The 288,358-nt window shown below is 36.7% G+C and overlaps 1 protein-coding gene across 2 annotated transcripts; it reads right to left on the bottom strand.

Moving 5' to 3' along the window:
- Window positions 1–147,417: 147,417 nt before the first annotated feature.
- On the bottom strand, window positions 147,418–276,662 carry NLGN4X (neuroligin 4 X-linked; the record flags this gene model as incomplete). Of its 2 annotated transcripts, XM_082483534.1 has the most annotated exons (6): window positions 147,418–148,267; window positions 157,201–157,990; window positions 159,834–160,019; window positions 226,812–226,964; window positions 230,515–230,574; window positions 276,191–276,662. In XM_082483534.1, the coding sequence occupies 6 exons, from the start codon at window positions 276,660–276,662 to the stop codon at window positions 147,418–147,420; spliced, it is 2,511 nt and encodes an 836-aa protein (XP_082339660.1). The 2 variants fall into 2 exon arrangements, with proteins under 2 accessions (XP_082339660.1, XP_082339661.1); XM_082483535.1 differs by lacking the exon at window positions 230,515–230,574.
- Window positions 276,663–288,358: the final 11,696 nt, after the last annotated feature.

Below are 288,358 nucleotides of genomic sequence, written 5' to 3'. Positions count from 1 at the left end.
TGACAGCTGTGCCCTTCTTCATCAAGATTACAGCTCCTTTTTCTAACTTATTTTTCATATTATAAATTCTATGTGATAATTTGCAAAGCTGAATCATATTTCTTCCCATAACTATTTTGCTTTCATCCACACTTGCATAAATTGTGTGGATGAAATATGATATAGTAGTGTCAATGCTTTAGACTATGTCCCAGAAAGAATGTCCCAGAAAGAATGCAATATTCTAATTGAGTATATCTCAAAGAGTTTATAGTGTTTAACGCTCTCTTCTTTGCTGTATGTCTATGGCAGGTCTAAGTACAGTCAGCTTTCATAAAGCACAGACTGTAACATACTCAGCTTCAAGAAACAATCCAATTATTTTTCAGTCTGTTTCCATTGGTGCTTAATAAACTAATGAATAAATTTATAAACTAATGAATAAAATTATAAAAAGATGAAGCTGACTTCAACATATTAACATGTGTTTTAAATGAAGTTTTCAGTACAGATTTGTAATAAACTATATAGATGTGTTTTATCATATCCTAAGGATTTTTAAACAATGTTCTTTATATATTGCAAATCCAGCTATAATGTAGTGAAAGTCTACTCTGTGCCTAATGGGACTTCTGGCAATCTAACACAGAGACTGAATAGTATTTTAGATTTGCAATAGATCATAGGGCATTTTGTTGACGTTCAAAAGTGTTGCTTCTGTGAATTCCCAAAAATCATGAAGCTAAAAATTTGAAGGAATATTTTCTTCATCCCTCCTCCTGTTTGGGTCACAACTGAAAACTATTATTATTCTGGGACAGAGAAAAAGAATGGCTATCAATGCATTAGAGAGAGAGTGCTTGGGGGATATAGATGTTACAAGTGAGTATAGATTCTGTACTTGTTACTCAGACTGCACAGTCCTCTAAGCATCATTAAAAAAAAAAAAAAGTGTATTTGAGAAAAGATATACAGTATAAATATGGAAAAAAATATCTATTATGAAAACAGTAAGTTTCTCTCAGAATTGTGGTTGTTCAAATTCCAAGAGAAACAATTAGGCTATATGCTAGCTTTATACTATATAGCCCTTTTAATGGCATATGATTATTATCAGTATATGTAATTTGTCTTACAAATTCTGCTTACTGGTTTCTACATAGTTACTTCAGTCACCGTGTATAAACAGGCTTTGAAATCTTTCTCCTTTGAGCATTCCACCATGTGTAATCTCAGGAATAATAACAGCTGCTCCTAAAAATAAAAGTAATAGCATACTGATCAAAAAATCAGCAAAACAGTATTAATCTGAAAGGAAATGTTCTTCAGTGATGACATACCAAAAAAACAGAGAAAATCTGAGAGAAAAAAAAAGATGAGAGAAATAAAAGTTAGAAGGAAAGATTAATGACCTGTAGCAAACATTAAAAAAGACGAAAATAAAATTGCATGGAGGGAAGTATGAAGGGACAGAGGCACATGTCTACCGCATCACATATGTGAACAGGAAGACAGCAGCACCTTTTAAAAATGTAATATAGCATTGAGAAAATGCTTGTTTTGATACTTCACTGAATACAATAAAATAAGTTCATTTTTTAAAAAAGTCAAGAAAATAAGGGAACGCAGTTTGCAACTGCAATATCTACACTTCTGTAGACAGGATTCAGTCTAACTCCCTTGTGTTTCAGGATAACCATTTACTGCCTTGGTAAAAAATAAAAAAAAAAAAAAAAGCCTCCCTGTTCGGGCAGATTACACATAATTTTCACATTGTGGAAACATTTCTCACCTTCCTAGACAACATGAGGGATTAGTCTGATACAGAATACTGAACAAAGTAGATTAATGACACAGTCCAGTGTGACTGTCTCTCTAATATATACATAGTTGGAGTATTTGATCACGCTCTCACTCTACAGCATTGCATAAATCAAGTACAACTCACTAGTAGTGAAGGATCACTAAAGGAATCAGGCTCAGATGGTCCAGTGGTCTTAAGGGAAGAAGAGTTAGGGGACTGTGACTACCACCAGTGTTAATAACTGCCATTGTTTGCTTCCTTGCTGAAACAACTATGTTGCTTGCTTCACTAGCTCACTCTTTAAAAATGAAACCTGTTATAAAATAATTATCTAATATCTACCAATTGGAAATGCCACTGATCTATTTAAAACAGATCTCAGGATGTCTTTCATGTTAACATAAGAAAAAATATCGTTTTTTAAAAAAAACAGAAATACTGCTCGTTTTAATTAATCACAGAGGATGCCACTTTATTTCAGAACTCATGGAAATCTCAGTCTCAAATAAAACTGCAATGTTCAGTGATTTCGCTCTTATAATATGACCTACTTGCAAAGGACTGTTCTAGAGTGAAAATTTGAAAATACATGACTCCTATAATTATACAGAATAACCTTATTATTTGTTTTTCTATAGTTAAAATGTCTCAAGTTAATGACTGCAGATTTGTTCTGTGCTGAGTAACTGCTGTTCTTGTTTCATCTTTTAATTGTTACAGATCTTTTGTATTCCTAACATAAAAAACTCCCTGGACAATTCCCCTAAACATAATAGGCAAAAATCTCATCAGGGATAAAAACAAATAGCACAGTTCATGGAAGTAAGAAGAGGACTTAGTTTCAGTAGTATATGCTACTTCATATGCATTTCATGAAGTATATATACTTCAGCAGTATATGCTACTGTCAGTAGTAGATGCTACTGACAGTAGCATATACTGCTCTCAGTTGATAATGTCGCTGGTAGGACCATCTTCCCCTCTAAATCAATGAAATTTTATTCTAATACTCTTGTACTATTCACTTTCCAATCTCTTCTGATCTCAATGAATTAGAATAAGTAGTCAGCTCACATGGTAGCCACTTCTGTAATGAAACATGGAGAAGAAAAATACTGTAGACATGCAAATGGAGAAGCTTATATGGAAACAGTACTGCCTATATTTCATGAATATAACTTATAAAAGACCTATAGCAAGTAGTTGACCTTCCTTATAAATATGTACACCACCACAATAACTGAATTTTAGAGGTTAAGGGAGTTGTTAATTTTAAAATTATGTATTTTCATTTTCTGTAGCTTTGGTATAGAATAAATAACACTGTCAGATGTGAGAAAAATGAAACGCAGCTTTCCATTTACCTCATGCATTTTCTTCACCTACCCTGTATTTCTCACAGTAACATAAATTTACATTGCTATTTTTTCTTCTCTTTTTTTCACTCTATCCTTACTTTATTAGCCTGAAAGTTGAAAACTAAAGGATAACAAAATCTGACATGTAACTCAAATTATCCCCATTTTGGCTGATAATATTTTCCTTTGCTGACTCCCAGGCAAAACAACTTGAAGACTCTGGGAAAATTGCTAAGATTTGGGAGAAGAGGGACAAAATGTGATAACAGCAATGATCTTAGAAAAACTCTTAGAGTTCTCTTCTTAGAGAAATTTTTTTTTTGTATAATTGTTTTTTAATCTGTTGAGGTCATTCCATTCCATATCAACATTTGTTAAAAAAAAGTTCTTAACTATTAACTTGACATCATTGCTGTGCAGCTACTGCTGTTGCTATTGCAGTCCGAATAGCATTGTTGTCCTACATTATACTGAATTAACATTGTTGTGGGAAGAAAAGTTATATATTATTGTCCTTTCTCCTTATACACTGTCATTTCACAGTCCTCTTTTATCCCTGACCTACCATTTCAATAGTGAAATAGACTGGTCTAGAAAAAAAGTACAGAAAGGATACCCTGATTCTTCTATGCATGTTGTCAGTAAATTAATTGCACGTTGTAACACACTGCTGTTACACTGAGCATACAAAAATCCTGAAAGCTGAGACCAGTATCAATGCTCATCATACCTTTTGGACCACTGTTCCAGCTATAAGGATGGATTTGTCTTTTCAGTCCTCTCTCCCACCTTTCCATCCATTCCTGGGAACAATGGGGTAGGAATAGGAAACTACCTTGCCTGAACTAAGTTGGTGGTCTCCTGAGAATAAAATTTCTCTCCAAAATCAGAGAAAAATTAAACTGAAGGAGTGCACAGATCACTAAAATGGTATCTCCCTTCCCTTCCTCAGTCCGTACCAACAAAATTAACAAACATTATAGAACAAAGACCATCATATCACATCCTTCAGGGTGGAGTAGAAGAGCAGTTTCTGGTTTCTGGGCCTGGACCACACTGTCTGAGTCAGAGAGGGAAGGTAGGGGCAAGACTGTCATGCCCAGGGAACAGGTGGGGCTTCTGGCCAGGACAGAACTTGGGGGCTTCTGTGACACTTTTTTTTTTTCATAGGAAACTGTGAAACACAGTTACCTGCAGGATTTGCAATGACCTAAACCATAATTCTCAAAATCACCGTTAAGGTGAAATCTCTCCTGTTTGTTTGTTTAGTTTCACTCTATCTGAAAATCAATAATAAAAAAAAAAAATCATTCCATCTGAAAAAAAACCCAGTTTTTAAAAGTCAGTTCCCTTAACCCTCCCTAGAATGGGGAAACATAGTGAAAGTTACCTTATTTCATAACAAGCTATTCTTCGGCTGAACTTTAGTATATATTTTAGACTATTTAACTATGGAATACTTTACTCACAGAATAGCTTTCTTTAATATCTTAACAGGTTTTGACTCTGTTCTTTAGTTGAGAAATTAGTTAACTTCTCTTTCAGAAATCGATTGAATGCTGTTCAGTAATGACAGGACTGATTTTTTCTGTTGTCTATAGTAATTTGTATGCTTTTATTGAATTCTTTTTTTTTATTTTCAGATTTGTAGTAAATCATATTACACATATAAGCAATAATTGCAAGCTTTTTTGCTTTCATATAAATCTTAAATATGAAGGAACAAATCAGTAACATGTACCAACATGTGCTAACAATATCATCATGATTTCAATCATGTGTCTTTAAAAGCGAGAACCTAGGTTCATTCTGTGGCATATTACAATTTATTAGTGTCTCAAATCTTGTTTTTTAAACAACTTCAGTCATACCGTCTAATAATTTTTGTCATTTTTTATCAGGCTGTGATCATTATTTTTTTTTTTCATTTCTTCCTTTAGTAAAAATAAACACTGATCAAGATTTCTGTACTTCATACTCCCTTTTTACCATATCAGTCCTCCAAATATATTTAGAGGAAATATGTTGTGTGGCATTAATCTCACCAACTATTGTCTTCCATGTCTTAAATGACCACTTTACACTTGTTTTACAGTTAGAGAAGATTTCTCTTATTAGGATAAACTAAAGCACTTAATGAGTAATTGAACCATGGAAATGCCTATTATTTTTGAAGCCCACATATTAAGGTTGTACATTCAGAAGGATGATGGCTACATGTTATGATTTTACACAGCTCAATGTAGAAGTCTTAACCTTGGTCTCCAGATTCTTATGTAAAAACACTGCTGTATCACTCTCCTATAATTTTGCCTATATTTGCTCTGTCAATGATATTGGCAGCCCCAACATATCCTGCTTTCACAAACTTATCGATTTCTTCTGAATGAATCCTCCCTAAAAACTGTACAGAGATCTTTTACATTGAGTTAGTTGAGAGCATAGGATTGCATGGACAGACAGAGAAAAACATGCACAGATCACAAGATAAGAATGTCAAAAGCAGTACAGTGATCAAAGTAAAAAAGATGAAGACAGGGAAAAATATTAATTAAGTTCATATAAGATACAAAGACTGTGAAAGAATGGAATTCTCCTTAAAATGCTTATACATCTGTTACTGCACTGACTTCCAGTTTATGAGAAACAAAGAAACCTCATTACATACATAGACTCTGAAAGAAGAGAGAAAAGAAATTGTGGACACTGCTTTCCCATGTGACGGTTGTAAGGTGTCGTGGTTTAGGCCAAATCCACCACTGGGGACCCGAGGGACCCCAAACGGGACCGACAGATGCTCCCCTCTACCCCTCTTCAAAGACAGAGGCAGAGGAGGAAAAAGAGACTTATGAGTTTAGAAGGAACTAAACTACTTTAATGAAATATTAATAATACAATAAAAAGAAATAATGAAAAATATATACAAAACCGTATCAAGCTCCCGAGATGACAGTCATGTCACCGGCTGGCACTGGGGCAGTCCCAGGCTGGACTCAGTGACGGACGGGAACTGGATTCCAGACCTGCATTCAGGATCGGGATCACAGGGAGATGAACAGAGTCCTCCTCAGACGTCGGCCATTGAAGGAAGAGAACTGAGCCTTTGATCCCTCAGCTTTTATACTGAGCATGAGGCAGATGGGATGGAATCCCCTGTTGGTCAGTTTTGGGTCATCTGTCTTGTCCGCTCCGCCCTGCAGGTGGGACCCCACTATACTTTTCCGCTTCCGACCCTCCAACATGGCAAATAACAAAGTTGGTTGACCTTGGCTGTTATAGCAGTAAGAATAAGCAGGAGCCTCTCTGCATCCCATGCCTGGGCATCAGCTATAAACATAGGTCTTATCACTCTGAGAGAGTGAACGCTGACTGCACAATATGCAGTTAATTTCAGTTGTTAGAAGAGGCCCAGCTAAGAAGCAAAGTTACTGAACAAAATTGGCTCTGTTTTACCTCAAACCAGGACATAAGGAAAAAAATCTATTGAATTTGATAAGTGGAGCATACTAATAAATATAGTACTAATACTAGATACCTTTCAAAGCTTACATGTGTTATCATTTCTACTTCTCTATATTACTATTAAATTGCCTGTAGTTAATAAAAGACTAAAAATTGTCCATTTTATGTAAGAACACTGAATCTTTGAGATCAAGAAAAATTTTTGTGGCATCCTTTGAAAGTAAAATGTCTCCTAAATGTCATTTCTTGTAGGATCACTGGAATTAAGCATAATTAAAGATGAAATATCCAAACCTCTGAATAGTTAAGGCATTAATTATCAAGAGAGTTAAAAAGAAGGATGATGCTGAAATCTTTGAAAGGACGTTAGCACCTTAACTACTATTTCCCTGTAATGGTAGTTAAATATTCAGATTTTTTCAGGTACTTTGTGTCCCATACAGAATTGGATTATCATAATCAGATTCTACAGTTTACTACTGTAGGCGTGTTTATTGGATCTGAAGTTATTTCCCAGTACTGCAGTCAAATTCAAGACCCCAAATTAGCCTCTACCCAATACTTCAGATCATTCTAGGGTATCAGATTCTTTATTTTTAAAAGGGTGGGTTCTATTATCTGGGTTGACAATGCCTTCATGAGTGATTTTTTTTATCTTAAAAATTCTTAGATGCATTTAAAGGAGTTCAAAATGTAAAGTCCTTAGCGATGCATCAAGTCCCTAGAGATTATTATTATTATTGTTATTGTTGTTATTATTATCATTATTATTATTATTACTATTTCCTTACTGTACATAGGATACAGTTTTCAAGGTATCTTTGTTCCTTATCTGCAGTTGAAAGCATGGAATCCTCTTCCCAGAATCCCAGAATAGCTGAGGTTGGAAGGCACCCTGAGGGGTCATCTTGTCCAATCCTATTCACGGCATAGAAAATTTTTCTCTGTTGTTGTATGCCATGCTATTTGAAGGCTAAATTAATCCCATCCAATTGACTAAGTGTTTTGCAAATGGAATATATTTGATTAACATGTCTAAAAAGAAACACAGAAAATAAACAGAAAAGAGTAAAATGTGGAAAAGCAATCTGAACACAAAACTCCCCTGTATTAGGTAAGCACCTTCATAGATTAGAGTGCAAATTAGGATTCTCACCATTTTGGTTCCATTTCTGTCTTAAAACATTTTCATTCTTGACCACAGTGTTGCAAGTGACATGACTTGAACAGTAAAATAAAAGTCCCCTTGTATTCTTCCTTGACCTCTCCTGGCTTGATTTTTAATTTGGAAAACATTCCATATAAACCTCCTGTGCATATCATTTTACATTCAGTTGTCCTTAGCACACTGCCCCTGCAGTTACCTTGCTTTTCTTTATTTCTTTGAGAGTGAATGTTTTTTATCAGCCTTCTTATTTCCCACCTAAACCATTCTATGATTCTATGATTTTATGACTAATACATTTGGAGAGCTGGGGAACTTGGCTTTAAAAGGCTTGATAAGGCTATATCCCTACAGAAAAGGGCAGTTGCACCTCATTTACTAGAAATAAATTCCATTCCCATAAGTTTCCATGAGAGCGAATAATCATGAAAACAATTTTTCTAAAAAGAAGTTGTATTTTCACATTGTTATTATTTTAGGAAGGCTGGAGTTGGACTCGATGATCCTTATGGGTCCCGTCCAATTGAGATATTCTATGATTCTATGATTCTAAAGCTCTTTAAATAGAAGCATAGAATCGTTTTGGTTGGAAGAGACCTTTAATATCATCATGTCCAACTGTTAACCTAGCACTGCCAAATTACCACTAAACCATGTCCCTAAGCACCACATCTACACATCTTTTAAATACCTCCAGGGATGATGACTCCACCACTTCCCTGGACAGACTGTTCCAATGTTTGATAACCCTTTCTGTGAATAAATTTTTCCTAATATCCAAACTAAACCTCCCCTGGCACAACTTGAGGCCATTTCCTCTTGTACTATCACTTGTTACTTGGGAGAAGACACCGACCCCCACCTCGCTACAACCTCCATTCAGGTAGCTGTGGAGAGCAATATGGTTTCCCCTCAGCCTCCTTTTCTCCAGGCTAAACACCACCAGTTCCTTCAGCTGCTCTCATAAGACTTGTGCTCTAGACCCCTCACCAGCTTCATTGCCCTTCTCTGAACATGTTACAGCACCTTAATGTCTTTCTTGTAGTGAGGGGCCCAAAACTGAACCCAGTATTCGAGGTGTGGCCTCACCAGTGCTGATTACAGAAGGACAATCACTTCCCTAGTCCTGCTCACCACACTATTCCTGATACAGGCCAGGATGCTATTGGCCTTCTTGGCCACCTGGGCATGCTGCTGGCTCATATTCAGCCAGCTGTTTACCAAGACCCTCAGGTCCTTCTCCGCCAGGCAGCCTTCCAGCCATTCCACCCCAAGCCTGTAGCATTGCATGGGGTTGTTGTGACCCAAGTGCAGGACCCAGCACTTGGCGTTGTTGAACCTCATACCATTGGCTTTGGCCCATCGATCCAGCCTGTCCAGATCCCTCTGTAGACCCATCCTACCTTCAAGCAGATCAACAGTCCCCCCAACTTGGTGTTGTTTGGAAACTTACTGAGGGTGCACTTGATCCCCTCATCCAGATCATTGATAAAGATATAAAACAGAACCGGCCCCAGTACTGAGCCCTGGGGAACACCAGTTGTGACCCGCTGCCAAGTGGTTTTAACTCCATTCACCACAACTCTTTGCGCCCAGAGGTCCAGACAGCAAAGAGTATACCTGTCCAAGCCATAAGCAGCCAGTTTCTCCAGGAGAATGCTGTGGGAAACGGTGTCAAAGACTTTACTAAAATCTAGGCAGACAACATCCATAGCCTGTCCCTCATCTATTAAGCTGGTCATCTTGTCATAGAATCAGGTTAGTCAAGCAGTGGCTGCCTTTCATGAACCCATACTGACCATGCCTGATCGTCTGGTTGACCTGCATGTGCTGCATGATGGCACTCAGGATGATCTGCTCCATACACTTCCCTGGCACTGAGGTCAGACTGACAGGCCTGGAATTCCCTGGATCCTCCTTGCAGTCCTTCTTGTAGATGGGCATCATATTTGCTATCTTCCAGTCAACTGGGACCTCCCTGGTTAGCCGTGGCTGCTGATAAATGTTGGAAAGTGGCTTGGTGAGTGCTTCCGTCAGCTCCCTCAGTACCCTTGGGTGGATCCTATCCACTCAGTATACCCGATACAAAGCATAAAAGGCCTAGAACTTCACATGGGGTGACAGATTCAAGTCTCTAGGTCAATTGCTAAAACATTATGTTTCATAGCACTTGGGACTTATACAATGTTTAACCTTTGAGTCCGTAGTCCCTCAAAGTGAAGACAGCTTTATACAAATTTTAACAATTTCTTTGTAAGACAGGGTACCAGAAGTTCTGCAGATAACACATTTTGAGAACAGCTTTTTCTTACTTTTTCCATGTGAAAATGGGGTATTTAAAAAAAAAAAAGTCTGATTTTTCTTTCCGTCCTACATTTTCTGCAATTCTCCAATTTTCAGCATCCTGTTAAAATACCAAACAAAAGCAAAACCAACCTGCCTTTCTGCATGTGGGAAGTGCATTCTGCATTCATCTTCTGGGGAGATAATGTGTGTTTTGACTATGTTCTTGGGTTGGCATTTTATTGCTGCTGTTGTTTGGGGTTTTGTATGTTTGTTTGTTTGTTTTTCTTTAAGCCACATACAAATTTTAATAAATCTAAACAATAAACAAATTAGCATATTATACAAATGACATTTTTGGCTAATCGTTGGCTTAAGTACTATTTATAACATCTTTTCACTTTCATTTATTTAAATTCTAACGTCAGCTATAGCTGTAGTAATTAGATTGAATTTTGAAGCGTCACTCCCTCCACAGTCAATTTTCACTATCTTTACTCTGTATATCAATTCACAAGGAGCACAGAGGGTAGCAGAAGAAAAACCCTAGTTTGCTTCAAAAGAAGCCAATTAACAAATCTCACTTAGTGTTAATTGCAACAGCAGTCCTCATCATAGTTTAATCAACACCTTGCTAAAGCAATCTAAAAGAAAGAAAAAGATAGACATGGATTTCATTCAGAACTGTATTGACACATTTCAAACTCTGAACATCTTACATTCCCACAGGCTGAAGAGGTTCCTTTCCATACAAGCTGTTCTACAAAACTCAGAGGTTTTAGCCTTAAGAAAATAAGGACATATCTGACACGTATTCTCTGAAGACACTAAGGAAAAAAGCTGTATTTTGTATTGAATTCCTTCCAATGGTACATTTTTAGAACTTATTCCACTGTCCTAGCTATAAATCTTGATTTTATGTACAATTCATTTTATCTCTTAAAATCAAATCAGGTAATCGCATCTTTCTTCGTTGTTAATATTGGCCTATACAACAAGTAACCATGAAAAAAGCAAAGCAAAAAGTTCATTATGTGTGAGTGCATCCTTGTTTAAAAAGTATTGGCAGTTTGTAGGTGTGGCTGCCATTCAGACCCAGACTAAAAAAGCTGCATTTGACAAGTCATCTGAGTTGCACCAAGGCAGAAGTTTTCACATTCCACAAATGTAAAAGTCACTTTACTGTGGTTCTCTGAAGCTCTGAGTTACTGATCTGTGTGTTGGACTTAAGATTGTAAAACAACTCTTTTTTTTTTCTTTTATTTTTTGTGTGTGCCATTGAAGGGTTAGTAATAGACATTGAATGGTGAAACACGTTTATATTTGACATGTACTGCCAGTCTGTAATAAACCTTGATGCCACTTTTTCACCTGTTAAAATGGCTTCCTTCTGAGGAAGAAGATGATGTTCTTTAAATAACACCTGCATAAAAGCATTAAATCCTTTCACAGAATGCATTTAACTGAAATGAATTGACTGTCCCTCCAAGCGTCTGTGAGTCTTTCTGACCATTGAACAAGTCAACATAATTGCAGAAGACCTGATGTTATTTAGATACATAAATTTCTTTTTAAAAAGCTTTCAAGGAGAACAGCTGCATTCAGTCCTATTCTATATTCAATCCAATCCCATTTTCATTCTGATTGGTCTTTGAACCTGAAAACATAAAATCCACAATTAAAATTAACTTCACGATAAAAACCATGAGATGTACAGTAATGAAAAGATCAATATGACATTTATTGTTATAAGAAATTTCCATGAGTAAAATCAGGATATAAAATGCAGGGTAGTTCAAACCTAAAATCTAGTTTCCCAGTACAGTTCACAACTGACCCAGAACATATTTATAACCCTTGAAATTTAATTAATATTGGTAAAATGTTAATAAAAATCCCTGGTTTCAGAGGAACCACAGTTGTTTTTTTTTTCCTTTGCTGCCAACATGATCTTTCTTTAAAATGCCTAGCTTTTATTCTAAAACCTACAGTACAAGATTAATTTTTTCCAGAGTTCAATGGCCACTTTTGAACATTTTAATTTTGTGAACTGTCTAAAATTTTGCTAATTTTAATATTATCTGAGGGAGGGGAGGGTGGGGTTTTTTTGTTGTTGTTTAGGGGTTTGTTTGTTGGGGTTTTTTTTCCCCTCATTCTGGATGTTTTGAATGCTTCTTTTTAAGAACATCTGCAATTTTTTTTAGCTCACTTAGTAGAAACCAAAAGATTAATAGAACTACCTGTGGAAGAATAATTTGCCAGCAATAGCAAAGACAAGACTATTGTGTCATAGATAACATGATATGGATCATAATGATATGTGACAGAATAATGAAAAACTGTCTTTTGTTAAAAAGCCAGTCATATGAATATATAAATGTCATCCTAGTGTTTGCATTCTTTCTCAAATACAACCCTACATGGCACTGCTTTTTAGAATCCTAAGCTACTGCAACATGCCATCGTCTGCCCAATCTGCTCAGTTCAATATCCCTTCATTCTATATAGCGAATCTTTTTTGATGTATGGTGTTCCTATTCTTCTTTTATTCCGCTATACCAAGAAGAGAAGAGTCACCTGGGCAGTCAAGATGTTTTTTTTCTAGATTAACATGGCAGCTAATTCATTCAAGCTCATTTCATTCTCTGTGTCTGTGTGTCTTTCCTAGTCACTTCATTACATATTGAAACTAGCAGCAAAAGCTTGTGGCATAAAGGCAATTTACCTCCTCTTTCTGTTGTGGCAGCTATAGCTGCATCCCAAAACCACCAGCACCACAAATAGCACATGATGCAAGGCCAATCTGCCATCATGACCAGGCCATGTCCGTGTCTAGGTGGGATACCAGTAGAAAACAACAGCGAAAATCTAGAGAATAAAAATATGGAAGAATTGATTTCCAGTGAATAAATACTAAATTATCTTATGTGAACCTGTCCAAACCAAAAAAGCATTTGGTCATTTTCCAGCTTTTCGTTGCTAACATGAAATCTTTGCACAGATCAGTGGAGCTTACTCTTATCGTTCTCTCTAGAAAGTTTATGCAAAACCAAATTTCAGAGACTTAGCAATGGTTTATGCTGATCAGCAGCATTATTTCCTGAAATTGTGGAAAGTAACATGTCAGCACTTTTCAAGAAAATCTCAATACCATTGTTATTTCTCAAACTGTGTAATTAGCAATTTGTGTCCATTGGTGCATCACTATGAAGGAAATGTCAAATTACACGGACATGCCACTGTGAAATTAGTATACAAAGACTGTACTGAAGCAATGAGAGTATTTCTGGATTCTTATAATAGAAGTAGTCTAGATTTGGTATTTGGTAATTAAGAAAATATTAATGCAGTGTTGTGCTAGTATTTTCTGGACATCTGATATTTCAAACTACCTTGTTCATGAATTTCAGTCACAACAAAATGAATACCTTGAAGAAATTTTCCAACATATCAGTCAATATTTGACATATGAGACTGACACTTAATAGTACTCAGGCAAGTCCTGTTTTACAGTAGGCAACAGCCAGTAATAGTAAAAACTAACAAGGTGTTTATCTTGTAGCCCAAATGGAAAATGATGCCGATAGAGATCACAGAGATTCAAACAGAGAAGCCAATGAAGCTTGAGTCTCCTAATTGAAATTTGCAAATAGCTTGGATCAATTTATTTTTTCTTTGAACATAACTTGTAGAAGCAGAGATAATTGCCATTTTCAAGAGCTGTCAGATGATGCTGTTATCAACATAATTTTAATCTGTCTTCTGTTTCATTCAGAAATGAATTTTATAATGACTATTGTTCAAATCATTAAACATATTCCATGGGGAAAGACCTGCCCACAACAACTACCTTCCCTCTCTGTGTGATATGTACCTCAAAATACAGTTTGTGGTTCATGGGGCCATTGGCCAGTTCTTCTGGTTCCTGTGATATTTTGGGGGATACCCTTTGGGACTTTTCATTATTGACGACATGCACATATTCTTTTGAAGTTGGCATTTTGTTCTAAGTTTCCATTTTTGCAGACAAGTTTGGCTGTGTCTTGAAACACCATGCAAAGCCCCAGGTTTGCCCCAGTAATCCTGTCATCCTCTTGGGCTGGGCCTGGGTGAAAGGCCTTCACAGTCTAGCTCACAGGACAGGGCTCTTCTTTGCATGTGACAGGATTTGCACAGGGGTCCCCTTGTTGAGCCTCCTTAGAGGGTACCTTAGCCCTCAGCCATGTTCTGACTTGTCCATGTTCCCTTTTGGTGCCCCATCTGCCTCCTGGAGGTCACCCCCTCCATCCTAGACATGTCAGGGCTTGTTATGCAGCCTGGTCAAGTGGTGGACTCCAACTTGGCCTTTTAGTTTTGTTTCTATTCATATTTAAACTTCAATTATTAATTCAATTAGCTCTTATTAAGGAATGTTTCATCCATTTTGCAACTATTTTTAAGGCTATAGAGATTTAATTTCTATAGCTTTATAAACATTTATATGCATATAAATATATACACATATATACATGTAGGAGTATCTATAAAAAAACATTTTATATGTAAATAAATATACATACATATATTTGTACATTATTTATATGTATATTTATGTATATGTATATATTTTGTAAATGTATATATTTTTCTTTCTGTGCATTCTTAGGTGCAAAGGAGGCAAAGCAGCCAATCACGGGGCTGTTGGATAAAATGCAGGTATGGCTGTGCCAAGACATTGGCTGTCAGCCAATCACAATGCAGTATGAAAACATGGGGAACAGCATTGTCAAAAGGAATAACATGGGACTTCCTTTTCTGACCTGCTTCTGGGTACAATGGAAGGGGCAGGCAGCTGGTCTTGCCAGCCTATCGCAGGCCTGCCTGAGAACATGTGGGTATGATGATGTCAAGAAATGGCTGTCAGCCAATCACAGAGCAGTAGGATATTTAACAAAATGGCAGCTCCCTGCCATAAAATGGCGGTGGTCTGTCCTAAAATGGTAGCCAAAACAAAATGGTGGCCCTTGCGTATTTAGGGGAAGGACCATCCAGGTCTGATGTGCCTCCAGGTAAACCAGAAGAGGTGGCGGGGTCCTGCCAGCCAAAGCGCATGTGACCAGAAGAGGGGTGTGACTTCTGGGGGAAATGGCTGCGGAGGCTGCTGGGAGTGGGTAGCACTTCTGCTGGAGGTGGCGGGGGGGAAGCTGCTTCTTATCCTGTGCATCAGTGGTCCTTATACTACTCACAGCTGTGGTTCAGCTTGATCCAGATCTATTAAATATGCCTGCTTTTGTTTCTTCTATTAGTGTGAGCTGGAAAGCTATTTTAATAGGTTTTTACCACTTTGGAAAGGCAGGTTTAGTGCAATTGCTCATTGAAAATATTCTACTTTGCTCATGGAAGGGATTTACACTTTAAAAATGAAAATTTCTCATCACTAATAAACTTTTCAATTACTTCATATTTCATTGCAAAACTTTGAGCACTTAGATTATTTTGCTTGCCAAAAGTATGTTTTGAAGAGTGGATGCTGTTAAGTAAAGACAATCAAAAATATGTCTTTTCATTCAAACGAATGAATCACTTTGGATGGCACATTAAAAGATTAAAAGAAAATGAAGCTCAAAAATTGAAAGCAAGACTTTTAGACTTAGAAATAATAATACCTTCCTTAAAAGATTACCACAAATCTGTTAAATTTTCTTTCATACTAGAATAATGGAGTTTTGACTTACAATGTACATTACATAATATTTGTAGTGAACCAAAGCATTGAATAAAAAAGTGTCATTAAATTTCCTACACCCATGAGTTTCTGTAAAACCAAAATTAAATATAAATTATTACTCATCATATTTATGGAACCATTTCTGACTCAATGTATCACTGAAACTAGAGCTCTGTCTTTATAAAAATATTATAATTCCAGGACTAAACTGCTTTGTAAAATAAAAATATTTTTAAGCATGCCACTACCCTTCAAAGCCATGTATTGTATATATGGGTATCATATATCATAGAATCATAAAATCATAAAATGGTTTAGGTTGGCAAGGACCTCGAAGATGATCTATTTCCAACCCCCCTGCCATAGGCAGGGACACCTCCCACTAGACCAGGTTGCTCAAAGCCCTATCCAGCCCAGTCTTAAACACATCTAGAGATGGGGCCTCAACAACCTCTCTGGGCAACCTGTTCCAGTGCCTCACCACCCTCAAAGTGAAAAATTTCTTCCTAATGTCTAATCTAAGTCTACCCTCTTCCATTTTAAAGCCATTCCCCCTTGTCCTATCCCTACATGCCTACATTTTTACATAGTAAAAAAGTCCTTCCCCAGCCCTCCTGTAGGCCTCCTTTAGGTACTGGAAGGCCACAATAAGACCTTCCTGGAGCCTTCTCTTCTCCAGGCTGAACAGCCCCAACTCTTTCAGCCTCTCCTCATAGGAGAGGTGCTCCAGCCCTCGGATCATCCTCGTGGCTCTCCTCTGGACGTGCTCCAGCAGGTCCCTGTCAATACGTCGATATTAGGTATAATATCCCTATTATATCTATCTCCTCTTTATCATGGTTAAACTACAGATTTGTGGTAGTTAAGTCAGCCATGAACTGTGGTTTCTGTACTGAAGAGGAAAGGAAACTTTTCTTACAAACTAATTGACAGGTTGAACCGGGAATACTCAGTTGATGAGGCTGGGAGGCTGAAGAGTGTAACAAGAAAGATCACACTTTTGGGCAGCAAAAGAGATGAGGTCCAGTCCTTCAGTGATCTTGATCTGTGATACAGAGCTGAGATTGTACAGGAAATTTTAGAAGGCTAGTGGGGTTTTGTCTTTCTGTAATGCATGCTGTGATGCAGGAGGCATCAGACAACAACCAGCAAGTGGCATTTTGCCGAGCAGATAGAAGGAGAACTTCAGCACATGAAAAACATCATATTTCTTATTATTGCAAAACTGATATATCTCTGAGCACGCGTAGAGCAGTAATTCTTAATACTGATAGAAATTTTATATTGGAAATATGGGTGGTCTGGACACAGAACAGGCAGGACTGAGAGACCCTTTATACTTAATACTGACAGTGACTGACACCTGAGCTCTACCACTCTCCATTTGTGAATCTAAGCATTTAAGGCCTGCCTCATGCAAATTAAAGCAGGCTCTCCAAGTCATAGATTAGTCATATTTTCCAACGTAACAATAAGAAGGAGCATCATAGGTGAGAATAAAGCTTGTAACACTCAAAATAATCCCATATTATCAAAGTATGTGAACACAGAAGAACCTTCATGGAGAAATGAAGTAACCAGATTTGAAAAATTTTCTTAAATTCTGTATAAAGGGAGTCAGAATATACAGAAACACCAAAAAGCTGACTGTTAAAAATGTAAATCTCAGCTTTGCTTGCATTTGCCAGTGGAAAATACGTATTGTCAGGAATCACAGTTGATAAAGGGAATATTTTAAGTAATTTTGAAATACCATATTACAAGTACAATGTATATATTACCATATGTACATATTACCATATTACAAGTAGCAAGTACATATTAAAGGCAGATTGCAAGAGGTGCAATGAACAGTAATTATGAAAATGAATGATTTATCTGAGTACCAGACTTCCTTTACTTTACCCTAATTCTTACCTTTTTAATGACCTATGTGCTGCAGGTAATGTATGCTTGGTGTTTATGCATTAAAGAAAATGATACATGCATTGCCATGGTCATAATGAACAGTACTTTTTTAGTACAAAAACTCATTGTACTGAACTACAAAGTTAGCAATGAAAACTACATCTCTCAAACTCTAGTAAAAAATGGCACTAGTTTAGACAATCTAAAGCCTATTATTTTAGTCTTTTTTTAAAAGGTCTTTTCCCAATCACTAGATCTTCCAAATGGAAATTTTAGCTTCTCATTATGCAATATTTACTAAAGCTCTTGCTTTTAAAAAAACATATTTTTCTGTAAAATAGTATAAACATCTAGTTTACAACAAGCAAATTAAACGTTGTCGAGAGAAACACCGCCTGTGTCAGTAACATGTAGAATGAAAATGGAAGTAAAAGGTTATATTAAATAAGAGGCTTACTGAAGAAAACCTGGAAATGACCTCTTTCCTCATAGGAGAGGTGCTCCAGCCCCCTGATCATCTTCGTGGCCTTCCTCTGGACGTGCTCCAACAAGTCCATGTCTTTCCTATGTTGAGGACTCCAGAGCTGGATGCAGCACTCCAGGTGGGGTCTCACAAGAGTAGAGTAGAGGGGCAGAATCACCTCCCTTGACCTGCTGGCCACACATCTTCTGATGCAACCCAGGATGTGGTTGGCTTTCTGGGCTGCAATCACACATTGCCACCTCATGTTGAGCTTCTCATCAATCAGCACCCCCAGGTCCTTCTCCTCAGGGCTGCTCTCCAGCCATTCCCCGCCGAGCCTTTATTTGTGCTTGGGATTGCCCTGACCCAGGTGCCCCGACCCTGACCCAAGAGCTTGCCCTTGGCCTGTTGAACTTCATGAAATTGGCATGGGCCTACCTCTCCAGCCTGTCCAGGTCCCTCTGGATGGCATCCTTCCCCTCCAGCATGTCTACCTCACCACACAGCTTGGTATCATCAGCAAACTTGCTGAGGGTGCACTCAATCCCACTGTATATGTCACCAACAAAGGTGTTGAACAGCACTGGTCATCTCAACCTTCGTTCTAATCAATTGAAAGAAATAGGTCCAATTGAAAGAAATAGATACTTCAAAAAGGTCTGATGTGCCACACCTCAAAATGTCTGTTTTCTCAATTGACTATACAGGAGATTAAGATGAGCAACTCAAATGTAGACAACCAAATCCCTGATTTCTAGTATAAACTAAAATGACCTCACCACGTGTCCTTCTGCTTAAGGGACATGCTGAATACACTGACAGGACTGAGTTCTGGAGAGAAAATATTTTTAAGTGCTATTTTTTTGTTAAGAGATGTGCAGATAAACTGTTTTTGTCTGCCACTTTTTTGGCATTAGGTCACTTTGCAGCTTATGATCAAAACCATTTGTTTCTATTCACTGAGCTATAGGTTAGTCAATGTATTCAGGTGCTAGGCATACTTTAGGCAAAAATGAAAAAGTTAGAAGAAACATGATGCTATAGCTTAGGTGGTAGGGCATCTTTTTAGCAAACAGGTGCTTAGTCAAATGTTCCAGCAAACTTTTAGTATTAAAGAGTCAGCATTGTTGTGCCTTGTTTGGAGTAAGCTCAGACAAAAGCAGAAGTAGACCTAGGCAGTGCCAAAAGGCATGTGCAAGAACTAGACTTTTTTTTTTTTTAATAATTATTTTATTTTAATGAAGGCATAGGTATGTATGAAAAACTTATTCAAATCTGTTGGAAACATATTCTAAACCTATCCTAAACATGTATTTAGAAAGACTTGAAGATAGATTTACTAGCAAATATTCCTAGGGACTTCAGAAATAATCAAGTATTACATAAGCGAAGTTTAAAACTGGCTCAAAAAATTTATTCAGTTTCTGATTCTTGGGACGAAGTAGGTGAAACTGGCAGAAATACTCTGTCGATACTAGCTATTAAGTAACCCCAAAAGATAATGAAGCAAATGAAGATTTAAGTTAAAGAACTTCATTAGAAAACTGATAGTGACTTTCTTAAGTTTCTGCACTGATATGTCAGATATCCAGGTTTACTCTCTCATTTGTTATGAAGACAACCCCAGGAAGATTATTCAAAGGTAGAAAGTTTCAGGCTGAAATGAGAAGTGGGGAATCAAAGAAACTTTGGCTTTCAAACAAAAATAAAATAATCCTCAATTGTTTATATCCTTTATTTAAATAGACAATTGAAATAATATGGGAATAGTGATATAAAATTATGAAAGATATGTGAAATGGATTATTATTTTTTTAAATGAAATAATGCCTATGAGAAACAAACCACTCTGATTTGCAATGAAATATCTTGAAATGAATGTGTGGAATTCACACCAAACAGATCTAGTTTCCCAATGAAAAGAATTTTAAAAATGGTAAATTATTGTTAAAATAGACTCTGGATCTATCTGTGTGATGTTATGGAACAGAATTTGTAGACAACAGCGCTATCAAATCCAAATCATCAAGTTTCTGCAGTGTGGTGGTTGTGATTTGGGCTGGACGGGCCACTGAAATGAACAGATGTTGTCCCCTACCTCTCCCTTCAGAGAGAGGAAGAAGAGAGAGAAAGAGACTTATGGGTTTAAAATAAACTAAACTACTTTAATGAAATATTAATTATAAAATAATAAAAAGAAAAGATACTACTAATACAAAAATGAAAGTTATGAAATATACACAATATATACAAAACCAGTATTGAGCTCCCAGGATCACAATCATGTCACAAGCAGTCACTGGGAATGTCCCAGACTGGACAGAAGCTGAACTCAGGAACTGGATTCAGGGACACATGAATTGGGATCAAAGGCAGATGAACAGACAGAGTCCTCCTCGGACATCGGCCATTGAAGAAAGAGGCTGACCTGTTGATCCCTCAGCTTTTATACTGAGCATGAGGCAGATGGGATGGAATACCCTGTTGGTCAGTTTTGGGTTACCTGTCCTGTCTTCTCCTCCCCGCAAGTAGGACCCCTCTACGTTTTCCCACTTCTGACCCTCCAACTAGGCAAAAAAACGTTAGCTGCCCTTGGGTATTGTAGCAATAAGTATAATCAGGAGCCTCTCTGCGTACCATTCCTTGGCAGAAATTATAAACCTTAAGTCTTATCACTGCTAGAAGCTGACAATGTCTGAAAAATATGCTGTTAATTTCAGAGAGTTCTGTTAGTTAGAAAAGGCTTAGCTGAAATGTAAAATTACTGAATGGAAAATTGGTTCTGTTTTACCTCAAACCAGGACAGTGGTACACATCATATATGAAATAACAAGGTCTGCTTAGGAAGCAATCTAGTTAAGCTAAACTGCAGGAGGATTTGCCCAAGCAAATAGTTCTCATATTTTCCTAGAAACAGTTGACATGATTGTGGATCATGGTTCGTTACTCTACGCTTTCAAATTCCAGTGTACCAAAGCTCGGACAGTGAGGCACATAATCCATCATGCTTCCTTTTATGACTCCATCACGGAAAGATAAGAATATGAAGTCACCTGGAATGAATATCTTAGTTACTGAGGCACTCTGCAGGTGAGAGTTCTGGGTCCAGTCCCTCCCCAGACGAGAACATAAAATCAAAGCTTCCAAAACCCAGAGCAAGTGGGTTTTTTGTTAGACTACTGCATAAAGATTTTCCATAAGGCCATAACAGCAACTATCTGAGGTTATTTATGATCAGAATTACTAAATTTTGAAATAGTTTAGGTAGTGCTGTCTGATGTTTAGATATAATGTGAGAAGCAAGCCTATCTATCCAGGATATCTTATTACATCTGGGTATCTATGTGAGCAGGAAAATTTGTGAGTTGGCACAAGTACATATGAATCAGTGAAGGAGAGTGATCTGGACTATTTTCTGAAAAAAAATGGCTTTTTAGGAGGGATTTATGCAGAATGCCGCTGACCTTCTATTAAGAAAATAAATAACAATTACATTTTACTCACAAAAAAAAATTTACAGAGTTGCAAGAACTGTAACTCTGTATATTAGGATCCCAGGATTACAAGTGCAAAGGCTATTGCCTGAAAATGCTTGCTGTATAGTATCCAGAGAGTTTCACATTTTTCAATAATATTGACTCTGTTGTATAATTAAAATTTCAAAGGTCTGTGTGATTACAGTTGCATGTTTGATCATATTCACCAAGGGTGCCAGACTTCAGGCCTATTAGATACTTAAACTAATAGTGGACATGGAAAGTCACACACAAACACGATAATGCTAACTGAAAATCACTGGCATGAAAAAGCTTGTTTATAAAAAAATAGTTACAGTTTCATCAACATATTATTCAGAGTTGAAGTAAAAACATAGAAAGAGCTGTGAATGACAAAAAATGTCATTAAGTATGCTAATTTTTATTGCTCCATGCACAGTATGGCAGGATTGGGAGGAGGGTCAGGCAAGAAGAGCAGAACTTCTAAGCACACATGCTATCTTAATCCAATTGCTGCTATGATGATAATCCTGCCAAAGTGGCATCTGTCTGTCCCTTATGGTTATGTGTCATATGTCACTCCTACTCAAGTTCTTACATTTTCTCAGATTTTTCTTTGAAATTGAGTTTGGTGTTACACAAGCTACATCAACTTCTGCTTTTCTTAACTCTTAATTTTGTACTGATACCTGAACAACTCTTCGTTTAAGGGGTGAAGATAAGGTTCTGGAGACTTGGTACTGACAATAAATAACAAATAAGAAGTAAATAACACAGGCTAAAAGGTAGGCAACCAGCAGCATGATAAAGTTTCATGAAAAAGATTCCAAGAGAATGAAATCCTGTTAGGTACGTATATGTCTGATCTGCCAGTTACTTCAGAGATTTCACAGAAATAAAGTGAGAAATATACTGAGGTATACTTTGAGGAGAGAAAGGTCCATTTTATGAAACATCACCGTAAACTTTCAGATTAAATCTTGACCTACTGCTGGTTTCCCCTATAAAGAAATGACAGGCTAAGGTAAGTAGTTGTTGAAGTATGTGTTTCCCATTTCTCTTTTCTATTTCCCATTGCAATTCCTATTTTCACAGTTCTTCAAAATAAGCACAGCATGTCTTCCCTTCATAGATTAGAAGTGACACACTGCACGTTCACCGCTGCTATGCTTTATAAGTTCTAACTCTTGTGTCCTTCACTATTCTCTTTCCTTACAACATCTGCAAATAAAAGTCCTAAAAACTGTTAGTGAGGAAGCTAAAGTTTTCCAATACTATCAGTGAGTTTTCAAAATGCTGGTGATTCTGATGACTTGGCTGCTAATCTCTAATTGGAAGCTGCCATAAGGAGATTCTGAATGCATTCTAGCAATAGGAAGTCTTCCACTCATTTCAGTAATGTGTTTTCAGTATAACAGCTTTTCAGTATAACAGAGAATACCAAAAGCAATATTTTAAGAGGAACTTCTTAAATCTCTTTAGTGGATCTTCATTAAAAAAATAGCTAGAAAAATTGTCTCAATTTTTCTCGTATGCTTAAAAAATATGAACAAAACCTAAAAAGTCCTCTAGCATATATAGTTTTGCTACATTTTAATTAACTATTATTAATGAGCCAAATTCATAAGAAATCTATGAAATAATACATAAGTCCTCTTAAACAGAACTCAAAGAGACTAAATTATTAGCGTACGATAACTTAACACTACTGCTTCTAGGGTATATTTTATGTCTTTAATACTAAGTTTTAAAATTAGTAGATTATATTTTAGTGTAATTATAATGTATCATAAATGTGAAAAATGGTAAACCTGTAAGTTTCAGCTATATTACAGGTCCAATAGAGAACAACAACAAAAAAATATTTTACAGAAGTATTACCTGAAAAATGAAAATCTGGAATGTACTTCAACTTTATGTGAAGTATTACTTATTTTTTCATGCTTTAAAGGAAGCTCCCTTTGCCATATGGCAACTTTTGCAAGATGGGATTTATAAATTTTGCATATAGAAAAAAGCCTTCCTCACTTCCTTTTTTTTTTCTTTTAATAACAAAGTTGTCCATATTGAAATATCCTCACCATACTTTCCTTTAACTAGGAAATAAGGACAGAGACAAATATAAGACAAATATAAAAAAAATAATGAGCACACTTCAGATAGCAAAGAGGTTCATGAGGACATGACTAGAAGAAGAAAGTTTGCTGGAGGCAACAAAGGAACAGTAAGGAAGAAACTGAGAGAGGAAATCAGTGTACAAGAAAGAGATACAAGTTTCAAGGAAATGAAGAGGAGTAAATAAAGTTAGACCAAAAACTAAGTAGGCTAACTTGTAAGGAAATGAAAAAGAAAAAAAAAGTGTTTATAAGTAAATATAGTGTATTGTGTTTGCAGTTTCCCCCATGTCCAACAGACCCAATGCCATCCAGCTTCAAGACCTTGGCTGCTGGCCAAGGCTGAACCAGTCAGTGATGGTGGTAGCACCTTTGGGATAACATATATAAGAAGGGGGAAAAAAAAACCCACAAAACTGTTTGAAAGCAACCATGAGAGAGGGAGAGAAACAACTCTGTGGACACCAAGGTCAGTGAAGATGGAGGGGGAGGAGGTGCTCCAGGCACAGGAGCAGAGATTCCCCTGCAGCCCATGGTGAAGACCATGCTGGAGAAGGCTCCTGGAAGGACCTGTGGACCCATGGAGAGAGGAGTCCATGCTGGAGCATGTTTGTTGGCAGGACTTGTGACCCCATGGGGGACAGACGCTGGAGCAGTCTGTTCCTGAAGGACTGCACCCTCTGGAAAGGATCCACACCGGAGCAGTTCATGAAGAACTGCAGCCTGTGGGAAGAATGCACTCTGAAGAAGTTCGTGGAGAACTGTCTCCCATGGGAGGGACTCCACACTGGAGCAGGGGAAGAGTGTGAGGAGTCCTCGCCCTGAGGAGAAAGGAGCAGCAGAGACAACGTGTGATGAACTGACCACAACCCCCATTCCCCCTCCCCCTATGCCGCTCAGGGGGAGGAGACAGAGAAAAGCGGGAGTGAAATTGAGCCTGGGAAGAAGGGAGGGGTAGGGGAAGGTTTTTTAAGATTTGGGTTTATTTCTCATTACCCTCGTCTGACTTCTAATTGACAATAAATTAAATTAATTACCCCAAGTCGAGTCTGTTTTGTCCATGATGGTAATTGCTGAGTGATGTCCTTGTCTTCATCTCAACTCACAAGCCTTTTGTAATATCTTCTCTCCCCCTGTCCAGCTGAGAAGGAGTGATAGAGCGACTTGGTGGGCATCTGGCATCCAGCCAAGGTCAACCCGCCACATGAAAAACTGATAAAGGTTATAAAAATAGAGCACAAATAGAATAGGCTATCAGTAGAACAGGAAGAAGCAAAAAGGAAGAGAGGCAGGGTAGTGATATGGTAATGTTATGCAAAAGCTGCAGGAAATCAAAAAACAGAGACTGGTGTCTTTCCACAGCATCTATAGGAGACTTTGGCATACACATTTAAAATTCAGTTTTAAATCTGAAATGACAGTTCTGAAATTGGAACCATGCAGATTTCTTGTGTGTTTAAAGAAAAAGGATAAATTCAATGTAGCATACGGTTTATGAAACAAAATTATATGTTTTTAAACCAAATCTCATATTCCCCTACCTCTCCAATCATTTTTTTTTATTACTTAGTCGGTAATATTTTTACTGTAAGATCTTCAATTGTTCAGGATTATAACTTTTTCCTAATATGGCTTTACAACCCTTTCTTAGGGAAAAATAAAATAAAATAAAAAAGAAATCATGAGTGGAAATAGCAACTTTTTCTATTTTTTTTTTCTCTATCACGCAGCACACATTTCCAAGGCAGAGAGCTGCATTTTCTTACCCTGGAAAAAATGAGAATTCACAAGTCCAATCTTTCAAGACAGATCCAGAAGCACCAGGCAAGAAAGTATTCTTAGTGTAAGAGTTCTCCTTCTTATCACCCATTGAAACTGGGTTATGGTGTATTCAGGATTGCAAGAGTCTGTATCAGCCAATGGTAACTGGTACTGCAATGACTGCCTTCACACCTTTTTAACTGCTGAAGCCTTTTGGGACATAAACTCCTATAAATTCTTCTTCACTTGAGTTGCTTGACTTGGTACCATGACCAGAGAGTTGCTTTTAAAGAGTCACTGCACCAGTAAGCTCAGTATCTGCTCTTCTTCCTGTCTTTTTTTGTTAGTATCATAACCAAATGAAGGAGGGGAGAAGTTTCACGTAGTCTCACTAGGGAGACTGAGGTTACCACATAACAACTTTTGTATACCCAAGACATTCACACGAGGGTGGTCAATCAAGGCAGAAGGTGTTAGAGCATACACTCGAGACTGTAACTAGGTGAATAGTCGATTAGGGCCCCAAATGTTCTCTGACTTCATCTAAAGATGCATTGTAAATATATACAGTGCATAAAATTGAACTCCAGTTCTGGATGGGACATTTTAGTGTTTTAGCCAGAAGCTCAATAATGTCATTTTACTCCTTAAAAGAAACTGAATTACACAAAGAAAAAAAAGCCTACAAATTGATTTCTTAGAGAAAATCATACATAAATGCATACAATCACCATGACAATTTTTAATGTCTATGGAAAAACAGTAGGGTTTTTTGCAAGCATTTTTTTCTCACATTAAATCAAAATGCTACTGTTTTTATAGAAATGTTGTGTATTAAATGTTAGAATGATATAAATGCACAGTTTGCTGATCTAACCAACAAGCTGGACAATAAATACCAGCTGTGAAGGTTATGTGTGCCGACACCTGTCCACCTTCACCTGGGATAGGCTGCTAACTTGTTTATCACAGGTGATTAAACCACCTTCAGGCAGCAATAGCTTTTTCTTTACAGTTGAGTTTAGTGTGTATGATAGGAGGAGGAGGAAGGGAGAATACCCTTGCAGTGAAAATATATTATTGGCATCTCTAATCAAAGACAGAAGATACAAACATTGTTATTTTAGGGCACTTGTCTGGCAGTTTTATGAGAGTGAATTACTTATCTCCATTTATATGACCTAGATTACATTTTGCATATCAACACTAACCCAGTTTTTTGCATTTCAACTCCCGTAGTATGAATGTTTCCAGCTGGGCTCTGTCAGCCTCCGTTCCTCCATAAATCATATCTGCCTTCTCATCCAAAGGTGCTAACTGATGAGGCAGAAATAATACAATCTCAGCTGGCTTTGTGGCCTACTTACAGCACAGCTACAGCAGGAATGCAGGTTGCCTCTCTGTTCTTCCAGATAAAGCCATAAAAAAAGTTATATCCCTTTCAACTTACTGTTTTGGAGTCCCTCCAGCTCCTGGAACTATTCTTTTCACTGAGTACAGAAAATAATGCTTGCGCTGCAAATAGTGAACAAGGTCTTACCAGTACGGGAGATTGGTCCAATGTCATAGCTATAAAGGACTAGTACACAGATTTTGAAGAGTTCACTTTTCAACTGCTTGCTATTTGGGTTAATACTGAAAAACAAGATAGCAAGATATGTGATTAAACTTAATGGCTCAATATTATGTTTTAAAATTAAACGGCAGGTTTTAGGGTTTAAGGAACTAACTATTAAAGATTGAAATGAAGCCTGAAAGGGTGAAAACAGAAAATCACTGCATACTTGTCTGCTGTAGGACTGATCAGTACAATACCTGTGTGCCTGTTTTATAAATATCTCTCTGGTAATGAAGAAGGCATATTAAAAGAAGGGGAGTTTCTCTCTCTTCTGTTGTTTCCTATTACTAAACTCCAAGTTTATATGTCTTGCCTTTATTCCCTTGTATTTTGAGCTACTAAATGTTATTACATTTCCTACAATCTTGCATTTCTGTTTCTTAGTCTATTTTTAGAGAGAAGGTATGTGAAAAGGGATTTCTTTTTTTTGTGTGTGTGTGCAGAAAAAGGTATTTTTAATGTAAAATGAAAGAATGGGCAGAAATAAAAGTGCAGGTGAGCACAAATGGCTGTATAAATTTATAAAAATGCATAGCATACAGTTCATATATGTATGATAATGAAGCTATAAATATGAAATTTGTGTATGTTATTTTTTAAACAAAAAAAAATACTTTACATCCATTCTTTATTCTTTGAGAAAAACAGACTCATTAAACCTCCTTTGTAAGTACTTCTTGATGTCAGTCATCATCACAGGTATACAGATTCATAGCCTGTAAGATGTGATTTTGTAAAAAAAAAAAACAAAAACAAAAACAAAAAAAACCCCAAACCAAACCCACAAAACCTTGTGTAGAGGTAAAATTTTAGGATTGCATATCAGTAAGATGTTATAGCAAGGTAGTTATTTTTTCTGAAATTTTCTTTGCCCTCATCCCTTTATTAAAGTTAAGACAATAACATACGGTAAAAAAGTATATTCAAGTACAGACCAGATTCAGTATAGTATGCAGAAAAGTTGCTTGGCCCTGATGGTTTGAATTATAGAAATAGAACAAGCTGTGGTAACTCAAAACTCAAGCCATTAAGAATGCAAACTTCTTTACTCTTCACAGAGATAAACATCAAAAGAAAGTCCTGTGTCTATCATGGTTGAGAGGAAGATGATAGTTTGGTGTAATTATGACAATAAGACAAATTACTGTCAGATATCCAAGCCATAAAATATGTCCATTAGAGATGGTTAAAAACTAATATTATTGCATAAGGACTTATTGAGACCTCATCTGGAACACTGTGTGCAGTTTTGATTATTCCTGAAAAAGGAAGGTTAATCCAGACTTGCACAAATGCAGAGAAATATCTTTATGAGAGCAGATTTTAAAAGTTCGGCTTGTTCAGTCCAGCAAAATGAAAACTCAGAGACGATATGACAGTTCAGTATAAGTAAAGGTGATATTTGGAATAAATATCACAGAGAAAAATCTGTTTGAGCTAGAGGACAATGTTGACACAAGATCAAGTGCCATAAATTATCCATTTTTCCTCTTGATGAAGATCATCCTTATTTCCTGTTTTGTTCCTGATTTACCTTGTCCTTACTTTTTATCATTTTGAGTTTCTTGCCAAGCACTCCAGAGAGGAAGAAGCAGGACTTTTGCAACTCCGGTCATGTGTGATGATATGTGGAGTGGGATCCTGCCAAGGCAGAATTTTAAATAGAAATTATTTGGAACTGCTTGCCATGCTCTTTTGAGAGAAACAGTTTCTTGTAAGCAGTTAAATTAGTATGTTGGCAAATTAGTTTGATAAACTAGGCCACATCTAAAACTCATAATTCTTGTTTCTATTTTGCAGTGCTTCCTTTGATACCTACATAAGAGCAAAACTTAAAGTTTTGCATGCCCTTGTGCTACCAGTAAAATGCTAAGCGCATTAGATAAACTGGAAAACCTGCAGTCAAGTGTATCTCATTGAAAATACAGTAGTTTTTCCTGATTTCTCAGTGTAGCTTTTCTACCGATTGCTTTTCTGTTCTTTTGGAATCCAGAATTCCTAACAAGTGTGAAGATAGCACATTGTCTATTTTACTGGATGAAAATATTTTTTATTTTTAATGGAAACCATAACTAACAAGATGTATGTCATATATAAATACAGAAGAAATGAGAACTTTTCCAGTGATGAAGTTTCTTATTCTCTACTGAGTTCCACTCGTGTTTTCTTTTTATTTGGAGGGCAACATCAGATGACAACTTAAATATGATTGCAGGGTCTAACATTATTTAGCTTTCCCATCTTCAATAGAGGTTCAATAATGCATCTACACACATTACTGGGTCTGACTGGGATGGAGTTAATTGTCTTCATAGCAGTATGTATGGTGCTGTGTTTTGGATTTGTGGACAAAACACTGTTGATAATACACCAGTGTTTTGGCTATAACTGAACAGCCCTTTTACAGCATCATGGATTTCTGTCCACCCTCCTGCTCCCCAGTGAGTAAGTAGGCTAGAGGTGGGCAAGAAACTGGAAGGGGGCACAGCCAGGACAGCTGACCTGAATTGACTAAAGGGACATTTCATACTATATGGCATCATCCATAGCAATAAAAAGGAAAGAGGAGGAAGAGGACACATCTGTAGTTATGGGTTTTGTCTTCCTGAATAACCATTTTGTGTGCTGAGGTCCTGCTTTCCAGGAATTGGCTAAACACCTGCCTGCTGATGGAAAGCAGTAAATGAATTCCATTTTGCTTTGCTTCTGTGCACTGCTTTTGCCTCACCTATTTAACTGGTTTTATCTCAATCCACAAGTCTTCTTACCTGCTTTCTATTATCTTGCCATCCCATGGGAGAGGGAAGTGAGCTGTGTGAGGGGCTGTGTGGGTGTTTGGCTGTTGGCCATGGTCAGACCCCCGCTATAAGACAGTAGGACAAATTTCATCTCAAGTGGCAGGATGGTGTTTCAAAAAACTGTAAGGAAAAGAAAAGAACTGGATTATGAACTACTGAGTGTACCTATAAAAGTGTCCTGGTTTGAGGCTAAACCACGACAAAAAGTCAAGAAGGAAGGCTTCCTGAAACTCCTCTGTTTTTTACAGATAATAGAAGATACAAGAAGTTACAAGAAAATTCCGTGCTTGCATTTGTAAAATATTTACGCTATAACATTTCTCTTACAGAAGAGACACTGACAATTATTGTGAAACTCCCTGTGGATGAAATTCTACCAAAGACAATGAGAGACATTTAAGAAAGATGAAAATGCAAAATGCAGAAAATTATGACAATGCTTAAAATAAAGAAACCTCCATAATAAAATATCTTTCAATACTGTAATAAATAGATCTTGGTCTTTTCTACAATATTGCAGCCTTGGCTAAGGTGACCGTGAGATGGTGGAAGTTGACATTTTCCACCGTCCCCTCCTTGTTGGTGAGAACAAAGTCCAGCATACATCTCTTCTAGCTGGCTCTTCTATCACTTGGAGAAGAATCCTGCACATCCAACTGGATTATTTCACTAAAACTACTTTTAGCAATTTACTAAAGCCTAGAGCTTGCAGTGTTTCTTGCTCTAGGATGCATAGATACACAAAACAGTTAGAGCTGTATTATTATCATACGCAGCTGTAATATGAAGAACACCATAGCAGCAAGATTTGTGGTAGAAGTAAGCATTAGTACAACTGTCAAATGAGGCTTTTTTTTTTTTTTTTTTAATCAGTTGCTGTAATATGAATAAGGTAATGGACTAAAATGAAATGATCTAGCTTAAATAATTTAGCTAGTCTGGCTGATTTGGACTGAAATTAATTCAGGAGCAATTGTATGAGTATCCCCTGCTCTCTTCTGTCGAAAGATGTCACTCTGCAGAATGAATATAGTGGTGTATTCTTTAGTCATAACTATAAAATCACTGTTCAGCACTGCTTAGTGTGTTAGGTGTTGTTTTGGTTTGGTTTGGTGTTTTTTTTTAAGTACAGAGCAGGTTTGCTAACTTCTGGGGCCTGCCTTTTTAATGTATTTGATATTTCTATTCAGGCAATTTCCATGTGACACTCACGTAGATCATACCAAACCTGAAAATGGTTAGTTTAGTAAGCAGAAACACATGAATATTTTCCAAACTGTTACACATGCATTGAGAAATTAAATGAATATACAGTGTTCATTCAGTGTTACATATCTGTGCAATTTTTATTTTTTTTCATAGTTTTAGAGCTCTTCCTCTCCTTTCCCTTTCCTGTTAAGCTTCCATCCCACAAAAGAATAGATGATTATGGAGATGAAGAACACATTACATCATTAGATTTTGTCACAGCCTGAGCCTGCATGTACCTAAATTCTCCTCTGGTTCTAGCTTTTCTAAACGAAACAGTTATTGCCCATGTCCTCAAATATTATACGAGGTGTGTATGCAGTTTTCCTCTAATCTATATCAGTCAAAAAGAAATGGGTTAGTTTAAATAATTTAAATGGTAGCTACCCTGACAGATTCCAACTCAGATGAATTCAAGCGCAATTGCATTAGTAGCCCTACTGTAAAATCTAACAAAGTGCTAATCTGAAACCCAAGGGTGCAGCTATAGCAATAGCTTTTCTGTCAGTCATGCCTAGAACAAGAAGTAGCCATGTTAAGACAACTAGTGCCCTCTTTTCCAGTTAGTGAAATGACCCAATTTCTGAATAAAATAAAATACTCCTATAAAATCCTAATAGTGTCAGTTAGCTTTGTTCATAGGCATAAGTCTGATTTGTTTCTACAATCAGTGACTTTCTAGGAAACGCAGGAAATTGTGATCTTTCAGTAATATGACACCAAAGAAAGTCTATTTCAAGGTGAAAAACTCGTCCAGGTGGATTGCTGTCTTTCGTGTTCATTTGTGATCTGCAGGTGCTTGACAGGAAGTGAGCATGGTTGTGGCAGGACTACTTCTCTTTGAAAAATGTCACAAAGCATTACTGATGGAAAATTTAAAAAGCAGGGATCACGCCTGAGCTGCAGTATAGTACTCAGCTTACAATATCTGTTTCTGTCTATCAAGTTTGAAAAGATAACATTATTTTCATTTCTTCTTCTGTATGTTCTCGTGACAGCTTTAAACTTATTTCTACATAAAAGTAGGAATGAGTACTTCACAAAAAAACAAAAACAAAAACAAAAACGAACCAACGAACAGTTACTAAAATTTTATCTGCAAATATGTTAGCAAAAATTAAATTATGACAAAATTCTGCCATGTCTCCATCTGTTTAGTTCTTCTATTAAGGAAGTCTATGAAATGTTTTTTACATTGTTACTGCTTAATGCTGACATTGATTTCTGGAGATAGTTTAAGATATTTGGGAGAAAATTAGTTCTTGGGCGCTAAGCAGTAGAAGCACAGGTTCTGTCAACATGTAAACTGATATATGAAATAGAATATGTATATATGTATAAAGATCATGCAAACAAATCAGACACGGCTTAAGATAAATGCTGTAGAACTACATTTAGTAAGTACACAATTTCTTTAAGTAACATCAGTTTGCCTATAAATTTCTTCTGTAATAATGTATTGCTTTAATGAGTCATTCTTTTTTTCTGACACAACTAAAAGAAGCAGCATTCATATTTTTATAATAATAGACTTGAGCAGAAAAATCAAGTCAATCCACAAAAGCAGTCTTCCAAAATATTAAAATAGCAACCCAAGATCACACATGGATGTTTGGTGTTTCAAGTACGATGATCAAAGGAATACTTTTCAGACCAAAATCCATGGCCTTGCAAAAATACATTGTAAGCAACACTGACTTATTTAGGCCATCTAGTTTGACCTTCTCTTGTTAAATATCAATGTCCTGCAAGTCTCTTTTGCTTCTTTCTTCATGTTTCAGAGACAAAATAGGCAGGTTAATATGATGTGCTGGAAGAGGTAAGAACTTTGAGATATTAAACACTGATGCATGAGATGCTGATGGCAAGATGGCATAGTTTAGCTCTGCCATTGTTTTTATCACTGTCATGGTGAATTAAGAAAGTAAAGAAATAAATACATATAAAGGCAAAGAAACAATTTTCATAATTTTAATCGAAACTGCAAAGTACCGTAAAGAAGTCTTGATTTTTTCTGTTTCTTAATATGAATATAGCATTTCAAGAAAAAAAGAAGTGTTATTGTATGGCCTTAGGATAGTTGCAAGATAAAAATGCAACTCCTTCAGAAAAAATAAGTAACAATAGCAAAATGCTGGCAACTGCTCAAACTCATTTCTAGCTCCTTAGTATTCATATACAGTACAAAGAAAATATAAAACTGGAGACAAATGTAGCTATTCTCTGTAGCTTTTGGTGAAAACTACATTCTCTTGAGAGCAAGTTGCTGTGACTGATAGCGACTTGCAAATTGCAGTTGACTACATTCTCTATTAATAAATAACTTTTCTGCTGGGAAGCTATTATAATCTTATAAGAATCAGAAATAGTTCTCCAAAAGCCTATTGTACATGCCTTCAGCTCCTCTGGTTAAATCAAAGTCTGTTCTTTTGAAGTTTCTAGATGAGAAGATGATGAGGAAGGATTGCAACATTTATAGTCTCTTAGGAAAGTAGCCAAGGAAATTCTTTTTTAAGTATTGAAAAAAAAGTGTTTTGAATTCTGATGTTATATAATAATAACAATAGCAAAAATTACAAATATTTTAAAAAGTTCTGCTTTAGAGATAATGCAGAGATATAAGATTTGGAGGGGGCTGCTCAGACTACATTAAATGAATGTTCTAAATTACTCTTTACAGAAGCCTATTTTGCTCCAGAACTATCATAGGAGCATAGGGAGCCAAGCCTAGTGTATTTAAAGTTAGCCTTTCTAAATACTGAACTCCTTTGCACTTCTCCCAAGGGAACTTCCCATTCACTAAGGGAAAACCTGAAAAGAAAGAGTGTGTTTTATATGAGTAAAACAGTGCAGCTGTAACACACACTAATTTCACTTTGAGGCCAACTTTTGGGCTGTTGACAACAGTGGGATGTGTTAACTACCGAGCACTTCACAAAATGTGTCCCTTTGAGTTCCAGAATAAGAAGAGACCTTAAAAAAAAGAGGCTGAGATGCAGTGCCTGAAGCAGTGTTATACTCACTAATCTTTGTTTTGTCATTAAAAACCTGCTAAGCCTCGTATCTAGGTTTCACTTTCTTTTGACAGATTTCTTAATAATCATTAGATATACTGTAAGGAGGCATAGGAGTATTTTATTATTCACTAGGCATATTATGAGTACAGATTGAAAACAACAACAACAACAACAAAGCTTTGCTCCAGATTGGTTAGATTTCACCTAAGTATCATATATTCTTGCACAAGATCATTCATTTTGCTGCAGCATAAACTAAAGAGTGGTAATTCATAAACAAAACCTTGGACTAAACTGCTTTTAAGAGAAGATATTTTTTTTTACAAGCTGAAAACCCCAAATACGTTTCAGTGACTTCGTGCAGGTGTTAATCTTTGGTATGTTATGTTTTGGTTTTGTTACTAGTTCCTTGGAATAGGGGGATGATTGCTTTGAAACCCCCGGAGAGAACCAGATGACAGAGTTTCAGAAAAGCTAAGAACCCTTCTAAACAAACACACTCCCTGCAGAGAGAATCGGAGCTGTTGATCTTCTCAGCAAAAACACTACCTAAATGTAGCCACAGTTAATTACATCCTGTTGACAAGAGACACCTAAAACACCGTGCATTTTATCATCATGCAACAGCATACAAATGACAAGTTTTGACAAGTATCTATTTGTTGTTTCCAGCATTTGCATTGAATATGACAAGTGTACTTTAAACTATTATGCCTCAGTGCTACTTAATCAATCATCGTTTACTTTAAAAGTTAATTCCAGTTCAGATAAACGTACCTAGATCTGCAGCTTGTGTGATATCAATAGGGGTTTTAGGTCTTAGGCAGAACATTAACAGAGTAGTTGTGCCCGAAGCTATCAAACACTTGAGTAATGCTTTTACATGGATGAGAATAATAGAAATGGAAGATTTTGGTTTCATGCTATAAATTCACTCATTTGAGGAGAATTATATCATTGCCCCTCTATTTCGCTGTTGTAGCTCTCTCCATTAGTTCTGCATGCTGTTGTTTCCCATTTGAAGCTTTTATGGTCTTAGGTGCTATTAGACTCTGGTATGAAATTCAAAACATGCTTTTTTTGTCATTATACAAACACGTTTTCTAGCTCAATGGCCTGCCTTTTGCAGAAAAACCCAAGGGTATCAAACCCAAATCCTGCTTTCCTGAAGCAAGTTCTATTTTAGTAGTTCTGAAAATATGTTTAGCTGGGTCTGTGGATCGAAATGCCATGAAGCAGCATATTTAACCACCAAGAGTCAACCAAGAAGAGCAGGGGAGGTGATTCCAGGGCATTTAACTTTTTCTGACAGCATTTCCTTCTATGTGGTTCCATTTTTTTCTTTCTTTTTTTTTTTTTTTTTTTCTTTTCTTTATTCTGGTGATTTTAAAGTGAGGTTTGTAAAACTCTAATGCTGGTGACATAGATGACTAAGGGACTAATGTTAATGCCAAATGACCAGTTTGTGACTAGAAAAGTCAAGCTCACCTATTTATTTTTGACACAGATACTCAGACAATCAGAGGAAGGGGTAAATGATAGACATAAAATAAACAAAACATGCTGATCTTCCAGAATTGTACTTTACTGTATTACATGTAAAGAAACCAAAATAACAATCACACACACACACAAAGCTGAAGAATGTAGCATACTTTGCTAATTGTTTGTACACTTTCTTCAAAGAATGATGTTCAACCCCACTTACCTGGGGGTCGAATTTGCCTGAGCACTCGTGTTAGGTACCACAGTGAGATAAGAAAAACTCTAAGGACAGCCAGATAAGCTTTTCAACTTGCATGTCACGAATGCATTTTTGTTTCACAGTCTCACATGCCTCCTACGCCACCATTTCTTTTAATGTAGGATCTTCTACTGTGCTGCCTGTTTTGACCAGCAGCCCCTCTAAGGCACTAAAGTCCTGTCTCATTTCCTAAGGAGCATTGAAATGGATACATCGAGCTGACTTGCTAACCATCTAGTGATTTTTAGCACTACGAAGTCATTTTAATGAAAGATAAAACAAAAACCAAAACAAATTGAAAAAAATAACACAGGCAAATATATATTAAAAAATATCCAAATAGATTCAGCATGGTAAGAGTAATCTAGCAAGAACTTAAGCATAGGCACAGCAGTCAGAGCAAGAGTTCTCCTTTTTCCTGTTACTGAGAGCGTGAGAAATTCCCTCTGGAATGTAAACATGCTATACAAAATGTATGCAGTTCATATTTCTGCATTCACATCTTTTAACTCAACCTTTTGTTGTTCCTTTCACTAGTACTCCAGTATTATCTAAAACTAAACAAAGTATTTTGCCAGGGACGAAAGAAATAGAAAGGAAAAGCAGATGTTACAGAATGAAAGCTTCTGATTAAGAAACTAGCTGCCTGGTAGCTTAAAAATCTTGAATACACAATGGATTTTGGTTTGAGTTGTGCAGTCATCACAACACTTATGCAGCAGCAACTTATACTGTGTGTAAACAACAGTACTTATCAGAGTTTGCACTTGCCTCTAAAACAGCTTAAATGAAAAAGGCTGTCCTGCACTGCCAAGTATTGCCCTTGAGATTTCGACTATGTTTGGTACAGAGCACCAGGTGATTCTCTTTTACATCCTTCTAACAAAATTGTACTTAAATGAGACATCAATAAGGTGGGTATCTCTTAACTTATACTTGGCATGTACAAGTCTACACTACCAAAAGAAAAATTATTTTCCCCAAGCATCAGCTTTCAACTTCTTCATGTTTTATTGTAGAAACATATTTTAAATGTTAATAATATTTCAATTAGATGTACCCCCTTTTTTTGCAGGATGAGTTTTTAATTCTGGCCAAGACTAAACCCACTGTCAAAAATAATCCTGTCCCAGTATTTCTGACAGGGATCAAATCCAAAAAGGCTAAAAATGTTGTTCTTGCAAGCTCTTCAACTAGAGCTGTTGAATCAAGGTTCAGATGCATTTAAGATAAGCATTCAGATTTCAGTAACAAAATTGAAGCACTAAAGCATGGGTCGTTCCCCAATCATATCAGTCTCAGGTGAAAGAAATTTATCTACTTTTTTAAAGTAGATCTAATTTCTTGTGTTAGAAAAAGACAGATTTTTTTTTTTTTTACATTGTTATGCTATTTCTGGTAAAGATATAATTGAAATGTTGTTCAATTTAGTGTGTCAGAAATTAGCATTTCCAAGGGCCTGTGGGCAGTCCTTCTACAATGGCAACTGTATTCCTCATACAGCACCTAAATGTGACAGAGAGGTCTTGCTCTTTGCTGTTAGCTTTGGCTGTTTTCCCATGTGCTTTTCTTTCTCTCTTTTTAAAAAATCATACGGTTGTATTTTGGAAAGATATAAGCAAACAAGGCAAAAGGAGTCACCAAAGATCTCTCTAGTACCCATGCTGCAGTAACGATAGGTGTAAGTAAGGTAGTTTGCTAAGTATTTCCATTCTTGATCCTTAGGACAGGATCCAGCAAAACCAGAATAAGCAGCAGTTTTTAAAGTCAATATTTTAAAACCCTTACCTTGTTTTTCCTTGCCCAGTGTCTGTTTCCAAGGAAACAGAAGGAGAAGCCGGAACCAGTAGCAAAGCAGTGATACAAGCAAATGCACCGGCTTCCAGTTGCTGGCTTCTTTTCTGTTTTTCTAGCTCCTGAAGTCACAGTTAATAAGGCCCCTGATAGTTTAGAATAACACGAAAAATGAATATAGTTTTAGTCAATACCTACTTGCATATAAACAAAAGAGAGTTGGCAACACAGGTGGTTTTCAACGTGGAGGCTTTTAGCTGGCCACAGACTGGGGGACAGAATTTGAAATAGGAGAACATATGGGCCCAAGAGATAATATTGTGCTGTATAAGTCAGAATAAATTATAGCAAAACAGTATTAAAGACTCTTCCATGAAGTACATAACAGAGAAATAGAAACAGAATTTCAGACTTAATTATTTATTGCTTTTCATGTGCCATCTACTCTCCAGATGTCTCCATGTTAATCAGGACTGTGTTTTCTCATTTCCTCACGTTTGGTGCATCCACTGTCTAAGATAAAATATAGGAATTTATGGCAACTTGACCAGTTCAAAGTTTGCTGAATTTTTAATGGAAATACAAGCTACGGAGTTATGTTACAGACTATGCTGCGTGGTCTGTACAGAATAACAAGGTCAACAGATACTCCTACAACAAGACTGCTTTTAGAATACACACTGAATATCAGCAGAACTCTTTAGAAATTTTACCGAAGAAATGTTTTCCTGTTCAGAAAATGCTAATTTGTCAAAAGAAGGAAAAAAAAAAAAAAAAAAAAAAAAAGAAGATGCTCTATGCTGCATTTTATTCTGTGGTCAAGGATAATTAGTTCTATAGAGAATAGCTATTTGTTATTCCTATCACTGGTTTTGGTTAAGGAAATTTATCTTCCATGTGTTATACTGCACAATTGTGCAAAGTTAAGCAAAAGCTAAAACAAAGTAGGTAATAATTCAAATATGGCCAGTTTGGAGGGTCTAATGTTAGTCAATGTAGATACATATGATACATAAATACATATATGGATAAAAACAAATATATAATCAGGACCTTTACAATGCAACTAAACACGGAGATGACTATTTGCTCTCAATCTGGACTTCAAATTTTGATCTTCAGTGATTACTGTTGTGTCAGATTTGTTCCTGGTTGCTAAAGGCTGAATTCTGCCCAATATAAGAAAGTTACAAAGATGGGACTACTCTTACACACAAAAAGGAATGCAAGACAACAATGTGATCTCAACTGAAGTATACTAGCAAACCCATTGGTCAATCTCTTTGTTAAAGTAAAGTAAATATCAGAAATAGGTATCCAAGCAGCAAAAGGATACCAAGGAGAGAGGAATGGGGTGCTGGTGAGTGTTGCAGCCATTCACTCCAAAATGTGCTGACTACACTGCAGCATGCTCAAAGACTTACATAGACAAGCCAGGAGCTCCTAGACCAACAGGAGCCAATGGGGAGGCACCGTTAATACACAGCAAAGGAATGCCACCTGGAGAGAAGCACAAATTACAGCTGCTCCAGCCAAGTCAGCCCCAGTGAAGACACAGCTGAAGTGCATCTGGGCAAATGCATGGAGAATAAACAGGAGGAGCTAGAGATGTGTGCATGTCTCCAAGGCTATGATCTCATTGGCATTGTAGAAACTTGGTGGGATGACTCCTATGACTGGAGTGTTGGCATGGAAGGCTACAGGCTCTTCAGGAGAGACAGGCAACGGAAACGAGGAGGTAGTGTTGCCTTATATGTCAAGGAGCAGCTGGAATGCATGGAGCTCAGCCTAGGCATGGATAAAGAGCCAACTGAGAGCCTATGGGTCAGAATTAAAGGGAAATTAGGAGCAGGGGACATTACAGTGCGGGTCTGCTACAGGCCACCCGACCAAGAACACCGAGTGGATGAAGTCCTTTATAGACAGATAGGGGCAGCATCATGTTCACAGACCCTGGTCCTCATGGGTGACTTCAACCACCCCGACATCTGTTGGAAGGGTAACACAGCCAGGCATAGGCAATCCAGGAGGTTCTTGGATTGCATTGAGGACAACTTCCTTCTCCAAGTGGTTGAAGAGCCAACGAGGAGAGGAGCTATGCTGGATCTTGTTCTTACCAACAAGGAGGGGATGGTAGACAGTATCAAATTCGAGGGTAGCCTGGGCTGTAGTGACCATAAAATGGTTGATCTTGAGATCCTTGAGGCAGTGAGGAAGGTGTGCATCAGGCCGACCATCCTTGAATTTGGGAGAGCTGACTTTGGCCTCTTGAAGAATCTGCTTGGTGTGGTGCCATTGGATGAAGCACTGGGGGGAAGAGGGGTCCAAGAAAATTGGTTAATATTCAAGGATCACCTCCTCCAAGCTCAGGAGCAATGCATCCCTACAAAGAGGAAGGCAGGCAGAAAAGCCAGGAGGCCTGCATGGATGAACAAGGAGCTCCTGGGCATGACCAAAAGGAAAAAGGAGGTCTATAAGGAGTTGAAACAGGGGCAGGTAGCCTGAGAGGAATACAGAGGAATAGTTCGAGCAGCCAGGGATTGGGTTAGACAAGTTAAAGCCCAGACAGAACTAAATCTGGCCAGGGACATTAAAACAAACAAAAAATCCTTCTTTAAGTATGTCAGCGAGAAAAGAAAGACTCGGGAAACTGTGGGCCCTCTCCGGAAGGAAACCTGAGAACTGGTTACCCGGGACAGAGACAGAGCTGAGCTACTCAGTGACTGACTTTTTTGCCTCAGTCTTCACTGGCAAGGATTACAGCCGCACTGCCCATGAGGCAGAATGCAAAGATAAGGATTGGGAAAATGGAGAACCGCCCACTGTAGGTGAAGATCAAGTATGAGACCACCTGAGGAATCTGAAGGTGCACAAGTCTATGGGACCTGGTGAGACACATCTGTGGGTACTGAGGGAACTAGCAGATGAGGTCGCTAAGCCATCATATTTGAGAAGTTGAGGTGGTCTGTCAAGGTTCCTGCCGACTGGAAAAGGGGAAACATAACCCCTATTTTCAAAAAGGGAAACAAGGAAGACCCAGGGAACTACATGCCAGTCAGTCTCACCTCTGTGCCTGGCAAGATGATGGAGCAGGTCCTCCTGGAAACTCTGCTGAGGCACATATAGAAAACAAGGAGGTGATTGGTGACAGGCAGCATGGCTTCACCAAGGGCAAGTCACGCCTGACAAATTTGGTGGCCTTCTACAAAGGGGTTACAGTGGCAGTGGACAAGGCAAGACCAACTGATGTCATCTACTTGGATTTGTGCAAAGTGTTTGACACTGTCCCACACATTATCCTGGTCTCTAAATTGAAGAGATGTGGATTTGACAAATGGGCCACTCGGTGGATAAAGAACTGGCTGGACGGTCACACTCAAAAAGTTGTGGTCAACGGTTCGATGTCCAAGTGGAGATCAGTGACGAGTGGTGTTCCTCAGGGGTCGGTACTGGGACCTGAACTGTTCAACATCTTTGTCAGCTACACGGACAATGGGGTCAAGTGCACCCTCAGCAAGTTTGCCGATGATACCAAGCTGTTTGGATAGGTAAACACGCTGGAGGGGAAGGATGCCATCCAGAGGGACCTGGACAGGCTGGAGAGGTGGGCCCAAGCCAACCTCATGCACTTCACCAAGGCCAAGTGCAAGGTCTTGCATTTGGGTCGGGGCAATCCCAAGCACAAATACAGGCTCGGTGGAGAATGGGTGGAGAGCAGCCCTGAGGAGAAGGACCTGGGGGTGCTGATTGATGAGAAGCTCAACATGAGCCAGCAGTGTGCGATCGCAGCCCAGAAGGCCAACCGTATCCTGGGCTGCATCAGAAGTGTGGCCAGCAGGTCAAAGGAGGTGATTCTGCCCCTCTACTCCACTCTTGTGAGACCCCACCTGGAGTACTACATCCAGCTCTGGAATCCCCAATATAAGAAGGACATGGGCCAGCTGGAGCGTGTCCAGAGGAGAGCCACGAGGATGATCCGAGGGCTGGAGCATCTCTCCCATGAGGAGAAGCTGAAAGAGTTGGGGCTGTTCAGCCTGGAGAAGAGAAGGCTCCGGGGAGATCTTATTGCGGCCTTTCAGTACCTAAAGTACTGCAGGAGAGGTGGGGAAGGGCTTTTTCCTAGGGCATGTAGCACTAGGATGAGGGGGAATGGCTTTAAACTAGAAGAGGGCAGGTCCAGATCGAACATTAGGAAGAAGTTTTTCACTTTGAGGGTGGTAAGGCACTGGAACAGGTTACCCAGAGAGGTTGTTGAGGCCCCATCCCTGGAGGTGTTCAAGGCCAGGCTGGATGTGGCCTTGGGCAACCTGGTCTAGGGAGAGGTGTTCCTGCCTATGGCAGGGGGGTTGGAAGTCAATGATCTTCAAGGTCCTTTCCAACCTAAACCATTCTATGATTCTATGAAAAGTGCTTAAAAGTGTTACCTGAATCCCCACATAGCAATACTGCAGAAATCATTATCAGACGTCTTCTGCAGCACAAAAATCCCTGGAGCTCCATGAAGCTTCCCCATGTTAGCCCAGAACTACTGCTTTTGCAAGTGCCCTTTCTAGGGAAGTATTCATGTGCATGTACCTAATAAGCACGGTTCACACAGTCAATTTTTGGATCACATCCTCTGTTATTTCCATTTATCATTATGTTAATTAGCGGTGTTTTTCCCACCTATATTATGCTCTAAGTGTTTCAGAACATTCAACAAGCATTTGTTTTAAAGTCTTGTTTCCATTCCCTTTTCAATTCTCTGAAAATTTTGTAAAGGTATGGTTGTTTTAAGCTTCTGTGTCCTGCTCCTCAGCTGGGAGGCTCCTGCAGAGGAGGCTGAAATGTAAACTGCATCTCAGAATGGTGGCAAATTACACCTAGGTGGTTAGACACACTGGCAGTATTTTTTGTTTATTTTCATCAAAATAAATAACTGGTTTAGATCTTCCTTGAAAATGTCCAATAAATTTATATTTTACATGAACTGGAAAGCTACAACCTTTTAGAAATTCACTAATGTTCATTAGACTACATTACCTTAGGGAAATGTATTTGGTTTATGTGCCCAGGTGCTGGCAGTGGGGGGCTACAGGGTGGCCTCTGTGAGGAGAGGCCAGGGCTGCCCTCTGTTGGACACAGACACTTCCAGACAGCTCCAATGGACTGACCGCAGGGCACAGCTGACCCCTCAGCCCAGCTGGTGGTACATCTGTGAAAATGCATTTAAACAATGCTGGATAGATAGAGGAAGAAAGAACAAAAAGAGTGAGAAACAACAGAAGAAACACCAAAGTCGTAGGAGGAGGAGCTTCTCCAAGCACTGGAGAAGATATTCCCTGCAGTCCAGGGAGAAGACTACAGTGGAGCAGGTTGTGACCCTGCAGCCCATGAAGGACCATGGCAAAGCAGACACTTACACTGCAGCCCATGAAGGATGCCACAGTACAGCACGTGGATATGCCTGAAAGAACTGTGGCCCATGGAAAACCCATGCCAGAGCAGGGGAACATGTGAGGGAAGAAGCAGAAGAGAGGAACTGCTGTGTGCTGACTGTAACCTGCCCCTCCCCCCCCCCCCCCCAAGCCTGCCCTACACCTCCAGGTGGGGGCAGAGGTGTCTGGAATAAAGGAGTGAAGTTGAGGGGAGAAGGCTGAGGAAAGCTGTTGTTTTAATGTTTGTCTTTGTTTCTCACTACCCAAATCTATATTAGTCAGTAATAAATTAAATTAATTTTCCCCAAGCTAAGTCTGTTTTACCCACAAGAATAATTTGTAAGCCATCTCCCTGTCTTTATCTCAATCCATGAGTTTTTCTCCTCTTATTTTCTCCACTTCTCCCACTAAGGACGGGGAGTGAGTCAGCAGCTGGGCTGGCGTTTCATTGCTGGCCGAGGCTGACCCACCACAGGGAAAAAAAACCCAGCATCGATACTAACAAAAATAATCTTTGAAAAGGGTCTATTTTTAAATGATGTTTTAGACTTTACCCGTAAAAACAGGATCTCAAAGTGTTAATCAGTCTACTTTCGTTGACTTCAATAGTCTCATACAATTTTAGAACACACACCCAAGGAGCTTTTAAAAAATTCTGAACAATTGTACTTAAAAAGTAGAAAACAGAACAGAAAATGTTAGAGAATAAGTGCTACAATAGTAAATACAGAGTAAACTAACCTAGGATAGCATTACACTGCCTATTTCTGATTCCGGTGGAAATCTACTCTCAGCATGATGAGGTTATCATTGACTAGAAAACCTGTGAAGACAGTAAATTAACCTCTACTGAGCTTTCTGCTGCCTTTATTAGACAGCAGTTGGCACATAATCCACATAGTTTACTATCCAGTCAACTTTACATACATATTTTGTGTCTGTATATATATACACACATATACAAAATAAAAGCTCTTTCAGTATTCAAAATATTTATTATTGCTAAACCTCCATGTGAATTAAAGTTAAATAGGTTGACTTCAATGAATTATTTATTTAGAATTATTTTTAGAAGATGTATCTAAACTGCTTAGGAGATACTTTGTATATTAGATTAAACTCTATAACATTTGATTAAACCATCTAAAAGTTTGTTCTTATGTCTAAAGTTATAGATACCTTGTCCTTGAAAGCAAGTGTGTCAAAACTTCAGTATTTATACATTTTAAGCAAAGCTGGGCTGACACAATTTCCTGCCACTTTTTCCACTTCAGTAAATTCATTTCATTTCCATGTATAACCATCGAAGAAGTATATTCTGTGAAAGGTAAGAGACCTTCAGGCATCCCCAAAGCTAAATACATTGCAAAGCAGGCAGATCTGGAAATGTGCAATGATTCATTTTATAGTCTTCTTGCTAAAAATCAGGGTTGACTTGTTTTTCCCCTTATCATAGTATATACCTCAAAACTTTATTGATTGGAATAAATCGACATTGCAGTCCTGTGCCTCTTTTGCTTTGTATTGTTTTCTTTGAAGGAAACCAGACATTCTGAAGTAACAAAAAAAGTAGAACTGTAATCAACTATCCATAGACTTTCAAACTATTAAAGACTCTCTTAGCTTAAGAGCTTACTGACACACATTTCTTACAATACTCTTTTACTCTCATGAAAAGCCATTTAAAAATTGGTTGTTATTCCAAAGCCACTAAAAGAAGTCATCCAAATGTCCTTACATACAGAGATCAATCAAGTTACAAGAAAATACTCCAGACAATTATGAATGACAGGACAGGAAAGACTGAACCCTGTTATTGTAGCTGTGGTAGCAGCTAAAGCAAGATCAATCAATGAGCAAGCTTTTGCAATGTAAGTAGAAATGACCTAAATACACAGTGAACCACAGTTTAGTAATATCAGCCGAAGCATATGATTTTTTAGTTATTTTTATGGTTGGAAATTTCTTTATAGTTTTAAAATTGTACTAAGGACTATGTGTTTTGTTAGCAGGTCAGTAGCACATTTTTTACTTCAGCTTACAGTGTTTCAGTTTTCTACACTGTAAGTTCACCTCACTCAGACAAATTAGGTACTTATTTATTGTACGTGAAATTTAATGTTAGAAACCATTTTCCTCTCTTCTCAGGCTACAAAGCACATTCTTTCCATTGCTTGGACTCTAGCACTCTTGCAAGAAAATATATTCTCCCAGTATTTTTGAATGATGGAAACTGTAAATAATTGGGACTTGGGGAAATACGGGAACTCAGTGACCCACAGAGTGATAATTATCCTCTTGGTTCTTCAGAGGTGGCATCTGCTGAGGGTAGCACATTACCTGTTTACAGGGGAACAGTTTCCCACACATAAACACCTGTTACCCTTTGGGGTGTTAGAGGTTACCCTAGATATGCATATTGAACTGTCACCAGACACGTGCACACTGCCCTTGAGATCTTAAATTACCCTAGATATCTACTTAGGAGCAACTGTACTGACCCCATTTGAAACCTGCAAGTTAGCACTCTAAAAGCATGGTTGGTATTCCTCAGTGTTTGAGCAATATTGTGGTTATAAGGTTCACAAAGAGAATTTGCCAAAAAAAAAAAAAAAAAAAAATAGGAAACTCATTGACCCTATGTCTTCCTCAGAAAGAAGGAGCTTTAAATCCCGTCCCCTGCCAATGCCTTCAGAAGTTAAATCAATTCCAAATTTAGACACTTAATTTCACTTGTCTACAATAGAGGGCTGGGTTTCAGCTCAGTAAGAAAGACACGTAAGTGTGGATATCTACAGGTAAGACAGCATCTAAGCCCATATTTAAGTCAATGTGGAGTAGTTGGAGAAGTTAGCAGAGCTAGTTAAAAGACCAAAAAAAAAAAAAACAACCCAAAAAAAAAACCCCAAAACATCTGAACTGAAAAGCAAAAACCAAAACATCTGAACTGAAAAGCTTTCCGAATTCCCTGGGCTGGGAGCATAGATTACCATCTTATGTAGACACACCTGGGGACATCTATGTCAGCACTGTGAGGGCCTGCTGCCTTCAATAACAGTACACAAGGGCAGCCGTGGCATTCTCTGTCCAGGGCCCTATCCCACAGCACCCAGCAAGGGAACAGGGCTGGACTGGGCTGGGGGTGTTCACCAGGACCAGTCCGGAGTCCAGTGACTTCTTGGTATGACCATGGTGACTGGGCAGTGCTAAGGTTCAGGCAAGAAGTCATGTCCATAATCTGGAACTAGGATCAACAAGACCCATGACCACAGCTAGGTATGTAGCTATAACATAGCTCAGATGGGGATTAAGCACAACAGACTCAACTTAAAAGCTGCTCCAAATCAAAATGAGGGAGACCCATTGGAACTCTCTATCAGAGCTCTTTGAGGGGAGCCTCACTGACATGTCTTCCATCTCTTTCTTCAAAATAGCTTTTATCAGCCGGCTGCATGGGGGGTTAAATCCTACCCCAGATAACTGGGATGCAGTTTCTCTCATTATTATTGTTCAGCCCACGTGCAGTCAGGAATGTAAAAGTCAAAGGAGCAAGGGAGTGCACATTTTTGAAATTCTAAATCTCACCTAAGCATTGGGGGCTGGAAGGATGGGATTCTGATTTAAATGTATTTTACGTATTTTACATTAAAATAAACTAAGCTTCCATCCACAATATATGGAAACATCTAATTTTCTCTCCAAGCCAGACACAAAGTAGAGAGAGAAAAGAGGCACTCAGACAAAAATGCATATATAACATTTTCTGTTGCCGAGGATTTAGACTTCTTTCCCTTTACCACAAACAAGCTTCAGCATTTATCTGAGCTGACATGGATTTTCTTGCTGGGACAAATGATTATATTTTAAATGATGTTATGCCTTACTTTATCCGTACCTCACCAGAACTACATTCTGAAAGTAAAAAGGAAGAAACAAGTAGTGTATTTTCATGTTTATCTTTCAGTATTTGCCTGAAAATCATTAAAATACTATATAATGAGAGATAATAAGAATTATTTTGCATTTTAACAGAACTGTATCTCCTTTTCAGTTTTCTACATCTTCGTGAGCTCTCTGCCTTTGATTTGGGAGTAATGCTATGTGACAAGATAGCCACTAGCCATGCCAAGCTAAGCTAGCAGTTTCAAATGGTAAAGTATTGTGCAAAACACTTTTAAAAATGCATGCAGAAGTTCAGACACAATATGCCACCTTTTACTGCTTGTAATCAAACTGCAGTGAGCAGAAGTGGCCTTATATGCCCATGACAGACTACCATATTCCTCATAACATCTCTTCATGAATCTATGTATAAGGCAGAAATGTCTTGTTCCCCAACCATTAATAAGTAGAAGATTGCCATTTCAAGATTTTAATCTTCAAGATCTTCATAATTTATGAACTTCATTTTTCTAACCCAGCAATCGATGTGGATCCCATCTGGTGCTGTGGTCACAGATGGCCTTGACAGCGGCAGGTGCATGGGACAACAACGTGTGGTGGTTGAAGACAGTGCTGCAGATGCCCAGCACAGACGTAGGCTCTTTTTTCTTCTCAAGGTAATAGGCTCAGCAATTCCTTTCGTAGTTGTGAGACAAAGGTTAGGATTCACCTAATACTTTCTTCTCATGGTCCTGAAATGCAGTAAAAGTTGGTAGTGTTGCTACTACCCTACAACACTAAAGTTCTCTATTCTGAGTGAGTCCACGAACACTATCTGATCAGCACATCACAAAAGTGTTTAGTAACCTTTTCCATTAGTTCTACCCAATGGAATTTGTGCTTGGGTAAGGATTTAACCCTGAAACATATGATGTAGTCTTAAGTTTCTATACATTATTTTCAATACCTGCTTAGGATCAAACTTACGTGAACATGTCCATAAAAGGAAAAGTCCCCTAGCTTCCCTATTGCTGACATCAACATAGTAAAACTGCTGTTGACAACTCTGCAAGAAAAAAAATGGATTAAAAAAAAATGCAGTTCAAAATTTGATGTTGCTGCATTTTGTCTTGATTCAAAACTCACTGACATTAAGTACGAAAATTCCATTCTTTGTTGAAACAAGCCTTTTCTAATTAAAACATTTAACAGTATAAGTTATTATGTTAAAACCAAACAAATGCAAAAAAACTCAAACTAGAATAATTTGGCTGTAACTCATTTCTTTATCAAACTACAACAATTCAATAACACTAATAATAGTGTTCTGGTACAGATTTACTTTAATTCAACAAAAAAAAATAGTTTTGCTTCGTAAAATAAACATTTATCCCTAAATATTATTATGGTGGGAAAGGCAACATTTCTTCAAGGTTCTGTGAGAGTATTTATTTTTTCTTCAGACAGTTAACTTTCATCAGGCAAAATCTAGTGCAACCAAATCAGTCACACTCCAACATCGTCATGATGGCAAACGCTTTTATTCCCTGACATACGGTAACATTGCTCACATCAATGAATTTAGTGAGCTTTGCAAATAATTCTCCATAGAATATCTCTCACCCAACTAAAATTAACTGAGGGGAGGATAAAAAAAATATATTTCCCAATAGTTGGAAATCAAAGACTTCAGCGGGTTTCTTTTTTGGTTTCCAGTCTTTCTTGCCTGCAAAATTTACAGGAAAAGAGAATTGTTTGTCTGTTACCACTGACAATTCTTTCTGTAAAATTCCTCTTTTTGTGGTATTAGGAAAACACTCAAAGAAAATAGAATGATCAAAAAATTCAGAAAAAATAGCATTACAAACCTATGTCCATGAAGATGCAGATGAACACGAAAAATCACAACTCTTAGAAACCAAGCCACCAAGGTCACTGTGTGCCTTTTTACTTCTTTTGAAATACACAGTATATATGCATGTAAAAAATGCTTTATTGATAGCTTATATTCTTATTATGATTATTACTGATGCTAGAAAAGGGATGCCCTTGTGTGTGTGTCTGTGTTGGGGAGCTTACCTTTAGCTTGTGAAAATCTGAGAAGCACGGCTGATGGTTAAGCATTAAGTTATCAGGTAGCGCCTCGTTGTGCTAAGAGATGACAAAGTGGTGTGCTTCTTCAGGTGAGAAGAATCAGTGGGAAAAAGAAAATGCAAAATAGAATATCAGTGTTGCTTTCCCTACTCCAAGCAATAAAGGGTAAAAGAGCAAAATAGACAATGTGAAAATGATTCTAAATAAAATTATTTTCCTTTTTTCATGCAATCATATTACTAATTACCTTACCTTCTCAAAAGCTTCCTGTAAAGATATGTATTTTGTATATATATATTGGAATATTAACATTGCCCAGCTGCAGGTGCATCAGAACGGGTGTCCTAAGACACTTTACTAAGGAAATGACAGTAGTTTTCATGGAAACTTGGCCTGGATTTTTAGACATTTATAGAATAACTTATTTTTAGCATACATCTATATTGTGTAAGAGTCTGTGTTTGATTATTCTATTCCTACATCTTCACTGATGAAGTCATACAGTGTTATAAGAAAGACGATCAAAACTACAAACAGAAATCCATAGGCACGCTGAAGCTCATTTGATTCAGAAAATGTTGTTAAAAAAAAAGCTGAGCTGTCAAAATGAAAGAGTAAAACCTCAAACTTCTTCTAATAGGGATTTCAGCAGAAAAAAAAGAAAAGGTAAATTAAACCCTAATTGACTGTTAAGAAGCTTCAACCTGAATGTAGGTAAAGATACTCAATAATTGTGAGAGCAGGAGGCTTGAAGAAACAAGTGTTAATGTTTTCAGCTGGAAATGGCACATTGAGAGCGTGCTGTGCATGTTATCTGAAATTTTGGATCAAACGTAACTAGTACTTTTACATTTAATCCTTACTGCAAAATTTTGGGACAGTGGGTGATTTAGATGGATTTGTTACTTAAACTTTGTATGAATGTACTCTATCTTGAAAGTGGAAATAATTGACTAATCTGTCAGGAAAATCTATTTAAAACCAGACTGTGACATTTAGCTGCTCTTTCAGGGGTAAGTGGAAACACACTCTATTGATGTGAAACCATAGCACAATTGCACACCTGTAAATTCTACATAATTGGGGCCACAGTCTGTATGTGGGTTGTTTTGAACTTGCCACATCACTAATCAGAAGTAGAAATTGGTTGGGTCTTGAAAGGTCAAAAAAATTTAGTATGAAATTCACATTCTTTTTGTTCAGAAGAAAGCCAGAACATATCCATAACTCTGTAGATTTCTGGTTTAGTTTTCCCTTTTGGTCCAATTACTTTCCAAGGGAGCTTGGCATGTTGGAAAATCCCAATCAGAAAGGGATGTAACCATTTAGCACTACATTTAGATACTGCAAGAAACTCCCACCTGGGTGATAATCCACTTGAAATGTGGAAAGCATTGTTTGGAATACATACTAATTATCAAACAAAGCAGGAAACGTACTAAGGCCATGCTATATAAATCTTTGTAGGTATAGCTCAAATTGAATGTATTATTTTTGGTTGAGAGTTTAGTGCTGTAATCCTTTTTTCTAGAACATATGTCACTATCTCTGGGTGGAGGACAGAAATAGAGATGGGATACAGTGTTTAAGAGATGGGAAAAGATGGGGAGGGATTGGAAGACATGCCCTGTAAGAAAATCATTATATGGCCTTAAACAACTACTTAGAACTAAATTCTTAAAGATAGAAGGGTACAACAACCTCCAGATTTGACCCTTTAATATCCAGTGCAGAGGTATTGGACCAGTAACCCAGAAGATGTCTGCAGCCTGTTGAAATAATAATAATTTTCTCCCAGGGAAATTATTTCCTTGGGAGAGGTAGATGGTTCTAGTATCAAGTGTCCTACTGCCAGTTCCCTAGCATATAGCCTCATCTGAAATGTAGAAAAGGACTGAGAACCTTCCAAAAAAAAAAAGCCAGCCAGTGGTAGTTTGCATTGTCTGTACCCTGTCTGGTTCTGAGGAGTGCCTGGGAGGACAAAACTGGTCTGGTCAATCAGTGTGTTAGTGACAGTGACAATCAGAATGTTTCCAGAGTGATTGTCTGTGTAGGAGCAGTTAAACAGCAGTGTTAAACACCACCAGTCCCAGTACTGACCCCTGAGAAACACCACTTGTCACTGCATGCCACTTGGACATCGATCCGTTGACTGCAACTCTTTGAGCACGACCGTCTAGCCAATTCCTTATCCACTGAGTAGTCCATCCATGAAATCCATGTCTCTCCAATTCAGAGACAAAGATGTGGTGCAGGACAATGTCAAATGCTTTGCAGAAGTCCAGGTGGATGATGTCAGTTGCTCTTCCCTTATCCATCAACTCTGTAATGCCATTGTCGCCATGTTGGCAGTCACCAATCACCTCCTTATTTTCCATGTGCCTTAGCAGTTTCCAGGAGGATCTGCTCCATGATCTTGCAGGGCACAGAGGTGAAAGTGATTGGGCTGTAGTTCCCCGGGTCTTCCTTTTTTCCCTTTCTAAAAATGGGGTTTATCTTTCCACTTTTCCAGTCAGCAACTTCACAGGACTACCATGACTTCTCAAAAAGAAAAATGAAAAGCCCAAAAGACAATAAAGAGCCCAAGGTTTTCAGCACGTGTGTGTGTGTGTGCATGCGAGCACCTGGGAGGTTTTAATGGTCTACTGTGCCTTCATTTTGAAAAACAATGTTTTTTTTTTAAGTTTCAGAAAAAATTGAAAATTTCTATTAAACTCAACATGTGGAACAACATTTTTAAAAAAATATTAATGTGTTAAATGATAAATTTCTAGTAGGAATTTTAATTAAAACTGAAAATTGTAAAATGCACAGTTTCAGGATTGAACACTGGCATAAGCAACTTTGAACATTATTGTTTTCAGCATAAGAATGTCTAAAAAATTGGAAGAAAATTATTCTTTATGCCTTTCTAATGAACCAGAAGGTTTACTTCAAGTTTTGAACAACACACATTAACACTGTTTGAGATTTTTCAAATATGTATTTATTTTGATATTATGCTTTATTTTCAGCTATTACTATTACATCCAGAGAAAAAATTCATTGTATTTAGTGAAATCAAATTGCATACATTGAAAATAGTATGGTTACAAAAATGCAGATATGAGAAAGTTGCTCATAAGTAAAAGATTTTAAGACTACCGAGGTTTTTCTCTTCTATGGCTGAGGGAAGAAGCTTAACCTCTATTTGAAAATAAGTAACCTTTTCATTATATGGGGAATTATATATTTGCTGATGGGAAGTATGGACACAAGGTACCTGGGTGACTAATGGCATAACAATTAGCTTTGAAAACAAGCATTAATATATATAGGTAAGAGTAGTCACTGTAGAAGCTATTGATCATGCATTTGACTTGAGTCAGCATGCGAAAAAAACTTATGAAAATCCTGGTCTTCCTTTGATAAAGCTGATCAAGAAATTGTATGAGTTATAATATCATGGGAGAAACAGAACAGCAGGCAACAGGACACTGCTAAGCTTAATTTACCAACTGGACCAAGAAAGGAATAGGCTGTTAGAAAAAGCTCTGCGAGCACGCACACATGCGCACACACATACACGCAGCTACAGTTACCTGAGATGTTCTCCTATCCCCAGCATATACGGTGTAATGAGGGTAGCAATTACAAAGTAGAAATTAACAAAAATGTGGAGAGTCACTGCTGAATTAGACGGTTTGCTCTTTTTGGTTTTGTTTGTTTGTTTGTTTTGTTCAAACATGGAACAAAACCACCTTGGGAAGGAAAGGTTGGTTTGTTTATTTTGGTACTAACCGTGTTTTGTCATATAAGAAAGTGACCTAACTTTAGGTTGCATACCTACAGGCTGCTGAATTTAGCCAGACTACGTCAGAAGAAGTTAAGATCCTCTGTGAAAATACAAAAAAAAGGCATATATGCGGCCAACCTCGCAAACCTACTTTAACTCCATAGTAAATTTTAGGACAGAACACTTAATGACTAAAGCAAACAAGTGAGAGTGGAGAAATCCAGAACTAATACTGCAGTATTTTACTTTGAGACTATGTCTGTTCTTGCACACTGAAGGAGGCTGAAGGGGTACAGGCCTCCCTGCTCTGGGAGAGGATGAGATTACCTCAAAGGATATGTAGGTTGCCCATTCACCTGCCACAGAAAGGGGCTTGGGTGACAATGAACCTAGGCACAACCTGAACAACCATTCATAGTCCAGCACTGGAAATGTCTTTCTGTTTGGGTTTATTGGTTTTCTGGAAGCAGTTTATGGAAGGGAAGAAATAAACCACCAGAAAACAACAACAACAAAACCCAACCCTTAAGTCGTCATAACAAACTGTTGTCAGTTAAATCTAATTCCAAAGGAATTCCCTAAACAAGGGATTTGACTGCTGTTTTGACCTGTGGATAGTTTTCACTTCAGAATACAAAGCAGGATTCAGTTACCTTACACATAGGTATCCACTTTCATTTCAGAAGAACCTGGGTCTTCCATGGGTGCTACACCTTTTCTTTCTGTTCCATATGGGCACTTTGGTTCTTCAAGGTCTCTCAAGTGGCATTGGAGCCACCAAATCTGCTTGCCCAGATATTTATGTTGCATCATTTCTCAAAATAATGTGTTGCACACAATCAGTCTGCACTTGTTTTCTCTGTATCTCTGAGTGCAGTACAAGACATTACACCGCTCCCGTACTGCTTTCTGCTTAAATGATGTCTCATATATGCTGTGCTGTTAGGTCATAGCTTAAGGTTACAAGAGTAATTCACCTGTCCTGAACTGCCTTGCCCACAGAACTCAGGGACATCCACTTGTAAATTATTCAATAGCCTCTATTGCTCACTGTCACATCACAACAAAAAGGTTATGACTACATGAAGAATGAAACTTCTAGGCTAGCATACTTTCCTATTGCTGACAATCGTTCACCTTATTCTGCCATGCCAGATAAGATATGCGCCTACTCAACACCTGCCCCCACTGGCTCTGTCCAACTGAGTATCAGTAGGAAGAGCCAACTCCCTCCCATTTTCTTTTCCAACACCCACTGATTTTGTGTGTAGGTTCCCAACGATCATCTCCTAGACCACTCGTTGCTCCTCAGCTGACACTTAGAGGTGCTGACTACAATCTGACCTCAGCAGTACCTCTGCTCAGAGGTGCAATACAGACTGGAAGCAAATAGACTTTTATTGGACATGTTGTTTTCATGTCAGGAGTAACTGGGCAGGGACAATGTCTGTATGAAGGCATTTCTTTGGGTCCCTGAATCACGTGAGAAAAAATGTTGCATCAAATGCCATACACTTTACTTTCAGCAAGAATCAAGAACAATTGTTGTCTGGGATGAAACATTCACCTACATAAAGCTGCAAGCAAAGAACTGGTCCCCAGAATAATTATAATCCCAGGAAGATAATGAGCCATTCACTGCCACAAGTCAGGGAAGGCACTGGAGAAGGCAAAACTGTCTCCCAGCTTATCCCTGAACCATCTGAAACCAGGTATCCAACACAGAGCTCACTGCTGGGTGTCAGTAAGCTGAGATGAAGACTCACAGCAGCCAGCTGAAATCAGGTGAGGTCTCTTAGCTTTGGCTCTCTACAAAAAGCTCCTTCATTATCTGTGTCCCCCTGTAGATAGCATGTGGGCAAAACGTGAGCAACACTGAAACCCACCGGAAAAGAAACCATCAATGCTGCCCCATTGCATTAGTTTCCAAATCAGAAGTGAGGGATATCAGCCTAGACAGTAACACAGCTGACCTAGATACAACAAACCAAATATTTATTTCAATGCATTTTTGCTGTAAAATTTCAGGTGTGAAAAATTTAAGGGAACCAATTAAAATTACGTTTAAGGGGACCAAGCCAGGACATGTATTCAGAACATTCAGAAGCTAAGTGTAAAAAATGGTTTCAGTTTAATAATGGGAAAACTAGCTCCTTCTTTTCAGTAGGGAAGATAGAAACAATGCGCATAAGATTGTTTATGCTTTTTGCTAAACTTATGACACTTATAAATATACCAAAACACATAAATATGGTATTTGGAGGTGTTTTGTAGGCTTTTTATGGGGAAGCACATCCATTAAGTCCACTTAAAATATCGTTAACATCCTGAATTAATCAATGATATATAATATCTTTTTTTTCCTCTTACTTCTTCAGCAGATTGGATTACTGAGGGTTGCATTCAAATGGCAATGCCAACTGTTCACATTTTAATTTATTTCTCTCACCAAAGAGAAAGGAATATATATTTCTGTCTTGATTTCCTATTTTCTTCCGGAGAGAATCAAACTCTCAATTTCAGTAAGTATACAGACTTGTAATCAAAAGTCAGAAAGACTCTTAGATGCGGAAACAATCAGGAACATAAATGAATACCAAAATAAATTTGCTTATTTTAAGTTGATATTAATAAAACAAATTTAATCTGTCCATGAATAGTTAGCAAACAAGAAGCAAAAGAAGCTTAGTGAACATTGTTCATTAAGAATGGATTTTGTATAATTCTTCCCATGGCTTAGAGATGGAAAAAATGTATTGCTGTATTATAGTAGAAGATCACTTCTGCTAATTGAAGTTTAGCTGTTGCTTTCCTTATTGAGTCATTTTTGGAATTTGTTGCATTTTTGTTACCTCTTTCCATTTAAAAATTAAAAAAAAAATATAACATGCTTTTATATTCTTTACCTTTATTAAGTCAATCCTAGCAACATAGAACTAACATGTAGTCTAAGCACCACTGAGGTGTTATCTAAACTCTTAAATTAGGGTTTAAATGGCACTGATTTCCAGCTCTTACGCAGTCCCTCTGCACAGAGGGAGGGAAAGAGGAGACAAATTTACCCAGTGAGCTTAGAATTTTATCCTGCTAATTAATTATTTTGAGATTAACAGAATTCTACTGCTGGCCACAAATCATCCAGCTGTGCAGCTTGCTTCTATGACATTTCTTCTCTTTGCTGATGTTTGAACAAGTAAAATATTTTGAACGAATAATTTAAAGTGTAGCAATGCATTTCCTACAGTATTTATACCTTATGAAGATCCTATGCAGTCTTCTGTTGTATTCCAAGGTTTTATACTGGAAACTGAAAATTATACGATGAATGATGGGAATGATAAACTAGTCAGGATGTCAGCCTACGAGGCATGAACACACAAATGATCTTGTTTTAGAACCTTGTGAGTTTTTCCAGATTGTTTTGTTAGCTGTACTTCAGATCAGTTAGGACTTCGTTCTGTAAATTATTAGCATTTGCATGTATAATGTCAGTTGTTCAGTATATGAATAAAAAATCAAAGATCTCAAGACATTGCTTGGATATAGACCCTTGTGAACTTCGTGCAAGCAGAGCACTATTTTAGTACATGGATGCCATCCTGCTATCTCTGCACTGCACTGCTCTGGACACTGCAAAACCAGCCACTGTGCTGTGGTGCACTCAAAACCAAAGCGGACACAGCTAATTGTCAGCCAGGTTATAGGGGATAGCACAGAGGAAGTCTTGTCTTCTTCCTCAGGGCATTAACAGGTATAAAGAAATTTTTCCTTTTATCTGTATATAAAATTTTTTAAGACCTTAGAGAACTGCGTGTTCAAAGGCACACAGTTGAGAAGAGTAAAATGAGAAGAAATAACTTAGTGGTCTTGTTGGGATTACACAGACTGGAAGTGGAATTACATATTTTTAAGCTTCCTTTCTTTACTTATTAAACTTTTGAAAACAAAGAAAAACCTAGATAAGTATCCTGTCAAAAAATCTAGGGATAAAACATGACTTCTTCAACACATAACATCTGAATTTAAAGTTTTGGATAACATCTATTATTAAGGGAGCAATCCACCGTCCCATTATTACTGTCACTCCGCTTCCTTGGTTCTGAACCTTACTCACCTCCTGCTGACTCTTCCCTAAGACATATTACTTTCAGACTGAAAGAATCCCTAAAAAGCTACCCACTGGGCTCTTTAATTAGCTAGGTTTGAGGTGAAGAGTCAAAGTAGGAGAAGTGGAAAGTGTAACTAAGCTGTTATCCATTCATGTCCTTTAAAAGGCTATTGTGATGTCTAAAAAAAGTTTGATAAATACATACATTGCACATTCCAAGCAGTCAATAAAATAGACATGTCATTTTTCACGTCTCATAACTGAGAGGAAACTTGGGAATCATGTACATTCTTGGGTGGCTGGGTTTTTTAATATATTTCTCACTCCTTGGTGCACATAAAATATAGGCAAGTCCATGGATTTTAAGAAGTCTGAACAGAGTTTTCTCCACTGTTCCCCATTTATCCCTGTTCTTTCTGCCAACCTCCTGGTGAGCAGTGAGACTCTTGTACTATCAACTCTCATTTCATTGCAGTTCAGCCTAGCCTTCTAAGTTTCATTATTTAAACAACATTGAAAGGGTTTTTTTTTCATCTTATCTTTTCCCACAGATTCATGTTTTGTCTCATTAAGAGAACAAAACATAATAGGGGGTCTTGAACTCTGTAAAGGCAGGACAACAGCTGGCCTAACATTTTCCCTCGCCTTATTTCAACTGAAATTTTTCTATCTGTTAGTCAATTAAAATTGTCAATGAGAAACTCACCTCAGAATACTCAACAGCACAGCTCTGACTGAGAAGACCCGGTTTCAAAGCCACTTCCTACCTGATTAAATCTTCCAATTTCAAGACAATGGTAATTCCTGGACTTCTGGCTTAAAACAAGAGCAACTGCTCCTTGTCAAATCCATGACAGGTAGTTAAATCTGGGCTTTTTTTTTTTACCTTTTTACGTGCTTTTACTGAAAATAGAAACAAATAGAAAAAAACTCTTTTGTGTTATCTTTCTCTTTAGGCAACCAAATGGAAAATTTTCAGATCAGGTGGACCTTTATCACACTGAAAATATCATTATTCACACAATTCTGTTTATGAAAAGTGCCTCTAACTTCTGTATCAGGTTGTAATTTGAAATTTTAGTGTACTGGAGTATTCACTGCAAGAGAATAATAGGTTTGCCCAGCAGTTAGTTTTCTTCCTTGTTAAGTAATATGTGCTCATTCCTCTCTAAAATTGTCTAATTTCAATTTGCAGGCAGTGGAATTTGTTATTTTTTAATTCTGTTTTTTAATTCTGTTTTCTGAAACTGTTATAATATATGACCATGGCAACACATAATCTTGGTCTGCTGCCTTTTGTCACCTTTCAAAAAGACTATCAACTCATTTAGCTCTAACGCTGAAGGTGATAGATGCAAAAACCACAGACTATAACAAAATGTATTTGAACTATACAATTTCTGACAAACAAGCAAATATCCAAATATTTTTTTTAGTCTTCTATGCTTAATTGTTCTGCTGAAAAAGGCAGCAAATATTTTTTGTTAAAATGCCCTTCTGTTTATTTTCATTCTTCTCCACGAGCTAGAGAAGCCATCAGTATCTTTTAAGGGGAGCCATCTTGTTTACATTACCTTAGAGACCACTTTTTCCTGTAAAAATGCAAAAGAATAGTATAGAAATATCACCAAACTGAAGGTCCTTTTTACCTTTACTGGTTTTGCTTGCATGTGTTAGAGACAATAGATTCATTCTATCTTTTGACTATTATAAACTAATGAGGGAATTGGTTTTGACAATAAAAGATGAAAAAATTTGAAACTGCCCTAAAAGAAAGTGGGGGGAAAACACCAATGTGAGTGGTAAGTGGATTCGGGGAGAGGGACTCAGGATTAAAAGTATTGCCTGTTTATAGTGAAGGCAAATGGAAAAGAGGACCTTTACAAGTAATCAAAGAGGTCTGGATGAAATAAGTGGAACTGATGAAATCATTCCTATTGACATTTTCCTATAGTTAAAGATTCATTGGGGAGAGACCAAAAATGAAGTCCCACTGTATGATCTTTCTAGGAGAACGTACAAGATTTTAAGGAAGATATCCTTCAGTCTCTTCTGTCGTGACAGCTGTACTTTTTTTGGAGTATTTAAGTGATCACCAAGAGAGAAAACTGTTCTTTAGTGTAATGCATAGGTCATATGAGGTATAACAAAAAGGCTCTTCTTTATTCTCTAGAGTATATTCATAAAATGTGCAGAAGTTTACAAAGCATCGTAACAAGCATCTTCCCCTACCTTCCAGGATATGGAATCAGAGCCTTCGTTTTCAGGGTACTGCCCTAAGGCTGTGAAATCTGTCTTTCAGTCCCTACATAAAAACTGCTTGCTCATCTATACAAAGTAGCAGAGTGAAAAATTTTACTTCTAGACAGCCTAAAGTAAGGATATAATCTTAGACACTGGGAAATGCAGTATTAAGTCTCTTGATGCTGCGTTAGATACTGAACTTGTTCTCCTTGTGTCCATCTGCTACCTGAAAAATGAGAGCTTTTGCTTTCAATTTTGTTGATCTAATTTTTCATGTCTTTTGGGTTTATTCCAAGTATTTTAAGGTCAATATTTATTGTCAGGAAGAATGGAATGAACCACGTCGGACAAAAGATTTTTTTCAAGAAAAAAAAAGAGACATATGTTTTCCTACATGATTTTCTTCTTAGCTTTATGATTTTGCAATAAACTGAAAAAAAAAGTTATTTTCGAGTAGCATAAATACTCAAATCCCTTTTCTGTATTACCAGTATGTTTCTTCTGCCAGAAGAAAAAAATCCAGAAGAAAAGCCAATACCTATTTTATGCCTCCCAGGTATCTCATCAAAGCAGAGCAATATGCGGCTAAAGGTGCATGACCAGTTTCTGCTTCCTTTCAACTAGTTTGGCACTGTAAGGAGAAAACAGAGCTAGAAAATTGCACCTCCAGATGCATACTGAAATGGTTGTAATCCTCTTGGTACTGTATTTTGGATTGTATTTTGTAATTTTTGTGATGATATTCAGTACTTCTACATATTCAGATATGAAATAGCTAATATTAAAACATTATTTTATGTGGATATTGTGATCTGGTTTATCTGGCTAATTGGCAATGTTGAATTAAAGATGTTATTGGAAATTGGATTGATTATAGATCTACATCCTTATTTGTGGTATATTCAGGCCATGTTGTCTTTGTCTTGTTTCTATCAAATCTACCGAAAAATGAAGGGAATGATCAGTATCCAGGTTTAAAAGATTATTTTCCAAGGGCTAGCTTTGGAACTGTATACAGTTAGTGGGACAAAACTTTAATCCCCAGCAAAGAAAATAATGGCACCACCACTCCCCCTAGAAAAAAAGACATAAAGAAAAAAAGAAAAAGAAAAAAAGAAAAAAAAAAAAGAAAAGAAAAAAAAAAGAAAAAGAAAAAGAAAAAGAAAAAGAAAAAGAAAAAGAAAAAGAAAAAGAAAAAGAAAAAGAAAAAGAAAAAGAAAAAGAAAAAGAAAAAGAAAAAGAAAAAGAAAAAGAAAAAGAAAAAGAAAAAGGAGACAGGGAAGGTTCTCTTTCAATTCAGGAGCTATATTCATAGCAAAATCTGAAAGAGCAGACAGTGAAAGCAGCGATTCAGCTTTTATTTGAAGGTGGAAAAACCCAAGTGTATAAAAGCTCTTTCTGCCAACATATAAGTATTGAACTTATTAAGCTGCACTTCTATGAGAAATTATTTTTTTTAAAACTTAATGTCTTTCTTTCCGTATTTATTTAGTTATCGTTAGAGATGAATCTCCTAATTCAGTATTATTATTTATGAATTGTAGAAGAGAACTACCTCAGCATCATGATTGAAAAGATAGAAAATGAATATGGTTCTATTATAGGTTATTGCTGGTCAATGTCTTTGTTCACTTTGATTTTTGTTTTCTAAATAGTGATCTAAAAAAGTGTAAATGTTTTCTGGGTGTTTTATCATGTTTAAAAATAGCACAGGGCATACATAAAAGAACAAAGCAGCCTCACTTTCACAGATACAGTTTAGGATGTAATCAAACAGCAAGTTCTAAAGGAACACCTGCACTGAAACCTTGCCCACCTCCTCCTACTTATTCTTCTCTGGCAGCAAGCCTGATCTGGCCTGCCAGCTCCCCTCTGCAAGCAAGGACAGCTGCAAGAGAGAAAGAAAGCTCATCTTCATCAAAACACTCTTTGAAGCTCTTCTGAGGATAAACATTCTTCATTTATTAACAGCTTAATGCTTTGATAAAAGCTCACTTTGTTAAGTAGTTTGGCTTTCAAGAACTGCCCACATAGATATTTGCATGAAGTTTATAAGGACTTTCAGACAACATGGGATTGCCGGAAATATTGCTGAAGGCATAGAAATAAAAACAGAGACCATATTCCTACTAGGAAAAGAGAGGAAAAATCAAAGGAAACTTATGTTCGGCAGGCTTTACCATTTTCTGAATTATCATAGTCTTCTCTGTAGGAAAGTGCCATTACATATAATGCTGAATAGCTTTGCACTTGATTTTGAGAAAGTCAAGGCAAAGGAAAGTTTAACACGATGTATGTCGTTATACAAATAAGCAGTAAAAAGTACAGTGAAAATTTCAAACCTAGTGCAACTTAAAGTAATGGTCAATTACATATCCAGGGGACAAAGGAAACAAACCAAAAAGTACTGCCTAGTCATAACACTTGTAACTAGCTAGTTTAGGTCATAATTTTTCCTAACTGCAGCAACAGGCAAATAAAACTCAGTACGATATGAATTCAGGAATTACAAAATCTTATATGTTATAAATCATTGATATCCGTCTTCACAGTCACCTTTAAAATACTGCTGCTGCCGCCTTATCAGAGTGAAGCTGAAAGGCTGAAATACCCCAAAGTGACTATTCAATTGACTATCCAATGAGACTATCCAACTCTGTGAACTATTTGTTTTTCATTTATCTTGTTAAGAATTAGTTCCTAATTTTTCCATGGCAAAACCCACTTACCCTTAGCTTCATGTTTCACAAAATATTTTATAGTGACACACTGCAAGAAAAAGCATTTATTTTGGTGGTAGACAGACTTTCTTATGTGACTGCAGATTAACCAGAGATTTATGTTGTTGTTGTTTGTTGGTTTTTGGTTTTGTTTTTTTTTAATTGGAGCAATTTAGAATAGCTTGGTTAGTATATAGGAAATATAGCGCTTAAAAGCTTCAAGTTCCCATGGATTTTAAGAAGCTTTCTTTGAAAGACATTCTGGTCTTGAGAAATGTTAAGAAAAAAACATCCTCCTGAAAAAAGTGATGTTACTTCTCCATAGCGAAAAAAAAAAAAAAAAAAAAGATTTAAAAAATTTTCATTATTAATTCCTTCTTTGTATTTATTTAGTCATCTTCTATGGTTTTTTTGATTAAATCTCTTTCCTATTGTATTTTTTAAATCTGTTATAAAAATATAAGCATTTTGAGTTTGTTCAGATTTCAGAAACTATTGACTGAAGGCTATTCTTTTGTATTCCAAGATGGATAACTAACCAAATTAAGATCAGATAACAAAATATGTGGCCTACCATTGAAAAAAAACTGAAAGGACTAAGCGCTGAGGAAATTAATTGAAGACTCACTACAAAACCAGAATAAATGGGTAAAAAATTCTATTGTAGTATTTTGCTAGAATGAGTCCACAGGAAGTTGGTGAAGTTAGGATGACAAAGATGATTAAGGACTGGAATGTCTTTCACATGAGGAGAGGCTGAGAGTGCTGGGACTGTTTAGTCTGGAGAGGGGAAGGCTCAATGGGGACGGGTCTTATCAATGTATATAAATTCACGTGTGTGTGTGTGTGTGTGTGTGTGTGCGCGTGCAGGGGAGGAGTGAAGGAGAGGAAGCCAGGCTCTTTTCAGTGGTACCCAGTGACAGAACCAGAGGCAATGGGCACAAAATGAAACACAGGACATTCCCTCTGAACATCAGGAAACACTTTTTAACTGTGAGGGTGACTAAGCCTAGGTTTCCCAGAGAGGTGGTGGAGTCTCTGAAGGTCATCCCTGGAGGTAATCAAACGCCAACAGGGCACGATCCCGAGCAATCCCCTCAAGCTGACCCTGCTTGAGCAGGGAGTTGGACTAGATGATCTCAAGAAGTCTCTTCCAGCCTCAGCCAACCTGTGATTCTGTGAAACACCTCCTGGCATGGGAACAATGGCTAAGGGCCAGGAAATGCTATCCATCCACCATGATGAAGATTGTTAATGAACTGAGTACAACAACAACCAAGCAGTTGTTCCTGGGTGTTATCACTTTGTTAGCACTAGGATAAGTATAAATACTCTTATGAATTTCAGCAGTGTCATAAGTAAGTATTTACTTTTAGCTATAGTTTATTTAATTAATGGGATCTATCTCAAGTTTTAAAACAAATATATTTATTTGAAGAGATTTCTATGAAAATCCTCAAACAGGAAGGATTTAGAACAGTTTATGACACATAGGGTTTTCAAGATAAGAAAAATTTTAAATTTATGTTGATGAAATTAATCTTATGTAAGCTTATACACGTTGCTGACAATTCCTGGTTAAATAACTCGATCATCACATCTTCTAAAGTATTTTAATAATGCTTCTTTTTCTCTACCCACCCCCCAAAAAAAAACAAAATGAAACATATTCAGGTTTTTCATACATGGAAAAACATGATCTTCCTAGAACAGTTGTACCAGATTTTCTTAGTTCCATAGCTAGTAAATACTGCTGATGTCTGAAATGTTAAGACAATCTTCCTTGTAACTGAAGGATACTCATTGAGATTGTAATAAATATCAGTATGAATGAAGCATAAGTTTAAAGTTTAATAGGTTAACCTTTTTTTTTTGAGAAAAGAAAAATGAACTCATTAATTTCCTAGAATGATTTCTTTATCCCTTTTATTTCAAAACATAAATAATGATGAAGTATCTGATTTTCACAACTACTACTAGAAGAAATAAAATAAAGGGTTGTTTTATCAGCTAAAAGATACCCTCAGTGGGAAAATATTATACAGTGTCTTTTCAGTGCTGGAAGGAAGTATCATAGTTAATTTATAGCCTTCACTCTCAAAATATGAAATCTTGTTCATCCAGCATTTACACAGCTTTTTGGTCTATTACAGATGGAGTCAACTCTGTCAATAATTTAGCACACTACTTGTATTTTGTTAATGTTAGTTTTGGCATGAGTCCTGAGAGTTTCATACACCTGGGAAGAAAAATAAAGCTACTGAATTAATTTATATAGTAAAATTCTATAATCTGTGTTTCTAGTGTGAAGGAAAACTTTGAAAATTCTCAGACTCGATGCATTTTTCCCTAGAAGTATTCAACATTTCCCATGAAACTAATACCTCTAATAATACTTTTAACATTCTTTAAAATCATGTGGCTTTTTTTTTTTTTTTTTTTGGCTATGCTTTATTTGTATTATAAGGACTGATGCAATTCAAAATTGACAATTCTGCTGTCAGTTACTTTGGGAGATAAGCTGGAGATATTGAGGTGAAAGGGCCAACTATTAAACTGTTAGGTATAACTATGTTCAATGAACACACATATACACAGTAGGAACAAGGGAATGGGTTTCCTCTGTGGTTCAGTAATGAACATTTAATGGAAGAGCACTGCATATTGCATCTTTTCTTATTAGTAGGCAACAGAGTAAATCAAATGGAAAACACAGATGAGAAAAAAGATTCTGAAGCATTTCACAGATTTCCTTTGGCTCCTCAAAGCTTGCATAAGCGATCAGGGAGTTTGGAGCTAGTCAGAAGGGTTGGAGTTCCTTAAATCTCTTCTTTTGCCAACTCTTTCACTGAATGTAAAGTGTATTTTCTGAGGATAGATCACTAAACACCAGCAAGTTTAAGGTAGTAACAGCACCTTATATACGATAAAGTATAAATTTTTTATAACCCTTATAATCATTATTATTTATTACACTCTCTAGAATCATAGAGTCATAGAATCATAGAATGGTTTAGGTTGGAAGGGACCTTGAAGACCATCAAGTTCCAACCTCCCTGCCATAGGCAGGGACACCTCCCCCTAGACCAGGTTGCTAAAAGCCCCATCCAGCCAAGTCTTAAACACCTCTGGGGATGGGGCCTCAACAAATTCTCTGGGCAACCTGTTCCAGTGCCTTACCACCCTCAAAGTGAAAAATCTCTTCCTAATATTTAACCTAAATCTACCCTCTTTCAGTTTAAAGACATTCCTCCTCGTCCTACCACTACGTGCCCTAGGAAAAAGTCCTCCCCAGCTCTCCTGTAGGCCCCCTTTAGGTACTGAAGGCCGCAATAAGGTCTCCCCGGAGCCTTCTCTTCTCCAGGCTGTACAACCCCCACTCAGCCTGTCCTCATAGGAGAGGTACTCCAGCCCTTGAATCATCCTTGTGGCTCTCCTCTGGACATGCTCCAGCAGGTCCATGTCCTTCTTATGTTGGGGACTCCAGGAGCTGGATGCAGTACTCCAGGTAAGGTCCCACCAGAGTGGAGTAGAGGGGCAGAATCACTTCCTTTGACCTGCTGGCCACACTTCTGATGCAGCCCAGGATACAGTTGGCCTTCTGGGCTGTAATCGCACATTGCTGGCTCGTGTTGAACTTCTCATCAATCAGCACCCCCAGGTCCTTCTCCTCAGGGCTGCTCTCAATCTGTTCCCCGCCCAGCCTGTATTTGTGCTTGGGATTGCCCTGACCCAGGTGTAAGACCTTGCACTTGGCCTTGTTGAACTTCATAGTTGGCTTGGGCCCACTTCTGCAGCCCGTCCAGGTCCCTCTGGATGGCATCCCTCCCCTCCAGCGTGTCTACCTCAGCAAACAGCTTGGTATCATCAGCAAACTTGCTGAGGGTGCACTCAATCCCACTGTCCATGTCTCCAACAAAGCTATTGAACTGCACCCATCCCAGCACCAACCCGTTTCATGTTTCTGAATGACAGAACATGATGTAAGTAAGCTTTGTGCAGGTATGGCTCAGGATTAAAAGGTAATGCAAGGAGAAGAAATGAGGCAATGTTCAAGAAAATACACAAGCAACATGTAAATTCAGATTAGGCATGGAAGCAAAGAATATCTCCTCCAAATGAGAGGTTTGGTTTTTTTTGTTTCAGACTTCACGGGACTAATAATTAATATTGATATCTCGAAAATATTTTCTAGTTTCAATCATAGTTGCCAAGCATATGAAGAGTAGTTTGAAGCAAGACTTTCAGATATATGTATACACATGCTGATGATCCTCTTTGAGCCTTATAGACTTCAAAGGGACTTCTGTGAGTAAAGTTTCCTGCTAGTAATTGCTGTGAAAGGATTGTGATCTTTAAGATGTAGAAAGAAAACAAACAAACAAAAAAGACTGATGGGTAGCAAAAAAGGAATTATTGATGAAGCAGCTAGAGAGAATACGTAGTACTTGAGTGCATCAAACTTTCCTTTGACACAAAACCTGAGTCTATAAAGTAAGAATATTGCTGGCGTTAACAAAGTAACAACATAAACTGATGTAAGTGATTTCTTATTACATTTGTTCCAGAGTATTAAACTTTCTAAGTCAAGAAGTTTTATGGGAAGAGCTTAATTTCCCTCATCCAATTTTTAAGTCCCAGAAAAGGTCTGTTTAATTCAAACTCAATAGAAAACCTGCTAATTTTGTAGTTGATCAAAAATTTTACCAGAAATATATCAAACATTTCATAAGCAGACATACAAGAGATGGGATTAGTTTCTGAAACTACTTCAGCCAGCTTGAGTCCAGGGACAGTTAAACTTTACTAAAACCCCTCTTTACATACAGTCAACTACTTTTGTCCACTTTTCTGTCTTTTCCCGCACTTGTTTCTCCTTGATCCACCTTGATCCCTCCTCTTCCCTCCTTTTGGCTTTTTCTGTAAGCACTCCACACTCTTACACAAATGACCACAACACCCTTCAACCACCCCATAATAACCTTTGCACAATTCACAAATGCTTTTCCACTGCATCCCATAATAAGCCTTATCCCCCTTTTGACAGCAGCCCCCTTCAGTCTGCAAGGTTTTTTGAGAGAGTTGGTTGGCTCCTCTCACTGTCTTTCACATCAGGGCAAGGGGGTGCTCGGTCTTTGATGATTTGAGGAGTCACTGATTTGGGTGTCCTGCTTGCCCTCACCAGATTACAGAGTTTCCTCTGACCATCAGTGCTCTTTCAGTCCACTTGGGTCTCTGTGTGTGCTGTGATTAGCAACATAACCTGAATGACAGAAGAAGCTGGTTGTAGGAGATTGGCTTGAAGATGAGGATTGCCAACAGTGGAAAATGTCTATAAGCCTGCTGTGTGAAGGGATGATTGTCAAACACATTGTCAGAAATGTGGTATCAACCCAGAAAAGATGTATGATCAAAGACCTTGAGATGTGTATTTTCACAGCATGTTCCACCAAGTTAAGTTACATTAAAGACCATCACTCTCTCCACAATATATTTCTTAAAGGGCAAGAAGTGTAAAAAATACTTGCCTCTTTTCAGAACTGCATGTCCCTGATCTTTTGGGCTCAGCTAACCACACAGATATGGGTTAATAACTTCTCAAAATCACGACTCTTGATCAAGCATCAGGCTGCTTCTGAAGACAAACCTACACAATAATCTTATCTTTGTCACAAATAAAATTCTATAAGATAAAAATTTGAAATTAGTGGGGTTTGGGGCATGGTAGCATGAAAAATTATTTAATTGTACTTTATTTCATCAAAATCAAGATTTCATGAAAATTTTAATTCCTCATATTCTTTGAAACAAATACTGACTTTAGAAATAAAAATGTGCAAAGGTAAATTTGGTGAGTCACCAGTAGCATAAAAGCTCCTACACAAGCTTAATGGGGAAACAATTGAAGGGAATGCTTTAAGCAGATTATGAAAGCCTGTGAATTAAAAAAAAAATCCCTCTATACCAAAAAAAAACCAACCCAAGACAACCCAAACCCAAAACTTTTCAGTGCTTTACAGACTGGCTAGAAAACTGAATCTTTGATATTTGCATTTCCTCTATGCATGCTCCCAATATCTGTGCATGGCATAGTGTAACTTTCCAAAAGTAGAGAGAGATTTTAATCCAAAAGAAAAGATGCTAGTATACTGCAAAAAAAATTATTTTCAAAATTTAAATGTTTAACTGTTCATAATTCTATTCATCATATTCTTCATCACATCAAACAAATATGTAATCCAAAGGTCAGAGCCTGTTTTGTTGCTTCCCTAATGTTTGCATTAATTCTAGTTTTTATCATAAAAGTTTTCTTTTCAGATCATGTTACTCCAAAAAGAAAAGTAGGAGCTGTATGTTTAGAAAATAGAAAGAGAAATATGAGAAATAAGAATGTTAGAAACAAGAAAATATTTTCAATGGCAAGCTATTTTTGCAATGTGCTAGAACAATTAAATGAATGAGTTCTCTGTACTAAATATTGGTATTTCTCTAAGGAATACAGTGAGATGAATAAACAGACCTAATGGGTATGTAGATTTAGTTTTCACAAACTATATCTTGAGAATTTTAATGTTCAAAAGACTGATGTAACTGCAACCACTGGGTCAGACCTCAAAAATAACTGTACAAGCATCAGCTATCACTGTGATTGACCAGTTTAATGATTTATAAGCCTAAAAAACTATACAGAATTGAAAAACAGTGTAATAATTATAAGATCATTTTGTGAACTTCTTCTATAAATAGGAATTTATAATTTTTTTTTTAGCTAAATTACCTTCAGTTTTGTTTTGTTTTGTTTTGCTTTGTTCCTTTGTTTTGTTGTTTTGGTTTTTTTTTCTACTTATGTCCCTTGAGGAATTTCTTTTCACATCATCATTCTTCTGCACCTGAAGATTTTATCAGTCAAGAAATTACATAGATTTAACTTTGATTCAATTTTTAAAGATGCATGTCTGATACAATATTTATATGGGGAAATCTTAAATTAGAGAGGTTTACCTAGTTTTACTAACTCTGACATTCAATACATGAAATTCAGATAAAAATCTACAGTAACCTCAGTTACTTTGGAACTGGGTTTGTATTAGTGGTGCAGAAATACAGAACAGTTGAAAAAACCCTTAAAACATTATTTTCAGCACTGACTTGTCTTGTAGAGTCTTAATAAGTGTTTGAAGAGTCTTATATAACAATATTTTATTGCAATTGAAGAAAAAGGATGACAATTTTTCATACAGTGTTAAGAAGTGATGAATACAAAAATAATAAAAGAGATTTTGATAATGTCACCACATTTGACTTATCTTGCATGAAAAGGTCAGAGTCAGAGTATTTTGTAAGATTCAAATGAAATCTCAAGACATATAGGGCAGAAAATTCAGTAGTTACTTGGCTATATTAAAAGGTTACTGGTTCATAGGCAGAAAAGTGTCTTTAGCTTTGACATGCTGAGTGCACTATCACAAGAGGTGTTCATATCCAAAGTTGCTCTTTTAACCTGATTTTTGTGGATGCGTTAGGATAGATTAAGGCTACCAAGGAGATAAAAAAAAATACATATTTTTTAAGATATAAAAAAAACAGTTTTATAAACAAAGAAACAGGATGTATTTTATGCTTTGTATTTAAAACTCATATTTCTGAAAGGTACTGTTTCTAATCTACCCATGTCTAACAACAGTAAACTATGTAAGAACTGGAAAGTAGGTTGAAACACTTGTTTTAAATATCTGTATTTTGAAATGTGGGTTGTGAACTAGCAATGAAGCATGTAAATACTAATTTTATAAGCATTAGTGTCAAATAGACAATAAAATATTTTCCCTATAGGACTATAGTTGTTAATTGAAAAGCTAATTTTTGGAAATAAATCTATTATTTTTCCCATTATTAAAAATATTAAATACGTATATATATTTAAAATTTACTTAAATGCAAGCCCTGTTTTGTCTTTTATTTTGCTTTGAAATAATTATTGTTTCTATTTGAGAAATGAACTGCTTCTACATCTATCTTGGGGATTTTTTCCTAAGCCAACAAATTGCTATAATAAGCTAGAATTCTGATATGGTGTTAATACAACATCAAGTAACAAAATCCCAAAGGAAACTAAATCTTATCTATCACTAAAAAATAGCAAAGAAATAATCATGTAAGGTATTTGTCATATGATGTACAACAGATAAAATTCACGTTTGTGCATAGCACCTGAAAGAACTTTATCATTCCGAAGTCTTAACACAGGGTCATACAAATTTCTTTTTGCACTTAACACAGGAAACCTATTCCACAAAGTGAAGATTTGTGCTGTACTACATTGTCTATTGTACTCTACAAGACACTGTCCGGACTTCTAAGTTCAAGAAGAGATTCTGAAATCCAAGCAGTGATGTCCCAGGAGGGAGTTTGGAGGTGAGTGAGGTGTTTCAGTCAACAGGGGCAGGATTCAGCTGTGCAGACACAAAGTATCCCCTGCATTGGCATAGGATGAGCAGATGTGACATAGGACCTGAGGAATGCCATCTGAGATGCTTCAGCTGTCACTCCAGCAGAGTTTGGGTCTCTCACAGGCCCTATGCCATGTCTCTTAGCTCTACAGGGAGATCTCATCTATCTAAGATATCCCATATGGGATGAGATACCTCATATATGAGTAGCTAAATCAAGTGTATGGAATCTAGAGCTACCCAGATCATCCAAAACACCTGTATTTGATCAATAGAGCATATTTTTTTTTCCTAAAAGCTTGATATTCATTTTAAACATGGTGTTTCTGTGTTCCTACAATGTCCTGCAGTGCCCATATTGATGATTCTTTCCCTAGCTATTGGCACCCAGAAGATGCTTGCTAAAAAACTAAAATAAAATGTAAGACAGCTGATGAGACATTTAAGTTTTGTGTATCCATGGCATTATGATATTAGAACACAAGATCTGTTTCCCTGGATCAACAGCCTGGTACAATTTAGTTTCTGACACTGGATGCGTTTAGTTGTTCTGAAGGAAGATGCAGAAGTTATTGTACAACTGTCTTCTCCTTGTCTCCACTTTGACCTTGAATAGACAGATTAGTCAGAGCCTTGACATATGCGGTTTTATAGCACTTACATATGTTATTGTTTTAGTTCATTTTTGCAGCTGTACATTTCCTTGATATTTATATAATACCTTTAAAATACCATTAAATTCTCAGCTGTGTCAAATTCTTGTGGGACTGAGTTTAACTGTGGAATTATATGAATGAAACGTGAATTTGTTTCTAATGATTTGGGATTTCCTATCTTGAAGCATCTCTTACCTTGTGTACGGGATAAAAAAGTTTTTCATATATATTCCCTATTATGTATTTGTTATTATGCATATTTACAACACATCTTCCGTGATTTGTCCAGCTTCTATGTCTCTCTTTCAGTTGAAACAATTTCAAAAACTTTTTTCAGTCTTTCTAAAAATGAAACATCAATAACTAGAAAGAGCTGGAAAATGACAGAAAAGAACGTGGGAAAGAAAGTAGCAACAAGCCAATCAGAAGCTATTACTCAAGGAAATCATAGATCAATGATATTATAGGCTTTTGCTCAACCAAAGCATATTCTGGTTTTGTGTATGAGAAATACTTGTGGCAAACAGTTTGATTTCATCTGCCCTGATGTTTCAGAGTCACTGGTAAAATGCTTTCTCATCTGCCCAGCTCACTGGATACAAAACAGAATTGCAGAGGGAAGTAGGAAGCAGAAGTGATCCCTTCACATCCCATGGTGTCTCCTTCCTCTTAATCAACCTACCCAAGGTAGCAACGGTGAGCAAATTAGTGATTGCACCTAGACCCAAGCAAATAATTCTTCATCAAAGTGCCTGAAATTACCATAATAAGGTCAGTAGAAGAAGTGACAGAGAAAAAAAGTTCTCTTACTTCCCATTCCCCCAATAGTGTTGTGATAGGACAAGACATCAAAGGATGCTTCTTTCTTCTTCAGATCCCACTCATCTCTCCTTTTTTTTTTTTTTTTTTTTTTCTATTCCCACTAGAAAGGTATAAAACTACCAGTGGCATATTGTGCCTTGTACATATAGGAGAGGGCTCCAGTACCCTCCAGTACCAGATACAGTAGGACAATCTCTCTGTCCTACTCCATGTTGAAGTGCTAGAAAATGTTATCCAGATAAAAGCATTTATCAATCATACAAAACTGTAATATGTTTCATAGTGCATTTGGTTAATAATATAGTCATTCATACATTGTTCTTTAAGTTTGTTGGTTTTTTTGTATTTCATTCATCCCTTATTAGAAAAAGATTTTTTTTATTTGTTGAATTGTTACTCACTGACCATGGAATAACCAAGGTTTACTAACTGTCTAACAGAAACAAAGAAACCATCCAACCAAGAGCTTTGGAATCAAGGTTCTTTTCCATCATGGGGTATATTCAGCCTACCATGGTAGTAGCTCTCACTAGAATAGAGCTTCAAATCAGTTAGCTAGTTAATGAATTCTGGCAAAGAAGTAGACAAAATGCAATTCTGCATGTCAAAACTGAGTGACATAAGCATAGTCCAATTAATAGAAATCACCTTTTCTATTAGGGTCAAGAATTTGGAAAAGTAAATTAATAAGAAATTTCAAGTCATGGAAGCCATAAAATATGCCTAATATCAAACATTCTAGGAATAAGGAGTTTATGAATAATTAAACCACTAATAGTAAGACAAAGGTTAATGTGGCTGGAAAGGTTAAACCAGACATTAAAAAATGGAACATAGAGGGGTTTTTTACAGCATTCATTTCCTGGAGCTATAACAGAATAGACTATGTCAAAAGGGCTATAACATAGTTTTCCTCGTTCTGTTACAATAGAAAACAAACGGTTTGAATTTCATCTTCCTCATCCTGATATAAATCAGAACAAACGGCAGGGAGTCAATGGAATTTCTCTGGGGTAAAACTAGGGGCACAATAATTATAGTCAGGATGTTAATGGTTCAGATGAAATGGTATATTGGAGGGAAAAGATATTCAAGGAAGAAAAGAAACTGAATTATGGTTAAGTGAAGGTATATAAACATGATGGATGTCAAGTAAGATTTGAAAGCATATTCTTATCATATTTCCTGCTCATTTCTTTCATTATTCACTGGTCTTGTATTTCCTTATAGAGTTATTTCTTTTCTATAGGGATTTATATCCACAGATCAGGATTTCTCCTCTACAACACACATGTGCTCACTCCCACAGTGATGGCCCCTGCCCCTCTGCCACCACATGGGCCTGGGGAACCAGGCACTCACTCCAACCACTTGATGTGTCAGGTCCAACTGGGGGTCCAATACCTTTGTGTAATGACTCAACTGCGCACTCAGCCTGCTGCACTGAGTCCAACATATGGGCATGTGTTTCTGCCCCACACCAAGGGGACGGTTTTTTAAACTATTTTTCACTGTCTGTATTAGACTGATAGCCTAAGCCTCCAATGTTTTTTCTAATCGTGTAACCCCAGGCCCATCTCTTTGGCTTCCTCTGTATCTAAAGCCAAAGAGCAGTTGTCACCAGGCTTTCTGGCACCCTCTGGTTTCCCTTCCCAAATTTGCTACAACAGTGTAGTTATGCATTACACAATTTATCTGGCGCATCTTTGTTTTCCAGATCATCTAGATTAAGATAGAGCTGGGCAGATGTAGTCAAGGTCTCTTTAATCAGGGAAGTTATCTGGGTAAGGTGCACCCCATGGCATTGTGACATTATGAACGGACTTTATGTCTACAGATGCATTTGTGTTTGAAAACTACTAAAAAAAAAAAAGTATATAAATGCACACATCTTTTGGTATTACTTTTTATACATATAATTTTCATTCTTTATAATATTTTCCTTTTTCCATCCTTCTAAAAATACTTAAAGACAGCAAGTTCTATTCTGCTTGTGCTATCTGTTAAAAATTCTTTTTTAAAAGTATTTTTAGCCTGAATTACTAGATTTTTATATGAATAAATATATAGGGAGGAGGGGTGCAATGTTTAAATGGATAAACTTCCTTTAAAATTAAGTTTCAATATTACCTTTTCTGTATTTTCTTTGAATTAATCTCCCACCCTATTCCCACAAAAAAACCCTATTCTTGCTAATAACAGAATCGCATTTTGTTCATGATTTGTGACACCCGCTGATCATACAGTATAAACAGTGGGAATAGGCTGCTTTCTAATACTCATTTATATGCCTTTTAAATCCTATGGTACAGGTTAATTTGAAAATCACAGATTTAAGTATGATGATGTTATAAATTACAGTGGACATTTCAAAATGTGTCCTATTCATGAGCATTTTGTGCATTGTGATAACACTAAGAAGTCTTATAAAGTTCATTTGCTACAATTATTTTTGTAAAGTTAACTGTTTTATAGTAATAATTCAAAGGGGTTCATTCTAATATATTTTCCTTTTAAGAAAGTAAATTATAATTAACTGATAACCTTAAAAAAATCCAGCAAGCAAAAGCTATGACAAGAACAAGTCCTGAAATTTGTTGTGGATGCTGAGAAGATAGATCAAACGTTCATGGAAATTTAAGGAATGAAAGAATATATTATAGAGATTATATCTAATGTCAGCTAATTTTAAAATGAGCGAATTTCTAATGTAGATTTTACTATAATTAAAGGTTTTGGAAATACTGAATTTTACTTTGTACATATGTATCGACATATTTTATTATTTGTATTAACTCAGGTATTGGTTCGAAATAAATTAGATAATAAAAAAGCCACAGGTCTAAATATCGAAAGGCACAATGAAAAAAAAAAGAAAGGACCCTTTTTAGCAGAAAAATGTCTGTATTCTGCCTTCTCTCTGTTCTGTATTGTATCATCCTGAACAGAAAAGAAATAGCAGAAAATACTCTAGTTAATCTACAAATATAATTATGCTATGGCTTTTGAATAAGTGCTCTAGAGTATGTGCATACAGACTCCACTATTTTAAGGAAGAAAGGGGGAAACAACTGTCAAGAACATGATTTGTTTTCTATAAGCAAGTCTTAATAATTTAAAATAGACATCAAAGACTCAGTTAATGCAGAGGTATCAGCAAGTGTCATAGGAAAGCTAGAATAAAGTATGCAATTAGGTAAGTCACTACAGTAAGCACTGAAAGTTGAAGTCACAGAGAGAATATTTCTCAGAAACAAGTGACAGCTAGGACCTTAAAAGCAACGTGCTTTGCCTCACTTGTTTCACTGATCTTGATTACACCAAAGAATTTCAAGCACTAACTCCCAAGTCACGGCAGACTGACTAGATGATGCGATGGTAGGTTCTCAAACAGCAACTCTTAATTCAAAGAACAGTTATGTGATCTATATGATCAGATTAGCTTCTGAAGAAATCAAAAAGATATTAAAACCATGGGAGCTGGGGAAGTCTGTTCTGGAGCCGAATTCTAAAGAATCCGTGTGCTCTGAAACTTTTATAAATAGGGTTTTTTTTGGTCAAAATTATTGCCAACTTGTATACGTAAAACTTCCTTCAAAAGGACTTTTGCCTGTAGAGAAAGCTGAAAGAAGACTTTGTTTCATCTCTATTATTACAAAGGTGAATAATGCACAAACAATACAGAGAGTGGTGAATCACAACTTTTCATTTTATTTAGGATTACTTCCCCCGTGCTTTTAAAGAGGTATTCAGTGAAATTCCTAGGAAACTACATGCCAGAGAACTAAAATATATGCTATTATATGAAGACTTCTGAAAGGGCCAGAAGCTACCTTCTACCACTGAAATAAAGCAAAAATAGTGATCAGTAAAGTAGCTGAATAATTTGTTCATCAGTTCAGAAGCATTGATTGCTTTAAATATTTCATCTTACTTAGGCTGATGGACACCTAAGAACATGAGGAATTAAGAAAATGCATATGGTGCATGAGAAAGCTTTTACTTTCTCTTTCTCTTCACAAGACTGAAAAAAATAAAGTTGGTGCCACAAATGCTCACTTTTCTATTATTTACCTTAATTTGCTTTGTTTTATCATATTCTGAATCAATGAAGTGCATTTATTTAGTTTAACAGCTATATGAGATAGCAATAAATAATACTTTATCTAGATCTCCACTTCAGGTAAATATTTCTCTCTGTTGTGTTGGATTCATTTAACCTCTCTTTAGCTTGTGAAAAAGTTAAGTAACTACTATTATCACCTAGGTTTTCTCTTTAGTTCATGGAAAAAGTTATTCATCCAGCTAACATTGAACATCTAATTTAGAAGAGATGAGTGGTTCCCACTGACTACAGAGAAAGAATAGAATAAATAAAATCCTAACTTAAAAAGTTAGCCAAATGGCTACAGTTAGTTGGGAAATAAACGTGTTAGCTTCAACTGAAATACATATCGTTGTTTCACTGCACAAAACTGTCTGCATACATTTCTATGTGTTTGTCCCATAATGTTTCAATGTTTATAATCTTTGATGTCACTAATAAGGTATGCAACATGGTTCTGTGCTTTCTCAGTATCTGATTACCACTCCCATTCTCAGCTTCTGAAGTAAAAGATTATGACCCCAAACAGACACAATCAAATTCATAGAATCATAGAATGGTTTGAGTTGGAAGGGACATTCAGAGATCATCTAGTCCAACCGACATGCTATGGGCAGGGAAATCTTTCACAAGAACAGGCTGCTGAAAGCCCTATACAACCTGACCTTGGACACTTCCAGTGATGGAGCTTCCACAACTTCTCTGGGCAACCTGTTCCAGTGTCTCACCACGCTCATTGTACAAAATTTGTTCCTTATGTCCAATGTAAACCTACTTCAATTCAGTTTAAAACTGTTGCCCCTTGTCCTGTCTCTACTGGCCTTGGTAAGAAGGCTCTCTCGATCTTTCTTACAATCTCCCTTTATATATGAAAAGGCCCCAGTAAAGTCTCCCTGGAGCCTTCTCTTTCCCAGGGTGAGCAACTCCAACTCGCTCAGCCTTTCTTCAGAGAAGAGATGTTCCAGCCCTCTGATCGTTTTTGTGTCCCTCCTCTGGAACTGCGCAAGCAGGTCCATGTCTTCCTTGTACTGGGGACCCCAGGGCTGGATGCAGTACTCCAAGGTGAGGTCTCATCAGGGTGAAGCAGAGGGAGAGAATCACCTCTCTCAACCTGCTGGCTACGCTTCTTTTGATGCATCCCAGGATACAATTGGCTTTCTGGGCTGCAAGTACATATTACTGTCTCAAGTCCAAGTTTTCATCACCAGTATCCCAAAGTCCTTCTCTGCAGGGCTGCTTTCAGTTTATTCCCCTGTATGTATTGACATGGGGAATTGCCCTGACCCAGGTGAAGGACCTTACACTTGGCCTTATTGAACTTCATGAGGTTGTCACAAGTCCACCTCTTAAGCCAGCCTGTCAATGTCCTTCTGGATACCATCCCTTCCCTCTAGCATATCAGCTGCACCACTCAGTTTGGTGTCATCTGGAAACTAACTGAAGGTGCACTCAATCCCACTGTCAATGTCGCTGATTAAGATATTAAACAATTTTGGTCCCATTATGGACCCTTGAGGGGCACCACCAGTTACTGATTTCCACTTGGACAATGAGCCATTGACATTAACTCTTTTGATGCAGCCATGAAGTCAATTCCTTATCCATCTAATAGTCCAACCATCAAACCCATACCTCTTCAATTTAGAGGCAAAAATGTTGTGTGGGACCATATCAAAGGCCTTACAGAAGTCCAGGTAGAGCACATCAGCTGCTCTTCCCTTGTCCACTAACGCAATTACTCCAATATAGAAAACCACTTTTATTAGTCAGCCATGATTTGTCCTTGGTGAAGTCATGTTGACATAGCCTCTTTGTGTTCCATGTTTTGTCTTCCAGTAGGATCTGTTCCATGATCTTATCAGGCACAGAGGTGAGGCTGACTGGTTGATAGTCCCCTGAGTCCTCCTTATTACCCTTTTTAAAAATGGGTGTAATATTCTCTTTTCTTCAGTCACTGGGGATTTCCCCTGACTGCCATGATTTTTCAAATATGATGGAAAGTAGCTTAGTGACTACATCTGCCAATTCCATCAGGACCCTGGGGTGCACCTTATTGGGTTCCATGGTCTTGTGTATGTTCAGGTTCCTCAAGTGGTCTCATATCTGATCTACAATGGGAGAATCTTTGTTCCCCCAGTCCCTGCCATGAGGTTCAGGTACTTGAGAGATGTGGGAAGTGCAATTGCCAGTGAAAAATGAGTGGAAAAAATTGTTGAGTACCTCAGCCTTCTGCATAATAGTTTTTACGAGTTCACCTGTCTTATTTACTGGAGGAGTATATCTTTCTTTCCTGAGCAATGAACCTGTAGAAACCCATCTTATAATTCTTTACATTCTTTGCCAAATTCAGCTCTAACTGTGCTTTAGCTTTCCTGATCCCATCCCTACACACCTGGGCGGTGTCCCAGTATTCTTCCTAGGATACCTATCTCTGGTTCCATTGCCTGTGCATTTCCTTCTTACACTTTAGTTTGACCAGGAGGTCCTTACTCATTGGAGGCCAGGCTGCCACCAATCTTAACCTTTCTAATTAGTTCATCTGTGTTGGTAAGCAACAGGTCTAGTAATGTTTCTTCTTTGGTTGGGCTGTCTATCACCTGTATTAAGAAATTATCCTCAACCCACTCCAAGAGTCTCCTGGACTGCTTTCAGCTTGCTGTGCTGCTATATTCATACCATCCTTAGTGTTTTCATCCAAACCTCCTTATATAGCAGGACATTGTTAGTATTTTTTCTGCTTAGTAGAAGTAAAAACTGCATATATTTATGAGTAATGAACTCCTCAAATATAGCCTGGATTCTATGAGGATAAAATGTCAAAAGGTGCTTTTTTTCCCATAATTAAGCAGATGCCAAACATTAACATCAATTTTTCACCTCTTTAAATATTTCTGCTTCATGGAGGAAGATAACAAGGATAACAAGGCATAGAAGTGTGACATTACAGATACTCTCCCCATATTTTTCAGAGAAACACATGAATATGAACCTAAAGTTCCAGAAAATATTTTCAGTTTTTAAACATCTTGATGTGATTTAACTGTGGTTACTTTTGTTGCTCTACAGAGAGAAAAATGTTCATAAAAAATAAATAATTGATATCGTCCTGGCAAATAAAACCCGCTCATCTTGAGATACGCCAGATACAACAACCTGCCAATGGGAAAAAAAAAAAGTCTACTTCTTTATACCTGGGTATATATATATTTACACATGTGTTTTTAGACACATACACACAAACAACATAAGTTATTGAACTGAATATTAGATTTCATATGAGTAAATACTGTTATAGTGATCTCATCTTAATTTAGCTGGAATGTATTTAAAATCTTAGTGTTATATCTTAGACAATGTCTTGGTTGAGAAGTGGTAGCCAGCTGTCCACGCAGAACAAATGCTGGCACATACCAATTAGATCAGCAAAGAGTGAAATTCAGTATGTGTGTATCTCTGTAAGTATTTTTTGATGAATGAGTGAACACGACCTTTTAAAACATGGACATTGCCTCTTCACTAACAATTTCCAATTCTGCAGGTCATCTTAGATTACATTTTTAATACCAACCCCTTTTGATCATGCTGTATAGTAACACTGTTGTCATTAAAAACATTACAACAGATTCTGACTCTGAGTTCAGGTGAGTGTGTACTATGGAAGATAATGGATTACATGATGAACATCTGAAGGCCTCTGGGCATGCTTTATCTGCGTAAACCTTTATATTTGAAGAGCAATGATCTACACAAGCACTTTATCTTCACTATATTTAATTGGCATATAGCTAGGACATAAGAGGAATCTAACAGTATTTAACTCTGTTTTAAACCCTTTAAGTCTCTCAAGTAAAAGACTGTGGAACTCTTCTCTTTGCATCAATGGGTATCTCTTACAACAGACTTTCTTGTGGGTTTTTCGTTGTTGGAATTTTTTGTTTAATCCTAAAAGGTTGAAAGATCAAATGTTATATTTAGTGAGTTTACCACACACAAATCTGAATCTGTTCCACCCTGATGGCAGTGCTACAAGGGAAGAAATTATTTCTTTCTGTTTGACGTTTCTAATGTACCATGATATAACATTCTGATACAAAATTAAGAGAGAAATTGAATGACCTTTCTTCATTTTCTAATCTTCAATTTGATCACATAAGATTTTTTTTCCTCTTATGACATCCTTTTTTTTTTTACAATATTTTATGTATTTTGCTTTTTATTACTAAAGTGAACATTTTCTTCATATTACTGTTGGCTGGAGGAATGACAGCTGAAGGGATTTCCAAATTGATGTCAAATTCTAACTTTAGAACTTGCTTAAGGTTGTGGTTGACGGTTTTGGCCCAACAAATACAACACTCCAAAATGCTTAAGTATTTTAGAAAACATTGAAAACTTAGCTGACTTTGATTAAAAATTAAAAAAAAAAAAAAAAAAGCTACTAAATAGCAGCTTAAGAACACTGAGGTGCTGTGTATCAAGCATTGAGATACAACTGTAAAGACAAGGGGAACTCTGAGGGTTGGTGTGTGTGAATGGAAAAAAGAGAACAGGGATTAAATCAGAAGTGTTAGTAATGACTAAGGACAGTTTAGGTCATCAGGTACCACCTAATATTCACTAGGTATGTTATCAGTATATTTTTGTTAATTCTGTTCAAGGAAGTTAGTTGTTTTCCGGTCTGTGACTCTCCTTTCTAACCTCTTCATCAGTGAAAAATATATTTAAAAGAAGAAAAAGTGACAAAAAAAATTGAAGTACTCCTCATAGAATCATAGAATGCTTTAGATTGCAAAGGACCTTGAAGATCATCGAGTTCCAACACCCCTGCCATAGGCAGGGACACCTCTCACTAGACCAGGTTGCCCAAGGCCATGTCCAGCCTGGCCTTGAACACCTCTGGGGATCGGGCAGCCACAACTTTGTTGGGCAACTTGTTCCAGTGCCTTACCACCCTCAAAGTGAAAAAGCTCCTTCTAATGTTTAATCTAAATCTACATTCTTTCAGTTTAATGCCATTCCCCCTCATCCTATCTCTACATGTCCTAGGAAAAAATACTTCCCCAGCTCTCCTGTAGGCCCCCTTTAGGTATTGGAAGGCCACAATAAGGTTTCCCCAGAGCCTTCTCTTCTCCAGGCTGAACAGCTCCAACTCTCTCAGCCTTTACTCATAGGACAGGTGCTCCAGCCCTCAAATCATCCTTGTGGCTCTCCTCTGGACACACTCCAGCAGGTCCTTGTCCTTCTTATGTTGGGGACTCCAGAGCTGGATGGAGTACTCCAGGGGGGGGTCTCACCAGAGTGGAGTAGAGGGGCAGAATCACCTCCTTTGACCTGCTGGCCACACATCTTTTGATGCAGCCCAGGATACAATTGGCCTTCTGGGTTGTGATCACACATTGCTGTCTCATGTTGAGCTTCTCATCAAGTAGCACCCCCAGGTCCTTCTCCTCAGGGCTGCTCTCCAGCCATTCCCCACCAAGCCTGTATTTGTGCTTGGGATTGCCCCAACCTAGATGTAAGACCTTGCACTTGGCCTTGTTGAACTGCATGAGGTTGGCTTGGGCCCACCTCTGCAGCCCGTCCAGGTCCCTCTGGATGTCAGACCTCCCCTCCAGCGTGTCTACCTTGCCAAACAGCACTCGACCCCACTGTCTGTGTCACCGACAAAGATGTTGAACAGTACAGGTCTCAGTACCGACCCCTGAGGAATGCCACTCGTCACTTCTCTCCACTTGGACATCGAGCCGTTGACTGCAACTCTTTGAGTGCGACCGTCCCGCCAGTTCTTTATCTAATGAATAGTCCATTTGTAAAATCGATGTCTCTTCAATTTAGAGACCAGGATAATGTGTGGGACAGTGTCAAATGCTTTGCACAAGTCCAGGTAGATGACATCAGTTGGTCTTCCTTGTTCACTGCTGCTGTAACCCCTTTGTAGAAGGCCATCAAATTTGTCAGGCATGACTTTCCTTTGGTGAAGCCATGCTTGCTGTCACCAATCAACTCCTTGTTTTCTATATGTGCCTCAGCAGAGTTTCCAGGAGGATCTGCTCCATGATCTTGCCAGGCACAGAGGTGAGACTGACTGGGCTGTAGTTCCCTATAACTTAGGTTAAGAAAAAGAATTTGACACAATGAAAATTTTTACTATGTTTGAAAAGTTACTACTTTGAGCAGGAAAAAAAAAAAAAAAGATGTTTCCCTCTTTGCAGACATCAGTTGTCCCCTGAAACATTAAGATTAAAAAAAAATGTGTACTTAGAATGATCACTGCACTTATTTTCTTCTAACATGTGAAAGTAAATAACTTTTCTTCAGAGGAGAGATATTTCAGCCCTCTGATCATTTTTGTGTCCCTCCTCTGGAACTGCGCAAGCAGGTCCATGTCTTCCTTGTACTGGGGACCCCAGGGCTGGATGAAGTAGTCCAAGGTGAGGTCTCACCAGAGTGAAGCAGACTCTCTGCCTGCTTCAGGTGAGGTCTCACCAGAGTGAAGCAGACTCTCAACCTGCTGGCTATGCTTCTTTTGATGCATCCCAGGATACAACTGGCTTTCTGGGCTGCAAGTACACATTACTGTCTCAAGTCCAAGTTTTCATCACCAGTATCCCGAAGTCCTTCCTTGCAGGGCTTCTCTCAGTCCACTCATCCCCAAGTCTGTATTGATGTGGGGGATTACCCTGACCCATGTGAAGGACCTTGGCCTTATTAAACTTCATGAGGTTCACACAGGACTACTCCTCAAGCATGGGCACAATATGCAGGTCATTCAAGGACCACTTCTCTGGCTGGTTTTGAGTAAGTGTGTACTCAAAATAACAATGCCTGGCCATTATATGTTTTGTGTTTGGAAGTACTTTGCAGCTTGTGAAGAATACACACTGAAAAATATTTACTCTTTTCCTTAGATTTTGTTAACTTTAAATTTTTGGGGGAGGTGCAGAAATTTTCTTGTGTTGAACAATATTATAGGTGGGTTTTTTATATTTTTTTTTAGCTATAGGAGTTATTATTTGTAATTTGGCAAAGGAATTTGGGTCAAGGAAATAAAACAGAAGAATTTGGAGCTGGATACATTTGAAGTGTTCCTCCAAGCTGTACTTGACCTTTTTCCTGTTTACTCATGTGTAATGCATGAAGACTTCCATTGTTAATAGAATGGATTTCAGCACATATGTTATCTGAAATATCAACTTCCCATGACATACCCTTTTGGTTCTTGCATTTATAGCCTGTGTCACCATATTTTCTTTTAATAACTTCTTCAATGGATGTGCAGTTACCCAAATTTTACCCAAATTTAACCTAATCTTTTGTACTTTTTCAAGTATATTTTGAGCTATATACTTAACTGTATTTCAGATTACATGAGCCAGCTTAGCTGAAGGGTTGAAGTGGGCTTCAACAGGGCATTAGACTAATCATTTGTATTTTTCTATGAAATAGAGGAAAAATATTTATATTCTAAGAAACAGTTACCTAAATCTCAAGTGAATAAAGAAAATATACGAGTAGATGTTACTGCATTTCAGATAACATGCAGTATTTTTAACCCAGGGTTTCTATTCATAAATATTCATGCATACATGCATGCTTGGGTCTGTCTGTTGAAACATACAAAATATCTATAAAAAATTAATTCCGTTTTATTGTTAAATATGTCTAAAATATAAACCATATAACTTAATATACATATAGATGCACATATACAGGTATATACAGGTATACACAGATGCATTTAAATGTACACACGAGCATATATCCTACATACACCTGCATTTGATATTTGTACATTATATTCTTATGTACCATTATAGAAAACTGAATGAGCTCCTTAGAAATTCATCCTTCTCTCTGAGCAGTGCTATTGCCCTAGAATACTCCTGAAATAGATCAAGAGATTTTCTGTGTAAGATATGAAGTAAGAGATAAAAGGATATTCAAAAGAAAATCCAAACCATTTCAGGGGAAAGAAAATACTCCCAGCATTTGAAAAGAAAACTGATTCTGAATAAAATATGGATGAAATGTATCAGTTTGGATCTTCTAAAATAGCATAAATAGCTCAGGAAGGGATGAAAAGCTTAACCTTTATTCTGACGTGATAAGGATCAGATTAGGAAATTCAGCCTGAATGCTACTCTTAATGCTAGAATCTCACCACGTTCTTGCTTTGTTTCACCAAAATGTAAGAGGAGAGAAAAGAACAAGTGCTTTGGAAGCAGTCATTTCACATCTGTGCCTATACAGTGAAGATATGATATATAACAGCATAACGAGCAGAAGGAGTTAGTTCATATAATTGGAAGATATTTTTCCAAGGCTGACAGCAAATAAATACAATAGTTTAGAACAAAATTTTACCTGAGGTACACACCCTGAAAGGAATGAAGCTTTCCTATGCCTAAACTGACTAAAGAGGACAGCTCTGAGGAAGCGAAAACAGAAAGAGAAGTGCTGTATACCCTTTCATTTCTTAACGCATCTTTGGTCTTAGAGACAGCTCCAGATGAGCTTAACAAAGAGAAACCACAGGCAGCTGGATGCAATATTATCAAGGGATGAAGAAAGCAAGCACAAAAGGAACTGCAGGAATGAAGCAAGAAATTTTTGAATGTTTTGAATTGCTACTTACTTTAGTCATTTTGGGTCTTGCAAATACTTTATAGTACTAGGTACGAAAATTTTATATTTTAACTTTGACTCAGTAGTCCAGTATTGTTGTTCATCTGTAGTAGAAAAAGATTTACTATTTCATATTTATAGAAATGTCCATCACCTTTAATTTAATTACAAGGAAGAAGCAATAAAAAAAATTCCCATGTCACAAAGCTACACCTTCAGAAGTGCTCGTGCTTCATGCTGCAAGCTAATTACTTTCTCGTGTTGTGGAGGAGACCTACTAGTACAGTATGGTGGAAAATAGCTATTCTATGACTCTCAGGTTTCAGCCTACAGAGTAACTGTTTGTTTCACAGATAGCAACACCAGAAATTTAGTCTCCCCCCACTACTCAGTCAATGAAATTTTAAATACTTGCTGAATACAAGGATTTAGAATAAATAAGAGGAAAGCTGAAAGGTAAACGAAAGATAAAAATGAAATAGATAAGAGAATACATATCCCCTCACCTAAGCAACTGTTAAAACATAAAGAGAGAGATGAGCATAAAGAGAGGGCTGAGGAGAAGATAAATGTGGCAGCAGATACAGAACAGCATATATCTTATTAATAGTTCTTAGCAAAAGCTCTCTTCAAAGCTGAGTGTGCATTATTAATTTTATAGCAAAACTTTAATGAGAATGTTGTAATAATCCCCAAATCAAGGACTACCAAATCAGGAAAGACAGGGTTCAGTTTAGATCCAACTATGATCAGAGTAACAAGGGTTAATTTTCTCAGTTAATGTTCTCAGTCTTAGCTCCTTGCTTTAATAACATGGGGGGGGGGGGTATATAAAAGGCTTTAACATTACAATGTGAAGTGTTGCTTGATTTTTAAAATATGCAGGGAATTCTTATTTTTTTTCCTCTCTCTTCAGTATGTTTAAAGTCCTGTGTTAAATTTCTTGTTAGTAACTACAGAGAAGTAGTACATAATCCTTAAAACAAAATGTTCCTGTCTTGGTGGTGGTTCCCTTCTTACCAAACAACAGGCAAGAGTAAAGTGCCTTTGTACTTCTCCAGGAGCTCTTTGGAATGGTCACTGAGAATCCAATGGAAACAGATAACCCTCATGGAAATCCTGCTAAACCAGTGATGAAACGTTCTTCTTAGCTGTGGAAATAGTAATTCTTTTCTTTTTTTTTTTTTTTTTTAAATTGGGTATTTTCCTAAACCATTTCCTAAACAGCAGGTGGATGGCCTCTATCAGCCACATGTGAAATCAGAGGGAATTATCTAATATAAAGGGAATTCTCTGATGATAATTTTATTCCAGTTTCCTATCCCTCTGTACTTCAGAGAAATACATGGGGATCTTATCTAATTACTAAATCTGATCCTGACTTTTAGCGTTGTGCTGACTTGTGTATATTCTTACGTAACATAAGCTTTCCCTAATGAGAAACTCCACAAAATAATGTCAGGTTATAATGGGATTCATTCTGTGATGTTAGAGGTTAAATCAGTTTTCCAATATTTTAAACATATTTTTTTCATTTCCCTGCTGAGGAAGAATATCTACTTCAAATCTATTTACTCAGACCTGAGCTTCAAATGATGATGGTGTAGCAGTATTTCTGTCACACACCATAGGAATGATAAGAAGGCAAGCTTAACCTTCAGTGGATTTCAGGGCTCAGAGGAAGATTTCTGTGAAATAGTTAGGAGGCAGAAAAAATTCAGGTATCTGAAAAAGAGATCTAGAAAAATGTGAAACGAAGGACAAGTTTAAAATAAAATGGTGGCAAACGAAGTATTAAAAATATCAAACTTTTCTTTCTACATTTTATTCATGTATCTCCAGAGCTGTATAAAAATCACATTTTCATATGTTTTATCAGAAACACCTAGACTATTATGCTGCTTAGTGCTTTCACGGTTTAATCATTTTAACTCCACTGATCAAAACTGTCTGGGCTTCATTTTCTGTGAGGAATTACTTTAAAACCATGTTGTAAATCTTAAATTTGTTAATATCGCTTTGTAAAATTCATCTGCACTTAAAGAAAAAAAGATCACTTTTCAGAATATTTGTAACAGTGAGTAAAGATTTCTATGAAATTGGCTTATATTTTATTTTTGTAAGATAAGAACAGGAGAGGAACTAATGTTGAATTTGGAGTAATTATTCATTTCATTATTTATATTATAGTATTATAAATGTGCAAAGTACTAATGATTTCTGCGTATGCATTACTTGAGAGTAAGATGTTCTGCTCAGAGCAGATTGGTCAAAGGCTTATTTAATAAGACTAAATAGTATTTATGAAGGATATATCTCTGCTCAGACATTCATTTAATTGTTGTTCCATTGCAAAGCAGACTTGTTTCCTTCGTGAACCTAATTAGATAATTTAACAGGCAAACAAAATCTCAGGCATAATAATGTTGTCTTCTTGAGCAACTAGCTGTAACTCTTAACAGAGTGCATGGTGGCACCATACAATGCCAGAAGCTCATTGCATTCCTATAGCCATTGCAGTGGGAAGCAGAGAGTTTGTTAACATCAAGTGCTGAAAGCACTTCTAGTAGGAAGGAGTGATTCTGCTTGAGAGGCATGAAAAGCAATTTTGTACAACTAAAGAACAGAATTTGGACTGAAGTCCCCATCAGATCCATGAGAATGGAGTGCTCTCAGTGCAACAGAGTGCTTTCTACCAAATCACTCAGAAGTATTTGGCTGGGGTCAACTCACGAAATCCAGCAGCAGTATGCCATATTGACAGGTTGTGACCTCTAGAGAGGGCATGTGAAAAATATGTACAGAAAATACACTTCAAAATAAAAAAAGAGAGTCTCAGAAGAATACTACAATGGACTACTTATATGCTTTAATGCACGGTTAAGACTGTTGCTGAATAATGACCTTCACAAATGTATCCACAAGCAGGAGCTGAATATAGCTCAGTTTATGAATAGGAAAAAACTTGTCACTACTGTAATATGGGCTGGCCACATAGAAGAAGGAAGAAAATCCCTAACAGTCATTTATTCCAATTTCATAGAAGCAAAATCATTCCCCTAACATATTCTTGTATTTAGACTCCATATGCATACATGCTTCTTCAACTGATTTTTCCCATAAATTTTGTACCTTGAGAAATTACCATTATGTTAGGACATTGAATACTATTAAGTTTGGCCTTCCTCTTTACTGTACAGTCTGTCTTACATGTGTCATGGAATTCAAAAAAAAGGAAAAGGATTTTCATTTGTATATCAGACTTTGCAGCAAGCGGAAGATCTTTACAAAATCCTAATATTTCTACACTGTCTTTGTGAAGTGGGTTAGATGACGCCTTGATATTTCTATTTCCTCCCAGTCCTGAAAGCTTTCTCAGCATTGTTAAGCATTAATTCATAGGCAAGAGCAGAACAATACAGATAAGGGAGCACACAGTTCTGAGTGTGTAAGGTTAAATGCACTTACATATAAAAATGAATTGGTCATTTGGCGGGGTAGACATGCTGGAGGGGAGGGATGCCATCCAGAGGGACCTGGACAGGCTGCAGAGGTGGGCCCAAGCCAACCTCATGCAGTTCAACAAGGCCAAGTGCAAGGTCTTACATCTAGGTCAGGGCAATCCCAACCACAAATACAGGCTTGGCGGGGAATGGCTGGAGAGCAGCCCTGAGGAGAAGGACCCGGGGGTGCTGGAAGAGGGCAGGTTTAGATTAAATATTAGGAAGAAATTTTTCACTTTGAGGGTGATAAGGCACGGGAACAGGTTGCCCAGATAAGTTGTTGAGGCCCCATCCTTGGAGGTGTTCAAGGCCAGGCTGGATGTGGTCTTGGGCAACCTGGTCTAGTGAGAGGTGTCCCTGCCGATGGCAGGGGGGTTGGAACTCGATGATCTGCAAGGTCCTTTCCAATCTAAACCATTCTATGATTCTATGACTCTATAATTTCCTATAGGAAGCTTCGAATGTCTCATACAACATGTTATAAGAATACAAATTCTTGACAAGCATAAACCAAAACAAAATCTGAATACTTAGGTAACTTTTTATCTATTCTCATGACCTTAAAACATAAGGGATAGACAAGATTATCTTTTTTGGAATCGGGTGATCATCTGTTTGGGTTTTTCTTTCCTCCAAGGGATTGACAAAAAAAAAAATATTGTTTTTGTTTCCCTGGAGGAGGTCTATTTTTATGCACAGAATCAGTTAAGGAGACAGGCTTTATATTAAGCCTTCAAATTTGGGATGATACAGGACATCAACAGGGGACAGTATCTGACTTGGCTTTCTACATTGGTACGAATTCCTCCCTTCTTAAATTGAATTGAAGACCAACTTGGGTATAAATCCTAACACAGAGAGCCAGAGAATTTGTTTTAGACAAGCTTGGGTTTATATGACTTTTGTTGTTGACCTATATTGTATAGCTTATGCTGTCTCTCTAAAAGATACTGAGTGATTCATAAATTTCCTTCAGGGAATCTTTGCCCTCATCTTCTTCAAAGACATGTCTATCTGTGCAGAATGGTAAATCCCCTTGGTGGAATGAATAGTTGAATTTTATGCTTTGGTATAAAATGACAAAAATGACCAGTTAAAATTAGCCACTCACCTTCTTAAAAGATGGCATCCTCAATTGGCTGGTTATATTAATCCATTTCTCATAAAACCAATACAAAAATATTTTTTTTCTTATGTTATTTAAAAGGCACAACAAAACCAACAAAAAAACAATTCAGATCTGGATTTCCAAGCATGTAACTCTGGATAATGTAGGATTAATTTCAGGCTGGTTTTAACTGATGACATTCACATTGTCTAATCTTTTTATCTTTTTTTTTTTTTCTTTTTCCACACATTCCATAAAAGAGCTTCTTTTTAATTTCCTGTTGTAGCCAGTAAATTGGAAATTTCCAGTAAAAATATTTGCACTTAGGGAATTATTATTAAAGATCTATCCACACTGGCAATCAGTGTCCGTGCTTGTTTTCCTGCAGAGTTTTCTCTTGACAGAATGGCTCTAATTAGTTCTACTCAACATATATATAAGAATTTTTTAAGAAGATATTTAAGTAAAACAAACATTTATGTTTCCCCTGTGAACAGTTATTCAACTCGTTCTTCTTTTAGTTTATTTTTAAAAATGAAGTTTGTGGTGAATCCAGCTTCTAAACATGTTTAAAGCAAAATTATTTTATTTTTTTTTAAAGAAATATCATAGTGACTGAAATATGAGATGAACTGGATCGTCAAGTAATGTTTACTGCTTTACTTCTATGCTTCTTCCCCTTTACAATGAAGGTGACTGTAAGAGCCACAAGAACATCACTCCATAGCTTTGTGGCCTTGTTCATCTCCATTTTTGGAGCGCAGCAGGACAGAGTTTGGCTAACAGTGTGCAATACAATTCCAATAGGATAAATTAATGTTACTACAAAGCAAAAGTAAGAGATCAATGACAATCCCATTTCTTTTAAAAGGAAAGGATGTGACTTTAGAACAGGTTTGGTTAGTGACCATTTTGGTTTCATACTGGGAAAAAGTGATCAAGCCTGGAGTTCCAGACTAGCCAAACCATATTAAGAATTGATATTCCAGTTGGAAAAATGCCTCCCAAAATGCTTGTAAAAGTCCTATGGCAAATGAATGAACCGTAGCACAGTATTTTCACTTGGAGTGAGTTGGCTGGCCTGTCCAGCTGCCTGGTCTGATAAGAGCAAACCAGACATTTAGCTAGACTGAGAAAGGTGTTCTCACCATGTGGTCAGTCCTTGACAAACTACTCCAGCAACTCTGAGCCTTTTTTTTTTTTTTTCATAGGAAAAGCATAGTCTACTTTTTTAAATGTCCTCTAGAAGGAACATATTGTCCTTGATAGGACACAATCAGACGAGCTTTGCTGGAGCATTTTTAGAAATAAATTTAGTCCTCAAAATGTCATGATGAAATATTCTTGCCACAGAGATGGATATAAGGCCTGAGGGACAAAGATGAAATGTCCCCTCTCAAATAAGGTAGTTATTTGATGCACTACTGTGCAGGCATCTTGACCTCTCACACAAAAAGGACCTAGAAATTAAATTTTCACACATGAGTAATGACCTGACTAACTAACTAACTAAACAAATAGAAATAAATAAATAGACAAATACAAACATGCAGCTTTGGTAACTTTCTATGCAGTAGAGACAAACAACAACAATTTCTTTCTTAATTGCAATCTACTGAAAAATGTTATAAACTCAGACACAGCATGTCTATCATAGAATCATCATAGAATCATAGAATGGTTTAGGTTGGAAAGGACCTTGAAGATCATTGACTTCCAACACCCCTGCCACAGGCAGGGACACCTCCCCCTAGACCAGGTTGCCCAAGGCAGCCTGGCCTTGAAAACCTCCAAGGATGGGGCCTCAACAACCTCTCTGGGCTACCTGTTCCAGTGCCTTATCACCCTCAAAGTTAAAAAGCTCCTCCTAATGTTTAATCTAAATCTAAACTCTTTCAGTTTAAAGCTATTCCCCCTCATCCTATCACTACATGCCCTAGGAAAAAGTCCTTCCGCAGCTCTCCTGTAGACTCCCTTTAGGTACTGGAAGGCCACAATAAGGTTTCCTCAGAGCGTTCTCTTCTCCAGGCTGAACAGCCCCAACTCTCTCAGCCTCTCCTCATAGGAGAGGTGCTCCAGCCCTCAAATCATCCTTGTGGCTCTCCTCTGGACACGCTCCAGCAGGTCCATGTCCTTCTTATGTTGGGGACTCCAGAGCTGGATGCAGTACTCCAGGGGGGGCGTCTCACCAGAGTGGAATAGAGGGGCAGAATCACCTCCTTTGACCTGCTGGCCACACATCTGATGCAGCCCAGGATGTGGCTGGGTTTCTGGGCTGCAGTCATGCATTGCTGTCTCATGTTGAGCTTCTAATCAATCAGCACCCCCAGGTCCTTCTCCTCAGGGCTGCTGTCCAGCCATTCCCAGCCAAACCTGTATTTGTGCTTGGGATTGCCCCGACCCAGATGTAGGACCTTGCACTTGGCCTTGTTGAACTGCATGAGATTGGCTTGGGCCCACCTCTGCAGCCTGTCCAGGTCCCTCTGGATGGCATCCCTCCCCTCCAGCGTGTCTACCTCACCAAACAGCTTGGTATCATCGGCAAACGTGCAAAGGGTGCACTCGACCCTACTGTTCGTGTCACCAACAAAGATGTTGAACTTCTTGTTTTCTATATGTGCCTCAGCAGAGTTTCCAGGAGGATCTGCTCCGTGATCTTGCCAGGCACAGAGGTGAGACTGACTGGCATGTAGTTCCCTGGGTCTTCCTTATTTTCCTTTTTGAAAATAGGGGTTATGTTTCCCCTTTTCCAGTCGGCAGGAACCTTGATAGACCACCTCAACTTCTCAAATATGAGAGCTAGTGTTTTAGCGACCTCATCTGCTAGCTCCCTCAGTACCCACAGATGTGTCTCATCAGGTCCCATGGACTTGTGCACCTTCAGATTTCTCAGGTGGTCTCATACTTGATCTTCATCTACAGTGGGCGGTTCTCCATTTTCCCAATCCTCCTCTTTGCATTCTGCATCATGGGCAGTGCAGCTGTAATCCTTGCCAGTGAAAACTGAGGCAAAAAAGTCAGTCACTGAGTACCTCAGCTCTGTCTCTGTCCCGGGTAACCAGTTCTCAGGTTTCCTTCCGGAGAGGGCCCACAGTTTCCTGAGTCTTTCTTTTCTCGCTGACATACTTAAAGAAGGATTTTTTGTTTGTTTTAATGTCCCTGGCCAGATTTAGTTCTATCTGGGCTTTAGCTTGTCTAACCCAATCCCTGGCTGCTCGAACAATACCTCTGTATTCCTCTCAGGCTACCCGCCCCTGTTTCAACTCCTTATAGGCTTCCTTTTTCCTTTTGGTCATGCCCAGGAGCTCCTTGTTCATCCATGCAGGCCTCCTGGCTTTTCTGCCTGCCTTCCTCTTTGTAGGGATGCATTGCTCCTGAGCTTGGAGGAGGTGATCCTTGAATATTAACCAATTTTCTTGGACCCCTCTTCCCCCCAGCGCTTCATCCCATGGCACCACACCAAGCAGATTCTTCAAGAGGCCAAAGTCAGCTCTCCCAAAGTCAAGGATGGTCGGCCTGCTGCACACCTTCCTCACTGCCTCGAGGATCTTGAACTTGACCATTTCACGGTCACTACAGCCCAGGCTACCCTTGAGTTTGACACTGTCTACCAGCCCCTCCTTGTTGGTAAGAACAAGATCCAGCATACCTCCCCTCCTCATTGGCTCCTCAACCACTTGGAGAAGGAAGTTGTCGTCAATGCAATCCAAGAACCTCCTGGATTGCCTATGCCTGGCTGTGTTACCCTTCCAACAGATGTGGGGGTGGTTGAAGTCACCCATGAGGACCAGGGTCTGTGAACATGATGCTGCCCCTATCTGTCTATAAAGGACTTCATCCACTCGGTGTTCTTGGTCGGGTGGCCTGTAGCAGACCCGTACTGTAATGTCCCCTGCTCCTAATTTCCCTTTAATTCTGACCCATAGGCTCTCAGTTGGCTCTTTATCCATGCCTAGGCTGAGCTCCATGCATTCCAGCTGCTCCTTGACATATAAGGCAACACCGCCTCCTTGTTTCCGTTGCCTGTCTCTCCTGAAGAGCCTGTAGCCTTCCATGCCAACACTCCAGTCATAGGAGTCATCCCACCAAGTTTCTACGATGCCAATGAGATCGTATCCTTGGAGGCGTGCACACATCTCTAGCTCCTCCTGTTTATTCCCCATGCTCCGTGCATTTGCATAGATGCACTTCAGCTGTGTCTTCACTGGGGCTGACTTGGCTGGAGCAGTTGTAATTACTTTGCACTGCTCTCCAAGCAGCATTCCTTTGCCGTGTATTAATAGTGCCTCCTCATTGGCTCCTGTTGGTCCAGGAGATCCTGGCTTTTCTATGTAAGCCTTTGAGCATGCTGCAGTGTAGCCAGCACATTTTGGAGTGAATAGCTGCAACACTCACCAGCACCCCATTCCTCTATCCTTGGTACAACATCCCTTGGTTGGTCACAGGCAAACCTGATAATACTCCCTTCCCCCATTGAATCTAGGGATTTACCGATGCCTCCATTTTTGTTTAGAGGGCACCCTGCAAACCTGGAATATCCTTAATGGACACTTCCAATGCAGAGCTGGTCTTTTGACTTTGTGGTGAATATAGGTGTAAATAACTACAAAATCTAGCAATGTCTACAGGAAAAGAGAGCAATTAGAAAACATCACCAACTATTTATTCCACAGGTGCTAAATGCCACTCAGATGAAGCCAAATGCAAACAAATTAAAGACAGCAGTGTTTTCATGATTATAGAAGAGGTATTTACCTCATAACAGTATAGTGGGAACATAAAACATAAAAGCACAAAGAAAACAAACTAATTTTGCTAAAAGACAAGCAATACTACTTTTCTGAACGTTTTCACGGAATCACGGAGTTTTCAGAGTTGGAAGGGACCTCTAGAGATCATCTAGTCCGATTCCCCTGCTAAAGCAGGATTGCCTAGAGCACATTACTCAGGACTGCATCCAGGCGGGTCTTGAAAATCTCCAGAGAAGGGGACTCCACAATCTCCCCGGGCAGCCTGTGCCAGTGCTCTGTCACCCTCACCATAAAGAAGTTTTTCCGTGTTTTTGAACGGAACTTCCTGTGTTCTAACTTGTGCCCATTACCCTTCGTCCTGTCACTGGGAACCATTTTCCTCTATGGGATCTGTTAAGGGGTGAAAGAGAATGGCTCATGCTCTTCTAAAGATATGTTCTGAAGTCACATACCCTTCTTCAGCAGGCCAGGACCTCTCTTGTCTAGCTGCTGGATCCCAGGCCAGTGCACAGGGACACAGGGTCTCTGCCCAGGCTGGGGAACATGGCTGACACTTTCCCCTTTGCAGTTTCAACCAGTAACAAAGTTGATCACATATTCCAGAGACATGGACACATCATGGACACACACAGACACAGGCACACCAAGGACATTGACATGGCTGGTCTCACAGACTGCCACAGACAAGACGCTGCCTTCAGCAGTGCCTATGGACAGGACTGACATCAGACACAAGCACAGCCAGTCACCTCCCATCTCCTTCTGCTCTTTGGCTGGTAGAGACAGAAGGTCACTAGTGTGGACGTACACACGTGCATCCACACACACACACACACATGCATGCTCTGGTCACCAGCGCACATATACTCATGGATGTTCTGAGTGCTGGCATGGTCAGGTTTTATGTCTCTGTGTGTTTGTCCCCCTCCCTTTCCTCATCATCTCAATTTGACAAGGTCCTTAGTCAGATAATCTTACTGAAAAAATAAACATTTCCACACTCCACATATCCTTAATAATTAGTGTGTCTGATGGTAGCTACAGTAGTAGCTGGTAGCTACAGTAGTGTCTGAGTATGATCAGGTGCGAATTAGGGCTTGTCCCCCCAAGAAAGTGGCCCAGCTGAAGTGCATCTATACTAATGCACGCAGCATGGGAAATAAACAGGAGGAGCTGGAGGCCATTGTACAGCAAGGAAACTATGATATAGTTGCCATCACAGAAACGTGGTGGGGGGACATACACAGGTGGAGTGCTGTAATTGATGGCTACCAGCTCTTCAAAAAGGATAGGCAAGGAAGGAGAGGTGGTGGGGTGGCCCTCTATGTTAGGGGCAGTTTTGAATGTCTGGAACTTAACAGTGTGGATGACAACACTGAGTGTGTATGGATAAGAATTAAGGGGAAGACCAATAAGGCAGACATCGTGATGGGAGTTTGTTATAGACCTCCTAATCAGGATGTAGAAGCCGATGAAGTATTCTATAAGCAGCTGGCAGAGGTCTCACGATCATCTGCCCTTATTCTTGTGGGGGACTTCTACTTCCCAGACGTCTGCTGGAAATACTACGCAGCAGAGAGGGAACAGTCATGGAGGTTCTTGGAGTGTGTGGAAGACAACTTCCTAACACAGCTGGTGAAGGAACCAACTAGGGGAAGTGCCCTACTGGACCTACTGTTTGTTAACAGAGAAGGTCTTGTGGGGGATGTAAAGGTTGGAGGTCACCTTGGGCAGAGTGATCACGAAATGATAGAATTTTCAATTCTTGATCAAGTAAGGCGGGGAGCCAGCAGAACTGCCACCTTGGATTTCCGAAGGGCAGACTTTAGCCTGTTTAGGAGCATGGTCAAGAGTGTCCCTTGGGAGGCAGTTTTGAAGAGCAAAGGTGCCCATGAAGGCTGGGCATACTTCAAGCAGGTGCTCTTAAAAGCGCAGGAGAAGGCCATCCCCTTGTCTCGAAAAACGAGCAGACGGGGAAGACGACCAGCCTGGCTAAATAGAGAACTTTGGCTGGACCTCAGGAAAAAAAGGAAAGTTTACATTCTCTGGAAAAGGGGGTTGGCAACTTATGAGGACTATCAAGATATAGCAAAGCTATGTAGGGGGAAAATGAGAAGGGCCAAAGCTCAATCAGAACTCAGCTTGGCCACTGCAGTTAAAGACAATAAGAAGAGATTCTTTGAGTATATCAATAGAAAAAGGAAGACTAGGGAAAATGTAGGCCCACTGGTGAACGAGACGGGTGCCCTAGTGGTGGAAGACACAGAGAAGGCAGAGTTACTGAATGCCTTCTTTTCTTCGGTCTTCACTGCTAAAGCTGTCCCTCATGAATCCCATACTCTGAAGGCAAAGGGGAAGGTCTGGAGAGTGGAAGATTTTCCCTCAGTTGAGGAGGACCATGTCAGAGACCACTTGGCCAAGCTGGACATTCACAAGTCCATGGGCCCTGATGGCATGCACCCGCGAGTTCTGAGAGAGCTGGCGGATGTTATTGCTAGACCACTCTCGTCTTTGAACGGTCATGGAGAACAGGGGAGGTGCCTGAGGACTGGAGGAAGGCTGACATCACTCCAATCTTCAAAAAAGGCAAGAAGGAGGACCCAGGGAACTACAGACCAGTTAGTTTCACCTCTGTCCCTGGGAAGGCAATGGAGCGACTCATTCTGGATGTCCTCTCCAAACACGTTGAGGAACAGGAAGTTATTGGAAGTGGTCAACATGGATTTACCAAGGGTAAATCATGCTTGACCAATCTGATAGCTTTCTATGATGTTATAACTGGTTGGCTGGATGAGGGGAAAGTCGTGGATGTCATCTACCTTGACTTTAGCAAGGCTTTTGACACTGTCTCCCATGACATCCTCATTAGGAAGCTGAGGAAGTATGGGCTAGATGAAGTGACAGTGAGGTGGACTGAGAGTTGGCTGCGGGACAGAACTCAGAGGGTTGTGATCAGCGGCACAGAGTCTAGTTGGAGGCCTGTAACCAGTGGTTTCCCCCAGGGGTCAATACTTGGTCCAATTTTGTTTAATATATTCATTAATGACCTGGATGAGGGGACAGAGTGTATCCTCAGCAAGTTCGCTGATGATACCAAACTGGGTGGGGTGGCTGACACCCCAGAGGGCCGTGCTGCCATCCAGCATGACCTGGACAGGCTGGAGAGCTGGGCAGAGAAGAACCTAATGAGGTTCAACAAAAGCAAGTGCAAGGTCCTGCACCTGGGTAGGAAGAATGCTAGGCACCAGTACAGGTTAGGGGCGGACCTGCTGGGAAGTAGCTCAGAGGAGAAGGATCTGGGTGTCGTGGTAGACAGGAAATTATCCATGGCCCAGCAATGTGCCCTTGTTGCCAAAAAGGCCAATGGAATCCTGGGCTGCATAGGGAAGAGTGTGGCCAGTAGGTCGAGGGAGGTCATTCTCCCCCTCTACTCTGCACTGGTGAGGCCACAACTGGAATACTGTGTCCAATTTTGGGCTCCCCAGTTCAAGAGGGACAGGGAACTGCTGGAGCGAGTCCAGCGAAGGGCAACTAAGATGATTAAGGGATTGGAGCACCTCCCTTATGAGGAGAGGCTGAGAGAGCTGGGACTCTTTAGCCTGGAGAAGAGAAGGCTGAGGGGAGACCTTATTATGGCATACAAGTATCTCAAGGGTGGGTTGAAGGAGGATGGAGCCAGGCGCTTTTCAATGGTTCCCAGTGACAGGACGAGGGGCAATGGGCACAAGTTAGAACATAGGAAGTTCCGTTCAAAAACACGGAAAAACTTCTTTACGGTGAGGGTGACAGAGCAGTGGCACAGGCTGCCCAGGGAGGTTGTGGAGTCCCCTTCTCTGGAGACTTTCAAGACCTGCCTGGATGCAGTCCTGAGTAATGTGCTCTAGGCAATCCTGCTTTAGCAGGGGAGTTGGACTAGATGATCTCTAGAGGTCCCTTCCAACTCTGATGATTCTGTGATTCTGTGATCAGGTTTGTTCTCATCACTACCTATCTTAACTACCTCTCTTGGTCAGGTTTGTGCTTCTGTGGGGTCTTGCTTATAGCTTCCTCCATTTCTTATAATGCCTTTGTGCATTGAAAAAACCGTTGTCCATTGAGAAAGACCTTGACCAGATACCCTTAAAGAAGCTGTCGGTCTCTTTCCACATACTCTTACAGCATCCCTCAGTAGCTTCGTGTAAAAAATCCTTAAGTCTGAATTTACACCTAAATATCTGGGTGCACATGTTTTACTGCATAGTAGATATTGTTGTAGCTTATCTATTCACACAGAGACCCAGTGGAGAGAAGGCAGTGCACTGTCAATCTATACCCTATTCTGTAACTCTCCTGGTTTAAGAAATGTAGTCACTTTCATTACATTATTCTTAGATGGAATGATATTAAAGAAGGCCTACTGCTATTTCAACATCTGAAAAAAAGTACACATGGAATATATCTAAACAGAGTACATCTGCTGGCTAGCTGACATCCCTGAGGTGTTACAAATTAGATAATCTGGAGTTCACTTTTGGATTCATCATCAAGTTGAAAGATTTAATAAAACCTGCCTTAAGGAAGCAAATCTACTAGATGCCACATTTCATGAAGCTGAAGAAAAATGCATCCTTTAGTAAAGATCAGGATTAAAAAAATATTCAATAAATTGTTTTTATTTCTTGCAATGTAACAATTTCAAGTGCTCTTTTTCTTATGGAAATGGTTTCACAATTAGGAAAGGCAAGAACCAAGGTCAGTTATCAGTTTGGTTGATCTCTAATTTAAGAAGGAGGGGGGTTTATCAAGTGTTTACCTGTTTTTACATTAGCTGACATGATAAGAGAAATTTATCATGACGCTTCTTGGATAGATCAATTATTAATATATATTTCTTACAAAATAACATAAATAGATGTTACATCAATCACCACTTTTTTCTGACAAGAATCCAGGAAAGATATATGTTTATCCTTTTTCTCCTTGTATACGTTCATCCATTCCTTTTTTCCCACAGAGTGTCAGACCCAGATTTTATTTTCTTTTCAACCATTCAGTGCTATAAATGTTATATGAACCACTACTGAAATCAAATAAAGCATTATTATGTTAACATCAGATAAAGGGATTTGACACAATTGATCCTGAAGTTCTATTAGCCTTACTTTAATGTTATACTATCACATTTACTCTCCATCCTTCCTTCTCCAAATCAAATAATCTAAGCCTTTCCATCATTTCACTGAATAAAGCCCTTTACCCTCTCCTCCTCACCAGTGAAAATTTGATTTACTATCTAAATTTTGTCTAGTTCTGAAATATCACTTTAAAATGTTAGATGCAGCATTTAACATATGGATGAACTACTGACATAATAATGAAACTGTAACATTTTCCATATTACTGTGTGAAGTTTGTCTCTTTCTTAACAGTGTCAATATCCTGTTCATGCTTTCAATGAGTCTTGCTCACTGAATAGGGTTTTTCAATGGACTATTGTGGTACCATCATTTTCTCTAGGAAGGGTACAATTCCATCATTATGTCTGAACTATTTAATTTGTTAATGCCAATGTGCACAGACTGCTGGCTCATGTTATTGTAAGGGACCTCTTTCAGTGCAGAGCAATGAATTTATTTGTAAAGCATATTTCATTCAGTCTTAGCATGTTTTTTCAACAGTGGCTATATGCACCAAAATACAACATTCATGCCTAGCTGTTCTAACACTTCAATTTAGAACAGAAAAAAATTAACAGTTCATATTAGTTGATATCTGGATTCTCTTTCAGGTAGGGTTCTAGTCTAGAGATATAAGTGTAATTCTGCTATAACTCAATTTTCTCACCAGGCCAAGGAACAAAATTGAGCCAAATGATTTCTGAGCAAATAAAATTACATATAAGAACACAAAATTACAAACAAGAATGCACATCTTTTTAATACTGTTGTGAATATCAATGCATAATAGATATGCATAATTTTATGTTTGGTAACGAATTAATATTTGTATATACAATCAAAAGCAAGAGACAACCCATTGATTAAGGCAGTAACATGAAAGGTGTAAGTCTCTCTTAAACATCCTCCATGACCCCTGATAGGATGTAAAGCATTTTCTGAAGTTTCTAGACTAAAAAAATCTATATTTTTAAAATAAACATTAGAAGATTATTTAAAACCTTTCTGATTTTTAACCAGGGCATTAAAGCCAGCGTCTGGCCGATGTATTAACTTGAGAAAACAGGTGACTAAAATTGTCTGAATTTAAAGATTGTCTGATTACTTTCTGCCTTTTTGTGCAATTCCTACTTAAATGCATTTAAGTGCATTCAATTCAGCTACAATCAAGAATAAGTAAAGCAACAGTTTTTAAAGAATGCTTTTGAAAGTATCATGAGTCTATTTAATTGCATATTTATGATATTTTTAAAATTATACATAAAGTGAAAAAAATGAAACATATTTATTTATGTTAAAATAGTAATTAAGACAACAGTTTCCTTTTGTTGATAACAGCATGATTGCTTTGATTAAAGTAGTAAACCCCACTCCAATTAAGTAAGTAGCCACAAACTTTTTTAATAGCTGCAGGAATAGATACAGAGAGCCACATACAAACAAAGATCACACTACAGCCTAAACAAATTAAATGGATTACTTTTGACTTATGCTTTGGGTTTATATCAGAAAGAAATCTTGTCTATATGTATAAATAATTATTTAGGACTTCATTGTATTTTGTTAAAGTAAGTTCCTATGCTTAAAAGTTCTTTGATTGAAATTACAATTGATTAAAGAATCTGTTGTATTCTTCATTCTACAGCAGAAAGCTACTATGCCTAGTAGCCTTAAATCTTTAACAATTCCTAACTACATCAGCATGCAGAATGCAGAAAAATTTGCCTTGCAATGCCTCCTTCCATCCTTTTGCTGGAGAAAAAGAATATTGTCCTAACCCAGCTTCCACAACTTACTTTCTTTGCTATTCAGAAACAAATCCCTAAGTCCATGTTGTATTTTCATTTTTCTCTTTAAATGAGCAAAAATGTAAGTCCAAGTTTCTAAGCAACAGTATCTTTGCCTGACCAACCCAGGTGCCTCAGAATCCTTTTCAAATACACTTTTGTTTTTTTCTTCATTTTATGTTCTCTGAAATAAAATATTAAAACAGTTGTAACACATGCCGCCTGAATGTGATCAATATCTGGCCGTTGTCTGCAGAGGTGGCAAATTCAAAATTGTTCCATCTGATTAACGATGCCTCAGCATCTTACGTCACTCCAAGACGCAAATGATGCTGGCAATTCCCACCAATTCAGCACTAGGGAACCAGCTTTTGTTGCAACTTTTAAGACAAATTGTCCCAGTTTCTACATAATCCCCAAACTATATGTATGGGTTGTTGCGGTTCCAGCACAGTTCTTCAGTCTTCAGCACCATCTGTGCTGTGAATTACCAGTCTGGTTTGTGCTTTTAGGAGAAAAGAGATATAAGATCTTAGATATGATTATTTTAACTTACTGAATATCAGAACCTGAACAGTGCTGAAGGCTGTGCTTGCACGTTTAATTTCGTTTCAAGCTAGATGAGTCTTCTTCTGAGAGATACTGACAATTACACAGAATCTTCACTAACATTTGCTGCTGTCTGTGAGGCTGTTGATCAGAGGCAGCACACTGCTAAAGTAGCAAAAGTATCCAGATTTCAGTGCTACGCTATCAATCCATGTTAACAGATATTTACCATTATGTCAAGTCCAGAACAGTATGGCTATTTTTTTAATATAGCTAGGAATGACTTTGTCATAGATGTTAAAGGAAGTTATTTTCCCTCAAAATCACCTTGTATGAATTGAGTCTCTTAAGAAACTGTTGGAAAATGTCCATATTTTAATAGCAACATACTAAACAGCACTATGGATGAACAAAGATCATGTGGAAATTACCACGTACATAATGAATCTACAGTTATTTAAAGAAATCAAATATCAAAGAATGAAAAGTTTTTATTTTTTTTACTATAAAGAACATTATTAGAAATAAATACAGATAGCAAAATTGACAAATCAAATATGCTAGGCATTGAACTTGTCTCTGAATGCAGTGATAAAATACCTAATTACTTGAGATTTTTAAAAGTACAGTGGGCTGAAGATGGTCTCAAGTCAGGCAGGAAACAATTTGGCATTTGGAAGAGAGACAAGCTAGAAGTGCTAACAGATCAATTTTATTTCTTAGCTTTAAGGTTGGATGAGTGTTCTCCAAGACAGTGACAAAGTTATAGCATTCAAAAATACATTAACAAATAAGAAAATAAGGAAGGTGAAGCACTAAATTCATTGGCGATACCTTGAAATTGTAGGACCAAATGTAACCATAGCCAGTGTTAGTGTTTTTCTTGAGATGCCTATTTAGATGTAGTAAAGTTGCTTTTTGGAGAGTATCCCAAAGATTGATCTACTATAATGTGAACATCTGAGGTAAGAGAAACTGCTTTTAAAACACCTTCCTTCAGAGAGTCTAAAAACACTGACACAATTTCACTGTAGAGGTCTGAATTTAAATGTGAGAGGAAATCCTCCAAATACAGCTATAAAATTTTTGTGAGAGTTTATACGTGAATATATGTATAAGCCAGCTAATAGTCATCGATAAATGTTGCATCTTCCAATAGTTTTTCTACAAGTACAGCTCTTGTGTTTTTGCTGTAAGGGTTTTAAGCTCTTGGGTTTTTTTTGCTTTAACTGGATTAATCTGATCAACACTAGGGTGAAAGAACAGATTGCATTGGAGTTGTCATTGTCATCACATTGCCAAGCCAGCTTCCCATTTGTTTTTGTCTTCCAAAAGGACAAGTGGAGAAGAGGCCCGTCTTGCATCCTGCATTCTGGTTAGAGACTGAGGAACAGAAATGTTCTGCTGAAATTCTCACTGACTGAGAATTATGGGCAACTCAGGTATTTCTTTCATGAGTTCTGCAATCAGTAGGTTTTTATTCAAAGGAGTACTCTTCCTCCTGTGTTAGGCATGCACTTTCAGAAGGGAACTCCACAAGGAAGACAGGCATTTCTTCAGACATACTGCTGTAACTGATCTTCCATAAGATTATATTGGTTATTTTTTGATTTTGTCTTATTCAATGTGTACAAGCTGAGAAAACCCCACAAGACTGAAAAACAACTCCACAAGATAGAATATTTTGCTACACAAAATGGAGGTTCCTTCTTTGAGGAATCTCTGGATCTCTCGCTGGAAGAAATTATCTGCTTCCTAGATAGGAAGCCTCTATACTCAATTAAAGGTCTCTGCCTTGCTGGGATCAAATGTTTAGATTTCAATACTGCAGTATGAAAATGCAGTGGCCATAATACTAAATGTGGCCATACATTCTCTTTTTGCTAACAAGCCCTTTTACACTAAATAAATAAACAGTAAAATGAAAATATTTTCGCTTTCTTTACTAAGGTTCTGTGAAAGAAAGCTTTGGTTTAGATAATACATTTTCACAAGTATTCATCCCATTTTTACACAGATGATTTGAAAATCCCCAATAGAGTAACAACTCTGTTATCAACTTCTGGATCGGAAAGAAGAAAGGGAAAAAAAGATGGTTTTTTTTTCAGTAGTTTTCAACATTTGCATTCTTGACACATCTTACCATGCAATGAAAATTCAAGATATATTCCATGATCCCCACTCATTTGAAGTAGAATGTACTTCTAATTCAAGAAGTTTTGATCCTGTATTTTTGGAGAACATTTATCTTATCTAAATCTGAAGAGTTTAGATTTGCTGTGAAGACTGAATAATTCATCTATTTCATGGACCATTGAAAACCAATTAGTTGATTATTCAGATTCTTTTGGAATACTTTACACTTCTCCAATTATATTTTTTCTAATAATTCACTCAATAAAAAGATGTAAATACTTAGCTATCATCATGAAATAAGCCTGTGGCATTATTTAATCACTTGAAGGGAAAAATTTAAAAAGGTTGCTATAAAGATTCCTCTTCTTTTTTTTTTTTTTTTGTTTAACCAAATGAGATTCTATATATTTTTAAAGTGCAAAATTATAAAACATTATGCATGAAAGAGTTGTTTGCTAAGTATGCACAGAAGCAAATCATATTGGAGAACATGCAAAGAGAAACAATGTCATTAGCACATGTTTTTTTTTCCCCTGAATATCACCATCAATGCAATCTGTTGTTTTTTTAGAAAAAACATGTGCAGATGGAAGAAGTCACATGGAACATCTATTTTCTAAGCACCCACTCAAAAAATAACAAGGCTGTACCATGAAAAAAAGTCACCGAAATTCCAAAATAGTAGTGAAGATGAAAAAAAGGCTAATGAGGAAAAAAAAAAAAAAACTACATAAAAATCCAAGGATATAAAACTATTTCCAAGAAAATCTCATACTATCCTCTGCATTTTATTGGATATAAAGACATTACTGTCTGGTACCACCTAATTGGAATACTGCAACAACAGCAGAATTAAATGAAGGACAAATTTCTGTAGTGGAAGTGTCATGCCCTGAGAGCACCCCCACCCCACCATGAGGCATGGTGATGGGGCTGGTGTCTCATTGGGTCTAAATTCAGCCTTTCCTCTTCATCTCCACTTGATTCCCAACTACTTCCATCTCCTGTTTCTGGATCCCAGTCCTCACTCAGGACTGCCATTAAGGCTTCCCAGTCCCGTTTCGCTTTGTGCTTTCACCTCAATCTGCTCAGTCCTTTGTGGAGCCGTCATCACTGCCATCTCCATTAACCCCGGAGCCTGTTGAACGTCCCTTATGGCAGCAGTCTCAGCAGCAAATAGATTTTCCTGTTTGTAACCATCTAAACATCCTCTCATTCTTCTTGGAGAAGCCCCAGTCTCTTATCAAGCCATTGCTATCCACAAAGCATGAAGTATTTGGAAAACAGGGAGTAAATGGTTTAGACTGCAAGACTGAAAGATTAGGAAATCATGTTTATACATGGAATTCTCAATTAATTTGTTCTATTAATATACAATAATAGTGTAATTTGGTCACAGCTTCTTAACAAGAACATGTTAGATAGTTTTCTCTATCTCACAACAATTTAATTAAAACCATTGGCTAGAATTAAAGAAATTTGCCAAAAATATAGCTAAATATTAGAATAGATCATGAAGAATATGCTGACTTCTCCATCTAATAATTACTAATTATTACTAATAATTACTGAATATTAAATAGGTGTCAATTTTATTTTTGTTTTTAAGTATATACCTTAGTTCAAGCACAGCTCTTGAGCATGGAGCATGATGTACTATAAAGACATACTAAAGTAATTGCACATTCTGATCATAAAATCCATGGGGACACATCCAAGGGGTGAAACAGGTAATGTTTACATGATATGGCCCCATGTCTCAACAGGCACAAAGAACCGAGACTGATATCTTTGAAGTATTTGTAGGAATCAGCTCCCCTCCCCTCTTTTCTTGCTTGTATCAGACCCAAATACCTCCTCCCTCATAGTAACCCCCTTCCATTCCTTGTTCCATTTAATCTTTTTAATGTCTTTTTTTACCTGTTCTGAGACTCCTCATTTGCTCCTTCTCTGCCATCCATGCCTTATTGCCATCCATGCCTTGTCTTGGAGAGGAATCAGAAGCCCTTGACTTTAACCAAAGCAAAGATATATTTGGCTTTTCTTCTTAAGGCAACATTCCCACTTCTGTAGCTCCAGGGGAATTTAATTAAAACTGTTGCATTTCTACAAATCTTTCAACTCAACCAGTACGAAACATCTGATAAAGCAAAAACACTTTCTAGAAGAGAAGTTCTCAGCAGAAGATAATAGTTGGCATGTTGGGGCAAGTTTTTTTTTCTTACAGAAGAACTCAGGAAGGAACTAGATCTCTCTTACACTCTGTGATATTCAGGATGTATGGTGCTATTTGACTCCAGATCTTGATTTGCAGGATCAGTAGCAGCACAGGCAAAGGGCATTATGTTATGAAGTTTTTCCATTCCCTCAACATAATGGCATGAAATTCAGCAAAGATATATGGAAGGTTTGCTGCAAATGAAAACAGAAAAATCTGGCTAGATTATATGCTTCCAAAAAATGTCTCAGCAGAGACTCACTGAACTGCAATAAAAAATGCCCTGAGGCTCTGTCTCATTGAACATAATCTATTCTAGGACTACAAGAACCCTTTTTGTATTAATCATTAAGAGATGAAGGGTCTCTGCCAGAGCCAGGGCACTAATATAGAAACTAAAACTAGGAGTGAGAGACAAAAAGGGGCACTATGTATTTAATTTAGAAGAACAGAATTAGAGAAGAGGGTCAGATCTGGCAAAGGTAATAGGACTGAAAAGCCACAGAAAAGAAGTGAAGAGTACTGGAGACACTGCAGAGAAATCTGAGAGGTAGATTTCTGGTTAGATACCTTCTGTATCAATGCTGGGGGAATTTTTTCTCATCTTAAATCAGGGCTAGTGTTCTTTTGCACCATTTTTTTTTTCTAAAAATATCATTGCATTCTTGTTTGATGCCATCAAATTAGATTCTTTTTCCATTATGTCTGCACAAAGTGGACGTTATGTCAAGCTTGATAAATTCTAAGATCTTCAGCTTTGTGAATTGTTTACATTTTTGTACTTCTTGATTTTCTCCTTTTGCTGTATTTATACAATTCCACATAATTAAATTTAATGAATTTGATTTTGTTAGTGAGGTCCTAAATAATTTCACAAAGAACTTGTCTCCCAAATTTTTCTTAAACTGAACTAATATTCTTCTTTCAAAACCATTTTAAGCTAAGCTGTATAACTTGTTTTTATAATGAAGCTTTTATCCACAGCTATTCTGAAGTCTTATTTCAAGAGCTGCTACACAGGGATTAGTAATATCTTTCATCAGGCTGAGATAGAAACTAACAATTTGTTTTAACTGTGCAAATACCAGCCTTAAACATACCTGTCACTTTCACTTTTGACATTTCTCACCTATCTGTTTTGAAAATTTCTGAGACACCAGCAATAACGTATAAAAACAATTTCTTACTGCAAAGCTACTTGAATTTTCTGGTTTGTACTTAATGGCTACACGTGCTACAACTGCCACTTAGAGAAAACAGCAAAATAGGAACTCTAGGGATGAGTTACCTAATAAAAAACCTTAAAACCCAACATCACCAAAAAAAAACCCTCCAACTGTACTCTTTCCCGGCTATGATTATTCATTTTGCATCGAGAAGCAAAGTTGTTCCTGTTTACTGGAACAACTGGTGGGGTTTAAGTATTCTGATTTTGAGAGTATTGACACTAGAAAGATTTTTCTGTTCGTGAGTGTTGTCAGATATGTAGAGTACAAAATGTTTACATGCATGGAGCAGAAAAAGTTTACAAAATGGTTGAGTTCTGGGGGTTTCAGATAGCTGTGTATATGAGGGTTTTTTGGTCTTGCTCTAGATTTCTAATGGATTCTAAGCCCTTGAAAATTACATTTTTTTATTAATAATTTTCATAAGTTTATCTCTGAATAATTTTAAATACTTTTCCCATAGAGAAGGTATGTCCACGTCAAAAAATTCCTTGGATACAGAGAAACACATGCTTATTGAAATTGGGTTTAAGTTTTTAGCACCTGAAAAATTGTTTGAAGAATGGGACAGTTAAACTGGTGAAAGAATGAGCTGAGATATTAAAGGTAAAAATCTGAATATGCATCAGGGAATTATGCAATACTAGGGGGACATCCCAATATTAACGTTTCAGATATCATTATAATGAGAGAGAAGACCAAAATAAAAGCAAACACCAATAAAATAAACAAGCAGTTTCTCAGTTGTGCCACTATTACCCTTTGCTTTTGAAAACCTGTGAGACTATTGAAGTGTGAATAAAACTGGTTTCTACTACTAGAATGCCTAACAAATTATGATATTTTGTTGGAAAATCTATTCGTGATACATGATGAATGATACATGAGTAAGACAGTCGTAACTAGCTTTACCAGGTATAATCTACTCACTAAGGATACAACTTGTCAGAGAAGTGGAATTTAAAATAGAACTAAATAGTTTTAAAGATATGACATACTCCAGTAAAAGGATTATATAGTCAAATTTGTATTCATACAAATCATATTATAAGAGAACACAAAGTATTATACTACGGGCTTTCTTTGACAGGAAGTGAACATTTTGTGACAAAAATAACTATATGGTTAGAAATTTTATCTGAGCAGGGACCAAAGCAAAGTACAAAACAATTACGTTTATAAAGACAAAGATTAAAGTTCTGTAAGCAGTAAGCAGTTCTACTTACACTGTCTTAAATAAAGAATACCCAATATATTTCAGAAGGCAACACACTTTAAAATGGGGAAAGGACATACTTTTTGTTTATTCCAAAAACATTTTGTAGACTTCTGATTGCCCTTAGATGCTATTCAGATGGTAACTTGGCATAAATCAAAAACGAATCAGAACTCTGTCACCTTTCTAGACATGAGGGATCGCATAGCAATCAGCTTTCTAGACACAGGGGGTTTTGTCTCCGGAAGAAGAAATTTGGGGAAGGTTGTTTTGTTTCCTTTTTTGGGGGGGTGGGGTGGTGGTGTCCATGTGGGTTGTTGGATGGTGTTTTTTTTTCACAGAAGACACCTAGCCTTTATAATTTAGGAGAGTTAAGAAATGTCTATACCATATTTCGGAGCAGTATGCAAGAACCATCAAGTTAGATCCATTCCAGACTCTCGCAACCTTAAATTTTACTGCAGCGGAAGTCATAGTTGGGATCCCAAAAGATTTGTAGATTAAGCTCAAAATCTTGTTTATAGGCAAAGAAACACACCCTGTACAAAGCCAAGAATTTATTGTTACTATAAATGAAATACTCTAATTCAAGAATCATTATTAGTCTGTATCCAATGTTTATTAAAAAAAAAGAAAAAAGAACAATGCAGTTAAAATTGTTATACGCACGCTTAGTTTTTACCTCTTTTCCTGGTGTTATGTTCTCACTTTTTGTACTCCTCTGGGTCTGAAGGCTGGTAGTTTCATTCAGCTGACGATGAATGTGAATGTTGCAGTGAAAGTACTCCCAAAATACAAGGCAAGATGGAAAAAGAGACAGAACTACAAATTACTGAATCCCCTTTAGAGTGCAACAGTGAGGGGGGTGGGTGGGGAAATCTTACAAAACTCAGTACATATCATGTAATAGTGAATGAGAGGTTTAAAGGTCAGGTCTTCATCTGTTAATACCATTCTGTGCCCAACTCCAAGCAGACATATTAAAGAAAGTAAAACTCAAAATTGAATTAACACAAAAAAGAGTTACTGGAACAAATGGCAAGTAAAGAAGCTCTCACAGGAGAAATCCTGTCTTATGAACTTGACTTATACAGACAGGTTAATAGAGAGACAACAGGCTTCCATTGCAGAATATTTTTGTTTTGCCACATGTCCAGAATAAAATTCTCATGTTCAAGATAACTGTGTCCCAGATAAAGTCATGCCCCTTGTTACCATGAGGCAAACAATACTCTGCCTTTGAAACAAAATGGTATGTCTTGGCAGCCTGTTGATCATAGGAAAATGATGCCATGCCTTTGAGAGTGATGAAAGGGATTTCCAACTAGCTACTGCAAGCCAGCATTGTTGCAAGATCTTTGTGATTCCTAGCTGCACTGTCCCCTCAAAGTCTCATTACCATAACTAAAAGTAGAATTTATTCAGTTCTTCTCAAGTTGTTTCAAAGGGGCTTATTATGTGCTTTTCCCCTTGGAGCACTAATTCACCCATTCAGTTCATCACAGCTTCAACACTGAGAGGGAGCACAATTACATACCACCACAAATTGCCTAAGTATTTCTAGAAAAGAGGATGCCCTTTCAATCTGTTTAAAATAACACGGATTGATTAGTGTCTCAGATAAGTTCTTAAATATTTATGACAATTTTTGTTCTGTTATTTCACTAAAATGTAAATAAAGAGTTTAAGAGATACTATGGTTTACTTGCAGGCATGTGGGTAGTAATCAGCTAAAGTGTCTTGCTTTGCTGCTGTTCATTTTTTTTTAAATAGCTGCACAAAGTAAGTTGAACCACCATACTGTGCACACATTATTTAACAGCCTTATGCCAATTACTTCTGCTAAATAATAGCTTTCTTGTTAGAAGAGAGCTTTCTCATCATTAAGGACTCTGTTGTCCTTTCCACTAATACAAGTCATTTTCCTTGATATTGGTAGGACTTTATCCACAGGGATCAATTCATTCACCTACATGAAGGACTGTGCTTTATCTATGTCCTCAAAGCTGTCCTTAGGTGCTCCTCAAATGATGCCCAGCCCTTTAACTAACAGAGCAGTAGGAACATGTGTGCTGCAAAATATGTGCGGACCAAACTCAAACTTTGGGTGCCAAGCTAAGTATGCTGTTCAATTGTTGGGGCATTCCTCAGCTTTGCTGTGAAACAGTTTCTCCAAAACAAGTCTGGCGTTTGAATGGAAGTTCAAGCTCAATGCAGTGTCAGCCTGAATTCGCTAGTGCCACCTAGCCTCAGAGCTGGGCATCCTTTAGCCCTCTTATTTAGCAACATGAATATACATAGTGGGGCTTGGAGATGTACTTTTGTCCCAATACACTGACTAAACATTTGCTGTTTGGTTGATGAAGAAGTTGCACATCTTTTTTTGGTGTGTCTATAGACAATATGATTATTGTATTTACATGTACGGAATGCTGTGTGTATTAATAAGTCTCAGGGTTGTTTTTTTCCCCTCTTAGGACACACTATCCATTGAAATATTATTAATAGGTTATTATGAGTAATTAAAACTAATAATTAATAATATGTAGAATCTGAAAGAGACAAAAGAGAGAGAGAAAGAAAGAGAGAGAGAAAGAAAGAGAGAAAGAAAAAGAGACAGGAGGGAAGGAAGGAAGGAAGGAAGGAAGGAAGGAAGGAAGGAAGGAAGGAAGGAAGGAAGGAAGGAAGGAAGGAAGGAAGGAAGGAAAAAAGGGAGAGAAATAGTTTATGTGTGTTTAAGCTGTGATGTCACTCATCAGAGAAAGTGATTGAAAATTTTGACAACTAATAGATGATCAAGTATTCCTTCTTTAGATGTGCAGAACAAAACATGAGATTTTTTTTATAGTGATAGAGTGGTGTTTCTTTATGCCACTTGGCTAGCTATCAGCCGTCATTTTTCCACTGCAAATAATTCAAATGCGAGACAGATCTACGGACTGTCTGAAATAGCAGTTTTATACGGCTTATTTCTGCTTTTTCCATGTTTCTTAACACAGATGGGGATCTGATAAAGGAAATATATTGCATATCTCTTTCTTTGCATCTGAGAGGAGGGACTATACTCTTTTGCTACAGTGCTTTTCTTAGAGTTTAATTTTTTCTGTAATGTATGTATTCCCATCTTCATTTAGTAACACTTTTAACTGATTTTAGGTCTATAATGCTTTGCCTTTTTATTAGAGAGGCTTGTTAAAACATTTCACAAGTGCTAAGTCCATTAAAATGTCTTTCCAAAGTTGTGGCATTTTTTGTTGGTTTGTTGTTGTTTTTTTTTTTCCCCTATTTCTTCTGTTTATATCTACGCATTTAACAAATCTGTTACACAGTTAATTCTCTCATTTCTGTTCTAAAGTTTTTTGCCAAATACGTTGTATTGTAGCCTAAAAATAATCTAATTTTCTCAAAAACTTATATTTAAAATGTGTCAAAAGTTTGATTACAATTATATAATTGCATTGTTTTAAATGATTATGTTTTTCTTTCATTTCTTTCCCTTTTAGTGTCTTCAGTATTTCCATTTTGTACAGAGTGGCTTGGGATAGATTTTGTTGGGTTTTTTTTAGTGTTTCACAGAAATATTAGGGATAAGGGCTGTAACTCCAGGTATGTACCACAACCACCTCCAGACCCCTGGTGTCTACATATTCTTTACCACGTGGTTTCTGGGGATGCGTGTTGTGTATGAAACTAAGAAGATTACAAGTGCCTGTCAGCGAAGACCTTGATCTAGGCAGGCAGTACAACAAGGACTCTAGGACATAACATAGTGTGTTTTCAATTTAGGTCAGTTTATGCATTCCCTTTAAAGGAATATTTGCTTGGATTTCATTACTAGACACCATCATCTTCTGTTTCTCAAAACCAGAAGGTTCATCAAGTTGTTATTACAAAAATAGCTTCCTTCTGCATACTATTTAATGATCAGAAATATATGAAGCTCTCAAGCTAAACTCTTACCTCAGAAATACATTAGAACTTTTGGTAATAAAAGCACTAAAATTCTCTGTCAGTGCTCCTTCCTCCTGTATGCCCACTTTTTATTCATAAGCTGTAGTTTGGATATAATACCTTTATTTTCACTTTAAAATAGATATTTCATTGGAAAAACAGATAGATCTGATATTTGTAACAAGTATATTGTATGTTTGTACTTGTTCTCTAGACATAAAGATGTTTTAAAAAATAAAATACATTTCAGTGGAAGACTGAGAAAAAACTTTTATATTGCACTGTTCTGTTAAGCAATATTTGCATTTTGCACAATTAATTGTAGCTCAGAAACAGACTTCAGCATTTGATAGTGTTTTCACTTGCAGTCTTTGATACAGCTGAAAATCAAAAAACTAATGTTAATCCTTTAAGGTTTTGTTTGTTTCTTTTTTTGTTTGTTTCTTTTCTCAGATGAGTTCTATTTAATATCTACCTGAATAAGCCTGACTGACATGGTTTTACTAACGGTTCTAAAATTATACTGGACTAAAGTGGGCAGAAATGCAAGTGGTTAGAATAAATAATGCACACCTTACACATTGTGTTGCTGCAAGCAAACAATGTAGGTACTAACATAACTCAGCTTCTAGTTCAATATTTGTTTTTCTTTGTTGTCAGGAAATCTTAATGAAGGAGCAGTAGAAAAAAAAAATGTGCATGTGAATTTGGAGTGCAGACAAGACAATGCATACAACCCCCCTCTATTTGAACAGAGTCGTTTATTGCTACGGTGCCAAGAAAAAATAAAGAAATCAGACTTGCTGGGGATGCTTTCCATTATTTCTTCTTTCTATCAGACATCTTTTATTAGATTAAATAGAATCTTCTCCGACAACCAATTTACCAACCAAAGAATGGTGTTACAATTTAGTAAGTGTTAGTTTTCTTCCGTTAACTCATTTTGAATGTTTTTCTGTGCATTCTTTCAAAGGTCTTAATCACTCTTGCAGGAAGCCTGGAAGAGTGAATAAGAGAAAAGGAATTTTTTCCTTTATTCTTACCACCTACAGAAGCCAAACTACTAGCAAGCTAGAGCTCTGTGCAAAAACTACCACTTAGCACCCGTGTGGTTTTTTATTCAGTAGTAGATTAGTGTTGCACTGTTTTATCCAGCTGGCTTCTACATCGACATACAGAACCTAAATTTTGGCACTACACACATTGTCAAATTGTCCCCATGCAAAGAATCACCCACTCTGCCACAGGGGTTCATGACAAAATGAGGTTGACTATTTCAGGGCCTGCATATGGTTCTTGTGTCTCTCAGTATCTCCCTAGTGGGAAACTGTCAGAAGCACCTTTAAATCTATTTTTCTACGTGTCTCTTAGTCAAAAAGAAATTTTCAAATAGGAGGGAGAAATGAATGTAAATAAGCACTGACAATATTACTTTACCTACCCCAAGGGAGGGTTGTCATGCAGTGTTTTTAGCTGTTTCACTAGTGTCAGTCATGGTAATCGTCCTCTCAGTCCCTTGGGGGATTGGATGGGTCTAAGAGAAGAAGAGGATGGTAAAGAATGAAGTACTGCCTGTGCCGATTTGCAAGCCAGAATTCATTTAATCCTACTTTTCTTATTCTGTGAAGGCAGAACAGAAGGCTGGCACTAAGAAGGTAAGGTCTTGATGGCATCACCCTCTTGTCTACCTGAAAATTCTGGTCATGTGTTCTAGCATGTGCCGCTATCCAAAGTATAAAATTGGACTGAAAATGCAGGGAAAAAGAAATTTCCTCCAAACTCTTTATTTACTTCTCATTTAATTTTCTGTCTTTAATTGGTTTAAAGGGATTAATGAAGTATTTGGTTACAGGAGTTGTGATCTGGCAGTTTTATAGAGCTGGAAGGGACAAATAATTAGCTTTGAGAAACAGGTAATTCGAAATGCAAAAACAAGATGCCCATGTAACTTCGTCATTATTTGGCACTCATGACTCTTGGCAAAGAACTTGTTAACTTGCCAGCAGGCTTCAAGCCCTCCCTTTTGTCGTTCATAAGTGTGAAGAGACAAGAGAATATATCTGGACCGGAAATAATTTCAGAAAGTTCCATTATATACATTGTCTTCTGCGCTCTGGTGGTCTGCCCAAAGAATCTGTGGACCAGTTAATCCAGCTCAGAGCTGGATTAATTCTACACACTGAACATAATACCCCTCTCTCACTAAAAGGCTCATTTTTGATCCAACACAGTCAAGGAAAATGCTCCATGGCAATGGAGATGCCATTATAGGGATATGTTCCTCCCTTGTTGGTTTGCTGAAATGTGGTAAATGAAAACTGAACCTTGTATAAGGAGACCATATTCCTGTTAAATTATTCCTGTTGATTACACAAGTTTGTCTCATAATTTTTACTGCTGCTTTTTTTTAATTGATAAATGCATCTACAATAGCACTAACTGTAGCACTGTAATCTTTACAGTCAAATTTTTTGTTTTCAAAGGTCCTCTACGTATCCTGTCTGCACACAGAGGGGATGAATATGTCTTGAAGTAGATGAGCAGCTGCGATGCAATTTCACTTAGTTTCAGTAATACTTTAAAAAGCACTGTAATAACACCTGTCAGTATAATTAGGTTCAGTCAAGTATTCTGATAAATTCCAAGCCTAATAAATGTATAGGTGATTTTTGTGTGTGTGTGTGTGTATTTTCTTTATCAAGAATTATTAAATATTATCTTTAAAATACTAGGGAACCAATGAAGGCGTCATGTAAATATGTATATCAAAGCATGTATAGAATGAGAAATATTTTTTTTTTGAACTGCTAAAGGTCCTAATAAAAATAAAGCAGAACTCCCACCGAAGTGGTTTTACAGTCATTATAAACCATAGTCTGGGAAATTAGAATGTAGCAGCATTTTGGGGATGTTTGTCTGGAACTGAGGCATCTAGAAACATTAAGTAGTGCTTTTCGTTTCAGCAAAGGACAAGGGCTAATTTGCATTCTTCTATGGCTCTTCCTACGAGCAGATCAACAAAGCAGTGTTGGCTTCAGGCCTGACAATTCTGGCTGATAGCCTCACTTCCCTGGCTGCATGGTGTGTGACTCATGCATTTATAAAGTGTATGAGGGATAAAGGGATTCATCCTGCACCCGTTGACTTCAGTGGGACAGTATCAAACACAAAGACTCATTGAAACTCAGTGGGACTCAGAATCCTAAGCAGAGCTGTACAAGAAACTGATTCTTTGGTTGTGGCACTGAATTTTTTAATTAGGTTTAAAAAAGAAAAAATTGGGATGATTAGAAACACATCTGTTAATTTTCACAGAACTACCAAAGGTCAAACAAAATATTACATTTGCCCTAGATAAAATTCTCCTTGTATAGGGGGAAAGGAAAACATTTTATTTTTATTATTTTAAAAAGTTTCAAAATGGAAAAATATGTTTCAGAAAAAACCCTAATATAAATATTTCACTTTGAAAATGTTGATATGAAACTCTCAATTAAAATAAAATATTTTTTCACTGAATTTGTTCACAAATAGTTTCAGACTCTCCAGATTTCATCTTTTTAAAATAAATACTTTACAGAAGAGTATATTACTCAAGCTCTTCATACTAGATTACTTTATAAAGTTAGAATGTACAGTTTTGTTTCCTTAGTGGAGATGACTTGCTTTGAGGAAGGGGTTTGTCCTTCTTCCAATGTAGTCTCTTCCCCCAGAGATTCCTATCCTTACCACATAGCTGACTTCTGAAGACATTACTTAATCATCCTACCTTATTAAAAAGAAACATGAAAAAATTTTGTCTTAATTAATACATCTGGCTGCAAAATGTGCTCATTCAGGATCTGTCTCAGAGAAAACTGAACAGGCTATACAGCAAACAAGAGGTGGAAGAACCCAGAAGAGAAGATGAATTGAAGGCACAGCGACTTGTACTCCAGCTGGATTTTGAATAGCACTTTTTTTTTGTGAGTCAGAGCCATTGGACAGACATTTTAAAGATATTTATTGAAGTATTCCCACTGATTACAGTGGGCTGTACTTACATCCATCCACAATCAGGTCATCAGACAACACAAGTCTAATTAGCCCTGTAACTTAAATACCTTAAACATTTTGAAGTTCAGCTGAACTAAGTATTTTGTTCTATCTTAGAATTGTCTCCTTCTCCCTCTCCTTCTCCCTCTCCAAGATGCTTGTGTAGGAAAAAAAATCAGGGCTTGCAACTCTTCACCAGTGTGGATCAGTTAATTTGCAGGAGTAAAGTTTTTTTATGACTTAAAGTCTCCTCTGCCACTTTTTGCTTGGTAGCTGCGCTCATATATTACTCCTTTGAAAGATGAAAGAACAGAGAGCTTGTATCTGGATGCCCAGGACCTTATCGTAAACTCCTTGTAAAATTGAAATCAGTCAACTACAAACTAAAAACTCTAAAAGAAGAAGACAAAACACTATCTGTAATTTGTTATACAGATTTAGGTGGGACATTTGACAAGGTTTTTCTCAGGGGATATAAAAAAGATACTGCCGAGTTTATGAATTGACTTGGAATATCCTTATAGAGATTCTTTCTTTTCAAGCTAAGACTCTGATAGATAGCTATGATTTCAGAGTGTATTAGATGAAGAGATAAAGTATTAAGGGACCTGTGGTGTATTACTAGTTTTACACAAAGCTTTGATAAAAACAAGTACTAAAATACATTATTTAACTCCTTCTTATAACTTGTTTCAAAACAGTGTAAGAACAATTAGAAAAAAAAAAAAGGGTTTTAATTCTTTCATAATGTAATCTTCATATGAATTTTTTAGAGGTTAAAGACCGCTCAGTATGTATGATTTTCTACGTAATGGCAAATTAACTACTCACATAATTAAGCAATCTGCTCAAAGTTCTTACTCTGATTTTTGAAGTGCTAATAAGACTAAATTGCTTAAATCCAGGAAAGGAATTAAGATATGTGAAATGCTAATTAGATGAAGAAACAGAACTAAAAGGAGAAGCAATGTGTAATAGGGATTAAACAAGAATAAATAAATATTTCAGCTGGGAATTAAAAAAAATAAGAGAAATGAAATAGAGACAAAGCAACAATATATAAATTGATGGCCCCCAAGATACAGTAAAATATAAGAACTCACGGATTTGAAGGTGTTAAGGAGTTTACAGTATGTGGAAGAAGGGGCTGACCACTTGGGATGAGTATAAGAATGCTGTCAGGGTATGCGGGGATGAAACAAGGAAAGCCAAGGCAGCCTTGGAATTGGACCTGGCCAGGGATGTCAAGGCCAATAGGAAGGGTTTCTTTAAGTATATAAGAGACAAAAGGAAAACTAGGGAAAATGTGGGCCTGCTGTTGAACGAGACAGGTGCCGTGGTGATGGATGATGCGGAGAAGGCGGAGTTGCTGAATGCCTTCTTTGCTTCTGCTTCACTGTTCAGGCCAGTTCCCAGGAGCCCCAGACTTTGCGGGTAACAGAGAAAGTCTGGAGGAAGCAAACCTTTCCCTTGGTTGAAGAAGAACAAGTTAGAGATCAATTAGGTAAACTGGATATCCACAAGTCCATGGGGCCTGATGGGATGCACCCACAAGTGCTAAGGGAGCTGGGGGAAGCCATTGCTGGGCCACTCTCCATCATCTTTGAAAGGTCCTGGAGAACAGGTGAGGTGCCTAAGGACTGGAGGAAAGCCAATGTCACTCCAGTCTTCAAAAAGGGCAAGAAGGATGACCTGGGAAACTACAGACTGGTCAGCCTCACCTCCATCCCTGGAAAGATGATGGAACAGCTTGTTCTGGGCATCATCTCCAAGCATCTGGAGGAAAAGAAGGTTATCAGAAGCAGTCAACATGGATGCATCAAGGGGAAGTCATGTCTGACTAATCTCTTAGCCTTCTATGACGGTGTGACTGGATAGGTGGATGAGGGGAGGGCAGTGGATGTTGTCTAGCTTGACTTCAGCAAGGCTTTCGACACTGTCTCCCACATCATCCTCACAGGCAAGCTTAGGAAGTGTGGGTTAGATGAATGGACAGTGGTGTGAATTGAGAACAGGCTGACAGATAGAGCTCAGAGGGTTGTGGTTAGTGGTGCAGAGTCTAATTGGAGGTCAGTAATGAGTGGTGTCCCTCAGGGGTCAGTACTGGGTCCAGTCCTGTTCACTATATTTATCAATGACATGGATGAAGGGATAGAGTGTACCATCAGCAAGTTTCCTGATGACACAAAACTGGGAGGAGTGGCTGACATGCCAGAAGGCTGTGCTGCCTTACAGCATAACATGGACAGGCTGGAGAGTTGCATGAAATGAAATTCAACTAGGGCAAGTGTAGGGTACTGCACCTGGGGAGGAATAACCCCATGCAGCAGTACAGGTTAGGGGCTGAGCTCCTTGAGAGCAGCTCTGTGGAAAGGGACCTGGGAGTCCTGGTGGACAACAGGATGACCATGAGCCAGCAATGTGCCCTGGTGGCCAAGAAGGCCAATGGCATCCTGGGGTGCATTAAGAAGACCAGCACCAGCAGGTTGAGGGAGGTCATCCTCCCCCTCTACTCTGCTCTGGTGAGGCCGCATCTGCAGTATTGTCTCCAATTCTGGGCTCCCCAGTTCAAGAAGGACACAGAACTGCTGGAGAGGGTCCAGCAAAGGGCTAGAAAGATGATTAGGGGATTGGAACATCTCTCTTGTGAGGAAAGGCTGAGGGACTTGGGTCTTTTTAGTCTAGAGAAAAGACTGAAGGGGGAATCTTATCAATACTTATCAATACTTATAAATACTTAAAGGAAGGGTGCCAGGTGGATAAACAGTCTTCTTTCAGTGGTGCCCAGTGATAGGACAAGAGGTAACGTGCACAAAGTTGAATATAGGAAGTTCCATCTTAACATGAGGAGGAACGTCTTTACTTTGAGGGTGGCACAGCACTGTCACAGGCTGCCCAGAGAGGTTGTGGAGTCTCCCACACTGGAGACATTCAAAACCTCTTTGGACACCGTCCTGTGCAACCTGCTGTAGGTGACCCTGCTCTGGTGGGGGAGTTGAACTAGATGATCTCCATAGGTCCCTTCCAACCCTGATCATTCTGTGATTCTGTGATTCTGTGAAGGTATGTTGCTGAGATAGCACTATGGCTTCCTGTCTACTATATATGTTGGAAATACTTTGGATGTTCTGAGCTATTGGAAAGTGGCTCCGCATCAACATGGACATCAGAGATGAGACTCAGAGCCAGGCTGTTGGTACCTACATTTAAAGATAAGATGGCTCTGTAAAGTGCCATTATAATCAAAGGTCTAGGCAGTATTATCACTGAAGACAAAAAAGCTCCTCAGATGACCAGTAAGCTTTTGCTTTAGGATGAATACACTAGTTCTGTAAATTCAGCTGACTATGGACTAGACAATAGCGTAGACTCACAATCTAAAGTGTACTGTAGACCCCCATATTACAAGCACCTACATTTAACCATCTGAATCTGAAGAATTTCACTCCCATTTACCACTTGTTTTCAACAGATGTGTGCAGAAGAACATGACATACTGTTAACAATAGCCTTGACATAGCAGATCACAGAAATACACAATTGGATTCTATTTCCTAAACATTCTTGCTTAATGCCTTTTGACATATAATATATGCCTGTGTCCATGAGGCTGGCATGCATAAGACAAGATATATTGGATGGAAGCCTTCACACTTCCAGAATGGAGAACACCCCACATGGTTGGAAAATACACTTTTTGCTGAAACACTGTTTAGTGGGAGAAAAGGAGTCATGACTGTTTGCTGTTGCCAGAGGAGCGCGGAACTCAACTTTCTAGGGCTTTTCATAGGGATCTGGAGGGAACACATTCTACTGCGGTTTGGCCATTTTCCCTATGTTTGGCTCCTAACTGTCCCTTTCATATTTGACCAGTCCAGCTAACGCTGTTCCCATTTTCTCCTCCAAATGACAGTAAAATCAATTTTTCTTCACTGATACAGGCTTTTTGTTTTGCATTTTGTCCCTGTTCCAACTGTAAGTGCATGACCCACAATGGTCATAAAGCAATATGGAAGCTTAGACTGCTTTCTGTGTCAAAAACTTTAAATATAACCTAAAGGGGTACCTTTTTGTGGGAATAGGAAGATGAAGGAGAAGAAATCAGTGTAAGATGAATAGAAGAAAAATTTTGCTGGGAAAATGTCTCTTTTCAAATAGTTTCTGTTTGACCAAAAAAAAAAACTATTCAAAAAGTCACAGCTCCATTCCCTGAATTTATAAAAAGAAAAAAATAAACCAGCTTGTTATCATCCTTGCCTAAAGTACATCTGAATTCTCATCTCATCCATACAGAACAGTTTTCTGCTTGTTCAGATTTTTTATTGAAAACACAGGTTTTCCCTGTGCTCTCCTCTCAAGGTTAATAGTCATGTTGCTATTGACTCTCAGGTGATGACTTCATCTTACTACCTGTCTGCTGGGGGATAAAGAATGTTGCACAGGAATTAGTGTTCCTGCAAGCATGACTAGCCAAATGTAGTAGGAAGGGTTTGCTGGCGTGGAAACAGGTTGGAAGGATTGGCAGTCCTTTCCTTGTATTGCTCATCCAATGCCTGGTAACCTTTACATCATGAAAAAACAGCAAATATGAATCATGAAAAAATAGGAGAACCCAGTTTTGGACATAATTTGGAGGTACGTGACAAAGTGATACCTAACATAGATGACAGTCTGAAAGATAAAAATAAGAAAACTGAATGTCAGGTAAATACATTTTAAGAGTTGTAATTCATTAGGAGAAGTTGTATGTTTTCAACATGCAGCTGATATCCTAGCAATATTTTTCTTACACAAAGATTAATAACAAGGATGATACATAGCATGATTAAGTATTAAACAAAAAACAAACTGCCGTGTCAGGAAAAAAATAGATTGTTGGGGTGTGGGGTGTTATATAACTATGCTACATAGCACTGAATCAATGCAGTGTGGGCAGTGAACATTTTTTGGTTCTGCTGAACAAAAATATATTAAAATACTTCCGATTTACTGAGGAATAGTAATAAAGTCCTACTGAATTCTCTTTCTGAAACAGAAATACTGTAAGATACAAGATATCTATCTTTTATTTGGAAGACCTTTCTTTTTGAATCAGAAATACGTGATGCTTAACAACTGCTACATGTTGATTTCAAAATAGCAAAACAACAACAGACCCAAAATCCTATACTTTGAAACTGTTGCTTTCTATTTTTTATCTTTTCATCCCAACACTTGGAGAAATATCAGTCAGTCCAGAATGAGATGAGTAGGATGATGAGGGGGAAGGTGTTTATCCATTTCATTCAGAACAGTTTAAAAATTTTAATTATTACAGACTTAGTCCAAAGATAACTTTTCATAGAATGTAATAGGTTGAGTGATTTGTATCTTTACTCAGAAGCTATATCTACTTTATTTGTTTCAGAAAAATTTCTTCTGATTTCTTTACCCCAAGCAACAATAGTGGAGCTTATACTATATAATGCTAGTACCTTGCAAAGTAAGGTGGCACAATTGAGCAGCAGAAACCCAAAACAGTTTTGGATTGTTTTTGCAGAAGCATATTAAATACTTTACCACAGGCATCTACAGAGAGGTATTCATCACTGAATAAGGCCAAATTATGAGAAACTGCAGTGACAAGTAAAATGATGAAATGTAATTACGTGCAAGGGAAATGATGGAGAAAGACATCCTACTGATCAGATCTATTGTTAATCTTTGAATTCCCAGGGGAAGTAACTAAAGTCCTGTTGCTCAAGACACATGACGTTCAATTTGACAATATGCTGGTAAATACACTATGAGAAATAATGTAGGATGGATTTCTTAGAGGATATCATTGGATAATTTTTGTTTTTATTTTCTCTTGAATACGTCAATGTTTTGCATATGGGACACTCATTATAAATTATTTGGCTAGCAGAATAATGGAAGAACATTTTCTCCTTACAATCTGTGAAGGTTCCTCTCCTTTTAAAATGGTTCTTCCTCGTGCAAAAGACAGAAACAGAAATGGCAAGTTTGGCAACATCACTGAGAATTTTCCTTATCTTTGTGCTGCCTTTGCCTACCAAATCCTTAAAACATATGAAATCAGAGGGAGAAGCAACCAGAATATTTTGACTTTCTGCAAAAGCTAAAACACTGGGATTGCTTGCTTCTTTTCTTTTGACTTGAAGACTACAATAAATAGCAAGAAAGGAAAATCCTTCTAATTGCTCAATTTACATACAATTTCTTCATAGCATCTTGTATGGCTGTATAGTTGAAGAATATTCTGTGAATATATACTAAAATTCTGGGGCATTGACTAGCTAGTTCCACAGAAGCAAGGTATATGTCCAGACTACTTACATTCAAAGCCTCAATTCCAATTATATGGAATATCTTGTATTGCTATACAACAAAGATTGCATTTTGAAATTTTGAAAGACCTTTTAACATCCAACATTATTTTAAAGAACAATAAATATAAAGACAAAAAAATAAGGATTTCTGAGATGAATGCATAGAGGAGTTTATACTACCTGTAAAATTCATCAAATGTTTCAGTTACAGACCTGTAATATCAATATACTTCTAAAAGTGCACTTGCTTTTTACTTATTTTAGTTTTTCAGCAATACTGACAAGTGACAGATTTATTTAGAGATCTGATTGAGACTACTTAATCAGGCTGAGAAAGTTGGGGTTGTTCAGCCTGGAGAAGAGAAGGCTCCAGGGAGACCTTATAGCAGCCTTCCAGTACCTAAAGGGGACCCACAAGAAAGCTGGAGAAGGACTTTTTACAAGGGCATGTAGTGACAGGAGGAGGGGTAATGGCTTCAAACTGGAAGAGGGTAGATTTAGATTGGATATCAGGAAGAAATTTTTCACTATCAGGGTGGTGAGACACTAACACAGGTTGCCCAGAGAGGTTGTAGAGACCCCATCCCTGGAAGTGTTCAAGGCCAGGTGGGATGGGGCTTTGAGCAAGATGGTCTACTGGGAGGTGTCCCTGCCCATGGCAGGGGGGTTGGAACTTGATGATCTTCAAGGTCCTTTCCAACCTAAACTATTCTATGATTCTATGATTCTATTCAGGCATTATTTTCATTGAAGTAAACCAAGGGCACTTGTAGACATGGAAGTCTGGTATAAAACGCTTGATTTAAGATCTTCTTTAAAGAAAACTAAGGAGCTGAGGGACATCGTGATGGGAAAGAAAAAGAATATAACAGTTTCTAAAAGGAGTGGTTTTCATCTATGGGTAAATGATGACATTAGGGTTGTGAATATTTTTTGTCCTGTTCTAATATGAAGAATGATGAGTCACAGGATTAATAGCATTTGTCAGTTGAAGGCAGGAAGCTGTTGCTCTTCTTGTTACTATCACAACTGATCTGCCAAGCTGTTATTGTCAGCGCATTGTATCAATTTAGCAAATTTCATTAATGTAACATGGCATGTGAGGCCAGAAGCATATAGATGATGGTAGCATTCATTTGAATTATTTTGGGGGACAAAAATCAAAAGAATGCAGTAGATACAGTGATACTTTTGTTTGCGTCTTTCCCAATTATCATAACTTTATTTTTTGTCCTTTAATAAGGACAACTCACAATGTTTTTTTCTCAGATTACAAAATTATACATTTTAATATCATGGTACTCAGGTTAGATTGCATGGCTTTTCTTGATTCTTAAATCAAGTCTTTGCTTGATTCTTAAGATCCTTATCTTAATTTACAAGTTTTAATGGTCCAAGAAAACTCTATTCCCTGCTAGGAATTAGAGATAATAGATCTCTGACTTGTAGTAGAGTCTAGTAGTCACTGAAAATTCTTAAGGAAAAATTGCAGCAGAAAATTTGAGAACTGTGGGTTAAGGCATTGCTTTCCCAAATTCAGTCTGCCAGTGATGCCAGCCTTAGCGAAAATTAGCAGCAGTGTAACATAGTACAGGCTTTATCTGTTCAGGTTCTTGAAAGCTCTTTGAGCTCTTTGGTCAGTCATCAGTTTTGTCCAGAGACTGCAAAACAAGCTCTGGAGGAAAGGGATAGATCCTTTTGAAATAATGGACTGAATCTTGAAAAATCCTGTAGTAGATGACTGAGAAAGGTGATGAATACAAATCAAGGAGGATACCATGAAATTATTGTTCTTCTTTGTGTTATTTTTTCACTCTGTTGTTCTTTTCATTCAGCCATAGGGTAGTGTCTGTGTCAAAGCACAGTGTAGAAATGCAGTTATTTAGCAGTAGGAAGTAAAGTAATTTGGTCTTTTCCCTTCTGGGGAAGATGAAGTAAAAGTCTGGGTGAAGAAAACCAAAAGGGATTTATACAGAAACAAACTTTTTTTTTGTTACCTGATGTTCATTCAAACACATTCTCAGTATTTTGCTACAAAGCATGAGGACCCCCAAGGCAAGCCAGACAGTATCCTTTTTCCTTTCAAAAGCATCCAGGAGAGCTGATATTTTCACAGCACCTTGTAGGTCCCGTATAGGAATTTATTCTGCTTTGTCTCTAAAGAAAAACTTCTCAGTAGAGACGGGAAAGGGGAAACATTTCATGAAGTTTTGGCTTTTTATAAAATAATGAAAGTGCGAGGTTAACCAAGTCAAGTAAACCTCAGCCATTCTATGATCCTGTGATTCTGTGAAGTCCACAGCAACAGTTTGTAGCAAACAGTAGAGTATACTCTTCCCTAAAAAGCAGGGTGTGAGTATTTTATCAGGGAACAGTTTTCTGTTTTTAAGATTGTCAATAAGAGCAGTTTCAATGCCTGAAACATAGATGTGGAGAAGGACTGGAGAACAAGCAGAGCAAATACTTCCATCCAGATACGAATATTTCATCTCCTTCCACCCTCAAATGAGGTTGCTTGGAGAATGGATGGTTATTTATCAGTGTTTCCCACTTTTTCCTATAGCTTGATATGATAAAAGTCATGATAATTTGTTTGTTTCCTGCTGTGATTTTATATTGCTGTAATATTATTTTTGCTGGCAACTTAATTTGAAGGCAAACACGAAGGCAATTGAAGGGCCCAGGGAAGAGATGATGTGTTTCACTCCTGAGAGAAGCTGACTTTAAAGAGTGAAAATTCATTGAAAAATTGCTGAAATAGCACTAAAATAAAAAAATGGGAAATAGCCCCCTTAAGAAAAACAAACAAACAAACAAAACCCAAACAACGACCAACCAAAATAAACCTCCCACAGAACAATGGTGTATCATACAGGGTGTCAATTACAGTATAGAGGAACAGCCATTTAATGGTGAAAAGGTTAAAAAAAGCAGATACAAAATAATACCAGCACTGCTGCTAAATTGAAGAGAAAAATATGGCAAACTCTTACCAACAAGGAGGGGCTGGTAGATGGTGTCAAACTCAAGGGTATCCTGGGCTGTAGTGACCATGAAAAATTGGTTAATATTCAAGGTTAAAAAAAAAAAAAAATGGTTAATAAAAAAAAAATTGGTTAATATTGGTTAAAAATTGGTTAATATTCCTCCAAGCTCAGGAGCAATGCATCCCTACAAAGAGGAAGGCAGGCAGAAAAGCCAGGAGGCCTGCATGGATGAACAAGGAGCTCCTGGACATGACCAAAAGGAAAAAGGAGGCCTATAGGGAGTGGAAACAGGGGCAGGTAGCCTGGGAGGAATACAGAGGAATTGTTCGAGCAGCCAGGGATCGGGTTAGACAAGCTAAAGCCCAGAGAGAACTAAATCTGGCCAGGGACATTAAAAAAAACAAAAAATCCTTCTTTAAGTATGTCAGCGAGAAAAGAAAGACTAGGGAAACTGTGGGCCCTCTCCGGAAGGAAATGCAAAAACTGGTTACCTGGGATAGAGACAGAGCTGAGGTACTCAGTGACTTTTTTGCCTCAGTCTTCACTGGCAAGGACCGCAGCCGCACTGCCCATGAGGCAGAATGCAAAGGCGAGGATTGGGAAAATGGAAAATTGCCCACTGTAGGTGAAGATCAAGTACGAGACCACCTGAGGAATCTGAAGGTGCACAGGTCCATGGGACCTGATGAGATACATCTGTGGGTCCTGAAGGAACTGGCAGATGAAGTTTCTAAGCCACTAGCCATCATATTTGAGAAGTCGTGGTGGTCTGGTGAGGTTCCTGCCGACTGGAAAGGGGGAAACATAACCCCTATTTTCAAAAAGGAAAATAAGGAAGACCCAGGGAACTATAGACCAGTCAGTCTCACCTCTGTGCCTGGCAAGATCATGGAGCAGATCCTCCTGGAAACTCTGCTGAGGCACACAGAAAACAAAGAGGTGATTGGTGATAGCCAGCACAGCTTCACCAAGCACAAGTCATGCCTAACAAATTTGGTGACCTTCTACGAAGGGGTTACAGAAGCAGTGGACAAAGGAAGACCAACTGATGTAATCTACTTGGACTTGTGCAAAGCGTTTGACACCATCCCACATGATATTCTGGTGTCTAAATGGGAGAGACCTGGATTTGAAAAATGGACCACTCGGTGGATATAGAACTGGCTGGATGGTTGCACTCAAAGAGTTGCTGTCAACGGCTCAATGTCCAAGTGGAGAGCAATGACAAGTGGCATTCATCAGGGGTCAGTACTGGGACCTGTATTGTTCAACATCTTTGTTGGTGACATGGACAGTGGGGTTGAGTGCACCCTCAGCAAGTTTCCTGATGACACCAAGCTTTTTGGCGAGGTAGACACACTGGAGGGGAGGGATGCCATCCAGAGGGACCTGGACAGGCTGGAGAGGTGGGCCCAAACCAACCTCATGCAGTTCAACAAGGCCAAGTGCAAGGTCCTACATCTGGGTCGGGGCAACCCCAAGCAAAAATACAGGCTCAGCAGGGAATGGCTGGAGAGCAGCCCTTGGGAAAAGGACCTGGGGGGGCTGATTGACGAGAAGCTCAACATGCGCCAGCAATGTGCGATTGCAGCCCAGAAGGCCAACCGTATCCTGGGCTGCATCAGAAGCAGCGTGGCCAGCAGGTCAAAGGAGGTGATTCTGCCCTTGTACTCCACTCTGGTGGGACCCCACCTGGAGTACTGCATACAGGTCTGGAATCCCCAACATAAGAAGGACATGGGCCTGTTGCAATGGGTCCAGAGGAGAGCCACAAGGATGATTTGAGGGCTGGAGCACCTCTCCTATGAGGAGAGGCTGAAAGAGTTAGGGCTGTTCAGCCTGGAGAAGGGAAGGCTCCAGGGAGATCTTATTGCAGCCTTCCAGTATGTAAAGGGGGTCTACAGGAGAGATGCGGAAGGACTTTTTCCTAGGGCATGTAGTGATAGGATGAGGGGGAATGGCTTTAAAGTGGAAGAGGGCAGGTTTAGATTAAACATTAGGAAGAGTTTTTTCACTATCAGGGTGGTGACACACTGACAGAGGTTTCCCAGAGAGGTTGTAGAGGCCCCATCCCTGGAGATGTTCAAGGCCAGGCTGGACGTGGTCTTGGGCAACCTGGTCTAGTGGGAGGTGTCCCTGTCTTTGGCAGGGGGATTGGAACTCGATGATCTTCAAGGTCCTTTCCAACCTAAACCATTCTATGATTTTATGATTCTATGATTTTATTATTCTATGTCTGGTCAGGCTGAGTTTGTACCATGAAAAAAAAAAAAAAGGAAGAAAAAAAATCCTGTTTGAAAGCTGTGCAAGTTGTCTATTGAGTTTCATGTTACTTTTGTAGGTTAAGATGAATCAATAAACTGTACACTTCTTGCAAAGTAGTCTAGCGAAAATTGCCTCAAATATCCTAAGTTTTCTTTAAATTAAGACAAATATGGTGGAAGGGATGACATGGGGGCAAAAACTGATCTGAGAATTGTAGTACTATGGGAACTAGCATTTTCAATCATTTTTTTATACTGGTTTCAAAGCACAGAACAGAACACAAGAAATTCTGTTATATTCATTAACAGTAAATAGATAACAACAACAAAAAAGATATCTGCAGTAAAAACATACAAGGAAAACTTACTGTGACAAATCTTCATCTGCCATAAATAGACAAAGATGCACTCAATTCAATAGAGTGATTTATTCTATTTCAATATCACTATTAGAAAAAGTAGTGTTTCTCTTGCTTGCACAAACTGTTTTTACTTTGCTCCTTTTGTTCTGCTTCTATATTAAATGCCATTGTGGCATAAATGTCTGTATCAAATCAAACCCACCTTTCAACCTTCTCTGAGAAATAAGAAACACATGGTGAAAATGTACTCTAGCTAATGAGTACAATTATTTTTCAAGATATGTCACTTGTGTCACATAGGGAACATTGAAATTCTTGTTTCATTGACAATTATTTATTTATTCCAAATTTAAATAATAATAAAAGTGTCACCTTTGAAACAAACATACAACTCATTAATATCATGTCATATATGGTTTTTCTTCTTTTGTCCATTTTGAGGCTTAAATTAATTCATTTTTCAACCACAATTTGATGAGATAGATACACCAACTACTGCATGTCTTTTTCCCTTTATTCTTTTGTGAGTTGCACTTTTGAGAATGAGCTTGTGCGTAAGTCATGGTACAATGTGGGTTTGTTAATATCATGTTATGAGTGCGATTGTGTTTCTTTGGTACAACATTTTACTCTTTCATTTACATTGCTTAATTCTTTGGGATATATGAGCATGATTTACTGATCATGTACAATGCACACGGTAAATTGAGTAAATTGCTGGTTCATTTATGTTGGCCTTCATTATGTCTTATGCTGTTTAAAAATAGAAAGCTGATTTTACCAAGTATAAAAATTCAGTCGCTCTGTTTTCATATTTTTCAAAGATAACCAAGTTTTGTTTTTTTTTTATTTCTGAAAAAATATACTGAAAATTTCAATATGAATACAGTTCAATTAAAAATTTATGGTATAATAAAAAATCAATTATTTTATCATTCCCCCTTCCCTTAATTTTTTAAATAGAGTAGGAAATTCTTACAGACAATTATATGTTATTTATATGTGAATTGAATCTAAAAGTTGATATGTACACACTGACAGAAGCAGGCATATAGTAAAATCTAAAGTGACATTTGATTTGTATTTTGTCTGATATTGTGATTTTTGTTATTTCCCTCACGAGTCACTCCATTTTACTATGAATTAGAAGTTAGAATTATGAATATGTATCTAACTAAGAGGTTTCCTGTATAAATAGGGAGACTTTCCTATATAAATAAGAATTCTTTGATGAATTAACCAAAAAAAATGTTTTGCCAACACTGGAATAAATTATTCTTTGATGTCAGTGAAGTAATGCGAACATCTCTTCGAGAAAGAAAATTTTTCCTGGGGCTTCATTTTCTTTTCTGAATGTGGTATTTCTATAATACTTTATACAGCAATAAAACTGGGTGCTCATAAAAAAAACCTGCTCATAAAACTGGGTGTTGTTTTATAAAAATCAACAATGTTCCCAACCTTCAGTGACAAATTATGACTCAAACTATTACATGACTTAAAATTGGAGACTTAGTGTGTGAATACCATTTCTAGTGATATTTTTAATAAAAAACTTGACCACTGAATATTTTTTAGACAAGTGCAACTTAAATCCTGTAAATACGTGATACTGTCTTAACTGTAACTTGCTTAGTATGGATAAGCTAAAATTCAAAGGTATTATGAATATGGCACCAGCAATCCTTTTTTTTTTTGAGCTTCTAAGAGGGAGGAAAAACACACTGAAAAGACCTCAGTTGACAAACAACAAAGCAAGTGCTATGTATTTGTCTTATTTTAGGAGGGTGTGAGTATTGTTCTTGGCTCAGCAGTGTTGAATTCGGTGTAAATGTTGCTATTGATTTTAGAGGGAAGAGATTTAGGTGAATATGCATATCTGTGATTAAAGAACTAGTGGAATTAAAGCTTTGCAGAATGCATAGGGCTTTCTAAAGTCATAAACGGGCACCTAAAACTTGCAGGCTTTACGTCTAAATGTTATTTGCTCATTTGACCTTGTATGAGAAAACCAGTTATGATAGCTGAGTGAACTAAGGGAAATGCTTTCCACAAGACTTACTTGTCTTCAGGAGTGAGTTTTGATGTGAATGCCTGCAGTCTTTTCATGTTAATTAACTCTAATTCTGAAGTACGTATTTAAATGTAATATAAAAAGAAGGGGAGGCGGAGGAAAATAAGGTACTTTAAAAAATGGTCCAATTTCAGGAATTATGGTTTTCAACCTCTTAGGGAGCTAGGGGGGAATTTTCTCAACTACAGACTGTGGCCAAGAGAACCCTTGACAGACTATCACGAGGGTATTCATATGTCTTTGTAGCATAAGGTACCTCTTCATACTTGAGGCTGTTATTCTTCATTCAGTCCTTTTTCTCTGGTATAGTGTTTTGCTATTTCACCATCTGTTAGACCATCTACTGCTTGAGAATGCTCGTCCGGGTAACTGGAATGAGACCTGTGATTGCAGGTGTACAAATCAATGAATTCTTCTCCCAGAAATTATCAAGACAGGAAAGGGTTGCTTTTGCTCCTCACAGGTCATGGCCCGGCACCGGGCCAAGTAGCACCTGAGGACCTGTCTAGTAGGTCCCTTAAGGTAGTGGTGGGAAGACAGTGAGTAAGCCAGGACAAACCAAGTCACATATGCTGTGTCCAAACTGCCTCTAGATGTATTCCTAAGTCTACATTCACGCTCTATCTGGGTCCCCCCAGGCTCAGGTTAAAATATGTATCTCCATGAGTGTGCACAGAGAAGGAGGAGGAGAAGGGCACGACAGTTAAATACTAGTTGCATAGGCATAGCAGAGCCTAGTGGATGAAGCACTTTGCAAGATAGGAATCTTGCATCTTGTTTTTTTTTATATTCTCAGAAGAGTAACACAATGAAATACAGTACAGGAAGCAGGAACCAGGTATTTCCTCTTCCACCTAAACATTCCATAATTAAGTATTAGTAATGAAAGATATTTGAAATGGGAATGCTGATTTTATTATTCACAAATTATGAGCTGGAATAGCTGGCTTTTGGTAGTGGGTAATGCAGAAGATATTATAATGTTCTACAGCTTGAGAAAATGGACTGTGATAATGAAGGCACATTAAGGTATTCTTCTGTGTATTTAGAAGAAAAAAACTGAACAGAACATAGTACCTTATTCTCTAGAATGAACAAAAATTACTTTTTCATCTTCTGGTTACAATCACTCACCTTTTCCATGGAAAACTAACCAACCTTACCCACATACCACTATAGCCCACATGTTACCGAAAGAGACAAGAAGAAAGAATCAAAACAGTCTGTATGTTCTAGAAAATGCCAGAGCTAACATGACTGCATCATTTATAGCATGGGAATACATGCATTTTGCACAATATTGTTATGTTTCCACCTTCTCATAATATCTACATTTCACCAGCCTCTGCTGCCCATTACTGCTATAGCTATTATGTACACATTACACAGTTGTATAACACAGAGATTACACGCTTCTGCATAATATTTCTCCAACAGGTACCTAAACGAAGAGAAATTATGCAAGAACTTTTTTCAGCCCTATTGTTTATCTGTGGCTATGTTATTTACTTCAGTCTTTTGTTCTTGTCTTAGTTGTGTATAATATTTTCTAATAGTTATCTCCCTCATGATATCTCATTCACTATGCTTCATTCTTCTGCTTGTTATGCATGGCGATTATGGCACCCCTTTAAATACAAACCCTGCTTTCACCTGTTCTGATTTTTTTATGTTTTAGCTCTTTTGTACCTTTACCCCCTGTCCCAACAGCAGTTTCTTTCTTGTGAAATCTCAGCACAAATACTGAGCTCACAGAATGTGGCTTCAGAGATACTAGATACAGGCTGTCCATGACTGTAGCTTCCATTTTCAATTCCTCTCCCAAAAGTCCTTGTGGTTAGTTCAATTACTGTTGGTGGAATGGGCCACTAGAAAACTGATTCATTGCATATGGAAATCACAGGGAAAGGCTACTGGCCTGCCTAGCTGGTTCTGCTGAAGACCGTGCACACTCAGATTTTTCTGCTAGATGAAGTCTGTGCATTGTTGGATTACTCTTTTTGCTTGATGCCAGGGAAAACCACTACATCCATTATGCCATGAAATGATCCCGATGTTTGTATGGTTCTTGTCCCACTCTGCATAAACTTATGTCTTAAAGCCTCCAGGCTTTAATGTTGAAACTTACCGTCAGAGTCAGAGCTGGGCATAAATATGATTTTTTTTAACCTTCTGCAAGTACATAAATTTTTGTGCTTACAGTAGTCTGAAAAAATATTGGACACCCACACTAGCAATTCAGTTTTCATTTCTGAAAATTAATTCTTTACCTAAACACCAAGTCAGTCTTGCCCCCTCGATTTCTCCAACAGTTTTATCTCTGGCTGTACAAACTTTAGACCGCAGTCCTTCATTTTTCTGCTCCAGCATCTCTTTCTCCAAGCACAGTGCCATATCTATTCTGCTCCTACCTCCTCCATAGGTGCCTCTTCTCCCTGGGGTTCTCTCTCCTTTTACGTTTTTCTGTTGTTCCTTTTCTTCTTCATAGCTGAGTGATTGCAGAGTGACAGAACTACAGTGACACTCTCCATTCTCTACCCCACTACCTTTTACTCTTAAGCTAGGTATTAGTAAGGTACCTAGAGCAGAAATCAGAAAACTATTTCTTCATTCACAGGCGTGGATAGATTGAAGGATGGTTGCAGCTGAACAAGGATGGAGCAGTCCTGAGCTGCTGAATGTTTCTAGTCTTCCTACTTATTCCCTGTTTAGCTAAGCAGCTAAACAGAAAGAAGGAACCTCACTTGCCTGGTGCAATAACCTGGTTCGTTTATAAACAAGGAAGCAGTCAGTAAGAGGCAATTTCCTAAACCACTAAGACAGTCATACTAGCAGCTATATGTCCTAAATCTGCAAATCACTATGTATTCATGTATCAGCTATTTGAGAGTGCAGATCACTTGATTTGTTCATATTAAGTGCCATGGAAAAAGCTATTCATAAAGAGAGAGAATAAAAGAATATCTGTGTTTTCTAAATGTTTCAACAGCAATAAAAGCATTTTCTTTATGGGAACATATATTTCTGAACATTTGTTGAGGATACTTTTCCATTTCATGTTTGCAAACTCCACTTTCAGTTTACAAGGACTGTTTGCAACCTCCTTTAAAACAATGTTTTTGTCTGTTTTCCCTTCATAATGATTAAAAGATAAGAAGCTTTAATCCTTTCAGATTATTTTATCGTGATAAGGCATTGGTTTATGAAAAGCATACAATGACATCCAGACACAGAAGTTCTGATTTTCTTGGAATGTCTTATAATAATTAAATAGGTTTTCTTTTTTTTTTCTAATTAACAAAATAGTACTTCTTTATTAGAGGATTTTTTTTATAAATATAGATGCAATATAAATATTCGTGTTTCTTATTCTACTATGGCTAATGTGTTCGCAGGGGCTACAAATAAGATATCCTAGAAATGTTTAAAGAGCTTCAGAAAATAAAATATCTCCACAGTAGAAACTTTGCCTTTCGAGAGTCAAATCTTCTTTGCCAATACACGATAATTTTCACAATTTCAGCTTTATGTGACGGATTACAATACTTCACACTTTTCACGTACACCCAGGAATAAAGCTATCAAGTATTTTGTACTTTTAGTAACCACATTGCTCAGTTCTTTTTTTGATGTCTTTTTGATTACCATTTCTAATTATTTTATTCAATGTACCTCAAAATAAGTTTTGAGAAAATTAGTCTGATTAAAACTTTGCAATAAACAATTTTATGCATGCATGGATGATTCAGATATTCAGAATAAAATAATGATCAGGTTGACATAGTTTAACTGTTCAATAAAGAAAAGTAAATATTTTCCTCAGGTTTGAGGACATCCCTGTTTAATTTTGTTGCTTTATTTGAAATTACTTTATGCAAATTTCACTGTTAGACCCTCTAATACAAAAATTTTTCATGGAGAGATAGATTTGCTAAAGTGAAAAATAGGAAATTTTACTTAATCAAGATTATTGGTTGTTCTGACTCTCATTCACAAATGTATTAAAAACTCAATGAATCTGTATTACTTTAGGTTAAAAGTTCCTTTTTCAACCAAATGTCAATGGATTTTTTGGTTTGTGGTTTTTTTTTTTTTTTTTTAATTCATGCAATTTCACCAAGAGTATAAATAACTTTATGTAAACAGTTGTTTTACTTTGATTCTTTACTGTAATGGGTGATTTTATATAAACTCTTTTTTTCTAAAGATTTCACATTTAAAGGAAGTCTTGAGACCCTTTGAAAGTTTAAGCTAATGATTATTCAGTAGATAAAAAAGAGGAAAAGAGAAATTAAATGAGATTTAAAGTACCATCTTTAAAACCTTTGAATTTAATCAAACTTAATCTTTATCTTACTCAACATGGAGAATCTATTTTTAAAATGGTTCTGTTAATTAATACTTCTGAAGATGATAGAAGGCCTGTCTTTAAACTAGTGGCTACCATGCGTGATGTGGATCAGACTCAATATTAGGTGCAAGTTTTGTTTCCTCCAAGAATAGGATTCCTTCTATAGTTTTGTCTTTCATAACTATGTAAATATTTTGGGTTGGGTTTTTTTGTTTGTTTTGGTTTTGCAAAAAGACGTTGTTGCAAAAAGACGCTGCTGCAAGTTAACTTATGGATTGAAAGTGGTATGTTCCTACATGCCTTTAAATTGAGAAAATCTCAAAGTTTACGCTTTGCAGTACATGACAAGATATCCTAGGAGTTCTCCCATTTGATCTGATATTGGAATTGTCAGGAAAGTATGGAAAGCATGTGTTGTTCTGTGTCCCTTTCTTAGTTAACACAGGGGCTTGTAACTGGAATATCCAAGACTAAAATAATAAAAAGCCCATCTTTGACACGAAAAGTCTCACTATGTCCGGTACAGAAAAGAAACCAGAAAACATACTTATCTGTTCCTTTTGCAGAGTGGAGTGACAAATCTGTTGTCCATGGCTGTAATATTTACTTAGAAGTTGTAAGCAGAGCAGAACTGTGCAATCTAACACTGAAACGCATAATTAATTCCCCCCAAATTTGAAAATAATTACCAAAGTGAGTAAAGTAATGCTTATAAAAAATTATGCTAGGCAAAGCCTAGATTTGAGAATATAAAAAAGTTAAAGTAAAATGATCCATTAAAAAAATAAAACCCCTTTAAAGTTGTGAAGCTTTTTTTTTTTTATTTTGTTGCATATGTTCACTACCAACATCTGCAGAAGGCTGGCATTTTAGGCCAGTCTTAGGAACATATAGCATAACACAAAAGGTGCATGTTTTCCCATGAAAATATTTAACAAAAGATTTGAGGTTCTAAAGTGGACAACAAGTAAATTTTAGTGTACTGCTGGATCCTTAAACCAGCAGGAGCAGAATTAGATTCAGTATTAAATGTGTGACTGCTTTATTTAAAGGAAAAAAAAAAAAAAAAAGAAGAAATATCCTTTTGTCAGTATAATCTGCTGTGCAAAGTCAATGGTGGGACCTGCCCTTTCTGCTGAGCAGAATTTAAAAATGAGTAAGTGTTCGGTAAATGGTTTTAGGACTGGCAGTTTCAGATGCATTTTGGGACTGAAATCAAAGGCACTGCACCATAAACTGAACTTAGACAGCAGGATGAATTAGCCTTGATGCGGTGGGAAAAGTCTATCATTTTATACCCACAGGCCATATTGCTAAATTGCTAGCCTGTTAAATACAATAGGGACAAGGACTGGTGCCAGGGCTGTGGGGAAATGTCAGAGAATGGTTTGCATCCACAAATCTCAGTGGTTTGCTTGGAGGCATGGTGTGCACTCCTAGATCATATGTTTCAGTACATACCTTCATGCAAAAGGAATCCAGCTCATCTGTTCCAAGACTGCTTGTAATGCACATGGAAGTTTAGTTTGAGGAAAGTTTGATAAATGGAAATGGGGAGATTTTTTTTAACGCTATATTCCTGGTCCAAACAAAAATACTAATGCAAACATGCCTTGGTAGTCCAGTATTACTTCTTTGTCCTGTGCACTATTTTCTGAACTTTCTGATTAAAATCTCAGTATTGTGTGACTTCTGGTTCTTTTCTCTTCCTGGTTTCTGGTTTATACTTTTCTTCTTCTGAACTCCTTCTGAGTTCAGTCCAGGCTCAGATCACTTCCCAGCTCCTCCTCATCTGTCCTTGATTAACAGCCACATTTCTTCTGTAGCTCCTGCCATCCTCCCGACGTGGCTTTGTCCATTCTGCATCACTTGCTTTTACCCAGATTTCCGTAACCTCATTTTTCACAGATGAATGGGATTAATTCTTGTTCTCTGAGGAACAACTGAGGACTAGAATCTGCAACAGAACTATTGCAGTGGAAGAGTTATTTTTACCAAGTAAATGAAAATAGGTAAGTTATCTTCTCACCTTTCCCTCAGTTACATTTTTGTGTGCATCTTCTGAGCCAAAGCTTGTGTATATCTCTGGAAAAAAAAGTGTTTAAAAGGACCAGTTCCAAAATACCTGTGAAATGCATTGGTATTTTTCATATTCTGTGACTCACAACTGATTGAAAATAGCTTTTATACTCTGACACTGAAAACTGGCAGTGAAAAAGCAGATAATAACCATGTATGTATATATATATATGTCATAATTATACCTGCACATATAGATAGATGTAGAAATACGTCCCAGGTATCTAAATATGTAGACTTCTAGATTCAGAAAACCTCAGTTAGCAAGAGTTCGAACAAAGGTTCTGTATTTGCCCATAAATCATCATATTGCCTATTAAAATAATTGAAATGGTATATCTCCAAAAAGTTCTTTGCCCAAATTAAATATCCTATGAAATTATATTGTTTTCATATTTTCACAATATTTCAAACCTTGCAGTGCAGTAGCTGCTCTGAAATAAATTGGTAAAGTTGTGGAAGCATACAATAATCCCAGAAGTAAAAGCAATACGATTTGGGTTGTTCTTTTTTTTTTTTTTTCTCAGAAATTATTATTTTCTGCTTTATATAAGAAAATAAATATTCTTATTTACGTCTTTGAATAAGTTTGCATTTGTTTGATAAGTTTCTCAATTCTTCTTGAGGAAAAAAATTACAGTCTTGAGAGATGTCAAGTTGGATGAGACTGTAACCTATCAAGAAGAAGAAAAATTCTATTATACCTTAACTTTGGTTTCTTAACAGCAGGAAAAAAAACAATATAGAAAGTAATAATTAGTCATCTACTTCAGACCTAAAGCAACTGTTCTTGTGAAATTAAAAGGGACAGTGCCATCTTATCTACTCATAAATATATCATTTTGAAAATGTAAAGGAATTGACTTAGAGTGGTAAAGATCAGTAAGAATTTGAAAGTTGTAAAAACCTGTATGCTCAAACATGTCTCAACTTTATTGTCTCCTTCAGGCAATCACTGGGATGGCTAAAGTGTGTTAATTTTCATGTTGTTAATTACTTTATTTTTAAGGAAAGCAGAGATGACAGTGAAACTCTACAAGTTCAGAATGTGTAAACTCCCCACCTATGCAAAAAGGCATAAAACCAATAGTTCCAGATGAGATCAGATCTTGAGTTCAAAATAGAGAATTATGGTCAGTTTGGAATGATAGAATCATGGAATCATTATGGTTGGAAAAGACTTTTAAGATCATAAAGTCCAACTGATAACCTGGCCCTGCAAGTTACTATTAAACCATGTCCTTTAACACCACATCTACACATCTTTTAAATACCTCCAGGGATGGTGACTCAAACACTTCCCTGGGCAGCCTGTTCCAATGCTTGACAACACTTTCAGTGAATACGTTTTTCTGAATATCCAAGCTAAAAGTCCCCTGAGGCCTAAACAACCTGAGGCCACTTTCTCTTGTCCTATTCTGTTACTTAGGAGAAGAGACCAACCCCCACCTTCTTTCAGGTATTGGAGAGAGTGATAAGGTTTCCCCTCAGCCTCCTTTTCTCCAGGCTAAACACCACCAGTTCCTTCAGCTGTTCCTCATAAGACTTGTGCTCTAGACCCCTTGCCAGCTTCATTGCCCCTCTCTGAACATACTACAGCACCTCAATGTCTGTCTTGTAGTGAGGTGCCCCAGTGTGGCCTCACCAGTACCCAGTACAGAGGTATAATCACTTCCCTTATCCTGCTGGATACACTATTCCTGATACAGGCCAGGATGTTATTTGCCTTCTTGGCCACCTGGGCACACTGCCGGCTCATGTTCAGCCAGCTGTCAACCAACAACCCCAGGTCCTTTTCTGCTGGGCAGCTTTCCAGACACTCTTCCCCAAGCTTGTGGTGCTGTAAAGGAGTTGTGACTCAAGTGCAGGACCCGGCACTTGGTCTTATTGAACTTCATACCATTGGCCTCAGCCCATCAATCCTGCCTGTCCGGATCCCTCTGTAGACCCATCCTACCCTCAAGCAGGTCAATGCTCTCACCCAGCTTGGCGTCTTTTGCAAACTTACTGAGGGTGCACTCAATCTCTTCATCCAGATCATTGATAAAGATATTAAACAGAACGGTCGCCAGTACTGAGCCCTGGGGAACACCACTTGTGACCAGCCACCAACTGAATTTATACGCATTCACCACCACTGTTGGGGTCCAGCCATCCAGCCAATTTTTTTACCCAGCGAAGCATACACCTGTCCAAGCCATGAGCAGCCAGTTTCTCCAGGAGAAAGCTATGAGAAACTGTGTCAAAAGGTTTACTAAAGTCTAGGTAGACAACATGCGCAGCCTTTCCCTAGTACAAACGTGTGGAATTGTAGAAATGCACACATATGTGCTTTTTAGTGTATACCTATTCCTCCAGGATTACCTGCAGTCTCCAGATTATTAAGTGTGATTTGCCAGATTCTTAAGGATTTTTGGAAGTTGCTGAAGTGCTTTTAAACCACAGTGATCTTATTAACAGAAATTATCTGCATTTTTGCTTTGTGGTTGGCATTCTCTCTCACATTGTATTTGCTGAATAGATTTTTCCGCTTCTTATTGTTTGTCTATAAGTAAACTCCTGAGTGCCAAGGAAGCTTGTAAAACTGCTTTGCAGAGGTCAGTGCAGTCACTGACATATTGTTACTACCCTGAGGAGATATTTTTTGTTTTCAATTCATGTTAGTCCTCAGTTACATGGCAGCCTTCTGGAGGACAATCAGTTCTCCACAGGGAAATTCATTACACGAGAGATCTGGATGGTGTGTTGGTAGCAGGAGCTGAAGAACAGGTTCCTAATATACGTCTCAGATGTCCAAAGTTCCCACAATTAATGTCTTCATTTTTCTTTAGCTGTGTATTGCAGGTCTGAGAGCTGTTGGCAGTTGTTCCATGTCTTCTTGACATATATTACTTTACATCCCACAGTCTCAGCAAAAAAAGGTAAGTAACTTCATACTTACTATTTATCAATGCAGCAATTTATAGAGCTGTTGCAAGCAAAACACCGCATCCTAGCTATATGCATATAAGCCTGATGATTTACCTTAGTGCCTCCATCAAAACTCTTTTATTTTAAGTGACTGATCTGGGAATATAATGACAATGACACGTTTACAGTTAGATCACAAGATTCAAGCAACACTGAATATTACTTCTCTTACACATGCTGGAGCTTTAATTTTTGGTAATGAAATTTTTATTTGATTAACTTCTAATCACACTCTCACTCTTACTGGCTTTCTGCTAAATTAGTGGTGCAGAATCTACGGTCTGGAGAGCAGCACCGAAATTTTTTAATAAGCTTATTATAATGAGGGAGAGAGTAGCATTAAAGCCTCACAAATCAACTCAGCAAGTGACTGTTGTCCCATCTTCAGCAATTCCCTCACTGACCACTGCTCCTTGAGTGCTGCCATTTCCTTTTTTGCAGCTGGTAGACCTACATAAAAATGAGTTAAAAGCTTGGCTGGCTCTCCCTGAGTACTGGGAAAAGCTGGCGGCACATTGCTCTTCTTCCCTTACTTCTTCCTGACTGTCCTTCACTGAGAAAAGAAAAAAAAAAAATTAGCAATCAGCAACCAGTTGCTATTCCTTGTTTCTTGGTCCTGGCTCCAGCTTAGAGGGACCTCTAACATATATCACTTTTCAGGTTTTTCTGAGGGCTCAAAGGCCAGTGTTTACTGAAACACTGCATATTCCACGGACCTTCCATCTCCATGCCCCCCCCCCCCCCTCCCCCCCCAACAGGAAAGTGAGGAAAAAAGCAGATTTGGAGCATAATCCCTCTGTTGGTCTCTACATGCAAGATGGTTCTCCAGGCAGGACCTGTACCTGGCTTATACTGTCATTACTCCCTATTTATTGAGTCTGGCACTTTGTCTTTCTTGGAATAAAATGAGTTGAATGCTTCTTTTGTCATTCCCTGACATAAGTGCACGTTTTACTTTTCTGTACCATGGCAGCACTGTTGTCTGGCTAAAGTAGGGCATCTTGGGATCTAATTTTATACTTCTCAATACCTAGATGAGCACTGTAGATTATGTTCAACATATCTAAATCCGTATGGTATAGCATTATGATACAAAGTTTCTGTTCAAAGTTCCATTATAATCTTCTTATCTGCAGTGATTTCATTTGACTAGTCCCTGTAAAAATGTATCCTTTGAGATACTTTTTGCTGTTGGCCCTTCACACAGAAGAAATCCATCACATTATTTTAAGGTTATATCATATGTCTTCTTGTCAAATTCATTTAGAAACAATTTGCATTTGATGCCTATTTATTTTTAACCATTCTTCTTGCAGGTTTTTTTTGCCGCTGCTTATAGGCGTTCTTGAAACAACAAACTCCATTAAAGATACATTTACAATATCCTCTTCATTTCCTGAAATCCACAAATTCCACTCCAGCTTCTGAAGTGAGATATCTAGTGACTAAAGTGTACTAAGCACACGTGCAGCTGCTCTCTATCAACCTGCACATTGTTGCCTTTAAAAAATAAACACCAGTGCAGGATACGAGAGTGTGATCCTCAGTATCTGCAGCTTCTATGAATTTTACCTTAGGTCTTGTTTACCTTTGACATGATGTAGTGAAATATTAATATATGAAAATGGTAACGGTATTTATTTCCCCAGATGCGTGAAACAAGTCCCCACCAAGTGGAAGGGAATATGCCATGAATTCTTGTCGTACAGGTCTAACTGTGCCAGCCCCTTATTAGTTTGCTCTGATGGGAGAATCAGGAAATATGAATGGCTTAGAAAGGTGTTTGTGTTTTGATGGTACAGAGTAGTTAGCTGTATCTAAACAAGACCTAAGAACAACGACCTTTTGGGGTTTGAGAAATCTTGCTGTGGAATAGAATGACAGACTAATTTAATTTATCCTTGATTAAAGATCGATATAGAAATGAAACAAATGCCAACAATGAATAATAACACTAACACGACTGCAGAATAACAGGGTAGCCTGGCTCCAAGCTGACACTTCCCTCTAAGACAAGCACTATGTCAAATCAAAGCTGTTGGGCTGGCACAATGTGCAGAGAGGCATAGAGACTGATGTACGTCGAGGATGATGAATATCGTTATGTAAATATTCCTTCAGTGGAACTTTTTTAACACTCAAAGCAGCAAGGAATATGTCAGATGAAAAATGCTTTCTCACAGTCATGCAGCACAAAATGGAACAAATCTGGGGCCAAACTCAACCATCATGACAGCAATAAACGCACATGGTAACATATCTGTACCTCTCAAGGAAGCATCTGATGAAATAGTGATAAAAGGTGTGAGATGACATGAAATGAGTGAGGGCTGTGAGTCAGGTATAGCAAAAAACATGACATCAGACATCAAGACCTGAGAAAAGAGAAAGTGATCTCTAGGGATACAATACTCTTAAAACAAAACAAATAAAGTTCACTATATTTTTATAGAACTCTGCTGTCTAGTCTAAGTCAAAGTCAATATACGCCAGTTCTGTGTCTGTCTTTTCCTTTTCATTTGAACCTGGACTCCTGGGAGTGGGATTACGCTGAAGCATCTGGATAGCCTATAATCCCTGATAAAAGGCAGTAGAGGAAGAACTTTTTGTGCTTTCAGTACTTGAGGATCTTCATGTAGCAGGGAAAAAAGAAAGTTGTCATCTATTTCATTTCTCATTTACATAAGTGGATATTCCAGAAATTACTAGAACTGCCTGAGAATATTTTGCTATTCTTTGTGAGAAAGGGATGGAAAAAGAAGTTGGGAAAATGTAGGTATTGCAAAATTCTGTCAATTTCCCATTGAAAAAAATGCTTTATACCTAATTTATTACATGATTAATTTACATTTGATTTGTTGGAATATTAATGCATTTTCTCCTTAATTACCACTGTGTCTCAGAGGAGCTGCAGTTCACTTGGTTTGTGACATTATTTCTCTGGTCTGGACTTTGTGACTGGATTGCATCTACATCACCCCTGAGTGACCTGGGTATCTTTATCACAGTAAAATTTGAAGAAAGTAGTCTGACTAGGCTATTTTTATAGCTATTTTTATATCTCTTTTTTTTTAGCTGAGAAAGCATAATTTCCTTAAAACATAACTTTTAGAAGACACAGTGAGGAAAGACATTGGTGGCCCCAGTGGAACACGAAACAGAACGGTTTGAATCAAAATTTCATCCCAAAGTGAAATGTTATTTATTATGCTAAAGCTTAAACAAGATGTTTAGACACTTCCAAACCCCTTCCTTATCTTTCATTTGCATTAATAAAAGGTTAATATCTTTCTTTTCAGGCTGATTTGAGGTGCTCAGAAGCATTTTAGCATATGATATTAAATACATAATATCATAATTTCTAGTGGGATGGAAATCCCAGTTTTTACCAGCTGCTAATGGTCTCTGGAGAGATTCAGGCTGATAAGGTTTGTGATGTCAAACAGCTGTAGATGAAAATACGAGAAACAGTTGACAATAATTAAATAATACAAATGTAAAACTACAAATCTGAGACAAGCACATAATTGTCATGGTATTATTTTGTATGATTTTTATGTGATATTAAATACCATTAAGTTGTCATACTCTTAGCAAAGTCAAAATAGGAACATACTAATCTGCAGATTTATATTTCAAACAGTTAAGAAATAAAACAACACAATATTTAGTTACTATGAACAAACTTCTGAAGCTTTTCTTTTTTTTAATGTGAAATTGATTAACTGAAAAAAAGGTAATTTATTGAATTCACCCAGCAATTTAAGGTGAACGATTCACAGAAATGACACAATTGTAACCCCTTTTCTTGTGTATGAGTTATCTCAGAGGAAGCTGTGGAATTTTGAAGTGTACCTGTAATTAAACATACTTGCTGAACAATTCTAAATCTGCAGTTTATTTGCAAAAGCTTTATATACAAATTCCATATTCAAAATTCAAGCTGCTTGATTAGGTCAGTAGGCACATAATATGTTTCCATCTCAGAAGCCTGATTCTTTATATCAAAAATCTGATATGAATCATTCAGAATTTGCTTTTTGCAAATGCTCTTCAATAATATCCTCAAAATTCATCAAACATTATTGTTAGTACCTCTATTCAGCCGAATAGTTACAGAAAGTAAACAATACCCAGCCCAAATTACTAAAATGTCTATGTACCTTTCCAGTGAAAGGAAACCTGGTTGATAAATGGAATTTAACAGCATAAAAGAGCAAACTGTATTTACTTACTCACTCAGCTTTTGAAGGAAGAATGATATTAACATACCTGCAACATATGTAAATCCCTTAAATATATATGAGTGGCTTATATTGCTACTCCTACATATTTTTTCTAACAAAACTCATTGTTCATCTAAATTTTAAGTATAAAATGAAAATGTATTTACTTGTGGAGCCCGGATTTATTAGATTTATCTGAGTTATTTTGATCCTTAATTTGGAAGATACATTTTTCAGCTGCTAAGCTACACACTATAATGGGAAGCTGCTTTCCTAAGCTTTTTTTCAGTGCTACAGAAAAAACTAACAGAACAATTAAACCATTGCTTCAGTGGGAGTTGAAGTGCATACAGGTAATAAATATATGGAGCTTATTCTCTTTTACCTTCATTGTCTGAGTTTCTTTTACTGGCAGGCTTATAGAACTACAAAAGCCATGAAAACTCAATGCTAACTTAAAAGTGCAACCTCTGTTATTTTCATATTTTTGTACTGTGTATCAAGGCATTGTTTACGTTACATAATGAAATGGAGATGGGGCAGAAAACACACCTCTGAGACTTTCTACACAAAAGGATGAACACGTAGTTCTTTGCACAAAGCATTAGAAAATACTGTGATATTTTATTATTAAAAATGCTGCTGAAAAGTTTATACATATGTGTCCAGCCATATATATCTTCTATCATTACTTAAGGCAAAAAACAAAAAATTGCAAAACAATAACAGAAGAAACCATTAAACCCTGCGTGCCTCTTAAGGTCAAGAATATAAGCCTGGGAAAGTACTTTTCTTTTTCTTTTACAGTTTGCAAAGTATATTTTGATATCATTATTATAGAATTCTATGAAGACCCTATAAATCTGTTCTCTCTATAAATCATACATCAGTCCAGATGTATCAAATTATTAAACCAACTTGATTGTAATTACTTTTAAAAGCTAAAATCATTCACTTACAGGAACTTTTTTTTACCCAAATGTCACAAGCCTGACACATTACTGTACATATTGCTAGCAGAAGACAATTGGAAGTACTAAACAAATACTGTAATTCACATTACAAACATACCCAACTGATTATGATGCCAAGCATCATTACCTTTTTTTGCCTTTTTTCTTTTTTTTCTTTTTTTTTTCTTTTTTTTTTTTCTTTTTTTTTTAAGAGTTATGAACTGCTGCATCTCAGCTGAGGCATTACATAGGTGGTGGAAATGGCCTGGTATAGAGTCAGCATTAATCAACATTATGTGATGGATCAGTGAAAAAAAGAAACAGTTTTCCATTTGCAACTAGTTGTACTTTGGGGTTGTTGCTTCAACACATTCCAACCTGAGCATCCAGGTCAGGTTTATAGCACATTTATTACAGATAAAGGATTCTATCAGCCACATTTTCAATTTTTATCATGTCATTAGCTTTCTTTTTATTTCTTTCCTTCAGAATCTGTTTTACTGCCTGCTACAACAAGGAATTGTGCAGATTAATAGACCTCAGTGAATCACCTTGTCTTTGATTTTATTTGTAGGGGTGACTATTCCAAGACATTTTATTAGAAAACAAAAAACATAGAAAACAAGAAGAAGTACAAGGCATCTTGTGTTAGATACTTATGGGACATATGATATTGATGCAGCTTAGTTGTGAATTAATAATAGAAAATACATCTGGGATAATCACGTTCAAGTGCAGACCAATTTGTTCAAATATCTTTGGTTACTATCTCTCAATGATGGAGTAACTTTCAAAGACAAAATATAAAGCAATCTTCATCTGCGAGAATTTATTTCTAGCTTTTCACATTCAAATCCGTTGTTTGAACCAAACAGCTAAGTTCCTTTATTTGATAGCTCTGCTTGGCACCTGGTTTCCCAGTTAAGGTAACACAGAAGGGAATAATCAGCTCAGAATTTTGCCTTTCCTGAGAGTGATGCTCTCTGGGATTTTGGCTTTTATTAAGACGCAGAGCAGCTGATGGTGTCTCTGCTTCTCTCTCCATAATGTTCACTGACTATGGGACTGCTCCATAATAAATCAGCAAAAAAAAGTATTCTCTGACAGGTATGCTCTGAACACCAAACAGGATACTGGGCAGAGAAGTTCTTTACACACTGATCATTTCTGAACATTTTAAAAAACAGCCAGCCAACCAACCAACCCACCTTTTCCCCACTTTCAAATTGTGGGTTTATTTCATTTAGCAAAGCTAAGAAGGTGCTTTTTCAACTGAGATTCCGCTGCAACGCTGGTGAATATAGAGCTAGGTTTCCTCAGAAAAGGCTGACCAAAACACAGGCTTTCTTTGTGTTTGTCAGGGCACAAAACTCTTCCTAATGTATCACAATAACCAAGAACTACAAACTGGACTCTGAATATATATTATTGGATGTTTCTTGGTTCAGTTCAACAAGCTTAAAATAGTAATTTTTTTAGTTTTTTTTTTTTCTCCATTTTCCAATCCATTGCTGTGTTGCAATTTAACAAAGGCTAACACAAAATTAAATTAGACAAAAAAAATATTTTCAGAAAAGAACAACAATCTCCTATGAATACTTTAACATGCACTAGTGTAACCTGTAAGAGAAAATATGCAGGTCACACAGACAACTGTATCCTCTGCATGACACCATGGCCTCATATAAATGAAACATGTTAGAAAAAACTCATGGTTTTTGTTTACCGCTAGTAATTAAGAAGAAATTCCTCCTTTGGGCTTGGAGGAAACAGAGGTGATATGACTAATGTATATACACATAGGTCACAACAGAATGCACAATCTTTCTAAAAGCTCTTTTCAAACTGAAAACATCGATAAAAGCTTCTTTTTTCGTTTGTTTTTAAACTCACAGCTATGTACATTTTTACAAAGTATCTTTAAATATAGTTCAGGCTGGCAAGTCATCTCTGCACAGAACTATACGTATTTTACTGCATAGTCAGTCCTCCTCTTTTTTTTTCATTTTTGTTTTTAATAATAAAATTCTATTTCCCCCATCTGGATTAGAGCTTCATATGCTGGGTAAAAGCCCATGGTGATGTCTTTGTTTTAGCAAGGGCCATTCATGGTATGGCACATAAAGAATTTTTTTTAATTATTTTATTTATTAAAAAAAAAAAAAAAACAAACCAAAATCAAACCAAAACCAAAACACCTGTACAGTCACTGGCTCTGTGTTCCAGAAGACTCTGCTTTGCTTGCTACACTCAAAACACCATTTTAAGTGACTTCTTCTGGCCTCAACTTTCAATCAAAGTGGCTGAGATCTTAAAGCAGTATCGTAACAGCAATGTACACTTTTCACATTTCACAGGGTTTGTAGTTGATCTTTAACATCAGAGAGTTTCTGTGGGAAGGATCAGTACGAAAATACTGACTGTCCTTCTCTTTTGTTTTTACTTTAGATTTTGACAAGGTGTTCAATGGATGGCATTATAACTTTTTCCTCTTCTTTTTTTTTTTTTTTTTTTTTTTTTCCTTTCTTCCAAGTGGTTTGTGAGGGTAGAGGGGGAAGGGCTGAGCTATACCCTAGTGGTCGAATGTCCATGGGGCAAATTTGTACTGTTTTGTCCTCCACTGAAGGTGTTGAAAGTATGCAAAGGCTGCATTCCTGTTAATGTATTTGGAATCATGGTTATGGTGTTGGGTGTCATTAACGGGATGTCATCTGGGGACCTTCTCAAAGTAAGCGTGTAGTCAGGTGGACAGGTTAGTCTCAGAGTGTCATGGGCCTGCAGCGATTCACACTCGTGGTCGTGTTCTAGCTGTTTCATCTGCAATGACATAATCTCTTCATTTTGTATGTGTGCGATATCGTTGGTTGTGTTCCTCTGGGGGCTAGGACGTCTGTGAGTCTCGTGACGCCGCTTGTCCTTCTTGTAATATAATGCAGCAAAAGCTAAAATATTGAGGAACAGCAAGGACGCCCCCACAGCAATGGTGACGCTCAGCTCCGTGGAGTAATCTCGCTTGTTTTCTATCAGAACTGTCGTATCCTCTGGAGCTGTTTTATGGGTGTCTTTTGAATGTTTGGGATTGTTGGCAGGTGTCATTGCTGGGCGTTTGGTGGCTGGCCACAATTTACCAGGAGAACGTCGTGTCACATAAGGAAATGATGTCATGTCAGGAGGGGGGACTTTAGTTGTTGTGGAAACATACTGAAATATTTCATTCAGGTTGTGAAGGTGTGGTACGAGTTCCAACCAGAAAGCAACTTTTGTCGCTCGGTAGTGATCACGAACTCGGGGTTTCAGGCCAATATGCAGATAAAGCTGGTCTTTAGGATTGTATTTGGACCAGGCCACTTCTTCAAAGCGGTTGGGTTTTGTATGGATGAACTTTGTGTCCTGTGGAACAGGCTGGTTTGGATCTCTACAAAAATAAAAACAGGCAATATTATAGTCATTAAAAAAAAAAAAAAAAAAAAAAAGAAAAAAGCAAACACCAAACCCTCCCCCTCCTTTATTTAATGGCTTATTCAATAACTAACATGACCTAAAAACAGAAGCTAAAAAAACCTCTCAAACTTAATAACAGATGTTATCAAATAAACAAAAGAAAAATTACTTATTGTACAGTGCACCTGAGTAACTATAATAATTTTTACATCAAAATGAAGAAAAGGTTGTGTTTCAGCTCCCAAAAGCTCACTCGAAGTTCAGTATCATACTCCAAAGCTGTCTTAGAGAGGCACTACCTACCTTTCCCCTTAGTAAAGGTGTAGGTGCAGCTCTTCTCAAGGTTTGATATTAACTTTCTCATTTAAGGCACCACTACTTCCATGGCTGTAAGGAGTAAATATGGGCATCTAATCCCTATGGAATGTTGGAAGTCCATGTGACTGTAAGAATTTATACTAGATGTGTATATTACATAAAAAACTTCAAAACATGAAGTAGCAGGGCTAATACATGTAGCTGGCCACTCTTTCTCTTTGTGTTCCTTTACTGATTGATCTTTTAGTCCCCCTTCATTCAGATATCTACTTTAGGGAAAAGCCTTTGAAGTATTTGTATATCACAAATCTTTCCGTCATTTGCATGAGGAGATTACTATTTGAGAGTTCCATGTGCTCATTGCTACTAAATAGCTACATTTACTGGCCATAAAACAGTGAGCCTTAATTCTGTCCCACTTTATAGGGATGAGAAATATATTAGCTGAGATCAACAAGTTTTATAGTAGTAAAGTAGTAGAAGAGCTAAGAGTAGTGTACTACTCAGAGATAATTTCAAAACTGGTAACCCAAATATTTAACTGAAATTATGCTTTTCCCATCTTTTCTCTTTTCTTCTTATAGGTTCAGAATAAAGGCAAACCCAGGGCACAAAAAGTATTTAAATGCGGTTAATGTCTATGTATCCTTTTGGTAAACCTTACATAAAAATTACTTCCTCTTGGCACAAAAAGATACAGAAATTTAAAATTACTAATACCAAATTTAATATTCTGTTGTGCATGAGTTTGAATCTTCTTTTGCAGCAAAGTATGTTTTCTGGGACTTTGTGATATATTATACTGAGAGCACATGATTCATTTTCTGTGCATTACTCTGAGAACTTTCCATTCTCCTTTCTATTCCCATATGCATTAGTTTATTTCCTGTGAAAATAATTCTATTATTTTCCTTTTCTTCCAATATAGTCTTATGCATGTTATGGGAATACCAAGACCCGCTGCTACAGATTTTAAAGCATCTTAATTTTTTTTTTCTTATTCCATTTTCAAAAGCTCATGAACATGATTGCCTAGTTTAGCATTCCTTTGCTGTTTGTAAAGAGCTATGCTTTAGTTCGTACACCAGGCTGGTAATTTGACTTTAATAATCTCATGATTCTTGCATTCATCTGTTTACCTAAAAGAATTTATCTCGCCTTTTTTTTTGAGTGAAAGGAAGAATTATTTTTCTATATAATTTTGGTACTTTGGTTTACTTACACTTGTGGGTTTAAGTGTTTGGGGCTTTTTTGGGTAGTTTGGTTGCTTTGTTGTTGGTTTTTTTTTTTTTTTAATATTATACTGTATCAAATTTTCCCCATCTCAATAAGATATAAACCAGGGGTTCCAGAACTGTGGCTATTTCATCTGTCTGTCTGTCTATCTATCTATCCATCCATCCATCCATCTATTTATTTATTTTTCATTTTATGTAGTAATAGTTAGTCAAATTGTGTTAATTCTGAAAAAAAAAAAAAAAAGATAATTGCTTAGTAATTGTTCATCCTACTTGAAGCCAGAGGAGTAATATCCACTTCCGAGTAGCAGATGTATGCTGCTACAAAGAGGGTTTCCAACATGCATGCAAGAAGGAAATAAACGTATTTATTTTGTTCTTAAAGAATAAACTGAAAGATTTGGCAAATCCAGAGGAGAAGATACTGCCCCAATTTAATATATCTACTACTACAGCACTTTGGGGTTCAATACTTAAACTCTAAAGTAAATTAAAAAATTCTTGTCAGAAACTCAAAATCCTGCAAGAGTTACAGCACAAAATCCATCTTTTGTTCTCCCCACTTGCTGTTCTGACTCACAGCACAAAATACTCTGGGAAGAGTTCTACTGAAGGTGTATAAATTAAGCTAGGTCATGTAAATGAGTGACACGATACACAGTATAGGAGGTGAAGAAGCTGAGTGCTCATTTCAAGGAGCCAAGCTGGACATATACCTATTTTTAATTTTTTTTTTTTATGACCCTATAAAAATGACAGCAGGTGATGATTTTAGCAAATAAACATTTTTAAAATTATCATTCCCTTCCCCTACAAACAGACTACAAAACAAGTAAATATCAACCTCCCTTTCCTTTTTCTCTCTTCTGTTCTCTACCTTCATCTCTCCTTTTTAACTATATCTATTAGGAAAAGACAACTATGCTGCTTCCTCCTCCAAATGCAAGAGAGAAAATTAAATTACATGAGGTTGGTCTTGTATTTCAGGATTTGTTCACACATGAAACTGTCCGTTGAAACAAGGAACAGAAAAAAATACAGCCAGTCCTACAGATAAGTAATTTTTTTGCTGAGGGTATCAGAACTCTACCATTGGAATCAAGTCTAGGGTTGATCACTTAATAACTGAATAAATGGTCTGAATATTCTCTCTGAATTTGGAGGATAGGCATTTAAATTATTTTCTTTTTTCACAAGAAAATGGAATAACTAAGTCCAGGCATAAACAGAGGATCTAATAATGCATACATTTTGGGTTTACAGACTAATGATAATTTACCAGAAATATTCAGTGGATATAAATAAAAGGATTTTTCCTTTGCTTGGCCCTCCTCCAATGTACAATTCATGAAATTGTAAGGTTACAAGGTAACTCATGACATGTTAAGTCTTTTTCTCTGGAAGTTGGGCAGTTCATCCTATTATGAGCACTTTTCCAGTACTATAGATATGCATGAAATATAGATATGCATATAATAATTTCTCCTATCGAATCAGATGTTTGACAAAACTTTTGATCTGTTACTTGAACTTCAAATTTCCATTTCCCTTTTTTTTACCCTCTCGTCACCTTTGTGTTTCTGGACATTGTTGAGGCTAAAGTGTCTAATTACAGAACAAAAGGCTGCTAGGAAACCTTCCTTTAAAAACCTGTTGCAATCTTAGAGATAAAAATAAAATCTGAATAATATATTTTCAGTTCTGTACTTCTTCCAGTAATGGCTCTCATGGAGACTAGATAACTTGTTTCCAAATCCTACTAGTTGTCAGGTAGACTTTTTTTTTTTATCTCATACTATTGCTAGAATAAAATTGTCATTCATTGTTGTTCATTTTGCTGTCCAATTGTTTATTTTCACTGTCTTTAGGATTTAATTTAAACAGCTTCTCCATCAAAAGTGCCCCCATAATGAAATGACTGAACTTCTCTTCCATATGATAGAAGAACATATGATTATCTTTCTTCTCTTATCTAAGGTATTCTTTTATTAATGTGCAGAATCATCTGACTTCAGCTATCAGGTTTTTTTTTTCCCACTTTCAGTCTGCACTGATTTTGCTCAATTTAACATGTTGGTGTTAACTGATATTTTCTTATGTGATAAGAGTTAATGTGTCTGCAACGGATGCTCACTGAAGAGCAACATGCATTCCTGTTCACAAGGTGAATTTGTTACTGACGTGGAGAGCAAATGAGAGAACTGAGTATTTCATATGTGATCATGTTGGCACAGGAAGAACATTGGGGAGTCTTAGAATCATAGAATCATTTGGGTTAGAAGAAACCTTTAAGATCATCAAGTCCAACCATTGTCTAGCACTGCCAAGTTACCATTAAACCATGTCCCTCAGCATCACATCTACGCATCTTTTCAACATCTAAGGGTGGTGACTCTTCCCTGGGCAGCCTGTTCCAATGCTTGACGACCCTTTCAGTGAAGAAATTTTTCTGAATATCCAATCTAAACCTCGCCTGGCACAACTTGAAGCCATTTCCTCTCCTCCTATCTCTTGTTACTTGGGAAAAGAGACCAAACCCCACCTCGTTACAACCTCGTTTTGGGTAGTTGTAGAGAGCCATATGATCTCTCCTATACCTCCTTTTCTCCAGACTAAACAACGCCAGTTCCCTCAGCCTCTCCTCATAAGACTTGTACTCTAGACCCCTCGCCAGCTTCATTGCCCTTCTCTGGACATGCTACAGTACCTTCATGTCCCTCAAGTAGCGAGGGGCCCAAAACAGAACACAGTACTCAACGTGCAGCATTACCAGTGCTGAGTACAGAGGCACAATCATTTCCCTTATCCTGCTGGCCACACTGTTTCTGATACAAGCCAGGATGCTGTTGACCTTCTTGGCCACCTGGGCACACTGCTCATGTTCAGTTGGCTGTTGACCAACACCCCCAGGTCCTTTTCTGCTGGGCAGCTTTCCAGACACTCTTCCCCAAGTCTCTAGCATTACAAGAGGTTGTTGTGACTCAAGTGCAGGACCCAGCACTTGGCCTTGTTGAACTTTATACCTTTGGCCTCGGCCCATTGATCCAGCCTGTCCAGATCCCTCTGTAGACCCATCCCACCCTCAAGCAGGTCAACACTCCCCCGCCAACTTGGTGGTGTCTGCAAACTTACTGAGGGTGCATTTGATCCCCTCATCCAGATTGTTGATAAAAATATTAAACAGAACCGTCCCCAGTACTGAGCCCTGGGGAACACCATTTGTGAATGGCCACCAACTGGATTTAACTGCATTCACCACTAGTCTTTGGACCTAGCCATCCTGCCAGTTTTTTACCCAGCAAAGAATACACTCGTCCAAGCCATGAGCAGTCAGTTTCTCCAGGAGAAAGCGGTGGGAGATGGTATCAAAAGCTTTACTTCTTAAGAAGTTTTCTCTTACCCTGAATTCCATATAACATGTTGAAATACCATTCATCTTTTAACTACTTCTGCAACAGCATTAACTATCACTCAGGACAACAGAACTGTTACTTTAATGCACTTAAAGTGTTTTATTCTTTTGTGTCGTTCTCTAACTTCTCTGGAGAGCAAAATGTCGTAACAATTACATAATGAGTCTGTTTCCAAGACACTGAAAGGCTGCTTGATTGTTTATTTTCTTTCAGCAGTCCTCTTTTCTCCATATGTAAAAAAAAAAAAAAAGAGAAAAACTACGTGGCATTTCTTCATGCTTCCACTGATTGTTCATGTTGTCACAATATTAATAATGGTACAGCCATTCCTGCCTGAAGCACTGGTACACAAACATATTTTCCCTTACCTCCTTTCCTCACTTATCACCAGGTTCCACTGTTGCCATGCTCCCAGTCAGCTATTATAACTACCAAGGAAAGCAAACCACAAGTACACTGTTTTGTTTGACTAACACAGCTTGACCATTGGAGAGAGTTATTTCTTCAGACACAAACATCAAAAAAGAAATGCAACAGCCTCATGAGGGAATTCACAGAGAATTGATTTGAAAATACACTTTAGTCATTGTAAGTTTTATTGTGTCTTCCATTAGAAAGCCAAACTGAATAAAAAACATAGACCTCCTTAATAACTCAGTTAGGTTTTTGCTTCAGAATCAATGGTAGTAAAATAATTCAGGAGCATTTATCTGAATTATAAAGAAAACAAGGATACATCCTTTAGGCCTTTATCTTTCCCATCATCAGCCTAGGTAGAGCTGCATAAATGGGAGAAAAATAGAGTATCGTAACTCCTAAAAAGAGGGTAATTTCTGGAAAACCAATAGACACCTCTAATGAGAGCATGGCTTCGTATCTACTCTATGAAACTTTAAATCCTTCTCAAGAGTGCGGCTGGCAGAGTATCCCCTCATGTCATTCACTCTCCCCCTGCTCATGTATCTGCGAAGGATGTAACATGGCCTTGACTAACAGAACATTTGAGCATATAAAATTACCATTACAGTTAGGATAGTACTACTGGCAGCAGACTGAAGCTTTAAGTGTACCTCTTAATGAAGCTCTTGCGTATAATTTTGCACATAGTGGAATCAAAAGCCATATTTTCATATAATTTTTTTAGTTCAAATGTAGTTTCTCATATCTACTCTGTAACAAATTGCTTTCCTGTTTCTAAGGTATGTTAGAAGCATAGCTTTGAAAAGGCCAAAACGACTGTTAATGCGAAACAAAAAAAATATAACAAGGTAGAAAATGGAGGATTAGCAAAACGCAACTTCCAAGTATTAATTTCAAGCACGACTCATTTGCCGTTAAATAGTCACTTTAATTGTCACCTCCTGTTTTCTAGCTTCAGTAACTGACTTTAAAGTAAAACACAATAAAAGCTCTGTGTCTTGTGCTGTGTCTTTGACACCTAATGATTTTATAGGATTGACCTGCCCTCCAAACCCAGTCTTGGCAGCAGGCCGATTAAGCAATGTGTGTTTTTTAACAGTGGGTGGCATGTCAGTTAAAAGCCCAGAACAGTCCATCAGAATGATGCACCACCTGAGCTCTAATTACACAATAAGTACTTGGATGCAGCCTCTGTGGGAGAGTCATCAAGACTGAAAAAGTCTCAGAGACATTAAAATTAAATAAATAAATCTGCAACTTTAATGTTAAAGGGTCATCTACAGGGAAACATGAAATAATAAAATCTTACAGTTAACAGATTTTTCATATATGCTGCCATGGTTGCAAACACAAAGAAAACCAAGTTCTATCAGAATAAGGATGGGAAATGATCAGTTAAAAAATAGGGTGGAAAAAACCCAAACCAAAATGAAACAAAGCCCCCAACAACACAGTCATGAACCATATCATTTTTTTTTCTGAGAGTTGGAGGACCTGAGTGGGCACATGGATTCCAGATTGTGTCTAGGAGGGTAGAGAGAAGAACAGTTGCTCTAGATATGTCTCCTGTTGCCCTAGGCTTGAGGTGTTACAACCTTCCCTTTGCCATTGGAGCAAAGGTAATCTTAGAATATTATTTTCCTCCAAGTATTATCTTGTACTATCCAGCAAAATTAAACATTGTTCATATAAACAAAGAAAAGAAGCAGCAAGGTAATGCATCTTGAGCTGCTCTTTTCCTTTCCTAGTGAAAAATGAAATTTTACAGCCAGAGGTTATTTTAAATGCCACATCTTTCAGACTGTCTATAAAGGGGCAAGTTCGTAACAGAAGATATATCCCATTCCTGTTTCACCAGCAATGGCAAAGTTTCAGAAATGACTAATGGCTCTCCCAAAGCACCTGTTATGCCTTTAGGTGTAGTATGACAATGGGTTCATAACCAGAGAACTGGGTGATGGCATGTATAGCCTGCTGAAATTAGCTTTCAAGTAGCAACAGCTGGAAAGTGCTTGCAATTACAAGTAATGGCAGCAGCTGGGGCTGTGAGAAGCTCTTGTCAGCCTCAAAAATTGCTTAAATATGACTACTGGAAACAGTCATAAAATAATTGTAAATAATAGTGAGACTGTGGAGATCTTGCATCTCCGTAATTCCAATGATGTGTATTTGTGAGGATCTGAAGTCCTCTATGTGCATGTAGCACAGAGTCCTCTATGTGTATGTATAAAGACAGACTGACGGTATAATCATCTCGAAAGAGTGTATGGTACAGCCAGCGTGCTGCATTCTCTGTCCATAAACCAAGCTTTCATCCTGAAGTTTGTCCATCCCAGTACTGATGACTTCTTGTTGCCAAATACATCTAAATATTCCACAGTTCATTCACTATTGTTGCAGTACTGTGGGATTTCTGCATGCAAAAGTGCCCATCTAAAATGCAGTGCAACAAAAGCTTTCTCTTTGCCTTGTAAAATGAACCTGAAGCATTTGTTTTCTTACCCAATTCATGCTCGAGGTTTTGTTAAAGCTGCAAAATCTCTCTCCCTTGAACATTATTTGGATTCATTAAAGGCTGCAAAAGCTGCTGAAGCCTCTGAGCATGTCACACTAGGCATCTCTGAATTTTTCTTATATAGCTGCATACCATTCACTGCAGTGCAGTAAAGCTGCAGTTTCCAGAGCCCAATCCTGCCATTAAACATTCATTGGAAAGATTTACAGCCCCTTTGTGCCACAAGTATCTTTGTTTTAATTCAGTACCGAAGACTCAAGGTTAACAAAAAAGCTCTTGCTGCTCAAGCAAAACACTGCAATACTCTTTAGAGGAATTCTATAGGAAGAGAACAGAAATTATTAATAGCACTCGCAGATTAAGCTGCTTTGAGGGTTCTTTCCTTGATGTTTACAACTCTATTTCAGCAAAACATTGATGTCTTTATTTTTTTTTATAAGCAGAATTAATTTAGATTTTTAACTGTCTCAAAGCAAAATTTATATCTTAGTCTCTTCTTCATTCCAGTCAAGTACTTATTATTGCCATTATAGCCCTCAGAGAGAAAAATCTTTCCAGTGCCTTCCTTTCTGTTCCAATTCCTCCCTGAGTCCCCATCCCTGTGAAGGTCGCTAAAAACAAGAACTTCCTTTCTTTTGCAGCAGATAACTGCTATCTGCCTGACAGTTCTTTCTTCAAGTAGCAGACATGTTGCCTCTGATTTTTCAGTATCGTAGTGAGCTGCCTTTTCTCTGAGACATGCTTTGTCTTAATAATTGCCCTATTTTTTTGAATCAAAAATACAGTGCATTATTATTCTCACTGAGATACTGAAAGAAAATAGTTTGAGGGAACACACTAATTAAAAATCTATTAAATATGAATAAGCCCCAGTTACTTTCTCTCTTACGCAAATAGTGCTATAATATTGCTGCAAGTTCAGGGTTTGAAGCCACTGCTATGGGATACTGACTATTTTAGAAGTATGTTATCAACAAAAAGGAATGCTAGAGGTCAAACTTACCCAGTTTTGGCAAAGTTAGTCCAGTACGTCATAACTACTGCGCTGAGCATGACATCATTCTTGGAAAAGTTGCAGTTGAAGAGTTCTGTGGGGCCAATCATAGGAATCCCAAACACGTAAGGAACTTCATCACCATGAGCTGAATCAGCCCAGCTAGGTTTCATCTCACTTTGGCAATGGTGATAAAATGCATAGAAATATGTTGGAGATCCATACTGAGCATGTAGGTCAGCAGTAGCAACAGCCGGTGCAACCCACTGGTGGTCTGTAAAAAGAGCAACCAGGGTCTTCCGTCTTGTTTCGGGGTTTTCTTTGTCTGCCCAGTCAGTGTACATGAATTTAATGGTTTCTCGCAGTGTATCTTTCCCTTCTGGATAACCATACAGATTGTCCACAAAGTTGGAGACGGAAAAGTCAAAATCATTGGGCGAAACACCATCTTCATTATCTACAATGCCGTCCACAAATTTTAAACCTTCCCCTTGATTTACGCCCAGCATTATATCATAGTTAAGGAATTCCCCTTGCTCCATGAGAATCTGAGGGTCATCTGGAATCACGTCTCCATCTATCACAGGCCCAAAGGCAATGTGGTACGTGGCTGGAGTGATGGTCTGTTGAATGAGTTCTTTGTAATTCTTATTCCGAAGACATTCAACCAAATCAGTGGTATCCAGCATGTCGCAGCCCACTTTATCTGCCAATATCCGAGTGTACTTGGCAGGCTGGTAGTTCACTGCCCAGCTGGACAGGGCTGTTCCACTCTGTATGATTGCCTTTTGGAACAAACCTGCAAGTGTAAATTGTTTAAATGCAAATCCAAATATATATTAAAAAAAAAAAAAAAGCAGCTTTCACTAAGCAAAGAAAGTTTTGACTGTGCAATAACTAAAGGATGCCTATACCTACATTTCAATTCAATCTCCATACATTCTACTCACTGCTCCCTTCTTATAGTATCTCTAATAGGCTAATAATTAAAATCTCTGTTGTTCTTGATGCTCACAGACCTAAAGCATGAAGGTTTCAGGGTACTGTTTCAAGAACAATACTCATGCTTGTACTGCAGTTTTCTTGCATCTTTAATGGAAGTCCCTGGCTTTAGCACAGTGGTAGTCCTGTAAAAATTTCTTTAAAGGAGTGGCAGCTACAAGCAATCATATCCTCTTCACCATGTAAATGACTCTTATAAACGCACTCTTCAGTAGTTTAAAGGTCAAATGAAAATTACACACTCTCATTTCCTTCACAGAAACCGTGCATCATAATTTGAAAAAAATCTGCTCTGCTAAAATCAATTTAATAGGCTTGAGTATTCTATTCTGACAAATTTTTCTTTTCCATCTTAACTTTTTGTGTGTGTGTGTTAGTACTGCCTATATGATGAATTAAAATATGTTTACATTGGAAGAGAGTAAGACAAGATTCAATAGGTTATTTTTTTGGTTGTTTTATATATATTAATATAAAAAGAGATGAAAGACTTAGTCTGAACAGCTCCTTCGTGTCACCAAAGTGCTGAAAAGCAACTAGAGCCTACTGGTGAATCTGCCCCATCTGTTTCTTCCTGGTAAGATCACTAAAATGGCCTATTTTATACTTAAACTAAAATGCCTGGGCCTCTTCTGTACATGGTTTCTACCTTCGAGCTCTTGAAATGTCAAACACAGCAACAACTACAAAAACATTTTAAAGACCTTGAAGCATTTATGGGAAAAACTGGCTGTGGTCAATATACCTTTGTGATGATTACTTACTGCACACTACAAAATTTCAATTATATGATTAGTTAAGTTTTTCATGGTTCCATCTGCTTGATTTCGTCATGGCTTCCTCAACAGCTATTCACTGCACACTATTTGTATCAATAGACCAAATTGTCAGGCATAATTCTATGTATTTCCAAATAGGGTGTGTTTACCAGCAGCCCTGCTACAATTGCTTGCTAGAGCTTAGCTTTCTGCCATAGATTTCTGTCTGTTTTAATGGGACAGAAGTAGCATGGACCTATAAGTACAATAGATATTTTGGTCTTGTCTTCTTTTATAAATTCTTTGTAGATTTTGCCTTAGCACCCAGAATATTTATGGCTCAGTACTGGTGCTGTACATTCTTGGGGTTTTTGGGGGGGTGCGGTGAGGTGTTGAGGGTAGAAATCCCACAGCTCAAACACCTACCAAAATCTTAAGAACTTTGTGTGGGATCACACAGTACTTGTGGGAGTTAAACACATTTTTTATTAAGGTTAAATTATGTTATTATCAAGTAAGGAAAGCATCTAATGTTGGAAGCAGAGACAAGAGTGTGTGAAAAATGAAAAAAGTCACTGTCCTTTTCCACTTTAATTAGGGCACATTCTTTGATAGAAGAGCCAGTGGAGACTGTTGATAAAGCTAGAAAAATACAATGCCCATGGCATTTGTTGCATGAAATTTCTGCTATAATAGCATTTAATTTTTCATATAAAAATATTTATGTTGAGTAACACAAATACAGAATACTAACTAGTAGGTATTTTTAAAAAATTACAGACCTCATGTAATTCTAGTTCAGCCTACCTGATATAGCCATTTTTGTTACATTATAATGTTTTTAAAAAAAAAAAAAAAGTGCTTTCCTCAAAAGATTGTTACCTTCTGAATAGTGAGAGAGTGTCAGGAGACTGACACAGGAAGCTCCTGCCCCAGATCCAAAAATAGTAACTCTTTTTGGGTCTCCTCCGAAAGATCCAATATTTTCTTCAATCCAACGTAAAGCTTGGATTTGGTCAAGCAATCCATAATTGCCTTTTGCAGCTTGGTCCCCAGTACTTAAAAAACCTATAAGGCAAAAAAAGATAATTTTAGTTCAACAGACACAGAGTTAGCTACAGGGTATCCACATATTCACAACACATCTTCCCATCTTTTCATCTTCTGGGCTTTTTTTTTTTTTTTTAAAGGTCACGGTCCTAGTTAAATGTCTCCAGTGCAGGCAATGGAAATCATTTTATATGCTGTTTGGTTTTGCTTTGTTTTTCCCTACTGCAGAGGTCACATTTGTGAAGAATCATTCTTTTCTTTTTGAGATAATTCTATATCAATGCAACAATAAAGACTGAAGATTTTAAACATTTGATAACTGTATGTGAGTAAGGTACAAAAACTTAGGAAATCATTTTTGTGCAAAGAAGTAGTGAGATACCCAGTCTTCCAACAAGCCTCTCTTAACACATTAATTTTAATGCTCCTTACCATGGACCAAAATTGTCCTGATCTACATAGCTCTTTAAATTATTGTACTTGTGACATAAATAGACATACTGAGAAACAGAAGAAGAAGGATGAAAAAAATAGTAAAAGGAACAGGAAAAAGGCCTAGGAAAAAATCACACTCCAATTTCACAGAGGATATTTATTAAGAAGATAGCAGGTAAATCCTTGGCAATTCATCCTTTGGTTGGGAGATTTTATCTGAACAAATCAGGTTTTGTCTCTTTCCTTGGAAATTGCAGGGAAAGCTGAGCTGCTACTTTTCGTTCCTGTACCACGGTTATCAGATTTTAGAAACAAAGCACGACACGTTTGCTGCTTGTCGTGCAACTGAGAACAAAATGACCAAAAGACTAGGCCTGAGATTAATTTTGTATTTCTGAAACCAGCTAAGGTGAAACATTGCCATTATCCGTGCTGCCTATCATTCACAGTTAAGACCTTGTGCTACGTCCAAATTACCACGTCGAGCCATGTACTCACACTCCTCTTTTTAACTCCCACAGACCTTTTTCTGTCAGACAACTGGAAGTCAGAAGTCTATTAGAAACACCTTACAGCATACAGAAGTTTTCAGATGGACATTACTGATTTAGGCATCGCTGACAGCTGCTTATCAAGACAAAACAAGAAAACCACTTGGCTGGTGTTTCGATGCTAATTATCAGTTCAGATAAATTTGCCAGAAGAGGGCCCCAGGACTCAGGAGATTTGTATTCCTGGAGCAGTTTGAGATGAGACAGTCTGTAATCTTGAGCCACCTTAGCCTGCTGTGACAAGACCTTCATGTTCCTAGGAAGGACTGCAAGGGAAGCCTGAGGTCCCTAGGGAAAAAAAGGCCTTGCAGTACATTTCACCTGCATTGGCAAAGGGGAAGAGATCTCTTTGCACTGGCTGTAGCTATTTTTTCAGTGATAGGAAAAAAAAAATTCACAAGGTGGAAGGGATTCACAACATGGAGGAAGCGGAAGAGAAGGTGAGAGAAAAGAAGAAAAAATTAGATGTGTCAGACATTCACACGTGTATTTCCACATTTTCTATGGTAGAATTCCTACAATGAGACGCAAAATCCAGCCTCAAGCCTTAAAAGCAAGATCACATAAGAACTACACTCTAAATACAGAATGCTATATGGCCTGTGTTACGGTGGCATAAGTTTCTGCATGCAAGGTTAGGCATGATTGAATGGAATGTATTACCTTGCACCCCAAATAATCTTTTTCATATTTAATTAGTAATTATTAATAGGTATTTAATGTCAGCAAGTGTCTGATGAGTCCCTGTCTATTCCACAAAACAGTTGCTCCAATTGCAGTAACACAAATCATATCCTTATTGCTAAACAGCATTTGATACGGCTTTCAGTTTAAAAAGTCTCTAATAATGGCAAGCACAGTAGTTACAATAGCAGTGACATCTTTTTTTTTCTCTCCTATATTAATGGAAAAAAACAAACAAACTATTAATCCATAATTGCCTCAATTTTTTTAACAGATGTGGTTTTCTCTTTTTAACATGTCTTTATTATCTTTTTAGGACTGTCAAAGAAAGAATAACCCACTTGCTGGCTTTGTTGCTGCAGCTCACTGCAATGTTCTATAATATTCTATAATTAAGCCTTTATTCAATCAGAACTATGACCTCCCTGGGAGAAACTGACTGTTGTAACCTTTAAAGCAGCATGGTAATTAATATTCAGAGCCTAAACACATTTTAGCTCTTCTAGCAGCATCAAGCTAAAGCTGGTTGATCTTTGTGATTTTGAATTCTTTCCAAATGTACTAAAAGGTGACTGAGTAAAACTGCAGTCAGTGAATATCTGATGTTTGACAAATGAAGATTTTTTGTTTCCACAGTTCTACGCTGATTCTTATTAATTGCAAGAACAAATTTTCTTAAGTTAAAAACTAATCATCATGGCAAAGTGTCAGCCCTACATGACACAAACTGAATTCATAAATGTGTCTTTTCTTGATGAGGGTATATTTTCTTTCATGCTTTGAATACCAGATCAAAATGTTTGTTCAAAGCCATTTTAAGAAATTCAGGCAAGGAGTAACTATTTGTCCAGAAATACACAACACTATGAGATCTTATTTTTTTTTTCTGTGACCATTGTGAAGATTTCAAAAGTGTCTTCATGTGTTATTCTCAAGTCCTGAACAAACAGGAATGCAGACATTTTTTTTTTTTCTCTGAAATGCGGATTTATAGCCTGCAACTTTTACATATAAGTTTTTGAGTGCAGTTAAGAATATTTTATGGTTTGGCAGGATTTGAAGGGTATTCTGTGATCTGAAAATCCTTAGGTTGGGGTTTTGATAGAACCTGGAAGTTCCTCTTAGTAGTCTAATGCAACAGAGTAAGAAATGGCAATAGTTGAATATGGAAAACAAATAATTTTGAGGGTTTTGTTTTGTTTTGTTTTGTTTTTTTGTTTTTTTTTTTTTTTCTTCACATAATGACACAGAAAGTAATTAACAGTAATGTTCAGTTCTTGACTTCTCTTAAATAATTGTTTGGAAGGGTGGCCACATGGCTCTCCCACTGCAAAATACCATGGGCAGCAATGGCTGAAAAAGGAGAATGTGAGTGCGTCCCATCTCTGTGGAGTGAAATACACCAAATTGTCTTAGGGGATATTTGCTCTGAACTTACTGTGCTAGAGGGAAAGATGGCCACCAGCCAGACTGAATAGTAACCTTCTTCTGAAGCAAAAGTAAGCTTGAAAAGAAGGACAAAAGAAGTGTGGCGATTTGTAAAAGTAGAGAGAGGGAGGTGGGAAGAGGGCAGCAGCTGGACATTACGAGAAGTGCCCACTAACATTGCAAACTCCCTCCAGCCTGGACAGAGCACCTTCCTGTGGGGTGCTTGCACTTTTGCATTGCTGATATTGATGCTGAAGGTATAGCTCACTGACTGCTGGTTAGATATATGTCACTAATAACTTAATAAACTGCTTTGATACTGATGTGATTTACACCACGTGAATTGAGCAGCTTTTCCATGACAGGTTACTCTAAAAATAAATAAAAATGCATAATTTTATAAGAGTAAACATAAAGTATTCTTGATTTGTTTTGCTGTATTGCTTGCAATTAATCTTATTTTTTCTACTTTCTTTCATGTAGAGGGAAGTAAAGCTTCTTTAAATTGAGGTTTCTGAAGTAACAGTTTTACTTATTTTTCTCTGATTCTATTAAGGGAAGCATTCTAGATGAATGCTTTAGTTTTAACCTACTAGATTAGCTACAGTCAAGGAGGAAGAAGACTACAAATGGAAATTACTGGGAATTTTCCTTTTCCACAGCCTTTAAAAATGAATGGACTCATAAGCTATATGCTGTCACTTGCACTGTTTTGAAAATGCTGTGAAGACACAAAGTTACACACAGAGCTCCTTTAGGTCCCACTTAGACAAGAGGAAATCCCTAGGTCTATCTTTATAGTTGTTTTTCCCACTATGCCACAGAAACCTTACTAAGAGACCAAAGAAATCCCCCTAAAAAACTGTGGTGGTATTTCCCTTTTACTACTAAAAAGTTATCTGGGGATCCACAGTGACAAATAGCAGGGGCCAATACGTATAAAATCCACCCAGACAGTTTACTTCTGTCTAGCTCCAGCCTTGGCTCGTGGCTGGAGGCCATCCCTATGTTAGCATGCCGTGCAGACCTGTAAGATGAAGTCTAGAACAGAATACTTGGACCTCACATGCACACTGTACACATTTCACATGCTGTTTTTTACTATGGCCTAACTGTTGTCCCGTCCTGTGGGCTGAATAAATGACCACTGGTGAACATCATGCATAAGGGCGAGCATATCTTCCAGCTGAGGTTCGCCTGGAAGGGTCAAGGCTGTACTTTACAAAACCTCTCTGCAATGTGAAACAACGTGCAAGGAGGTGGTGACAATACTGAGTTTCTCTGTGAAAAAGCACTCATGATCTGAATTAAAATGCTAGTGTGAACATTCTCGGGATCAAAATCATATTCTTCCAACCATGGAATTTAAGTTTGCAAGGAGCAGGCTCAGGTGCAGCCTCATTTCAGCTGTGAACCTTGTCCAGATATGCGAATAACTAAGTAGGCTGCTTAAAAACTATAAAGTGTTCACTTACACTAAATATGACATTGAAATATAATCCATCCTCATACCTAGACAAAAGTATTCTCAACTGAAAGTTATGTGGTGATTTATGGATCGTTTATATAGATAGTTTAAGGAGAATAGCACAAGTATGTCAAGAAGAAACATCATTCACAACTCACATCTTTATGTCACCTAGAGTTCCATATCAGAGGAGATATGGAAAGATGTTTGGGTCACTGTTAACTTTAGCCGCCTAAGAACTCTGTGTCTAATGGATAGTTTTGGTACTAACCTGACAACTACTGTGGAGGGACAAAAAAATCCTCCCAAAGTAGCTTCAGCTTTTTAGACATCTAACTTTGGATTGGTTGGATTCCCATCAAAGTAATTTTCTTTCCCTGTAGAAAATACACAAATTAGATGACCAGCTTAGACCTGGCACCTACCTTTTAGGCAAGTTTAGGTGAAATCAGTCCCTACCTAGAACACAAAGTCATCTCTAGTACTCACGGCTCCTGTTGCTCAGGACAGATAGCCTGGCAAAAGGGCAGATTCTGCTTTGTCTGCTATAGAGATGAAAATATTTGATGACTCCCCTAACTTTACTCCAGTTTTCCTGAATTTAACCAACAAAAAGTGCAGAGGAATTTGTTTCCATTTGAGGACATGTTTCATTGATCTTTTTTTGCTCTGAAGTAGCTGTGCAGAAAAAGGCAGGTTTTATCTTTCAGGAATTACTAACCTAGCCATTGGCATGAATACTAAATTCACTTTACAAAGGACAGAATTAAAAAACATACATTTAGGAAAAAAACAGATAAAGAAAAAAAAAAGCAAGCTGCCATTAAGTTAAATACAGTAAATTATGACCTGAGAACTATGGCATCAGCATTAGAGATAACTGCGATCACCAAGATAACTGCAATCTTGTAACATTTTTTATTTATTTTATTCCCATGTAATGATTTCTCATTCTTTTTAAATTATTCAAAAAATAAAATACTTAAAACACTGTGACAACTTTACTTTGCCATTTCCTACACAGTAATAACCCGTATTACACCACTGCAGGAAAAGCCCAGTCTTTATGTCCATATTTTGACCCCTGGGCCTAATCCATATCAAATCAATTTGATGGCTGGCAAAAAGCCTAAATTTCAACTGTGAGTGTTCCTCCATTGCTATGTGTCTTTTCTTTACACTTTCTTTCCTTCTTTCTTTCTTTCCTTCTTTATTTCTTTTTCTTTCTCTCTCTCTTTCTTTCTCTCTTTTGTTCTCTCTTTATCTTTCTCTCTCTTTCTTTCATGCTGTTTTTCTTGCTTGCTTTCTTTTGTTCTCTCTTTCTCGCTTTTTTCTCTCTTTCTTTCTCTCATTCTCTCTTTCTTTTTCTTTTCTGCTTGTTTGTTCCCAGAACAGTGGAAGCAGGAGAAAAGACACTGAGCTACATTTTTGCCTTCAGATTTTTTTTTCCACCGCTTCCTTACTTATTCCTTCCATATTGGTTAGCAATGACATCTGAATACCAGGTGTAAAGGAAAGCTTACATAACAAAGGCAAGTGTGATGGAAGTAAGCTGCCTGCTCTATGTGAACAGTGGAACAGTGGTAACAACAATCAAATCCATTATATTAAAAAAAAAAATAATATTTACTTCATTTCTTTTGCTTTCCCAATTTAAATATGAACTGCTGTATGCTCGTTTAATTCTAATCTTAATTTTTTTCTTTTGATATACATAGTCACATCAGTACAAACATCATTTTCTGTTGTCCATGCCAGGCTGTAATAGATTAGAAGTTATTAGAAACTGAAGGAAAAGGTAGGAAAACTACAAATGCAAAAGATTTCCCTGTCATGATTTTTTATAGTTGAGGTATTTCAGTAACTATTTTCAAAAGCAACAAACAAACAAACAAACAAAAAATATTTCCTTTTCTCAAGGAAGAATATTTTGCACTAGTAACTCTTAGGACAGTTTTTTTTTGTTCTAAATTTATACTGCAGTAGATAGTATAAAATCTCCCAGCAGAAAGAGGCAAGTTTGATTTGGTGTGTGAAAGACGGTATTTTCTTACTGGTTCAAAATATTATCAAAATTTCCAAATATAATTTGGTATTGGTAAATTGCACTGACTTTAAGATTTAAATAAAACTACAAAGCAGAAAGTTAACCAGTTATATTTGTTTGTTTGGTTTTTTTTACCATTTAATGGGGAAAAATACAAATCATGAAAGAATAAACCTCGTATATTTTAGTAGCTACTACAATCAATTTTAAAAGTACATCCTGAAATGAGGTACACTCTTCACTGCAAATGAAGTACTTTTGCTTGCTCTTCTGCCCTTCACAGGTTTTCTTAAAAACAAAATGTTTAATTTCTGAGACGTAAAAACTAATGCCAAACATAATAAGACACACCGAACAGCTAAGATATCACGACAAGAAACTAATCATCAGGAAAACTGCACAAAATCAACAAGCTAGTCCATTTTGATCTACTTGTCTCCTTTTTAAACTTCTGCTATATTGTCTGGCTTCATATTTCTTTTCTCTTTATGCCTCTTCACGACTGCTGCCCAGACCTGTGTAGTCTACTGCAATTTGTTTGTCAGGCAAAATTCTCACAAATAAGATTGATTTGTGCAGCATCTGATCAGAAATATGACATAAGCAATATAAATAAGATACAAGACACTGTGCTTCAAAGCGTAATCATGTCTTTTTTGTTTTCATTTGTGAAATGCCAGAGTAGGACCTTTTTAAAGCAAAGAGCAAATGGCAAACATATAGCAGAGTCTTCATATTTTCTAATAGCTTTTGTCTGTACACATCACATTTACCACTGTAAAAGTGTACCTGCTGAACTCAAATGTTAAAGTGTTCAAATGTGAAGTGAAATCCATTGGGGATAACTGAGTACATAGAGACTGCAGTTGGTTCAGGAAGTCCCTGAGATATAAATAGTTGGAGGATAGAGGAGTATTAGAAGAAATTATCATATAAGTTTGTCCTATGCTTAACCTTCCTTAACTGTCCCCAAACAGTCCCAATATTGTTTGGAGAGAGGATGTTTGGCTAGATGATGTTGTGGTTGGTATCAATATGACTTTTTGGTTTGATTCTGTGTGTAACTTTAACAGTACCATTTAAACATTACTGTAAATATGGCTGGATGCAAGATGGAGTGATGGTTTCCTTCGCACACATTTGGCAGGAAGAAAAACATTGCCAAATTTTTCCCACAGCGTGAATGGCCAATGCAAAACTGAACAAGCATCACTGCTGCACAGACTCACTCTGTGCAGAAAGAGTCTGAGATGGTTATATAGCGGCTAAGAAAATCAGGAGGACTGTGGACTGGCCATGTATGGTTCTGTGTAGAAATAATGTATAGAAAATTTAATACTCAGCAACTCAAGCAGTAGTATAGCCTGCTATTCTGAAGTAGTGGTCAGAGAAAGAAATTTCTACCTGTTATGGCTACTTACCTTACCCAACTCCAGATAACACTCATTTAAATTTTAACTCAAGATATGGTAAGTGAAGACAACTTGGCTTACAGTTTTCATATGAGTTAATAGATTATGTTAAAATATAAAGGATAGTAATGTTTTTAATCCAATTTTCTAACTCAGGCTTAAGCAAGAAAAGAGTCTCCTATGATTCTACCTTGATGGATTCTTTCAAATTCTGTTGTGAAGACAAAACCTAGATCTGCATGTCTGGAAAGAACATCTCATTACCACATGTAGTACAAAAGAATAGGTGAGAGAGAGGGTGAAGTGAGAGTATTATTATTTGTTTCTATATTGCTTCAGTACTGAAATCTAAAGTGTATTCTTTACAATTCAGGAGAATATCTAGTCTTAAATACATAAAAACCTTTTGAAAATGTCCTGGCTAGCATATGTCTATAAGAACACTTAGGGGGAAAAGAATGAGAAAAGACAATAGGATGCATTTTAACAAGATTTAAAGCCTATTTTTCTACACATTTCTAAACTGTGAATAGCTTCTTAGAGAGCATAAATTTATCAGGGCACTAGGGATGTCAATAAGTTTCCTCCAGTTAAGCCATTATATTTCTACAATGAAACAGTTTTAATGAATCCGATGGAAATTTGTACATGACACTTTAACTGCTTTTAAATTCGCCTTGTTCATTGTAAAATGCTCTGAAACCATTGTGCAATAAGGTTAGGCCAATGAATGTTATCCAAAGCGTTGGCAACTGAAGACATTCTCAACATTCTATCATTATTCATTATGACTAGCACATAACTCTATATGAAGTGTCACTGAAGAAGCTTTTGCCAATTGTTATAAATGTAGATTTTTTTTAAAAAATCTAGTAAATAAAGATGACTGCAACAAACATGGCAGAACACATTCGTTGATCTATTGTTTTCTTACTATTTATCCAAATAGTCACAAGTTAAACCTGACGTTATACAAAATACAATCAATAAAATAGCAGGTCCAATAAAAAGCTTGTAGTTGAATGTATTATAAACAGCCTGATTGAAACCAAACCAAACTAAAATCAATCAATTACTCTAAGAATGCCATTGCCAGGAAAAAAAAAAAAAAAGTAAAATAAAAGTTGTATGTGATGGGGAAGAGACTAACAAATACATGGTGTACTCAATGAGCTTATGCTTTGAAAATATTCTCTAATCACTGATCAAATCCAAAGGTATTTAACAAGAGAAATGCACTATGAATACATAATACAATTGAATGAGCCACTACTTTTTTGTGGTATGTTGACCCTGGCCAGTGGCCAAGCACCCACAAAGCTGCTCATGCATTCACTCCCCCCCCCAGGAAAAATGCGAGGAGAAAATGCAAAAAAAAACAAACACAAGAAAAGACTTCCATAGTTAGAAGAATGAATGCAGCAAAATATCAGAAAGCAGAGGAGTAACACATTGAACAACTAATATACCACGTAAGATACATCATGAAGAAGAAAAAGAAAAAAAGAAAAGGAAAAAGAAAAAGAAAAGGAAAAAAAGAAAAAGAAAAAGAAAAAGAAAAAGAAAAAGAAAAAGAAAAAGAAAAAGAAAAAGAAAAAGAAAAAGAAAAAGAAAAAGAAAAAGAAAAAGAAAAAGAAAAAGAAAAAGAAAAAGAAAAAGAAAAAGAAAAAGAAAAAGAAAAAGAACCTTTAAATTTGTGTAGTTCAAATGGATTACTTGAATAGATGAGCACTTTTAAATGCAAAAATATGACAATGTAAGGAAAACAATTCATCATGTAATAAAAAATATGTTCCTAATGCGTAGCCTAACATCACTAATCTATTATAAAAGGCTACGTGATTTCAAATGGCAGACTTCTTATGAGGACTGACCTCTTGGAAGAGGGTGATGGTTAACAAGTGATCACTAGCAATGGTCTCGCTTGTCTTCTGCTCTATGGACAACTGTCTTATGCTCTTTAGCACTATTCTCAGTTGCAAGAAGCAGACGTAATGATTTACCTCACTGGGTTTTGTTGCTTCCAATTCTCAAGAATAAACCCCATTCCTCTAAACTAGCAAGCAGTGCATAACATTTAGACAGCTTAGACTATAAAACTGAAAATTAACTGTGTTTTTTTTTTCTTTTTTTTTTAGCTAGAAATACTAAAAGACAGCAAGATATCGTGCATCTACAATACAGAATACCAGCTTTAGAATTAAAAGCTTATTACAATTAAAGTTATCCTTTTTTAGTTAGAATGGAAATAACTACGTAACTAAGCAAAGGAAAAGAAAAAACTCATTTTCCAGTTGGAATTTTTTTTTTTGTCATAATGTTTTGTTTCAGAGTTTAGGACTTTAAGGGAGAATAACTGTATTGCCATCTATAACAATAGCAAATACATACACTTAAAAAGCAAGTTCTTCTTAGGCATTAACATGAGAGAAAGACATTGGTCACAAACAGACTATCTCATAATATGTCCACAAATTTCAGTTCAGTTATCTGTTGCTGCTGCTGCTTCCTTTCTTATGCTTACAGAAGAAGAACGGGCTTACAGGCACAGAACTGGAACACAACAGCTGTACCTGGCCCAGAACACCAGGTATTTTTCACTCTGCAGCATTTGAAAGGCAGAAGCTACTGCATCAATGCCAGATAATCTATGATGAAAAAAGCATCCAAGTTAACCCTTCTTAGTTCAGGAAAGAAATTTTGTGTTGGTAATATTCAGCTGGCTTGAAGCCTGGACACTCATCAGTGCCCTGTGTGGGAGCCATCAATTGGTTATGGATCAATTCTAGACATTGCGATCAAAAACACACTTTGAATGAACACTGGTGAAGCAGAATGGTCGTTGTTGATAAGCACAGAAAACAAGCACATATGGTACTGAAAGAAAAGCTAAATTGGCTCTGCAGAAATAAAACATTTGCACTATTTCTCTACCTTTCATTGTGATTTTTGTTTCCAAAAAAATTCTACTAGTAAGTGAAACAAAATTCAGAAACATTTATTTTGCATCATAAATAATGCTATGTTCAGGCTTACGTAAGAGTTGAGCTTTTCATGATATGGATTGCAGTGGATTTTTAAATCATCAGACCATGTATTTTTTAGTTAATAGTGAATTGTTAAAAATGAGCAGGAATGTTGCATTGACTAATGGTTGTTCTGAGAAGCTAATTACATTCTGACTTCTTTATTGAAAAAAGCTGATAATGCCCTTGCCTTATTTATTTGTGGTGTATACCATTATGAAGTATGGTGTCAATAACCTATAAACTAAGTAGCATTGCTGTTCTGAAAGCTCATGTAACATGCATTAGGATTTTCTGAGGAATTAGACAAATCAGCTCTGTTGATAATATTTGACTAGAATTTGTAATATCCTTAGTATTCTTAGTAACCTGAAAAACTCTCTTTATCTTGATCCACTAGGTGTTTTTGCACTAAATGCTCCCTTAAACTAAATGTCATAAGCTACCTCTAAAATGCCTGCTGAAGAACCCTGTCAGTGAATGTAGGCAAAGTGTCCCACTTAAACAAAACCATGATGTATTAAAGCAGCAGAGTACATAGAGCATGTATCCTTTTTTTACGCTGGAGGATGTTGACATATGCCAATACCAAATTTCCTTTGTCATCAGTTTTTAAGAAAGGCTTGAAGAAAATAAAATATCTTCTGGTGTTCTAGTTTTTGTTCCTTCTTAACATGCTTGAAAAATGGTTAAACTTTGTATTTAATCAAAGCTAATTGGTAAACAAGACTGCAAAGTTTATGAGTTCTGTTGCTGAATTTACCAAAATGTCAGTGTTCAGGAGGATCACATGTCTGTGTACTTAATCTTTTTCACCATAAGTCTGGTTAACATGTACAGATGTCTTAGATGTCTGTATCCCAAATATAGACCCTACGACCCTGCAGCTATAGGCGGGATAACAGGGCTGTGATAAAGCTTAAACTTCATTCTTTCACTTATTTACAGGGACCTCAGGAACCCTCCTAATGCCAGAAGCCACAGATGACAGCAACATTGACACTGTGTCTCCCATCCTTCACATGTCTTGTACATGGTGCCTGTGCTCAGTAGTCTACTAAGCAGCTTCAGAAATTTCTAAAATAAACCTTTTAGAAAGATAAAAGTGTTCATGCACTTCTGTCTCCATCTACTATTCAAAATAGAGCTTTAGCAGACTTGAATAAAATAAGGTAATATTTCAGGAATTACATGAAGAGATTTCTAAAACTCCTAGTAATATGCTCTTCTTTTTTTTTTTTTTTTGTGACTTTTGCTGATAGGAGAAAGTCCTATATGTGAATTTACTTTTTTTTTAAAATAAGTTTTTGACAAAACTATCTTTTCTAAGTCTTTGACCCAGAAGTCCACAGAATATATTAAAATAGATTGTCTCAGATTGGTTTTGCACATCATGAATCCCCTGTGAGAAATAAATGGATTTAAATAATGTGCCTCAGCATTCACAGTTCTAACAAAGTGAACTAAATCAATTCTGCTGCACATTCAAACACATGGAATATTCTGAATTAGTGTTTCTAAGGAGGAGTTTACCATGACAGTAGAACTATTATGTTCCACAATTACTCTTCTTAAAGAGAAAAAAGCAAGTATAAACCTCTTCTTATCACTTCCATAGCCTCAGTAATCCAAGCATTTACATACAGAGATCCTAAATATTTTAAAGTATGGTTTGACAATTCTGTTATAGCATTCCTAGAGAAACATCAAGCTAAATACCTATAACGTTGATGTTTGTTAAATAACTGTCATAAAGGGGAGTCATAAATTAGGTGGGCTTTTTTGGTAATTTGAGGTATTTTCAACTTGAAAAAAAAAGAGATTAGACAGTAATAATGTGTTATGTTCAAATCAATGAAAACATGGAGTTGCTTCTCTTTTTTAACGCATTATTTCATAAGTTTTCTATAAAGCTCTGAATAAGTTTAAACGGTCATGATCAGTCTTGCCTTATCACATTAGCATAAATAGGGATTTTTTTTCTTTTTTGTACCAGTCTTGACCTATATCTGATGATTTAGAAGATACATACACTCCTCATTCAACTTCACATTCTTAGTTTTAAATTAAGTATCATTTAGATATGAATAAATGAAGATTTTACATGGCATTCAGTTAGTCTTATTCTCAATCATACTATATATAAGCATAAATCACAAATACATGTTCATAAAATATAATGTATAAATAACAATGTACCCATAAAAAAAGTCAGAGGAGGGGAGGTACTTGTTAAGTCAACTATTCCATTACATGTGGTCCTGATGGGAAATTGTCCTACTCATTGTTCACTTTTTACTTATCTGGTAGTACTTTTATCTTCGTATCTAATTATTCATATCTTTGGTGCTCTTCTTTGATTAAATAAATGTGTAATAAGAGGTGAGGTAAAGCTTATAATTAAAAATAAGATGAAAGAACCAACATGTAAATTTTGGATATTTTAATATAAAAGTCACCTGGTGATAGCTGAGTTCATGGTACAATAGCCATCTTTTCATAAGCATCACATAAACTTCCTTCTGTTAAGTGGCATATAATGGCTTCCTAATAGAATTACTTTGAGCCTTAGGGAGAAATTAGATTTTCAATTATTACATTCATAATTTAGAAAAGGAAATGACAATTAGGTTTGTTTAATTTCATCTGCCAGGTAATGTGGGATTTTCCTCATTGGTATATTTGTACTTGTTTTAGGTTTTGTTTTTTTTTTTTTTTCTGTGCTTACTTCTCTAATTAATAATATATGTTTTATAGCACTAAATCATTATAAAGGCTAACAATACGGAATTGTTATTCTCTAGTTTTAAAAATATTTTGTAATGAATCTCAGGATAAACTTACTTTGTTCAATCAGATTGTTTTAGTTATTACACTGTTTATGTTTACATTTCCATGTAGTGATTTTAATACCATATAAGAAAGCTAGAAATACTGGAATAAAGAAATTGAAATAGAATTGCCTTTAGAACACATTCTGGGGTTTCTAAATATCTCCAAATTATGCTCTAGCTCTTAATTTTTTCTTCAGGATGGATTCAATTTTGCTGATTTCTGAGAGATGGCTGGAGATTCCAAAGTGACAATCCCCTACTCTCCGACGTGATTTTGGGGCATATCATCCCCCTCTTCCCCTCAATGCACACTACTGTTTTACTCAAAAGAACACATTAAAAAAAAAAAAAAACACACACAAATCCTTGATCAGTTTCTAGAAAATATGCACAACAGTATAGAGAATTTGGCTTCTCAGACAGAGATACACATAGGAGGAGGATCTTACTCACAGGGGCAAATTTTTGCAAAGGAAGATTAATCTTCATAAAATCTTCTATAGTTATTTGGGGTAGAAAGAGAAAACAAAACAAAACAAAACAAAACAAACCACTTTTTCGAGGGGGCAAATTAAAACATTGAATTGTACTCCTGCTCTGAACTGCCACTGAAGGAATCACTCTTCACACCAACAAGAGATGGAGTTAATGGGACTAATCTCTAAAGAGACACAAGTGCAACCTCAGCACCTCCTGGTATGTGCCAGCAGGGGCAAGCAAGTGAAGTGCCCACAGAAGTGTATCAGACGGGACTCATCTTCAAATCCAGTAAAGTGGTGTTGAAACAGCAGAGAAGGAGGTGATTGCTTACTGCTCTCTAAAGAAACTAGGAGGAAGATGGAAATTACAGAGATTCCTCTTGGGAAGCAGCACAGGTCAGAGGGAAAGACTGCTGCTGCCTGTCAGGGTTAGGCAAGGTTGTGACAGCAGTTAACATACTTCTCAAATGTATGATATTTCACATCCTAATTTGTACTAACACTACTTTTACAAAAAATGAAACATGCTATCAAAATCTCCCACATGAATCTTGTTCCTGCAGAATCAAGCCAGCTCTCCTTCTGGCATTAACTGGTATGCATTAAAGCAGCAAACACTCTTGATACGCCCACACTCAATGTATCACTCATGAAAGATGAGAGTCCTTACTAATTTCTACTCCAAATGATCCTCAGTGCGTTGAAGTTAACTCAGATCCTCTACAAAACAAGAAAAGCTAAGAGGGCTCAAAATCTAAGAAAGCAGAACAGAACAGAATAGAATAGAATAATTTTGGTTGGAAAAGAACTTTAAGATCATCAAGTCCAATCATAAACCTAACACTACCAAGTCCACCACTGAACTGAGTCACTCAGCACCACACCTCTATGTCTTTTCAATATCTTCAAGGATGGTGACTCAAACACTTCCCTGGGCAGCCTGTTCCAATGCTTGACAACCCTTTCAGTGAATAACTTTTTTCTGAATATCCAATCTAAACTTCCTCTGGTGCAACTTGAAGCATTTCCTCTTGTCCTATCTCTTGCTACTTGGGAAAAGAAACCAGCTCTCACCTCACTATAACCTCCTTTCAGGTAGTTGTAGAGAGACGTAAGGTCTCCCCTACAACTCCTTTACTCCAGGCTAAACACCACCAGTTCCTTCAGCTGCTCTTCATAAAACTTCTGCTCTAGACCCTGACCAGCTTTCTTGCCCTTCTCTGGACATGCTACAGCACCTCAATGTCTTTCTTGTAGTGAGGAGCCCAAAACTGAACCCAGTATTCGAGGTGCGTACTCATCAGTGCTGCGTACAGGAGAACAATCACTTCCCTTGTCCTGCTGGCCACATTATTTCTAACAGAAGCCAGCATGCTACTGGCCTTCCTGGCCACCTGGGCTCACTGCTGGCTCATATTCAGCTGTCTGTCAATCAACACCCCCAGGTCCTTTTCTGCTGGGCAGTTTTCCAGCCACTCTTCCCCAAGCCTGTAGTGTTGCAAGAAGTTGTTGCGACTCAAGTGCAGGACCCAACACTTGGCCTTGTTGGACTTCATAGTTTGGCCTCAGCCCATCGTTCCAGCCTGTCCAAATCCCTCTGTAGACTCATCCTACCCTCAAGCAGGTCAACACTCCCCTCTCAACTTGGTGTCATCTGCAAACTTACTGAGGTTGTAATCCAGAAAATTGGTAAAGATATTAAACAGAACTGTCCCCAGTACTGAGCCCTGGGGAACACCACTTATAACCAGCTGCCAGCTGGATTTAACTCCATTCACCACCACTCTTTAGGCCCGACCATCCAGCCAGATTTTTAGCCACTGTGGAGTACACCAGTCCGAGCCATGAGCAGCCAGATTCTCCAGAAGAATGCTGTGTGAAACGGTTTCAAAGGCTTTACTAAAATTGTGAGAATATGATAATTATAACTCAACAGTACCAGGCATAAAGGTAAAAGAAAGAAATCTATTTGCAGAAAAAAAAAAAAAAAAAAAAAGTATTTTACAAAGGGTTATATGACCATTGCCAGACTTTAGGTTGGTTACTCAGGTGAGGTAGTCAGGTCTTCTGAAATGATTTTCCATAGCAGAAAATGTATCTGCTAAGCCTGAAATGTTTTGATAAAATTTGGTTATAAAAACAAATACATTTACATCCTGGAATCATTCTGATGCCTTCAGATTCTTTAAGATAGTAAAAAATTAAGAGAAAAGGTCCTAAAAATGTATTAACGATACAGAAAAGCTGAAAATACTTCTAGTTTTACAAATATACATGCTATTTTATGAAACGTAAATGTTGAGTACGTAGACTTTCTTTTTTTCCATCCTGTATTCTTCTGGTTATGTAACAGATGTTATTTTGGAGAGGAAAAAAAGGATAAAAAACCATTCAGTATTCATGTTTTGGATATTTCAAAATAGTATCAATAAAATTATAATTTCCTATTTGCTATTTTTAACCAAAGAATGTAACAGAAATAAGTGTTTCTTCAGAAACCAGTTCTGAAGACTAGGAGTTCACATTCTGCAATTTTGGCTAAGCTCTTTGTGCTGTTTTCTACAGAAAACCAGAGATGATTGGTTGCTCCTATCCTTTGATTCCAGGAATCCATAAGTTTGAAGAAAAGTGCTGGGACAAAATGAAATCATCTTCACACTTCATATTTCTCCCTACTGTCATGTATTCAATAACATAATCTTAAAACTAAGAGACTAACTTCCTCTGAAATTTAACAAAAGTTACCATAAACCACACAAAAAGCACTTTCACTGCATGTTATCTGTCCCTAGTTTATTGCTCAACAGAAGGAAGAATATCCAGGAATGACTGGACAGAACATTATTTTTTTCCCTCTACTCTATCCTCCTTGTAAAGAATACTAAAAATGAAGTGTTAAGTATTAAATAATTTGGGGGGAGGGGGGGAATTTGTGAATTTGTTTTCATAATTGGATCCCCAGAAATCGTTATTTCTGATCTATTTACATACAGCATTGTCAGGAATGAAATTATTCTTCCCAGTGAAGAAAACCAAAAGTGAGGGTAACATTTTACAAAAGTCTCTTCATGTTGTGCTACTAGAGACAAAATTAAAGGACATTTTCATATTTATGCTTGTACTTTATTGAAAGTTTTTAGTAAATCTAATTCGTTTTGACCTTGTATTCAAAAATATATTTTTTGCTTCTCTTTAGCCTTAACAGAAGGGTAAACCAGTCATTCATTTCTTTTGCAGTATGTGCCCATTAAAATGATTATTTACTCTCATACTTTACTACTAAAATGGAACAATTTTGTGTTGCCTAGATACAGAACAGAAGGCTACTTTATATAACTAATATACATGAACAAACAAAGCAATCGTAGATGAAAATTACTTATTCTTTATTCTACTGTTTCTTTACCCTTCTTTGCCCTTTTTTGTTACCATTGCTTTATATATTGTGACAATAACAATATTCTTACTGAAGATACCTACAACTCTAGCAGGATTTTATGGTCTTTTGTTTGCATTCAAAGCATTTCACCAGCTAATTTTGTAAATGGATTATTTTGCCTATTCACTAGATTGCTGGCACAAAGAGGAATATAAACTGTGACATTCAGCATTCCTAGCTTGTCTTACTGCTCTAGTTTTATTTGGATGTAAATATGATGCAAAGTGTCTTTCCTGAAAAATCCACAGGGTTACATTAAGTTGTATTTTCCAGCTTACATCATGGCACAATTGGAAAGAAATACTGTTTCTACAACTCTCTTTCAAAATGGACATCATAAAATGAAAAATAATGGTAGAATACATTATTTCAAATATGTGTTTTCAGAACTGCATAACTTCTTACTGTATTATGCAGAAATTATAACTCCCTTTCTTGTTTTTAATTTGAACTGTACTTTTTTTGTCCTGTGTATGTTTTCTGTACGTACTGGTCTCCAGTGGAATATGTATGTACATATATGTGTGTGTGTATTTAGTGTTCATTAAGTAACAAGTAAAACAAAAAATATCTGTCTTTTGTCAAATGCTTCAAACCTTTGACTGGTATTTATTGCTAGAAAAGAGATGTAAGAAAAACAAATTGCTAAAGTGGGAGAAGACTGCAGAACCTTCTCTGGACTGTGGTTACTTTGTTTTCATCTTGTTAGTTGTTTTTTTTCCCATGGGAATTTAAACAGTAATACAAATGAAATCTAAAGAAACAGAATTTACTCAGATATTTCCATATTCCCTTCTATAAATATTTTCATCATTCATGCACACATCTTCCTTTTGCCTCTTTGTCTTATGGCCCTGTGATTTTTCTGGCCTGTCTGAATAGTTAGCCAGTTTACCAGAAAGATTAGAATTTATCATCACTTGGAATATCTCCTTTGGGGCTGTAAAATAGGTTTCCCACATCTCATGTGAATGCTATGAGAAAAAGAGATGAGAAATATCTGTTTCTATACCGTGCCTGCTCCTCAATGCAAGTCAGACTGGTTCCTAAGGGGAAGGCTCCCAGTGGTGTCTCCTTTCCGTAGGAGGATTGTTTTGCCTTAACTTAGGAGAAACTTATATTAGAAAAAGTCAACCTTTCATAAGGTTTTCAGAGCTGCCTATCTTTCTCCATAGACTGAACTACTAACTTAAACAGCTTATTTTTGTAGAATAGACCTTAACTATGGACTCAGGCATCTGCAAGGTCCATGGAGATAGTGTCTGCGTTGAGCATTTAATCAAGTACAAGTAACTAAAAGGCAGGGCTTCCAAATAAACATCTCAACATCTCTACAAACACATAAAAAATCTCTCCAGGTAAATTTCCAGTACTGCTTACTATAGAATATCTCAAAGAAGAGTGAACTTTCTGAGTACTTTTAGAAAGCTCCCCATTTTAGATCCTCACTGTAAGATAGAAAGGTCTTTTCTTTTGCATTGCAAATGTATACAGAATACATGAGTAGTGATAAAACAGCTAGCGGTAATTGGTATTTGCCCAACAATTAGTGGAACATTTAAAGCAGCCTGGATATTGCAAGTATTCTTTTATATGAATTGGTGAGTTGTTTGTCATCATTTGTTGAATTTGTTGCATTATGTAAAGAGACAATTTCGCTTGCATGCTACTTTGGGATCAAAGCAATGACTCACAAGCACTATTTGTCTGTTTGCGACAACCAGTCTTTGTACCAATATTCTCACTGAAGATATCAGAGCTCCCAACAGGATGCAGAATTTTTATGGTGCTTTTTTCATTCTCTAACTATTTCATGGCAGGTCACCAAATATTTTTGTAAGTGGGTCATTGAAACCATTCACAGTTTTTCCTTTTTCCCTATTTTTATCCAAGATTTTTCATCACATTCATAGCCTCCTGAGAAAGAGCTGCAGAGACGTAACATCAGTGCATGGATATATTTATCTGTGTTGTCTAATACCAGAGCACAGTGTCTGAGAATGAAAATGAGAATAAGAAAATACCCATCTTCCAGGACAGAAGCTCAGTGTATTTTTAACGTTAGCTTGATCTGAAATATTTAACATACACACACAACACATAAATATCTAAATATACGTAATTTCCTTTCCAGTGAGAAGATGGTGGATGGATACAAGGATTTTAAGCTTCATAGGCTGATTTGAGATTTTTTAGTTCCTTCTTAGGGCACCATATCTATTGCTTCTAAGGTCTTAAACTTTAGGTCATATCCATGCCATTTGGCAGAAATTTTCAGCTACACAGAGACCTGAAAATCTGAAAGTGTCAGGTTCCAAGGTCCCTTGTACTTCCAGGTTCCCAAATCCCTCATTTCATAATTCCCAACTCCCAACACACTCAGTTCCCAACTCCCCACTTCAGGTTGGATAGGGGTCTGAGCAATCATATCTAGTTGAAGATGTCCCTGCTCATTGCAAGAACTTAAGACTCTTTTCAAATCAAGTTAAATAAATAGTGTGAATTCAGGGTTAAAAAAAAAAAAAAAAAAAAAAAAAAAGAGAAGATCTTTTTTGGCAGTTTAATACCAAGGCACTTTATCTGAAATCAGTAAAAGCTTATGTCAGTGTTTCTTCTGGTATCGCCCAGACAATTAATATTGCAATAAGTGCAATAAGTACAATAAGTGCATGAACCCCTACTGCTTTTTTATTCTGGAAAAGGGACTAATGGAGAAGATGGCTATCAAAGAGACATACAAGCGTGAACAAATGCTCTCTAGCCACACCATAACTAACCTCTGTTGAGTATAGTCCTACATAGTACTTTCTGTTGTAGGATTACTTTTATCTCACTTCCTCCTGCCTTCTCTTCACCTCTTCTCTCTTTCCAATGGTTGGGGGTTTGTTTTGTTTTGGGTTTTTTTTTTTTTTGGTGCCAAGTCATGGTACTTTACTGGTACAATTCCTTTGTGAGTTAGAAAGTAAAATTATCCTTATTTTACAAATGAAGACGCTGCAGCAGAGGAACTGAAAACCCAAGACACAGAGAAACCCCCTTTTAGAAGTAATAATATAGAGAAGTACATGGCTCCCAGTTCTAAGCTCAGCATGCTGTAACATGAATGTTTTCATCAACGATCTGAAAGTAAACAGAAAATTGCTGATAATAAATCTTGCAGATGGATGATCCAATGAAGATAAAACACCCAGGCAGCACAACACAAATGCACTTAGTATTCCGTTCTTTTTTCTTCAAACAAAAATTCTTTATCCAAAGCCAAGCACAGATTTATACAGGAGCAAGGAATGGAAGCCACAGCTACAGAATGTATGCGAAAGTGAGAAAACCAATGGGCAGCGCCCTTCAAATCAATGACTAAAAAAAGCCCTTAGGGTTTGGGGTTTTTTTAGAGCAACTGAAGAGAAGACTCCAGTGTGATAGACTGATGCTATCTTTGGATATATAGGAGAAAACAGTTTGTAAGAAAAGGGGGATGACTTCATCCTACTAAGAACACTGCAATCCATTCTGAAATTTTTATTTTAAAAGATTATCAGTGTGAATGAGGGATAAGCCAAAAAAATTAGCAACTCAGCAAAATGATAGAGAAAAAACAATAGGATTTATCTCTTCTACTTTCAAATGTTGCCAGTGTGGACAGCTGAGTTAATCCTCTAGGTATCCCTTTAATGTCAATGATAACAAATATCTACTACATTTTAGGCATACACATTTAATGACATTAATCCTATTTAGAGTTTGAAACCCTGGTCTTCTGAGGTCTTGTAAAAAGAAGATTGAGACATGACTTTTAATTTTAATGTAAAAATATCCTTATAAAAAAAAAAACTCATTTACCAAGGAAAAGATGTAAAAAACCCTACAACAACAAAAAAGCTATAAGCTAAAGTAAGACATATTCAAGTGAGATATAAATTATGCAGGTTTTGTTAAAAAGAGGAAGTAATGATTAATCTAATGGTTAGTGTATGATATTGATACAACCCTCATCAGAAGTTAATTTGGTAGCTTAAAATTTAAGCGAGGAATTACTTTATTTCACAAAACACATTTTGGCCTACTGAAAGACAACTTTGAAGAGGCTGTGTGGCTAAATTGTTACAATTTCAATGGATACTGCTTGACTTTCAGTCTGCCAATAAAGAAGGGAACTGAAGATTATGTTCTAGTCTAGGACCAAAAGATGACTCCTCCTAAATTTCTGCATACCCATTAAAAAAGACATATAAGTTCCTATGTACAACAAGGGAATGGTATAGCTAACTATGAACCCACTACTAGCAGTTATTGGGGACTGTAACATCCTTCTAGAACGAGAATTAAACTGGCAGCACTACGCAAAGTACTAGCATAAGAAACCACTCGTCAGATTTGACCCTTTGATTAAATATTTCAAGATTGGTGGAAGCTCCTTTTCTTACAAGGAAGGAACAATTCTTATTTCCATGAAATTTTTCTGTCAATATGCAATTACTCTACTTTCTAGCTATGATTTTTCCAAACAAAATTTTATTTCCCTTATATTATTAATTATACCACCAGGCACTGGGACGTATGCAGTTCAGCTTCTTGAATTGCACATCTTAAACAGAGGCAGGTGTTCACAATGTTGTGAGTGTGTATCGCTGTTACTCTATGATAAAAGAGTGATTTTTATGTCATAACTTCTGACCACCTACAGAACAATCAGGGAATAATTTGTTCGTTCATCTACTCATGCACAGTTTTTTTAGGATGGCAGTTCAGCTGCTGTCTAGCATGGCATTAAATCAACAGTTCTATAAGAAATTGTGCTTCTCTCAGTATCTCTGAGAGATGTTGCCTTTTCATTACAGCAACACAAGCCGGTAATTCCATTTAAAATGAAACGTGTTAAGTTGCATAACAAAGTGGATATTATCTTTGGCTATGATTTTCTCTGAATGCATGCTATGGCTAACCCGGTTTTCCTGGTGTCTTTTATAGGGATTCTGTGTTACTTATCACAACTAAAGCTGAGGATTATTTTCTTCTAACGGTTATACAAAGTGAGGCAACAATCTAGGAAATAAAGAGAAAAAGTCATAGACTAAGTTTGTAACATTTCAGGAAGATTGGGGGGGGTGTTTGTGTAATACAGGGTTTAAATTTATACTTGGTAGAGAATCCCATATTCCTTTAAAATTAATACTTTTTAATAATAGAAACAATTTAATGCAATATGTGTTACTACTGTGCCACGAATATAAGAAAATATAATTATATTGTTGCTATGTTATGTATGTACATATTTATGTCCCTCCTGTCACTGAATAAACAAAAAAGATAAAAAAGATTTTACACAGAAATTAGCCCTTTCCTAAAAGATTATTTGAGAAAGATAACTGAAAAAAAAAAAAAATTACATTTAAATATGACACAATTACAAAGACAGTAACTGGTTAGACCATAGGTGTAAATCACTGAAAAAATATGATTCAAATCTGCATCTTAAATTGGATTTTAAGTAATCTGTTACAAGGAACTAAGGGATATAGAGAAATGTCATGGAATGAAAAACAGAGAAGAAAGAATGAATTTTTAACCAGCATTTTCAGTATCTGGCTATTTAATTTTAAGACAACAGCACAGACTTATCTATTGTATCTTTTAAGCTGAGCATTTCATAGTAGAAATTACATGCATTTGTCTACATATTAAATGCTTCACAATGTTTGTAAAAAGGACATTGTCATGAGAATGCAAAGAAATGAAATTAAAACAGCCCAAAAAACCAGATTCACTGGTGACTTAATAGGCCTCCTGTGTGAAGCAAAATAAATTGCTAAAATGAAGAATTGTCCTAACCTTTTTAGCCTAACACAGTTATGATAATATGGTTTTGGTTTTGGTTTGTTGTTTTGTGTTTTTTTTTGTTTGTTTGTTTGTTTTTAATTTATTTTTGTTTTAAGGCAGAAAACCTGCTTAAATCCCAATCTTACAAATACTTACGGAAAAGGTAGCTTTGCACACATGATTAGGTATTCTGAAATCAATGGACCCACTCACATTCTTAACTGTTTGCAAAATCAGACTGCATATCCTGTAGGAACCATTTCCCAAATGCAAAATCCAGTGGCTGTAGATTTAATGTTTACCATCTGCCAGCAAACTAGGCTTTATCTAAAAATACCAGACTGTGATGCACTTTCCACCAGAGAAGAGGTTTTTCTATTACTTATTTCCCTGATTAGTCTAAAGCTAACTGATGTGAAACTGTCTTCTCCAGTAGCAATCACATCTATATTACAGGAGGAACAACTCCCTCAAATGGCAGCCTCTTTATCAAACGGAAAGGCAGAGTTAAGAAGCACGGCTCCAAAATCCAAACCAAATCTATCAGACCTCAGGAGAAGCACCATAGCACAACATCCCTTTTACACTAAACTTCGCCAGTATAAAAAGTTTCACAGGTAAGTAAACGAGATCATAAAGAATGAAAAAACATTGTTAAGAAAATGACCCAAACTTGAAACTTTATAAAAAAGAATGTTAAGATTAGATAAACATTCCAAAGAAATATTGGAATCATGATACAATGATGCAGAATATAGTAAGATATATATGTATTTTATTATCTCTTACATAAGATGTATTTTACATTTGATATAAAGATATTTGTGATATTATTAAGTTGCAATAGCATGAAGGAAGAAGCTCAGCCCTAGATAGAGAAGAGCCAATGGGAAAACTTAATTTAAAAGCAACAATTTGGAAGAGAACTGCGAGGCAGAGAAATCGTAGTATAAATAAATCATGTAGAAATATTATTAACAACACATTGAGGGATTTGTACAGATCCCATTACAGATAAGAACTATATCCTTCAAAATTCCTAGGAAAATTACTACATATAAATGTGAAAAAGCACTAAATTATTAACATTTCAGATCTAAGAGTAATGGACAAAGGGGAGAACCTGTAAGAACTTTCTTTTATCCATAGCAGTAGTAAACCATCACCTAGTACACATAATTAATAATTTTAACTATTATGATTTCATTTTAGTCTTTGTTGTTGCTCTTAAAACAATGCGAAAGGAAAGAATAGGTGGAATACTACACACTGAGCTTTGAGTTAATATGTACTGTCATTGCACGGCTTTTAGTGGCCTTTCATGTGTCTTTTTTCACTTGTCTCTGTCTCTTCATAGTTATTACCATGAAAGGCTGGCGATAGAACTGGATGGCAACTGAAAGATATGTACTTTGCCAATTGTCAGCAGTGACAAAGGAAGAAAAAATATTAGGGAGAGCTTTTCCCTCTGTCCTAATAAGACTTCAGTGTAAACAGTGCTGCCTACTTCTATTAGGGAAGCCATACAATAAACTGAGAAACAGTTTTCTCCTCAAGCTAGAGTGACCATTGATGCTTCAGGTGTTTCTCTAGACACTTTTGAATACAATTTAGCCCATGAACACAGGATTTCTTTCATGTCATTTTATGTTAGGACCGATAGTTAGGGTTACTCCTTTGGGAAAGGGTAGTCCCAGTCCCAAGCTTCATAGAATCATGGAACCATAGAATGGTTTATGTTGGAAGGCACATTAAAGATCATCTAGTTCCAACCCCTCTGCCATGGGCAGGGACACCTCCCACTAGACCAGGTAAGACTGAGCAGGGATTTCAAATTGGTTCCCTTATGTAATCTTCCCACTTCTTCCACCCCCAAGAAAAATGATACCTCAGTATGCGTGTATTAGCTGCACTGTTGAGTGACAGTCTCCCAAACAGTCATTCTGTCCTTGATTTGCTAGTGAACTGTATTCTAAATAAATGGATTTTAATTATAACATTTGCTTTTGACAGACCAGAACTTTCCAACAACATAAAACTGGTTATTTGCAAATCAGGAAACAAGATAACAAGAAATATTTATGGTATATTGAATTCTGCTTTCAATTTTCTTTCCCACTCACTTCATCTATACTTTTGCATTTTATGTTTATCTTCATATTCTTTTCAAAAGAATACACAAAATTTTGCTTCTTTGAATGAAATAAATAATACAGAAAGCGAATGGCATAACAGCCCATACTAGAAGATAATTCCTGATTTATGGTGAAGTTATACACTCATGAGGATCAGTTTTGGGTCTTTCTAGCATATGATCAGATATAGATGGATTTATGATCATCAGCTACATAATTCCATGTTACTGCTTTAAAGTGATAGCATTTATGACCGATTGGAATATGGCAGGTTATGTGTTTATGTATAACTGAGAGATTTGAATAATTTCAATTCTTATGTTTAAATATTTTTTATTTCTTTTCACATCTCAGAATAGGTTCCATATCCATGTTTGTGTGTTTTACTCAGCTTTCAAAGCCATGCTTTGCTAAATCTGACACTATATTATACTGTGGTAGAGATGAGAATCTATTTTAAGAATATTTCTTTACTGGTATATGGTCAGCATGAAGTCAGCTTGATAGCTGTTATTAAAAAAAAAGAAAAGAAAGGCTTGTTATTTAAATAGTAGCAATACATTTTGCAAAAATCAGACTAAATTATTGAAATAAAGTACTTGTTTATGCCACTATCCTCACTGTCTTTTAAGGCTCTTTAGAGAAAGAGTTGAGAAAAAGGAATGAAAGGGAGAAAAATGGAGAAAAAATTTCTGAACATTACTAAGGTCTAGGAAACCCTTTCTGTGAATAACTTTCAATTGAGAAACTAAAGACATCTTAATTCTTAAGGGATTAGGCGATATCTGAACAGGGGTTTAAAAATATCAGTTAGCCATTAATATCGGTACTTGCCTGCTTAAAATTGCGTCCCTAGACTTCAGACGGATAAGTTGAACTATTGGTGAGAGAAAGTGTAATCATCCGTCTATTACAGAAAAGGTACTGAGACATTTTTATGTAACACACAACAAAACTGAACAGTGGGTGCTTACATTCTTTTGACAATAAATTGAAGATCAGGTATGAAGTCTGCAAGTCTTTGGAAGTGAGGCCCATTCTCTCAAACTCAACTGAAAGGGCATCCTTCCTTTTCAACAGCATAAATCCCAAATCCATGCAAGTCCATAGGAAGATGCCCATTGATTCAAGAAGATTTGGATAAAAAAAACCCTTAACAACAGATACAGCAGTTTTCATTCGTGATTAACTTCCTTAAGATCAATGAGAGTTTCATCTAAAACTCTGAATAAAAAAAGTCAAGGACCATAAGTACTACTAATCTGAACTATGCACAGGGACTACAGGTGTTATCTGTCTATAGAGTTACAATGCAATTAGCACAACAGTAGACTTGTAAAATACAAAATTAGAACTTTAACAGACTGTTCTTTGGTATTATGTAGAGCATTAAATATATTAAATGTCTGTTCAGCCATCAACAGAAGACATAGGAGTGAAAAAAGCTAAATTTTGTATATTAAAATGTCAATGTCAGCTTGAAGCCCCATTAGTACTGGAAAAGCCACTTTTTTGCCTTGAATACTGAAAAACATGAGTCAGTTCAAAAGTTTCAACATATTTTTGATGTTTTCTCAGTCATTTTGGGAAGTCTTTTTGGTTTAATTCAAATCTTTTTTTTTAACATAGCAAGTGAAAATCAAATTGGAAATGTTACATCTTAGATTGTTGTCCTCCTCTCAAATTTTTACCATCCTGCTCTGCTTATGAGATTTTTCTTATGCATACAGTCTTAACACATATGCATCAGAGAGCAAAGAGGATACAGAGCTGAATTCTATTCTCTACAGTGGGCATCAAAGTACTCACTTAGGTAGTGATGAAAATGACACATCGACCTAAGCTCAACTGAAGGTATTACGGTATTAGAAGCTTAAACAAACTTAGAGACTTCAGGGAAGCTGTCAAGAGTAGGATTCCTCTTCATCTAACTCTACCAAAGTTAAGGACCTTGCTGAATCTTATCATCTAGGTTCTTCTTTTAGTCAGTCAATGGAAACTGCCTAACGACAACTCTGCCCCTTTTTTATGTAGGCTAAGGGTTATGAGACTTTGTTTTAGTCCTTCTGTACTGCAGTTAATAGTAAGGGATTACTATCAGACTCTCAGGATTTCTGAAATGGATGGTTAAGTAAAATATAGTCATTTTATGCTAAATTCTCCAGCAGCTACATACACATGAATGCTGTATGACAATCTGCACAGTTAAAAGTGCGGAATATATAAGACAGGTTTAATACAGCATCTTCAGAGCATTCACATAATCCTGCACTGGACACTACACCCAAAGGATTGGCATTTGTAATTGATTTCAATATGTTTTGAACCACGTACCCCTTCATATTCTTGTCCTATTACACAAGAAAATTCAGTGGCAGAATGGCATGTAGTATAATCAGTGCTACAAAAAGAGATCATTTTCTTATCATCATGACTGTGTACCCAGGAATTAAGGTAAATACAAATAAAAAAAATAAAAAGAAAAAAATTTGAGGACAACTGAATTTCTTTATATCATCTAAATAACTAAGAAGGAAGAAGCCAAGTATCCCTGCACAAATATGGACTGGATGCTAGTTATAAAGTATTCCTTAGCATCTCTTTCAAAATTGTTCCCTCTGCAGACACATTTGCAGTGGGGCTATTTCTTTCCAGTTGTGGTTTTGTTTGTTTGTTTGTTTGTTTGTTTTCCTTCACTTCAGATTTACTCTTCTCAAATCAACACAAGCTGTCCCATTTATGAAGATGGGGGTATAAACGTCAAAAAAATCAGTCATGGCTTTTAAACCCGGAAATAAATTTTACTGCAAGAAAAAGATGATTTTGTGAGATTGCCAATAAACCTGCTGTGTTCAAGGCTAGACAAATATTTATACTATGTACACAGCTCATTATCGGTCACATTTCTAGTTCAAGTCTAAACTGACACTACAGAAGATAATATATAGGCTTAACAATAATGACATATTCAGATGTCTATTCCTTTTCCACTGTCAGTGGTCTTTAAGGTCAGAAGTAATTTTGTTCTTGTTCAACTTATTTTCTTTAGCAAAAACACTTATTTCAATTCCCTCTTTATTTTCTACCTAAACCCTCACAAGGACTCATGGTCAGTTTTTTTCTATATTTCATCTACTGTTTCACAGAAAAGAAAGCAATACCAATGCCTTCTGATTTATTTTAGTATTGTGGCTCTCACAGTGAAGCTGTTATGCAAACCTAGATTATTTCAATGATTAAATAAACATTAAATGGGCATGACTTTCAGAAAAACAATGTGGTGGAAGAGATACTGGTTTATTCTTACACTATTTTTATAAAACATCTTTTTCACAGGAAACTCTTAAAAGCCTCCTACAAACTATAGGCTTTGTCTCCTCCTGTTGTTCAATAACTTCCAAATTCCCAGAAACATCCCCAAAACCTGTTTTGGTAAACCAGTCCTTCTGACAAATAAGTATTATCAATGGATGTTACAGTGGCTGGATTCCCAAACACTGAAGGAAAATGTTAATTTATAATAAAATATTCTTTGAGATTACAAATGAAAACATAATTTCCATTTTTATTACTTCCATAAAATGAAACATTACTGCAAATTTTTCAACAGAGATAAGAACAGTAAGAGATCAAATCAGTTCCTTCAATACAATGTAGTGACAGGAAATGATGAATTAAAAGACCCCTACCAAATAAAGGATAAAATTCAGTATCCTGTTTGATAGTGGGTTATGAAAGACTGCAATTGACAGAATGACGCCATTCTGTTATGAGAAGAAATCAAACAGTAATATGTGATCAGTTCAATGTAACTCATTTGCCTTATTTTTATTCTTTACTAGGACCCAATCTTCATACAGGTGACAATTGTGTTATAAGTGAATAAGAAAACAGTACCATCAGACTTGCTAGTGAGAGAGATTTTGGTCAGAAAATCAGTTCTTCAGATGCAACTTTTACATGTTTCATTGCATAAAATAAACTGTATTTGCCTGATGGCTTTTCTAGCAGTTTTAGTTCTGTAGAGTACAGAATTTATGAATGTTTGTCTGAATAAATGTATGCAAATGAGAGAAACAGCAAAGTCTTTCAGCCTTTTTTACTATGAATTTGACTTCTTGTCAAAAATGAATTACTTGTAATTCTACAAGGATACGAAGAGTATCTTTTCAAAAGAGAAGAAAAATTACAAAATGAGAAAAACTTAAATGTCATTAAATCATTCATAAATTAAAAAAAGTACAGGTCTTACTGTTATAAGTACAGATAAACAAATGGTATCCTTCCCTTTGTCTTCTTTGTCATCTGATTTATCTTTTTTTACCTCTTGGGTTTTTTTAGTGTGTTTTTAGAACAGTATCTCCTTGTTCTTTTTTATTTTTTCAAGTACTATTATGTGCAAGCAGCACTGAGTCAGTTTTACTGGAAGCAATGTTTTGGAAACAACTAAATACCAAAGATTTATTATAGCACTGAGAATAAATTGATAAACCATTTGAATCAAAACAGAAAAATCACTTTTTTTTGTTATTATTGTTGTTTTGCTAACATGCAGTCGCTGGCTCACCTTTTCATGTTACGTTATTTCATTACATTCCTCTGCTATTTAGGAATGATAGTCATTGGGCAGGTCAAGAAATAAGGCAAAGCAGACACAAAAAAGACTGCAGACAAGAACCAGCTGAAACTGGTAAGAGCACAAGCAAGCAAAACAAAGGCTGCGCTGCCTAGAGACTCTCCTCCCATTTGACATTCACCTGATGCAAGCTACTAAAGGAAGCTGTCCTCAGATGTAGAGACATTAAATGACTCATTTCTCCTCAGTCCTATTCTTGGTACAAGAGAGCAGAGACAAGCCAACAAAGAAATCAGATTAGTAGAAGCAGCTACTTAGAAGCCAAATTTGGGCATGTAAATAATTAGCAGTTCTTGAATGACATATCTTTGTCTACATTATTCTAAATCTACCCCATTTTCATTTTTCTTAGCTGTCCTTTCTTTAGCATATTCACCTCATCTTATCATCCTTCATCTATGCCCATTTTCCATTTCTTTCCAATAGATTATGCTCCTAAGAATGCCTTCTCTTCAAAGAAATTATCATCCATTACTTCTCCCACCACCATATTCTCTATGTGCCTCTGTTTTTCTCCTTTCATTAGCCTGTGACTGCCTGTCTAAAACAAGATTTTAGGAGAGAGACTGCCTACTGCTCTGTGTCTCTGCATTCTTTAACAAGGACAGGTATCATTCTTGTAAGTCCCACAGGAAGATAACATGATTAATCCTAAGGGCATGTGCTGCCTAAAGGGAGCACAAATATCTCCCCTGACTACACTAAAAGTTACTTGTATTTCACGGCATATATTCAGCCTACATACTAGGATTACAAAAAAAAAAAAAAAAAAAAACAACAAACAAACAAAAAAGAAACCAAAAAAACCAAAGCCAAAGCCAAAACCCAAAGCCAAAACCCAACAGCAATCCCTTCTTAGTGAAATCGAAAGAGAAAAATAAGTTCCTCTCCATTTTTATAAAAGATTCCTAAATCAGTTCTGTGGTAGCTATGAAATGTGATATTGGCAGTCATCCTGAAGAATATTGTGGGTCAAAGGCTTATACAGACGGATACAAGCACAAAGCAGAGCAAGAAAATAGTCATTTCAGTCTTTGGAAAATATATCATATAAAAGATGAATCTCTCACAGGATTATTAGGGAAATAAATATGTATGTTTATCTATATCAAGTTCATAAGCAAACACAAAGGACAGAAATGCACTTGCAAATTTTATTTTAAAATTACGTAAAAATAGCATTTACAGCAAGGGATAATCCTTGAAAATCAATAGAGTTTCATAGAATCACAGAATGGTTTGGGTTGGAAGGGACCTTCAAGTTCATCTAGTTTCAACACCCCTGCCATGGGCAGGGACACCTCCCACTAGACCAGGTTGCTCAAAGCCCCGTCCAGCCTGGCCTTGAATGCCTCTAGGGATGGGGCATTCAAGGCCAGGCTGGATGTTTAGTGTCTGTGAGAAACAGCAATACATATTCCTGCCTATAGTTAGAAGGCGCTGTTCATGAATCTTGCATCTATAAGAAATGAGACTCAATTTTCAGAGATTATCAATGTAAATCTGTGTACCTAGCACCAAAATATTGCATGGCAAATAATACTAATACCATTAGTGATATTCACAGTAGTAACAGCAGCAGCAATAGTAATAGTAAACTTCAATTTAAAGATCTTAAGTGGGCTTTATTTAAGTCAGGAAAACATTTTGTTACTGTTTTCTGTTAGGTCAGGATTTTACCCACAATGCTTATACAAAATGCATGCAATTTATTTCACTTAGACACTCAGAATATTTTGATAAGATTAGGAAGGCATTTTATGCACTAGAACACTCAAAGAAAGATCTGTTTATGTGAAATCATCCAGAAGTGGGGAAAAACAAAGAAAGCAGCATCAGTTTTAATGTTACTCTAATTCTGCAATTCTTTCATGTCATGGCACAGAAAGTCCTTTAGATTGAAAAAGCCAATTTTCAGTTTCCAAATGAATTATTTGATGATCTTAATATATTGTGTCATTTCTTCTCCTCAATTAATCACAAACGTAAGGTATTCAAAACTGTTGTGAGTAGGTACATTGTCCAAAAGCTGTGCAGATTAATAAATACTCATGAGTCAAATTCTAAAGCCATACTTTTGTGCAATAGAAATGGAGTATAAGTGCATAAATAAGGTGTAAGTTGAACGTTTCTTCTTCATAGCACTTAATGTCTTTATTTTAAGGAAGAAGAAACATTTTCTCTATAGCTGAATATACACCCAGTTTAAGAGGATTTTAAAGTTTAAATGCTGACTTATTTCATTGGGTATATTTCATATGATTTTATATAAGAAAATTCCTAGTATGTTTTTAATAAAATAGAAATCTTTAGCAATTCTTCACATGTTCATATAGAATTTATAGAAGGCGTAAAGATTTTGTTGATGTCCAGTGTTGTCTCTGAGGGGGAGAAAAATACATTTTCTTTTATGTGAAAGATGGTGGCAATAGAGTAGCTGACTGTACGTAATGATGAACAGTAGCACTGAGAAACTACTCTGGTGGGAAATCCTTCTATTAGGAAACACCATTTTGCTGAATATTGCTGGCAGTTATTCTTCATGGATTCAAGGGATCAGACCAATGTTCTGCAGGTAAATTAGTGACTAATGTAATTATTGAGTATATTGGGGTTTTAGTTTAGCATTCTGATAAAGGAAAAGAGGCAATAACCTTGCATTCCTTAATAAATCTTCTGATACAAATGGCTAAAAGTTTGGCCAAATTGTCTGCTGATGCAAATGGGCAATGCTTCAGCTGCATTGGTGTAGCTGTTTCATTTTATATTGGCAGAGAATGTTGCTCTTTTTTGCAATATCATAAGGCAAAATCCAAAGACAAGCCCAGTATACTGGTGCCAACGTAATGCAGTACTAATGCAGAAAATAAAGCTAGTGTGTAGGGGTCAATTGGGGTAGAGCCTGGTGGCAATAGTTGAGTCAGAGATCTTTTCAAAGCAAAATAAATAATATGTGGATTGTGAAACGACATAATGGGACCTCTATATTCACATAAAGTGGAGTTAAAAATAGTCTTTTACAAAAAAAAAAAAAAAAAAAAAAGACCAAAAAAACCCAAAACCAAAACCAAACAACAAAACCCAGGCAGCTAGAGACAGACTTCTCTAGCATACAGAATGAATGTATTACAATGTTGGGATTTCTGTATTTTTTCCCAGGTTGCCTTTCTGGGACAAGCCATACAAAATTTAAAGGAAACAGTACCTCTACTAGACTGAATTCTATCCTTCTAATCCATCCTCTATAATCCACTGCATAAACCTCTTTAATCATCTTTAGGGTATCAATGGAAGCTGAGATTGATGTCTGAAAATTAAGACTGTTTATCCCTCTCTGATTCTTGGTTCTGCTCAACCACACAAGAACTGTAATCACATTTCCTACCCTCCAGAAGAGTGCTCCAAACATTAGGCCAAAGAGTATGCTAGGCAAAATCCTTCTTACAGAATTTGATTTCCTACTGACACCAAGCTGAACAAACAGGAATTCAAGAGGCATGAGGCAACAAAGGAGACTCACTAGAGACAGAAAAGGGAATAAACAGAAAATGTTCTAAGGAGCTCAGGTGTCTAATCCATTGGATTATCTTTCTAGCTAGTTATTAAAGTACTTAAAACACACTGATGAACATTTTTAGCTGTGAAACAAACATATTTGTTCATATCATTGTGGCTGGTACCTTTTCCCATAAATAAGATTTGGACTCTAAGTAGACCAATCAACAGAAGTCTCAAAATTATTCTTAGAAAATAATCACATAGGAACAAAAATAAAATAAAAACATCACTCCCAATGTTATCAGCAGAGGCCAATTTTGAGAATTTCTGAAATTTATTGCTATGTGATTTTGAAATAAAATATTTAAGATCTTGCCGATCTATAAGGTTTATGAAGGCTATCTATCTGAGCCTTTAGTATATCTGAATCCTTTTGCTGTCCTGACTGCATATTTGCATTTTGGTAGGAAAATGATTTTCTGATCACAATTCTTTACCTCACAGTAATTCTCTTTCCATTTATTTCACTCTTATTGCAAGGACCAAATCAGTTATTTAAGCTGATGCTATCATTAGAATAATCAGTATCCTATCCCTGGATATTAATAATAGTCACATGAATCTGTTCACTCCACTAATGTCATAGAGTCTTTACATGTTCAGTACTTTATTCATTTCAGATAAAAAAATCAAAATTCAGATCTCTTCAGGGTCAAGGTTAACATCTAAGATAGATGTCTACACTCCCCTTGTAAGCAATAGAGCTCTAAACAACGCAGACAATGGAATTGAGTGTATCAGTTGGCCAAACGTAGGCATCTACTTTACTGAGAGATGAATGGCTCCCTTGACTTCACTGATTGGACCTAATTGCAATCAAAAACCGACAGTGAAGACATCTAAATTTCGTTATTTTAAACTATCCCTGAATTCCCCCTTCTCCTAATAACATTAGGCTGTCTGCTACAAAGATTTTTAGCTTTTCCCTCATTAAAAACTATTCAATATTTTTATCTCTTTTTATGCAATTTGCTCATGTAAAAGAAGTTTCAATGTTTGTGAAATATTAATTGATTCAAAGGTGGTAAAATAATTCATCTTTAGAGGTTATATATGTCATTGCCTAAAACAAAAGCTCAGCCAAGACATGAAGAAGCTATATCATACTTTTGTTCTTTTTTCTATCATTTCCTTTTTTTAATTTCCTTTCTAATTTGAATATAAATTTCAAATGGAAATTTGAAAAATTAGGCAATTTCCACCTATGGAATGGTGGAACCTATGGTAATGGAAAAGGCAGAGAACACAGTTCACAACTATTTATATCAACAAACTAACTTGTGTATATCAGAAATACAGAGACATAGATGAAAGTTTCAAAACCTGTCTAAATAAACTACCTTGAAAACATACATAGCAAATACTGTTCACTCCACTTATATTGCTAAGGTGCCTTCATCATACAATAGTTGCATACAAAAACATAGCTTTAAACCACATGTATCTTTGAGTATTGTGTTATATAAACATCTATAGAGGCAGCCAAAATTCCCAAGGCACCTTAAAATGGTTCGTCCCTGCAATTAAAGGTTAACTCATTAAATATTTTCCAGTCATCACACTCTGACCCCACAGGATTACTGTTGGGCTAATGCTCAGGGACAAGATAATAACCCTATACAATGTATACTGGGCTTGAGCTCAGACCAGGACTATCTATCTCCTGATTTTGTCGGTATTGTGTGAAAGCGAGGTGCACGTGCCAATGGTACATAAGTAAAACAAAGGGATAAGGACACTGCAGAGAGACATAAGAGTATAAAAAGTTGTGAATAATATACATTCTTTGCCCTACCTAATACCAGTACAGGCCATATCTTGTGCAGGCATTGACTGAAAACCTTTTAAGGACAGTAAGAAGGCTTGCTGATACTTTGGTGTGAAAACAGAAGAGGTAAGTGAGGTGCATTGTCAGAGTATTGCTACAAATTGGGCAAGCCACATGTATAATCAGGTGGAAGACAGGAAGAAACATATTAGTGATGCAAAGAAGAGCTTGAATTTAGTCTTTAAAGGTTTGTTCACGGAGACATCACATTCAGTATGCTCATACCCTTTATAAGCAGTTGTTGAGATCCTGTAAGTCATGTTGGCTGCTTACAATGTTAATAAAAGTTATTCCTGCAGACAAGGACTGATGATGCAGATGGTTGTCTCTGCCATATGTCCTATACTTGTAGAAAAAGATGAGGATGTCTTCTAAATCAGGAAAATTCAAAAACTCATTAATATGCTCTTTATGTAAGTAGCTGATGGGTACACTGATGATTTTTTCCATTTCTTTCCCATTTGTTGTCTGTCTCAAGAGTATCTTAGTGCATTAAATACTTTGCATAGCAGTGCTGTTTCTAGTTTGAGCAAATTAATTGTCAGTGAGGTTGTAAATATCATCATTCTGGAAATGCAGTATGGCACCCTTTTTCTCCATGAGTATCATGCACTTATATATCTTTCCTCCAGGAATGTTATGGGTAAAAAATAATTGCCTTGCAACTGTGTATACATTTCAATAAACTAGGTTATTATCTGCCTTTATATAGAAAAACACATAGAAATTTAACCAATAAAATAGTTGTTAAATTCAGCCAAAACTATATGCATTCACTTTTTTAAAGTAAATTATTGAGATAGTGGTTCATAGCTTCATTCCTGTTGAAAGGACAGTTGCCTTGGTCTGCATATTTACTAGAACACAAAATAACTTTTCACTTAGAGAAAGGAGACAGTGTATGGGTAGAGTTTGAGTTCAGTCTATAGTCAGTGAAGTGCATTAGAATGCGAGATCTAGAGAATGGAATCAAAAGTCAAGCATATTAAATCTCATTACAGTATCACAGTAGCTTTTCTGGAAGAAACTATTTTATGTATCTAGGCATTTGATAACTGAAACAATTGAAAAATTCTGTGAAAACTAAAATTAGATGTTAGAGAAATTTCAGATTATTTCAGTACTGCTATATCCTATAGATTCTACATTTCTTTACATGAAATACTGCCTTGCACTTGAAGACCAAAAAGGAAGGCAATATGATATCTCCTTTTGATGAGTGTAAGTTGATATTTTCACCAGTAACTAAATTTTTTTCCTCACTGGGCCATTAGAAGATAAATCAGTTTTAGCAACTTCAGTAATTAAAAACTGTACTTAAGTAGTCAAAGTAACTTCACATGATTATTACAAAGCAAGTCAGAAGCTGGAAGACTGTTTCTCTTTGGAAGATATTTATTCATTATATGAATGAAACAACAGCTTCAAGTACAACCTGTCGCTTATAGAATGCAGGATGTTGAACGAGCCACGAGACAGAGAAATAAATGTTCTGATTCTTTTTTAGTCCATGTTTAATTTTTCACTTTGATTCTCTGTTCCTTTCTCCCTTCTTGATCTGCTCCAATACCTTATGCATCAATTGAATGTAATAGTTGAACTACTTTTTACACAAAAATGTTTTTGAGTTGACTTACACTAGAATATCTACTGTCATCTGAAAATCACTCATGTAATATTTCAATTACATATTGAAAATTGCTACACATTCAGTGTAAAACAGGAAAATGATGTCTTATGAATATAATTTTATTAATTTGTCTTATTGCCCTTAGATATCTTTTCAGGACCTTTTGGTTACAATGAAGATATTGTCCTCTGTCATACAAAGAGCTCCCTTATTCATTGGTTTCGTAGCCATCAATTCAATTGCCTACAAGACCACTATGCGAATAACACATATCTGCTAGTGGGGTCACATAAAAAATAAACTCATTTCAATTTGTTGTTTTCAAAGGATATGAATTTTTACAATATTTTTCAATATTCTGTTCCTCTGGTATAATGTTTACTTGCCGTGTAATAATGTAATTTACCAACTTTGGAAAGAAGAAAATGAAAACCCAGTATATGCACATATTTGTGTCCTGTACTGTCCTGGATTTAGTCATGCTGAAGGAAATGGTGACTCAGTCACCCCATTCTGACAAATCCTTTTTATTCTTTGCATTTAATAACTAGGGAGACGGATTTTTTTCTTAAAGGTCAGATGCCATACAGTGGAGCTACAGCTTCTGCTGTCAAAGCTGTTAGCACTGTCAGGTCTTCTCCATGTTTCTGAATTGAGGTGTAGTGTTCCCATTATATATTGTGTACATTGTCCCCGCTGGGAATTGTGTCAGGATTCCTTGCATTCAACATGTCTTGTCTTGTAAGCGACACCAGTGTGTGTGTCATTATGCCACTTCTATTTGGTGTTTCACACATATAATGTCATTTTTATCTCGGAAGTTTATGCATCTTGTTACACTGTTCCTTCAACCAGCTCAGGGAAGAATACATAGTTGAGAAGGCTGGCTAAGGATGTTGGATAATTGTTGTACAATAAGTTTCTATACTCTTGGGAATCCCATTTAATTAGTGCTTACCAGACTGCCAAGCGTAAAAAGCTCTAAAATAACTTACAAAATTTGTTTTATATATTAGCATATTTTGCTGTTTTGTTTTATTTTCTATTTGAAAATTACAAATTATTTCCCAGGAACAACGAAAATTACTTACCGTGCTAATGAACAACTCACTCCAGAGACTATGTCCAAATGCATCAGAAGTGAATGTAAGTTTTGATTCTGCGTTTGCTGTTGAACGGTTATCTGATTAATGAGATCAAACCAAACCCTTCTTTACAGAGCTCCAAAAGTTCAGAAAGACTATATTTCCAGGTTTCTTATTCAACCAAGTTTCTAAACAGTTCCACTTAAAAAATAAACATAATGTATAGAGAAAGAATGCAAAAAGTATTGTCTGAGTACTAAAACTACCTCATAAAAAAAATCCAACAGAAAAAAATTATGCCTGTACATACACTGTAGTGTCAAGTAGTAACATGGCTCAGTTCACGTCATAGACAAAATGAATATTCTATGAGGCCAATTATGTTTTTTCTCAGTTTTCATATTCTAAAATCCAGCAAAACCTGTCTGTTACAGGAGGGAAAAAAAGCACAACAACTAAAACCAAAAGGATGTCTAAAACCCCCAAACAACAGATAACTCCTGTCTGAAATACTATTTGAATAGTGCAAGAAATAGCACCTTTTTCCTGTACCCCCAAGAAACTATTTCTTTTCAGAATCATCACCTCAACAGGTGATTCTGAATCACCCGGAGTCCTTACCCTTGTCTTCCCGGTTACCCCGTACAAAGAAGCTGAAAAGAGCTATCCTCTACAGTGACAAACCTGCGTTTTGAATTCCATTACACAGAAATTGTAATCCCCTAAACATTTCAGGTCTTCTTGAGTCCTACAGAGTATACTGCAAATAGCTGTTACCATTACGTGAATGTTGAGTCAAATTGTTGGTTGCCATTACTTTAAAATGACAGTGCTGAAAAAAGGTATTTTTCACTCTTTTCCAACAGCTATTGCTTGCAAGCTTGTTATTATTTTTGTATTCCATTTAGCAGGTGAAAAATATCCTCTTTCTTTTTTTTTAAATACACTTTCTGACTACTGTCTCATTATAATCAGCTTTATCTGCTGTAATTATCAATTTCTTGATAAGTTTCTGTAAGAACATTATTCACCTTAAAAGTCAGTTGGTATAATTTTAACTACTTTTGAATTCTTTCAGCTTATACATGTCAGGTTATTTTTTTTTATTATTTTTAAAAATGGTACTCTTTTTATTCCTATTATTTTTTTTAAACTCTTCAGGAAACAAAAATTAATAAGAACTAAGGCCAAGCTTTGAATTAATGACAGACAAGCTTGAAATATTATTTTTCTTTCTTAAGCTATTAGCTGGTTGTGAAAGGTCACGTTTTAGATCGCCATCTCATATGAAAAAGAAACTTTGAGGACTGCTTTGGTTTGTTTGATTTTTGTCATGCACCCTGAAGATGGTAGAGTTACTCTAAGGAGATATTTGTACATGTGGCAGGAGTATAGAGGACATTGTTTTAGAAATTTCATTGGTTCTAAAGCATTCTAAGTACTTTTTCACAACCAACAGTAAAGGCATATCTCTTTCATTACAAATTTTGTGATGCTCTGTGCATCTCACCTTCTACTGTTGATTTCATGTAAGCTGTCGATTCTTAAAAGTTTCATTAAAATGACATACATAAAATGGAACACTAAACTAGTTTTTAGAACGTATTTGAATGTATTAAAGCACTTAAAATAATTATATTGTTAAAATTAATTCATGTAGGAATGATAGGACTGCAAAGGAATAAATAAACCTCTGGTACACTACTATTATTAAAGTTTCAATTATTAAAAAGCATGCACAAAAAAAAAGTGAAAGTAACTTCAAAACACCACAACTGTTGCAACTAGACATTAGATTGCAACTACACACTAGATTAGGTTCAGCAGAACATTTTGTGAACAGTTCCCACCATCAATAGAAGACTTCAACTCTTCCTGATAATACAACACCTTGAAATATTTTTTTTTTTAAAAGCCAAAACAGAAGGACAAAATGTGATTCAGAAGAATGTCACACTATCTCAGTGGAATATTATTTGCAAATATTAGGTAGGATTCACCTAAAAATAAAGATTTTTATATCTATCTGAGCTGCCACGACATTCTTTGCAGTAAGTTCAGAGAAGAAGGCACTTCTAAAACTTTATTTACTTCCTAATTCATTGCCTAAAATTAATCAGATTCACTTTGCCTACCTGTACTGTATGGAGAGGATACATCACATATAGATAGACATCCAAGTTGCAGATGTTCCCAGTCTGCTTAATGAGTAGTTCCCAGTCACTGAACTCCCAACTGGACTTCACCTCCCAAGTCTTCAAGAGGTGATATTGTTGCCTCATGCAGAAAGTATTCCAGTAATCCAAGCTTATAGGTACAGTTGGCATCATTAAACATTTGAGTAAGAAAATATCTCTAAATAGGATATTTTGCCATTTTGAGAATCGTGTAGGGCAGTATAAATGACTAGATCTTCTGTTAACATAAAAAAAAATTTGAGAATTCATTTTCCATTCCATTCTCATGTTTTGTGTTAAAATTTTGCACAGACAGTCCAAATTATTTAACAATTTTCTATTCATTCTAGTTGAAATTCATTTTCAAAGACATTAAGTATAATCTGCTTTCTTCAGTTTAGTATCTAACTTAGGCTCTTTTCATAGATACAGAAAGGTGATCATATCTGATCAGTGTCAGATATGAGCCTTATCCACCAAGTATGAGAAATACCATGCAATGTTATTTACTGGAACTTCAGGCTAAGGTATCCTCTTCTGAAAAGAAGAAGTAAATTAAGTAAAATGAAGTGATGATTTCAGACAATGCAAAGAAAACACCTTGTTTCCAGAAGTGTCCTATCCACCAAGACATGTTGAATCCTTGCATAGTATTCTCCACTGTTCCTTTTCATCAAGCTGAGAAAATATGTCACTGAGAATGCAAGATTTCAGAAACAGCACAGAAAAAGATGAGTAAGACAAAATTTAGGGTAGAAAAGGGCAGAAGTCAGATTCAAATCCACCTGAGATCAGAATTACTGATTATATTTGCCACAATGTTTAGCACTGGTTAGGACCCCAGTTTCACTCTTCAGAAGTGAGTACTGTAACCACCAGACTATTATCCACCACAACCACCAGGTCAAAAGAAGCTAGTTATAGTCCTGACCTTGCCTAGCTTCTAAGGTTTCTCCAAGAGATTTAGGTCCTCAGATCCTTATCTGAAACCTGCCTGTATTGGATCTCAACAGTGTAGCAAGTAGGTAAGGAAGTGACATTCTGCCCCCACCCTGCAATTAATCTTAGTTTTTGTGGTGGTTCTTTCTTTCTGTTCTTTCTCAAAAGCTGTCTGTCTTGTTCACAGTCAGAAAAACAGCTGCTGTGAGTTGAAGCTCACGAAGGGAGGAGTGGTGGTGATGGTTGCTTGCTATTTGCATTTTTGGTTGGTTGGTTTATTTTTCAGCTTGGTTTTCCTATAACCTTTCAAGCTCCCAAGCACTGAAAATATATAAATACTATTCTATTTAGTGCTGCTTGATGTTTAGAGACTTAATTCTTCCTTTTCTGACCCTTTCCTAACTTAAGACTAGATAGATTTAAACCATCCAAATATTCTCAATCAGAGAATACCTCATTCAAGATTTTATGTTTCACATTAACATGTTTCAATAAAATAATGATGATAATACATATATGTTGTATATCTTTTTAATAGCATGATCCTTTCAAAACATTAGTTAAGATCAGGCCTATTTCTGATAATACCAATTAAAAAAAAAAAAAGCATAAAAAAAGCATACAAGGAGAGAAAATACTTTCCTACCTATACTACAAAAAAAATAATAGTCAATTAAAGAAATAATAATGTTTTCCCTATAAACAAAAACTAATTCAAATCAAATTTTCAGCAAGCCTTTGTGGGTTTAAAAGTAGATCTTTACAAAACATTAAAATGCCGCACTGGATGAATGAATGTGCTACAATCGCATCCTTGGGTTTAAAGGTTGCTTGCGTTATTTTTTCCTTGCTCTGACACAGCTGACTATGAAACAGCCTTGGAGAGAACAAGAGGACTAAAGTAATCTTACTGTCTACATATTAATATAATTTTATTTTTCTCTGTTTGTTACCCTGCTGTTTTACATTGAAATTGTCAGGCCCATGAGGGCACCACCAGCCCTGCCCAGCCATATGGGCCCCCCCCCCCCCCCCCCCCCCGCCCAGGCCCCAGAACCCCATGTCAGAACCCCCGGGGCTGTCAGCCTCTGCCCCAGTGGCCACAACAGGGCCGGTCTCCAGCTCCCCACAGCCCTGCCCTGCCCGGCCATGGGCCCCCTGAACCAGGTCCACCCATGGGCCCGCATCCCAGCCACTGCCTGTCCCCATCCCCATGGAGGTGCCCGAATCCCGGGGCTGGGGTTGCCCTGGTGCCTCAGGGCTGCCCTGCGCCTGGCTGGGGGTGGGACGGGCCCTGGCTGCCAGGCCCTGTCATCACCCACCATGGGGACCCCCTGATGCTTCTGGATCCTGCAGTCCCTAGACAATTTTTCCATCCATTCTCCTTACGTATATTTTTGGATCTACAACACCAAACATCTCTTGGGCCCTGCCAAGCCTGACAGCCACTTCCAACTTCTGTGTGACACTGATCTTTAACTGATCTTGTTGATTTTTCCCCATTCAATTAACTTCTTACAGGTTGTTTACATTTTTCAAAATTTAAAAGAAATAAATCAAAATCCAAATACAACTTTAAAAGTTCAGTGTATTCATTATTGTTTGAACAGGAGTTTTTCTTTCAGTTACTAACTTAAAATAGTTTTTTGTTATCACCTCACTATATTCTCCCCGTTTTCTCCTTTCTCTTTTTTTGTGTTTTGTGCCCACCGTAGCTGCAAGAGAAATATATAAGCCTATATAATTGTTGTCAGTATCTCTGACTGTGTTGTTTAGGTCCTAAAATCTTTGTCCCCCACTCTAAGAGTTCTTAGCTCTTACAAAAAAAAAAAAAAATCACAACTGATGATTTCTTTTATAACAATTATTAAAAGCGGAAGGGACCAAAAAAATCTTTTTTCTTTTTTTTGAAGGGAGGTGTTTGATTTCTTTTAAGTGAAGTGAGAAGTGACTGAATTTAAGTACTTATATAAGGAACTGTATTTCCTAATGTATACGTATTCCTTTATTTCCTAATACAGTTAGTAAGATTGGAGGGCTCTCCTAGACAGTGATTCAACTGAATCAGGCTGGAGCGCTGTTCTGGAGCGCTCCCTGAAGGAGCCTCTTTCCCTTGCTGAGTGCGTACAAAGCCTGCTGAGACATGGCTTCTGCTTACTTCACACCCTCACTGTTTTCCAGTCAGCTCCTGGATATCAAGTTGCTGAAAGACATAAGGGAGGATTTAAATATGAATCGTGACAGTCCATCAGTCATGCTTGTTGTACAAATATGTTCATGGAAAGACCAAGATCTCTAATTTTGTGGGGGTACTACTGTTTACACTTTAACACTTTCAGAGCCATAAAGAAAACAAAGACTTTGCAGAGGAACCTTAGATATATCCACAGAGAAAATAAAAATAAAAATGTGCATCCCAGAGCTTTTCTATATACTCAGAATCCATTTGAAGGCCCAGGATCCACCTATACTGCTTATGTCCTTTGTCCTGACAGCGAGGTCTCCCTTTTATGCAGAACCCCTTCCATGTAGTCTTGTTCCTGTCTTCAGTTGTGAGACCTCAGGCCTCAACCATATTTTATTCACACCCACGGTCTCCTTATTTTAAAGGACAAGATGCCATTAAGGATTTTTAGCATGGCAATTCTATTTGGATTCAGTTAGATTAGTTTCTGTGGTTAGTTCCACCCAGTATATGACCAGTCCTTCCCTCTTCTTGGCTAGTGTGCAGATTAGCTCATGTGGCTATCTGTGTGAACACAACACCTTGTATACAAAACCGAGTATATTCTTCAGGGCAAGGTAAAAGGATAAATTACATTTTCTAACTCAATGAATGCAAATTATAAGAAACATATATGCCATATCACTTTTTGTTATTAAGCTGTAATATGCTAACAAAACACAGTCAGTATTCAGAGCACTGAAGAAGACTTAAAAAAACTTTTCCCTTTGTGTTTGCACACCATGTGTTCTCACTGGTAATTATTTAGTGTTGTCTTTTATGCTCTATTTGAGGCTGTGATTAGATTTTAGGACATAATCTCCACTAAGTAAGTAATGGTCAATAAACATTAGACAAGAGCTTAATAAGGTAATTCAACACATAAATTAAGTATATATTGATTGTGAAAAGAGCACTTCTTCAAGATATTAAAATGCAATTCACTTTAATTTGATCACAAAGACATTAATGAACAAACAAACATGTATCTAAGTTCTTATTCATGCTTAAGGAACTGCTACTTCAAATAGCCAGACCTTAGTATAGATACGGCTGTGATGGTTTTTGTTTGTCTGTTCCATGACGATAAAAAAGTTCTATCTTCTAAAGCTACCACTGAAATCCCTACTTCTTTGCTGAAAATCTTCCATGGGAAAACTTAAATTGCCAAATTTGATCCTTCAACTTTGTGCCGACATTTAACTGGGAAAAAACAAAATTCAGAAGAGAAAAGTAGTTTATGGCAAAAAATGCAGAACAGCTCAGAAATTTGCTTAGAATTCATTTTAGAATAATGACAATGTGTTAGTGCACTGACCTTTTGTACACCACAACAGGACCAATATCTAAAACTATTTTTCATCAAAAAGGCTACTTGTTAATATCGGGGTAGATTGTCATGATTCCCACTGAAACACACACTGCTCTTCAGAAAGAGGTCATTGGTTTTGTTCTATTTCTGTCAAGATCTTTGATAAGATTTTTCTCTCCATGAGGAAATAAATTTATGTTATTTCAACCTATTCCACAATAATGATCATGGCATTTGTAAAAACTTACATACTTATCTGTGTCCGAAGACAGAGAGACAAACAAGTGTAATTTGAGCCCAACAAACTGGGTAGATGAGGATTAGGATCACTTAAGATAACATTTTACTGCTGAGAAGTATACATAAAAATACTACACCTGTTCTATTTTCCACATTCATACAAATTCTAGATCTCGATTACAGGAAAATGAGGTTTTCACTATCACAAACTAAGTTTGAATATCCTTTTCCAAAAAAATTTCAGAGGATTTCAAATTAGCTTATTTAAAGAAAAAGATAATTACAATTTATAACACAATGTAATTAGAATGTGAAAAATAAGCAAAGCTATCAAACATAACTGAGCAGCAGTGCAGGCACGACTTTAGAAAAATTAATGCAGATGAAAATATATGCATGTATAATGTGTTGTTATGTATTTACGCCTTGCTTTAGGAAAGCTGTTTTGAAAGTAAATAGTATTTATGTATTTTTAATTGGTTCTTTGTTCTTGGATCAAGCTAGGTTTTCCAGATCAAATTATTTTCTAGAAAGACAAGCCTGTCAATCATAACACCAGGGCTTTTACTAGCAAGTTCACAGCCAGCTTAGTGATAGCCACAGAACACAATGCTCCTGTCACAGATGATAAGCTTTCCCTTCAGTGTACACTTATAGCATTCATTCGGTTATTCTTGCTGCTTCGCCTTTGTCATACAAAAGCACTGAAGCTTTAGGTAATTAATCAGTCACAAAAAAATGCAGTAGGAGGCATTCTGCATAGTAACTAAAAGGGCGTGATATTAAAACAATACATTTAAAAATATATAAACACTTAATAAGTACTCTCTAATAAGGCTCGAAAGCTGACTGGCAGAAAAGGACCTGGGGGTGTTGGTGGACAGCCGGCTGAGCATGAGCCAGCAGTGTGCCCAGGCAGCCAAGAAGGCCAACACCATCCTGGCTTGCATCAGGAATAGTGTGGTGAGCCGGACTAGGGAAGTAATCATCCCCCTGTACTCGGCACTGGTGAGGCCTCACCTCGAGTACTGTGTTCAGTTTTGGGCCCCTCACTACAGGAAGGACATTGAGGTGTTGGAGCATGTCCAGAGAAGGGCCACAAAGCTGGTGAGGGGTCTGGAGGACAAGTCTTATGAGGAACGACTGAGGGAACTGGGGTTGTTTAGCCTGGAGAAGAGGAGGCTGAGGGGAGACCTTATCACCCTCTACAACTACCTGAAAGGAGGTTTTAGAGAGATGGGAGCTGACCTCTTCTCCCTGGTGACAAGTGATAGGACAAGAGGAAACGGGTTCAAGTTATGTCAGGGCAGGTTTAGATTGGATATTAGGAAGCATTTTTTCACTGAAAGGGTTATTAAACATTGGAATAGGCTGCCCAGAGAGGTGGTGGATTCACCATCCCTGGAGGCGTTTAAGAAAAGGGCAGATGAGGTGCTTAGGGACATGGTTTAGAAGTGGTGGTGTTTTTATCAGGGTAGGTTAATGGTTGGACTTGATGATCTTAAAGGTCCCTTCCAACCTTACTAATTCTATGATTCTATGATTCTAACAATTGGAGGTCCTTTTGTCTAAAGCCTTACCACCAAATTCAGCCTGAATTCAACAAGATAATTACCTAGTTCTGACTTTTTTGTATTGGCCTTTTCTTTCACCTGGCATCTGAGTATTTTCTCTTCCTGGCATCCAGTTTTGCTCTCTTTCCTTTTTGATTTTTAATTTTTTTTTTTTTTTTTTTTTGGAAGCCAATCATCCCCTTGAACATAACTGTCCAGGCAGCCTATGTGCAAAATACATAGCATGTTTCAGAAAATTATTATGGCACAATGTGCAATCAGACCTTGAAACCATGTCAAAGGTAACCTTCATCCCTATCATCCTTAGGCAGTATTCAAGAAACGGTCTGATGCTCATATATACGAAAAAGAGTCAGCTCTGACTAAGAGGATTTCAACGTGCTTTCTAGGTTACCAGAAAGAACAAAGATACACAGTACAAACAGGAGGAATACATGAAAGCAGTCAACTTAAGGAAATATGACATTTCATGTCTCTGCATCAATGGGTCAAAGATTACTGCTTTATGTGGCATAGGCAATAGAATACACCGAGTAGAGCTAAAGAATAAAAATATCAGTGGCTTGAACCAGAAAGGTTTTGTTTTATTTTTTGCGTTGCAACTGATATATCACCATTTTATATGGTCTGATTACCACCCAAAAAACACTACACACAGCAAAAATACGTAATGAGACAGACCAAAGCACAGCCAAGTCTACAGAAAAAAAAAAAATAATCACAGTTTCAAAAGTGTCTTTTCATTTTTTAAGAGCTTTACATTCATGATCACTTTGATTGTATTTGAGTAATCATCTTTTGAGGGATGTTATGTACAACATACTTGGCACCACGGGAAGACAGGGAGCAGTGACAAAGTTAAAGTAGTATCTTTGAGAAAAAATAGACAGAAGAGGCAGGTGATAAAGGAGTCTGCTGAACACATTTCAGCCCCGTTCTGTATCAAAGGGCTACCATTTCACAAACCTGGGTTGGTACAGTTTCTGACACAGTTATCATTATTTTTATACATACTGAGAATTAATTTTTATGGTATTGAAAACATATGCGAATGGAACTCTAATCCATTATTTTCATGATTGTTTTAAACTTCAGGCTGCAAGACACCAGCTCATGTTCCTGTTTTCTTGTTTATGTCAGCTCTAATGTTTATGTGGCCATAGGTAAACTGAATTACTTTGCTGAAATCTACAACTATCATTTGCAGAAACTGTTTCCAATCAGATCTGTGAAATGCTTTCTCTCAGACCACACCTGCATGTCTGCTAGAACAGTTTAAAGGAAGGAATTTTATCACTGATTTACTCATTATACAGCTCAAGGCAAGTCCTCCCATATCTCCACCCCATGTCCTAATATATTATTAAGGGAAGTGGGAGCAGGAAAAATACAGCGTTCAAAGACTGTTACAGGGTTTTCAAAGTCAGCAGGCACTTAATATGGTCTGAAATTTTCAGACAAAATCATGACCAAGCTACAACTTTTAATTAAAGCTGCATACAAAAAAAAAAAAAAAACACAGAATAAAAGAGCAATTACTGTATGTTAAAAGAATCAAGAATCAGGAGGTATGGCTTTACGCAAGATTTTTCTCTTACACTTCAGGGTGGGGAAACCATTTTTTTTTTCCCTGAGCTAAACAGTAAATAGTGTTAAAAACATTCCTTGAGTACTCATATTTTTGGTAGATTCCAAATAGGGAATACTTGTTGTCATGAAGTAATTTCTTGGCCTTACAATATAAAAAATTATCTTCAGCAATAGTGCCAGATGTTTCCATATTTAAAGTGCTACTTTAATCAGGAGATCTATTTTACAGGACACAGAAAAGAGTCAGTGCCCTAGGGAAATGTCCATGTAAGAAGAAATTTCTTGTAACAGCTGCTATTAGAAATGTTTGACCTTATTTCGACTGTATCCAGAATTAGGGAACTGTGTAAAACTGGAAAAAAAAGTGTAAAAGGAGTGTAGGAAGAAGCTAACACTCTAGTCAATAGGTTCATGACTACTTCTCTGTTATTTTGGCTATTAAGATCCTCATATTTTAAAATAGCCAGTATTTTAATAATTGATGTATCTGCAAAACATACATTCTTCTTGGCAACATTATCCTAATTTGAAAGATAAAAACGTAAAAGATGTTACAACTTAGGCCCCGAAGAGATATGCTAAATGCTGGGTTGTTTTTTTTTAACTAGTTCATATTTTCCAGAAGCAATGTGCTTGTTATATGTTAGTGGGTATTTGTTAAGAAATTATATAATAGTCACACCCCCAATTTCTCCAAAACTGTGGATTTTCTTAATTAAAAAATCTATGACTGTTTAAAAAAAGTGAAGGCTTATTATTTAAAAGTGTGGTAATATTTACACATTTATTATTAATTTTGTAAACAATTTTCTCAGATTCAAACAAGCACCAGTATTATGCATAACCCTTTGAAAAATAAACTGGGTAGGTTCAAGCAAATACTTCATTTTCTATTCAGTAACCAAACAGGAAGAAGAAAAGGCAGAGAAAGATTTAAAAAAAAAAAAAATCCCTTTGTGTTAAATTAAAAGTGTATATTTTCTTTTCTTGAGAAAAATTATAAACTTTTTAAACCAGTTTCCTATGGAATTAAATATTCCGAGATAGCAAAAAAGCTCACCTGGGGATCCTTTTAATACAAGCAAAATAAGCATACTGAAATCTTTCTTTTTTTAGTGGAATTGACTCTGTCTGTAGCTGATGTGTTGATCATGGTGAAGGTTTCTACAGCAGCTGCTTCTAAATACTCCTTGCCTATTACAGAACATACTAGCCTAGGATTCAAAGAATAAGAATTTTATTCTTGAATTCATTATTGATCTTCTGAATGCCTTTATGAAGTTATTGCATCTTGCTATATTCTCACTACTGTTTACTTTCAATATGAGTATATCTTTGTGAGAAAGCTCAGTAAATGAACGGTTATATCTAAGGCAATGTACTCTGATTCCTAATCTTCTGAGTGCTGTACAAAGTTCACCGAGTTGGGCTTAAATAAGCTTCTTCAAACACATTTTTTTCCTTTGAAGAGTAAATTTTATTTGAAGCTATTTAATAAAGCAATAGAAGTAAACATGTGATAATTCTAGGAGTGTCTAATGCTCAGAATTCTGGGTTACCCTCTAAACTGTAGCTCACAAGGCATTCAAGAAAACTTGAATTTTTGGCTACAAGCGCTGCTTTGCTGATCACCTTCAGCTTGAAAAAAATGGTTCTGATAACCCTTCTAGTACATCTCCTATATATTTTGTAAATATTCCAGACTATTGCCTAGACATGAAGGTAACTGTACTATTTCCTGTCCTTTAAAAGAATCCATGTATTCAGGATTCAAGTCATGTGGACAAAATCTATACCTTAAACCAATATATTTTTGAATATTTTGTCAGATTTTGTAAAATGTCACAATTGCTAAAGTATGAGTAATTGCTTGCTGGAAATTTAACCAAATTTGCTTAACATCTGTAGGTCAGCCTTGCCACTTGTAGGATGTCATCATTATCAACTATTTTTTATTGGTTATTCTATTACTGGCAAGGAAAAATAAACCAGGGAGCATGGAAAACAATTATTTAGAATACAAATGTAGAGCACACTGAATTGAATGTAGCTTTTTTTGAATATTGGTATAGTTCAAGCTGATCCTGCAGTTGTCCTCACAAATTTAAAAAAAAAAAAAAAAAAGTCAGAAAGTCCCAACTTGCTTACCAGCATGCTAAGTAGAGTCTAATTTCTCTTATCGTACTCTTGAGTACAGGAGCTTTCTGCTGAACCAGCCTGCTTCAAACAGTGCCATGTGGTACTCACATCGGTGAGACTAACTAAAGACCCTGCTCACAAATTTTTGTGCAGTCTTGCTTTTCCTGTAAATAACAGTGAGCATATTTCATTTTACTAACAAAAGGAAGATGCTCAGTGGTTTCTTAAATATATTATATTGTACACATATATATACTATATTAACTATATTATTAGCTGACCAACATTGCTATTTCTCATTTTTCTGATCCTGTCTTCTATTTACTTCTTCTTATAAACAGAAAATTGCACAGATGATTCATTAGAATTTCCAAAGTGGTATCTCTCTATATATTATTTCCCTAAGTCATCTATTCATTTTGCCCTAGGCAGGATATATCGAAGTCAGGCACACTGAGTACTGCCTTCAGAAAAATAGAAAGTGGAAAGAGTAAAATGTCTCCAGTTTAGAACTTCTGAGGTAAATTGTCTTCTTCTCTTTTTAAATTTAAATGTTGAGATGACATAGAAGATGCTTCCAGATATGGGAATTTTAATATATTCTTCTCTTAGGTACCATCTTTTGACAGTTACCAAGATGAAGGCAATTTGTACTTGATGAGTCGACTATACAGGTAACTGATTACCAGGCTGAGATACTTCTTTGTCTGAGTGGTTTGCTTCCTGTTATTATGTTTGCAAATGAGAGAGTCAAGATATTAAAATGAAAGGAAGACCTTATCTGCAGTAAGACAAGACGTTGCCTTTTAAGGAAAGCAATCTGAAGGTGAAAACTGGATGCCTTAAACTGGAAGGTAAAAGTCCTATTGATTTAAACAGCAGGAGGACTTCATCATGAATGTGAGAAAAATTTGTCCCATAGGTAATTGAATATATTGAATGCAGTTATGAAGAAGAAATAACGATTCAAGCTCTGTGTTATTTTAGCAGGCATGCACAATGGATTTTGTCTTCACTACAAATTTTCTCTTTCAGAATACTGTACTTGAAGTAAATCTTTACAATATTTTCTCATAAATATTGTCCATGTACACATCCTCCATGAAATTCATAAGGAGAGATGACAGGACAAACTGTTGAATTTTAATAAAAATATCCCTTATGAGGATAGATTTTTATTAAATAACATCATAAAGGGGCCTAAGAGATAAAAGAAATCAACAACACTCATAGAAAAGTAGAAGGCTAGCTAGGTTTGATTTGCTCTTATCAGATACAGGCATGGCCAGCTGCCTTCAGTAGGCACTATAAAGTTGTCAGTAAAATTAGCTTGCATTTCAGCTGAGCCTTGACTACAATCACAGGAAAAATCAAATAAATAAGAGTCCATAGGTTTTTCACAAAGGCCCAATTTTTCTTTCCTGATAAAATAACCAAGCAGTTTAAACTGCACTTCTGACAAGCAACAGAATGTTCCATGCACCGAGATAAGGGCTTCAAATGTCTTTCCTTTAAAAACAGATTTTTAGCATTTGCAAATGAAGATGAGACCCTTTCTGAAAGAAAGCAATGGTCAGCCTGGCATCATAGAGACCAAGAAAATGCAAACAGCCATGAGCTCTGAGCAGGTGGTTTGCAGGCTGGGAGCTGCGTTGTACCTTCATTATAAGGTGTAGAGCAAAGCCATAGATCTGTTGGTGCCAATCTGACTGATGTTACTCTGACAGCTCTTAGTATCGTGCACAGCAGAAGGGAAGCTCTTTTTTCTTCATATGTTAATAATTTCTGTGCCATTAACAGTCAGGAGCTGCAGTCACGGACAAGGACAGCCGTTGCATTGGATAAACCAAGCATCAGAAAAACTGTTCCTTACCCAGAGATTTATGATGTAAATTGGATAATCACACCCAGAGATCCTGGTTATGGTTGTATGGAGAAAAGCAATTATCCTCCTACCACTCTACAACTATGAACAAACAGGTTTGCCCCATTTCTCAACCTGTAACTCAGGTTGGATAAATATAAATCTTTCGCTTCTTTGAGAAGTCATCAAATGAAGCAATGTAGTTCCTTCCAAGAGCAAGGGAAAAGTAGGATGAAATTAGGACCTTATGAGTCATAACTTGTTCTCTCTTCTATTTCGGGAGCACAACACGTATGAGCTATCCTTTATTCAAGGATATTCAGAATTGAATTCCTTGTATTTTTATCAAGGCCTAACCCAAGTCATTGACGAAAACCAACTGAGAGTCAAGGGCAGAATGTGTCTTTGATTCCTCTTATTTCCCACAGTAGAATAAAAATGATAGCTAGAGAGTGAGGGGTTTTTTTGTTTGGTTGGTATTGGGTTATTTCCCCCTCTGTCCAAGAAACAGGAATTCTGGTGATATTTCTTTGGTAAAAGGAAAATGATACAAAAGTCCAGAGGCTTCACAGTCAAAACTCCTAAAATTTTACAGTAACTCAGTCATCTGTACCAAAGGCATAAATCTTTAAAAGATTCTCAACAGAACACAAATTTCATGGATTATGTCTTGCTAGGACAAACACAATCCCAAACACAATCCCATAAAATTTTTGTCATGATTAATTAGTCTGAACCTGGTACTGGTTGTGAGCTAAACGATCTTCTGTGTAAATCAATGTATTATTTTATGCTTTTCTACCATTTTGAAATATGTTTTGATAGAAACTCAGTTATGGATGAGATTATAACAGAAACATTAGGGAGTTAGCTACTTGCTATTCAAACGTAAAAATATTTTCATAGAGCACAAATATTTACAATCAGACATTATTTGTTATACATGGAATACAAATGAAATGTGAAAAAGCATACTTATGATATTGTGTAAAAAATAGAGTCATATACCTGAGTAAATGTTAAGCATCGGTTTAACATTTCTAGCAGAAACTAAAACACAAACTTATGCAGCACACTTGCAGAGATTGGTTTTGATTTTCTTTACATGCCTAAGATCTGATCTTATGCAAATTAACATTGTCTGAGTGAAGAACCTTATGTTCCTTCTGGTTTTATTCTCTTAAGTTCTGCTAAAGGCTATAAGCATTTATTTTACCTTTTTACAGATCCCAAAGGGGGTACTTAGTTTTAGGTAAAATACATGATATATTCCTTAGCTAGCATGGGAAATGGGGAAAAAAAAATATGGAAAATTCTGAAACCATTTTTTTACTTGTTACAATCCTTTCCCCTTTTCCAACAGTAATTTTATTATGTCTCTCATTGTTATACATTCTCCTGTAAGCTCTATGCAAGCTTTAAAAGAACCAGCTCTATATGAACCAGTGCTATCGCAGGAGACCTGGCGCTAATAAATGCCAAAAGAACACTTTATTTTGATTCCCTAAATGGAAGTAATCATTTTCAATTAGAAAGCAGAAGTGAAATGATGAAAACTGATGGCCTGTCTCAGCTGCTAACCTTTACCTGCAGATATCTATTGAAGAACGCACTTAACATCCATCACCAAGAAAAGCTTTATTCATTCAATACCAGTACCTTATACAGGCTTTTGGAGAGATTAAAGCAAAAAATTAATTGTCTGTTCTGAAATGGAATACTCAAAAACACACAGGGAGCATATTTTTAACTTTGTATACTGTGCATTCATATAGTGGCTAGTGCAACAGAGCTGAGGCTTCATAGGGTATTGTAAAGCAGTAAATGTATTTTGATCCTTCAGTGCCGGTCCATCCGTGACTTCAAGGAATGACATGGAAGCCTGAAATAATTCAGGAACAAAATGCATATGTTTTGTGCTATCCTTCCAAGAGTACATCTCATTGGCTGGTACAATCACGCAACTTTAACTCTATGAACCATTGCACAGTGCTCCCCTGCCTCCTCATGAGCAGCATACTGACATTACCAGCTACCTCATACACACTTTTGCCATTCTGCTTTTGTTATCAGGATCGTTTCCAAAGGATTGTTAGATTAAGTACGCTTTACTTTTTTTTTATTTTCCTTTTAATTTTTTTGTACAAAAAATTGCAACCCCCTGCAATTATGGAGGATTTCATACAAAATGAAAGATTTAACATGTAATTAGTCAGCCAGAATCTTTATAATAGTATTTAAAGCATGCATTTACAATTTTGAGGAAACTATACAAAACTCTGCTTAAAAACACAGACTATCGTGTTGGTGGCTTCTTCTGAAATAAAGGGATTAAATACATTGAAATCTTGACCAATTTTAGTTGGCTAGTAAATTTCTTATTGACTTCAATGCACTTAGAACTTCATTCAATGTTCTTTTTCTACAGTAAGCTACAATATAAGCGATGCATGTATTATCATATCGTCATTGTATTTCAGCCTGATGCTCTATATTAGAGCTGTTAAAGTCTGAGAATCTAAAAAATATTGTGAAAATATTTTACATCCATATTAAGGCAATGTTTTAAATTACCTTATGCTTGTTCTATTATATAAAAGCATTCCAAACCTTTCACCTTCTTTTGACTGACACGAAGTCAAGTATAAAGTTTCAGATTTCAGTGAATAAAATCCTTATGACCCAATTTGACAAAAGAACTTATGTATATTGCATAACAAATTTTAAGAAAAAAAGAGTGAGAAATGGATATTATGGGCAATATCCAATAGAGTCCTTATGATTTATCCCACCACAGGATCTAGTCCATAGATATGAACAGCATTATAAATGAAGTCTAATGTTCTGACTGAATTAGTTGTCCAGAATATGAAGAATAGAAAGCAATAAAGTAGTCCTGCCAAGATTTCTTGCACAGATTCAAGTGTTGCAGATTTCCCACAGTCTCTTTCCACCATTTTTTCATTTCTCTTGTTGACAATATAATTCCTTAACCGCTAAAAAATTGATAAAATTTATGCTTTTGTAGGAATTTTTATCACTGTTCACAAGGTATAGGCAAATGAAAATACCAAGCAAACCTAAGCAGCATCTAATTTCAATAAGAGCCTTAATAAAAAACTTGACAGCTGCCAGTAAGCCTTAACAAAATGTAGCTGGAAATGGGCTTTCATGCAAGTTGCTAAAAGCGCCTTGTCACTCTCAAATGCAAGCTCAGCTCTACATGCCTTATGGTATACACTCCAGTTGGTGCTGCGTTGTGGCTTCCAAACTCTTTTAAAGTTCTCAAAACTATGAACTTTAATCAAATTAACTCCTGCAAAAAAGAATATTAGTTGCATAGGGAAGAAAAAGAACAACTATGGTCGGTAAGTTCTAAGTCTCTGTCACAAATTGTCCTGCACAACTGCCTGCTGGCCATCACAGGCTTAGATAAGCATGAAAGAAAAATCAGCTGTATAATTTATTATGTATTTAATTTCTGCAAGATTAGATTTTTGAGAGAAACTGCAGAGCAGGTCAGCGCATCCTTGGAAGCATGAGCAACCAGTAACTTTCATTTCTCCCCTTAGAATTTATACTGAAATACTATAGATGTGAGAAGAACAAGTGTAACTCCAGATCTAAATAAATTTGCCAAAGATGAAATGGAAGGTTTTATAGCAAGAGTTGTTGTGGTTTTTTTTCCTGAATCAGTACGTACTGTATTAGTTAAAGGAAATTTGAACTTCATTTGAACTTTAAAATCACTTTCTTTCTTTATCCACTGTCATTTTATAGTGACAGTTGCTTAATCTCAGTTTATTTCAATAGCTCATTATGCTTCTTTTATCACCAATTAAGACAATGAAAGTAAGGTAATACTTTCAAGTTTATACCAGGTTATCACTGTCACTGAGTTAATTTCTGAATTTTGTAATAGTAACATAAAATCCACAAGTTAAATAAAAAAAAAAAAAAAAAGAATAATAGGTGCCAGGCTATACTCCAAGCTCTTAATTCTCTTAATTCACTCAGCCTACTTGATAGGCACATGTGAGGATGGAATTCTCCTCTTGCAAATTTTCAGGCAAAACATCCACTCAGTACTAATTAATTGAAATTACACTTAAATATAGTTCCAGTCTAAAAAAGGAAAAAAAAAAAAAAAAGATGAAGTACTAATATGGTCAAGATTTACTACTTTTAAAGTACAAAGTTTCGCTATTGCCTGCCTGCAAATTCTGAAATACTAATTCCTGTTTGTTTTTCTTCAAATCTTTTTTAAGAGATATTTACTAATATGGAATGATTACGGCCCAAATAAGTATAAACCCATGCAGTTTCAAGGAATGAATTAGGAATTCACAGAAAAATACAGATAAATCATCTAAAAGCACGATATTTGAAAAATAAATGTCACTGTAGGAAATTCCTACTTGTCAGTGTTATTACAGAGGGAAAAAAAAAGGAAATTACTGAGTTAATAACTAAACTAATATATATTATGAAAAAATGTCACATTTCTATAGTAACATTTCCATTCATAATATTTTTTTAAATTAATCTAGATAGAGTCACACTTACCTTGATGTTGCCAGAAGTATTCAATTGATGACTGCCATGCTTCCACAAGTATGGGATACTAGGAAATGTAAACTAAGTAAACTAGAACTACCTCATAGCATGTTAACTTTTAGTGCCAATAGGTCAATGATTAATCTAAATATTTTAGAGTATCAGTAATGATATGAGGTATTCAAAATATCAGAGGAAAATATAGTAAATACAGATTCAACATTTCTTTAAATAAGATTCTGAAAAAATGTCCTTTACATTTAAAAAAAAACATTACTGTTATATAAGCTGATTAACTGTGGGATCTCCACAAAATTTATATGGATTATATAAGAAAAACACTTAGTACTAAAATATATCATGAAAACACAGTTTTGACCATCAGTCAATGTGACAATAACTCACTGACACATATAATTTTATTGTGTTGAGAAATCTTATCAAAGAAGCTTTCAATTAAATAAAAACATACCTCATGAATATGTGCCTGTGAATGTCAAATGAGTTATAGAGATTTTAGTGAGTTTTATTTACTATAAAAGCATGTTTCATATTTTCGGTGTTGTTTATTTGCACATGCAACTCATAGAAAATTTTAAAAAGACTCTGACTCTATCTCATTTTCAAAACTGCATGTAACATATCCTTATGCCAATATGTGATACATGTCAATACAATTTTGTGCATTTGATTCTTCCTTTGGAAGTAGCTAATTCGTGACATCAGACTGTTTTTTCAAAGCTTCAGCATTTGATTTTGCTTCCTTCACATATTTATTATAAAGATATAAAAGTCCTCGCTACTGTCCATCTCAAGTCCAGATACTCTATCCATATTTGAACATCAGTACAAACATTTGTCTCAAAAAGAGACAAAACACCTAACCATTACTCATAATTTCTGAAGATGTTTATGAAATCTCTTCTTGCACTGCCCAAGTACCAGCATAAGTATATGATTTCAAAAAACAAACCTTTAATTCTTTCACACACAGTAGGGTACAAATTGTTAAAAGAACATATTATCTTAGTTAACACCAAATGTTCTAAAAGAAAGTAAGTATTCTCAGAGTGATGAACAAGTAGTAGCTTACTCAATGAATTACAAAAACTCAGTGAATTACCTAAAAATCATATTTTTTACTTCTCTTACATTGTCTTGTAGCTTTTTGTTCTATTTGCTATGTAAGCTATGATAAAAAATATTTTCTGAGAGCATGCTTTACTAGCTTAGTTAGCTGGGTCAATCCGTCAAGCCTGGAGGAATCAGAATTTGTTACATTAATGTAAGAGGAACACTGTCAAAAGGTTCTTGCTAAATTCCAGTTTGACAATCACATTTCATGAATGCCCATACTTGCCCCTGACTACAGAATTATGTGGAAATTATCTAAGCTTGTTGGGAGTTCAGACGCTATAAAAGTAAGCCATATGAAACCAGAACAAGCTATTAAGTGCATTTGTGATAGTAAAACACAATCACAGTGGAACCATGTAGTCACTCTATGAAAGGAACATATCTCATGTTAGAAACTCTGTCAATGTACACATAGCTTGCAATGATGCTGTAACTTATGTACTCGTTGCTTCTGATGTTTGAAACAGAAGATGTAGTGACATGACAGTCCAAAAACAATGGGATATTGATGGAGCTTATCAGCTGTGTTTGCACAAATACAATTTCTGTGACTTAACAATAGATTTACAATAAGAGAAAAGATAAGATTTATGAAAAATAATTAACAAGGACCATAATTCTGATGTCTGCAAAGACATATTGATAGCAATGGAATTAAGACTTCTGTGTCATTGCTGGGAATTTAGGAGTTCCACTGAAGTAGAAAATCAGCTATGACAACTCACATTAGCTGACACAATTATTGGCTGACTAAGATGGCAGGCCAGGGACCAAACTGGCCAGGAAATCTTCTGCATGAAGCTTAGAGATGTAAGTGAGGCAATGTAGTGAAGTTTGCATTGGCTTCAGCAATGCAAACAATCACTGTAAACTAAATTGAGCTTAAATAAACCCCCTTTCTTGTGTAAGCATGAAACTGTGATTTACTTAGCACACTCCAGCTCCTGGGTCATTCCCGTGTGTACTAATCTACCTCTGGCCTTTTCTACCAGCAAATCACCTTTAAGGTTCCTGTACTAGTGGTGTCACAGGCACTGAAGATAGAGAAGAGCTGTCTGGAGGCACAAAGGAAACAGGTATCTGCATGTCTGAATTTAAAATACCCACAAAGGAGTCATTCTATACAACACTTAACACTAGTGAAGATAAAATTTCATGTATTTTAGACTATTGTACACTGCCAATATGAAAGAATCTGTCTCACAAGGTCATATACTACTTACTTGCTTTGACTACTGCTGAATATGTTAGATTAGGATAGGATAGGATAGGATAGGATAGGATAGGATAGGATAGGATAGGATAGGATAGGATAGGATAGGATAGGATAGGATAGGATAGGATAGAACAGAACATAGTTCAGTTGGAAGGGACCTAAAATGGTCAGTCAAGCCCTAAGCAGTTCATTTACAACATGCACTGTTTTAGTGCATTAATGCTTTAACCTGCAAACCGGGCACTCGGTGAAGGAAAGCCAGCTAAGCTTTTCAGTAACTTGCAGAAGTACTGAGCCTCCTTGTAAACTGAATTTTGATTTATATTACACTGCATAATATGATCATTTATAGAGAGCAATAATTGCATGTGAATATAATTTCTGCTAAAAGGAAGTCCAGACTTTTAAGACAGAGTACTTAAAATGGATGTTTATTGCCAAAAAGGGAGATAGATAAGAGATAGACTGATTTGGAATTCTAAGAGGAAGAAAATGTGAAATTGCAAGTGGTCTCGGAAATGCTAAGTCAATTTTACAATTTTGAACTCTGAGTGCATCTCATTTACTGCAGTAGATGTTTCATTTAACTCCGTCTTCCAAAATACCTGATTCATATTTCTAGAATTCATCTCAGGTTTTGCCTTTTCCTTTTTTTCTGTAATAACACTCTGGCTTCCAAAATGTCTGATTCATATTTCTCGAATTCATTTCTGGTTTTGCCTTTAATAGCTCACACAAGAGCACCAAGGTCATATATGAATATGATAACTTTTTTGAAGATTGCTTAAGATTTTTTTCTTCAAAGTGTGTAAAACCATGACAGAATTTAACCACATTCAAAAGTTGTGCTGGGACTTTGGGGCTTTGATTTTATTGTTTTGGGTTGTTTTTTGGGGGAAGGGGTGATTTGTCAGATTTAATTTTAACAAGCTAAACAGGGATTTAGCATATTCAAGTCTCACCATGAGACAGACAATTCAGGTCATGTCACTGTAAAATAGTATTAATCATAAATCCTTCTTCTGTATTTTTCCTGCCAACATAATCCTGAAAAAGGCAATAAAACAGTGTTTATATCTAGGTTGAAAAGATGGTACTTCTTAAAGCATATCTATGAAGACTAAGAATGTAGATAATGAAGAGGAATTGAACAGTACCTACACTGAGTGAGTCAAGTTGTTCGAACCGCCCCCTTTTCTGTAATACTAGAACATTCTTTGAATTAGGATATTTATTTTGCCTAATACTGCCACCCTGCTGAATTCCCATTATTTAAGTTAAATAATTCCCTAAATAGTTTGGGAATTTTGAAAATTCAACTCAGTTGTTGAATAACTTAAAACTTATTATAAAAAATACTATCATCCTACAGAGTGCTCAAAGCATGGGGTGAGCAAACAGCAGGATTTAGTGCTTAACAGTGTGTTATAGTATTGAATTTATCAAGACACGGAAGCACTGCCTCGCACTGGGAAAAGATAGCAATTTCTTTGAGCTCCAGCAGTGTCTTCAGTAAACACTGGATGAGGTATGAATGGGAACAGAAACTGCAGAGCTGGGCAGAGGCAGGATCCTCCCAAACCCTGAAGTGCACAAGAAATTAAACACAGCACCGCAGCACTCCCCTTTGAATAGGTCCCATTACAGCAAGTAAAAGGAAAAGCTAAATCTTTCTGTTTTATTGTCACCAAAGGATCTTATCCAGGGAATATATTTTTATAAATGTAAACTTATATTCAAAGGGAAAACACGGCCTTCTAAGTAACATCAACAATTGCTGCATGCATGCTTGGGGGTCTAGAAATCTCAGGCAGAATAATTCCAGAAGTATTTCTATTCAAAGGATAGAGAGGGATAATTAAAAAGTTGGAAAGTCTTGGGCCCAACTGTCTGCTCCTTTGCAGTACTGCTATTGAACCCACAGAGAGAGAGTGATGAGGTACTTATTCCCAGAGCAGCTCTGCAGGCCTCCAAGATGGAGAGGAAATATGGTTCTTCTGTATTCTGGAGATACAGATAAATATTGTTCAGTGCACAATCTAAGGCCTTATTTTTTAGCTAGATGCAAGACAAAAAGATATAGGTGAAGATATTTGTCTCTATCATCCAGTTAAAATGTTTTATAGCCTTGAAGGTCACCATGTAACAGCGACCACAGGTGAAGCCTGTCTGGGGTCTTGCTTTCTGGTTAACTTGAGACTAGAAGTTTCCGTATCTCAGTTATAGACAATGGACAACCAGACTTCTGCCTATAAAAGATGGAGAAACTATGTCTTGATGGTGACTGCTAAAACCTGTTTTTAAAATTCAAAGGGTGCATTGTTGTGTGTCTTTTCAAATCACAGGACTTTTACTAAGTTGTAGGATGATCACAAATTCCATTAAATAGAATTAAAATTATATCAGAAGACAGTAAATGAAACCCATATAGTTTATATTCCATTAACTTCCATTCCGTGGCTGTATAGATATTTCTTGAGGCCAAACTCAGTGAAGGTAGGTAAAGTAAGTTGTTCCTAATAATTTTCATTTTCCCTCATCTATGAAGATGTATTTCCAAAACCCAGGCTTTCTTAAACATTTCCTCATCCTCTGAAGTGCTCCTACGTAACAGACATGATGTTTTAGGGTTGGAGAATGAAAAGCATGAGCATAACAGACAGGATCCAGGAAAAGCCAACTGTGTAAACTTGATCCAACCACCCACCTGCATTAGAACCACTGCTACCAGAAAAGCACATAAGGTATTAGGAATTGGAGATTCCCTACTGAGAGCCAAAGCACCCATTTGCCATCCAGACAGTTTCTCTAGGTAAGTTTTCTGCCTACCAGGAGCTCTAATTCATGACACCTCTGAGAGGCTGTCAAGCCTGATGAACCCTACAGAGTATCATCTGTTCCTATTATTCGATGTAGGGTTTATTGATACTGCAAAAGGGAAACTACATGCCCTTCAGAGCAATATTAAAAGCATCAGGAGCACAGGTCGTGTTCTTCTCTATCCTCCCAGTCACAGGAAGGGGGAGGAAAATTGAACAGGTGAATGCCTGGCTGTGTAGTTGGTTCCATACTCAAGGTTTTGACTCCTATGATCATGGATTCTCCCTTTAAGAAGACAGGTCTCTTGGGAGCTGATGGGATTCATCTGACCATCTGGGAAGAGCCTCTTATCCAACAAGCTGGCCAGACTTAAGAGGAGAGCTTTAAACTAGACTTAGCTGGGGAAGGGGATGGACTTTTGGGTAACAGAGAAAAGCCAGGGACTGCTGATATATTAGGAACCAACAAGGGAACAACTATGAAACGTCCCAAAGGAATTAGGGTATTTTCCTTTAAGAAGGTGACACGGTTGATAGCCCAACTGAAGTGTCTCTATACCAACGTGCACAGCATCATAACAAACAAAAGGAGCTGGGAGCCACTGTGCAGCTAGGAAGCCATGATCTAATAGCTACCACTGAAACATGGTGGGACAAATCACACAACTGGGGCACTGCAAACAATGGTTTTAAATTTGTGGGGGGTGGTTACCATCTATAGAAAAAAACGGATTGACTACCCACAGCCATCTTTGAAAAACTGCGATGAACAGGTTGAGAGCTTATGGGTGAAAATTAGAAGCCAAGCCAACAAAGGAAATCTCGTGGCTGGTGTTTCCTACCGGCTGCCTGATCAAGAGAAGGATGTCAGTGAAGCTTTCTTACTTCAACTACAGGAAGCATTACACTTGCAGGCTCTGATCCTGCTGGGGAGCTTCAAACACCCTGACATCTGCTGGAAGAGCAGCACAGCAAGTCCAGGAGACTCTTGGAGTGCGTCGAGGATAATTTCTTAATCCAGGTGATAGACAGCCCAATCAGGGGAGAAGCATTACTAGACTTGTTGCTTACCAACACAGATACTAATAAAAGCAGTCAGGACTGGTTGCAGCCTAGGCTGCAGTGATCATGCCCTGGTGGAATTCACAATCTTGAGGGATATGGGCCAGGTGAAGAGTAGAGTCAGTACCCTGAATTTTAGGAGAGCAAACTTTCAGTTGTTTAAAGAATTAAACAGATGGGAGCCTCTGGGAAACTGCCCTCTGGAATAAAGGAGCAGAACAGAGCTGGCAGCTCCGTAAGGTTCATTTATCTTAGAGGGCAAGAGCTCTCGATTCCCACATGTAAGAGATCAGGCAAGGAAGGCAGGAGACCAGCTTGTCTCAGTGAGGATCTCCTGGTCAAACTAAAGCATAAGAAGGAAATGCACAGGCAGTGGAACCAGCGATGTGTATCCTGGGAAGAACATAGGGATGTTTCCTGGGCATGTAAGGCTGAGATCAGGAAAGTTAAGGCTGAATTTGGAAAGGAAAGTGAACAATTATAAGATGGGCTTCTATGGGTATGTTGCTCATAAAAGGAAGATGTACTCCCCCCAGTAAATAAAACAGGAGAACTAGTGTAAACTGGCATGCAGAAGGCTGAGATACTCAACAATTTCTTACCCCTCAGTTTTCACTGGTAGTCTCTCTTCCCATGTCTGTCAAGCCCCTGAACATCAAGGCAGAGATTGGGAGAATGAAGTCCTTTCTATTGTAGAAGATCAGGTTTGAGACCCCACCCAGACTACTGCACCCGGTTCTGGGGCCCCCAGTACAAGACATGGACCTGCTCAAGCAGTTCCAGAGGAGAGCCATGAAAATGGTCAGAAGGCTGGAACACCTCTATCATGAAGAAAGACTGAGTTGGGGCTGTTCAGCCTGGAGAAAAGAAGGCTCCGGGGAGACCTTATTGCGGCCTTTCAACGTATAAAGTGGGTTTATAAGAAAGGTGGAGGGAGACTTTTTAGCAAGGCCTGTAGTAATAGGACAAGGGGCAGCAGTTTTGCACTGAAAAAGGGTGCATTTAGATTGGACAGAAGGAAGAAATTGTTTATGATGAGGGCGGTGAGACACTGGAATGGGTTTCCCAGAGAAGTTGTGGATGGATACCTGGAAGTGTTCAAGGCCAGGTTGGATAGGGCTTTGAGCAACCTGGTCTAGTAGAAGGTGTCCCTGCCTGTGTCTTGGGGGGTGAAACTAAATGATCTTTATGGCCTTTTCCAACCCAAACCATTCTATGATTCTATGATTTTTCCAGCTAATATCATTCAGTGATTATTTATGCAGTTGTAATATATTTTCTATCTACTGCTGTTAATGATACAATATAGACTGAAAGGAAAATAATTTAACGTGCCTCAAGAACAGAACTAACATTTATGGTAAGTATAATAACATGCAGTATTCAGGTCCATTCAAGTGATAATTTTCCAGAGGAAGGAAAAAAAAAATATGTAAAGGGTCTTCAGTAACTCATCATTGTGAACAATTCAATGCATATTCCTTCATCACAGGATGTGATAATAGCTATTGAATCACATATCTCTGTCATTAAAATCAGGTTTGTGTGTGTCCTCTTATGTATAAACTTACACATCAAATGCAACTGAAACACACTGGATTTACAGAAATAAGTATATCTTTCAAAAATAAGATAATCCAGAATAGAAGAAATCGATGTAGATATTGTCAATCTTTAAATTGTATGCCATAATAATTATGCTTTTTAACTTCTATGAATAATCATACTTGTTCTTCATATGGTTGTTTAGCTAAAGAAATTTGTGTTTTCTCTTTCATTTTTTTACTTATGAAGCAAGTCGAAAATACAAGTAATCCACTATACTTCCAACATCTAAGCAGAATCTAATGCATTCTCAAGGATCATATTTACATTTCACCAAGGAAGAAAAAACAGAAATATCCTCATAAAGCGCAATTCTTCTGATTTTTAAGTGCTAAATGCATAATCTGAATATCTTCTGTTTTTTTTCTAATTCAAACATAGACCTTCTATAACAGAATAAATTCCAGTGTCTCAAAAGTTGAATTTGCCACTGTTGAGAAGCAGTATTTAATGCCAAATATAAAACTGTATTTTTCCTAATCCATTTTAAATCCTCCCAAGATTGTATGCATAAATATACCAAAATATCTTTTTATATTCCTGGCTTTATGTTTACATCTGACGCTAACATAGAAAAAATCCTCTTTTGTATTTAAACAAGAGTCAAAATCAGGGACAAGAAAAAATTCTCAGTACTCTGCTGATCTAGAACATTGCTGAAACACATTAACCACATTGATAGATAACTTAGTAAAAGAAGTTTCCTGTGTTCCAAAATAACACATGCCAAGAATATAGATCAGACTTGCTATCAAGTAAAACAAGATTAAAAATATTTGTAAAAGACATTCTAAACAAAAAATAGCAACAAAACAAAACAAAAACATTACTGTACTTTACCTTGTGTATCTAAAGTGCTTGAAATATGAGCATTCTAGCAGTCTATGTGCTATTCTGTACCAACCATATGCTTTTCCATTAAGACAAAAAGCATTTCTAATATCTGCTATTATGAGCAAATTTTCAGCTAAATTTTCTGTGGATAAGTAGAACTTAAATAAATAAACCTTCATTTGGAGAAAAGCCTGGTACATGCAAACATCCAGGAGTTAGAATCACAGAGAAAGCAGAAAAGATTTTTGTTCTGTTGCTATGGATCTAAATTTATTTTGTTATTAAATCTAATGCTGACAGAAGAATGTTTATAGTGGCAAGAAGATGCAGCTCTTGTTCTGTTTGAAAGACAGAAGTATTAATCTCTTTCAATATTATAATTTGTGACGATGGAGTTCCTTATATTTAGGAAGATAATTTTACATCACTCTTTGAAACCCCTTGATTCCATATTACCTGCAACATAAATTCCATCAGTGTATATAGCCTGTTTTGTCTGTATTATCTCTACATCTTCTGCCCTAAAAACCAATTTGCATACAAAAATAATAAATACAAGTAAATAGTAATATTTTTCTCTCTTCCTTCCAATATAAACTGTTTTGAAACTGGAGAATATTCATTCTTGACTAATTTTCTTCTTCTTTTTTTTTTTTTTTTACATGGAATTGAGAAGATTTTAATGAGAAAAAGATACAAGTTCTCAAAACTTGTTAAATCACTGAGCCAAGAGCAAATATGATGTGATGACAAATTTAACATAAACCAGCACTAACATAATTATAGATGTCCAATCATTTTTGTCTAAGGTGAAGGCAGCTGTCAAAAAGAAGGGGACATGTGGCCTAGATCAGTTTCCATAAAGTATTGAACAGAATTCAAAATGAATATAATACAGTCAAACTATCCACCGGCAAGAACGTTCTTTTTTAAAAACAAAACTGGCCTAAGGATCTATGATCCATCAGTAGATAAATTAAGCAATAACATATTTATATGCAGTTGGAGATGAAGAAAAGAATCACTTACCTAAAACCCCCAGCCTGTAATTGAGAGTGACAACAATGACATTTCCATAACTTGCGAGAATGCTGCCATCAATCATATTTCCAGTACCCTCCATGTAAGATCCACCATGGATGTAGACCATAACGGGTTTCTTGCTGTTCTGATCATGAATGTCTGAAAAAATTCAAGTAAGGAAAACATAATAAAGTAATAAAAAAGTAATGAAATATGGCATTAGCAATTTATAAAAGTGCTGAAAATATTCTTAATTCCTATGTTTTCTATTTCATCACCACCACTTTAATCAGCTAGTTTATGCGGTTCAGGATCATCCTATAGGACTAATATTTATGCTTTGAATACCTCTCTTGGTTACTTCAAATACTATTTCCTCTGAAATGTTTTCAGAATGCTTGAAATGCCTTCAATACTACACGGAATTTGCTTTGAATATGAATGTCTAAAAGCCTAAAGAGAAATATCAAATTATGGAATAATCTTGATTATTTTTTAGAATATTCTTATTCAGGTATATGTTAATTTAGAAGTATCTCTACATTTAATAATAAAATTGCAATATTACATATTTTCCCATTTCTTACTGAGACATAATTGTTGAAATTATATTCCCAATAGTTCAGTAAGAGATAATATCACAAAATCAAATTGTTCTGATAGGAGTAAAGATAGTAAATCGTTCCTCCTTTCAAAAAGCCTAGAAGTTAAAAAACAAAGAGAATTTCTGTGAATTCTTGGCCCATATTTTTATATTTAAAGCAAAAGATGTCTTTTGTGTTGTACTTTTCCTTGTTGTGGTAGCTAAGCCTTAAAGAACAACCTTGAATTAATGCCCCTTATTGGTACGTCTGGTCTTTTGTATAAGCAGGAAAGTTCTTGACTACTTTCAAACAGATAGAGAGCTGAGTCTTTATTTCTAAATGAAAGTTAAATGAAATTGATAGCAATATTTTTATACTTCAGAGTGAGTTATAAAGATGCACTAATCAATGATTCGGGAAACATTTAGGACTGGATTCATATCTCTTCCTCTAATAATGAAAAAGTTAGGCTCCTAACTCCAGGGATGGTTCAGACTACCTGAATTAGGAATTTATCTTCTCTACAGAAACAGTGGGAACAAGGGCTAAGCTCATTTAAAAAGAAAAGGGCTTTCAGCAAGCTGCTGTTAGATATATATAATTTTTACAAATAATTCAGTGAAACTGCATGTGGAATAGGAGCACTTCTTTCAATCATGTAGTACAACATACAAGGGAAAGCAGAGCCTCTGACTATTAAAAAAAAAAGTTGTGTTCCCTTTTGGGTGGGATAGGCATATATTGAACAGTGGAAAAGGGAAGTGGAGGAAGAAAAAGCTCAGTTAAATACCTAGAGGTAGGGGACATGGTTTGAAAGCCTTCCAAAAATCTTCCCTCTCCTCTGGTTTGTTAGGAAATACTCAAAGATACCAAAAGTGTGATCAGCAACGAGTCAACACATACGTAATATTTTGTATATGTGGAACTCATTTGGGCATATTTAAAGGTAAATTATGACTGGTAATATTCCTATCACCCACTTTTACTTTACTTATGTGTATGCACTAGCCTCAATATCAAAAATTGCCAGCTCAGTGCAGGGAACATAGGCTTCAACGTACACCTGGTCAGTTGTCAGAGTTGAAGGCTTCTCACAGAATCCACCGTCTTTACATAAAAAGACACATACTTTACATGTTTTATTTTATGTGTTATACCTGAGCAGCAGAACAAACTGTTTTGTGATAAGATCTTTTTAATTGTTGTGACTATAACAGTAATGCAGCCATTAAACAGATCATATAAAGCAATGAGGTACATTCTAGTGGATGTATTTTTTTTTTTTTTATTCTCAGCATTTTTGGCAAAGTACATGAAAGTGTTTAATCTGTGAAAGCTCAGCTAAGCCCTCAAAAAATTATTTAATACAATTATTTGTGTTACTGAATTACCTTTCCCTTCTCTCTCCAAAGTGTCATGGCATGATTTGTTGTATCTAATCTTTCCTTATTACATAGCACTACCTCAGGGTTGAATCTTTCACTGCTGAATTCAGTAGGAGGTTTCCTCTTCCCCTTCAATGGGAACGTGATTAGCTTCAACATAACAGAAATGAGATCCATGTTTTGTGTGCTTAGATCTACAGTGGATGCCCTTGATAATCACGACACTATAATGTTTTATAATGTTTTAAGAAGTCTGAATAATAATGTATTCATAATCCAATATCTATCTTTTTAAAATTAATTTTGGTTTTGGTTGCTACCCATCTTTTGGTTTAAAATTAACTATCGAATTTGGTATAGCAAATGATGATACCGTAATTTGAAAAAAAGTATACATGGTACAGAAATAGAAAGTAATATTCAGAAAATAACAGTAATTTTGGAGTATTCTGCACAGCATTTTTGTGTTATAAGAAATAGTGTAATTCAGCAATGAAGGTGGTACAGTAGAGGGCAACCAGTGTGAATCAAAGACCAGAGATTTTTATTACGGTACTTTATATAGGGATAGAATAGCTACAATTGAGCTGAACTCCCAGGAAAAGAGGAGATAGCATCCTCACTGCAGTATGTGTGATTGTAAGGGGAACAGAGAGGACAAATGTTTCAAAGTTATTTGAACTGATGTCAGATAGAAGAAAATAGGAAAAAAGACATAGATTAACACTTTGGACTGGCCAAGCATGAAAGGAATAAGAAACACATTGCTCCAAAAACAGACCAATAAACTACCTAAGGTTGTTATTTTCTCAATTAATGTGAAAATATTTTTCTTAATTTGGTAAATGTATAAAGTAAAATAAACTGTCAGTGTAACTTTAATGAAAAGGAAGGGTGAGAAAAGAGGAGGATTTCATGACTTCTTTCTATTTTGGTGCATCCTAAATAGCTTTGCTGTGCCAAGACAAGAAATAGTATTTCCTTGTAAAACTTTTTTGGGGGTTCTTCACTCTGAACTTTAACATTTCCTTTCAGGGAATCCAATCCAACTCTGAAAGAAGTCAATGAAAGTAATTGTCATTGATTTCAGTGGGAATGTGGTCAGAGTCAGAACGAATGTATCTCAAATGCTAGCTGATTACAGGAAAGAACAATAAAGCAACATCAACAGCTTCCTTTATTTTTGTGTCCTGAAATAAACCACATCCTGTGAGAATAAAATAAGTAAGGAAATTAAAATAGCAAAAACAAAGCACAATTCAACTGCATCAATGTACAGCATGTGCACTGGGGAAAGTGGAAGTGAAAGGAAGGATATATGTCAGCTTTTTCATGAATTTCAAACAGGTGAATTTATAAAATGTGTAGGAGGGAAAAGAGCACATGCATGTTTTTAAATTCCATTTTTTTCAACCTAAGGAAGAACAAGGGGGAAAAAGTATGTGGTTTCAAATAATATTTATGTTACTGACCTCACACATATTTAGGAATAACCTTTACACCTATGTCACAGGGGAACTGTAGTCATCTATATGGTAATTTGGATTTTAAAAAGAAAAACAATGAAAGTAATTTCTAAAGAAGAAAATAAAGAAGTACACTGAAGTGTGCTTCTGCAGATAAGAACTAAAAATCATGTTGAAATAACAGCAATAACAATAACAATAATAATAACTATAATAAAAATTAAAAAGTTTATGTTCATGCATCAGGGTCGAGCTTTGAAAAAACAAAAAATACCTTCATCTTCACCACGATCATTACTGGTTATATCATCTGCGCTTTTCTTTGTGTTGGCTCCTGGGATCATAGTGAGGAGGAGAATAAAGGGAAAAAAGAGAATTCAAAAACAGCAGGTTCTCAAAAATAAAAAAACACTAGTACAAAAAAAAAAAAGAAAAATGTAACAAAAATGTCAAAATCTGTTACATTTGAACTTGAAAAACAAAAAAAATGCAAACTGCACATAAACATAAAATGTCAAGAAGAACAAATTGAAAATATTTGAAAAAATGTATAGAATTCTGTGACAATGCAGTTACTTCAGTTAAAAGTGATTTCTGCAAAAACAAAATTAATGTGCTATTAAAAAAGAATAATATGAACCAAAAAAGTATATTAAAAATTTACCAAATTATGGTTTCTACATAAGAAATGCAATTTATTTCATTCTGTTCTGTAACCTTGAAGAAATAATGCCTTCAGTCACTATCTTCAATGGCTTAACAGTTTATTCATCCTCATTAGGATTTATTACAAATTAGCCACAACCTGAATTTTAGATGGAACCAATGCAAATAAAATTATCATTGTGTCACACAACTTGAATGGACCAAGACAAACCATAAAGACCTCCTTTAAATTTAACCTTGTTTCCCATATAAACAAAGAGATATTTTAAACAGTAGACTGTAAACAAAGGTGAAACAGAATTGAGTCATTCGCAGACATGAAATTGGTCCAAAAGTAGCCTTGGTTCATAAGATACCACATTTCATGCTCTTTAGAAAAATCTAGAAATTAACTGAAAACTGTTACTTACCATGATATAGAACTTGCACTTTTTTATTAGAAGATTTAGTAAAGAATACATTTTAATTTCTATTCAACATTCTTTTTCAAAATGCTTTTGAGGTGGTATACATGCACACAGACACACACACACATACACACACATGTCCTACATGCCATGTCCTGTGCTTATGGGAGCAAGGGGAAATAAACATAACTTTCCCCACCCCTCTCCTTGGGCAATACTTCTGTTTTCTGACTGAAAAAAGAATGACACTAACCTATCCTTGCACCCGGCATTTCATTATACTGTGCTTACTCCTGTAGCAAGTAGCCCTCTGTAATGTAAAAGGTTACTTGGTAAAGAGTGAAACATGGAAACTCAATTTCTAAGTTAGTTTAGAAACGAAGTATGGCTACTAAACAAATAAAATGGTCTAAGTGACCACTCGAACAATTTTTTTTTTTCCTGAATTGTCTTTATTTGGAAGTGTGTTTTCAAGCCACACTGAAAAAGAACAGTATACTTCATTAACTTGGTCATGTATGAGTTTGTGTACGAAGTCTGAATATGTCATAGAGATATCACATTTAGCTAAAATAATTATTTTATTCCTTCCTTTTATTCTGCTATTTAAAATGTCCCTATATCCTTCAAATTCAAGGTTTCAAGTAAATCTTAGTCCATGACTGTAAGTAAGAAAGCCAGAACATGGTTAATTGTTACTGAAGTACTTAAGATATGTCAATATATGCAGTTTGGGGCATATATTTGTGCACAGTTTTGCTTGTCTTCTTGATACAGACAGAATACAGGTTTTCCATAGAAATTTTCTGGAAAAACTGCTGTTATTATATATGCAGTAATGGTCATTAGTGAGTCAAAATGTGAAAAGCAGTGGCTGAGACTCCGTCTCCACACAAAGCTCGCATCTTCCATGCAGTTGTACACATGTTACTGTGTATGTAGTACATGAATGGTTTCAATTATGTATATTCAGTAAATAATTAACTAGGCAAAATATCACTGCCAATGAAATACAGGTGTTGTCTAATCTACCAATTTCTTTGAGAAATGATAGATACAGGCTCTAAATCTCAGTCACCATTGCAGTTTTGCCCTTTTTTTAATACTTTTCCAGATCAGTTTTAGCCCCATGAAGTTTGAATCCTTTCTCAAGCACTACACAAATAAAATTAATTTTATATTTAGCTAAACCAAGCACTTCACCACAAAGTGCCCATAATCTACTCTTGATTCAGGTAAAATATTGCAAAATAATATTCATAGAAAATAAATCCAAACTAGAAAACACATAAAAGAAGAATTTTTGATCTTAGTTACCCCAGTAAGGTTGTCCTCTAATTGTGTGATAAAAAAATATGATCATCATATGCCAAACATAAAACCAACTACCACATATCATTCCTATGAATTAAAAAAAAACAAAAACAAAAACAAAAAAAACCAAATCAATGTGACCATATATATTGCCTGTAGACAAAATCTGTATGTGTAGTTATTTAGATTGTAATCCACATTTGAAGTACTTTGAGTGAAAGGAGATGTGTCCCAAAATATTGTAGTTCAGCTACTATCCCCCCAAAAATCATCAATATATATATCTATCTGTAACACATTGAAAAGATTTTCTCTCTAATGCAATTCCTGAAGCAACTCTGTTTCAGAACAGTGTTATTCTTTTCTTTGGAAAGAACAACACAGTGTGAATTTAGAAAATGTCACCATACCAGGCTACTAGATGTGATGAGCCACAAATATCACATAAAACAGGTATGTGACATAAGGTTATCTGTAATATTTGAAAAATTCTTTATTTCACTTTTTCATTCTTCACAGCTTGACGAAATCATGGAGCAAACAATTTTCAGAACAACTTAATAAAATTTTAAAATGTATTTAATTACAATGTGAGTGGGAAACACTGTTTCTCCTACATGTTGTGGAACAGTCTTTCAATTGTCTATTGGTAACTGAAATATACTTTTATTACTAAGTTCTTGGGTGTGAGGGGTTTTTAAATTCATTTTGAGATCTGATAAAATGGATTACAGCAATAAGTTCTCAAACTGTGTTTCTGTGTTCCTACCACGTTAGATTTTTTTCATACTGGGGGTACTATCCATAGAATCATAGAATCATTGAATCCTTTAGGTTGGAAAAGACCGTTAAGGTCATTGAGTCCAACCATTAACCTAACACTGCCAAGTCACACTAAACCAGGTCCACAAGCACTACATCTACAGGTCTTTTAAATACCTCCAGGGCTGGTGACTCAACCACTTCCCTGGGCAGCCTGTTCCAATGCTTGATAACCCTTTCTGTGAAGAAATTTTTCTGAATATCCAATCTAAACCTCACCCAGCACAACTTGAGGCTGTTTCCTCTTGTCCTATCACTTGTTACTTGGGAAAAGAGACCAACCCCCACCTTGCTACAACCTCCTTTCAGGTAGTAGTAGAGAGCAATAAGGTCTCCCCTACAACTCCTCTTCTCCAGACTAAACAACCCCATTTCCCTCAGCCTCTCCTCATAAGACTTGTGCTCTAGACCCTTCACCAGCTTTGTTGCTCTTCTTTGGACATGCTCCAGCACCTCCACGTCTTTCTTGTAGCAAGGGGCACAAAAACTAACACAGTATTTGAGGTGTGGCCTCAACAGTGCCGAGTACAGGGGGATGATCCCATTACAGGATTGTCCCTTCTGCAGTCTTAGAAGTGTTTACTCACTCATCCTACACAAAACATAGATGGTAAATCTTAATAGCGCTCCTGGAACTAGAAGTAGAGCAGAGAGCAGGGCAGATAGTGGTGGTGATCTAGTACATTAAAGACTGAATTTCAATATCTGTATTGACCTACTTGGGGTTTGACTGGCGTACTTGGTTTGCAAGGTTTGTGTTTCACTTCTCAAAAGTAAAAAGTGTTCTTTTCTTTATCAAAGAAAAATATTTCAAAATGTTAAGAGGATGGGAAATTATTTTCTAAATGTTCAAGGCAGGAACCATTTAATTTATTAAATATGTTGTAGATATCATAACTCTACTGAAGACTACATTTGTATAGAAGTTTTTTTTTTTTAGAAAGTTCTAAGAGGCCTTACTGTTAATGACAACTAGAAAAAGAAGTGCCTTCATACATAACATATATATTAAATGCCAGGTGACCTCTTTTCATTTGTTCCATTCATTGCTGAGTGAAAAATGCATGGTGTAATTCCTTACTGAACAGTGTCAAACTACTTTTGTAAAGGGGTTTTGCATGCCAGAAAATTTTTCCTTTTTTTTTTTTTAAGGATATAGTGTGATAGTACAGATACAGAATAATGTAGGCATATATGAGGCAGCTCCAGTGCCATTCAACGTAGCCATAATAAAGCAGGGTTTCATGTAGGCTGCTTTTTTGCTCCCTAAGAAGCTCTATGCACAATGCAGTTGTAAACTTTAATTTACTAAGCCTCTCTCTCTAAAAGTTTTTCATTCTGAACCACTTACCCGTGTGCTTTTAAAAGAAACTTGATTTCATTTATCTATGGATGTAAAGTCACCTTGTATTCCCAGATTCATTTTTGATGCTGCGCATACATCTACCACAAATGAAGAAGTCACCCCACTGTAAGCACACCCTTTGGCTCACGTTTTCTTTGATAATGAATAAAAATCTCATTCAGAAACAGATTTTCTTGGGTTGCAAGTCTTCCCAGATGTATTCACAATTTATCCTACATCTTTCTCCATTCAGATAATATGTATCGTGTATATATAATGTAGTCAAGTCCCATGCAGGCAGTTTACCAGTGCTTGCATTTTAGTTATCCATTCTGATGCCTCTAATGGCAGCAAAAAATTATCAATTACTGCTTAAGCTGATGCCATTTCTTTGCATTTTATATGTAATTGCTCCATCTGTCACACAGTATACCTTTTGACTCCATTTAATTTTGGGAAAGCGCTCAGTTTTCAGAAATCTCACAGCACATTATTAGTTGTATGACCTCCCAGTTTCACATAGAGCATGCTCAACATTCTGGAAACTTCCAGCTCAAACCAGATTAATATAAGTTTCAATAGTCATTCTCTCAATGATATGTCTTGTTTATACAGCAATTTCAACAGATCTCTAAAGCTCTTGGTTTGCCATCCCATGAGAACTATTATAATTTTACAATCAGCTTGAGTCAACAGTTCATTACTGTCTCGAGGGAGCAACAAGAAAGCAGAATTGTCCTTTCTGCATTTCTCCCAAGACTGGTGGGTTAGCTTTACTTTGAGCATCACTTAGTGCACAAACTTTAAGTCATTTCATGACCAAAAAGAGGGGTCTATCAGTGGGGCAGTTTGGTTGTCATAACACTGTCCCTGGCTCATGGCTATGGCCAAGGCTCTCCAGCTACCTTCATAGCTGTCCCAAGAAGTTCTCATTTGGCAGCTGAAAATCAAAAGAGGCATTTGGCATTTCAAATAAAAGCAGAGGGAAATTATTACTGAGAACTACAGCTTGTCAAAATGTCTTAGAGGTTGACTGTGTATCACCTGTATTAGAAGAGATCACAAAGAAAGGCAACAAATCTATCTATATACCTGTATGTTGATTTATATTGGAGAAAGAGAAATATACACATATTGTCTAGATTTAAACAACCATTATTTCTTAATTATTTATTGAATACTGGCAACAGGTGTGCAGTTGCATTGGGTTGTATACATAAGTGCAAATATATACACATACGCGTACATGAAAATGTTCTATATAGATAAAAGTCTTTCAGACAGCACAGCTTTATTCTCTGGCACTCCCTTCCCATAATGATGTTAAAATGAAATTATAATCTGTCAACAGTGTGCATAACTCCAGCAAACAGCCACATTCAATGATTTCAAAGCAGTCCTTAGCCATAAATTAGATGCCTTTTACCTCTCTTCTAAATAATAAGAAGACTTACATTCCTATTGTTCTAGGTAGTTCTTGACGTGGAAGCCTATGAAAGCTCAGAAATTTACTTACATTTGTCTGCATTATATTTGTTTGGTTTCCTGTTAATTCCTATATTATCATTGAATAGCAGAAGACACATGATTACAGTGGTTGTTATTCTGATACCGATAACAACAAAACCAACAAAACCATTTGGGTTGCAACTGCGAGCTCTGTATAGCAGCAACATTTAACTAAAGAACAAATAACATAATTGAATTTTTGTTCATAATGACTCCAGCTGCAACACACACAAGACAAAAATCTCCCAAATTCCAGATGACAGCAAATGTGTAGGTGCTGCTGTATAGCCAGGAAATGTTTCCTTTCAAGAAAAGAGAATTAAATGACAATTTTGGGTTATATTTGAAATTGGATGGACTGTAGGAAAATACAACAAAAATCCCTAAAGAGTTTTGTGTTCCATGCATTAGAGAGGATTAAAACAAAAAGAAAATGCTATTTCACAAGCTTCTTTCAAATAGTTTAGACAACTGGTAAAAAAATCTACACAGACACTTATACTGAAAAACAAAAACTCTAAGGTTGAAAAAGGAGTTGCATAAAAAAATTCTAGTTACCTCAGTGCTGTACTCTTCGTTGTCTATAGCTTTCAATTACATAATTACACATACCTTTGTTTTCAGAAAAAAAATGTTTGCACCTCTCTGTGCATTAACTCTTCCATGTACAGAGAATGAAAGTGGGATGAAATTCTTAATATTTTACAAATGGCAGTACTGTGTATACTGTTCCTCACAAATAAAGACAGAAATAATGGCTACTCCATGCCCTAAATTATATGCTTCCCACAACCCGTTTTTCTGGACAACAATAAGTGCATTAAATCAGTCCATCACTTAGTTTCACATGCTTTAAATGTGGCTATATCTTCCTACAGGTTAATACAGGGCGATGGAACATATTAGGTGTCACACAGAGTGACTATGCTGTCCCATTTAGTTCCACAGAAAGATACAAGCACTTTTGAAAACTAGAAAAGTTGTGGTAATAATTATTTACTACTGTTTAACAAGAGTTATTAGTTATGTGGTTGATATGGGAGTTCCTTTCTTTACAACTTTATTCCACACCAGTATGTTGATATAAATTCATCTCAGTGAAGAAAATATAATATTCACGCAGATTTCAGAGTAGGAAAAATCTTCAAACTGTCTGTATAGATGATATGTGGTCCTGATCACTTTTTAGAACAAAAAGGAGCGTACAAAAAATAGCAACAACAGCACTTGGGAGCTATGTTGCTGCATGAAGTTTTGGCCTGTCTACATTCTGATTATATTATTCTGTATTCAGCAGCTAAATGCTATTGATTCTTATTTCAAGTAAGATGAAAAAGATAAAACCTTAACTTACATAACTTCGGACAAATGGGGCATGTCTTTCCTTTTGTAAAACTTTTCAAAGCTTCCTGTATATTTCATTTTAGGAAAGTGAGCCATTCATTTTAAGATTGTTAAATATAGGTCTATGATGAAGATAAACACTGGCATTTACACTGGACACTTGTCACAGTTACTAAAAGAAACACATCCGAAAGATATTTCTTATTCTGAAAATATTTGCATTTATTTAGACCATATTTATTCATCCTGAAAAAAATTATAAATCTAATTCATTTTATCTTTCATCTTGTATTAATCTCTTTTGATACATTTTTTACCCCCCAAAATTGCTTTGAATAAAAATTACTGAGAATAATAACTTTCAATACTATTAAATCAAGGTTTAACAGATTGCATTTATTGATAATTATTAATAGAGAAATCATTATTATTTTTTAAAAATAATAACTAATCTAGAAATGAGGTAGCTACATAAATTGAGTAATAATTTTTATAAGAATTTTTGTTACGCAAGTTACACCACATCTAGAACTTAAAGTCTTCTAAAGACTGTACATTGCTTTGACAAAACTGTCTGTAATGGCTCAAAAGAAAGAAGGCATTGTGCAGCCTATCCGTTCAGTGACCTCCAACAGATAAGGGGAGTGTTTCTTGCACTTCCAGCGTAACTGAATCTGCTCTATTTGATAGAGGACTGGACTGAGCCTGCAATGCTTACTGATTGAATAATGAAAGACTCATTAAAAAGCATAAATCTACCATACAGTTATTTAAATTAATTCAGACAGAAGCACGTATTTTCCTGTACAAGCATCAGGAGGAACACTGTCAGTATGAAAGTGTGGAAGTGACCTCAAATAGCTTACATTTCTCTGCTAATTTGGTGCACTTGATGAGGTGCGAATGTAAAAATGCTAACACGTCCAAGTGCACAATACTGCTATGTAGAAGCACAGAATTTGTTTTCACCCCTCTCACCTCCCTCATCACCGAAGCCATTTTGAAATTTGGAAAAGATACCTACATGCTCCTTTCATGAATTACAACATCCAAAATATAACAATCAGTTCGAGATACTAAAATGTTTAAAAAATACTAAATGTTTAAAAATACTAAAAATGTTTAAAAAATACTAAAATGTTTAAAGATATTCTCTTTCCCTTTTTGTGTTACATGCGCTGGCTCTGTGCTGGTAAAGCTCTCAGTGCATAGTTTTCAGCATATGAGAAGTCATATTGACTTCAAAGAAAATACCAGTGTGCTTAAGCTTCAGCACTGTGATAAGGCTGGCTTCAGTCCTGTCTGAGGACCAAGAACATGAGTAAATCTACATTAAACACCACAGTAAAGATCCAAGAACGTGAGCAACCCTGGAGGATATATAAATCCCACTGCAATTTTGCCCAGAGGTATGTGTAATATACTGCCCTGGCAAGTCAGCGAATGTAAGATATGGGTGGGGAACGTTGAGCTGCAGAGGGGCATCACGTTGTTAGCATGATGATTACACTACAGTTAAGTTCCCAAGAATGTGTGGGGCTTCTAAATTAGAAGGCACAAATCAACATTTGTTACTACCAAAATTCCCAAGCCTAGATGTAACTACACTCTAGGTAATCTAGGTAACTAGTCTTTGCAGAAATAATTCAGCACTGTTGACCTAACCCAACCTATAACTAAAGGGTGGGTACTTTCAAATAAGCTAAAAAGAGTGCCTATGTCCCATTTAAAATGCATGTGAATGAATGTGTAAAAAGAAGTGAATTAACAGCCAGTTTTAATAACTGAATGTAACCGTTACACCTTCTCTGTATACAGCTGAACAACGCCAGCACATACTCTGCATTTAACAACTGTTGGTGAAGTTGTTTGTGCAAACTCTCCCTTTGGGCATTTGTAGGCACCACTGGAAGCTGTGAGCTGAATAATCAACTATTAAGAATGCCTCTAATTATCTGATGAAGCTATTTTAATTCTTCATTTTGAACACAAGCTCAATTTGCTGTTGCCTTGGAGAATTCAGGAAATAATTGTGTTTGTTATTTCAGTGGATCCTGTGAGAATGTAATTTTATTCCATTGTAATAGGTAATAGAATAGTTTGGCACCTTATTCACTTCTAATTTTGATGTTTACTGGATCTCTGACATCTTAGTTTTTATTTGGGGATCAGGGAACTGTTAGTTACAGGTAAGTAGGAGGTCTGTACAAGACAACCAGAGGAGATATATAAATTTTTTTTTTTTTTTTAGTTTTGGTTTGTTTGTTTTTTAGCACATAATCCAGTGTTTTCAATTTTTTTTTTCTGCTAGATTTCAATTACATCTTCATCTACACACAACAATGTATTTATTCCTACAGGAATTAGCAATATCAAACCAACTAAACAATTAAACTATCAAACAACTAAAATGTTAATAAAAGGAGTTAGAAATTAAAAAATAAAATAAAAGATGGGATAGAATATACTATAGCTATTTCAGCGAAAACTAGATCTAAGATGGCTATGATGAAATTCTTTATAATCTGAAATATGAACATTTAATTACTTTAATACTTCCAAAAATAGTATGTGCACAGAAAAGATTTTCCCTGGGATTGGATAGCAGATGCCTAGGAAATAAGATAGAAGCTGGAAATGAAAGTTCATTTAAACATTTTATTCATTCTCACCCATTACTGAAAACATATGTGACTTTGTTAAACAAAATTTAGTGTCCTTGTCCCAAAGATCTTACGCTATGAGAAGATACCAGCTTAAATACTGACTACGAGGGCTTCTAAATAAAATACACAGGAACCATACTTTTAAAGAAGAAAATCTTGCATTCTACTTTTTCATTTTTTCCACAGAAGGATAGTTGAAAACCACGAGACATTAGGATTGGGCCACTTAGGAAAAGTGGAAATCGATCCAAATGTCAAGATTGATTTAGAGGGTCACGAGTAAGGAGTTCATGAGCAGACCACTTCCCACGCTCACCAAGATCCTGGAAATTAAATGGAGCAGATCTTCACTTAAATAAAAAAAATCTAGAAAGAGAACAGAAATTTCTTTTATGTTCATATTATCATTTGTGAGGTTTCAGCTTGTGGCACGCAAAGTTGGCGCCTGCAGCATTAATGAGGGTTAAGCGGTTGTAGGACTTTACACATAAAATCATGAGATTATTTTGATTTTCATGAACCTGTACTAGCAACAACTTTAAAAAATACATTCATTCCATTCTAGTTGGAGCTTGAAAACACAATATTTCTGGCAATACCTTTCTGTCCTCTAATTGGTAAGATTTTTTTTGTTTTCACAGGAAAATATTAGGGAAGAGCAAAGAGGAGGGGGAAAGCAGGGACCAAAATTGCAGCATTCCACATTATTTACATTCTGACTGCTTCAAAGCATAAGCTCTTAGCATATTATAAAGCTATGAGATTTTATCTACAAATGTTAAAGTGAAACAAGGATTGTTTTGATTCATACATGCTATATAATTATGAATTATATTGAACTAGCATCAAAACAGCTAGTCAGAATCATGATTTAAACTTTCAAACTTCAACTTCACAGCATTAATCTCACCAGTATCTGATATATCTAATCTCCGTTACTTGATAATATCAGTTAGGTGGTTTTGATGCATACTGTGTTTGTGGATTATGTATTTATTCTGGTGCAATAATCTTTTCTCTATGGACAAAAATTAATGAGAATTCACATCTTGTTTTGGTTCTCCATTTTGCAATGTTCTAAGCATAGTTTATGCTTAGTATTTTCAATATTGGGGTTCATGCTTTACTCAAAATTTAGAAAGGAACTACCGTAGCTTGTCAATTATCATTAAGTGACAGAAGTAGGAAATCAGAAGGGCATAGTAAAAAGTACGACATAGTTACTACATGGCATGTACCATTTGGTACCATACAATATTATATAATGATATAATATCAATATAATATGATTTTACTATTCCACCAGAAGAAAGATACTTTGAATTTTGCATTTAACGGCAATCATATATGAACTATATAGAAAGGTATGTGAAATTATACAGCTTATGCATACAACTTCTTCTGAGAAGTCAAATTCCAGTTGTCTGTGGCTAAATCTAAATAGTTCTTGTGAAAATGAACAGGTCAAGCTTTTCTTCTTTTGGTTTATTTAAGCAATATTATTGTATGTGTGCTGATGTTAGCTGTTGTCATATGTACTTCGGTTCCTACAGAAACTTAGTACTGCATTTGTATTCAGCCGTAAAACAGATCTGAATGTTTCCTTGTCTCAATCAGTGCAATTTACAATTTAAAACACCTACCACCTATTTGAGGAAATTAACTATAATTGGCAGTTTTGCTCAGGAAAATAAGCCACTGAGCTTACGTGTGTTGAAGGTCACTGACAAAGTGAGTTAGTGAGGTTGTCAGAAGGTAGAACTGGCACAGCATCAGTCCAAACTATACCTGCCTGTATGTTGTCGTTACTCTGTCAGTCACATCACAACTGAAATACACTTACGGAAACAAAATGGAAATATTGGCACGACAACCGTCTTCCCTACCGCTAACAGCAACAACAAGAAGGTATCAGACTTAAAAACGCAACAAAAAAAGATTGCTGTGATCAAATCTCTCAGGGTATTATTTCTGTTTCTGCCTGGCATCACTGAAACCTCCTGTCCAAGCTCAAAGCCTCCTGACAAAGACTACATGGTGTAGCAGAATGAACTTACCCTGTGCCCTTGAAATTTCCCCATCATTGGATAAAGGAAAAGCTATGAATGCCACCTACCTAGACTTCTGTAAGGTCTTTGGTGTGGTTCCCCACAACATTCTTGCTGCTAAATTGGAGAGATATACATTTGATGGATGGACAGGTCAGGCTTAAAGTCAGTGGCACGATGTCCAATTGGAAACCAGTAACCAGTGGTGTCCCTCAAGGATCCCTACTGGGACCTATTTAATATCTTCATCAATGACATAGTGGGATTGAGTGCACCCTCAGCAAGTTTGCAGATGGCACCAAGCCGAGTGGTGCAATTGATTCATTAGAGGGAAGAGATGCCAATACAGAAGGACCTTGACAGGCTTGAAAACTGGGCCCAAGTGAACCTCATGAAGTTCAACATGGCCAAGTGCAAGGTCCTCCGTCTGGGTTGGGGCAACCCCCGGTATCAGTACAGGCTGGGGGATGAAGGGATTGAAAGCAGCCCTGTGGAGAAGGATCTGGGGGTACTGGTGGATGAAAAAATTGGACATGAGATGGCAATGTGCACTTGCAGCCCAGAAAGCCAATCGTACCCTTGGCTGCATAAAAGGAAGCATGGCCAGCACTACAGAGGGGTGTGTTTTTATTTTGCACATTTTCTAAAATCTATGACACATTAGTTTTGCCATATGTTTTAACAATTCTTGCAACAGTACTATGATGGGACATTCGGCAAAAGTTGCATCTAGAATTCAGTGCAAACATCTTTCTACATTTTAGCATTTAAATAAACTTTTGCTGTCACCCACGTTCTAACTCTGATGATATAATTTTCCTGGTGATCAAAGTGCATTGCCCTTCTCTATCCCATATTTACTTCACCATGTTTCATTTCAGTATCTCTTTTCACAGGTCTCTCTACATGGCTTCCCTCTCCCCTTTATTATGAATTCCTGTTGTAAAAAGCAGCTATTCCAGTAACAACTTTCAATTTGTGATTCAGACTCTTGCCTTTGAAAATACTTTCCAAATCCATTAATATCAGCAGCATAGTACAAAACAGACCATTAAAATAATTGATAATGTTCCCTATCTCAAGAGTAGATTCTCTCACAGATTTCCACACCAAGAAACTGACATCATCTGACAAGTTATTTTCGTCCAACTCTTTCTTCATTCCTTTACATATTATTGCATCTTTTTCTTCTCACTGGTTAGCTTTCTAAAATGATGCTCTTACTTCTTCCATACAAGACTTTGATCCTTCTTTTCCCTCATTCTTTCATTTCATGATGTTCTATTTTTTCAGTTAACTTTACCCTAGGGTCATGCTTAACTACCCATAATACATACTCTACTGCCCCAGACTACCATAATTAATTCAACCCCATGCTGCCTTCTGTTATTGCCCATCTTCAGCATTCAGTAATAATTGAATGCTTTTTCAGTTTCTCTGATTTCATATTTCGTTCTACGTTTAATCTCCTTTTCTTCTCTAGGTATGTAGTTCTACAAGAAGGAAAAAGACAATATACATTTGTTTTAGAGTACCCAGGAATTAAAGATACATAAAAGAGAGCTACAACAAGCCACATTTTGTTAAACTGAAGTGTCAGAAGAGTAAACACTAGCACCTATATCTTTCGATGCATTAAGAATAAACCAGTATTTTATTCTCAGATAGGGTTTGAGGATGAAAGTATTGATCTTCCAGTGAAATACTTCAGTGTCTAATTAAAATAAGCTACTATAATAGAAGATTAGTAGGAACAGATAATGTGCAAATTAAAACAAAGAAAAATAATGTTATTGTAGCCTAAGGAAAAGAGCAATTAAGAGCATCATAAAGCATTTAGATACATTGATAGAAAATAACCCACAGCATCACGCTTTGATCTACTAGATATCTTTAGGCATCTCCATAGAATACTTTATAAAAGAAACTTGTCAATAAAATTTATTTGGGTTTTAAAAAAGTCTTCGATAAACCCGTTTTTGTGGGAAGATGTTGAGAACATAATTATTCACAGAGAAAGAGGTGAAGTAATGTCATGGATCAAAAACAAGCTGCACAGAGTATGTTAAATTGTAACCAGAGGTCAATTTTCAACGTAGCAAAAGATTAATGGCCTAGTGAAATATTCTCTACATTAATCTGATGTTGTTTAACATTCTGTTAATGATCTGGAAAAAGGGATGAATTATGTTACAGTACAATTTTCGGTAACAGAAACTACATGAGCCAAGGCCAGAGAGAATAAGAATATCTTCAAAGAGAGTTTATAAAGCTAGATAAATGATGGATGACACTAAGGTGCTACTTTTTGAACGGAAGTCAAACACACATCTAAATGCCTATGAAATATGACCTGTTCACTCTGCAGCCAATGGAGATAAAGAATGTCTGCCCCAGGTTGAGATGAATTACAAAAAAGGTGTGCTTTCTTCTCTTTTTTCATTCTGAATAAAAAGTAAGCTTAGCACAGAGATGGAGGTACCTATACAGTAGTATGTTTAAAAGGTAATAGTCATACACAGCGGAAACAGTAACTTGAGCCAGATGAACAACCATTACCTTCCAAGTTATCCATAAAAGAAAAAGGCTTGGGCATTACTCTAGCCAAAGCAATGAGAAACTTAAAAAAATAGCCAAATGCAAAACTCAGAATGTCAAAGCATAGCATGAAGTAATTCTGAAAACACAGTAATTTTGTACATTAATGCATAATAACCAGGTATGGCAGGTCTTATCAGGAATGATACATTGACAGTTTCATTTTCATACAGAACATAGCAAAAATAGAAAGTCTTTCATCAGTACTCTATATTGCTGGAGGAAAAAAACAGTTCTGTATGAAAAGAAATTCAATCAGAACCCTCAATTACATGTAGAGAACAGAAAAATAAAAGGGATACCATTATTGTATTGTTCACTTATAGCATACATGAAGTGAGACTTAACTTTTCTGCGAATACAAGCAGCGTTGAATTCCTCTAAATAATTGAATATATTTATAATCTATTAATCTTCAACAGCTCAACAATGGTAGATACTTAATAAAAGCAATGAAGTCATAACGCACAGAAATACCATACATTTATTAGGATTTTGTATTAACTTTTAAGCATGTTACACCATAAAACTGGCACCAGCAACTCAACAAAAGAGAAACTAGTTATGCCTAATTTTATTGAGATAAGAGGGACTGCTTTATGTTCAAAATAAAGCTTATGGGACAGAGATCATGAATTGTGTGTTTCACAGCATAGATCAGCCACAAGACAATCTGGGAAGAAAATTCCAGTGAAGTTTAGTTGAGACAGACGTCTCTTGCACCATCAGGATTCATTACCCTTATGCATGAGACAGCTGCCAGTTTGAGAGAAAGGAACAGGATAAAAATTTTTGGTGTGGTCTCATACAACACTTTCAACTCCAGTTTTTTATGGTTTCATGGAGTAAATTGGCTTTTGTGACAATGTAGTTATTCAAGATGTGACAGCAGTGAAATCAAAAGCAAGTGCTAGAGTGATATGTGGATCAAAGACAGGACTTGTAACTGTCCCTAGCTCTCACTTGGAATCACAGAATCATAGACTCATAGAATAAAGTTTCCTGAAACTTTTTGTTGTTGTTTTGGTTTTATTCTGCCTTTAAAACTTACTGTACTATGTGATCATATTCTCTTCCAACTTCAGCATTATAAAAGAAATACTGTTTTGTTAGGGGATAAAATGTGGGCCTCTGTTCATCTTTAGAAAATTATGCATGCTTCACAGTTTTATCAAAATAGACTTTCTCAAAACATAAATGCCAAGCACACAATTACTTGTACACAAGTACACAAAAGAAGACCATCTTAGTTTCTAAGGTTAATTCAGATTTGCAGTGTAAGTATGTGCCTTTTAACTTACTTTCAGAATGGACACATTAATAAAAGGAATACACAAAGATCTGCTCTGAAGAAGCAATGGCAATAGGAAGCACAAGGCACATCACCCTGACATCCACACAGAAGACAGGATGAACTGATTCAGAGCTGCAATGGTGTTGTAAAAATATATATCAAGTTGCAATTAAAAAAAAAAGAAAAGCTGTGAGCCTGGTACTCCTTCCCACATGCAACTGGCAATTGAAATCAAATCCATTTCAACTCTGTGAGTTTAACTGCACAATTAAAAAATCGGAATAAATTATTTGTACCCTTCCTATCTGTGAAACATTTTTAAATATAGCATGATTATTTTTTTTACATTATCATCAGAAATCTATGATAACTGACAGAGAGCAACTATATCTATATGTACATAGAAAAAAAAAATCTGTCTTTTAAGGATTGAGGCTGCATTGCCCATGATTAGAAGGGAGACTATTAATATAAGTAATAATAAGAATAAGTTATGAGCATTCACAGACTGGCAACAGGGATGGGTTATTAATTACTAAGCAAAGAATGACAGCACATTCCTGGAAAGGGGCACAGGGACACAAGGGAATGCTGATGTTCCTTTAAATCTCCAATGTATCACGACGCTTACATCATGCTGCGTTGGGTTACATCATGTTACGACTAGTGATGTAACCCGTCGCAATGCAATGCACACATCGCATTCAGTCAGCACTTTTTCTTTTTCAGCTTGTCCACATGATCACCGTGGCCAAGAGAGGTTTGGTTGTGTTAATTAAAATTATTGTATTTTTACAGTATTTCTGGTTGTTCATGAACAGGAATTTCCTTGTTTTAAGAAAAAGAAGGCAAATAGAACTAAAATATATCCTAAATATTTAAAAAGGAATGTGTAGAACATGCAGATAGGCTTGATCCGATGACAACACGAAAAGCCACCCACATGAATATATTATACAGTAAATTTAGGCATAACTAAATCAGGGGAGAAATATCAGGTGCTTCACTCTCACTATAAGCGTGTTTCCTGTGTAAGGATAAAATATATCTTTCTATTCAGTCAGAGTTTCTTTTTTCTTTTTTCTATTTTTTAAATGGAATTTTTTAAATTGAACTTTTAGGTGGGGCTTTAGGGAAAGCTTTTCCTATATGGTATGGGTGTAATGCTCTTGTACTACCCAGTCAGGCTTCGGCTTTAGGTGAAGAATTTATTTCCATGCAGTGGCAGGCTACTGAAGATATCAAAACAGCCCCATCGCCAGTGTGTCCAAAGCAAAGGCTGGAGCCTGTAGCAGCTAAACTGTGATTGATGGTGGAGCTGGTGCCCAGGAGGATATTCAGATAGCTGGGGCAGCATCAGCAACTGTGATTAGAGCCAAATATTGCATGCCAACTGTAATCATTTGCATAACTGATAGGACTAAAGCCAAGCACGCCTAATCTTTGTCTCACCTTACCCCTTCTTTTCTTTTCTTAGCCTAGCCTTGATGCCAGTACCCAGTGATTGAGCAGGAGCATTTGAATTTAGCTATGGGCAATTCTTCCAGATATCTTCTATTTGAAAATGTGATAGATATTTAAATGCATGGTTGTAGCTTTTCACTGTCATAGACCACAGTAAGTTTGCTATTTCCCACATTTTTTTTTCCATGCTATCCCTTGGGAAGATCTCTTTTTTCTAAATGTTTAAACATAGGAGAGATGAATGGCATATTCACAAAAGCATTTATTTTTTTATTAATCTCATACTGCTTAATACCCAAGTCTAGATGGAGAAATGGCGATTAGCATAGGATGCATAAAAAATGGCAAGAAGACTCTGATGTCATATGCCACTATGCTCTTGCTTTTTCTGCTGCCAGATTTGAGAATAAATTATGTCTAATCTACTGAACACACTGCATTTTTACTGTTCTTTTTGTTTACATTCAGTTAATATTTCTCCTATTCTGCCTATCTTTGCAAAAGGTGTACACAGAGGGTATACAGAGCCTGGCCGATCTCCTACTCTTCTCTCACCTTGCACACTTTGCTCATAGCTTGCACAAACACACACACACACATAAAAACAGATAATACCACTTTCTTTTGAAGAACTGATTGCAAATGGAATGTTTTTTAAGGCTGGTCTTGCATTTAGATGTGAATATGCATCCTCTTCCATTGGCAGTTATAGTCATGAAAGCATTTACCATTTCTTGACTAAATCCCACCCTTTCTGCACCTTCTGTCATCTGCTTATTACTGACTTCTTGCTCAAAGCTAATTCAACTGCACATGTGATTTCTCCAGAGCTCATCTCAGACAAAAATGTGTCAAGTTAACAAAGAACGAGTCTTTAAACTGATTAAGCTAAAACACTCTGACTGAAATGGGTTAGGAGACAATCATCTGAGTAGCTTCACTAGCAGAGGCAGCAATTGCTATCTTGGAGGGTGACAAGCAGTGACTTTGTTTGCTGGTACAGCTGCAGTAGGAAAATGATGTATCCTCTTCTCTGAAACATTTAAGCAGGTGAGAAGTCATTAGCGGAGGAGGAAGGATTAAGAATTTGCTGGAGAAAGATAAACACTAATTCAATATCTAAGAATGGAGTTGGAAAGCAGAGTGGTATTATGTCATCAGGAAGCAGGAACTACTTTTGATAAAAGAGTAAATGCTAATGAATGACAAGCCTCAAGACACTCAATACAGCTGATTCTCAAAAATATGTGTCTCCAAGTTGCAAAAGAAATATTTCATCTGATTTCTGTTCATGTTCTTCCTAGTCCTTCTCTTTTAATGACAAGAAATGCTATACATAAATCAAATCAAATACCCCAATCTTAAAAAGGAATACTCATGAAATGCCTGGAATCAGATCACAACACAAAATAACTATGATTGACAAAAGTAAGGTGAACACATTTATGGAATGGGGTCTTGATTCTGGTACTTCGGAAAAGTCTATATACGTATCAGGCATTTAGCTCCTCTGAATAAGGTCAATTTGGAGTGCGTTTTACTGAAAGTAGAATAAGAGTAAAAGGTTACATCTTAAATAACCCATTTTAAAGTGAAAAAAAGGTAATTTAAATACAGTGGTACGGGCAGAGTAATCCTATTAGTATGGGTAGGTTCACATCCAGAATACAATCTTTAGTTGCTGTGTTTGAACAGCAATCAATTTTTAACTCTGCTGTGTTAAAATAACTGCATCCCTGAAGCAAGAAGGGAAGAAAAAGGGGACTGAGCTTGAAGGTTGTCCCTAAGGCACTATACTTTCCAGCACTCCTTCTGGGACAATGCTAATTATGCATCAGCTTTCACTCAAGGCTTTGCCTAAAGGAACAATGTGGCCATAAATAATTATTCATATCATTGACTCCAGCAAAGACTCATTCTTTTCTAAAGCAAGAATGTTAACTTCCGAATCAGGTCAGAATCCCATAAACATTAAGTAAGCTGAAAAGTCGTCCTTTGTAAATTATGTAAAGCCTTTACAGGAAAAATTTAGGTTTATGTATTAACTCGCTCTAAGGCTTATGCTAAAACATCTACATTTCCTTATAATTAATAGGACAATTTATTCTGGAATCTTCTGCAACCTTAGTAAAAAGTACTATGACCTTCCTGCACCCAAGCAGCAAGGATTCATGACAGGACAAGCCAAGTTATAATAATCAGGCTTCTGCTAATGAGAAATAAGTACAGTCTAACAGAATGTGAACTTCAGCAGTTCAGCAGTCACCCACAACAGAAGTCACTGGCAAAACGATGTCTCGGTTAATGAAGTTTGTAGCATCATATTTCACATTTGTAATGGAAAAAACAGGTGGAATATATAGTCTGAGATGAGACTCTATGATGCAAAAGTTGCAAAATACACCCTGGCATAAGAAAATCAATTCTGAGCAGATATGTATTCTTCTCTTTCCTGATGTACAGCTTCATAGATACTCCTTTATAGTCATATTCGAATATTTGCAAACTATCCACAATGTCAAATGTATTTGAAATTTAAAATTAAGTACATAAATAGTTGAGATAGAGCAGGGCCATGCGGAACCTAGTGATGCCTTTAAAAGTTCCAGTCTTATAGATATTTGACCCCACCAAAAATTTGTTTGCATAACTTGATTACTATCTTGAATGCTGCAGATATATTCTTTTCACCTCATGTACTCTGAATAGAACACTGAAAATTATTTATCCTAAGTCATTACATTGTCAGTTTTTTCACTGCTGTAGTACTGAGTCCTAGTCCCTATTTTAAACATGACAGTCTTACTGTTTGTTGCACTTGTAGAAATGCATGTTCATATAAGTGTCAAAAACAACTACTGACTTTAGGATAGGCACAGATTACATTCATTAATATTATAAAACAATATGTCTGTTTCCACATAAAATATCATTATTATTTTGTGTAGATGGAATGAGATGAAGACTACCGTATCGTATCCATTTGCTGTAATAAGACAATATCAGGGAAAAAGTAGGCCTTCAGCAGCTTAGGAAAAATGAGAAGGACAAAGTTAGTACATTAAAATCCTGCCTCCTCAGCCCTCATTAAATTTAGTATCTTCTCTTTTCTGAGATGGATTCTATTGTATGTGCACAAGCGTGTGGTTATGGATCCTTAAAGTTCTAAGGGGGTTACCAGGGAGCATAAAGGCAAATAATTTTTGGTCCTTGCTTTACCCTCAGTACAACCAAGCATAAGTGAGATTTTCCACGAGACCTGTTAGGGTGACTGTCATAGTTACTCTAAAAACATTGTTAGAATGACAAACCATAAGTATGTCCAGGTATGCTTGTTCCATTGTTTATACATACTGCAAATGGAAACCCGGAGGTGATACAAAGGAAAGTTTAACAGAGAACTATAATTTCAAATACACCTGCAATTTAAAAGAGAAATAAAAATATTAAATTTATACAGGAAAAAACTGCAAATCTTGTGCTGCTAACTCCTTACTTCTGGTAATGCATTCAAATAAATGGGATACTTATTGATAAATATAAATTATTTTCTAGGGAATGAAATTTGAAGAAGGTGTTTTAACAGCAGAATATGGTCCCAAAAATCCCTGACAAGCTACATTATGTTGCTCATTTAATTTACCCTTAACAGTTCCAGCATTAAAGTCCCCTTCCAAAGTTGCCATAAAATACTGGAAGATAATATGAAGAAAGCAAACAGCAAGTCCTACCAACAGGAGCTTAATTAACAGTTCAGATAATAATAAAAAAAAAAAAAAAATAACCACGTGTACATGAAACCTCTGATGAGACGTCCCTTCTGCGGTGTAGAAAGAAATAAATGCTTGCTCTTCTTGACTACCTTCCTTTATCGCCTGGTTGCCTCAGATTGAACTGCAAGACACTAGCTTCAGTCCTGTTCCCTTGGGAATTCATTCTGGAAACAGTGTGATGGCTATGGGCTAGAAGCTGCTGTCAAGTTTACTTTTGAAAGTCCAGGACAACTTAATCAAAGTCCATATGTGGCACACATGACTGAATAACCTGGCTACATCTAACATTATGTAGAGTAGTTGCATTGCCTGGGGGGCAGGAATTGAACAGGAAACCAATAACCTATCAGAAAGACTAGAGGAACAAGAAAAGTAACCATTCGAGCAAACTTCAGAATAAATGGTCAGAGTGGAAGATTTTCATGCTTTACTCTATATTCAAAGGCATCAGAAAGAGTAAGAGAGCAGCAATAGTCGGAACAGTCAGAAATCCACACACAAGTACATAAATTACTCATTCAAATGAACTGGAAACCTGCAAAATATTAATTTCATGAGAAGAAATGAAGAATATCAGTAAAGAAATAGAGTAATTAAAGTAACAGAGCATATATAATGACATATTCACTGTTTTTTCAAAGCATCCTGAACAGCTATGCATCTTCTGAGCAAAATCCAGATGTGAGGTTTAAATTTGCTCAGAAAAAGTAAACTGTGTACCATTAGATCTTGTAGCTCCCGTGATGTATGTCAGTCCCCAGTTAGGGAAGTTATGTTTGGTTTCTCCACTTTATAGCTGATGTAAGAAATGTGACAACCAGGAGTAGCTCCAAGTCCAGGCTCCAGATTTCACACTCTTAACTGTTTTGTAGTTTTTTCCTATACACCTCAACGACTCCGTCTTTGTGAAGATGATTTAATCCCTAATTATACTCAAAGTGAGATTTCTGCTCTCTTTCCATATACCACATGTTAAATTACTAGAGATAGCCTGAAATCAATATAATTACTCACAGAAGTAAATACTTATTGTGCAATACTAGAAAAAGAACAGAGAACTAGGGAGCAGAGAACTAAGACCTAGTTATCTACACATACTCAGAGGCTGTAAAAATTCTGACTTTCAAAACTGAACTTAGGCCCCTAATGAAAGAAAAAATCTGATCCTCAGCGGGCACTAGAGAGGAAGCCTCTCCAGGAAGCAATTTATGCCATCAGTGATCGGCAGGATTTATGAGCCGTCACTAAGTTGTTTTGTTCTAAAACGTGTATCTATAATTCTCTTGTAAACATAGTTTCTACTCTCCAGCCTATTACTTAAAGAAAAGAACCCCAACCCTACAGATTACATCACCAAGTGGTAAAGCATTGACTAGATAGAAAATGGAAAAAAAAAACTTTGAAATGTAATACTAAAATGCAGATTAGCTTTCAGAAGAGTAACATAACTTGTAAAATAAAGAAGTTTACATTAACAAATATATAATCCAGGTAACACACAGAAGTTTTAAATATGGGGAAAAATAAAGTGGCTTTAATGAGTCCCTAAGAGATTGTCTGCAATGTGTGAAGTAGCAGTGTGCAGAGGTCCTCGAGCTAGCACCAAACAGGGCTTATTGGCGACTAGAAGCAGAAAAACTACACCCCATTCTTCCTACCCAAGCTAATTAGCTCTGATAAGTGGCAAGAACATCTAGTTTAGGTAGAGCAACTCATTATGTTCCCCACACAGCACTGCCCACTGTAGATATATAGGTTTATTTGGGGTAAGCTTAGGGTAAGCATAGGAATATTTAAAACAGTATTGTATTTTATAGTGACAACATTCTCTCAAGGTTTTGCCTCTAGTAGCCTGAACCTCATCTGTATTATATTCATACTCTGAAACACCTTGTATTGCTGAGGGCTGCTTTATATATATGTATATATGTGAAATTTCATGTGATTATTAAAGTAGCCTCTTTAAACAAAACGAAGACATTTAAATTACTCAATTAACAAAGAGATTCTTTTCTTTTTAATGGAATCCACTTGGAATATTTACCAGGAGTTTGGTAATATCAATAGTAATGTCTACATAGGGAAAAAAAAATTGCTGGAGAAAAAAATTGTTTTATTACAACATTGCAAATGTACATTTTTTGTTACAATTTAATGAAACAATACAGTGGTACAATAACGGCTTTCTTTGTCAAGTACGATTGAGAGAAATGTAGTATTAATTTAAATGTATACCTGCACACAGAGTAATCTGTTTCAAATGACTCTCCAATACTGCCAAAGTGAATTACTACTATTTACAAGAAATTAAGCTATCATTTGATTTATTTCATTAAATTATTTTTTTCTAATTATTGTGAACAAGAAAAAAAAAAAAAAACAAATTAAAGCAGATTAGTTCCTCTCTTTCCCTTGTAAAAACAAGCTTCACAAAATTACAATTACAAAAATTTAGTCATAGACAAATATAGTTCAAAGCCTTAACTTGCACTACAATTTAGGTTTCCAAATAAAAAAATGACAAACTGTACTTTAGGTAGCCTTTTACTTGAATTGTCTTCAAAGGTAAAAAAAAATAATAATTAAACAAAAAAATAATATATATGTATAGTTGTGCAAACTCAGCTAAAATAGTTCAACATGACTGAAAACGCACCGCCAAAATATAAGCTAATGAGTTTGAATTCACCTCATCCATACCATTCTATTCCTATTCCACAGAGTAAACACACCTTTTATTTATCTCTATTATTTTCAGACAGCTTCAGGCCAGTGAAGCCTCAAATATCGTGCCCTTTTGATAATTTTCAGTGACAATCATCCTGGCCTCACAATCCCTTGCTCTTAATTATAACCTTACAGACCACTGACACCAAGCTGTACTTAGGAAATGAATCTTCAATGTGGTCTGTGTTGAAAGGCTCATGCCTGGGGTGCACGTCCACTGACTGCTGCCCTGAACTACACATCCTCAGTCGCCACGACTACGTCTGCTGTGATGAACCTTTCTGCCACAGCTGACTGTATTTAGGGCTCCACGTGCAGGCTTCACGCGGGGTCTCACATTTCTTAATTCCTAACGTTGAGAAGTGGGAGGAAATTTCAGACTTTCTGATATAAATTCTTGGGTAACAATAAAAAGCCAAAATCTACACCCAGTTAGAGAGACAAAATTAAACAACAGAGAAGGGTGCCAAATAGGCATGAAGGACACACCTTCAGTATACACTCTTAAAAATACACAGTGTCCTACTTCATCCAACTTAGGCTAGCATTCTTTTCTGTGGAAATAACTGCAACATTTGAGTTGAACATTTGTACAAAGTTACCATCCTGACAATCTTTCAAGGAAGCTGATATCCCCACAATGTTTTCGGTATGTTTTGGTTTTTGTTGGTTTTGTTGGTTTTGGGTGTTTTTTTTTGTTTTTTTTTTTTTTTTTTTTGTAATACTACGTACTTTCTACAAAAAGAACTATCTCTGAAAATGCAATGTAGCTAAAATGAATTTTCCAAAACATCTGACATACAGTCACATCATTAGGATTATCACTGTGTTCAGTTTGGTCAAGAACAACAACATAATAAGAAAACACTAGTTATGTCATACCTTTTCGAAATAGGAATAAGAAACAAACTTTCAGCCCAAAATTTAACATCCTTACATCACAGTAGACTTCTCATACAGGAAGTCACGAAGTATTTTGTTATTCTAATTATACCATTAAATCTCTTTTCTATGCAAAATATTTTTTCTGCTGCTTTAATTAAGGTTCTAGAAGAGAAAACAAAAGTCCTTTTGGCTCTATTCTATATCTAACATTAGTACTTACATGATACTGCTGTTCTTACTTCACAGGCAACCACTAAATTTGGTTGCTGGGAGTTTTGCTGCTCTCTGTCAGTTATTAGTGCTAAACGATACTACCCTGTATTACACGTATATTGACAATTTTTATACTAGAGTACATATGTTATTCTTTACAAATAACAAGTATTTTATAAAGCTTATTAATTACATAAATTGGTTGAAAACATCCCGAGACAACCAGAATGAAAGGTCTTCATTTTTGTGACTGCCATACGCGTAGCTGGTCCAGATTTTTTCTGACAAAGACTGTAAGATTTATTTCACAATTACAGTTTTCACTTGGTTTCATAGGCCAATGAGCCTCCTGGAATCATGTTTCTCCTTCTCTATGAATAATTACATTGTTAATTAATTTCAGCTTCAATTTCAATGCCTTGTGTTGCTAAAAGTTTTGCAAAAAAACATCTGCAGTCTGAATAGCAGAGATCCAAACTAATGTTGCCTCTGAGGAAAGCAAAGATTGACTCAGGAACTCTACCTTCTCCAGTGCAACAATTGGCAGCCCAACCAGCATGACCATATTAACCAGTTCAGCCCAGCTGGTTTGTCAGGACTGCCCTAAATGATGCCATCTCTTGCTGACTTGAATTGCCACAAAGAGCATGGAAAGATCTGGGAATATTGTGAAAGGTAGGGAGCTGACTAGGAGACCAAAAGTACAAATGCCTAAGAAACAAATTTTTTTTTTTTTTTATCCAAATGATTATTATTTATTATTTCTATGTCAGAGTTCTCATAATGCTAAATACTAGGAAGAGCAGGGCAGGGGCACAGAATAGGCACAGTTCCCTGTTCTTACAAATTTCATATGTTAACATATACAAATTAAGATACGGTTATTCCACAGGATCAAATTAAAAGCCAGTTCTAACTTACATTATGAAAACCTTTTTTGTGATTTTATTTTGCTTTTATATTTTTTCTTATTATACACAGTGGTAGTAGTATTTTGCTCACACAGGTTAGCATTGGTGGCCCACACAAAAGCTGTTGGAAGCAAAGAAACGATACTGTCCACACAATGGAAAGATGAAATGCATTAAATATTTGTATTTGGTTGGAGTAAAGCATAAAACTTGTGCAATGAAAATGGCCAGGGAAGAAAGTCTGATTTATATAGTATTAAAAAAAAAAAAAAAAAGAAACAAGATTTAATGAGAAATACAGTGAGAATTGAGTGCAGTGAAATTTACTTGCATTCCAACAAAGGTGTCAAGAAAGAGATTCTATCTTAACAGTGGCAAGACAGAAAAAATAGAGACATGAGGAAGAATTTGTCAGTGTCAAAGGAGGTTTAAAAGAAAAATAAAATGATTTTAGCTGCTTTTGTAATTGATATAGTTTATATTGAAGTATTTACTTTATTTCTTCAAGACTTCAAACTTTCTTGTTGAGGTAGTTTCATTTCCCACACCAAGAGCTAATAATAGGAAAGTATTACAGAAGAAGGCATTAGAAATCAGATGTCTTCCTCCCTCAACAGCACCTGAACAACCCTTTCTATGATGACGTCTAGATCAACAAACATTCAACAATCTAATGTTCCTGAAGTGGAAACGACTAAAAAAAGCCACTCTGGAATACCCCATTGTATGGTGGTTGAAGCGCTTCCCTCTTGTGAGGCACGTGTGGGTTCACATTCCCTTAGCAGAGGAAACAGATGGATTGCCTGCCATACTCTAGAAAGAGAACCCAGTGCTCTTCTGTTATCTTACCTGAATCTACTCAACAAATAAAGTGTTAAAAGCCTGAGAATATTTGCCTTTAAACCTCATGTTGGCCTAAAGGCTACAACAAAGTTCATATTATAAATGTGTGCAATGCAACAAAGGGACTTTGCCCCTTGGTGGCAAAGCTGTAAATAAAATACGAATCAAAACCTGTTTCTCCCATTTTAGACAACAACTCCTAAAACCTAGGTTTGCTTAGGCAGAACCACACCATTGGCATAATACCTCTGGAATCTGCATATGCACTAACAATAACACGATGAAATGACCATTTATAGGATTCATTAGACTTAGGATTTATTTTATATACTTTGAATCAATATAGTCTTAGCACGGGCTAAAACTTCACTCTGTACAACGTTGCTTTTTCTTCTACTCTGATTAATTTCAATTAGTTTCGTATATGCTGCTTTGACCCTGTCAGTAGAAGAAATACATTGCATGTATTTACAAGAAATAAGGCTGAGTGGACACAGCAACAACTGTAATCTATGGTCGCAGGTAGATTTCTTTTCTGACACTCCCCTTTAAACCTGCTGAATGCCACCTGCACAGTCCCACACATGCTTTCCACAGCCCCACCGAAAACTTTCTGGTAGGAATAAATTGTCTAGCCAGACTGGTAATGGGAAGGTTACCATCTAGCCATCTAACAAGCATCTTCCAAATAATTGAAAACAAAGATACTAAAAATGTGCTTTTAAAGTTTAAAAAAAAATAATCTAACTCAACATATTCATAAAGCCTCTACTACTATATTTTATATTATGAAACCCTGTGAGCCTAATGATTTGCATTACACTAACAGACGGACACATTCCTGATATGAATAATATTTCACTTTCATTAGGAATTTGTTACAAGATTGAATTGCCCTTACTGATAAAAAAATACAAAATAAAATAAAATAATAAACAAAACTGGCATGCTTGAGGTATTGGAAGTAGTCTCACTTCAAAGTGTAAGCCCTTGGTTCTTATGCCTTTTCTGTTATATTAAAGAGTCTCTTAGTACTTGCTGTTTGCTCCCTGTGAAGGTACTTAAGCACTGTAATCAAGTCACTTGCAATCTTCTTTTTGGTAAGCTAAACAGAGTGAGTCCTTTAAATCTCTTTGCCTCTGGGTCTTAAGAAGCCCTTTTCAGCCCTTCTGTGGAGCCGATCATCTTGAATGCCATTACAGGGCACATGCAGGACAACCAGGTGATCAGGCACAGTCAGCATGCGTTCATGAAAGGTATATCCTGCTTGACTAACCTGATCTTCTGTGACAAAATGGCCCACTTAGTGGATGAGGGAGAGGCTGTGGATGTCATCTACCTAGACTTTAGTACAGCCTTTGACACTATTTTCCACACTGTTCTCCTGGTTGCTCATGGCTTGGATGGGCATACACTTCACTGGGTGAAAAACTGGCTGGAGAGCCAGACTCTTAAGAGTGGTGGTGAATGGAGTTAAATCCAGTTGGCGGCTGCTCACAAGTGGTGTTCCCCAGGGTTCAGTACTGGGGATGGTTCTGTTTAATATATTTATAGATGATCTGAATGAGGGGATCAAGTGCACCCTCAGTAAATTTGCAGATGACACCAAGTTGGGGGGGAGTGTTGACCTGCTTGAGGGTAGGAAGGCTCCACAGAGGGATAAGGACAGGATGGATTCATGGGCTGAAGCCAATGGTATGAGGTTCAACAAGGCCAAGTGCTGGGTCCTGCTCCTGGATCACAACAACCCCATGCAACGCTATAGGCTTGGGGAAGAATGGCTGGAAAGTTGCCCGTCAGAAAAGACCTGGGGCTGTTGGTCAACAGATGGCTGAATACAAGCCAGCAGTATGCCCAGGTGGCCAAGAAGGTCAACAGCATCCTGGCCTGTATCAGGAATAGTGTGGCCAGCAGGGCTAGAGAAGTGATTGTCCCCCAGGACAGCACTGGTGAGGCCCCATCTCAAATATTGTGTTCAGCTTTGGGCCCCTCACTACAAGAAAGACATAGAGGTGCTGGAAGGAGGAGTTGGATAGGGGTCTAGACCACAAGTCTTATGAGGAGTAGCTGAGGGAAATGGGGTTGTTTAGTCTGGAGAAAAGGAGGTGTAGGGGAGACTTTATTGCTCTCTAGGACTACCTGAAAGGAGGCCGTAGCGAGGTGGGGGTCGGTCTCTTCTCCCAAGTAACAAATGATAGGACAAGAGAAAATGGTTGTGCCAGGAGAAGTTTAGATTGGATATTAGGAAAAATTTCTTTACATAAAGGGTTATCAAACATTGGAATAGGCAGCCCTGTGGTTGAGTCACCATCCCTGGAGGTATTTGAAAGACAGGTAGACATGGTGCTTAGGGACATGGTTTATTGGTGGTTTTGGCAGTGTTAAGTTAATAATTGGACTTAATGATCTTGAAAGTCCCTTCCAACCTAGATGACTCTATTGTTCTATGATTCTATGCATTCTTCAGTCTTAAATAATTTTTCCTTCTATCAGTGTCCTAAAAAATATTTAGATTGAAAATACCAACTAAAAAAATTGGTATTGTATTTCACAATAATAAAATACTAAAATGATGACTATAAAAAGAAAAAAGAAAACAATATTTTAAAAAATGCAATAGCTTCCATGTATATCATATTGGAACGTATATCTGACAAGTCACATAGCTACTAATATACTAATTATTGGAATACACTAATTATTGGCAATACGTGTGCCTAAAACAGGTACTTCCTACCTGGAATTTATTCTGCTTATTGTGAAGCTAAATTTAGACCTACTGTTGTCAAGAAAAAAGATCAGTACCAGCATTATATGGTCTGTGGTTGTATAAGCAGAAAATAATTGGGCATGGGAAGGAGTAAAAAGAGAAATTTTATTTATATACAAATACAGAAAATTGAAGAGTTCATTAAAAAGAACAGAATAAATTAAATTATAGAAAAGCCTTCCTAAAACCCAGCCAAATTGCCATACATGTTGGTGCTGCTCTGCAGGTTTTGAGGCTGTTAATCTCGTAATTTAAAAGGTTTAAACCTATTTATTGCTAATGCATGTGCCATGCTGACAGCTCAGGATAGGTGCAGCAAAAGAACAGAAGTATGACTGTAGTGAAGCTGATCAAAGAGTGGAGTTTCTTTCTTATAGTGAAATAAAATGACACTTGCATTTTATTTTCAAATACTTTCCAGTTACTTACATGCTCATGATTGAAGAAACAGAGGTAAAAGAAACAAACAAAGAAATAATAAGCTAATTAATATTAATTAAGGAAGTTATCAGTTTTGTAAGTGTATATGACGTCCAGTGATAGGAGAAGGGGTAACGGTTTTAAACTGAAAGAGGGTAGACTTAGATTAGATGATAGGAAGAAATTCATTATTATAAGGGTGGTGAGACACTGGAACAGGTTGTCCAGAACAGTTGTGTTCAACGCCAGGTTGGACGGGGCTTTGAGTAACCTGGTCTAGTGGGAGGTGCCCCTGTCCACAGCAGAGCGGTTGGAACTAGATGATCTTTAAGGTCCCTTCAGACCCAAATCATTCTGTGATTCTATATGATTCTATGAACAGGTGGCTATTGATGTGCAACAGATAGGCAGGCAGCCATTGTGTGCAACAAAGTACAGCACTATTATTTTCAAATGCTCCAGGCAGAAATACTGGAAAAGAAAATAATGAATTGAGGAGAAAGAAGTCCACAAGGTAGCAAAGATGTAACAAAAAGCTTTTTAAAACTCCAGGAAATACTGATGTTTCTATATTAAAGTTTGTATGATGTTTCAATGAAGGAAAACAACCAAACAGAACAAATGGCTAGAAGTCCATCTTGGGGTAATATCACAAGTGGAGAGGAATGAGAATGAAAAATTCAAGAGGCAGAATATGCAAGATGCTTAAGACTGCAAAACATGAGAATTTTCTAATTACCCACGCAATAAATGTTCATTAATAACTGAAAAATTAATACATTCGAATGCAAATGGAAATAGATTCCCTTGAACTACGCAGATTTCATGAATCAAAGTAATTATGATCTTCTCTGAGATAGAAATCTCTCATCAGCCCTTAAAAGGGATCAGGTTGCACCTTCCACTAAAACATTTAATCTCAGATTACTAAAGAATGGATTAGATAAGAATAAATTTGGCAAAAATAATAGATTTTATTTATATGCATGCATATATGTGTGTATATATATACACAAACACACGTATGTATATATACACACTTGGCATATATTAGATACTAAGAGTTTGTTTATGCAAAAGCACATTTTAACTGCTCTTGAAACAAATACATTTAACCTAATACAAAAAACCTGCTTGCATCTCATTTCCACTTATTGCAGTATAATTATACTTTTAAAGTATGACAAATTCTTTACAAGTCAATGTTGACCTATCATACTGCCGGCTCCAAAACTACTCTCTGTGCAGGTAAAGCCCTGAAAAGACATCTCAACACAATCATAGTATAGATTAGGACTTTTCTAGAAAGCACAGATACACTTATGACTAAACAAAGGACTGCTTTTGACCTACACTAGAAGATGAAAAAAGAACTACCAAATATGCCTATTCAGACCTGTGAATAAAAGCCCAAAAGGAGAAAATAAAAAGCTAAAGCTTGATGTAGAAATGTACCTTATTTGCAAAGGAAGCAGAAGATAGTTATACTAAAGAGTGCTTAACTAAGAAATAGCAAAGATACTGTGCTATTCAGGGGAAAAAAAAAAAAAAGTGGGAAAGGTCATAATGAAATGTCTGTATCCCATCATAACTTTTTTTAACTATTTATCTTTTGGTATCTGTACTGTTATTTCTGGAAAAAAAAGTAGGTTTTCTTTACCAGCTTAGATCTACTTTGCCATGGCCCAGTCTCACCAGAGAGGATGAATGATACTGTCTATATACTCTTTGGTCTGGTTGGAAATTGGGCCAGGCTTTCCCAGTGATCATAAACACCACTGACTTTTTTTGGTGGTTGCTGCTGCTTCCTCCTTCAACAGCCTTGCCTAGCAAGTCAGTCCTACTCAGTGAGTTCCAAACTAGAGAAATGTATTGTCGTGGCCATTTGCTAACTGTTCAGAGTTTCCCAATTTGCTGAAGTTTTGGATTGCTCCCCAAAGGTACTCGGCTTTCTCCATCGTTAAGCCCAAGTGTTTAACTTGGGTACACTGAGTGACTTGGCTGCTGTCAGATATTCATTTAATGGGTGTTCTGACAGCAGACTGGGCAGGATTCAACGTACAGCCTGCTGAACTTCAGAAAACAAGTACACTGTATTTTATCTAACAGAGCATACAACTCCCCTGTAAAATTATAAGGGCTGTGCTCAATAGAAGTTTTCCTTTTGGGGGAGAAATGGGAGGTCTACCAGCTTCCTTAAACCAATTTCCTGTAAGCTACAGCACTTTCAGCTCTCTTCAGAGAAAAAAGGAACACTTTAGTTTTCATTACTCATTTCTCTGGCCACTGACTTTACCTATGAAGTACAACTTCTTAGCAAAAATTTAGAGTTTGTCCTTAGCTTTCTTACCTAAGAGCTATGCTACTCTATTGCACAGTAGGGAGTACTGAAGTGCAATGCAAATTATCAGAGTATACAGGTAATTTTGCAGGAAATATCAATCAAATACAAAAGTAATTTTCAAAGCAATTATCTGGCAAATAGGTTAGTGCTTTTTCATTGTTCTTGAAAAATTCACGAGAGTGATGTACTTCCTGGGCTGCAGGTAAGACAATATATTTTTGGAAAATGATACCTAAGGCTTGTAAAACTATTTCTTCACAAACTTCAGGAACTATCATAGGCTAGATATGAGTGGCATCAAGCTGCAGGAGTATGTCACTCTCTGTGTTGCTAATAAAAGGTACTAATAAATGCTGGTCTCAAAATTTCCACAAAGAACATAGCAAATCACAGGTACAATCTATCTGTGATTTCCAAATGACCAAATAACCCTTGGTTTATGCCGATGAACACACAGGGTGCTAGCCCTTGCTATTTTCTTGCTATAATCTGTTTTGGCTGAGCACATTACCTTTAGATATGACTAGGATAAAATTGCCAATTACATATTCATATGTCATCTTGATTACTAGAGCTGACGTGTTTAAATTCTCAGGGTGTGTCATTACCATTACAACACATTAGATAAACTGTGGCTGTTCATAGTATGTGTACCTTAAACTCACAATAAACATACGATAAAATGCAGTTGCTTAAGCATCCTTCATTAATGCTTTTTACATCTAGGTTAAAAGTCAGGGCATTTATAACAGACTAAGAATGTGCACATAGTCAACTCATACCTCTTATACTGCAATAGCCCAACTGTGTCTGAACTCTCTTCAGTCATTCTTAGTCGTGGGGAAGACAGAGCAATGCGCCTGCCAGTAGAGAGGGAACACGTCCGCCATGAAACCATTTAGACTTTGAAATCAAATCGAGCTTGCAGACAAGGTCACAGCTAACTGATCAGAGAAAGCAAGCTAGGGCATACACAATGAAGTGCTGTACTAAGGAAATGGGAACCAGCAGAAGTTGTGACATCTTCTAGTAATAGCCACATCTTGGGTTATGTAAAAAACATTATTTTCTAGTTATACATAAAGTAAGTGTGCTGCATGCAAAAAGAATACAGTGTCTTCGAAGAATTAAGCTCTGAAAAAGTAGTTGGTTGCTCCCTGTAAGGGTTGTTTAACAGCCACGAGAAAGTGAAAATAGTCAGCACGGGTTACGGTCTTTGGTCTACACAGTCTTGGCTGACTGAAAAGGGCATTAAACAAGGTCCATGCATAAAGAATGTATTTGGTGGTCCCAAAGTGCTGGACCCAGCGTACAAGTACATATCATATTAGGTCTAGTCTCAGGAGGGTGTTTATAGGTTATGCAAAGTATTCATTTCAGAATGATCTACCAGGGTTATGCCAACTAGGTCATAGCCAGCTGGCAGATCTGCTAGAGCAAACACTTTATATTTTACTCATGAGTAATTTCTTTATTAGTTGAGAGATAATGAAGAAAATTAAAGGAGTCACAGAAACATTCCAAGCTATTATGTTGCATCTGCAAACAGCATACTTTCTTCCAAAATCCATTTCTGACTTCTTGCTTTTGGTAAGCTTTATGAGAAAAGCCTATTAACTATGCATCACATATTAGTAACAGCATTTTTCATTCATCAGTGATTTATCTGATCCCTTCTGAGTTTAAATACATTTCACCAGCACCTTATATGCCTTATCAAACCAAAAAGGTTTTGCCATCTTTCAGTATTCGGATGCCTTAGGATTCTCTTCTGGCATAAGTCTTATTTCCTATATGTCTTTTATCTCTTGGAGAAATTGTGTCTGCCATCTCATTTCTGACTCTACTTTCTGGAGATTGAGAGTAAAGAATTAAATGTAAACTTTGATAGCAAGGCTTCACTCTTCTATCAGTAAATAAGTCAGATCATCTTTTAGATGCCCTAGTTTTAAACCTCTTTTCTGAATCCTTTAAAATTGTCATGGTACAATAGCTCCCAAATCTATTACCCTTTGGACCTTCCAGAGTTTTGCTTAGCGACTACAATACAATGCAATGATACGCAAAGTGTTGCCAGTAAATGGGTCACAGAGGGGAATAAGACAGACCCTAGAAAAAAAAAAAAAATATGCACACAAATAAAAGTAAGAATGTAGTCTTTTAGGTTTTAAGTATATAGGAAGTAACTTGAACCTTTTATCACCTGGAGGCATTTCCTTCTTGCAGTGTTTTCTAACCCTAATCAGAGAAAGTCAATATTATCCTCATTTTCTAAATGGACAACCACGGCACAAAAGCAGAAGGTAGTCTATCTCACACACACCAGTTCGGTCCCAATGTACCTAAGCAATACAATTCTTTTGGTAGATTAAAAAAAAAAAAAAACAAGAAAGAAAAAAAAGCAGGCAATTTTGCTTCACATCTCAGTTTTAAACAAGAAATCTGTAATAAATCTATACAAGAAATGGAGAAATTGGAAGGTAAAGTATTAGATGTTTGTGGTTTCAACTAATGCTTACAAAAGAAATGGAAAAGTCACAAAAAAAAAGGTTACCTTTAATAAAATAACACATTCACTAAGTACCTCATGAAACAAAACACGCTTTAAACTAACTCCACTTATAATGCAGAAATAACTGTTTTATCATCTGGCTTTAGGAAATAATGGTGACTATCTTATCATTTCTGAGGCAAAGCAGGAAAAAGATCACAAGAGAAAAAAAATAGTATAAACAAGCAAATCAAAAAGGTATTTGTTTGGATTTTGAAAGAAGTCAGTTAATAATCCCAACACTAAGGCATCCTGATTTTACTGGGTTAGATATGCAGAACAAGCATGGTAAAATAGCATGCATTTAGAAGTCTGATACAATATTAAGAAATAACACATCCAGATGAAGCACTCAGAAATGGCATAAACTATTAATTTCATAATATATTTAAAACCTGATATATGCTGGTAACTTCTAAACATATCATTACTTACTAACTACTTCAATTATTTAAGAATAATAGAAAATTATATTATTACAAGGCACATATTTAAAGGTGCTAAAAGCTGAAAAAAACTGGTCGAACTAAAGCAAGATAGGTGTTACAAGATGGTTTTTTTTTTCACTGGCTTCCGAGATGCTCAGCCATTTGTACAGGCCACTCTACGCATTTAGAGAACTGACACTTTAAATATCGCAATATTATCCCCCCTCTTGAGTCTTGCAAAATCCCAAATACTTGCTGGGCATATTTATAGAATGGGGGGTGGGATGAGCATTTCATGATGACAACCAAAATGCAAGCAAGAGCTGTGCAGCTAAAAATGAAAACTGAAAACAACAACAACATCCAACAACAACTAAATTACAGTACTCATGTACTACCCTGCAGCCCAACTGCAGCTTGCCAGGCACAGCTGAGTGGCCCACTGAAGGAATCCAGTACACAAGGACTAAAACATGAGAGAGAATCAGGCTTTCTCTCTTCACCTGATCCATTCACACCCACTGCATAGCTAATTTGCTGGTCCACCTATTTGATAGCTGTCTCCCTTCCAAAAATTATTTAAGAGCCGTAGTTATGTTTCCACACCTTTTGCTGCTTATTGGGTGTAACTTTGGTTAAAAAAAAAAAAAAATAATTAAAAATACCTGGATAACACCTTTTGTGGAAATGGAAAAAGTCTATAACTATTTTATGGTATTCACTGTTAAATTGAGCAAAGGTATTCACTTATAACGTGAGCAAAGAGACAGTGACAAAAGTCAGTAAAAACAAGCAGTTGCAAGGAATAGTGATACTGAATAAAGAGAAAAGAAATATGGTTTGAACATCCCTCAGCTGTTTATTGTGAAAATGGCTACAGTTAAGAATAAAAGTTTACCTATTCAATCCACGGACTATGGTTTAGTTCCAGGAATAAGACTGAAGATTTTGTACATAATCCTCTGATAATGAAAATAAGGAATAAACCACGCAGCATGACTTTTAGAAAGTTCCCCCATTTTTTAAGTTCACCTTACTGCATTTCTTCATATTCAGTTCTTTCTTCAATCTGTTTTCATTAAAATATTCCCACTGAGAGATTGTCATACTAAGCTGCTCTCTTCTGCATAATGTTTCTGTCATTTTCTTTGACTTAAATATACTTTGAGGTAATTTTTAGGGACAAAGCATAGCAATTATTCCATATGGATGGTTTTACACATCATCACAGTACACATCTGATTTGATCCAACTCCCAAGGACACACCCGAGTCATCAATTGCAACTCAGTCTATTGCACCTATTCCCTGAAGGCAGAACAAGGTCTGTTGTTTAAGTAGAGGGAGTCCTGATGATAAAAGCATCTCAAATCAGCAAGACCATAAACATACCAGTCCTTTTGAATCATATACATTATGCCCGGAAGCTAGATATTTTGTAGGGGAAGCCCTCCAAAATTTGAGTAATTTGTAACTTCGGTTGACTTAATGTAACTTAGTTGTACTGTTAATTCCACTGTGACGATAACAAAATCTTTAATCACTCAGTCAGTACTGTCAGTGAGGATGAAACTTCAGCACGCTTAACATTTTTGTCTCAGTGAAATAAGAGGATGCAAAGCATATTTGGCATTTTGCAAATAACAGAAAATGGACAGTCAGTGGAATAACTGACAAAAAAAAAATTGCCTTTGTCTAAGTTGACATTATAAATCAGAAGAACAAAATTATTCCTTTTTATGTAGGAATGTTTCTACTAACTCACCAGAACTCAACAGATCAGATTCTCTAATTTGGAATCAATTCTGCCACCAAATGCCTTGCAAGAATTCTAAGCAAGTTTTATTATTTGTTATTCAATTACAAACTGGTGCATTGTCAGTATGCTTCTCATCTAAATCTTTATTATTTTATAATAATAAATTAGTTTCATGCAGGTTTGTCAGTGTGAGTGCATGTTTCGCTCGGATAGGTTTCGTTCCATATATAAATTCTTCAATCCACACAAATAGAACCAACACTTGTAACACTACTAATTGTCAGCTTGGGAAAGGTGGGAAGGATCCCTTCCTATCTGTTTAAAGGGCATAAACCAGCACCCGTTTGCATGCTTGACGACTGTATTCACCAGCATCATTAGCAGCGCTCTCAATGGGGTCGAGAGAGAAAAAATTAGTTTGCTGGTAACTTGTGCTCCCTCTGCTGGCTGAATACAGCATGACTAGCAAGTGAAAGCATAACCATTGGGGCAGTATTACACATGCAGAATTATTATTTGAAATTTCCTAGCCACACTAAAAATACCCCATAAAAGATAATTTGATTCTAATTTATTTTTAAGAGGATGAAACGTATATATTTGGATTGGCTTTTCATTTGCCCTACTGCATATTTACTAAATCAGACAATGTATCCATGATTTCCAGCTATGATGGCTTGTAAACATTACCAGTGATTAATCGGATAGTCATTTGAGTCTGCACAAAGTAATTTCTCTCCATTAGATTAAATATGTCACACCCTGTCAATTAAAAACCCATTTAACACCAACGCAGCAATAATAAGCGTTTTGGAAAGAGGCACCAGAAATTATATTTGTGACTAAAATTCCCTATAAATAGTGTAGGAATTTGGCTTAGCATTGCAAGTAAATTTATTCTTCACTATAAGTTTGCCTACAGCAAGAACTGTAAAAGGCAAATTTTCCTTTTATTATAACATTTCTATAATGGATTTTTAACACATCAGCACCAGATAGCTGTAAGCATTGGTTCATTTTCACGGTTCTATAATAATTATTTCTTATTGTTTGTCTCTTTGTGTACAAGGAGAAACGTCCAGATTAAAAAAGCCCTAAATCCAAAGAAAAGTTCATCTATATTCCTTCAGATGATGATAATATCACAATCAGAAATGAAATATGAGATCTTTAACAATCTTTTTTTTTTTCTTTTTTTCTATTTGGATAACAACTAATACATTCAACTAATAGTATCACAAAATGTGAGCATAAGTAATTGATTATATGCCATTCTGAGAATTTTATCTAGAATCATAAGCAAGAAGCACTGACGTAAAGACTTGAATGCTGGAGATATTCTTTCACTTTAAAAAGGATGACAAACCAAAGCACTGTGCAAAAAACTGTTATATTCAGGAGAAATTTTTGTCTTCATTTCAGTTGTGAACAATTTTGTCAGGAATTCTGAGGAGCAAATGATGAGCATTTACTTTATTACAAATTTGTGCTAATTTATTTTGTAAATTCCTAAACATTTCTAGAACAGGATGGCAAATTTGCCTGGTTCACACACCACCTATGACTATCACACTGGGGGGATAACTCCTTTAAGTATTTCCACAGATGTGTACTGATTTATGAGCCTGATGAGTTAGGTGAGCTACTCAGCAAGTGTTGGTTTTATCTGAGGCTACAATTAAGGTGCATATATAATTGTAAGGGAAACTGAACCCAATTTGAATGACAAGATACAAATAACTTTCAAAGCTTTCTGACCTGCGCAAAAAATGTCTGAAGGAAGATCAATGAGATCACAAAGCCTTAAGAGGACATCAAAGCTAATACAAATGGTGTAGCAGTGACGCTGCTGAGATCCGAGCATATTCCACACTATTCAATTCTCAGGAGTCTGCGGAAACCCCACTGCAGTGCCCCAGGACAGAGGCACTGCCTCAGTGTTAGTAGGTGTCATGTTGATTTGTGTTTTGTCAGAAGGCAGGAAGACACATAGTGAAAAGCAGCAGCATACTAGGAGATGTTTTGCAGGAGTGCAGAGGAAAACTACATTAAAATAAACCCAAAACACACAAAAAAACCCCAAAATACACTAAAAAAAACCCAACAAAACCCACCCTGAAGAGACAAGTGGGAGTCAATGGGCAGAATGAAGTAAAATTGCCTATCTGATCTGTCTCATGACCCACATGACTAAAGACTGTTTCTTTTGCGTCACTGAGCCAAATGGCACAGCCTCTGCAACTCCAAAGGCATTGTTTTTTGACTAAAAGGATGATAACATTAATTTGTCTTTCCGGAAGAAACATTAATTCATCGCGTGTTGAAGAACGTTCCCTCCGATTCTAGCAGGTTTTTCAATATGAGGCAATGATGAGACTCTAGGAAACTGTGCCAAGAATCCTGTTCAGATTAGATAATGTCATATTGAATGCGGAGTCTTCTCGCTAGGCTTCACTGCATATAAATTCCTGAAAAGGCCATTTGGGTGCAATCCTGTAAAGTGCCTGTGGAATGGGCAACTCCTGGAGGGAAGGGCAGCATTTTGAAATCAGCAACTAAATCTGAATTTAGCTCTAAGGATTTAAGAACTTTATTTCATCTAGATTAGAGTCCTGTTCTTTGGTGTCAGAAGGTATTTGTGACTGTTAAAAGCAAGAATGTGAAAGAAGGGGCCGGATTACCCACAGCTTTATCCTGCTAGGCAGAGGATAGTCAGACATATGCCGCCTTCTTTCTCACAGATGCTGCAATATTTCTAGATTAGGAGGAGGGGACATACTGGACCCTAACAGTGAAAGAATTGGCTTGAGGCTCTCTGACACAATAGGGAGTTTATCTTTCACAATGGAGAGCGATTTTCTCTCTGATGCTAAAAAGTTTATGTTTATGTTCAACTGGGATTATATGCATATAATTCCAATGTTATCATTTCATATTGTAATTTCTATGTACTATTAATCCCCTTCGCTTCCGAAAGCAATACAAGCGTTTTACAAAAGGATCTGTCTCGTTGTGTGTAATTTTTGTACAGTATAAGATGAAATGCATTTAAATAACAATAGAATTTTAATAATGAATTTCCAAAGAAGACAAAGAATTGACTGAAAGGGTGGAGGTTAAAAAGAAACCAGTCAATGACAAAAACCGTGACAGTCTTGAAACTGAGAACGAACTCTTGTTATATTGTTTTGTCTCAGAAAAACATTATTTGTAATATTAAACTGTTCAAACACTGTCATCTATTACAAAAACTCACTCCTAAGTATTTTAAAACAGATTTAAAATATTTTTAAAGAATATAACTAAATTTAATTAATTTGCTTGTAGAAATTCTTCAGAAAACAGAAGTAGAACTCTATGTCCTTATACCAATTACATAAATTATAACTGACTTTATGAAACACATAATAAAGACTGTGAGGAAGCATCAACACTATAAACATGTAAACAAGAGATATTGGATTCTTAATTTCTTGAAGCTATATACATAAATCCTGGATTTGATTTTTTAAGTGGCTATTTAAATTGAGAAAAGCAGTGAGGAAATTATAGAAAAATTGCAATTTTGAGATTACCTAATAAATGTCAAATAGGCATCTAGTGAAACTTGAAATGACATACAGTTTAGGAGAATCTACTGTACAGAAATTCAGGTTTATTTTGAAAATAAAGCTTACTGTTACTATTATCACCTTCTAATAATTCAACAAAATTAATCTGGTACAATATTGTATCTATGTTGTACACTATGTTACTATTTTTATGTATGGACCCTTATTTCTCATATTAATAAAGAAGCCATTGAATAGCTTATTTTTTTTTATTCCATGCAATCAAATAATTGTAAAGATGGGATTCATCTTTCTGCTATCTTTTTCTCCCCCCACAAAAAAAAAAGAGGAAAAAAATCAATTTTTTATCAATTAAGTTTTATCAGTATAATTTTGACAAAAATACTTTTTCCAGGTTAACCAGACATAGCAATCCAACAGCAATTGCAAGGAGAAGGCTGCAATCACTGAGTTTTTACTATTATACTACTTAGTAGTATATTATTACTTAGTATATTACTGAGCAGACATTTGCCTAATATGAAAAAGTGGCACAGTATACAAGCTGTAGAAATCACCTAAGGCAGATCTTCTCTATCAACATTATTCAAGTTTTTAATTCCTTTATTTCTTAGTCAAATAGACACAGAGCCTAAAGATTCAGGTACCTTTCCTTCACATCACTGCCCAGAGAAGGAGCACTGTTGATCTCTTTGCTCTTGCCCAAGACTTTTTTTCTTCCTGGCAGCCCACTAATCCTGGACAATGTTCTCAGTTTCCCTAATCTAATAAAAAAATTATGACCTACCCATTCAGCCTTAATCAGTGTTATGCCCTACCACCTTTTGTTGCCACATCAGCTGTATTTATTGTGATGTAAATGAGACAAGAGCTCACAGAGCATTTTTAGTGAGCAAACCTATGAAGATGTTAAATACTTCATTAATTAATCCCTAACTGATATATAGAGGTTGAGTAGCTACCCACTTGTGTAAAATGTACCCTCTGTCCAAATACCAAAATAAGCATATACGCTTACTATTGATCATGCAAATGCAACAAAAAGTCATCTTTTTTATTTTACTTTCTGTTTTGATCAGAACAGAGCAGGTTTAACTAAACAAACAAAAAAAGATTTGTTCATGTTGTTTTTCATTTGTTTTTTTTTTTTTTTATTTTATCTTGCCTTGCTATTAATATAATTTTGAAGTGTTTCATGAAAGAAATCCAAATTAAGGGTCTTTTCTGTTTGATTATTGTTATTTTTTCTTCCCCTCAGTTATGATAGGAGTTAGCAATCTCCTTCAGCATCCACAGATTCAAATGATAAAGGCCAGGGATTAAGCACAGCCGATTAACAGTCTGTGTCCTCTTCAATCTAGCATTTCCACTGTAGATAAACCCATATTCAGACTGAAGTTATAATAAACAGACTGTCCTCAATATCATTTCCCTAGATGACCTCCTCAAAACTGACATTCAAGTATTCTTGTGGAAAATTACAGTTTATAGTAACTGGGAAATCAGACAAGACAATATATACCCTCAAAAATTATTCTGAAGATCAAGCCACATGTTTAGAAAACGATTTGGATAAAATGATAATTTTACTATAAATGTATTTGTTTCAGTTCTGAGTAATTTCTTATTATTATAGGTTTGACAAAATAAAAGCAGTTTGCTAAATTTTATCTTTATTGCTTTTGCTATGTATCTTTAAAATAACTGCATTATTATTTATAATTCTTATGACAAAAAACAAAAATAATCTTGATGGATTAGAGTGGTTGTAATTCTTTCCCTTCCAAAGGCAAAGGAATACAGACATTGAAAAAATCTAGCTACCCTAGATTATCTGAAATATAAGTGTTAGAAGGAAAGTGTCAGTACAAACTATTAGTCCAGTGAGCAACAGCAAAAAAAAAAAAAAAAAAATATCCACATGGACAGAATTGCAGAAATATTCTGTTAGGTATGTGCTTTGATTTCTATCATAAATAATATTTTCACCTAAAATGAAGGAAAGAAAGCTCCCAAAAACAAAGATAATTTTTGTTTTGTAAGACTATTTTAACATGAAAAATTCTGATGGATTCTGCTACTATTTGACATTTGAAATCCAGAATCTTGTGGGTCAAAAGAAAGGCTATGATTAATACAGATATAAACTGTGTAACAGGGCATTTAATTTCTTTACCTAGATGCCTCAACTATTTTAAGGAACTATAGAATTTTACGTCATTTAATTTCAGTGTACTTCTTCAGACAAAAGCAGCAACATTTTAAACTATTTTACTATAAATAACTAATCTTATCTACCCAGTTAAAGGGACTGTATTCTACTCTTATTTCCATTAGTTTATACTGGCAGAATTCCAGTGAAGCAATTCTGAAATCAGATGAATGCATGTGTGCATTTGTTTGGTTCTTTATTCAAAGTACATGATCAAAATTTGGTTTCCTTTGACCAGACCATGAAAGTGATAAGAAAGAGGTCATGTTATATAGTGCAACCCCCCCACCAACAAAATAAAACAAAAAAAAAAAAAAACCAAACCTGAGTTGCATTTTGATTAGTTATTCCCTAAAATGTGTTTGAAGTAAGCACAGCATGTGACCACATTCATTAGAGTTGTTCATTCTTTTCACTAATTCTTTTCATTAATTGAAAAAAAACCAAAAAAACAAAAAAACCATAAAATGATTCAGATTAAGTTTCATAGTCAGAACATTAGCTAGGTTTGGATGATTCCATCCACCTTTTTTACCAGACACAAACTAGTTTCAAAGGTCTTTTAAATAAATCTACACTTGAGAAAGAATTGAAAATGTGAATTTAACTCAAAGTCACTCACTTTGAGATCTTGTTTCAAAAACTAATTTCATGGTCTGTCTCCATAACAATGCAGACTATTTTTGCCAACTAAGACTCATATAATGAAGCATAATGTCTTTAATCAGATTGTACAGACCACAATTTAAGGCTATTTATGTTTAGTATGATTTGGAAACACACTAACTTAGGAGTGATTTGTAGGTCAGTTCTCCTTAACCATCTTTATGAGCAGAAGGTGTAATATTTCCCTCACCAAAAAAGCCACGCTAAGTTACATTTAACCAGTGATAAGATATACAGCATAGAATTAAAACATTATGTACTCCATTTATTTATTTTTAAGTTTCTCATTACCCTTTGGAACCTGTTAAAAATGGTTTTCATACTGTAAAGGAGGAATCTTGCCTTCAGCTCATCACTGACACCAAACCTTGTCTCTCATTATTCAGCTATATACTCTTTTATGCATGGGTTTACATTTTGAAGAGGATATGTAACAGAAAATAGATTCCATTTACATTCTATTTAGTTTAAAAAAAGTAATCTAAAACCAGGAGGAAGAGTAAGACACACTTTTTGCAGAATTAAGAGGACAAAAAGGTCTAAAACAGGTAGAATTAAATTTATCAGTTCTTTCTATTTTTAATATAACAGTAAATGCCGTTAGCTATTACATGCAAGATGAGGAATTTTATAGGTTGTTAGTCATTCAGCACACGGTATTTTGTTATTACTCATTTGATACCAAATATCTTTTTCCTAGACATTTGTATTTATTTTTCCATGTCTAATTTCCTGTCTTTCTTAATTAATGGATGAAAATTCTTATTATTAAATTGGAGGAATATATGAATTTATCAACACTGGGCATTAAAATAAAACTGAGTTAGCAGAGCTGATACTCCTTCAGTGAGAACAAATACAATCTTAACCTGAAATGCTTTCTCAGGACAAACTTACCCTAGTGAGCAATTAAAAGCTGCAGGATAAAATCCAGAACAGAAACAAATTTGGGAAAGAATTTTCTATGTTGCTATCCAAGGAGTGAGATGCAGTGCAATGAGACTGGCAGAGAGAAAGAACTGAGTGAAACGATCTGCTCCTTCGTCTACACACACACACACACACACACACACACGCGTGTGCGCACGCACACACACACACACACACGCACACACAGAGTCCCCATACACACAGCTTTTCTTTCAGAGCACTTTTCATTTAAGCAGCCTGTAAGTATTTATGTTTGCAAAGCTCCCAGTATTCCCAAACCTTACCCTTTTATTTTTAGCTTTCAAGTTTTTGCTTCAGCTGATGAGAACAGGAAAAGAAGGTGGTATGTTTATTGCTGGCAAACAGCCTGGAAATTCTGAGTAAAGAAGCCAATCAAGGAAGAAGGATTATAATAATCAAAGTACAAAATTTGCATATTTAGAGTATGGTTACTGAGAAATAACAATGCCTTGGTTATGCAAATCAAACCCTCAGCTAAAGTGAAGGGATTTGCATATCTGGGAGAAATCCGTCACGTTATGCATCGGTAACTACATTCTAAGTGGCTGAAAGAACTGGCTTTTAGCAGAATATTAAATATAAATGCCAGTAGAATTTTTTATTTCCATGTGATAGAGAATGAACTTAACTCATTTGGGGCCTGATTGAAACAGGTCTTCTTGTCTGTAGGAAGCAATACCATTCAGAATGAAAAAAGATACATTCAGCATGCCTTAAAGCTAGAATTTTTAAGATTGAGATCATGAAAACATTCAGAGTTGTGTGCTACCAATTGTGTTCATCCTTTTTGTCTATAGAAGGTAGTTTAAAGTAGCCCTCTTGAGAAAGGATTGCAGAAAACAGATGAAAGTTTAAGGCCACCTGTTCAGCTCTGCATAATAAAATCATGTTTACTTCATTTTAAATTTAGTGAATGAATAAAGTAAGTTGGAATGAAGTTTCATAGGTAAAAATCCTGGGAAAAAAAATGCAGACTGAACTACTATAATTTTTTATTATCTGTTAAAATCAAGCAGAGTTACTGGTAGGCTCAGAGGTATTATAATAAAACTAAAGAAAAAAAAAAAAAGGGAAGTTCTCATTTAAAAATTAGTATGTGGCAGTATTTGTACCATTCATGCACGGGAATATATATATGTTAGGTCTGGTTAATGTTTATTTCCCCTTTCCTCTCTTGTGAATGATGCTCAGCTGTAGTTCAGATGTAAACTTAAGGCTGGCTTACACACCCTGGCCACTGCCTGCAAAGGAAATTGCAGTTTGGTGTTACACTGAAACACAAGAGAGAACTCATGCAAGCAAAGAACGACTTATAATGTGTGTTCAGAGGCACGATCCATTTCCAGAGACAAAACGTGGAGGAAACTGAGGAAGATGCTTTAAAGACCTGGCTACTACTCCTGTGCAGAACTGGTGAGTGCACTGCGGTATGGTCCTTAGAGTACTTACCATCCTCTGTGGGCACATAGATATTCAGATACAGACAGTCTTCATTTTGATCTTGAACATATGTCACCACAGTATCCAGATTGGCTGTAAACCAGACTGGCAGCATGTCGTTGAGCAGTGACCTCTCATCCAGGTACTGCGGGCAGACGGCGGCAAACTGTGTGGCATTGCGGACACCCGTCCAAGATGACGGTGGCTCCGGGGGCTGAAACCGCCTTTCCCCAGTCGGAGGAGAGGCATAAGGAACACCCAGGTACTGCTCCACTGGACCGAGGATCTCATTAGGCAAAGGTGTTCTTAAACCACGTATTTTGCCATAATTTGTGGTAACAACTGGGTATTGTGCTTGGCCATCGATGAGAGTAAATCTTATAGCCAGTGCAGTTATCCACAGGAGGAAGTTAGAATTCAACATGACACACACTGGGGTGAAGATCAAAGGCAGCCATAGGAGTCCCATTGGTTTCGACATTATTTAAATCAACATCAGCAGGGCGCTTTTTTCCACAGCCAGGAGAAAATTAATCAGTCAAGGAAAATGGAAAGTAATAAAATAGAAAAGTAGTCAAAGGAGATGAAGTGAGGGAAAACGTAACCTTGCTCAGGCAGCGAAAAACCAAGAACTGATGTGTGGTAGGTGCCTCAGCTGACTGACCGTAGACAAATCCCAATGTCAGAGGAAATAAGGGAGTGTTTGCCCCTCAGGCCCATCCCAGATTTCAGTGTCGGCTTAATCCTGGCAACATACAGCACTTCCCAGCATGTAGCGTGGGGAGAGATCCACAATTATTCCACTTCCCCAGTGAAATGGCTCCTTCCAGTGAAGTCCAGCCCACTCAGTCAGCCTGTGGCCAAGAGAAAAAAGCAAATCAAGACAACAGACACATTCATATCGGTATAAATCTAAAAAAAAGCAACCCAACAACAAACCGCCAAAAAAACCAAACCAAATAATTAAATTCAAACACTACTTCCACACCAAGGCCCACAAATGTTTTATGAACCTCAGGCACCATGGTTAGCTATGTGTTTCCAAAGATACATTAGGTAAGAGAGCTGAAAATTGAAGCCACAAGATTGTCAGAGGTTATACCGCAAACCAAATATTTCTGCTTCTGTAGATGCTTCCAGACCAAACCACAGCCCAAACATTGCTGCTTTCAGGCAGGGTATCACATTTAAGTGCTAGCTCCAGGGAATTTTCTGTCTCAAATAAACAGCATCTCCTTTTTAAGCATATTTGAACTCCCACAGGAAACATTCATTAAATGTTTTGCTGCATTGGATAATCTCTTTGTTATGATATGACTTCTATGTAGTATTTTTAACAGGTATGCCTACTCTTCCGTATGACAACCTAATTTTCCTCCATCTAATTCAGAAATTCCAGTTAGTATAATAGCATCACATTAGTTCAAATCAAGTGTGAGAACCTTCAGTCAAAATTAGATACAAAGTTATTGGTTTGCATATCTGTTTTCTTTGTTCTATGTCTGACAAAAAGGAACAATGGAAACTGAAAAGAAAAATAAAAGCAGGACACGATCTCTCAAAAGTCAGATTTTGATCTACATAGTGTTACAACTGTGTAACGTTACCTTCTTGCATGCTCCTACTTTTAACTTTTAGGCAGAAGGCAATCCATACAATTCTGTTAAATTTTAATGAAATAAAAGTCATATGTATATATGCTAACCATTAGAAATAGTATAAATAAACACATAGCACTTGTTAATACTTACATTCTTCTCCCTGCCCAAAGAAACGAAGTTTCTTTTTACCCATTATTCAACTCAAAACCACAGATAACTATTCCACAGCTAAAAAAATTCTTGTAGGAAACTGATACTGATACTTTACATGTGATAGGATGATCACACATTTATTTATAAAACTTATACAAGTGGACTATGAGGTCGTGTTTTCAGTCAGGACTCTGTCTCATGAAGATATAAAATCAGTTTTCAAGAGCAGAAAATAACAAGGTAAGTAGCTGTCGACAGTGATTTCAAATTACAAAAAAAAAAAAAACCCCAAACCCAAAAAACAGACAAAAAAACACCAAGCAACCCTAAAATAACCACAGGGGACATCTGTGCTGATTCTTTTAGACAAGGAATGGCATTTGAAAGAAAGATCTTTCATTCTTTCAAAACCCCTGGAATTCTTCAATGACTTCAATTTAGCACTCGTACCACTAAATTTTTGAAACAACCAAATACCAGAGGCCAGAAAAATATCAGATATGTATTACTTATGGTGAACCAAAATTTCTATTGACATTTTCACTGGTAGATAATAGGTTCAGATGCTGCCTCCAAAGGATTTGCAATATAAGTGTAATTTCTGAAGGACAAATCAGTAACAGCTCTAAGTGTCATGTCCCCAAGGGTACCACCATGGCCATCAGTCCCTGCCTGAGCTATTCCGCAGGCACCCCCGTGCCCAGACTCATGTCCAGCCTGGATCTTGCCCTGACTGGGTCCCCAGTCGACCTGACTTGTCACCCTGCCTGGCCTGACAATCGTTGGGTGGTGGCAGGGTCCGGTCCCTGTCCCCAGCCCAGACTCGATGGGGTGCTTTAGGATTCCCTGCCAGCAAGAATGTTGCCCTGCCAGCTCTGCAGTGCCCGCAGCTCCTAGGCCATCCTCCCCGTGGGGAAGCCCCACTCCAGCTGCTCCCTAGCACTCAAGAGGGGTCAGCTGGCTACTGGTTATCCAAAATTCCTCCTCAAGCACCACCTTCTCTTCTGGTATCTGCTACTGTCTTTAACAACAGAAGTCAACAGCAGGCAGTTGATTTTGGGTAGTGTTCCTTCATGCTTTCTCCCATCCTGACTTTGGTACACTTTTCTGACCATGAAGCACAAAGGAGATTTTCCAGTTGTACCCAACAGAGGATTTAATCTGTACACAGGGAGGAGCAACAGATCCTATTCCCTTGATACCCACACTGCAGAAGTTTGTAATAACATTGTGAGAAAAAGAAATATGGAATAACGAACTGAGAAAAGTGACATGGTGGAAGGAAAGAGAGTGATCCAGATGATGAAAAATGGATGGAGAAAAAAACTTGTTTGGGCAAACAGCAAATGAAAACAAGGGGAAACAAAACAAGAAATGAAAATGGGAATGACAAGTAAGCAAGAGTGAACACATAACCAGCATGGAGAGAACAAAAAATGACAACATGAAGTAAAGTGGAAATCATCAGTTGATACACACACTAGACATAATAGGCAACTGCCAAAAATATGACTTGATAAATAATATTTATCTATATTAATTACAGGGTGTCTTTGGATCAAATATCTGGTTATGTACTGTTATTTTGAGGACAGGAAAAGGGAAACATTCATTATTGACCTGGAACTGAATTTGCCATCTGATTCCTTATCTACGAAATTAGACCAACAAAAGTTAGTTTTGTGGGCATTAAATACACTCATACAACATGTTTTATTTGCCCCTGTACCTTTACAGGAGCATACACAAAGTTTGCATTTCTGATTCATGCACACATAGGCATTTAGATTTTAAGGATCTTAAATTCATAAGGAAACAAACTGTTGGCTAACACACAGAATACAGCCAGCTCTCTCAGCCCCACTGAGTGACCTATAACAGACATGCAGCCTTTGCCAACCAGTGCAAAAACATAAACAAACACCAAGTAGTGACAAGTGCATTAACACAGGCAAGGTATATTCCATAAAACAGCAATTCTAAGATGATAAGTCAGAATAAACTCACTATTTATTGTAACTTGTTCTGGTTATTAAACGTTATTGTTCTTAACCAGTTAAAAGGCAACAGAAGCAATCAGAGTTTTTAATAATTTCTTATTAAAGGTTGGAGGTCACCTTGGGCAGAGTGATCACAAAATGACAGAATTTTCAATTCTTGATCAAGTAAGGCGGGGAGCCAGCAGAACTGCCACCTTGGATTTCCGAAGGGCAGACTTTAGCCTGTTTAGGAGCATGGTTGAGAGTGTCCCTTGGGAGGCAGTTTTGAAGAGCAAAGGTGCCCAGGAACGCTGGGCATACTTCAAGCAGGTGCTCTTAAAAGCACAGGAGAAGGCCATCCGCTTGTCTCGAAAATGAGCAGACGGGGAAGACGACCAGCCTGGCTAAATAGAGAGCTTTGGCTGGACCTCAGGAAAAAAAGGAAAGTTTACATTCTCTGGAAAAGGGGGTTGGCAACTTATGAGGACTATCAAGATATAACAAAGCTATGTAGGGGGAAAATGAGAAGGGCCAAAGCTCAATCAGAACTCAGCTTGGCCACTGCAGTTAAAGACAATAAGAAGAGATTCTTTGAGTATATCAATAGAAAAAGGAAGACAAGGGAAAATGTAGGCCCACTGGTGAACGAGACAGGTGCCCTAGCGGTGGAAGACACAGAGAAGGCAGAGTTACTGAATGCCTTCTTTTCTTTGGTCTTCACTGCTAAAGCTGTCCCTCGTGAATTCCATACTCTGAAGGCAAAGGGGAAGGTCTGGAGAGAGGAAGATTTTCCCTCAGTTGAGGAGGACCATGTCAGAGACCACTTGGCCAAGCTGGACATTCATAAGTCCATGTGCCCTGATGGCATGCACCCACGAGTGCTGAGAGAGCTGGCGGATGTTATTGCTAGACCACTCTCCACCGTCTTTGAAAAGTCATGGAGAACAGGAGAGGTGCCTGAGGACTGGAAGAAGGCTGACATCACTCCGATCTTCAAAAAAGGCAAGAAGGAGGACCCAGGGAACTACAGACCAGTTAGTCTCACCTCTGTCCCTGGGAAGGTAATGGAGCAGCTCATTCTGGATGTCCTCTCCAAACACGTTGAGGAACAGAAAGTTATTTGAAGTGGTCAACATGGATTTACCAAGGGTAAATCATGCTTGACCAATCTGATAGCCTTCTATGATGTTATAACTGGTTGGCTGGATGAGGGGAGAGCCGTAGATGTCATCTACCTTGACTTTAGCAAGGCTTTTGACACTGTCTCCCATGACATCCTCATTAGGAAGCTGAGGAAGTATGGACTAGATGAGGTGACAGCGAGGTGGATTGAGAGTTGGCTGCGGGACAGAACTCAGAGGGTTGTGATCAGCGGCACAGAGTCTAGTTGGAGGCCTGTAACCAGTGGTGTCTCCCAGAGGTCAATACTTGGTCCAATCTTGTTTAATATATTCATTAATGACCTGGATGAGGGGACAGAGTGTATCCTCAGCAAGTTTGCTGATGATACCAAACTGGGTGGGGTGGCTGACACCCTAGAGGGCCGTGCTGCCATCCAGCGTGACCTGGACAGGCTGGAGAGCTGGGCAGAGAAGAACCCAATGAGGTTCAACAAAAGCAAATGCAAGGTCCTGCACCTGGGGAGGAGGAATGCAAAACACCAGTATAGGTTAGGGGCGGACCTGCTGGGAAGTAGCTCGGAGGAGAAGGATCTGGGGGTAGTGGTAGACAGTAAATTATCCATGGCCCAGCAATGTGCACTTGTTGCCAAAAAGGCCAATGGAATCCTGAGCTGCACAGGGAAGAGTGTGGCCAGTAGGTCGAAGGAGGTCATTCTCCCCCTCTACTCTGCACTGATGAGGCCACAACTGGAATACTGTGTCCAGTTTTGGGCTCCCCAGTTCAAGAGGGACAGGGAACTGCTGGAGTGAGTCCAGCAAAGGGCAACTAAGATGATTAAGGGCTTCGAGCATCTGCCTTATGAGGAGAGTCTGAGAGAACTGGGACTCTTTAGCCTGGAGAAGAGAAGGCTGAGGGGAGACCTTATTATGGCGTACAAGTATCTAAAGGGTGGGTTGAAGGAGGATGGAGCCAGGCTCTTTTCAATGGTTCCCAGTGACAGGACGAGGGGCAATGGGCACAAGTTAGAACATAGGAAGTTCCGTTCAAATACATGGAAAAACTTCTTGACGGTTCAGGTGACAGAGCAGTGGAACAGGCTGCCCAGGGAGGTTGTGGAGTCCCCTTCTCTGGAGACTTTCAAGACCTGCCTGGATGCAGTCCTGAGTAATGTGCTCTAGGCAATCCTGCTTTAGCAGGGGAGTTGGACTAGATGATCTCTAGAGGTCCCTTCCAACTCTGAAAATTCCGTGATTCCATGATTCCATGATTAAACAGATCTCCCCAAAAAGTTTACATAAGTAATAAGTTTTGTATGACCACTGAATACAATAAGACTTTAAACAGAAGTCTCATGAAGAAAATTGTTTTGCAAAGAGAGTATTAGGCAGAAAATAGCTCACTTTTCATTTTATTGACTTATTACTAGAGAAATTACCATTTTCATAAGGTTAGTTTCAGACATAAAATCCATACACGCTCATGCACAGAGAAAGATATATGAAATAATTTTCGATAAGAATATCAAGAGATAAGGAAGACATGATAGCTATACATTCATGAACTAGCTGATTTTGCTATGTGCATCATTAAAAAGGCTGGAAGATGTAAACAGAGTCACAGATTGCAATTAGAGATTAATCTTTAATAGAAAACTATGCATTTTAGAATGTTTTTAGATATTGTACCAAAACCAGTTTGATGCACATCTATATGCATCCAGTCAGCTATTTAATACACCTTTACATCTGAGCCTACAGAAAGAGATGTACTTGTCTTTATTTATTATCACTAATAGTCTTGTGTTTTTCCATGCTTTTTTTTTTACTGCTTCAAGTTTTAGAAAAATGTGTACAAACTTGCTTGCAAAAATTTGCTAGTTGGAAGCATCACCCACTCAAACAATCAAAAACAATCAATCCAAATCAAAATATTCAATTTAAATTTGCAACTTCTGGCAATAAAACACACAAAGAGAAATCAAAAAAGATCTGAAATCACATACATTACTTCTTTATTAGCAGAGGAGTATAATTTGAGGCTAACGAGACATTTATGGCCTTTGAAGTAAATGCAGATTGAAGTTAACATGGATGTGTATCTACTAGAAACACTGCTTGTACTTGATTATAAATCTTTGCCCCAAGCCACACTTAAAGATGCTTAAGTAGCCTATGTATCAGACCTTCAGGGTTAACCTGATGGTTTCCAGGATCTGCAGTTAGCACTTTTTCAAATTGAGCAGATAAGTATGTCAGTAGCTCTATCCTAATTCTGTGCCTGCTGGGGAAATATGAGACATGGCCTAGAAGTCCTCTCTGCTCCAGGGTAGAATAGCAAACTCTAACGTGATTTCAAGTTTTGTTGACCTGCTTGTCCAGGTCATGGACAGTCACAAGAAAACCAAACACAAATATAAATTATATGAGCACAGGAGACTGAGGTCTGCACAGATTTCCTAGGGTTTCTCAGGCTTCATCTAAACTAACTAGCGCACTACTGTGCACCTCAGCTTTTAGTCGCTGACCCCCTTCAGTCTCTGCCCCTCTGCTCAAATTCCCTGGGGCAAGGTTTTTGATGTGCAGGTAGGTCTCATCCCAATACAGAATCAGGGTTAAACACCCACATTCCCCTTTTTAGACATATGCTCAGACAGCATGCAGCATCATTAAAATACCCAAAACACTACAAAGAAACCCCTACCAAATACACACTTATAATATATATATAATATATAATATAACCCTAACTTAGCATTATAAACTTCATGAGTGATAAGTATCTGAACTACATAACTAAATTATTAATAGATTAACCAAGTTACATGTCAGTATGATTTCTGTGGTACTACATTGCTGTTAAGTCACAACAATTCAGCAGGTGATAGGGATTGGAGGGGCTTTTAGTGATTTGGAACACTGCCATTTGTCTTTTACATCACATTCTAATGTATCTCATTAATTCACAGTCAATATTCTCTTGAAGATTTAAAGATTAGAAATGAAAGGAAAGTAAAATACCAGTGATACAAAGTTAAGAACTATGATGTACCCTTTCTTAAAATGAAAATAAATACCAACTATACAAACATCACTATGGACCTTGAAGGTGGTCTTAGATTTATGGCTAGAAATAACTGAAAGACAAAGGTAATTTTTTTAATATGAAAATAAAGCCTGAAAAGCAATACAAATTATATATAAACATTAAACAGTTCTATTTTTTTCAAATAATATGCTGTATTTACTCTCCTGTGAATTTCTCCAGTAAGTCTCTCAGATAGGCTTGGACAACATCAGTAGATCCCTCAGCTTAGAAAATACAATCACCATTTACTTTTCAGAAAATGGACACACATTTATTTTGTATCATTGCTTTTTGCCTATAGCTACCACTCTAACTCTGAATTTCTAAGTTTCATACACTATCAAAAAGAAAGATGGGATTATGAGAAAAGGCTGTGTGGTCCCTACATTGTTTTTGAAAACTGAAATCTCTCAATAATGAAAACAATTTGAAAAGCAACTGGAGGGAAAGAAAAAGTGTGATCATCACTCCTTTTCAAAAAAAAAAAACAAACACAAACAAGGAAATGCACTTCTTAAGCATTCAGTAAAAAATAAGGTGTTTGGATCTAATTATAATAAGCTGTTGTTGAACAGTCATAGACACGATTTCCCTTACCTTTTTTCCTGTATTTAAAATGATTAAAAAACATGATGGCTGGAAGGACCCGATTGACTGGAAATGTTAAGAAAGTTGCACTTAGCTCTCTGACTTTTGAACTCTAATTTCTACTGGTATTGCACATAAGAAGCATGGAAAAATTTCAATACTTAGACAATTTTCATGACACTTTCTGCTTCTTGAGATAAATTGATGAAGATTGCAAATAAATACGAGGTGTCAATATTAGGTGGGAAAAATAGCATAAACTGTTCATAAACATAAACTTTAAATTACTAATTTTCCAAAAATTCCAGGTGTGCTCCACTCAGATCAAAATTTGGCTATTCAAATTAAGCATTCTACAACTGAATGGACACTGTAGCCATTCAAATGTCAGAAGTTAGAATGCAAGAGACGTCATGACACATTGTGAAATAATAAAGCGACAGTTAACTTTGATTACAATGTAGTGTGAAGGGGTGCTAAGCCTTTTTGTTCTGAAAGAGTCCAATGCCTAAACTATGACCATGGATGATGATCCAAAGATACATTTATTTGTTTGATATTTTTTGTCTAATTGTGGCTGCAAAGTCTTAAGAAAATACTACTCTTCCAGTACATATTTTATGGAAATGTAAAAAAAAATAGCACCAGTACAGTCTAGCACAACTGCTGACTTAATTTCCAGCTTTTACTTCTGATATGACCTTGTAAAAGAACTGTAACACGTTCTGGGTCTCTCTTTATTTCTTTTCTGCACCTCTGTTTTCTTGAATTCAGATGTGTTACTCCATAGGAAAAGGTTATGATCTGAAAGAGGATGTTCAGCCCTGAGTTTCTGTAAGGCAAAAGCTCCTGTAGAGTAAAATTTCTTATGCCTGGAGTAAAAAAAATCATTTATGGATATAAAAAAATTAAAACATGCATAAAAAGCCACTAGTTTATACATATTTTTTTTTAAGTTTGCAGAATAGAACTTTATAATTTGAATAAACCTTCAAAAATATCATTACCTATTACCACTGCAAGACATAAAAAAAAAATAAACATTTCTAACATGGAATGGGTCTAACTTCTCTCCAGTAAGAAATGTCAAACGACTGAAAAGGAAAATTCTTACGGGAATCTATCAGATTTTGTCTAAATATTAAACAAGGAAACTCACAGGTCTCATGCCTCTTTCTCTCTTCACCATTGAGCCTCAAGGACGGAAGAAACTAAAACTCTTGTTGAGCCAAATGAGAAACTGTCTTAGGGACTGATTGTTAGGCAATTCGATCTCTTGAGGATATTTAATGATTAGAATTTGATATCTTCCTGTTGGCATTCCAGTCTAAGAAGAGGAAACATTACAAATGTTACAGTAGCCAAAAACAGGCTGGGAAAATCAATTTAAACCAGCTGGGCATACAGCCTCACCACCTCAATATATAATATGGCCAAAAACCCCCACTTGCTGCTGTAGTATACAAATTCCTAGAACTGAATTACACATGAGACACAGGCATGACATCTTCATTGCATTACTTAGTTCAGTTACCAGGTGGTGATACAGCCTTCATTCATATGATAATGTCACAATTATCCACTCATCTTGGAAATGGGAGAGCTGAGTGACTACCCTCATCAGCCTGAAGAAGTCTAAACCCACACCTTCCATCTTTCAGGTTGCATACATTAGATTTCAAATAAGGTTGGGATGTCTATTAGGACTGTGTGCAGCATTGTCAATCCTAAACTGAAAAACTTTTGCTCTGAGATTCTCACCCTTGGACGGTAACAAAACTGTAACTTTGCAGCCCCAGAAAGCTGAAACTCCCCTGGACAGGTATTCTCACTTTCAAGCAGGCCTTATGCCTTATACTTAAGAAACAGGCTTCTGAAATTCCATTCCTTTGGAAAAGTAAAATCTAAAATTTTTACCCAAAGTAGCAAGAAGATATACTACAAAGAATAATTCCATACATACACAAGCTTGAAAAAGATGCCTCAATATCACTTACTTGATTTTGGGGTTGTTTTTTTTAATCACTATTTTTCCACCTTTATCTATTTGTTGCCAAAAAGAGCAGGAAGAAAAGAACATAAATCTAGGCTGGGATGGGAAAAGAAAAGGGTATCAAATCAAATGTTTTGTAGGTAATTTTCTATTCAGTTAAAAAGGTCCTCCATTTCCAACCCCACCCTCCCCAAATGATAAAAATTAGATCATCTTTCCTAGTCTTTTAACAATTCCAAAAGAAACCTCAGAATTACTAAGTGAATGCTTTTCTCTTAGCTAAAAAAAATAAAATAAATTTCTCAAAATTATCTGCATGACAACCCCTATCATTCTACTACACACATAACTTCAAAGCCGTCTCACATTTAGTTAATTATATTTTCTTGCATCAAAGAATTTTCCGAACTCTAATGTAACATACCATATTTGCTTTGTAGTGTGTAGAACTGGTATCCAAGTAGAAAAGTAAAGCCAACAACAAATGTAGAAATTTTCATTTCTCTTCTTGCTCACGCTTCCACTCCCATTACTGGAAAGTTTTGATCTTTTCCTAGCACAACAAAAAGGTACCTCCTCTACTTTGGACATATCACTAAGGCTCATGTTCGTCTCACTAACTTCGTGTGAAAAAGTTAGATATTCTGTCTAAATCAGAAGCATACACTTCAGACAGCAATTCTTCCGACTGTAACATAGCTTTTTGACATTAAATACTAGCTGAAGCCAACCACCATGAAAACATCCTGAAGATTATGTTTAAGGAGCCCAAGTCATTAGCCTAGATTAGACAGCTAACTATCCCTAGCTGAAGTACAGCAAGATGATTCCTTCTCTCACCGCTTACCAATATATACCGAATTACCTCTATAATCATGGTACACAAAAAAAAGACATTTGTAATTTTCCTGTTATTTTATCATGGTTCAGCTGGGATGGAGTTAACTTTATTGCTAGCAGCTGGTGTGGGGTTATGTTTTGGATTTGGAATGAGAGCAGTGTTGATAGTGCACTGATGTTTTTCGTTGTTGCTAAGCAATCAAGACCTTTTCTGCTCCTCATACCACCCCACCAGCGATGAGGCGAGGAGTGCACAAAAAGTTGGGAAGAGACACAGCCAGAACAGCTGACCCCAACTGACCAAAGGGATATTCCATACCATATGATGTCATACTCAGTATATAAAGCTGGGGGAAGAAGAAAGAAGGGGGACAACATTTCAAGTTATGGTGTTATTCTTCCCAAGTAACCATTATACCTGATGGAACCCATCCTGGAGATGGCTGGACACCTGCCTGCCGATGGGGAGTACTCAACAAATTCCTTGCTTTGCTTTGCTTGCATGGTCCGCTTTTGCTTTACCTATTAAACTGTATTTATCTCAACCCACAAGTTTTATCACTTTTACTCTTCTGATTCTCTCCCCCCTCCCACCAAGGGGAGTGTAATCGAGCAGCTGTGTGGTCCTAGTTGCTGTCTGAGATTAAACAATGCCAAGTTTTATAGATGAACCAAGTCCTCATGACTAAAATCAGGAAGACCATATTCTGCTATGAGTTTCTAATAATTTTTGTCCAGTCTTTCATTAGTTCTTCTGATGGTTGATTAAAGATGATGCAGCATCCATTGGTAAGAAATTGAGTATACAGAGTTTAGA

The sequence above is a fragment of the Vanellus vanellus genome, assembly GCF_965231255.1.
Source record: "Vanellus vanellus genome assembly, chromosome: 1".
NCBI lineage: Eukaryota > Metazoa > Chordata > Aves > Charadriiformes > Charadriidae > Vanellus > Vanellus vanellus.
Note: the sequence above shows the minus strand (reverse complement) of the source record. Positions and strands in the feature narration are given on the sequence as shown.